This window comes from Erpetoichthys calabaricus, chromosome 14 (genome assembly GCF_900747795.2).
Source record: "Erpetoichthys calabaricus chromosome 14, fErpCal1.3, whole genome shotgun sequence".
Lineage (NCBI taxonomy): Eukaryota > Metazoa > Chordata > Cladistia > Polypteriformes > Polypteridae > Erpetoichthys > Erpetoichthys calabaricus.
This window is the reverse complement of record NC_041407.2, coordinates 46,702,426-46,987,645: the sequence shown is the minus strand read 5'-3', so window position 1 is coordinate 46,987,645 and position 285,220 is coordinate 46,702,426. Positions and strand designations below refer to the sequence as shown.

The following is a 285,220-nucleotide window of genomic DNA, read 5'->3' as shown; positions in this document are numbered from 1 at the left end:
TACAGATCTTAGCTGGCACTACAGTTTATTTTTTGTGTTCTATAGAAAACCTATAATTGTCTTCCCTGAAGTGATTTTTTTTATATAAATATCTGGAGTTTTAATTTAAACTGATAAATTATGTCTATTTGTAATTTGAAAATCCCTTCAAATCTAGCATTACTTTACCTGAAAGATACTTTTGGTGTTTCAGTATGTCAGACTTCATCAGGGGCCACCAACACACAGTATAATTACCTTAAACGTATGTTTTATTTTTGCTAGATATCCTTTTCCCACAGATCTGGTTGACTACACATTTGAGAAAAAAATATCAACCCATTGTTTAGTTGAGCTGGGAACAGTGGTACATTTATTTTCTTTCTACATTTTTGTTTGGCTTTTTTTCTAATTTTTCACTATTTAGCAGTGTTGTACAAATGATTGGTTCCTGCCTAGTACCTGATTCTCCTAGGGTAGACTCTGTCCATCATAAACCTTAACTGCATTTAGAGGAATTTGGTAATGGAAAGCAGGAATAATTGTAAGTCTTTATGATTATTGGCATTTCCTAATACTTGATCCTTAATCAGACAGGAAAAAGTGACATGTCTATGACATACTTTATTTACAGTAAACTATGTTAGAGTTCTGTTCATGGGTAATCCTTCATAAGCACAGTGATTGAAGGTCATTTTCACATCTGGTTTGCTGCTTTCATAATCTTGAACAAATTATGATTTGTTTTCTCACTGGAGAGGAGTATCTGTTGCATTGAATTCCCTATAACCAGTCCTTTTTTTAGAGAAATGTCTCGATACAAACTAGTCTTTTTTTTAGACAAACATATTGGTACATTTCAAAAGTTTAGCATACTGTTTTCATGAGTTTTGATAATTAAGATGAAACTAATGTAAGCATGAATTTGACAGTGCAAAATGCATTTCTAACTTTATCTGTGTCTATCCTGAGCAGAGGCTGATAGTTCTGGATCCACACTGGTTACACATCCCAGCATTGGAACATTAGAACAGTTATGGTAAGAAATGGCCATTCAACTTAAGCTTGTACATTCATTCCCTGTGTCAGGGCTCATTACCTGATGAAAAACCTTGTAATATTTGTGCAGAATCCGCCCTTGACAAGTTTCCAGGTTTTTCCCCATATTCTTGTTGCAGAAATTGTTGCCTCTTGGCCCGGGAATCAGCCTAGTTCTTCTCTAGACTTTTTCTAGTACTGTCTTCTATCCCGGCCCCCCGTAAAATGGATGCCAAAACTGCCTCGCCAGTGTGTTATATAACTTAAGCATAACCTCCCTTGGCTTACACACACATCTTATTTTGCTTACTTGATTGCACTTGTAATCTATTTGGATGTGGACAGTGACAAGTCCACTATGACTCCCAGGTCCTTCTCATAAAGTCTACTTTAATTGGAATACTTTAATCTGTCACATACAGTTAAGTAAATGTAAATTTAATGTATCTGCCCAGCCTGTATTCTGTTCTAGTGCTTCTAATAATATATCAGATTCTACATACTATTAACCATCCCTTAAAAGTTTTTGCAGATTGCTTCTCAACTTGTTAGATTGCATTCTGTGTTCAGTTGCGTAGTTTATTGAATTTATTTCCCAGAAGTAAAAAAAAAAAAAATGTGTGTTTTGTTCTGGGAGGTTGAGGATTGTTGAGGAATAATTAAGCACATTTACCACCTTAGATGGAACAACTGCTACTACATCAGACTTGACTGAATTTAAAGGATTAAATACAAGTGGTAAGATTTCTGTTGAAGCTGGGTTTGAAAGGAAGTCCAAGAGGTGCATGGTGGGATGATAAGAATGCCAGTATCAGAATGTGCAGGTTAACCGTAGGGTAAGCAGCACAGACTGGTAGTTTTAAGCACAAAGTAATTTCTGGGCAATTTTAGCAGAATCTGAGCGTGGAAGGGTGTGAACCCAAGATGAAAGGAGAACAAGTAACATTCCACCTAACAATTATATTGCTTTACTCATGTGTTTTGTTCTGACTAGCAAGAAAAAAAGTAATGGAGAATGAAAAGATTAAAAAAATGTTTGATCACCATCAGCGTGTATTCTATCAATGCTATACAATGGCAAATGATACAAAAAAATGTTCATGGAAGAAAAAAACTAACATTACTGCTGTCCCATAATCCACATGTCGGTTATCCAGGCAGCCTGTTTGGCTAGTGATGCTTATACTATATCGCCATCTTTGTCTTCATACCTGACTAAAATTGAATGTCTGAAATGCTCTGGGTGTTAAATGTATGGATAATGCTCGTCTATCACAAGTTGTGGGTAACCTTTTTCAGGAAGTTTTTCCTCGTGACAGCGAGGTCGTAGAGTGTCATATAGTGTGCTTGGATGCCCTTCCAAAGGTAAACCTCATGCTTTTCACTCACAACAACTTACTACTTAAAATATGACATTAGTTTTTAAGGTAATTATTTGCCTAATAGTTATGGGGCAGCTAGAACCCAAACACAGCGAAGTGTCTTTATATGTGCAATTTAAAGTGTTTCAATCATAAATGGTGCTCAAACAAAACCTGCTTTTTTCCATGACCTATTTGTATCTTTCGCTTCCATACACCAAAACACGGACCCGAGCCACCTCTATGCACACCACATGTATAACGGCGTATTCATTGTCCAGAAAGTGTTGCATCTGTTTTTAAAATGTAGCGGCCCTGCCTTGAATGGCCTAAATAATGCATAATTGTGCTGTTACTCTGGGTAGCATCAGTTTTTGTAAACGGTCAAAATTAAAAATAGGCCATGTGTTTTGAGTTCAGACATGTTTGTATTAAGCTGATGTCATTTTGCTGTGAATATTCACAACCAGAGTGTAAAGTGGTCCTTGAGTCTTGTGCTGGTTGGTACTGGAAAAGTCACTAAAAGTCCTGGAATTTGAATGAAACCTGAATTCACATGGGATTGTGGTTTTGAACTGACAACGGAACTCTTGACCAATGAAAAAGTGGGAGAGGCACATCCTCAATTATGGAAATGTATTTTGTGTTTCCTGAAGTACCTTTTAACAGTATTTTATCAATAGATGCCTGTGTTTTGCAAGTTGTGAGCAAACACCTGGATAATCGACTTGTGCATTATATGATCTGATTAACATAACAACGCCCCACCCCCCAGATGGATGTTTTTTGCATCATTTGCTGATGTACTGCATTAGTCAACAATGGCTTGAGTTGTATCATGCGTTTTTATCTTCATGAAGACATGAGATCAAAATTTTTTATCTGTGGTAAACTACAACACTGAGGGAGAATGGTAAGATTTCATTCTTTTAAAAAAAAAAAAAAAGTGTGGAATAATTGCATTGGGCCCCCTTCTGACTTTGCCCAAATGAAGGCAGATGTCACCATATCTGAAACCATGAGTTGAATCCAGACTACTGCACCGGGTCAGCCTGCCTTTTTAAAGTTAACATGCTAGTATCCACTAAAGTTTGTACTGCTCCTTAGTACTCTTTTCCCACACCAGGATGGCATGATTACACTACCGGAAAGATTGGGCATCAAAAAGAAAAACAATATGAATAAATGATCCACACCGCAAATGACTACCTTGCTATCCACACAAGTACAGAGCACACCAACAGAAGCTGAAATAAAGTTAGTATTGTGAACAAATTGGCCATTCACACCAGCCCCAAGCTGCAGTACTCTCCTCACTTCAATGGATTACAAGACTGGATACTCCAGTGATAGAACATGAATATACAAATAACAATAATACATAAAGGATTAACGAAGAATAAGAAAAATGATCCTTTGAATGTGCATAAGTGGAGTTTTTTTTTTTTTTTTTTTTTTTTTTTAATGAGTTATTGCAAGGCTTACGCCAAGTACTGCCTTAATACTGAAAAACATCTATCCCCCACAACCTCCTCATGCAGGTATCAGGCCCTCTCCCATGCTCCCCATAAAAATTAAAATGCTACTGTTTCATTGCCCAGACCGTCTGCCTTCCAAAAATGAACCTGAGATCACCTGCATTTTCCTGTACGGGGTGTTATTTTCCCCCTGATATCCACGACTTCCTCTCTCCTCCCCTCCCTTGTTCATCTTCACCTTTTTAGGGATGCTCAGCAGCTCCCCTTTTAACTTTTGTTGGTGCTTCCTTTCCAGGTATTTCATAGGTTTCTAATTCCTGTTCAGATTCTTGACGGTAATGATGAAAAGGTGTAGCCAAACAATGACACCAAACACACTTGACAGCTGTTACAAGTTTTATTTTTGTTTATTGTTTTGAATTACTCTGTCAACATTGTTGGTCCTCTTTCTGAGGTATCACAAGTCTATGAATGAGACTGGGGTTGAAGTTACAGAATAACATTACTGTGCACTAAATTGCCTGCCCTGTATGGAAGCCATCTGAGCTAATTCTGCTAAGGATGGAGACCAAAGTGACTGTGCTGGTTGATGCCTAAAAATAGCAGGACATCGGGGCAGCATGTGACTGCCATACCTCTCAGGAACCACAACATCTGCAAACAGTGGGCACCTTAATAACAGGAGTTTCACAAGTGTGTTTGCTAAAATGGTGGTCTGATATTCTAACGGACATAATCCTGTTTTGTTAGTTAACAGTTGACTCATTGATGAAGCACTGCTTGGCTGCCTGCTTCCTCTTGGCGGGCCTGCGTCTGGAAGCAGGGCCTTACTGCCACTGAATCAACAGCATTCAACTTACTCAAATGTCATACAGTAAGTGGTTGGGTGTATACAGTGAGAGAGTTGACTTTGCTTGTTTTTCCCCTTACCAAGGCCCATGTTTTTCCGTCCGTAAAAGCTGTGTGACTAGATCCCAGCTGGCAGGCTTGCAGTAATTTTTTTTAATATATTTATATAAAAGTTTGATGTGTACTGCTGTCCTTGACGCCAGTAAGTTAGTCTGTTGTGTGCAAGAACTCAGTGGTCTAACCTTAACAGATCTGTTCTGTAATATGTAGATTTGTATACTTGGGTTCGAATAACAGACTACATTAACACCATTACTTTCTGCAAAGCTCCTGGAATATTTCCTGCATTGAGAGATGAAATAAAATGGCACTTTCTATTGGCTAACTGACTAGATTACAATGTGTAAGCTTTGAAGGCAGCTCAGGCAAAATGTAATCATGTTAACAGGTAAGCTTTGGTTGTTGCTGTTAAGACTGGGCACACAACTCACTGGTTTTGATCACAAATTCACAACCCCTGTATTTTCATTGAGTTTCATCATTTGTTGCATTATACGTTTTAGTTATGTTTGGCTTTGAAATTAACACGCAAATACTTTTTAAACTTACATTTTTACTGTAAAACCGCAGTAAAAACAATATTTGGAATTAACTTTTCGTCGATATCGCATTGAATTTTGATTCCGTGTTTGGACTTGCATCGTGACAACGCAACGTATAACTGCCCGTGAGTGAATATCATTTCTTTCTCTCTAATAAATAAACTGACTTTTTCGACTGTTTGTCCCTGTGATTTGTTAATTGTCATAGGAAAAGCTATTCTAATGGAAACTGTAAACATTTTAATACGAATGGTATATCAAGATCTCCTTTGGTGTCTAATGTTAACCACGTAAGATGTACTACATTACCTTTCTTGTCGCCTGTTACAATATTACATGTCAGAATTGTTTGACCAATTTTGAAAACAACTAATCTTGTCCTATTGCAAATCTTATCACTCGTATGTTATTTGTGCAATAACATTACGATACATCCTTCTTTCAACAGTAATTCGGCCGGTGGGACGACCGGACGGCGTTGACGGTTGTAAATATTCTACGGGATATTGTAAGTTGATGTTTTCATCTTCCGCACCATCACCACCAACTGTTTCAGCATAGTCTATTGATACGCATGTAACCAATTTGCTGTGTAACCGATCAACAGTTTATTCGTTTGACTTCATCGTTTCTTGGTGCTAGGATTGCCTGTGTACTCATTTCTTCTGTTCATAACCCTTCGTGATAAAATTCTTCAATAAAGTTTAGATATAATAAGTCGTCTTTAATTGGGAACTTTGAGGAAAACGTAAAAATTTAAAAGAGCTGAGAGAGTGCAGGAACTGTCTGACAAAAGCATTCACACGAATGAGAGTTGAGAGGACTGTGAGCATGGGCCGTTAACTGGAATTGGTTGAGAAGCGGGCGGGACTTGAAAAAAATCTCTTGGCAATAGTCTTGTCTCAAAATTTTCTATGTCATATATAAATATATATATATATATAATATATATACCTCTATATATATATATATATATATATATATATATATCTGGAAGAGAAGGTCTGTGATACGGTTTGCATATTTGCAGCTGGAGATCCATAAAGGGAGAAAAAAATGAATCACGTATCATAAAGTAGTTTTTATTCCTGAGCTTTCAACCCCTACCAGGGGTCTTCATCAGAGGATAATGCTTAGACTTACAAGAATCAAAGGCAATATATAGCAACACATTAAGGGTGGGGGGGGGGGGGGGGGGTTCTATAGTTTATTTATTATGTACATGTTCTTCTTAAGTTAGCATATGCTGGATTTATGTCCAAGTGTCTGTTGATGGCGTTTTCATTTGATAGCCAAGACTCAGCCAACTCTCTGGCACTTTTAGTACTGGCCTTAAATTTTACTTTTACATTGTCCCAGTTGAATGTGTGTCCTGTCGATTTAGTATGTGCATAGATCAATGATACTGCGTCCTTTCTTCTGACGGCGTTGCGATGTTCCTGCACACGTGTTGAGATTCTTTTTGAAGTTTGTCCTATGTATACCGCTGAGCAAGAATTGCATGGGATACTATAAACTGGGTTTCGTGTTTCTGCTGTCGATTTCTTGTTTTTGACATTAAAGAGGACTGTGCGCAGATTGTTCGTGGGTTTGTGTGCTATTCTGACGCCCCACTTGGTCAGGATGCGCGCTGTACCTTCTGACACCTTGTGGTGATGAGGGAGTGAGTGCCAGGTGGGGTGGGGGTTCTGATTTAAGTCGATTGTTTGCCGAGTTCTGTGGCGTCTCCTGTGTAAGCTCCGATTAATGAATGTTTTTGAGTATGCGTTTGAGGTGAAAAGGTGGAAGACATAGCGTCTCATTAATTTTTGTTTCCTTAGTATTACAATGAGTGTGGACTCGTCTGAATAGGGTTTTCACACAGCTCCTTATATGAGATACCGGGTGGTTGCTAGTGAAGTGTAAAATCTTGTCTGCGTAGCATTCTTTGCGGTAAACACTTGTGGTCAGGGTGGCGTCATTATTTCTTTTGATGTAGATGTCCAGGAAGCTGATGTGTCGGTTCATTTCTTTTTCCATTGTGAACTGGATTGCGGGGAATATTGTGTTGATATGATTGTAGAACTCATTCATCTGGTCCATTTATAGTATGACAAATGTGTCGTCTTATATATATCTACTAGCAAAATACCTGCGCTTCGCAGCAGAGAAGTAGTGTGTTGAAGAGGTTATGTAAACATATATATACATAAACATATATATACATATCTACATATACACATATCTACATATATATGGAAGAGAAGGTCTGTGATACAGTTTGCATATTTGCAGCTGGAGATCCACGAAGGGAGAAAAAACAAATCACATATCATAAAATAGTTTTTTATTCCTGAGCTTTCAACCCCTATCAGGGGTCTTCATCAGAGGATAATGCTTAGACTTACAAGAATCAAAGGCAATATATAGCAACACATTCAGTGGGGGGTGGGTGGAGGTGACTAAGTCAGTATGATCGGGGTGGGGGGGGGGGGGGGTTGTATAGTTTAATTATTGTGTGCACGTCCTTCTTAAGTTGGCATATGCTGGATTTATGTCCAAGTGTCTGTTGATGGCGTTTTCATCTGATTGCCACGACTCGGCCAACTCTCTGGCACTTTTAGTACTGGCCTTAAATTTTACTTTTACGTTGTCCCAGTTGAATGTGTGTCCTGTCGATTTAGTATGTGCATATATCAAAGATAGTGCGTCCTTTCTTCTGACGGCGTTGCGATGTTCCTGTACACGTGTTGAGATTCTTTTTGACGTTTGTCCTATGTATACCGCTGAGCAAGAATTGCATGGAATACTATAAACCGCGTTTCGTGTTTCGGCTGTCGATTTCTTGTTTTTGACATTAAACAGGACCGTGCACAGATTGTTCGTGGGTTTATGTGCTATTCTGATGCCCCACTTGGTCAGGGTGCGTGCAGTGCCTTCTGACACATTATGGTGATAAGGGAGTGAATGCCAGGTGGGGTGGGGGTTCTGATTTAAGTCGATTGTATGCTGATTCCTTTGGCGTCTGCTGTGTAGACTCCGATTAATGAATGTTTGATTCTTGTAAGTCTAAGCATTATCCTCTGATGAAGACCCCTGATAGGGGTTGAAAGCTCAGGAATAAAAAACTATTTTATGATACGTGATTCGTTTTTTCTCCCTTCGTGGATCTCCAGCTGCAAATATATATATATATATATATATATATATATAAAATATACATATCTACATCTATCTATCTCTATATCCCCGCGAAGTACTGCTTTTAAATTTTTATTAAGAAGAAAAGAAAACCTTTTTAAATTGAGGGAAAATATACCAATAACAATTTGTTAAGGATCTGTTTTTTTGTGAAGCTGCCTTCACACAGCCTCTCCGCTGTTTTATAAACGAACGCCATATAAGGTCTTCCTTTATCGTTGCTTCGCCAACGAAAGCAGCCTTTTTATTTAATCCATGGGTTCTCCGCTGTTTTTTTGTTCGTTTATTACGAGTGTTATAGTTCTGTTTGTATACCACGTTATCAGTTCAGCACTCTGGTTGTAATATGACCAAGCCGTGCAAGCACACTGTTGAGAATGCAACATATAGTTGTACAGGAGAAAAGCAATCTTGCCTCAAATCAATGGCAACCTTTTGTACGTCTATGAACTTAATTTAAACTTTAGGTTTACACGGTGCTTTGTTTCCGACGTGCTGCGTTCAGTCGATATTGCGATGTCCACGGCTTTATTTAATGTTAGCTAAGACCCGGCACTTAAAAGTTTCTCACTACAGCAATTTTTAATCCGTTACAAAGTCATCCAAAGTCTTGTTTATACCTCGTGTCTTCTCATTAAACTTGTATCTCGCGAATATGGTATGCAAACGGCAGCGGGAGCGTTTCTCATTAAACTTGTATCTCGCGAATATGGTATTGCAAACGGCAGCGGTAGCGTTTCTATAAACTTAATTTAAACTTACGTTTGATACCGTGCTTTGTTTCCGCAGTATTGAAGTGATCACTCGTGCTGCATTCAGTCAGTTCACGTGAGCCGCTCTCTTGTGCCTTCTCAATTGTGTAATGAATGTTTTCTTCAGCGCTCTTTGGGGCTCTTCCTTGTTTTCAGTTCACGTGATTACATAGGAGGCGTGATGACGCGATACGCGACTCCGCCTCCTCCATTACAGTATCCTATCTATCTATCTATCTATCTATCTATCTATCTATCTATCTATCTATCTATCTATCTATCTATCTATCTATCTATCTATCTATCTATCTATCTATCTCTTCTGACATTTTATTTATTATTTGATGTTTGCGTTCATTGTCGTTTATCGGTATTTTACTACTGTGGTAGACATGCAAGGAATGTGTAGTGATTGTGTGGATTTTATTTGTTAACTAGCAAAATACCCGCGCTTCGCAGCGGAGAAGTAGTGTGTTAAAGAGGTTATGAAAAAAAAAGGAAACATTTTAAAAATAACGTAACATGATTGTCAATGTAATAGTGTTGTCATTGTTATAACTGTTGCTGTCTTATATATATATATATATATATATATATATATATATATATATATATATATATAATATACACACACACATAAACATTTATATACACATCTACATATATATACACACATACATAAACACACACATAAGACTTACTGACTGAAACGGGCTTTCATTGACAATCATGTTACGTTATTTTTAAAATGTTTCCTTTTTTTTTCATAACCTCTTTAACACAGTACTTCTCCGCTGCGAAGCGCGGGTATTTTGCTAGTATGTATATATATATATATATATATATATATAATATACATATACACACATACATGCAGTTTTAATAACACAGAAATCAATATAAACATTAACATCATTATCATATGAGAATATGAAGTAATATATAAGAAGCACATTTCATATAAATATAAATTATTAAACAGTAAAATCTTCTTCTGTAATTTGCTACCGTGGCAATTTGTGTGTCTGTCCAGGATTTTAAATGAGCTGTAGCTCGCAAACCGTTTCACCTATTGACTTGAAATGTGGTACACATATAGTACGTCACGTCTACTATCCGCTTTATGGGTGATATATACATATACACATCCACATATCAACATATATATATATACATATATATACACACACACACGCTTTATGGGTGATGATTGTTTTACTCTTTTTATGTTTATTTTATTTTATTGTAGAATCAACTCCTATCTGCGCACAGCAGGGCAGCCGTGGGCGGATGCGTATGGTGTATTCACTCCATGTTATCGTGCATTGCGCTGTCACTGGTATTTTGATAAAAGAATTTGAACAACATATAAGAAGCGTATAAATTATTAAACAGTAAAACATTAACATTTAAGAAGTAAACTTACATTAAGTACTACTGCAGTGCCTTCGGGTATACCTCATTTTTTGTTTGCCCATTACATGCTTAAATGTATACATTTTTTGGTGCACCTACCGGAGAACACGCGACATATAACCGAGCGTGGGAGAAGCATGGATTTTAAACACGCGTTGAGTTCATCTGCTGGTCTCCCTCGTGGAATAACTGGTAATGTTTGACTAAAATGTACAGCGAGTAAAACGACATTACCTCCTATTTTTTTTTTTTATGATCTCTGAGATCTTGCTTTTTTCGGTTCAAGGCTTCATAAGCTCTTTTATGTTGTATGGTGTACTTATCCCAAACCATCATCTTTGAATGTTGCAAGACTTTCGCCTTGTATGTAGATCGGGGTAATTACATTCATTGCATTCCTAGTCTGAATCACAATGTGATTGTATGGGTGGTTACCTGGCACTGTAGGGTTGCCACCCGTCCTTTAAAATACGGAATTGTGCCGCGTTTGAGAATGAAATTGCGCGTCCTGTTTTGAATCAATACTGGACGGGATTTATCCCGTATTTTTTTTATCATTTTTTTTTTAAAGCAGCATCTCATGCAAATCATCCCACACGCATTTTATGAAGATGCCTCCTTTCCTACTTTTGATTGGGTAATACTTGATGTCATCGTTAGTTTGATTGGTATTTTTAACTGTCCAGTGAGGAGGGCGTGTCTTTTAAGTACAGTCTGCAAAGTGTTGGCACTGAGATATGGCGTCAGCGCCATAGTTGAAGCCCCTAACGTTGCGGTCAGCAAGTCGGCTAACATCCGCCATGTGCCGTCTTTCAGTTGCGAGAAGCAGATTGGTTGAATGGTTGAAACTGTTGCCCCTAACGTTGCGCCACGGCGTGTGGTTCGTTTATACCTCGTGTCTTCTCATTAAACTTTTATCTCGCAAATATGTTATTGCAATCCACAGCGGGAGCGTTTCTATAAACTTAATTAAAACTTACGTTTTACACCGTGCTTTGTTTCCCTTATGAACATGCTTGTATGCTTAACTCGCTCCGTTCTCAATTGTTTAATTAATTTTTTGCTCTTCGCTGTTTGCGGCTGTTCCTCCATTTCCCCCTACTTCGTTCTTTTATCTCGCGAATATGTTATTACAATCCTTAACGGGAGCGTTTCAATAAACTGATTGAAAATAGTTTTGCATTTACCTTTTTAGTAAAAGGCGAGCTTTTAAGCCTGAGAAATCACCCCGTAAATGCACACGTTTAATTGCACATGTTTGAATATGTATGGTTACACAGTATTAAAAGACAGTGAACAACGTCAGTTACCTTTGTTCCCGCGTTTGATAAAAGGTGAGCTTTTAAGCCTGAGAAATCACCCCGTAAATGCACACGTTTAATTGCACATGTGTTAATATGTATGCTTACACAGTATTAAAAGACAGTCAAAAATTAACGTCATTTACCTTCGTTCCCGCGTGTGACTCGTGCTGTAAATCTCTTCCTTGTTTTTAGTTCACGTGATTACGTAGGAGGCGTGATGACGCGATACGTGACTCCGCCTCCTCCATTACAGTGTATGGACAAAAAATATGTTCCATTTATGACCATTACGCTTTGAATTTCGAAATGAAACCTGCCTAACTTTTGTAAGTAAGCTGTAAGGAATGAGCCTGCCAAATTTCAGCCTTCCACCTACACGGGAAGTTGGAGAATTAGTGATGAGTGAGTCAGTCAGTGAGTGAGTCAGTCAGTGAGGGCTTTGCCTTTTATTATTATAGATTAAGAAATATCTTTTATAATATCCTATCCTATAAATATTCTTTTCCATTTTTGGGTGTGTAATATATGTTATTTTGTAATGTTTAATCTTTTCCTTGTTTCATTTTGTGTCATTCATTTATTTACTTATTTTATTTCTTGACAAGATGACTTTTGTTCACCCTTCCTAATCACATGTCATGGCCACCGTGATCTGTGGCAGACTTCAAGTATACAGTTAGGTTCGTAAATATTTGGACAGAGACAACTTTTTTTCTAATTTTGGTACTGTACATTACCACAATGAATTTTAAATGAAACAACTCAGATGCAACTACTTGTTGAAGACTAAACTTCGGACAGAAAGGCCCACAAACAAACAGCAACTGAAAGCCGCTGCAGTAAAGGCCTGGCAGAGCATTAAAAAGGAGGAAGCCCAGCATCTGGTGATGTCCATGAGTTCAAGACTTCAGGCTGTCATTGCCAGCAAAGGGTTTTCAACTAAGTATTAGAAATGAACATTTTATTTCCAGTTATTTAATTTGTCCAATTACTTTTGAGATCCTGAAATGAAGGGATTGTGTTAAAAAAAAATGCTTTAGTTGCCTCACATTTTTATGCAATCGTTTTGTTCACCCCACTGAATTAAAGCTGAAAGTCTGCACTTCAACTGCATCTGAGTTGTTTCATTTAAAATTCATTGTGGTAATGTACAGAACCAAAATTAGAAAAAAGTTGTGTCTGTCCAAATATTTATGGACCTAACTGTAAATAAAGTATAGCGCTATACGGTGTGAGTCGATATTGCTCAGTGAATATTTTCTGCAATAAAAAACCTTCCTAATATTAGTTTTCTTTTTGAGTAGGCTAGTATTATGTTTGTCTTTATCGTGACTTCGACCCTGTTTTTTTTCTTCACTGACTCTTAATTTTGCTCTCGCTCTTTGGTTTTGACATTGTGATTGTTATGCCTTTCTTATTTTGACCTCAGAGCACCCCCAGCCACGTCTTCAGCCTTTCATTTCATCTCCTGGATATTAACCACATAATATTATCAGGCACTTCTTGCAACAGAATGTCATTGTACAAGTGTGGTACCACTGATTCGCTTACTTGGCTGACACCTTTATCCCAGGTGACGTAAAATTTCATGTATGTTTTTTTTGTTTTTCCAGTTCGAGCAAAGGCAAATGAAGAAACCCTTTGCTTATGGTTACACAGTGTTAATAATAGAATTTGATCCCTCAACCTCAGGGTTTGAAGTCTAAAACCATAATTCCTACTACACATCCTACAGATATGGCGTTGAATTGCACACCCAGTTGTTGTTTGTGTGAATTTTTCCTTACTTTTCTCCCTGTGTTGATGTGGGCTTTCCTCCTGCTGTTCTTGTCTTCCTCCAGCAACCCCCAAAGATTTGCCTGTTAGGTGATTTGGTGATTGTAAATGTTCCCAATGTGTGAGTCAGGCTCTGTGATGCATGTCCATGGCTGTTTTCTGTCTTGTGCCCAGTGCTGCTGTGGATTGCCTACAGAACGCACAACCCTAAATTGGGTTAAGCAGGTACTGTATAACAATGTTATGTACAACTAACAATAAATGTGAACTTGATTGTTTACAGAGTAGCAGTGAAACCAGCATTATTCCAATATCTATGTGCTCATCTAGTCGTTTAAAAGGGAATAAGAAACCTCCATTTTGGAGAACTAATCCACCTTAACTAATCTGTGTGTCTGGCCGGGTGCTGTGTCTCTGTCTTCACACAGATGGCACAGCACAAACCTTTGTAGAAAAAAAAAATTCATTGCCTTTGCCATTCCAACAGATGGTGCATTACAGGCATTAACCGTACAAATCCTATACCAAATGGCATACAACACAGCCATATGCATTCCATTTGTCATTCCAGTAGATGATGTATCAATGCATTTTACTACTACAAGTGTTGATGAATGCAATGCATTTCATTACAACATTCATTGCGACATAAATTCCAGTAGAACTATAACAGTTAATGTTGGGGTCTACATTTATTTCATAGATATGTTAATCCTCAAAGATGCTAATAGATAAAGTACAGCCACAAACACGCAAGTTGTAAATTAAACATGATCTTAAAGAATGTTTTTTGATGCTGGAAATCATGGGGAGGATTAAGAAGCACCGACTTCCAGGTTTGGCTTTCTAAAGTGACCTGAGTGGTAGTAATATGCTCAAATAAGATGAATCACATTTGTGCAAAGTACAATCTCCTATTGGTGATTTAGTCCAAAACTTACTTTTGTATTATTGCACACTTCAAATGATTTTTCAAAAGATTCTCTGGAGGATTCTTCGGGATTGGTGGGAAGACCATCAGTAATGTCGGGTAGGCTGTTGACATTGTTTTATTGTCCATGTTGCCAAAATAACTACAGGAGTTGGTGTGCTGAGTTGAAAGGACTTCAAAAGAGTATGTCATACTGATCAGTGCAACAAAATGAAAGTAATGATGAAGAACTTTCGATCATGGTGAATGGAGGCATGTTGGAGCAGGTGCACTCTTTTGTGCATTCAGGGAGGAGAAGTAACAAAGGATGCTGACTCTGCAGGTGAGCTGAAGTTGAGATGGGCCATGGGAATGACAGTGATAGTTAAGTTGAAATATACAAAGAAAAACAAGTCAGTCAGCAGCACCACAAAGCTGGTGTTTGATGAAAGCCTTGGTCTGGCCAGTAGTGACGTATGAATGCAAGGTCTGCATCTTGAAGAATGAAGAGGGATCCAGGCTTTATAAAATAAATGCATCAGAAAGTTGCTGAGTCTTTTATAGACTACAACAGGGGTCCCCAACTCTTGTCCTGGAGGGCTACATTGGCTGCAGGTTTTTATTCTAACCGTTTTCTTAATTAGTGACTTGTTTTTGCTGCTAATTAACATCTTTTGAATTAGTTTTAATTGACTTGTTTTTTAAGATTAGTTTCAGTGAATTTCTTCATCGTTCCTCTGAATTGCTTCATTGCTTTCCTTAAATAGGACCCAAACAGAAATGAAATGTGAAGTGAGTGAGCCAACAGCAGACCAATTTAAGTCAACTCCAGCCAATTTCACTCTAACCAGTTGCTTAATTAGGTGCCGAGTCTTGTTGTTAAGTAAACCCGTTCTTTAATTCCTTGGCTTGTTGCTGCTCTCATTGTGCAATAACATACATTTCTGAAATTGTTGATTTTCTCTTTTGTAAGAACTCTGTTAAAATATTTTAAGGACCTGAGCAGATCAACATTCCTGAGACCTTCACCTTTCTTTACTTACAGATATTGTATGATGGACGTAGTTTGCTGGTCATGTTTTGGTTCATATTTTATCATTATTGTTTGGCTGTTAATTAGGGAAAAAAGAAACAAGGGGTCTGAGACTTAAAGAACAAGTCAATTAAAATTCATTCAAAAGAAGTTAATTAGCAGCAAAAACAGGTCACTAATTAAGAAAAGGGTTAGAAATGAAAACCTACCGCCACTGTAGCCCTCCAGGACTGGAGCTGGGGACCCCTGGACAAGAAGCTAGCTAGCACAGAAAATGAACTGCTGAGTTACATTAAAACTCATAAGCAAAGCACTTTGGGTATGCGATGAGACAACCACACAATACCATTGAAGGCAGCATGATGACAGGTCTTGTCGAAGGGGTGAGAGCACATGGGAGACCAAGAATATGCTGCTATGACCTGGCCTGTCAGGTGGATAATCTACTAACTGCTGCTTGAGTCAAAAGGCGTTAGATGACATTGACCCATCCATGTAGCCAGCCATTGAGAAGTGACAACAGTGTTGTGACATGATGTGACATTTCACATTAAACACTGCTTGTCACTGTAAGTTAACCACACAGGAGCTGACCTGACCACTTTTTTTCTTTATTATCATGCCCTCCCTGCGTGGAGTTTGCATGTTCTCCCCGTATCTGCATGGGTTTCCTCCGGGTGCTCCGGTTTCCTCCCACAGTCCAAAGACATGCAGGTTAGGTGCGTTGGCGATCCTAAATTGTCCCTAGTGTGTGCTTGGTGTGTGGGTGTGTGTTTGTGTGCCCTGTGGTTGGTTGGCGCCCTGCCCGGGGTTTGTTTCCTGCCTTGCGCCCTGTGTTGGCTGGGATTGGCTCCAGCAGACCCCCGTGACCCTGCAATTAGGATATAGCAGGTTGGATAATGGATGGATGGATTATCATGCCAACATCTGAAGCCACTACCTTGATTGTTGGAATAGCCTGAATAAAACATAGACTGTGAAATTTTAGGAGGCCATACCCTCCATTGGTGGTTTCTTTTGGAACCCAGTCAGGAGCTGGTTATCAGGGTCATTGGCACCAGCAGCTTCTTATGCTTGATGTTTCTTGGTTCGTGGATGTTATTTTTGGTCCTTGAGACTTTAGATGCTCGAGTACACACAATGATGTTCTATTTTTACATACACTACTTCCAATGACTCTCTATGTCTGCAGGTTCTGTTGCAAATCATTGTTTAATTGTTCCTTTTGTTAAAAAATATATAATTCCAGGTTCATTTTCTGGTGTTTGAAATATTCTCATTACTCATTTTCTTTGATATTTTAAATACTTTTTAAACAACTTTTGTTTCCAGAATGATTTCTTTGCAATTACTAAACGACCGAATGCAGCCACTGTTTCAAGTATTGTTGTTCTTTGTATCGTAAGTGCAGTTGCTATTTCGGTGTCATAGCATAACGTTTCCAAACTTGCTTAATTCAATTCAGGATCATCGAAGGCTGGAGCCCATCCCAAAATGTGCAATTTGGGAAAAGTGAAAGAGCCAATTCATGTTCTAGAGCTTATTCTGTCCCTTTCCTCCTGTTGTTTGGACAAAAGGATGGACAGAAATAACTTAGGATTTCATATTTTCATGGAGAATAGAGACAACAAATTTCCTGATCCAATGAGGACCCAAAATGAAAAACAGGAACCCCCAATATCAAAATATCCATTAAAAAAGCTCTGATTATTTATCTTGCATAATCAAAATGACACATATTTAGTCATATGTTCGCAACGCCCCAAATGTGCACTTTTGATTAAATATTGTTAAATAAACATTTTCTGGAAAATCTTCTCATAACCAACAGTGAAGTGCACTCAAACAAAACTGAGCTTTTTCTTGGTTTTCACTACAACTACAACCATTCACGGGGCAGGGCCGCTGCTGCTAAGCACCTAGAGAACAGGAGTGACCCACCACTCTAGTAAGTCCAATAGAACATCGATGAAATGTGGTGGGTGAAGGGTGCAAGGCTCACATGTTCCTCACGAATACAGAGAGATGGCAGCAGGGACACAAACCATATGAAGGTTGACTGCACTTGCCAGGGGTTGTCTCCTCTCACTGAGAAGACCATAACTGGTGAGCAGAGGAAACATTTTAGAAGGAGGCAATGAAGCTCATGGTGGGCTTTTAAAAGAACACATTCTGACTGTTTTTAACCTGGATTTTTAACCATTTCAGTTATTTATTTATAGCTGGTTTTAAACTCCACCATGAACACTGTTTTTATAATGGATTTTTATTGATTTATTTATCAAATAAGAAACTGCACTGCACTTTTGAGGTGAACTGTATATGGAATAAAAGCACTGTAAACCTTTGAACCTACCCTTGTTGTGTTACTGTATGTGTCCTCGTTGCCCAGTTCATCTGTTTCATGACCATCAATGTCCTGGTTTCAAGGAGGTAATGCCAGTTGTTCACAACCTGAGAGAGTTACCCGTGGCAAGCTGGTCTAAAAAGAGGATCATGACAAAGAATAAAGGAGGGTCTTATAAGGATTCTAAACAAACTTAAGTGAACAGCAATGGCAGTAGGGCCGAACTCACTCCTATAGCCAGGACTATGGTGGTGCTTGCTCCAGAGTGCCTAGTGGAAGGATGACTGACAAAGCCCAAATCGATTCAGACAGAAAAATATGTATGGTTATAAACCTCTGAACATAGTGTTCATGTATATGCCTAATAACTATTTGGAATATACAGCCTTTTTACAGACACTGGATTTAGTGCTTGAAAGGATACTACCTGCATTCTCCACACTCCTATTGAAAGACTTCATTGCTCCCCTGTGAAATGAAGAGGATACCTGGAGGTTAAGTGTTAGGAGGAGCAGCCTGCTTAATCTGATTCAGAATGGTAAATTATCATTAGATTTCTGTGTTAGTCATGGATTGTCTATAATAAGCAAACATAATATTTCTCAGAAATGCATCTGGTACCAAAGTGTCTTTAGCCAACGATCACTGATCAACTCCAAAGTTATGTAATTGGATTTCAGACTATAACCTCGGGTAAGGAGAGGTGCTGAGCTGTTAACTGTTTACCACTTGGTGGTGAGCTGACTCAGATGGATGAATTTCCTTGAAAGTAGACTCTGTCTGAAAATTTAACTTCAGGTCCAGGAGAAACAAGCAGATATTGTCCTGGACATAGGGCAGAACTAGAAATTATTATATTAATAATAATTATTATTATTATTATTTGCATTTATATAGCACTTTTCTCACTACTCAAATATTAATACTTGAGGGGTCATGAGAATTTGATGATCTTGTCTTTATGTGGTTTTTGGATATGAGAAAAGCTTATGAATGTAAAAGCTACAGGTATTTGGGGAAGATACTACAAGAGCATGAGGTTATGGCGCCATTGCTGTGTGCCATTCAAACTTTGCATTTGTTCATATGTGTGTTCATAGTTGTGTTCATATACTTGAGATTAATACTGAATGCAAAATCAGCTGCAGAGGACTGTTGGAGTGGTAAACAGAAGATATGTCGTAGGAAAATTATTTTGATTTAGCAGTCAGTCAGTCTTTACAGTATCATCATCCTCACCTACATTCATGAGCTCTTTTCTGAAAGAAACAAATAGCAAGTGTATGGTATTCTTAATGACATTTCTGCACAGTGTTCCTGAATATAATATATTTGCTAGGCTGAGAAGTTCAAAGTGAACTGCTAATCGAAGAAGAGTTAGTTGAGGTCATTTGTGAAATATAGTTAATAGCCTTCCTGAACATCTCCTTTTGGTGTTTACCATTCATTGTTGACTTTGGACCCAGGGACAGATCCAGGAGATGCTAGAAGGATTCTATATCTTGTTTGGCCTGGAAGCATATGGGAATTCTCCAGGAGTAGCTGGAACCTATTACTGTTGCCAAGATGGTCTGGTAGTTAAACTAGCTTGCTGCCACAGGAAACGTGGAAGAAAGTGAACTGTGACAGTCATTTTAGTTATTTGTTTTTATGGACACTGCGATTTTATTCCCACATACCAAAGATTTACTTATTAGATTCATTTGTTGGCATTAAATTGATGTGTTGGATTGTAAATGTATGTAAATAAATGAGACTGTGCTGACCAGATTGTCCTGTGATAGACTTATGTCTATCACAGGACAGGCTCTGGCTGCTTGACAACCCCAAACTACTTGGATTATCAGTAATGTAATCTTACCCTGTATATTATGAGGTGCGTTTGTCTCATCATCTTGATTAGAAAATGTTAACCTGTCCACGCTGCATTCTACATAATCACACAGCCTTGGAGCTACTAGGAGATTCTTCTGCTGCAGTTGTGTCAAAAATCAAAATATCACAGCAAAATGCCAAAAAAAAGTACATATACTACAACAGCTGTAAATCTAAGGATATTTTCAACAGTGTCCTTCAGGAGAATTCATACTTCTTTAATGCCACCGTAATAATTAAAAAAGCGTTTTTCTAAAGTCCTAAATGTTACATGCATTAAGCATATTTTGTAGAACATCATTAATTTTAATTTAACAACTTACTCTTTATAAAAAGCAGGAAGCTCCCTTATTAGCAGGTGGCATGTAATGTCTTTCTCTATGCACTAATTTCAAAGGACACCTTTGAGACAAGCACTTCTGGTCTACAGAAGATGATCTGACATTTTCTTTCTGTAATTAGACCTAACCTATGGCACTAGTTATTATATATGGAGAAGTATAGAGAAGGCCAGAAGGAGTTGCATTGTCTTTGTGGACCTGGAGGAAGCATAAGACAGGGTGCCTTGAGAGGAGCTGTGGTATTGTATGAGGAAGTTGGGAACGGCAGAGAAGTACATAAGAGTTGTACAGGATATGTACGAGGGAAGTGTGACTGTGGTAAGGTCTGTGGTAGGAGTGACGGATGCATGCAAGGTAGAGGTTGGATTACATCAGGGATCAGCTCTGAGCCCTTTCTTATTTGCAATGGTGATGGACAGGTGAACAAACGAGATTAGACAGGAGTCCCCGTGGTATGATGTTTGCTGATGACATTGTGATCTGTAGCGATAGTAGGGAGCAGGTTGAGGAGACCCTAGAGAGGTGGAGATATGCTCTAGAGAGAAGAGGAATGAAGGTCCTTTAGGAACAAGACAGAATACATGTGTGTGAATGAGAGGAAGGTCAGATGAGTGGCAAGGATGCAGGGAGTAGAGTTGGCGAAGGTGGATGAGTTTAAATACTTGGGATCAACAGTACAGAGTAATGGGGATTGTAGAAGAGAGGTGAAAAAGAGAGTGCAGGCAGGGTGGAATGGGTGGGGAAGAGTGTCAGGAGTAATTTGTGACAGACGGGTATCAGCAAGAGTGAAAGGGAAGGTCTACAGGACGGTAGTGAGACCAGCTATGTTATATGGGTTGGAGATAGTGGCACTGACCAGAAAGCAGGAGACAGAGCTGGAGGTAGCAGAGTTAAAGATGCTAAGATTTGCACTGGGTCTGACAAGGAAGGATAGGATTAGAAATGAGTACATTAGAGGATCAGCTCAAGTTGGAAGGTTGGGAGACAAAGTCAAAGAAGCGAGATTGTGTTGGTTTGGTCATGTGCAAAGGAGAGATGCTGGGTATATTGGGAAAAGGATGTTAAAGATAGAGCTGCCAGGCAAGAGGAAAGGAGGAAAGCCTAAGAGAAGGTTTATGGATGTGGTGAGAGGGGACATGCAGATGATGGGTGTGACAGAGCAAGATGCAGAGGACAGAAAGATATGGAAGAAGATGATCTGCTATGGGAACTCCTAACAGGAGCAACCGAAAGAAGAAGAAGAAAAATTATGTATATATATATATATACAGTGTATATATAATATATATACTCTATATTGCATAGTTTACTGTCAAATAATGCAGAGAGTACGCGACACGTGTTTTGCCCTAATTCTGGACTCATCAGGCGTACACGCTCACTGCACCCCCTCTCGGGGATTGAACCTCGGACGTCAGTGGCGAAGCCTCTTTATGTTGCACCACTGCGTGTGGTTAGTTTATTTGACAGCATGTAGATCTGGGTAATTACATTCATGACATTCACAGTCTGAATCACAATCTGATTGTATGGGTGGTTACCTACCAGGTAACGCTTGTGGTTGGTCTGCAAGTCAGCAAACATCCGCCACGGTGCCCTCTTCAGTTGTGAGAAGCAGATCATAGAATGTTGCATAGTTTACTGTCAAATAATGCAAAGAGTATGCAACACGTGTTTCACCCTAATTCTGGGCTCATCAGGCGTACACACTCACTGCACCCCCTCTCGATATATATATATATATATATATATATATATATATATATATATATATATATATATAGTCAAACATGTGTGCTTGGAGAATAATCTAATGACTTAGGTGAGTGTAATTTATCACCAAGACATAAAGAGATACTGTCTAATAATGTTCTCTCTTCAACTTCCCCTTCTCCGGAAAGGGGAAGATTGACACCTCTCCCACTCTGATTTCACTTCCAGGGTCAGACCACCTGGACCCGCCTCTTCCTCCTAGAATCCAATATAAGAGAAAGCAACATGATCTTGGGCAGACTGTCTGAATTTTATGAAGTTTCGATCTTGCACTTTAACACGTGTTTTATTTTATGCCTTTTGCGTATCTTCAGTATATAGGGTTTGCCTTTGGGTGTCCCCGACCCTTTATCTTGTGCCTTTGTCTCTTTACAATATACTGTATATATTAGACATACAGTATATAAACTAAACGTGTGTGTGTGTATGTGGAGCAGTCTGCTCTGCTCATGCTCAACCGCAGCCACTAGATGGTGCATGCATGTACTTTTACATTTTTTTGGCACTTGCTATGAAAGACCTGTGTGCAGCAAATGCCACCGTGGAATAACGACGTTGAGCTAATGACACATATGAAAAGACATAAATTTGAAATGAAGGAATCGGAAGAGCTCAATAACGTGCAAGTGGAAACACCTCAGCAACGAAAGGTAAGGCTTGAAGTTTTTACTAAAAACATTGTCTATCTGGAGGTATTTTCTCGAGATAAAGACTGGTATGACTTGTATGCCATTGATACGGGTAAGATATGGTATCACCAGTGTCTTCTAATGAAAGCCAGTGGGGCAGCAAGCACAAGGTGGGTCTTTCACGGACACACATAAATACAAACACCATTGTAAAATCAAGTTTTTTCTTATGTTATGAATATCGTAGAATCAAATTTTGAATCTCACTTGATTAGACATTTTTGACCCATTCACCAAACCTTTTACACGGAGATAATTAATCTTACTATGACAGTTAACATAGACTAATTGTATAATTCTACATATTTCATTAAAATATAAGGGTCTTCCCTTTAAGAGTCACAAAGAAAGGAAGCAGCAAACATAAAGTTCAAGTGTCTAAAGTAAAAATGGGAAAGCAATGCCAAGATTTTCAGAGATTCCACTATTTCAGTATACTTTTCTAAACTACCCTTTATCTGTGATGTATTTCTTTTTAATTTTTGTCTTTGTTCAGATGTCTGTCTGTCTGTCTGTCTGTCTGTCTGTCTGTCTGTCTGTCTGTCTATCTGTCTATCTATCTGTCTATCTATCTATCTGTCTATCTATCTATCTATCTATCTATCTATCTATCTATCTATCTATCTATCTATCTATCTATCTATCTATCTATCTATCTATCTATCTATCTATCTATCTATCTATCTATATGTGTAAAGAGCTTCTCCAAAAAGCCAAATTTCCCCCCGGGGACAAATAAAGTTCTATCTAATTTGTTTTTAACAATTTTATGACACTTTCTTCTTGCAATGACAAAGAAAATTTTAAGTTGCTTTATACAACAAATCACAACACTGATCCTCGATCCAGGGTTGCAAGTTGCCTTATTCTGCTGGGTGGTATAACATTGTTCTCTTGAGAATAAGGTCTTGGAACTATTCTTGGTCTAATCGCCTAAATTTTATGCAATACAAAACTGTGGTGGCATGGGTTAGTGCTTCCACATCTTCTGTCCCCTTGTGGAGTTCACCATTCTCTCTCTGTGTTTCCATGTTTTTTCCTTTCATGCTCCTAAAACTTGCAACTTCTGCAATGAACTCGTCCCAGTCTATAGTTCCAATAGATATCCTTTATTCAACAGATCTGAGGGAGTATAGACATACGAATAGCCTGAGTTCACTATGACAAATGTTAACAAATATGGAAGTGTTTAAAATGATAAAGGTTGAGATAATTTGCAAACACAGTTGTATAGACCATTACATCGTTTTACATTACATGTTGCCTGAAGAAGGGGCCTGAGTTGCCTTGAAAGATTACATCTTGTAATCTTTTTAGTTAGCCAATAAAAGGTGTCATTTTGCTTGACTTCTCATTGCATCCATAATGGCTAACACGGTACAACACCCTAGTACTACACTAATCAAGATAAAGAGAATAGTATCAATCTCACACCATATTCCTTATTTGGATAAGAATTACACTGTATGGATAATACAATTAATGCAAGAGTGATCAGCTGGCAACAGCTGATCATGTGATTTCCTTGTCTCCATCTTGGATACAACTGGCAAGAATTTATTTGCATAGAAAAGAATATAAAAAAATAATGCATAACGATAAAGTTTCCCTTACCATTCCCATCTAGGGTTTGTTCCTGCCCTGCTATCCAGGTTTCAGAAGTATACAGTCCTTGTGCAGTTTTATGATTTTTTATGCCATTTTTATGGCATAATGTTAATAAATATAGGAAAGAAATAGAGAAAAAGTTGTTTATATAGAATGGTGGAGGTGGATGGTGACTCTTAAAACTCTGAGGTGGTAGGCAGGGATGAGGAACATAATCTGGTCACCTCAAATCTAGCTCCCAGAAACAGGGAATAGTGGGAGACTCTTTCATTGAGGGACTGAAACTCAAGTCTTCTCCAGGGACAGAGGGTCTCATATGGTGTGTTGCCTCCTGGGTACACAGGTGAGAGACCTCCCTGGAAGTGTTTGGCCATAGCAGGGATAGATGTCATTATTACTGTTCATGTTGGAACAAAGGGCATATGTAAGAAAAGGCTGCCAGTTCTGCAATGTGAATTTAAAGATAGATGCTAAGCTGAGAAGACAAGGTGGTCTGCTCTGAAGTTCTGTGTGTGCCACATGTCAGTTTGGGTATGACTGATAGGATTAGAAGAGTTCATGTATGTCTCAAAACTTAATTCAGGATAGAAAGGCAGAGTTTTTTTTGGGCATTGGGACTCCTGAAACCGATGGTGTCAGTCTTACCATGACAAGATACAGTCGGTCCGCAGGGGATCCAATATACTGGAAAAACATATAAGTCGAGTACTATATAAACTAGTGAATGGATGTTGGCAAGGAGTTTAGTATAGATTAGGTTTAGAATTTCACATAAAGGGACAGGCAGTAGTATAAATACAATTATTAAAGGTAAATTTGAAATTTCTCGACCACTTTTTTTTTTTGATTGATTTTATTGAAATCGCACAACATTCCATACAAATAAATCCATTTTTACAAAAATAAAATCAAAAACAAATCAACTCCCACCCCTCAGAAAGTGAGGTAAGCCAACAGAGAAAAACTTAAAACTAGTAAAAATAAGTAAATAGATGAATTAATAAGTTAATAAAAATAAATGGAGAAGAAAAAAAAAAAAGAAAAGTGGAGAGAATCTGCTTCCTCGGTGCTTTAAAAGCTTATTCTAAAATGTTATTGATTAGATCCTGCCAGGTTTTGAAAAAGTTCTGCACAGATCCTCTGAGTGAGAATTTGATTTTTTCCAGTTTCAAATAATATATAACATCAGTTACCCACTGACTTAGAATACGAGAGTTTGGATTCTTCCAGTTGAGAACGATAAGTCTACGTGCCAATAGTGTAGTAAAGGAAATTACAGTTTGTTTGTCCTTCTCCACTTTAAGCCTCTCAGTGAGCCCACCAAACACAGCTGTTAGTGGATTAGGAGGGATTGTGACACCAAGGCTGTCTGAAAGGTATTTAAAAATTTTGGTCCAGAATGATGTTAGTTTGGTGCAGGCCCAAAACATGTGACTCAGTGAGGCTGGAACTTGATTACAGCGTTCGCAGGTTGGATCTTGCCCTGGAAACATTTTGGACAATTTTAAGCGAGACAGATGTGCTCGATATATAATTTTGAGTTGAATAATTGTATGCTTTTCACATATGGAGCTCGAGTGATTTCCCCTCATTGCTACCTTCCACTCCTTTTCTGATATGTTGAGTGAAAGATCCTTTTTCCACTGTCCTCTTAGATCTTTGAAAGGGAGGGACTGTAAAATGGTTTTATATATTGCAGAGATGCTGTCTAAGTCCTCAAGACTGATCAATAATTTTCCGGCATAGAGGTAGGTGGGAGGTGAGGAAAATTGGGCAGGTTCTGTTTAACAAAGTTTCTAATTTGAGGATAGTGAAAGAAACGTGTTTCTCGACCACTTATAAAAAGCCAAAGTAATGTTCGTAATACATTAAAAATTGCATAATGCTAGGAGTATCAGGAATAAAACAAACAAGATGGAGTTATATGTAGAGGAACATAATTCTGATATAGAAACAGAATCTTGTTTAATTTATAGAGATTGATATGGGTGAGATGATTACAAACCTTTTAGGAAAAGATTTTCAAAACTGTAAAGAATGTGTTTCTTCTTCAGCCTTTGATGAGTTATATCTTAGTGAGGAAGTTTGGATTTCACTAGAAAGCATTACTAGTGTGTCATAGATCCCTCAATGCTGGCAATAGATTCAATATGCATTTTTTTAATAATATTAAAAAACCTAGTTTTAAGGTGGGATACTATAGTTATTAAGAACTTTCATTACCCAAAAATTACCTGTGCTAACCTTTCAAATAGTAGAGCATAAGTAGTGATATAATAAGGGACTCCTTTCATCATTAATTATAATAATATGAATAGAATTCATAGGTAGATGTGATAGAACAATTAGGATGTAATAACTGCAGCCCACCTCAACGATATCACACATAGCCTGTATTTTAAGTTGTAAAAACCAGCTTAGTTGTTTTTGCGCGATTGACAAACAAACAAACTGACATCCAAAAACCCAAGACAATGGAAACTATCCTTAAAGTATTTAATCTACTAGTGAGGCCTCATCTGGAGTATTGTTTGCTATGTCTTGTTTTTGTAATGTCTACATTACAGATAAAAACATAACAGAGTGTGTAGCACGGTGGCGCAGTGGTAGCGCTGCTGCCTCACAGTTAGGAGACCCGGGTTCACTTCCTGGGTCCTCCCTGCATGAAATTTGCATGTTCTCCCCGCATCTGCGTGGGTTTCCTCCCAAAGACATGCAGGTTTACGTGCATTGGTGATCCTAAATTGTCCCTGGTGTGTCTGTGCCCTGCGGTGGGTTGGCGCCCTGCCCGGGATTTGTTCCTGCCTTGTGTCCTGTGCTGACTGGGATTGGCTCCAGCAGAACCCCGTGACCCTGTGTTAGGATATAGCGGGTTGGAGAATGACTGACATAACAGAGCTAGAAAGTCTCAAGAAGAACAACTAGGCTGATTCCTTGATTGAGAGGTAAGAGTTATGATGATTGATTGACAGAGCTAAACCTTTTCACTTTAAGTAAACAAAAACTAAGAAGTGACATGATTAAAGTTTTTAAAATTATGAATAGAATTAGTAAGCTGGATGCCAGTTTTAGTTTAAGTTCTTCAGAAGAACACATAAACACTGAAACTCTGTAGGGGTAGATTTCACTCAAACATAGGCATATGAAATAAAGTAATAATGTGGTAAATAGTGGTACTTTGGGGACTTTACAAACTTGACTTAACTTTGTTACATCAGAACAAATAAGCAAATAGGATTGGCTTGCTTTATTGGTTTGAAAGGGCTGTTCTGATGAAAATTTATCTCATTTTCTATTGTAATCAATATTTCAAAGTTCCTTCTGTTTTTCCTCTGTGATTCTATGAAACAGGATAGGACAAAATAGAGGAATTTAGACATCAGAAAAATTAGGCATTGTCAGTATGTGAATGTACTGGGCTGTCATATTGCAAAAATAAGCTTCTGCTGCCCGCAACTGAATAAGAAAATAGGTAGGTTCACAAAGTGAATGGATGAGTTAAAGTTACAGCTCTTAATTGCAGCTCTTGACTAATGTTATAGCTGTTTTATCCAATGAGGTTACTGCACAATTTACAGAGTGGACAATATGGCTTTTCAGACTATCGTAATGAACTTTAAAACTGAAAGCAAAATAAGGGAAGTAAAACTCTTGGGATACTCTACATTATTGTGGTTTGAGGCTAACACTTTGCTTTGAAAAGTTCATCTTCCAATTTAGCCTTTCAAATGAAAAAATGATAAATGATTCGTTTAAAGAGCAGCCCATAGTTTATAGTCTTAGGTTTCTGTTTTCTGTTACTTTATGACAAAATTTTACTCTGTGAGTTACTTAGTAGTTAGTGACTCCTTTGTCAGAAATACTCAATTTTATTTCTGCGTTATTTCTTCTATTTGTTTCTAATGTTTAAAATATTCAAGAATGCTAAAGGTAATCTTGTTGTGCCCCTCACTAATCTACACTCCATGGGTGACAGGGCCTTCAGCTATATAGCGCCCAGACTCTGGAATGACCTACCAAAATTAATCAGGTCAGCTGACTCCATGAATTCTTTTAAAAAACAACTCAAAACTCATCTGTTCAGGAAGGCTTTTAGCTCTACTTGACTTTATTACCTTTCTCTCAGTTTACTTCTCTGTCAAGATGCTAATGTAACCTGTATGTGTGTGCTAGACCATCAATTATGTTGTCTGTTTTTTTCAGAATTTACTGTCTTAATCTTCTTTATTTATTTATCTGGTTTGTACAATGCTATATACTGTATATTCTGCCGTTCTTTATTATATTCTGTAAGTGTCTTGAGCATGGGAAAGGCGCTATATAAATAAAATGTATTATTATTATTATTAATGCTGTTTAAATGTAATGGAAATTCTAAAGCAGTCAAAAGTATATTTTTAATCGGGATGCAAAATTATTCAGTCTGGCTAACATGTTCAGTTTCGTCTTTGTTTTATTCTTATGTTTTTTCCATAAATTAACAATTTCTTGCATCTTTTTTTATGAGAACTGGCATAATTTATTTTATTATCTATTAAATGCTCAAATCTCATTGGGTAAATGAAAGTGTTACTGATGTCATGCAGCTTCGAAGCACAACTTGACTTCTTTAGTAGAAATGAGTCATGACGGAGAGGATCCTGTCTGTCTTCTCAATCATGAAATGCCAATGAGGCAGACATAGTCATCCATTTTCTGTTGAAGAACATTCCTTAAATTCCCTTTTATACTGGATTGCATCTGAATATTAAGAGCCAGAGGTTCAATAGAAGTTGCAAAAAAGTACTGGAGACAATTGGCTTGCTGAAATCTAGTCTAATAGCAATGCTTCTACAGACTAATATAATGTAGAGATAAACATTATGTTTAAATATCTGCTAAGCATATAAAACTAAATGTCTACCCTTTCATAAATCCAATATGGTCTTGATATGTTATAGATAGGAGTTTTTTCTTTATTCTTACAGATAAAATCTTCAAAAGTGTTATATAATTTATTGCTGTTTGTTTTTTTCTGAGTTGTTATATATTTTATTTTTACATATTTTCTGTTATGTTTAGAATTATGTACTGTTACTGTAAATCTACTTAAATCTATGTTCTTTGTATGTGGAGCCCCCAAGAGGTGGGGCCACCATGACCTCACCATGTCTTAGCCCTTATTCTGGCTATTTAGGTCAAAGCCAGAGGAGAGCTCAGACATAATGCTTTAAAGTCTGTTGGAGTTATAGTGAATACCATGTTTTTTTATTTGAATTTCTGTTTTGTTTTTTTCTGTTTTTTTCTTTTTTTTTGGTCTGTTTATTAGATTTTGTTATTGGATTTGTGTATTGGAACTTATTTGCCTTTGGATTGCCATTTGGCAACTCAAAGTGCCCCTTTTCTGTTCTTGCGAGCTTCTTTGCTGTTTTGAAAGTTTTCACAATAAACCCTTTTATTGATAAAGATTCTTTGTTATCCTTATCTGTGCAAGCCAAAGTTTTATTGGTAATCCACTTCTTGTATGGCCTTTGATATATTTTAGGGACATTTTAGGTATATTTTGGAGGCCTAATTTCCCTTTTAACCTTCAAGGCTTGAGGCAGGCCAGTAGAGCTTAGATTAGGCCCCTTAGGGCAAGGCCTTTTCCAGGTATGCATAGGAGGCCTGGCCTTTCAGTTATGCCTTTTGGGGTTTCAAAACCCATTCTCATTATGATTCTGACTCCAGTTCATGACAGACAGGATCTTTGCATCCTTATTCAGAAGAAAAATTAGTGTTCTGTCAAGTAATGGAACAAACGACAGGCCCCACGCAAGAAATGTAGGGACCAGGAGATAAACACTCAAATGTCTGAGCCCAAGTTAAAAACCAGGATGTATTTCCATAATATTGAATTGAAGATCTGCTTCTCCCCCTTTCTGCCCCTTACTCATTTTTTAAAAAGTCCTGTCTTCAATTGAAAATCTCAGTATTATGGAAATGCATTTCCTATTTATGACATATGCTGATATTTCCAGAAGTATCTATTTGACAATATTTCAGCAAAAAATGTGTGTGTTCATGCATGTTGTGAGCAAACGACTGGATAACTGACATTTTGTACTGTTTGCAAAAAGGAAAGTCAGTTCAGAAAATAGGAGAGAGGAACATGAGAAAGAACAGAGTCATGACAAAGTCAGGGTTAAAACCAAAAATCGAAAAGAGAGACTGTCAGAGCCAAATCATAAATTAAAAATCAGAGTCAAAAGGCAGAGCTTTGTTTCAATTACCAGTAAGCAAAATAACAAATAAAGTATGTCATTATCTATCTAATCTTAGACACAAAACGGCCATTGAGATGACCTTTTAAACCCTCACCAATTACCTCGATGTCATGATCCTTGAGGTCACGATCCTAGATACCAGGACCTGCATCTTGACAACTGAAACCACAAAAAGGCAGCCAAATAGACTAAAAAAATGGTGTCCAAAAACATATTAAATATAAGTCCATTTTTAAATGAAGGCCCCAATCAACAACATAACCTCACAAAAAATTCCCTGAGTTCTTGAACTCCAGAAACAACACCTTACTGATTTTATAGCCTCAGAAAAGCCTTAAAAAATTCAAAAGAAACTCTATTCATAACAGCACCCCCTGCCTATGACACACTCTCCAAACATGCCCATCAGGCTTGTTAGGGAACCATTTATGAAACCTAGAAAGTAGATCAGACGAATTAATGTCATTGAAATCGATCCTAGGGTGGTCCTCCAAGCCATACTTTTTCCAGTGCACAACATACTTGACCTCTTTATTCCGGGATTGAGAATCTAAAATGAACTGAATCTGAAATTCATCAACAACAACAACAATTATTAATATAGCACATTTTCATACAAATAATGTAGCTCAAATTGCTTTACATGATGAAGAAAGAGAAAAAAAGACAAAGTAAGAATTAAAATAAGAGAACACTAATTAACATAGAATAAAAGTAAGGTCCGATGGCCAGGGAGGACAGAAAAAACAAAAAAAAAAAAAGAAACTCCAGATAGCTGGAGAAAAAAAGATAAAATCTGCAGGGGTTCCAGGCCATGAGACCTCCCAGCCCCCTCTAGGCATTCTACCTAACATAAATGACCTCAATCAGTCCTCATTGTATTCAGGGTTCTCATGGAAGGACTTGATGATGACGGTCATGTGGACTTCTGGCCTTTAATCCATCAATGTAGGGACATCATGGAGCTTTGATTAGATGGTGGTGGCGCAGATCCCCACCACAGAAAACCGGAAAAAGAATAGAAGAGAGAGTAGGGGTTAGTACGGATTTTGGAGCCACCGTGAATAATAATGATAATTAATTGAATATACAGAGCATCAGGATTAAACTAAAATGAAGCTATGAGAAAGCCATGTTAAAGTAATGTGTTTTCAGCAATGTTTTAAAGTGTTCCACCGTATTAGCCTGGCGAATTTCTATTGGCAGGCAATTCCAGATTTTAGGTGCATAACAGCAGAAGGCTGCCTCACCACTTCAGAGCCATCCAATGACACCTGGGGAGGAGGAGTCTTATTAGAATAATACAGACTATAACCTAGATGTTTTAACCAGGAAGCATGACATTTATAATGTATCTTAAAGTGGATGAGCAAAGCTAGCCCATAAGAAACTAGTCCCACTCACCTTCTGATGACCAAAGAGTCTATATAACCCATTGCCAGTTTACAGGAACGTACCCTTTGGCAGATATCATGAGTTGACATATTTTTTGCCTTGTTTACTAGAGCAGACCTCTTTTCATGGTCTGCAATACTCTGAGGCAATTTAACCCACCATCAACAAATTTACTAAACCAGCAGCGACTTAATCTTCAAAAGAGTTAAGATATTTAGCTACAATAAGTACTGAGGATGAAACTGACGGAAGATCCATGACGACTAAAAACATACAAGCAATTAATCTAAGACATTATAATTGTTGAATGATAAAGAACGTTTCTCACAAATTCTGCCAACAGCAGGAAATCAATCCAATTAGACTGACATGAGCTGCTTAAACATCTAAGGAATTTCTTAGGGTCTTGATTATCCCTTTCTGTTTGCCCATTGGCTTGAGGATAATATCCTGAGGTCAAGTTTACTGTACATCCCGTATTATCAAAAAACACCTTTCAAAACTTAGAAATAAACTGATGGCCATGATCTGATATAATAGAGCTGGCAAAGCCATATATTGGAAATAAAGATTTGTGCTAATTTAGTAGCCAAAGAGAGTTTCTTAAGCAAAATGAAATGTGCATATTTAGAGAAATGATCGACAACTACCCATACAGTTGAGTGGCCATCAGAAGGAGGGAAATTGGTGATAAAGCCCATCGAGTGCGTCTCCCATGAATGTGAAAGGCTAAGAACTGGTTGAAACAAACCTACATGGAAAAGCTGAGAGGATTTTGCCCTACAGAAAAACAATATATTTCCTGGTGTCTTTTTGCATATTTTCCCATTTAAAATATCTCTTGAGGTTTCCTAGAATTTGTGATAATCCCAGGTGGTCAAACATATTAACAACAACAACAACATTTATTTATATAGCACATTTTCATACAAAAAAATAGCTCAAAGTGCTTTACATAATGAAGAAAAGAAAAATAAAAGACAAAATAAGAAATTAAAATAAGACAACATTAGTTAACATAGAAAAAGAGTAAGGTCCGATGGCCAGGGAGGACAGAAAAAACAAAAACAAAACTCCGGACGGCTGGAGAAAAAATAAAATCTGCAGGGGTTCCAGGCCACGAGACCACCCAGTCCCCTCTGGGCATTCTACCTAACATAAATGAAATAGTCCTCTTTGTATTTAGGGTTCTCACGGAAGGACTTGATGATGATGGTCATGCAGACTTCTGGCTTTTAATCCATCACTGTTGGAACATCACGGTGCTTTGAGTAGATGGTGGTGGCGCAAGCCACCACCAAAAGGACACCGGAAAAAGAAACAGAAGAGAGAGTAGGGGTTAGTACAGATTTTAGAGCCACCATGAATAGTTGTTATAATGAATTGGATATGCAGAGTATCAGGATTAAATTACAGTGAAGTTATGAGAAGGCCATGTTAAAATAATGTGTTTTTAGCAGTTTTTTGAAGTGCTCCACTGTATTAGCCTGGCGAATTCCTATTGGTAGGCTATTCCAGATTTTAGGTGCATAACAGCAGAAGGCCGCCTCACCACTTCTTTTAAGTTTTGCTCTTGGAATTCTAAGGAAACACTCATTTGAGGATCTGAGGTTACGATTTGGAATATAAGATGTCAGACATTCCGATATATAAGATGGGGCGAGATTATTTAAGGCTTTATAAACCATAAGCAGAATTTTAAAGTCAATCCTGAATGACACAGGTAACCAGTGTAGTGACATCAAAACTGGAGAAATGTGCTCGGATTTTCTTTTCCTGGTTAAGATGCTAGCAGCTGCATTCTGCACTAGTTGCAAACGATTTATGTCTTTTTTGGGTATTCCCGAGAGGATTGCGTTACAGTAATCTAGTCGACGGAAAACAAACGCGTGAACTAATTTCTCAGCATCTTTCAATGATATAAGAGGTCTAACTTTTGCTATGTTTCTTAAGTGAAAAAATGCTGTCCTAGTGATCTGATTAATATGTGATTTAAAATTCAGATTACAGTCAACAGTTACCCCTAAGCTTTTTACCTCCGTCTTGACTTTTAATCCTAATGTATCCAGTTTATTTTTAATAGCCTCATTGTATCCATTATTGTCAATCACTAAGATTTCAGTTTTCTCTTTATTTAGCTTGAGAAAGTTACTATTCATCAATTCAGAAATACAAGTAAGACATTGTGTTAGTGAATCAAGAGAATCGGGGTCATTAGGTGCTATTGATAAATACAGCTGTGTGTCATCAGCATAGCTGTGGTAGCTCACGTTGTGCCCTGAGATAATCTGACCTAACGGAAGCATGTAGATTGAGAAGAGCAGCAGACCCTGGATAGAGCCTTGTGGAACACCATATAGGATATCATGTGTCTTTGAGTTGTAATTACCACAACTAACAAAGAATTTTCTCCCTGCCAGGTAGGATTCAAACCAATTTAAGACACTGCCAGAGAGGCCCACCCATTGACTAAGGCGATTTCTAAGAATATTATGATCAATGTTGTCAAATGCAGCACTCAGATCTAGGAGGATGAGAACAGATAAATGGCCTCTGTCTGCATTTACCCGCAAATCATTTACTACTTTAACGAGTGCAGTTTCTGTGCTGTGATTTATTCTAAAACCTGACTGAAATTTATCAAGAATAGCATGTTTATTGAGGTGGTCATTTAACTGCATAATGACTGCCTTCTCTAGAATTTTACTTAAGAAAGGCAGGTTAGAGATGGGTCTAAATTTTTCAAGAGCAGAGGGGTCAAGATTATTTTTCTTAAGTAGGGGTTTAACTACAGCAGTCTTAAGACAGTCTGGGAAGACCCCCGTATCTAATGACGAATTTACTATGTCAAGAATATTATCAATTAGCACGCCTGATACTTCTTTGAAAAAATTTGTTGGTATTGGGTCAAGGACGCAGGTGGAGAGTTTCAGTTGAGAAATTATTTTATGTAAATCAGGTAAATCTATCCTAGTGAAAGAGTTTAATTTGTTTATAATGGAGTACTGGGGTTTAGGAGGATCCTTAGTGTTGGGGAGATATACTATGTTATTTCTAATATCATTAATTTTTTAATTGAAAAATGCAACAATAGCCTCACAGGTTTTACTGGAAGTACTTAGGAGGCATTCCTTTGAGTTACCTGGGTTAGACCTCAGAAACCAATCGAATAACTTACTATGTAGGTTTGGAGGAACATAATAAATACACTTTGGTAATGTTACAGCTGGAGGCTTAGTAGACTAGACTCTTAGCATTCCAGTTAACAAAATGTTTTACACAATCCACATTAATCTGTTTTTGAATTTTCTGAGACATTTTTCAGTTTCTCTGATCTCCTGGCTGATATCACCCTCTCCCATGACAAAGTATTTATTGTTGGTGATTTCAACATTCACGTTTGTTTTTAATCGAAACCTTTGGTCAATGACTTTTTGTCACTATTGGACTCATTTGATTTTATACAGCATAATAATACGCCAACTCACTCTCTCAGTCACACTCTTGATCTCGTTCTTACTCGTGATATTTCAGTTAATAATATTGATTTATGTGATGTTTCTTTCACTGATCACTTTTCCATAATGATGGATCTGAATATTACTGTTGATGTCCCAACTAATAGCTGTCCCCCACATTGCTCACGCTTTTTAAATTCTTCTATTATATCCGATTTTAAAACCATTTTCTCTAGTCTTTATGTGCATGACCAAAATAATGGTATCGATGATTCTGTCATAAAATTTAATTTTATAACGGTTTTAGACTCAATTGCTCTGCCCAAGATACGCAGTAATAAGGGAAGACCTGCTCCCTGGCTAAATAAAAATACACGATCACTGCGCCGTGCCTGTCGAACTGCTGAACAGTGTTGAAAAAAAGATGGACTGATTGTCTCTAAACAGATTTTTAGGACTTCTCTTTTCAATTTCCAGGCTGAAGTTAAGAAAATCTAAACAAGACTTCTTTGCCGATTTAGTATCCCGTCATTCAAAGAATCCTAGGTTCTTATTTAATTCAATTAATGCGGCCATTCACCCTCACTCTGCGATGGGATTAAATAGCATTGTTCATTCATGTGACCAGTTTCTAGCATTCTTTGTCAGCAAAATCGATACTATCTGCCGTGGCATTGTTCAAACTGACTATAAACTTCCTACTGTTAATCATGACATTGTCTTAGAATCCTTTGATCTAGTCTCACTTTCACAGCTAAAAAGAATTATTGACACCCTTAAACCAGCTACCAGCCCCTTCGGTATAGTACCACGATGCCTTTTAGTAGAAGCCTTTGATGTGTTGGGCCCATCCTTACTAGCCATTATAAATAATTCTATTAGTTTGGGGATTGTGCCCTCATTTTTTAAACATGCTGCAGTCCATCTCGGTCTAAAAAAGGCAGAATTAGATCCTGGAGTTTTAGCCAATTTTCGTCTAATTTCCCAACTACCATTTCTGGCTAAAATTCTAGAAAGAATTATTTATAATCAATTGGTCGTTCACCTTAACTCCAATAATTTATTTGAGATCTACCAATCTGGCTTTAGGCATTATCATGGTATTGAAACGGCACTCCTGAAAGTGTTCAACAACTTCTCTCTTATTACTGACTCAGGTGATGCGGCAGTCCTTCTCCTCCTTGACCTGTCCTCTGCCTTTGACACCATTGACCATGAAATATTGCTGATGCTCTTGGAACATCTTGTTGGGCTTAAAGGGGCTGCTCTTAACTGGTTCAGGTCATATTTAACTGGTAGACACTTTTCAGTGACTTTAAATTTCTCTTTTTCATCTGCTGCTCCTCTTAAATATGGTGTTCCTCAGGGATCCATTTTGGGCCCTATTTTATTCTCTATATATCTTCACCCTATTGGAGCGATTTTTAGGAAATTTAACATTTCTTTTCACTACTATGCTGATGATACTCAGGTTTATATTCCTGTCTGCAACTATGCAACAAATCAACTCCACAACTGTCTGTCTGAACTAAGATCCTGGATGGCTAATAATTTTCTTGATCTAAATCAAAATAAAACGGAGGTGCTTATAGTGGGTCCATCAGCTAAAGCCCAAATTTGTCTTGGACTTCTCGGCTCTTTCTCTGTCTTTTCCAAACCTCAAGTCTGCAATCTTGGTGTTACCTTTGATAGTAACCTCTCTTTTGAGAAACAAGTAAATTCTGTAGTCAAGAGTTGCTTTTTCCAACTTTGTCTATTAGGTAAGATCAAGCCTTTTTTATCTTCTAGGGATCTTGAGAAAGCTACTCACACTTTTATTTTTTCTCGCCTCGATTACTGCATCTCGCTGTATTCTGGGATTAACAAATCTCTGATACACAGGTTACAGTTGGTCCAAAATGCTGCCGCTCGCTTTCTGGTTGGGGCAAGAAAGTATGACTCTGTTTCTCCTATTTTAGCTTCTTTACACTGGCTGCCTGTCAGTTTTCTAATTGATTTTAAAATCTTGCTGCTAGTTTTTAAATCTTTACATGGGCTTGCTCCTGCCTTTTTATCTGAATTGTGTGTTTTACACCAGCCATCTAGAGTGCTTAGATCTTCTAGTCAGCTGTCTCTGGTTGTCCCTCGTACCAAGTGTAAAACCAAGGGGGACAGGGCTTTTGCAGCTGCTGTCCCTCGCCTGTGGAACTCTTTACCTCATCATATAAAGGAGTTGTCTAAAATTGAACTGTTCAAAACAAGATTAAAGACTCATTTCTATTCACTTGCATTCTCTTTCTCTTTGTGATTATATAACATTACTTCTATTTATTATGTATCTTATTTTATGTTCATATATTTTATTTCTATTTATGTTTTTTATGTTGTTTTGTTTTTCTTTTATTCCATTATTGTAAACCACTTTGTGAAGCAATGTGCTATATAAATAAATTGACATTGACATAATACAAGGACACTATACAGAAAAGTTCTAAAACCCATATCCCCACATATATTTTTGTCCTATAAAATTGTGTTTTAGGAGAAAAAAAAAATCTGAAATTGAACAAATCATAACAGCTTTGGCCCAGCTGACAAGTGCAGAATACAAGACATGTGGCAAAATCAACTGTGCATAAATGAGAGTTGACCAAATGCATTAGATGTAGTCTACTCAGAAACATTAAGTAAATCTGACCTTTTCAATGCATAAATAAACAGATTTTTTTTTATAGATCCAAATGCACAGATGAATCAAAACTATTTCAAATTTTACAAATGTTGCACAAGTGACTTGGTAAGGCTGTTACAGCGAATTAGTAGAGTTGATTAAACCAGCATCTGGCGTCTCAGGAGGGGGAAGCAGTGCAGTGTCAACACTGTATATGGTGGGGATGGTGCGCTGCTGACTTTGACTCGGGACGCTGTGGGTCGGTGGGAGGAGTACTTTGAAGACCTCCTCAATCCCACTAACATGTCTTCCAATGAGGAAGCAGAGCCTGGGGACTCGGAGGCGGGCTCTCCCATCTCTGGGACTGAGGTCACCAAGGTGGTCAAAAAACTCCTTGTTAGCCGGGCCCCAGGGGTGGATGAGATACACCCAGAGTTCCTCAAGGCTCTGGATGTTGTAGGGCTGTCTTGGTTGACACACCTCTGCAACATTGCATGGATATCAGAGACAGTGCCTCTGGATTGGCAGACTTGGGTGGTGGTCCCCCTCTTTAAGAAGGGGGACCAGAGGATGTGCTCCAACTACAGAGGAATCACACTCCTCAGCCTCCCTGGAAAAGTCTATTCGGGGGTCCTGGAGAGAACGGTCCATCAGATAGTCGAATCTCGGAATTCAGGAGGAACAGTGTGGTTTTCGTCCTAGTCACGGAACAGTGGACCAGCTCTACACCCTTGGCAGAGTCCTGGAGGGTGCATGGGAGTTTGCCCAACCAGTCTACATGTTTTTTGTGGACTTGGATAAGGTGTTCGACCGTGTCCCTCGGGGAATCCTGTGGGGGGTGATCCGGGAGTATGGGGTACCGGACCCCCTTTCTGCATTGCCGGAAGTAAGTCGAACCCGTTTCCTGTGGGAGTTGGACTCCGCCAGGGTTGCCCTTTGTCACCGATTCTGTTCATAACTTTTATGGACAGAATTTCTAGGCGCACCCAGGGCAATGATGGGGTCCGGTTTGGTGGGCTCAGGATTGGGTCACTGCTTTTTGTCTTATTTGCTTCGTCAGGCCGTGATCTTCAGCTCTCTCTGGATCAGTTCGCAGCCGAGTGTGAAGCGGCTGGGATGGGAATCAGCACCTCCAAATCCGAGACCATGGTCCTCAGCCTAAAAAGAGTGGAATGCCCTCTCAGGGTTGGGAGCGAGATCCTGCCCCAAGTGGAGGAGTTCAGGTATCTTGGGGTCTTGTTCACGAGTGAGGGAAGAATAGAGCGGGAGATCAACAGGCAGATCGGTGCAGCATCCACAGTGATGTGGACTCTGCCTCCATCTGTCGTGGTGAAAAAGGAGCTGAGCCGAAAGGCAAAGCTCTCAATTTACCAGTCGATCTACGTTCCTACCCTCACCTATGGTCATGAGCTATGGGTAGTGACCGAAAGAACGAGATCACACATACAAGCGGCTGAAATGAGTTTCCTTCGCAGGGTGTCTGGGCTTTCCCTTAAAGATAGGGTGAGAAGCTCGGTCATCTGGGAGGGGCTCAGAGTAGAGCTGCTGCTCCTCCACATCGAGAGGAGTCAGATGAGGTGGCTCGGGCATCTGATCAGGATGCCTCCTGAATGCCTCCCTGGTGAGGTGTTTCAGGCACATCTAACTGGGAGGAGGCCCGGGGAAGATCCAGGACACACTGGAGGAATTATGGCTCTCGGCTGGCCTGGGAACACCACAGAATTCCCCTAGAAGAGCTAGAAGAAGTGGCCGGGGAGAGGGAAGTCTTGGAATCTCTGCTCAAGCTGCTGCCCCCGCGACCCAATCTCGGATAAGCGGAAGAGAATGGATGGATGGATGGATGGATGGATGGATGGATGGATGGATGGATGGATTAAACCAGCAACCTTTGGGACTTAAGACTATTAGCTTAGCCATAGTACTCCCATGTTAACTTATATTGAATTACCTGACCACACAATATCGAAACAGCTACCAGCAGGTGTAAATGTTTACTTACATGATGTAAAAAATCAATTGTCTCATTTCAAAATGCACAACTAATCAACATTCTAAACTCTGCACTCATTGTTCTCCTCATCAACAAGTGGTACTTAGGCCTATACTAATAATGTCAGGGATTGTTGGGTGTCTTGGGAGTGCAGAGTTTGGACTTCTGGGTGAACTTCTCATATTTGAATGTTTTTTTTTTTCAACGTGACCTGCAATTCTTATAATTCAAAGAAAGAGAAATGGGCAAATATATTGGCAATTTTATAATGTTGAATTTATCTGCACTGGATCTTTGCATGCAAACAGCATTCAGTTCAAGCCTTTTTATATATGTTGTCCTATGTGACTGTTATTTGCTATTTCCATTTACTTAAATGTTCTACATTGGGGTGGCTCAGTGGCAGTATTGCTGCCTCGCATCAAGAAGACTAGAATTCATGTCCAGGGTGCTTTCTGCATGGAGTTTACCTGTTCTTACTTTGTCTGCAGGGGGTTTCTCTGGGTGCTCCACTTTTCTCCCACAGTTCAAAGACATACAGGTTAGTTGGACTGATGAATTGAAGTTTGCCCTGTGTGTGTGTGAATGTGTCTGTTTGCCCTGTGATGGGCTAGTGCCTGAGCAGGGAATGTTCCTGCCTTGTGCCCAATGATTGCTGGAATACTTTAAAGCATCCTTGTGATTCTACTCTGGATAAATGAGTTTAAAAAATGAATATTAGAAAGTTCAGTCCCTTCAGTTATTTATTTTTTTTAAAGTATAAGGAACAAACACTGCCATTCCCCATCTAATGTCAGCACTGACTCTGACTGATGTGGCTTCCGGGCATGGAGGACTAGATCAGTCACATTAGTCTTACCAATAATCTCAATATAATTGATAAATCTTGCAGATGAAAGTCAGTTGGTTTAGCTATATAATTAAACCTTAGTGACTATTACTGAATGTTAAAGAAATTTATCATTTGAAATATATTGGTTCTCTGTGCAATCATGTTTGTGGTGCAGTGGTTAGCATTAATACCTTATAACTTCAGAAAACAGCTCAAATCTGAACCTATCATTGTCTGACTGGAGATTGCATCTCCTCTGGTTTTCATTCCAAAAATGTACAGATTAGGTTAGCTGGTAACTCTAGACACACCCATCGTAAGTGCCTGAGAATACTTTACAACAGACTGGCATCCAGTCCAGGATCAGTTTCTGCCTTGTAGTACTGCCAAGATAGGCTCAGTCTCCTCTCACTGAACTGTACAGATTAAAAATGAATTGATTTTATGTAAATATTTTAGCTTAATGACTGGAAATTCGATGGCAATTGCATATTTTGTAGAAGCTAACAGAGATCCCAGCTTTCCTGGTGTTACCCAGATATCAAGTTCTCCTTTCTGACTTCCCCAAGTGATCCATAATCTCCTCAAAATTCAATCCTGATTTTTTCTTCAGCCGACACCACTGGCCCAAGCGTCTGTACAGTACATTTTTTAAGGAAAGCATTGGTACATATTTTAAGGGATTAAATATGGAGCAAACTTATTGAAATATAAAAACCCATAAATTAGATTCTTGAAATTAATTAGTATCACTGAGCTACATTCGTTTGTTAGGCTCTGCGATGGTTTGGTACACCATGAAGAAATGTATTACAAATTGCACCCATGTCTGCAAGATGCTGGTCTGGATTAACGGGCTGGAGATGGTATTTTACAGCAGTTCGTTACAGTGCACTGTAAAAACTTTTTTCTTTTTCATAACATGATGAACCATCATTGATGACACAGGAGTATATCTCCGATTAAAATAAGTGGCGCGTATTAACCTTTCATTTCTGGAGCACTGCATGTCTCCCTTATTGTGGAAGTCCCCCGAAAAACAAATGGTCTCTTTGGGATCAGTCTGCTCGTGGTTTGCCAGTGTGAAGCGCTTCGATGCTGCGACTCCTTCTCGATCCTTGGTTATCAAGTCATAAAGCTAAAAAAAAAAGTACGGTTGTAAGCAAACAGCAGGTGCAAGCCAGTTGGGGGTTGTGATTTGTGAACAAATCCCCGAAGGAAAGAGAGAGCGAGTGAGCGAGCGATGGAGCGAGAGAGAGTGTGTGTGAGAGAGAAACAGAGAGAGAGAGAGAGCGAGCGAGCTGGGGGGAGGCGAGCGAGCCAGTCAGCTCCTCCACCACAGGGACCATCTCTCCACTTTGCTGACATTAACCAGCCGCTTGATGCCATGTAAACTTACTCTGTTAGGAACTGTTATCGCAGATAGCTGCTTGAAGCGAAGCAGATCCCCATTGAACGAGAAGCGGCGAGGACTTCAGGGGCCCCATCTCAGAAGCTTTGCCAGGAACCCAGCGGCATCCCCCGACCGACTTAAAAGCAACGCTCATCCAAGAAAAGTTTCTTCTAAAGGCTCAAAAATAGTGTTTTCAAAACTGCTCCCCTGAGACAGCGTTGACGATGACGATGGAAGCAAATTGAGAAACAAATGGGAATGGAATTAAGCAAGTCGGGCTACCGTATAAAAACGACTGTAAAGTTTTGAGCAACACAGCGGACTTTATGTGTATACAGTGTTTTAGATTTAAATTAATATGAGGATTAACAGATATGTCATCATTTCTTTGTGTCTGATTCAGATTTTCTATCGGTGCAATTCCTGTATATCCAGAATCTGACATTTTATGAACTATTAAAGTAGTCGGAAAAGTCGAAAGAAAAAATGTCCCAGAGAATGAAAAAGTTCAGAAAGCGAATTTCCTAAAAAGTTCGCCTCACAAAGGTTTGTAGTTCGGGTTGCCAAAGTGCTCCTTTTATGTTATAAAACTGGCACTGCGAGAACGAGAAATTTGGGCTGTTTTAAAAAGCAGACAATTCTGTAAAAACAGACGAAAGTTACTTATAGAGCGACAGTCATTGGAATGGCCTCATTGTGTTTGGAGCACAGCAAATAAGGCGTACATCATCGGACAATGAATGACCCTACTTTGAATAGGACCCTGAAGTAAAAAAAGGAAAGGAAAATCGAAACAATAATTTTGTTAAAACGGTATGGTGGGAAGCTCGTCCAACAACGGCGGCACGAGGATGCTCTCCTCTCCTGGAGGCAGCGGCGACAGGCGAGTGGAGTTCGTGGCGTTGACGGCGGTCCATACAGAAAGAAGCGAGCCGTCTTCTCCAGAGCGCGGTCAACACACCCGCACAGGTCTGCTTGGGACCCCTTTACCTACGCCCTCTGGAGGAAGGGCTGTAAACTCTGCATCCAGTAAACGCTACCGTAGGATCCAGAACTGCCTGTACAACGTACTGGAGCGACCCCGGGGCTGGGCGTTCATCTACCATGCATTCATGTAAGTTATCCGAAGGGATCCTCGCCAGGGATGTGGGGGTAAAAACTGTATTGCTAATCTCCCGAAGATGAAACTGTCTCCGTATTCGTGTGTTTGATTGCTAGTTGCGGGGTTTTATTTAAGCTAGTAAGCTCAGAAGAGTTAAATATCTGGTACGAAATCTAAGCAGCCCATCGTGTTTACTAACCGTTAGACGTGGTAGTCTTGAAAAACCGTCTTTGACTCTGCATTATTTGTTTAATCGGTACTCTCCAGGCACGCAGAATGAACATAAATCAGTAAGGTGCGTGTTAGGTACAAAGTGTATCAAAGCAAGGCAGACAATGCAGCCCGAGTCATGTGGCAGTATTAATATCAAGTACACCTCAGCTGCTGACATTGACTGAACGGCTAATAACTTTGAAATCAGCTGACAGTTTTACCGAGTACACGTGAGCACACAGTCACAATCCTATAGTGAATCAAAACTTTACTTTTTACAGCCAAGTTTAGCCTTTCCTCTCCTTAGTAGTCTTTTGTTTAGTTCCACACTGTTCGGTAAAATGCGTTTGAAGCCCTTGTTCCCAAACTGGTATTACCCCGTATACAGAGTAGCATCCAAAGCAACTGGGCTTAAACGGCTGATTATCTCAGTCTTTGTTAAAACAACAACTCCATCCATGCGTCCAATTAAGAATCCCGAAAGGAACATTGTGAATCAGGACATATAAATTGTCCATACAGTAAAAGAAGATAACAAGAAATTCTCTTTTATTTTCCATCTGATTCAGTTCTTTTATGTGATTTAAATGACATCGATGATACCCTTATGGTTATAGTTTCTTTGGATTTAAAACTGGATTTCATATACTTCGTAGTTGATGAAATTGTCTAATGCTGGCTTTGATCATCTGTGACATACCGTGCTGAAAAGCTTCATGTTGTAATTTTTTTGTTTAAAAAAATTGGTAGGTGAATAAGCGAAATTTGAGCCTTCCTGATCGTGAAGAGATTGCTGAGATTCAAAATGTGTCCCTAACAGAGCACGTGGCTGAAAGCGAATACACTGGGCGTGCTGATGTCCTGCGTGCGCTCGTCACACTCCCGCGGGGATTCGCTGTCGTCGCTTCTCCGCTTCGTCAGCTCAGCTGTTCTTTTGGAATTCTATCTATCTATCTATCTATCTATCTATCTATCTATCTATCTATCTATCTATCTATCTATCTATCTATCTATCTATCTATCTGTTTCAGTTCCTGCATATCCGTTCATGCATATTTTCGGAGTTTCTGTTCCGGTAAATAATTCAGATAAATGAAAAAGAGATTCAACAAACAGACTGTCTGTTAACTATTTGTTATCACGAAAACGGAACGAATTTAGTTTATATATACACCGTTAAGACCCACATATTTAAAGTTGGGTTATTCTCAATTTTCTGACCATTCTGAAGTATTCATTGCACAACTGGGAAGAAGTTAGAAACTAAAACACCGCTAAAGTTGGACCAGCTGTCGCTCGTGTCTGTCATACACCAGAGAGTCGCATGCAGGTGGAAAACTGCAAAAACTGCAGACATGCCAGCTTTCGTTTACTTTGATCAAAGTGATTGAGTGCCTGGTAACTTTGTAATTAAATGTTTCAGAGAAATTACTGTTCCGTGACACAGTGTGCTTTTTTTCATTAGTCTAAAGATTATGACTCTTTCATTTAAGCTAAATTGTACTAAAAAGGGAGGAGCTGCGAATAGGTGAAGACTGGTTGATTCCTATAAAAGTCTTATCGATATCTGAATTAATTTAGGATGAATGATTGAAAATTAGCATTTCACACTATTCACCTTGAAGAACATGTTGGTATTTGATGAGAAATTCACAATTTATTTTTTTAATCTGATGTAAACACTATTTTGTGTTGACGTTTGTTGTTAGTACAATTGTTGAGGATGTATGTCTCTTTAATTAAGAGAGGGTTAACGTATTTTTAGCAAACTCTCTCCTTAATTCCTATGATATGGCGTGATAAATAAATTGTATAAATAACAAATTAGTCCCTAAGTTTCATGATATCGAACTTTCTACAGGTATATATGTGTCTTTAAGGGTTAATTCAGCACAATACAAGTTAATTTAATACTGCCAATGATTCTGTTCTAATAAGCTATACACAATGTAAAAATACTGATTATTTGTGGGGGAATCCAAGCCAAGACCATTTTCATTTTATTGTTATAATTGCTTTGTGCTGTTAAGTATACGGAGACGAGCTCGTAAGGCGCTAGTCTGTCGGGTCCTCGACAGCTACTTGATATAGGAGCGCTCAGCCTTTGTGTTTACTTTGTTACGTAGATCACTGCAGACAACACTTGGAAACAGGCTACCCACAGAAGCCCCGGACATGCCTTAAGTCATCCTCTTGGCAGTGGAGTGCTGGATTCTGGCAAAGGCACAGTCGCAAGCGTTGTTAAGATAACAACGCAGATGCGTATTGTCAGTTAAGGCAGTATTGATCAGTTGTCCAGATGGTTTGAACAATCTCAGTTTGATGAGTATGTCTTGGAATGTGGCACAGAAGGAAAATTACAAAGATCATGCACATTTTGGTTTAGAATGACGAGTCACCAACTGACCTTTAAGTTTCCAAACAAGAGTTTCGGACGAGAGACAGAACGGAGCCACGAACGATATATTGTAATATAAAGTAATATGGGGCCGCATTGTAGTGCATCCGAAAAGCAAGCAAGCAAGCAGGTGTGAAGCTTCTCGTTGTACCGGAGGATGAGGCAGTGACAATGCATGGGTGGATGTTGCTAAGCAGCTACACTTCCACGAGAGTTTGGTTTTTGCTAAAAGTTAAAGTGAAAACATGTAGGACTTGCGCTACAATCAACAGATGCGCAGCCTCTCTGGCGCTTGAAGGCAGATGAGGGAGATGCGTGGAGATCGACAGGAGGGGCACCTCCCGCTCCATTACCATTCCTTGCAGTGAGCTTTTGATTTTTCCACATTAATCCACGCTATTCTTTGTTCCCATGTATCCCTTTTAACTGCGGCATAAAGGGCACTTCTTAATTTAGAATAACCGCCTACATGCGGCCAGTGTATTTCATAGCAATGCTCGTAGTGAGTCACTAATGATGCGCCTTATGGAATAGTACATTAAGAACATAAATGTATTACAGCAAGTGGCGATAGAAGTTAAAACGAAATCGTTGGAAAGGTCTCATCAAGTCTGATAATCCGTGATTTTGTTGGGCAGTGCATTGGCCGCATAGTTAGTACTGCTACCTCACAGTTTTTGGAGCCGGCAGTGTGGAGTCTGAGCACCCTCTCCATGTCCGCCTGGATTTTCCAAACTGTACTGGTGTTTTCCTTCTCATTTGACGACTGTAGTTGGCCCAGTGTGTGAGTGTGAAGATTAAAGAGTTTTCAGTCCAGAGCTGACGATTAACGCACGGGCCTTTTTTTGAGAACTGAAGTAGGTATACCTCAGGTTAAATGTGGGAGAATGAGTTGGGTGTTTCCTCTTTCTTCCGGTGTATTCTATGTGAAACATTTTTTCTCACAAATTGATCAGCAACTCTTTTTATGTGTAAAAAAAGATTTTTTTGCGACTTAATCTTGCGTATCAATTGAATAGCTGGCTTAGTTCCACAAGGCTTTCTAATGTTAAAAACAAAATAATGAAATATCGATGCATAGCTTTGCATTCGGTGCCTGTTCATTGTTACCTGGAATACTTAGGGAAAAGCTTGTGTCCCCAGAATAGCACGTATTTTATAGAGTTTATAGAGAGATGTACGGGGCAGTTGCAATTCAATTGTTAAAAGTCTTAAATACAAGTAAATGTTTTTAACTTGTCATCCATTCTCCACCCACACTCCTCCGTAAATATAAGTAGGACAACGGGACACTGAACACGATGAATGTTTGTCTTACAAATGAGCAGAGCTCCGGCCTTCAAAGCTTGTCAACAGACGCCCGAGATAAGGGCTCCACTTTAAGGGCCACTCATTCCGATAATAATAGCTTATACTCCGCTGTAGTGCTTGTCTTTATCTTGAACATGGATTCGCTTTGTTCCTGCTTCATGTATGTAATTCAGTGCAACACTTCTAAATAATCAGTGTAACCTGTGCTTGTCTGGCCTCGGCTGCTTTAAATATTTGCTACAGACATATTAATCTCGAGTCTTGGGACGGGACAACTGGTCTGCCCAGTGAACTCGCACTCAAAGAGCACGGCCGCTGTGTTCGAAAGCGATCAAAAGTGAAAGGGTCCTTCTCAGGCGGGTCCACTGGCGTAAGGCTAGTCTGCAGAATAGCTAACAATCTTCATTAACTTGTACAGTCAAAACCTGGGAATTTAGCGGATCATCCAAAAGTGCTCCTGCGTTTGTCTGTAACTAACGCATGTAACGTACTTACTTCGCGCTTTGTTAGGTTATTTTCAGATTTTTCGTCGTGCATGAACGTCTGCGGACGTATTTTATTTTATGTTTGTGTTTTCCCTTTACGGTACCTTCAACCGAACATTTTGACACGTTAGATTTATACAGTCCCTGCGGGAAGAAACAAGAAACACGACTAACGTAAACTGTCTCCAGCTTGAAGAGTGAACCGCAAACGTATGCAGATTGTCATTCAAATTGATCGGTGCTATTGCGCTGTCCTTTGCCTGTTGCCACTTCATGAGTTTATAATGTAAACGACGTTATGGGTGATTTGAGCTGCTTTGTATAAGGGCAGCGCAATGAACCTTGAAAATTATGTGCACATTTGGTTTGCGGGGGTAACCTGAAAACCCCTCTCAACGTCGGATCAGCCGTAGCCTCACTTGGCCTATAGAGAACTTTATGCACCCATTGTGTTAAACTGTGCCTTGTGCCACTCGGCGGATATGGTTCTTTGAGCTTATCATTAAATATGATTGAGCCTCTCCGTGTACTACGGGGCTTCATTATCAGCTATGTCTTACGCGCTAAAGGCCTATTTAAAAAGTCTTGAAAATCGACAGATGGTAACACAACGTTTTGTTTTCTGACGTTAGACCCTCAATACCACCCACTTCCCTAATGATTGCTCGACACTCAGTTGTACACAGTCTAGTGCCACGCGGGTGCCACCCTTCATTCTGGAAACCCATCAAAAATAGATTTGTATAGTACGGAGCATTTTATTTTGACACGGCTCTTATGAGATTTCTGATTACTTTTTGACCAAATCATTTGGAGCAATCCAGATCTTTCATACGAACAGAAAAACGTTATTTTTTATTTATTTTGCCCGCCTTCTAAAAACCTCTCGTCAGTAACCCTGCACGATATGAAGTAATGTATAGGCTGCCGGTTTGTATCGTAGACCTCCAAATCTTCCAAGGACACTCCAACCCTGCCATACACGACCGCTTAACAGTTTCTCTCATTTTTATTTTTTACATGCCCATTGACGATTTTCTAGGAACCCCCCTGATTCTTACTAGAATCACTGACGTTCGGAAGGCTGCTTTACAGTCACTCTGTTCTACATTTGTCATTTTAATGAGCTCCAATCGCAGAAGCCGACGCATGCTGCTTTGTGCACCATCACGTCGTAGGCATTTGAAGCGAATCGACACGCTGAGCCATTTAATTGCTTTGCTTTTCCAGTTTACGCGCGTTTTGTTAATCGCACACTAGTTGTACTTGCGTTAAATCAGCAATGCGCTGGGGTCCTTATAAAAGATGGAGAGTTGAGATACTTGGTGAGTTGCCGGTGACACCTGTCTTACTCGGGCTGGCCTGAAAGGATGAGGCAGGAGTTGGACTTTTTAACTTGGCTGGATGAACTAAAACTAGACAAGATAACCTACAATCTCTTCTTTTCTGGAGGCACAGAGGTTTAAAGATGTTGCGCTGGGGATTGAGCGTTGGGTGGTTATCGTAATATGTCGGCTAATGTGTTATCTAGTGAAAGTTTTTTTAACCCTCACCATACCAAGCGTAAATAGGAAAGATCCATATTGTTATATTGCTCACTCCCAAGGGTCCTGACATTTATAGTTTTGAATAATACCGCTCTTTCGACCGTAAAGCACCTTGGACATGTCCTAATTTGGAAGGCGCTTTACGAAGGTAAGTTGGATTGTAGTTAGCTGGCTACATCTGCATGTGTTAGACCCTGCCTACTGGGTAAATGTAATGCATTTCCAGTGCTGAACCATCTGGACTCGGAACACTGGTGCAATGTAACCCTCTGATCAGTTGTGAGTCGTAGAGAGAAACGTCTTGGTATTTAAAGTCGCATTTATTTATTTATTTATTCATTTATTTTGCGGTGTAAGTAAAACAAACCAGGCGGCAAGTGTATAAAAAGCAACCCAAAGCAAATAAAAAAGCAGCCTGCAAACATTCCGTCTGTCACGCTGAAAAGTACATTTTCACATTGATCGAAAGTGCAAATTATAAAGCTGAACAGAGTGTTTTGTACGGGCTGCGATTGCGCGACAATCAGCAGGAGCGTGTCATCTCTGATCCATTGCACTCAGCTCTCTGTCTAATTAGCCGAGTACTACGAAAGGAATGAAAAAGAAAAGTGCTCAGTGCCGCTATTCCCTGAACACGCAGCGGCCGCACCGATAACCTGATTTATTCGGTGAAGCGCCTCCTGGTGACGCAAGCTGCTAATGGCGCTATATAAAATAAAGACTGGTTGATTGCTCTCGCCGCTTCATCACTCATCGCAAAGACTCGCAGGCAGGGGTCAGCCACTCCATGGCGGGATTGGGAAGCTTGCTCCGAAGTGCATAGTGGACAGTTTTTGTTGTTAGACCCCTCAACCCCCTCCCCCCCCCCCCCCCCCCCCCCCCCCCCCCCTCTCTCTCTCTCTCTCTCTCTCTCCCTCTCCCCGCAGTTAACCGCACACTCTTGTGCTTTCAGACGCGACCTTGAAGCGTCAGGATGCCCTCCCGGTTGTCCGTCATGCGACCCCATTACCGTTTACTGAAAGCTTTTAAGGCGGACTGAGTTTGGCGACCAGAGCTTTGGGTGGAGGAGCTTGTCAGACACCGAATGTTGCTCCTGAGCTTGCACCTCACAGTCATGGACATTTACTTTGAAACGGGAGCTTCAGGCTCAAACTGGCACTGAGGTTCCATTGTGCACTGCTGTAAAGGCGGTAAGATTTATGGGAGTTTTCAGTGTTACACATTTGGAAAAAGTGGGTAAAAATTACTTACACACTGACAAAAAATTATGGCTGGGTACATACATTTTTTCCGTGTAGTCTTCATCAGATGCGCCCATGTGCAAGGATAAAGTGATGTAACACAACTAATGAATGACCTGGGCCAGTGCTTTACATGTATGGTCAGCATTTGAAGATTTTGAATCTGAAACTTATAAAAAAAAGGTCAGACTTTCCAATAGTGATCCATTGAGTAAAACTGAACTTCCTTTGGGTTCCAGTAACATTTTAAGACCACTTTGAGGTTTAACTGTTCCCAGAATGCTACTTAGCACTACTCTGTTAAGAATCAGATTTTTTGAATTAAACACAAAGCATGACACTCATTGGGCTAGATATTATTGATGTTAGAGATGTGTCTAGTTATTTCTTAGAAGACACCATGAGTTCCTCCTTCATTCACAATATAGGCTGAATAAGCAAGGTGTCCACGTACAGCCTGGCACGTCTCCGGACACCTCCACTCCAGCAGGTTAGCTCTGTATGAGACTTTGACTGATGAGCTCTCTGTATGGCTCTGGCAAGCTTTCACAGGATATTGTGAGGTGAGAAGGAAGTTTATTTTGCACATGAGTTCATCCCGTCCCATCCGGTTGGGTGTTCGCTGTAACTGGAGCTCCCTGGCAGGCAGCTTGGTTGTAACTTTGGTTCTCCCAACAGAGGGAGGGAAACAGTGATAAATGAGGCTGGGGACTCAAGATTTCTGTAGCCGTTGTTTTTGCCTACAAAACATGGATTTTGCAAAAATCACCAATCACAGAAAGTGAAGGATGCTTGCAGTTAACTAAGAACTAACATGCCAATGTCTCATTCAAGGTGCTGTCCCTTTTCCCTGCATACCTCTCTTGCGTTCACATTTTGATACCTCACATTTCTGCTACCTGCAATAATGGGCATTGTGTACAGTTTGCTTTATTTATCAGGCACTAAACTGTGGCAACACAATGATGCTGGTACTTCCATTGTAAAACCAGACCTTCATTCATGTTGCCTTTCAAAAGTGCTTTTCCTGAAAAATGCTTCCCTGGATTATTCATGAAACTCGCCCTTATGATTTACCAGACTGACCTACTGTTCCAACCACTGACATATTAAGGAATGAGCAGAGGAGTGCTCTTTGAGGGACCAAAGCACCCAGAAATGACATCAGCTAGCTTCCTCTTCATTTGCTGACTACCTTACTTATGGGGTTGTCAGAATTATGCTGCACATATGGAGGAGCTCAGGACCCATCATGGTGGTGGGCTGGGAACAACAGTCAACCACAGAATAGCAGCTTGTGTAGGAGGAGGGCAGTCAAGTCTGGGTTTGATAATGAAAGTGGGAGCTGCCTGGCCATCGAGAGTCACAGGCCAAAGAATTGAACTTCAGCAGAGAATTCTCAGTGTGACTTTGCATGAATTGTGCAACAATGTTCTAGGCTAGGGTGCCAATCTTTGGCGGACTTCTGAAGGTGGAGCACATCAACTGCCATTATGCTCTTGGCTTCACTTTCATTTTTAAAATTAATTTTATTGAGCTTAAAGATCTTTTTCTTTCTTGAATGCCTGGAAATGTTGCAATATCTTTTTAGATGTTTTGGGAGCTGAGACGTGTAAGCATATTAATTAATGGTTGATAAGTTTGGGTAGAACGGTCACTTTGTTTTTTTCGTTACCTACATTCATCAGTCTCATGAATGGACCAGCCTATTGCAATGTTTAAGTTATCGATGAGCAATTTAATATTTGAGAACAGCACTTATGCACAGTCTTATTATTTTTATTATTATTCTGTGTATGCTGAAAGAACTATTTTACCAGGACAAAACAAAATGGCAACTTTACAAACATCAAATGCATAAAACACAACTTTTAGATTCAACCAGTGACATGCTCTTTATAAAGCTTTTGTTTTGCAAAGGCTTTGACATTAATGTTGCTTCAGGGTTAATGCTTTACCCATTGAGCTTTAAGCAGACATTTTATTATAAAGGAGTGCAGTAATGTTACTATTGTAAAATTAAGCAAGGTTTATTTTATATAGCTCCTTTTCACGATACCTTTCTTTACATTCATGGAATACTTGTAGGTTTGAGTGACACAAAGTCCAGTGTTTTAGCTTTTGCTTTTGATAAACGCGTAAACGTTAGCATCACATTCTCAAAAATTGTGGACTCCAGTTTAGGCTTGCAGAGGTGCTGGACTCCATCTCAGCAACACTTCATTCAAGGCAGACCCATCCCTGGGTGGGATACCAGTCCTTTGAAAGACCCAGGCATGCACACCTCTGTTCACATGGCCTCAATTTAAATTCATTGTGAAACTAATGTGCACATCTTTGGGGATGTGGGATGAAAATATAAGTACCTGAGAGAAAAAAAAAAAGCCAATAGACACAGAAAATGTGGGCACTACACAGAAACACTGATCAGGTATGGGTTTCAAACCAAGAAGTCAGGACCTGCACAGTACCAGTGCTTAACCTCTGTAACACTGTGATGGTCAGAAAATTGGAGTGGACTCAGACTCCTCAAAGAAATCAATGGAACATGGAATCCAAACCCACACTGCTGGATCCATAATATTTTTCTTAAATGTGATGCATTTTCTCAGTTTTTGGCTGTGTTAAGGCTTCTCCATAAATTTTAAATAATTCAGTGATCTAACTCATACTAGTAACAATACTCAAATGTTTCAGTGCTTTGTTTTTCACTTAATCACTTTTAATGCATGCAAACATTCTTCTGTGTCATGTACGTGCCAATAAACGAACCTCCCAAGCCTTCCAGTAGGCCCAGTAGGTACCCAGTGATTTATAGTTTAACATCCATTCAGTGGTCTAACAATCAACAGATTGTCTGAAAAATATAATGACAACCATGAACTGGTCATTATTTGGGTCACTGAGACATGGCGAACTTGAGAAATGCCAAATGATGTTACGTTAAAATGTTTGTCACGGTAACAAAGAGTTGACATCAGAAGTGAATTGTGTACTGTGCACTGGGATATAGACGTGAACGTTTTTATGTTCTTTGTTGGAGTTATTGAACAAGTAAGACAATGTTTGCCTGCTGTAATTTTCAGATTCATTTGGAGACTTGGTTAACTGGTTTGAAAGCTAGAGTATTTTTAAATGTTTTAATCACTTCAACAAAGAGTTTGTCATCATAATTTTGTCCATTACATGTTTTTGTAATTGTCATATTCAAAAATTATAGTGATAATAGAATGCAATTATAAGTATTAGTAGTGTACATAAACATGTTTTTATACCATTTTAAGATATCATGTGGCTTAAACTGCTTTCACAGAGAGTAGAATTCAACTCAAGTGATGTTCATGTGCTATTGTACGTTGTTCTTGGATGTGGAGGGTCTGCGGCTAATTGTAGTTTAAATTCCTTAAATACAATATTTCTCAAAGAAGTAACTAATCTGTCTTAGCTAAAATTGTTCACTACATCTGAACCTGATGGACAGTGGATCATTGTGACACTTTAATAATTAATTACAGTTTCAGAAAAAATTTTGAATCACTATAATTGTCAGTTAAAACAGCATTGAGGTTGTTTTTGTTGGAATGCAAATACTGAGTTCATGTTTAGTCACACTAGCATAAAGTGCTACTGAGCCATCTTCAATATATTTTTATATACAGTAAGTTAAGTTTCTTTTATCTTTTCATTTATGAACATAAATATCATGTAACACAACTTTGATTTCAAGGAGCAGAAGATGTGAGCTGCCGTGACTGAGGTTTGTGCAGATGCCACACAGCTGCAGAGTCTAATGTGAGAAGGGGTGGAGGCAGTATTGCGGTACAATAAGAGAACGATACAATGACAGATAAATACATAATGTCATTACTACCATATTTAATAAATAAAGTATATGGTTTTTAGCAAACTGAATAAATGAATACACATCTAACGTCATACCTTTCATATCTGGCATTTTGAGGTCATCCAGCCCCTCCCAATTTTGACACCACCCCATCCCATGTCCTGCAGCGAGTTGTGCTTGCTTCAGTGTGCACGACTGTGTGTTTCACTGTTCAGCTGTTAGGAGCAGCTGTTGAATAAATTAAAGTAAAAAATATAAGAAATATACAGGCTGAAGTAACCACTCTCAAAGTAAAATGAAACCAGTAAACTATTTGAAAGTTGAAGCCACACCGAATTTTTTGTTTTAAGACTCTTTTAAGAGTATATAAATTTGCCAATGGTTTTCAGTGGCAGATTCTGATATGTACTTTAGACTGTAGTTGTGATATTTCATTGAGAACTGAGCCACACTCAACAAATTTTCTTGAAGAACAAGTGAGGCAAATTTCAACAAAATCAGTTCACCGGGAGCCATGTCGTTGGTCTTTTAACTTTGTATATGAACACACATAAAATTGGGGCTCCCATTTGACAACATGTCATTTTTTGTATGAATTAGGTGTTGTTTTCTATATGTATATTTGTTTAAAATTCAACAACATTTAAAAGCCAGTTGAAAATATTATCTCTAAAATAAATCGGTAGATGAATGGATTTATGGATGAAAAATTATGTACAGTATTCATGAGATGTCATTAAATGATCACTTAGCTTATCAGGTGACATGGACTTTTAGTTTCAACTTATGTAATAATCTTTTAACATCCTTTGAAGTGATCTGGCATGTACTCAGTATTTACAGAATAGGCTTTGACCCAACATGAACCTGAACTGAATGAATAAAGTGAGTAACACAAAGAATAAGTTTTCCATTGAACACAGTGAGCTGGACTAGTGCTAATGCTGGCGGTACAAATATGTGTCTACCTTTTAAAGGGACATAGTCAGACTCATTCACCATATGCATAGCAGTTTTAAAAGTGACAGTGATTCCAGTGTTTTTATCCAACCATCCATCCATCTTCCAACCCGCTGAATCCGAACACAGGGTCATGGGGGTCTGCTGGAGCCAATCCCAGCCAACACAGGGCACAAGGCAGGAACCAATCCTGGGCAGGGTGCCAACCCACCGCAGGACACACACAAACACACTCACACACCAAGCATACACTAGGGCCAATTTAGAATCGCCAATCCACCTAACCTGCATGTCTTTGGACTGTGGGAGGAAACCGGAGCGCCCGGAGGAAACCCACGCAGACACGGGGAGAACATGCAAACTCCACGCAGGGAGGACCCGGGAAGCGAACCCAGGTCCCCAGATCTCTCAACTGCGAGGCAGCAGCGCTACCCACTGCGCCACCGTGCCGCCCAGTGTTTTTATATTACACAAAAAATTAGTGTACGCATATACATATATATCTTATATATAAACATCTACGCGTGGAAGTGTGTGTGTCTGTCTGTACGGCCCGGAAGTGCGAAGCTACAGCATGAAGCTCAAAGAGCCGACAAGGCAGCCCCAAGTTAACAAGTCAGAAGAAGAACAAAGTACAAGGCTACAGCATGAAGCTGAAAGAAAGCGACTCGCAAACGCTAATGCACAAGTGAGGCAAGCACATCGGCAAAATGAAACAGCCGATTTAAATGATTTAAATGATTTTCTGATGATTTCAATAGTTTCTAGGAGCCCAGGTTTTTTTTTTTTTTTATTTTCGGGAGCACAGCCTTACAAGGTATATATATATATATATATATATATATATATATATATATATATATATATATATATATATATATATATATATATACAGTATATATATACTGTATATATATATATATATATATATATATATATATATATATATACAGTATATATATACAGTATATATATATATATATATATATATATATATATATATATATATATACAGTATATATATACAGTATATATATATATATATATATATATACATATATTAAAAACTAACATTCTCAAATCTCCCTAATTCAATTCCTGGATCATAAGAAAATCTCTGGACATGGCAACAGCCCTTTGTAGGGTCCACTCACACACACACCCAGACTCACATGTGAGCAATTTGAAATCACCAGTCAACTTAACCAGCACATCTTTGGCAATGGACAATGAAAACCCATGTATTTATGAACCATATCCAGGGGCCTCATGTATAAAAGGTGCGTACGCACAGAAATGTTGCGTACGAATGTTTCCACGCTCAAATCGCGATGTATAAAACCTAAACTTGGCGTAAAGCCACGCACATTTCCATGGTAACTCATACCTTGGCGTACGCAATTTCTCTGCTCGGTTTTGCAGACTGGCGGCACCCAGCATCAAAGCAGTGCTACTGTTCCTGTGTGATCACCCTTTCTTTCTTAGCTCCACATCCCTGACGCGGCTTTATAAATACACTGAAATTAACTGCATATTGTTTATTAGTGTAATGCATCTGATTGTAATTAACCTGCAGCAATATAATGGTCCAGGGAATAGCCATAGTATTCCAAATACCATAACTGCTTTAGCGTTGTTATGCTCACTGCATCTTATTCTTCTTTTTGCTGGTCCCGTTAAGGGTTGCCACTGCGGATCATCTTTTTCCATATTACTCTCACTGCACCACTCAGAGTATTTATATTACTGTATCTGAGTGGGGAATCACAGCAGCAGCTAATTGGAAAGAGAATTATCGGTATACAGTTTCAAGTACACACTACCTCAGACATGGCAAAACGCGTCAAAGCCTTTCCTGTACGGATCTTGCGTTTCAGAAACAGTTTCATCCCAAGAACTATAAACGCACTCGATCAGTCCATCAAGTGCTCCTTGCAGAACTGTTTGTACTTATAAGTACAATTACCTCACTGTAAACTTACCCTACAGTTATAATATTGCACAACCTGCGCTACTTTATAAAGCGCGTATGATGACAATATCATTTTTAAGATGAAATGCAGCAAAATATGTTGCTTATAGTATACAGATAAAACTTTAACTTCATTTAAATAATCTGCATTGTTAATAATTAAACATGTGAGGACACGGTGCCGCAGCGTATAGCTGGTTCACGGATAGCTCCTGCCTTGCGCTGTATTATTGCTGGTGCTGACGTGACACTGGAAGGATAGACGGATAGAATAATTAAACATGTACTACAAAGATATTTCAATGTTCCTTAAAAGTTTTGAAGAATCGGCATTCTAAGCTTACAGATGGCTTAACGTCTATTACAGAGCTGATTGTGTGGCAATTGGGTATTTGGAGAAAGAAAAGTACGTTTGAAAGAGACAGTACTTCTGTAATAAATTATTTCATCGAAGGTCGCACATGGCGCAGCAAGCCTCTTGCGTGAGATATGAACAATCACTGCGCCACCGTGTTCCCATGTTTAATAACATGCTTTCATTGCTATCATCATGAAAATTATATCACGTATACATCTCAGTATTTTAATTATTCAGAGAGCTGTAATATCTCGAATGTAATGGATTCTGTGTCCTGTTGGAGAAAGAGAAAGAACGGAAGCACGTAGCGATTCACACACATAGAGCACATAGAAGATCAAATACAGAACAAAGCATTTAACGTGCTACTTGAGAAACTAGTAAAATAAACAACTTTAAGATGAAGTTTATGATGTTCTACTTTAATGGCAAAATAAACTACATGATTAAAGTGGAAATTTTGAGATTAAAGTTGACATTTCGTGCTTTTTTCCCACTGTGTGCCTATTTTTTTGTCTGTACCCTAATAAGCTTTCATATGACACTCAGACGGTCCGCTGCGAGTTGCCTTTTCACGGCGACTTTGATATGTGATTTCTTTTTTATTTCGGGTACTGTGCGACTTTGTGAACTCGATCTTTCGAGTTTCTCCGACACTCTGTCACTCGATCAACTTTCTTTTGTTGATTATACCACTGTTTAAACCAACAAATAGTACGTTTTTCCTTTGCCTCCACTTGGTATTCGCTGAAATTCTTATATTTTCCCCTGTGCTTTTCCCATTGTCTTTTCACAGAAGGCTATTTATATTGATTTGCATATTCAAAGAGGCGTAATTCTGGGAGGAGTTGGGACGGGACAGAAGGCGCGTGCACGTGCGTTACTTTTCACGATGATCGGGATTTATGTAGTGGAAGAACGTGAAATTTTGCGTGCGCACAGATTCCTGCATCTGGATTTTTCTGTGCGTACGCACAATCCTGCTTTTGTGCTTACGCCATGTTATAGTGTGAGTTCTACGCACGGCGTTATACATGAGGCCCCAGGAATGGAATTAAAACTCAGGGTCTGGACACAAATCATTATTTATTTTTCCTAATAGGGCATGTTTCATTTGTTCAATAAATATTGTGAGATCAGTCAATTTAAGAGTTTAAACCATTTTTTACAAACACATTTTTTACAGTGATACACAATGACACAGGTTAGCTTGATATACTCTAAACATCAATAGCTGACTCTTACACCACTCTCAAGCATATCATAAATGTATAATGTAAAAAGGTCATGGCAGGCCAGAGTCTGTCTCTGCAGCACAAGGCACAAGACCGGAAAAAGCCATGGAGGGATTGCAGTCCATTGCAGAGCCCATAATAATTGATATGTTGCATATTGTTGTACAAATGATACCAATGTGATGATCTGGTGCTGTGTCAGTAACCAGTGATGTCTAATATTATCAGCCTCTATTTGTGAAAGTGATGCAAAGGGCCATAACAGGATAGACAGAAAAAAAAAACAGCAAGGGAACTGACAAGGGAAGGGGTCAGTAGCAGCAGGTTATATCTCCCACATTTATATTAAAAAAATCTAAGTAATAGTATCACAATATGAGTGAAGTTCTTCCCAGATTTCTGTCTGAGCAGTGAAATGCAAAGCTTCCATCATACCTTGGGTCTCCTCTCAGTATCCTTGTGAACTCATACTCTCACATTAAATTTTTGTTTCACTCACTCTAAAAATGAGAACAGAGTACTCCCTATACAAATACTAGGCCATAAAAAGCAGCACCAGTGGCTACCAAGCATAATATTTTAAATCATGTCCCATAAAACACCACGGGGTACTCAAGACTTTCAAATACCCATGCCCTGTTAAATTTATGTGCAAAGAAAAGGAGTTTCTGCATCGTTTATTCTGTATGAGACTGGAGTTCAAACACCATGATGAAGGTGTTCCAGGTAGGCTTGTCACTACTGGACACTTTCATGTCACAGTTTTTAAAATTTTAGATTACCACCCAAGTCAGTCAATATGGATCTCATGTCTTACAGTAACTCAGTGGCATAATAAACTGGACACCCCTCCTGTATGACTTGTTTTTAGTTTTTCCATGCAAATGTCATCCTCTGTAGACTTACCAAGATGGAGTTTCAAAACAATCCTGAAATGGACACAATCCATAAGAAACACATTCAGCACTAACTTCTCCAAGTAAGGTGTGTGCAGCAGCTTTTAGAGGTACCCCCTATTGTTGATAGCAGCCTGGATACCATCGTGTTGGCATTCCTAGGAAAATTTTATTCACGGTTTGATACTCCATGTCTGTCCAGTCAATGCTTTGGCCACCTGTGTTGGCTGAAATTAATGTAGTGAATAGATCAGCACATTTCTTGAATGTCTAGAACATATGGCCTTAGATTAGTTGACACAACTACAAAATTGATCATTGATTTTTGGCCCTATGTCCTCTCAGGTAAACTTATAATTATCATCCAAAACAAATGCAATTGCAGTTGAAAGTTGACTTCAGATTAGGCAAGTCATTCCTCTTTGTCAATCCCTTCCAGCTCATCAGGTGATATGGACTCCAGGTATCTCCATCATTCTCTCATATGATTGTTAAACTCTTTCAGTAGGAGTATACACTGTGCTGGTGTACCCAGTCAAACAGTGAACCTATTTTCTCTATTATAAGCCCACAGTAGTCAAAGGTTTGCTCTCTTTAACTTGAAATTTCATTGAAGTGACCCTCTCAATCATGGGTTACAATGTCCAACAGCACAGCTTGCAGATGGTAGCTTGTGATCAGGCCAGGCCTGCCCATGGATTCTACTGTAGAAAGGCAGAGCAGGAGAGAGAGATCAGCCTCAATTAGAAAATCTGCTTATAGAGCAGGTATTGGGCCCAGAGGGGAGTCTGACTGGATTTAGTTCCAAAGCCCTCTTGCCAGTAAATTGACACCTCATTTCTCAAGGGATAACATCCATTGCCAAATTCTAGTCTGGATACATGTGCATCTGACCCCTAGCTTTCACTTTATAGTTGGTGAATCCAAAGGGTAAACGAAGATGTCAGGGATCTAATTTGAATTTTAAGAATGTACTCTGACAAAAATGAGTGGAAGCAAATTTTTATTTAACAATTAAAATGAGAAATGCCTCTGAAAATATTATTGCATGAATAAAAAGAAATGGAGAGTTAGTGTTTTATTACTAAGAAGTTGAGGCAGACATTAGTTGCAATTTCAACTGTGGAATCAGGACTCTGCAGCTGCCCATGTCCCTTACGGAGTCTCCCTGATTTCAGTCTTTGACCTGCAGTTTCAGGTACCTCACCCGCTATTGATGCACTGCATTAATTTGTCATGCATGCGTTTTTTTCCATTCCTGAAAACATGAGGAGGTCGAGACCCTCTTGTACTCAGCAGAAGAATGACTAATTATAGTGGCACTGGTTCCTTTTGAAATCACAGGTCTCCTCTGATGGTGTGTCTTTCTCCCTGAAAATGCAGCTGAGCATTTCCCCTCGAGTCAGGTGCCTGGTTTCTTTGAGTCATTTGCCCAATGGATTTATAGCAATCACTCCTGGACTAGTCTCCTTACATTCTATGAATGCCAGATGTTTACAGTGACCCTGCTTTTAAGATGGGGAAAGATAGTGAGAAATACTGTATCTTCGAATAAAAGAAGCAGTATTGTTCAAAAGCATTCCTTTCTTACAAATATCTCAACGATGTAAATAGTATATTCCAAAGGGAATCTTAAAGCAACATAGGCTTGGCAAACATGCATTCTTGTACTGTTGGGGTCAAATAAATCTCCAACGGGCTTCCCTCTGTGGCTCATTTCCCATCATTATCTGGCTTTGCAGTAATAATGAACCTTTGGGAGAAATGCTTTCAGGGCTGTTGCTGGTGACCTTACAGTGATGGCTGCCACTGACTATCAGGCCATCTCCATCTTGGTGAGGTTGCTGACTCTTTGGTTTACAGGTAATGAAAGATATCTTTGTTGGTAAGAAGGAAAAGAACGTGGATGGTTAATTGATGTGGTGTATTTTATTTTTTCTTCATTAAGCATGTTTGTTAAGATTTTTCTTTGAACATGAACAAGGTAATTATGAATTTCAATATACTGTATATCAGTAATAAAAGTGACCATTCCTTTGTCGAAAAACAGTCAAACTGGTCAACTAACTGCAAAGAATTAATTTACAGGCAAAACAATTCATTAATGTTGGTGAGGAAGGAGGGGGTAAGGTTTGTCTTCTTCTCACCCAGGTTTTTAGTGGCCATCCACATGGGGTTTAGCAACCCAGCTAGCTTCTGCTATGGCCTCCAACATAAAAGCATAAAATTAAATTGTTGTTAAGAGAGATTTAATTTAAAACAGCTGGCTGTATATAACGTGGGAACTCTCGCTATGGCAACAGGGCTCAAACAAATTCATAATAAAGAGCATTATTTATAACGAGGAGGCCGCTGAGCTCGAGAGGTGTAATCGCCCAGTGGAGAGGCAGACAGGCTGGACTCTGGTGGAAGATTAATGTGAGGTTATGTTTAGACTGCACGTGTCTCTTTAAAAACAGGTACCTGTCTAGTGCAGCGGCTGAGTCTCCTCCCTCCCTCTCTCTCCCTCTCTCCCTCTCTCCCTCTCTCTCTCTCTCTCTCGTTCACTTTTTGTGTAAAATCCCTGACACTGCATAAAGCCACTCTCATGTTTTTCAGCAATGAAATAGAGGTCATAATGATTTCTAAAAATATCATTTTTTACTTTGAATGTTGCTGTAGCAAAATAAAGTTGTTTTTCTTTTTTGCTTTTTTTCCTCTCCAGTATTGGAGAATTGGACTAATATCTTTTTTTAATATTTTAACAATTTCAGTAAATGTTAAAAAATTAGCTAAATTTGTCTTTTCTTTACTATTACAAGGGAAACGTTTTGAAGCTTGGCTGCTTTCTTATATGGCTTTGGCTGCACTCTTTTGTCTCATTTGTTCAGATGTTTTTAATGGGCATCCGACAAATTGCTGACACACTCTAAGAGCTGCCAGGAAATCCCTGTTCCCTGTTCTTTAGGGGACTCAAGTTAAAATAAAGCTTTCTCACATGACTTTGTAACCTGCTCAGCAGATCAGATGCATGCGCTGGGATGTGGAATGAGGAAAGCTTCTGCTCCTTCTTGCCTCAGTATTTCAGTGATTTGCTGCCAGTGGCTTCACGGTATGCTGTGTGTGTATACTTACTTATACATTACTATTTTATTCTGTTATTATAGTAAGAAAGTTTAAGTACCTAATTTAAAATGAGTGTGTATTTGCACAAACATATAGCTGCTTTACAAATACAGGTAACTGAGTTTCAGTTGCGGTGCAGAGTTGTCTGTACAGGTTTTCTTTGAATATTATTGTTTCCTTCAAGCATTCAAAAACTTGAACATTGGCTTAATTTATGACTCTGACATGGCCAAGCATGAGGTAGTTTGGTTGTGAGGGTGAGTAGGTGACTGGCTGGTGCCCCATCCAGGGTGAGTTTCCTGCCTTGAACCTAATGCTGCTGAGATAGCCATCATTTCCCTCCATCCTTAAAATCAAAACAAACAAATTTTAAATGGATTTTTGCAGCACCTAAACTCAAGACTTACCAAATGAACTGACTGAATGTATTTACTAGAATGACTTTATTATAGGGCGGCACGGTGGCGCAGTGGTAGCGCTGCTGCCTCGCAGTGGTAGCGCTGCTGCCTCGCAGTTAGGAGACCCAGGTTCGCTTCCTGGGTCCTCCCTGCGTGGAGTTTGCATGTTCTCCCCGTGTCTGCGTGGGTTTCCTCCGGGCGCTCCGGTTTCCTCCCACAGTCCAAAGACATGCAGGTTAGGTGGATTGGCGATTCTAAATTGGCCCTAGTGTGTGCTTGGTGTGTGGGTGTGTTTGTGTGTGTCCTGCGGTGGGTTGGCACCCTGCCCGGGATTGTTTCCTGCCTTGTGCCCTGTGTTGGCTGGGATTGGCTCCAGCAGACCCCCGTGACCCTGTGTTCGGATTCAGCGGGTTAGAAAATGGATGGATGGACTTTATTATAGACCATAACCCAGTACTCTGTTAGATGCCTTTTCATTTTCTTCTCATGATGCCTAGCAATATCAATAGTAACTACTTAACAAACTGCATGGATATTGCATAATGATTTGTGTTTTATTTAATTTTATTCATCCGTTTTTATTCCTACTTTGTAAATTACAAGGTTTGTAGGATACGATATTAACTTAGAGGTAAGATCCATTCCAGATTGTGACACCAGGCCATTGCTGGGTGTTTTTAAAAACAAACTTATACTCATTGATGTTAGACCAAATTAGACATACAAATTAAATATTCATGCACATCTTAGGAAAAAGGAATGCCCAGAGAAATGTATCATGGACACAAGAGACAAATACAAACATGGACCGTAGCTGGGCCGGGAATGAAAATTAAAGCCCAGGAGTGTGAGCTAGCAGCACCAGCCATTCCAACTCTGACGTATTATATTGTATATGCTGACATATTGTACTTTAACTTACCAGATTCCATTTGTTGCTTATCAGTGAGGTGGGGATACATAACATTAAGTTAAATGAAAAAACAGGATTTGTTTGGGCCTTTTATTATTGATAGATGCTTCTTGATCCCAGTTTCAGGGGGGGTTTCACTTCTCTCCATGCTGCAGTTTTTTCTTTCACTCAACATTTAGTAAACTTAACTCCAGTTCAAGACTTTGACTTTGGAGACCTGTATTATGTCTCTTTTATTTGTTACTGTAGGACTAAGTATATTATTTGTAACTGTTAATCTTCAATCTGTTGACCAGACACAGGTACAATATTCAAAGGCGCTGCTTTTCCATGTGGTTCAGAATTGAGCCTGCTCAGTAATTATCTATTAAAAGACATTTTTAAAAGAGTAAAAATCTGAAGAAGCCAGTCAGAGTGTGAATGCAGTCCTGTTGACCAATGAATCATGATGGTAATATATTAATGACTACTTGTCATCCTTCCATATTTTGTTGCTGATTTTTCAGTTACAGGATTGTAGGGAGCTAAACTCTATCCTGATACAAGGCAGGAAACAACAAGGGATGGGACACTCATACACGTATTTGGAACACTTTTAAATTGTTGACAAATCAATGGTGTCTATTTTGAATTTATGTTTATGAAGGGAAAAATAAAAATCATCTTTTCGATAAAATTATTAATTTAGTTTATTCAGTTTTGTTGTGGAGACATTGGTGGCTATTTAAATGAAGAGTAACACTTTAGTTTAGGTATTGCAAAAATGCATCTATTACTCATATGTAACAAGACCTTCACAAAGGCTTCTTTGGTCTTCATAACACTTATAAAACACGAGCAGATAGGTTATTCATCTCTGTGCTCTGTGGCATATTGACATGATTGTAATATTACTTATTAATATAAAGGATTCACAGGTCTTATATTAAATATGGAATATCAAGAGAATTGTGTCTCAGTTAAGCCACCTCAGACCACTTCAAAGTGAAGATATGTTAGTAGGTCACATTGCAGAGATGAATAAATGCTTTTTCTGATGCTATGCAAGTTTAATGAAGACACAAATTTAAGGTCTTGTTACATAGTAGTAAATGGGTAATAGATGCATTTTTGCAGCATCTTAACTGAAGTGTTACCAAATGAACTGACTGAATGTATTTACTAGAATGACTTTATTATATCCCATAACCCTTGTGCGTTTTATACTCTGTTAGGCACCTTTTCATCTTCTTCTCATGATGCCTAGCAATATCAATGGTAACTACTAAACAAATTGCATACACACTGTACTGTATATACAGTGTATGCAAAATTCACCAAGGGATTGTTTCAACGTTTGTAAGGCAGGGCCGTGAAGAAGGCCTTCATATGGGGAAACTACAAGAATGTATCTGAAGTTGCATTTGAAGTGTGATATACCCATGATATAGTGTAATCCTCAAAAGTTTATCAGTGGCCAGTTTACGTGGAATAAACCAGGGCAAGTAACTATGCGTTTCATAAATATCAGAATGGTGAGAGACTCCATGAGACACAATTTTGAATGGAGCCATGCTCACAGTTAGCTTTACTGAGAACAAGCTTTTGGTAAACTGACAAAGTTTATCAAGTTGTAATGCACAGTCTCAACAGGAACACAGGTAACTAAAACTTAAAAAGACATACCAAAGCATGCGATAAAAAAGATTAATGGCGAAGGCTACTGCCCAGTAACATTTTAAGAATAAAAATACGGAAAAAATAATATAGTGATTTACTGATCGTGAACAGCAACAACAAATTTATTCCTAAAATGAGTTGATATCTACCTTTGCAAACATCCATGCTTGCTCACAGCAGACTTGTTTAAAGTGATCCTAACACGCAAAACTTTGGGCAGTTGGAAAAAAGTGGAGAGTCCATTTGGACTTGGGATAAATCTTCACAAGGCTGGGATTTTAATCTCAGTCCCTGACTTCAGAAATCAGTAATGGAATGAGGAAATTAGAAAGTTACTGTAATCTAGGAGTTAATATTCAATCGGGGAGGAAGAGGCTGGCTGTACTGATAGTGCACAGTTGCTGTGGCACTCCCAGGGCTGACATGAGCTGACCTGTTTTGCAGCATGCTTCATTGTTCCAACTGCGTGGCACATTACAAAAAGCTTCACAAGCTAATCCTCTGTAAATGTCAAGCAGTCAGAAGAGTCTTCTATCCAAATATCTAAAAAGAAGGAAATGCTCTGGTCTCTGGTCTTTGATCTAGTACAGACTCAGAAAGCAAGTCTGCAATATTTCAAGAGTTGTCTCTCCAATCCGAGGCTCTTCAGTTTATTTTAACTTTCATTCGCTTCATAAGGCAAGGTGCGTTTAAGCTTTATTTCTGTGACCTGCACATCTCAAAGCTAAAAGACTATTATTCATGGCAGATGGAAATAGACTTTGAAGTGAACTGTGTGTCATGTCCCCTTCCCATTGGGTTCATCTTTGCTAAAGTCTGCACATTCACTTTCAATTGACCCTGTGAGGCCATGAGATAACAGACTAGACTATTGGTATCAATGAGAAATTAAGCTAAATAAATCATTTCTCTTTTAAAGTCACAGAGATGACCCTGTGTAGTGTTAGGGTAGTGAGGCTGGCCTTGTCTAACCTGCTATGATGAGATCTGGTTAGGAGAGTGGGGGTACACCTAGAATGTTAGATGAAAGGAGAATTAAAGGTGTATGCGAATTTAGTAAAAACAAAAGGCTTATTATTAGGATTAGACAATCCTGAAAAAATTACTGAGATTTCATGATGCTTCACTCTATATTATTCAAATATGACTTCCTAAAATGAATAAATACAGAATCTTTGAGTGATGATTCCTAATACAAATCTTGTGTTACTTTAATTTTTATTGTATGGAAGATTATTCGTTCCAAAGTTAAATGCAATCCAATGTCTTAACCGCATTGCAATGCAATGGATATGTATGTGGGGCATTTAATTTTGGCACAGTTTTATTTTCATAATTAATTGATGATTGATTGATTTCTTTTCACTACAGCACACAATGTTTGTGTTCGTATAAAATGCTATACAAAAGCGTATTGAATTTTAATTCATGTCCATAGATTACATGTCAAAAATGAAAGTAAAGCAAATGTATTGCATTTTGCTTAGTGGCTGCTCCGAGTTTGCTTCACTTTGATTCAAGACCACACATTAATCATGCCAGACTGACACAAGGGGTCCCTGTGAACATGGGGAGAACATGCAAGGTTTGTGCAGGAGGCACCTCTGCCAGAAGTCAAACCCAGAAGCCAATTATAGAGAGCCAGCAAATGTAACTGCTACACCGGCTGCTCAGTTCCTCTAATTCTTTTAATTCCATTACTGCTTGTTGCACCATTTGTATTTCTCTCACTCATGTTGTTCCAAAAATCTTAAACTGAGTTGGCACTGCCAGCACTCCAGAACCTATTGTTATTTTTCACAAGGAGTGAAAAGCAGTCTACTGTAGAGTATCCAAAACTATCCTGACCTGCCAGGAAGCAATAACTGCTCTTGAAGAAAGAGTGAAGCAGTGGGGGACATGGTGAAAGGAAATTACAAAAAGTTCAAAAGTGGCTATTCTAATGGTCAGGGGCATAAAGAACTAGGGAAGGGAAGGAAGTAAGTATCATGTGAGAATGGAATGTTTCTGTCTAAAGAAAGCAGCAGAGTGGAAAGTGAAACTGCTGAGTTTCTCTTTTTTGTAAATCAAGCAGTCATAGACTTTGAGAACACACAGCCCCTTCAGGCAAAGTGCAAATAAATCATTTGTGCTGTTTGAACATGCATTTGTAGGTTTGCATGGTAGTTGCAGTAGCCATGTGGTCAGTCCTACGTTAGGTGTGAGTAACTTTTATGAACTTCCCAGCCCTTGAGCTGCCCACCTAAGCAGCAGACTCTGAAGGCAGGTGTAATGTAAATTTATATTTCATATTTTGATAATTGTTTGTAAATTGTCATTTAAGAACTAATTGGTGACTTAAAGAAACAGCTTTTTGAAAATAAGCTATTGTCATTTTCTTCCCGCAAAGTTTTAGGAATGCTACCATTGATAAGAACTTTTTTAAGAGCTGCTTTGGGGAATGGAGTTGGAGTGAGGAGGGTTAGAAGGCCTTGAATCAATCTACTTATAACAGGCTTAACAAGGCTGCAAGCCATTCGATGAGCCATCCGCCCAGGACTCGACAAGTAGACTTATTCTGTTGGCTACTGGATCTGAGTCGTGATTCATTAGGATTGCTATGAATTAGGGAGCCAGCTTGTCCTATTGGTCCTTGGGTACATTAAGACAGTTGGACTAAGATAAAGACAGAGGTGACAGAGAAGCACATTCTTTCTGCCATTTTTTCATCCATGGAGGAGGGAAGGACTACCTCTCTTGGCATCAATACCGTATTCAAAGTTCACACAGGAGCAAAGACCAAGGCCGAGCCACTTGGTAGTTAAACAAGATGAACTGATTATTACCCAGACTGTATTATTATTATTTTGCCAACACTCACATTTGAAGTCTGCTAATATTTTGGGGCACATTATCTGTTAAACATAATTAAATAGTAGCAGAGATGCCTGGCTGTCATTTAAGTTGGAAAAACGTGAAACAGTTTCCATTTATTATTTGGCAATTAATTTATTATTTGAATATTGTTCAAAAGTCAAACTGCCATTATTAATGAATAATGGACTATAGCTGCTACAAATCATTTAGAGTACCTTATGATAGCCTGCGTTTTTTATTTCACCATTGGGAGCACAAACGTATAAATTCTTTCCTGATCCTACTCTGGAACAGGTGACGTATAGCTGGCCATGTGGAAAGCATGGTTCTTTGAGGTAAACTCTAGTAACTTTAAGTGATTCTCCTTTCACTTTATTTATGGACATCGCAAATGCAACACGTACTGAAAATTAAAGTCATTTGAATTCGAAAAAGAAGTTCATTGGTATCATAGGTATAAGTGGAATGAAAAAGTCCTCTCCATATCCGGTTAGAATAGTAACCTTGATCACATGTGAATGATGTGACAGTGTTGCCACATTTCTCACAAATCATTTTTTTTTAATTTAAATTAGAATTTGCTGTGTTAGGGTTTTCCTTAATATTTCGAATCATGTTCACACATGTACATTTTTTATTAATCACCAAAACTGTAGCTTTTGGATATTTACTCTACCTCTCACTTGCATTGTGACAAACATCGGAACAGACACACTTTCTTACTTATTTATTAGATGTAACTTCTTCTCTTGCCTGTTCTGGTGCTCTATATTGTTGCCTGAGGTCATAGATAGAAAAGTTAATGTAACATATAAGGGCTATGGCAAGGATTTGGAGGCGTTTTGTTAGGCTGTGCATAATAAAAGAGGTATAAAGGGGAAAATAGGGTTACCTTAGGACCCTAACATGACAAAACAAAATGGATGCAGATACTTGGCCAACTGACGGCATTTCTTTTCTTCATTTGTTACAAATGACCACTATACAGGTGTAGAAACATTTCTGTTTTGTTTTCAGTTTAATTTTAATGTTATTGAATGCTTGTTATGACAAGGATCATTTCAGTGGCATCTTTAATAAGTTCCAGTGACTATAAGCTCATTAACTGTTAAGATATTTCAGTCTGAAATGTGCGTGTTGTGTTCTCTGCTCAACTGCTTTGGCATCATCTATTAGAGTAGAAGTGCTGTAGGTCTATTCTGTAGTAGGGTGATTAAAAAGAATTGTTACAAGATCTTACATCTGAGAGCACTTGCATAAGCTTATAAAGCCCTTTTTCTGGGTTGGACATTAATGCTTGTAAAAAATTGTCAGCTAGTGCCACTGTGCCCTTCCCCATCATTGGTGATGACAAGAGGTTGGTTTAGGGTCTAATTTGGTTCCAATTACCCACTCAGGAAGGATTAACTTTGTTTATAGCAGCAGCTCCAACTCTTCATTTTCTTGTTTTTTATTTTGCACGAATATCATAGTCAAAATGGCGAGAGAAGTTTATATGGGGGTGGGGGGTGAGGGGTGGCATGATGGATGCTTCTCAGCATGTAGCTCAACATGTTTCCAGGGTTTTAAGTAGTAAGCAACCAGTGATTGATGCTGAGAGATAGATGCTCCCTAGCAACTGAGAGATGAAGCTTGAAAGGAAGCAGAATAGTTCAAGGAGGAAGGGAGAATGACATCTGTTGACATCCCATTGGAGACTGAAAAAGGTGTCTGCTTGTCCATGCGCTTTGACCTTCAGAACAAATTAGAACATAAATAAATCTGAAGAAACTGTTCTCTGCATTTATGGTTGTGGCCTGTAAGGAATGCTTGTGAATCTTCACCAATGCCAAAATAGAATCAAATAGGCCAAGGAAGTACAATAAATGGTGATTTTATTACAAAATAAACACACAAGAGGGATTATGAATGTAGGTAAACATAATACAGAAATGAACAAAGGGGAACAACGGCCATTCAGGCTTGCCTGGTATTACTTGTCCCTCACTCTCATTTTGGAGTGTTTAACACACATGCCCTGTAGTGGCAGTGCTGCGCAGAAAGTTGGGGGTGAGTGAAAGCATGAGCTCAACTGATGTCACTAGGATGTGCGCCGCTGGCAGTGCTTATAAGCAGGCTCTGCATGTCAAAGAATGGAAGGTCCTCTATTGCTCTTGCTGTAGACAATCTGCTTCTGAGCACTATTTTAATCCTGATGTTGAAAGTTTGTGACTAACCACTGGCAGTTACTGCAGTGCAAAATGTGGGATGCATCGTGTTGTGATCCTACAACAAAATAAACTTGCAACTTCGTATAACACATTCTGTCACATAAGCTGTTGTAACTTCTCATTCACCACCTTCTGCCTTTCCTCTTCTAGACAGTTAAACTCTTGCCAAGATTTGCTGTTCCAAGTTCACTCTTTCAGATTCTTTGGATGGAAGGGCCTTTTAATTCCTCTCTTGTTACCATTTAAGTGATTGTACCCATTTATCTCAGAATTACTTCCTGGGTTAAGGGCCGTCACCACTTGGATCTGAGACATCTGATTAGAGCACCACAAAGCAGGTCATGTTTTCCTTGCAATCCCAGACCTAATTATGTGATTAAAGGGCCAGAACAGCACGACAACCCTTTTACAGGTTTTTAAAGGGATTCCTTTCAGGATCATTTTTATCTTGATTTTATGTTAAAACAAGCAGAAAATGTGGGGTATTGGTTAAGGCATTGAACTTTACACCACACTTTTATTTGTGGCTCAATCTATGACACAAAACAAGCCACTTATCCTGCCTCTGTTCCAGCTGTAATAAATACAAATAAATATTTGTAACATGTTCTGATCACGTAAGTTGCCTTGGGTAAAGGTGTCTGCCACAGCTACAATAATAGACTTCAATCACGTAAGCAGTTTGCCGTGGGAGGTGCAGTGCGTCATGCTGGATCTTGTTCTCTATTACAAAGAAATGGCCCAGCCTTACAAAAAACACCTAGCTTAGTTTACGATAACTGGCTTCTTCACTCAAATTATGGTTAGATGAACAAAATCCTGAAATTGCCAAAACAGAAGTCTGCTCCTGTTGCCCACACCCACCAAAGACATGAACTCAGACTCCATGAGATATCCTTACTGTGATGGAAGCAGCACATTAGCAGCTACTTAGAGACTGAGATAGTACATTATGCACCTATTACAGCTCACTGGAAGTTACTTACTGACACCAGACAAAGTGCTATAGGGCAGCTTGCCAAGGGACAAGCATCTATGGCAAAGAGGACAGTCTGCTGTGCTTAATGTGCTGTACAGTTCAGTGTCCAAATGGCAAATTTTAAGATATCCTCAATCATTTTTCAGTAGAAAATTGGAAGCTCCTACCATGTAGTAGCATCGTAAGCCAAACTGATTCCCCATTTGCACTCATCTTATAGACTGCTGTCACCAACCCACTAGTGAAGTTTCTCCATATTTGTCGTTTTTCTTCCTGTATTCTTCTTTGTTTGCAACTTCAGGTTATTACAAACAAGACCCAGTGTTGCTTCTGAACTACTGTTTGGACAATTCAAGCTCCTGTCATCTCAGTTCCTTAATCACTGCTTATCTTATTATCCACCTCTGTCAGCTGGATGATCAGCATAACCTTTCTTTTTGGACACTTGCTTCCATTTGTCAGCCTGTCATTTATAAGGATGTTTAATGTCAGAACCAAGGTGACTTAGTTGTTGTCTCTTTTATGGTTCTACACCTTAGCCGAAAAAGTCGGTGGACAGGGATGAAAGTGAAAGTGAAAACTGATATCCTGTGGTTAGTAAGTGTTACCAGCAAATCAGAGAGCAGTACACAACAGAGGGGTACGCAGCTCAAAGGTGGAAATTCCCACTTTTGGAGACTCGGACACAATGGGTTTAAGCAGAGGTGGCTGTAGGGATAGCTTCCTCTTCAGCTGAGCAAAGTGTTACGAATATCAGCAAGCAGCTGTCCTGATCAGCAGGCACAAGTTTTCCGAATGTGTTTAAAGAGTAGCCACGAGATACCTGGGATTGCATTAACATGACAGATCATCTGAATCAGTAAAATAGATGAGGATAGTAAGCTTCTGAGCAGCTGTGCTAGTGGGACTGCATTTGAGGTTACAGGGGTTGTTTTGTGTCCACCATGCTACAAAACAGAGAAAGCAACGCTCGAACCCATGCAGAGAGCAACTAAATGCATCAGAAGATGAAAGGGCTTGTCCATATTTGTTGTGTTAAGGACATTAACCTGCTTATTTTTTAACAACTAAGGCTGTACTGATAAAGTTGATTCAGCAGAACTGTCTCAGTTATACTTCAAATCCGGTACTGTGGATATTAAGTGCAAAGCCAATAAGAGCAACTCTTATTGTGAAGGACCATGGAAATCCCTAATAAACTAACAAGTCAGGTAGATGAAACTGAAACTTTCAGCACTTAAAAAATGTGTGGATGTGGTATTGGAGACACTTCACTTTAATAAACTGAATCAAGATTAATGGATTCAATGGCCTCCACTATTTTGTACAATTTAGGTGAACTTTAGCACCTTGATGAGAAATCCAAGAGACTATCAGAATGTAGCAGATGTTGAGCATAGTTTTGTACTGTTTAACATTATTATTGTTTTTAAATAGATTATTATTTGGCCATTTTTATATTTTTTTTGCACTTTTGCCTTTGCACAGTTAATGATGTTATCGAGAAAACTCTGAAGGATACAATTGCTGTGCCACTTGCATTGTCATAATGTTCAAATATGCACACTTTTCAACAGAACCATCTTGTATTTAAACTTGTGCCTTACAGTTCTTCCTTGCTTGAAATTCTATGTGTTACTAGCCAGAGAAAATGAAAATAAATTTAGTACAAAATTTATGTGTATAAGCGTAAATATTGTTTTCATATCAGTCTCTGCCAGTGAACAATAAAAAATACAGCAATTCAGTGATCGTATTATTTGTTGAATCATTAGGCATACACTCAGTGAGTATTTTATTAGGTGTGCCTGCACTTTTACACAAAGTGTTCCTTATCAAGTATGGCTGGTGACGTCCTTACCGGGGAGTAAGACAGCTTACACAAGGCTTTATCTTCCGCAGGACACTAGATGGCACGAGCCCAGGCTCAGATTCCCACATCAGTGCCAGCAAGGCATATCGGGTATTGTAGTCCCAAGGACAGCCATGTTGGGTCCCATGGGGGCTGCCACTGGGAGTTGTAGGACTAGGGAGTCCTTACATCATGGGGTTTCTGCCTCACCCAAAAGTGCTGACAGACCACGTGTGCGGAAGATCGGGAGCACTTCTGGGGCAGTTAAAATAAGGAGCTGCCTGCCTTACATCATGGAGCCTGAGTCTGGAGGAGGAGGACGAAGCCTGTGAGAGGACCAGAGGACAGAGAGGGGAAAAGACAAAGAGTGTGTTGTATTGTGTTTGCTTTACTTGTGGCTGAAGAGGTGGGAAACCTTTATAAAAGAAGAGTTTACCCAAACTAAAACACTCTTTGCCTTTTAACCTGTGTCTGTGCTTGCTTGTGTTGGATTTAGGGAGCTGGAGTGTCCCCTGCTGTCCACATCCTATAAACAGCCAATCATATGACTGCAATTTGGGTTTAGTTGTTTTGTGACCAAACATTACAAAGGTAAGATTTGCTATGTAACTGATTTTGACCATGAGATGACTGGTGGTGCTAGCATCCCAGAAGCAGCTGCTCTGTGGCAGTTTTCTTGTGCAACCATTTGTTAACTTTGCAAAGTATGGTGAAATAAACAATGAACATCCAATGACTGGCATTTCTGGGGGTGAAAACATCTTGTAAATGAAAAAGGGTTAGAGGAGAGTTGTTGGGCTTGGCTCATTTAGCTGACAGGCCACAAATACCCCAATAACAGCTCATTACAAAAGTGGGATGCAGTAAGCCATCTCAGAATGAGCACCACATCAAACTTTGAGGTGGACCGGATGCAGAAACAGAAGCCTATGATGTGTCCACTCTTGTTAGCTAAGAGTGAGAAGAAAAGGGTAGAGTATACATGTAATTACCAAAGCTAGATGACTGAATATAGGAACAGTGTCACCTGGACTGACAAATCTTGATTTCTGTTATTGACATATTGATGGTAAGGTTGGAATTTGATCTAAACAGCTTGAATTTATGTATCTGTCCTGCCTGTTGTCAGCAGTATCTAGTTTAGATAGTCTAATAGCTTGAGAAATGCTTTCTGGCACATATTGGACTGATGAGCATCATCTGCATGTCACTGAGTGCTTAACATTGCTGTTGACCATCTGCATCCCCACAGTCTACCATTTCTTAAATTGACACTTCCAGAAATGTATTGCACCATGTCACAAAGCACTTATCATTTCGAGTCAGTTTCTGTGAATATCACAGTGATTTCAGTTTACTCCAGTGGCACAGACCTCAATTTGACAAAGAAACCTCTGAGATGCAGTGGAACGGGAGGTTTGCAGCATGAATATCTGGCAATAAATGTGCAGGAACCGTGTAATACTATAAAAGCAGCATGAACCACAAGCCCTGAGGAATGTTTCCAGTGTCAAATCCTTTTCTAAAAGTGGGCTACTACTCAGCACTTGATACAAATACCTAATAAAGTGACATGAGTAATATGAGTGTACATCCCAGAGATGGGAGTAGATTCATACCTGGTGGCATGGATCGTGGACTGTCTTACGAACAGACCTTAGTATGTGCGTCTCGGGAATTGCAGGTCTGATATTGTGGTCAGCAACACAGGAGCGCCGCAGGGAACTGTACTCTCTCCGGTCCTGTTCAGCCTATATACATCGGACTTCCAATACAACTCAAAGTCCTGCCACGTGCAAAAGTTCACTGACGACACTGCTATTGTGGGCTGCATCAGGAGTGGGCAGGAGGAGGAGTATAGAAACCTCATCAAGGACTTTGTTAAATGGTGCGACTCAAACCACTTACACCTGAACACCAGCAAAACCAAGGAACTGGTGGTGGATTTTAGGAGACCCAGGCCCCTCCTGGACCCCGTGATTATCAGAGGAGACTGTGTGCAGAGGGTACAGACCTATAAATACCTGGGAGTGCAGCTGTATGAAAAATTGGACTGGACTACCAATACTGATGCTCTGTGCAAGAGAGGACAGAGCCGGCTGTACTTCCTTAGAAGACTGGCATCCTTCAACATCTGCAATAAGATGCTGCAGATGTTCTATCAGATGGTTGTGGCGAGTGCCCTCTTCTACGCAGTGGTGTGCTGGGGAGGCAGCATAAAGAAGAGGAATGCCTCACGCCTGGACAAACTGGTGAGGAAGGCAGGCTCTATTGTAGGCATGGAGCTGGACAGTTTGACATCTGTGGCAGAGTGATGGGCACTGAGCAGGCTCCTGTCAATCATGGAGAATCCACTGCATCCTCTAAACAGTATCATCTCCAGACAGAGGAGCAGCTTCAGCGACAGACTGCTGTCACTGTCCTGCTCCACTGACAGACTGAGGAGATCATTCCTCCCCCAAACTATGTGACTCTTCAAATCCACCCGGGGGGGGGTAAACGTTAACATTATTCAAAGTTATTGTCTGTTTTTACCTGCATTTTTATTACTCTTTAATTTAATATTGTTTTTGTATCAGTATGCTGCTGCTGGAGTATGTGAATTTCCCCTTGGGATTAATAAAGTATCTATCTATCTATCTATCTATCTATCTATCTATCTATCTATCTATCTATCTATCTATCTATCTATCTATCTATCTATCTATCTATCTATCTATCTATCTATCTATCAGTGAAGTGAAAAATGGCAAAAAAATGTAAAATTTGTTAGTGTGGGTGCTGCTTCTGTGACAAAATTGAAAGTATGAGAAACAACACCTATTTTCTTATGTGCTTTATTAAATAAGTGGTGCTAGTTCAAAATTGGTCAGATCAGGTCAGTTGAGGTTGGGAAGCATGCACTAGCACAGTGCGTTGCCACAGCCACCACACAACAAAACAGGTTGGGATCCTGGTTGGCAACCTCCTAGGTAGACAAGGGGTCCAGTCCCACCCTCCAGAAATGACCATCTATATGCTTCAGGTGTTACATGTGTCCCCCTGGCTTGGTCCAGCTGCCCGGGTCCTCAGCAATGAGGATTTTTCCAGCTGGATCACCCTTGGGGAATCGTGCCACATGGCCATAGTGGTGTAACTGAGGTTGCCTCACAGTTCAAGCAAGGTGCCTGATTTGGGACTCCATGAGCAACCTCTCATTAAACACAAAGTCAAAGCAGCGGTACCCAAGGATTCTCCAAAGAGACACAGTACCAAAGGAGTCCAGTGTTCGTTTCAGGTCACTGGATAGCATCCATGTCTCGCAACCATATAGCAAAACAGGAAGCACCGGGATTCTAAAGACTTGGACCTTCGTCCTTTTGCAAAGATATCAAGAGCACCACACACCCCTTTGCAGTGACCTCATGACCCCCCTCATGCTCTCCCAATCTGTCTGTTGATTTCATAGGAAGAGTCACCAGAGACATAAATGTCATTGCTGAGGTAAGTAAACCTCCCTATGAGGTCAACACTCTCTCCGCAAACAGACACACTGCTGATGGCTGTGCCCATGAGGTCATTAAAGGCCTGGATCTTGGAAAGTACAAAAATATTAAATTACAGGCTAAAGTATTAAATAAAAATGATGTCACAGCAGGCAGAAACTCAAAGTTGATTAGTGCAGAATTTTTTTTATATTTGCCCAAAAATCACATCAACATTGATAACTTGGTTTGTGGTGACACCCTACTGATCTTCAGTTCTACATGTCTGCATCTTTCACAGTTTCACTTACTGGTTTCAATCACTCACCGCACTGGACTCGCGGGTCTTGTCATATGGCTTTTTCCTTCTTTGCTCTTCAGCCATTTTTCAAACTGTCACTGGTTTACACTGTACTGCATTCAATTCAAGTTTTACTCTGCCATGTGTGTGTAGCTCCTAATATACAACAGCAAAGCATGTTCATGGAAGGACTTCCCATTTGACTGGCAATTGAACAGGTTAGCCTAATGTTATTTCATCAAGAGTGACTCACGTGTTTTGTCGTCCGCGTAAGAAGTGCATCATACTGGTTCTTGACAGGATTATCCTTTGTTAAAATGAAATGAGTAATGTGCAGCAAGCCCATTCCTCCACACTGCAGTGTACATTGGCTAAACTATGTTGGAGGGACTACTTATGAAAAAACTTGCTGCCTTAGTGGAGCCCACACTTATCTTCTAAGTAAAGAAACACAAAGGACCAGAATTGATTCTAACATGCTGACTCTTTATTGGAACTTCATGGTAACCACCAACCCATTTAGAGGTTTTCAGTCTCTGGGAGCAGAGGACACACATGCAGCCTTAGACTGTTTCTGTCCCAGGCTCACAGCTTAGACCCTCATACAGAGGAATAGACTGTCTTAGACAGAACCTATAACCCCTTTAGTTTTTTCACTATCCTCTCAATCCACATGCCTGTGGAGTTTGCTTTTGTTGCTCATCCAATGAACAGTAAGCTTGTGGTTTCTATTTTTTCTGTTTAGTGAGCTGTGTCATTGGGTTAAAACATTTATTACAAGTATTGTATGCCTTGGACTATTTAAAAGGTGTTAATGATCAGCGCTTAAAGACCCTGCTGTTTACATTGGGCTGTGTGCCACGTGTGGGATTTCATCGAGACAGCTAAGTGGGTTTTCTCTCTCACTTCCATTTAGGATGTCTCATTAGGAGCCTTGCATGACCTCTAAACATTACAGTGCTGGAAATATTTATACTATGAGGCCTGCAGCCTCGTACATCGGGCCCTGGATTTGCCATTTTCTTCTTGTGTGCTTTGCTCTGCTCTGCTCTGCTCAATGAGCTGTGGTACCTGCAGCAACTGAGATGGCATCGTCTAAAGAGGGTAGTGATAAAATGCAAAACTTTGAAAAGTTCATATATCTAACTCATTATTCACCTCATGAACACACAATAAGACTTCATTTTACTGCACCTTCCTATGCTGCATAACCTCCCAAGGTACATTGCACTGTACTATAATGACATTTGAAGTGCTGGGTGGTTATGTGGAGTTGCCCAGGACTGGTACCCTACCTCAGGTCTGGCACCAGTGACCCTGAGCAAGATGAAGTGTCTGTGATTTATAAGGATAAATTATGATGATTATTATGGAGGATTATGTTTGACAAAGTAAAATAAATACCCAGATAAAGACATATATTGTGAAATGTGACAATAAATACATAAAAGCACAATAACAGGTGACCATAAATAATTCAATGTGTTATGAAATGTGTTTTTTCGTGCTTATTTCTTTATGTATGTATTTGTTTCTTCATTTATTTAACCGAGAGACACACAAACAACATAAATTATTGCTTGAGATTAAAACTGTAATTTTCACTAATCGAAGTTGAGACGGTGGGTTCTAGAGGGGACTGCTGCAAAAAGTGGTTGTGGAAGTAAAAGGATGAGCATGGTCGGAGTTGGGAGAGGCCACGGAGAAAGACTATCAGATGGCCTTGAGGATGTTCGGGCTAACTGTTTGACACCTCAAATAGAAAAGGTGTGACCATGCCTGGACTAAGTTAAGCAAGGATGGAGAAGTGTTGTCCTTTGATATCCTCAACCTGCTGGATATGCCTTCCTATCAGGACATTTGGTGGGGAGGATCCCATCACTATTGCTGAATTCACTATGATAGTCAGAGGACTCCATGGAGGTAAGGCTGCTGGGGTATATGAAAACATGACTGGAGATGCTGAAAGCACAGAACGTTGCTGGGATAGTTAATGTGTCTATTCAGTGTCACATGGAAGACTGGTAAAATACCCTTGGAATAGCAGACTGGTGTGGTTGTTCCCATATTTAAGAAAGGTGACCAAAGGGTTTGTTCCAGCTAAAGATGGGTCACACTCCTCAGCCTTCCAGGTAAGTCTTGGGCCAGCATGCTGGAGGGGAGACTCTGTTCGATTCAAGCACTGCAGGCATGATGAAGTGAAGCATGGCTGAGATGCCAGCTTCCTGATAAGTAACAATAGGTAGCTGATATAAACTGACAAAAATCCAAATAAGTTCTTCAGTGCAAATATGTAGCATTGGCTCTCTCATTAAGTTCATCGTTTTAGAGGTGTAAAACGTTTGTCATGTCAACATTCATTATGGTAATGGCTCAGAGATATCATAGCAAGTCATCATTTAGATAGATAGATAGATAGATAGATAGATAGATAGATAGATAGATAGATAGATAGATAGATAGATAGATAGATAGATAGATAGATAGATAGATAGATAGATACTTTATTAATCCCAAGGGGAAATTCACATACTCCAGCAGCAGCATACTGATAAGGAAACAGTATCAAATTAAAGAGTGATAAAAATGCAGGTAAAACAGACAATAACTTTGAATAATGTTAATGTTTACCCCCCCGGGTGGAATTGAAGAGTCGCATAGTTTGGGGGAGGAACGATCTCCTCAGTCTGTCAGTGGAGCAGGACAGTGACAGCAGTCTGTTGCTGAAGCTGCTCCTCTGTCTGGAGATGATACTGTTTAGTGGATGCAGTGGATTGTCCATGATTGACAGGAGCCTGCTCAGCGCCCGTCGCTCTGCCACAGATGTCAAACTGTCCAGCTCCATGCCTACAATAGAGCCTGCCTTCCTCACCAGTTTGTCCAGGCGTGAGGCGTCCTTCTTCTTTATGCTGCCTCCCCAGCACACCACTGCGTAGAAGAGGGTGCTTGCCACAACCATCTGATAGAACATCTGCAGCATCTTATTGCAGATGTTGAAGGACGCCAGCCTTCTAAGGAAGTACAGCCGGCTCTGTCCTCTTTTGCACAGAGCATCAGTATTGGCAGTCCAGTCCAATTTATCATCCAGCTGCACTCCCAGGTATTTATAGGTCTGCACCCTCTGCACACAGTCACCTCTGATGATCACGGGATCCAGGAGGGGCCTGGGTCTCCTAAAATCCACCACCAGCCCCTTGGTTTTGCTGGTGTTCAGGTGTAGGTGGTTTGAGTCGCACCATTTAACGAAGTCCTTGATTAGGTCTCTAACAAATTTAACATTCAGTAGGTTTGTCTGCATTTTCTTGCTTGATCAAGGGTGTTGTCTTTTCCAAGTTTCTCCAAAATGTTACATATGCGTGGGTCAGATTTGCTGTAAATGTTCCCCGTCAAGTTTTCGTTTGTAAATCCTGATGTTTGTGTAAGAAGTTCCATATGCACATTTGAAGACTCTTTTTGTATGTATGCAAGCTTTATAAATGAAGCCCCTGGTCTTTGCTTATTTACAGTAATTTTGGCCTTCTGGGGTACATCCATGGCTTGTTATCACAGTCACAATCCATCTTCTGATTCTATCTTACTTTACACTGCTGCAACCCTGTGCAGTCAGTACATATTCAAGGTGACCAACAAATATAAATAAAACCAAATAAAAATTAAATTAAACTAAACTTTCTACCTAATTCAGAGATTGCAGTGCATATACCTTCAAGGAGCTCACATTTTGCAACTGGATCTGTTCCAATTCAGGTAATGTTGATATACAGTATTATACAGTGTCTAAAAAAGTATTTTCTGTCTGATTTTCTATATTGACATATGTTTTCCTTCCATATAATATAATATCTTTCATTATGAATATTGTCAGTTCATTTTCAAAAACAAGTAGTACAGTTAGATAACAGGAACACTAAGTGAGCAAATAATGCCAAATTGTGATACATATTTTTTTGTTAAAGTGTGTCATGATGGCAAAGTGGTTAGTGCTGCTGTGATTGAATCCCTGCCTGGGTTTTTGGCTGTTTGAGGTAAACATGTTGTCTCCAGGTGTGTGTGTCTCTTCCTCTGCATTCTTCTGTTTCCCAAGCATTTGTCATAATTTGGTTGTTAATGCCAAACTGGCCTCATATTATGTTGTACCTCGGCTCAAGTTTCTTTTCCTTTTATTCATTTATTGTGTTTGTTCATTTATTATTTAGTTATTAGTTATTAGATTATTTTTTTGCATTCTCTTTTTATATTTTGACAAATATGGTCTTGTTAAAATTTGATTTTGTGTTATGTTTATTTTGTTTTAATGTATTATCCGCCTTTCATCTTGTTTGTGAAACCACAGGGGGCAGGGCCCCCAATATTATAACTGAGGGACCGCTCTTAGCCTGCATATTCAGAGTTGAAAGTTAGCGTCTCTTTTCGGATCATTGCTATATATTGTGAGCTCTTCTGCTTTGGCTTCATTTTGATTCTGTAAGTGCTTTCTTTTCTGCATTTGTGGTTTTTGGTCTTTTACTTGTAATTGAAGATTTAGTATTATTGGCTCATGGACTGGTTTAGTTACTTTTGTAGGCCACCTTTTTAGACATAAATTTGCTATGTTTTGCTTTTGTTTTTGAGCTTATTTTGTTAATAGAACTTTAATTATTAAGGTACTTTGTTGTGTTATTATGTGTCTGAGGTTTGTCATTTATCCTCCAGCCTCTTTTGACTTTTTCTAAGTTTTAAACATTTTTGGGCCTTTTCCCCAATTTGTAGTATGTGTGGGCCAAAGCCTGCTGTTTAGAGAAAGGCTGATTTTGACTTTTTGGCCTTATTTGAAGCCCAAAGCTGAATTTTGAAGTCTTTCCCTTGTTTAGAGAGGAGCCTGCAAGAATCACAACATATATAATAAGTGTGCCCACTCCATGGTTGCTTCTGGCATTATATTCAATGCTTTAGGGATAAAAATATAAAGGGATGTATTATTAAAGAAGGTTGCACTATAGCAGTATAATTGTGCCTTGTGAAAACATAATTATCCCCTTAGATGCAATGGTTACTCAAGCTTTAGCAGCAGCAATCAAACACTGTCTGTTTTTATTGATCAATCTCTTACAGTGCCATGGAGGAATTCTGACCCAATTCTCATTGAAGAATTGCTTTAAGTCTTTCACATTTCTACCTGTCCTAATAATAATGTACCTTGGAAGAAAGGCACAAGTATAATTTGTAAAGAGTGATATACTTTAGATATACAGTACATAGTAGAAAAGAAACAAACGTGTCCAAGAGGGGATCCTGTTTAAATGTCACAAGGCAAGGAATTTCAAATAAAAGATGTGAGACATAGCAATGCTTTCCTGTGTCAATCTTGGTTTTGATCTTTCCTCATTGAAGGTGATCTGTCAGATGATGACCATCTTCTGGTTGGTGCCATCCTTTTATTCTGATTGACCGGTTTGGGGGGTGGCAGAGTTATCATCACCCAGAGGAGATGTCAGCACTCTTCAACACTAAAAAGGGAAAGAGAGATTTTGTTAAAGCCGGTGTTTTCCCTTTGCTCCCATGAACAGCACTAATAGAATTTCAAAAGATTTCTGGTCTCAGAATTCTCAGAAAGTGTGCTTTTCCCAGTGAATTCTCAAGCATACAATATTAGATTGGACACCTTCCCTTTTATCATTGCAGATCAGTTCAAATATCTAGGGGTAAACATCACAAGTAAGCATAAAGCTCTTTATCAACAAAATTTCACTGTCTCTATGGAAAAAATTAAGCAAGACTTGCATAGATGGTCAACCCTTCATCTCACTTTAGCTGAAAGAATTAACATTGTTAAGATGAATATCCTTCCTAAGTTTCTTGTTTTATTTCAAAACATTCCAATATACATCAATAGATCTTTTTTTAAGGAATTATATTCAGTCATAACCTCATTTATTTTGAATTCAAAACATCCACATATCCAAAGGGCGACCCTACAAAGACCTAAGGCAGACGGTGGCATGGCTCTACCAAACTTTCAGTTTTAATACTGGGTAGCAAATATACAAGCTGTACAAGCTATAAAAACGTGGACATGGACACAAATAGATGAACATACACAGGCTTGGTCTGCAATAGAAATAAAATCCTGCAGTACTTCTTTATATTCCTTGCTTTGCAACCCAATTAATACAAGTTATTGCCAACTAACAACCAAATTGTGCTTCACTCACTCAGAATATGGAACTAATGTAGGAAGTATTTTAAGACAGAGAAGCTTTTATCTCTGGCATCTCTATGCGAGATCCACCTTCTCCCACCCTCTCAAACAAGTGCAGTTTTTAATGTCTGGAAAACATTTGGGATTAAATTACTTAGAGATCTGTACATAGACAACATCTTCACCTCCTATGAACAATTACACTCCAAATGTATCTTTCCAGCAACACATTTCTTTCACTACCTTCGAATTAGAAACTTTGTTAAACAGAATCTTCCCAATTTTCCTCACCTCCCACCTACCTGTATGCCGGAAAAAATATTGATCAGTCTTGAGGACTCAGACAGCATTTCCGTAATGTATAAAATCATTTTAAAGTCCCTCCCTTTTAAACATCCCAGAGTACAGTGGGAAAAGGATCTCTCACTCAACATCTCAGAAAATGATAGGTAGCAATGCACAGAATTCAGTTGAGCTCCATATGCGCAAAGCATACAGTTATTCAACTTAAAATTATAGATGGAGCACATCTGTCTCGTATAAAATGAATCTCTATTCATCCATGGTTACAACTTTTGACAAAGTTTAATTCTTATAAAGTGAATTTTTTGACTGGTTAAATCTGGAGCTGCTGGTTATGCAATGTTACAAAATTCTAAATAAAACGCAACATAACTGAGGAAGGCGCCCTGTTTATCTTATACTTTGTAAAAGAGACGATAACCATGAATCATAAAATGGTAATAATGAGAATTACATTAACGGTCACAGTCATGTTACTGGCCAGAAAGACAGCCTTGCTCCTCAATGTACATGTACACGTCTGCTTCTTTGTCATATCTGATGTTGCACGGTCATTTCCTTTGAGATAACAGATAAAGGGAGCGATGATCATAGAGCTTCATTATCTGAGATTTCTTCAGAAATTGTGTTAGCAGGCTAATATGTTGCATAAGCTTGCAATACCAGATTAAAAAATCATCATTATAGACAGAGATATTAAGAGGTAGCTTATTTAAAGAGGTACAGCATATGCATCATCGTGAAGTTTGTGAAACATCTACTCTCACCATTGAAGATTAACATAAACACAGATGCACACACGTACATACAGAGAACCTTGTCACTATCACCAGCACTAACAAACTTCAGGGTGTCATCGCGACACACCTAAAAACGCAGCTCTTTTGGTTTCATGCCACTTATCAACCAAAAAATGTCTTACTTTTACCACAGTTGTTCTAATTATTAAGAAGCAGCCTCAATAACTTTGATAAACCCTGTAGGTAAGAAAGCAGAATCTTCCCACAATTGATGCTCTTTTATTATTTCAATCACTCTAGATAAAAAGCAAAGTATGAAAAATAGAAAAAGCAGCATATTCTCTATTAACTTATAACAATACCAAAATAGAACATATAATAGAAAATAAAATAGATAGCAAAGTCTGGATACAAACAGATCGGTGTTATTCATAGGTTACGTTTTCTGATGTCCAAATCAGATGACCTCACATCTCCTGATCTCTGCTGTCTCTTCCTATGTTGTTGCATTTGTGTCATTGATTTTTGGGCCTGCAGATAAGCCATATTTATGTTAAAATGCATCCATTGGGTTTTGAGATATGTGACATATACACACATTTGATTGGCAATCGTGTCTTTATGATGAATGACTCTGATCAGAGTGTTTGATCTTTAAGTACCTCTCAAGCTATAAACTAATTCTGTAATTTCTAATCCTGCAGTGTCCATACGTTCACAGAGTATAAAATAATGTGGTTCAGTGGAGTGTACTTGCCTTCTTTCCTTTCCTCCATTAATATGTAAACAAATTAACACAGACTAATACAACACAGAAAGAATGTAAGGAAGGATGCTTATAATTCCAGTAATTAAAGTCCAGTAAATTGAGTTCATCCTGGCTAGTTTGAGAAAAATAATTAAAACTTAATGTAATCATTCTGCGGTTTAAAAAAACTGAAGATTTTCCTCTCCACAACAGTAGAATATCTGTGCATCCATCATATAGCCGTGGAGATGACAGTTGACTCCTTATGTTTAGCACCCACTGACCATCAGCTGAAAAAAATTTTTTTTTTATATATAACTGAAGGTAAAGATGAAAGTAAAAGAGTGTGGTGGCCCTTCACATAGTCCGTGTCCTTGGTTCAATTCCCAATTTAGTCAATGAGCCTGTGCTGGTTTTCACCCGGTACACAAGTGTGATGGGTAACACGAAGCTGGCACAGAGTTTGTGTGTGTTGTGAGTCTTCTGTGTGATGAACTGCAGTCCTGTCTGGATCTGGGTCTGAAATTCTCATTAGTGCTGCCAGGGTGGGCCCCAGCTGCCCCTGACCTTGAAGTAGCAGAGACAGATGGATTAAAAGAAATGTGAATCTGAGACAGCAAATACTGGTTAAGAAATCCTTGCCAAAATTCATCCATTTGTTGCTCTTAGGCTGTCATGTGAGTTGAAATTTTGGCAGTGAGCAGAATGCTTGATTTTTAGAGATCCTCAGGGTTCCATATATTATATCTTTGTGTATCCACTGGTTTCTTTTACTACTCCAAATATTTGCTGTCAGGTTGAATGGCATGACTAAACTGTCCAGAAGAACTGATGTCAGGGATTTTGTAAAAAAATGTGAGGGAACATTTTAGGAAAAATGTCTTTTCCGAGACAACCTACTATATGAGAAACGAACTAAGGACTAGACTGTGGAAAATCTTTATTGGCTCGACTTTTGTGAGCAAACTAAAAGAGCAAAAACTTTGTAAGTCTACTCAATTTAACCCTATAGTGGCTCCAAGGGTTTAGAAATTAGAGAGTTGGCTGGGGAGACCGTTTTAAGATCGCGGAGAATTTTTATTTGGGTGCAGCCAAGAAAGGTGAGAGTTAAAGGATGTCACCACTGTACTTGTGTCAAAGTTCAAATAGCCCAAGGCTCTTAAAAACAATCCCAAACACCATACAGTAGAAGACCCTGATAAGCAACCTCCCATTTTTAATTTCTGTAAAACTTTCACAAGAGGCTTTGCTATAATTCCATGACAACATGGAGCTGCAAAGACACCGAAAATGTCATTTGTGAAGTGCAACCTGAGTAGGTTCTGTCATATCTTAAGTTAAACACTAATATAATACTACTAATGGGATAGTGCAAGGTAAAAGACAAACAAGTAAGAAAATGTCTGCAAGACAACGTGCTGGTGCACTCCTAGACGCTTCTAGCTGGTTTTTAAAATTTTAAAATTTTCTAGTCACTTTATCAAAGATATTTTTGTAACAGTGAGTAACATTCAAAAATAACAGTGAGAACAGAATCTAATTCCATGTTTTAGTAGTGTGCATAAAGCATGTTTTTAAATACAATTTTACAATTTCCTGTGGCTGAAATTGCTTTACAAACAGCAGATTCCTACTCAAGTGATGTAAAAATTCTGTGCTATTGTTAATTATTGGATGTGGAGAATCTTGTGACAAAGTGGAGTTCATATTTCTTAAATATAATTTTTTTCAAAGAAATACCTGACAGGTGTTTAACATATATGCTGAAAGTCTTAAGCTAAAATTGTTGGCTGCGTCCAAACATGATAGATGACAGATCATTGTGATATTTTGCTGATTAATTACAGTGGCAGAGAAATATCGAATCATTATAATCTTTAGAACACCCTGTCCAGGTATTGTTTCTGCCTTGCACCTGATGACTGCTGGGATATCTTCTGGACACCCAGCAATCCCTGCCTTGAATAAGGAAAATGTTATAAAAATGGATGCATGAATGGATGGATAATCTTTAGGTTGTTTTTAGTGTGATGGAAACACTAAGTACACATTTAGTCACTGTAGCATAAAGTGTCACTGGGTCAATTTCCATACATTTCTACTTAAGTTAAATTGCTTTTATTTTTTACTTTTATGGGCATGAACACTGTGTCATTTAATAGCTTTGGTTTCAAGGAACAGCAGGATGTCAGCAGCTGTGACTGAGGGTCACACAAGATGGTTTTCAGCTGCAGAGAAGAATGCAGGATGGGGCCGTGGCAGAAGCCAGACTGTTAGGATATAATGCGACCCACCACTGTATTGTGATACATTAAGGAACAGTGATAAATAAATCAATAAATCATTTCTACCATATTGAATAATGAAAGATTATCATTATTAGCAGACTAAATAAATAAATACATATCTAACATTAAACCTTCCATATGTGGTAATTCTCAGTCATACAACCCTGTACACATCTGACCGCATCCCAGCTTGAGCTTCAGTACTCAACGACTGTCGGTGTTTCACTGTTTTGCTATTAAGAGCAAATGATTTATGAGTGAAAGAAAAAAATATATATACAAGTTGAAGTAACTGCATTGTAAAATTGAAACAGTAATCTAATTTGTAGTTAAAGAGGCTCAGAGCATTTCTCTGTTTTAAGACAGGCAAGTGTGCTAATTCTCCAGTGGTTCTAAATGGGAGATTTTTTAATTTCACAAATGTGTACAGCACGCTGTATGTAAGATATCTCAACAAAACCTCCACAATCCATATAAATTTCCTTTAAGAATAAGTGTGCCAAATTTCAATAAAAGTTTTTTGCATGAGAGTCAAATTCTTTCACGTAGCCTGACAGACAGACAGACAGACATTTCCATCTCAGTAGACGGTTTTCACTTTATATATGAACACAACTGAAAAGGTCAAGGTCAGTGCCTCGGCCAGGACTTAAAGATGTTACCACCAGCAGAAAAGTCTTGCTAAGCTGTTGACCACAAAGTCCCCAAACTATGACAATGACCAAAAAATACAGAGATATAGACAGAGTGCGAGTCCACATTTATCAGTTATTTCTTTATTATAGTGAATGTTTACTTGTTGCTCCGGTGTTTAGCTCAAACAAACAAATATTATTATTACTTAAATTATAAACAAGTCATTATGTTTCTCACCACCAAATCTTGTTAACATTTTAGGGACACAGTCTCTCTGTGTATGTGTGTATATTTAATTATATTAGATATGAAGAGATAAAAAGAGAGGTTTATTGAGTCAAATCAAGAGGGAGAGAAGTTGGAAGCATGCACTGATACAGTGTGTTGCTGCACCCACCACACGACAAACCAATTCAGGATCCAGATTAGGACCTGAGTGCAGTCATGCAATGGGTGACACCTCACCACCACACTAGTCTGAATGGAGTGGAACCGGGTGAGTTGTTTCTACAGTGGCTGGAGTGCCAATCCTGCCATCAAAATCAAGAGGAGAGTTAGTAAATAAAGAAGAAACATAAAACTGGGAAAATAAGTAAAATCCGTAACCAAAATAAGAACTAAAAGCCAAACAATACACAACGTAAAGCCCTAGCAATCACTACTTTGTAATTAAATTCCAACAGTAAATTGAGTTCTGTTAGCTTTTTATATAAATCCAAATGCTTGGACCTCGATTAGGGGGATTTACCATTTTAAAATCATCTATACATGATGACATCACAAGCCTAGTCATTTAACATGTAACCAAACCAATGTCAAATTTTATATTTCTTATGTTCTAACGTATTACCTTTCTCAGCCCTGCCCTGTATAATATTTTATTGTGAACAGTTCACAAATGAAATAACCTCTGGTAAAATGGCTCATATTGCAATCCTGCTAGTCCTCTTTTTAGACATTGTGTTCATTGAACAAAATCTTTAAAAATAGGTTTGACTAAATGGTGCCCTTAAAAATGAAAAAAAAAAAAGATCAAACCAAACATTCTTATCAGTTTGCATATTTGATAAATGTAAATTATATTTTTGGGTTCAGAAAACACCTGAATGGATCCACAATAGTTTTTACTTGTGAAAAATGCCGTTTAAGGATGACCATCCATTCTGAGATACCATTTCAAGGTTAGGGGGAGGGCCAAATTTTCTCAGAGTGGTGCCACACACTGGTATATGCTGCAGAGAAGATAAACAGAACAGGAACAACTTAGTACAAGCCAATCACATTTGCCACAATTAATAAAATGCAGACACAACAGCAAGCCACATGTGGAAGAAACCCACGAGGAAGACAGGAATAGTTCAACCAATCAGTCTTTATTCAGGTACCGGTGAGTACATGCATTCATGTGTTGTAAGGCAGAAGAGCGCAGATCCTCCTTTTTGGTGGGCTTTATAGTTTTTTCCCTCCCTCAACCCTCCCCTTACTTATCAAAAAGAATAATATCGTTTACCTAAGCATTTCATTTTATTACGTTAACGGGCCATCTGTTTCTTTTTTGTGTATGTGTCAGATGGACCCTAAAGAAGGAAAGCTCATCTTATCTGTGTGTCTAACAGACGCGTTCCTAAAGAGGAAGTTGTCCTCACTCAGCTTACTGCACCCTGTCTTATAACAGACACTTGTATGAATAACCTGCCATTATAGCAAAACAGCTTTGTCAGCTTTTAACCCTTAGTAGCCTGCAAGCAGTTAATTTTTCTTTCACACACACCAAAGTACTTTCTTTGAAATGCTTCTTTGAAAACTTGCACATTTGCTAGAAATGTATGTGGTTCAGCTCATAATGCTTGGACACATGAGGAAAATCTCTGTAATATGACATGTAATGCATAAATGGAATATCACAATCATAGAGATGTGCAGTTGGAGGGTCTTCTCAAGCAGCAGAATTTCTTGCTGAAAGTGAATCAGCAAACAATAAAATTGTTTAGTTTGTTGGGTTTATGTAAATGTTAATTACTATAAAAATTAAAATGTGACAAATGCAGTGAAAGCACCTAGAAACGTATTTGAATTATTGGTAGTGAATGGGATGGAGTATGTAGTTAGAAGTAATTACTGCAGTTAAGGACAGTATAATTCAGGGGCTTATTCTGTATTTGCTCACAGGCATTGGCAATCAGAAAGCCCAGTCAACTATATGAGGCCCACAGAAACCAACATAATAAAGGGTATTTTACGTTAGCTCTGAAATTAATCTTCAGCACTGTCTAGGGTTAATCCGCAGGCCAATATTTCAGACTTTTTTTCTGAATTTTGTTTGCTTTCACCCCTGGTTAAGTGTGTTCAGTTCTAACTTACTAGTAGTAAAACCACCAAAAACTAAAATACTTTCTTTTTTAATTGAAAGACAAACTTTTTTGTCTAATTTCATGTTTATTGTAGTAAAGCAATTAATTAATAATGTAAATAAAGAAATATTATCGTATATTTGAGTGCCATCCACATAAGAATTAATATTTTTACTGTGCTTACCAGTCTTACAATGCCAATTGGAAGGAGAGAATTCCATCAGCATTTTATGTATTGAAATTGATTGAATAAATACTAAGTGAACCAAATAGAAAGGCATTCCAATAAACTGTCAGACCTCCGTGTTGTAGCTGCACTTAAATCTAAAACCATAATGAAGATGACATTTCCTACTTATGAGGTAATTAAAATATAAATTTAAACCACAAGTTGAGGCTGTTTCTGTGCAGTGACTGGATTGGCAGTCATAATGAAATTTCTCATTAATGTCATGTTTTTAAGACATAAGATTGCAGTTTTTCCTAAACTTTTTCAGAGAAAAGTTACATTTGAAATGAGTTTATACTTCTTAAAAAACAGACACATGCTGTCTTCTTGGAATGATTCACTAATACTGAAAGGTGTATTAATTATGTCCAGTGTAGGGAGGTTTTTCAGAAATCTAACTTGATTTAGGTCTAATAAAGAGGCAGAAGGTTTCATTTTAGTTGTATGTAAAATCTCCTTTCTCTTACTAAGGTAGTAAGTGCGTAAGATTACACATAGTTTATTATTAAAGAAATTCATAAAGTGATTGATTATTGATTAGTGATTATTATTGGTAAAACTTGTGACACACATTTTTAATTTCTTGCTTGTAAGGTTAGTTATTATTAGATGTGAAGCACAAGTTAGTGTCACAGTGGTATTTCACTTGTACCTCTAGGAATTTTAATATTGCAAACAAAGGAATTGACAAGAATAATTGCTTTATTTTCAGCACAAACAGGCATGCTGCAATGTTTTAAATTAAGAAATCATCTCCTGGATTTTGGCAGGTAAATTTTGATGTCTTGATTGATGCTCTATGATTGTGAACCATACACTTGAATGTGAATTTGGTGCTGCTTCTGGCTTTGCTCACTTTCTTGAGGCCAGATTGATCTAAACTAATTAAGGCTATTAAGTTTTTGTAATATTTAAAGCTGTCAGGGTGCTAATGTGCTCCTGCAATTTACTGTATGCGATATAATTTTTCCACTATCTCTAAATAAAGTGAGATTTTTTTGGCATCTAAATGTGTAATGACAGCCGGTGAAACTGACATAACATATCACAGAAGATGAAAAGGAGACTTTTACTTATTTTAAATCTGAATTAAATATCACTTGCAAAAGCAGTATTGAACACATTGCTTAGGATGACTGATCTGAAATTCATTTCTGATGGTAGTGAATTGATTGAACTCCAGCGAAAGAATCTGCAAATACTGATTCAAACTTTAGTATACTATGTGAAATGTGTTGTCAGTCAGGTGAGCTTTGCTGAATCTGTAAATGCACACCATGACACTGCAGGCAATTTAGACCCTGCTGGTGTGAAATATGCAATATTGTGCTGTCCATTGCAGTCCTTGTACAGTTCAGGTCAAGAATGGTAAAGACTTGTCACTCGGTCTTTTGTGCAGAGTAGAAAGACTAAACATAATATCATGCAGAAATCATTATTTGATAAAGCAGAGAAAAAGCATTAGAACAGTAGGAAAATGTTATTTCCTTGAAAGATGTTAATTAGAAGTACTATGAAATATGTCACTGACATTAAAATACATGACATTGCGTTTCCCACACAGATAGTCCAAGAGACTTGACTGCTGAAACTAAGTGAAGACACAAGTTTAGAACAGAATCACTTGCACGTCTTAAAGCATCACATTTTGGAACAGTGTACTGTGGGTATTTGGCAACATTGTTGCCCCTAAGCAAGCATCTTTCTTCTATTTACTATACAGAGATTGATTAGTAAGTGACAATGCTGCCTCCCTATTTGTAAGACACATTGGAAGTGCAGGGTGCTTTTGTCTGGGCTATTAGTGGTGTAGAAATTATTAAAGACTTATGGGACAGGACTTCATTTGGAATTTTTTATCCATGATCTGATCCTGTAATTCCCATATTCAGGGATATGGTGCACCAGAGCCTCTCTCACACTCTCGTATTCACAGCACACATACATGTAAGGTCAGTTTAGAGGTGGCACATGTTAGGAATGATGGAAGAAAACCAGAGCACCTGAAAAAAAACAGTTACGGGGAGAAGGTACAAACAGCAGCCATTACTCAAACCCTGGACTCTGGCAGCAATTTTGCATTTTATGTCATGGGCATACAAACCCATTAAAAGGTACATTTCAGGAAGAAGTGGAAAATAAGCTCTACTGTGTTTTTAAATACAGGTATATCTAAAGTCAGATTGTTGTGTTTTTTTCTTTACAACATTTATCAAATTCAGACAGTTTCTTCTGTTCCAATGCAGTTAATTGAATGTTTACAGAATACAAAGTGTAGACTGTAAAAATAGTGTATATGTAAAGTAGAAAAGAAGCATATAATTGTGAAGTAAAAAAGAACAGTTTATCTAGCTTTTGCCTTTGGCTTTTTGTGAATTATTTGTATTGTACTTTGTGACTGGCCACTAAAGGCTGCTTTGAAACTATTGACACTACTGACATAAGCACTGAAGTTTGCTGAACACATTTAGTTTAAGTGCACAGCAGCTTGTAGCAGTTCTAAAAAGCAGACGTCTTATTCTGCGCATTAGGGTTTGGCTAAAAAAAAAAAAAACTCTTTTGAAGAGTCTTCATTCAGTTTGTATTGTTCCTTTCAATCCTGGTATCTGTGACAGCAGTCTTGCAGGATTTATAGTGCTAGTTATTTCATATTGGTTGTGTCACGCGGCTGGGGGTGGTACCCAGCCGGGACGCCCAGGAGGACAGGAGGAGGGATCATGCCTCCTCCGGACCACGAGGGGGCAACCGCCCTGGTTATATTGGGGGCCACGGGTACAGGGCTTGGAATCTCAAACCTGTAGGGGCCCGTGGTCACCTTCCTGGTGTGGCGGAAGTACTGGGGGGAAAAAGAAAAGAGACACCCGGAGTGCTTCCGGAGAGACAGCTGGCACTTCCGCCATACAGGGGCGTGTCAGCGGAAGATTGCCGGGAACCACCTGGAGCACATCCGGGTAACTATAAAAGGGGCCGCCTCCCTTCAATCAAGGCTGGAGTCGGGTGGAATAGGATGAGGTCTGAGAGTAAGTGAGAGAGAGAAGAGAGAAGGAGGCGGCCTGAAGGCATAGTGGACAGAGGCCTGGACTGTTGGGGTGATTGGTGCTGCGGCACCGGGTTGTGCAATCAATTGATTTGTAAATACTGTACATAATGAAAGTGTGTTGGGTGACATAACGATGTCCGTCTGTCTGTGTCCAGGCTATTTCCCACATGGTGTAATAGTTGGGACTACTGTTCCTCAGCTATTACTGTCTGTGCGGAGTTTGTCCGATCTGTCCGTAGTCTCTTTTACTTCCCTAACACACACACATCCATCTATTTTATGAAGCTTCTTGTTCTGTTACAGGCCACTCTGACCCCTCATTTCTAAATATTGGATTAAATACCGTTGCTGTCCCTTTACTGCCTATGCTAAATAATTTGCAGCAAATATCCATGTGTTTCCTGTAGGAATCATTTGCTCACACCTATTCATCTGAAAAAATTTCAACTTCTACCAGTTCTTCATGATCTCTTTCCATCTTCAATGCCTATTGACAATCTTGGGGTCCCTTTAAAGAAATTTGTTCCTGTAGACTGTTTATCTATCATTGGAAGAACACTGCAAATGTCTTGCCAGCTAGACACTTCCATAAGCTAAGCTAAGCTAAGCTAAGATAAGGTAAGACAAGACGAGACGAGACGAGACGAGACGAGACGAGACGAGACGAGACGAGACGAGACGAGACGAGACGAGACGAGACGAGACGAGACGAGACGAGACGAGACGAGACGAGACGAGACGAGACGAGACAAGACAAGATAAGATAAGATCAGATGAGGCGAGGCGAGGCGAGGCGAGGCGAGGCGAGGCGAGGCGAGGCGAGATGAGATGAGATGAGATGAGATAAGACACGACACGACACGACACGATACGATACGATAAGATAAGATCTTAAATCACCTTAATCCAGTTCATGGTCTCTTAGGCCAGAGACTCTCTTTATAGCAAAGGGAACAAAGCAGGAAACAGCCCAGGAGAGTCCATTGTAGGGCCCGCTTACACATATATACCTAAACTCACACAGGGGTCAATTTTAAATTACCAGGCAACCTAACCTGTAGTCTTTGAGGATATGGGAGGAAAGCTGGGCTTGGAAGAACAGCCACACTCCTTACGGCATGGGATTTATACTTAGGAAGCAGCACTTTTATACTTAAAATTATATAAGTATAATATACTATATAAAGTATATACATATTGTGGAGCATGGCCTGGATACAGACAGGCAGACATCGTTGTAAGTCACCACACACTCTTTATTTACAAATACTATTGACAGTGAAGCACACAACCCCAAAACTCCTCCAAAGTTCAGGCCTCTCACACAATGCCTCTCTCTCTTCAGGCCGCCTCCTTTCCTCTCCTCCCGAGCTCTGTCCTTCTCCGCTCCCGACTAAAGCCAACGAATGGAGGGAGGCGGCCCCTTTTATAATCACCCGGACGTGCTCCAGGTGCCTCCCGATTAACCTCTGCCACGCACCCAGAAGCACTCCGGGTGTCCCTGGTCGTCTTCCCCCCAGCACATCCGGGTGTGGCGGAAGTGCTGAGGACCAGGGCTCTCCAGGCATTGGGGCGCCCCCTAGCGGTGACCACAGGCCCCTATAGGGTTGAGCTTCCAAGCTCAGTTCCCGTGGTCCCCAAAGCCACCAGGGCAGTTGCCCCCTCGTGGTCTGGAGGAGGCGTAATCCCTTCTCCGGTCCTTCCAGGCATCCCAGCTGGGTTGCCACCCCCAGCTGCTTGCCACAATATATATATATATATATATCTTATACATAAACTACACGTGAAAGTGTGTGTGTCTGTCCGACCTAGATGTGAGAGGTGGAGTCAGGGTAAGGGCTCCACCTCTGAGGATACACAAGCAAGGCCAGCACGTTGGCAAAATGAAACCTCCGAAGAAAGAGTCACTCACTTAGTGACTAATACAGAAGTGAGGCGAGCACATCGGCAAAATGGTATCCCTTTTACTTTTCCTCCCGCCGCTAATACACAAGCGAGGTGTGCACGTTGGCAAAATGAAACCTCCGAAGAAAGACAGTCACTTAGCTGCTGATGCACAAACAATGCGAGCACGTCAGCAAAACAAAACCTCCTAGGAGAGAGACGCCCAGAGTAGTTCGTTTCAATTACCTGACATCTCTACATTTCAATTTTTTTTCTGATGATTTCAATAGTTTCTAGGACCCCGTGCTTTTCACAGCAATATATATTACACAGCTATATATATTTCGTGAACTTGGTTTTTTTCATTACAAGGTCGTAGGGAGATAGAGCTTATAATGGCACCTTCAGTCACAAGTCAAGAATTAACACAAGATTTTCACAGGGCATATTCATGCAGTCACCCATTCTGTCCAATTAATGGGCCAACAGAGTCACAATTTAACCTGAAATTAATGCCTTCAGGATGTGTGAGGAACTTGAAATATCTAAAGAGAGTCGTCATGGACGTGGGAAGGCAGTGACTGGGCTAGGAATCAATGCATGGCATTTAATATAGTACCACTTTACCCTTGTTTCTTTAACATTGTTTTGCTCATTTACAAAGCACTTTGTAATGCTATAACAGTCAAAGATGTTATATAAAATAAATTGACCTATTGATTCAGAATTCCAAGATGCCAAGAAACAATGGCAGAAGAGGAAAAAGTTAATTCACAAAAGAGGACCATGCTGTGCATCGAAAGTTAGAAATGAATGATTAATAATGCACGAGTCCAGGTTATTATCTCCTCTGCTGGCCTTGCTCTCACTTGTTCGCTTTCTATCTAATTGGTCATGTTGTGAGAAGGGGAGGATTATGCATAGTTAATGCCTCAGGCGGGGATCGAACAATAGGCCTACCCAAGTGCCATGACTTCCTGAGATCAACTGCCAACAGAGCAATTAAAAAAAAGCAGTGTCTCAGATTTACGAGCCTTGCTGAACAAGTGGGCGCCGCTGTCATTTTTTGCCAGCAACTTATCAGAAGTTCATCTGATGTGATTTCAGTAAAATGCCTGTCAATTCCGTTTGTGGAATAGGGGCTACAGTTAGTAAAGCACTGACCATCAGCTACTTAGAATTGCCATACTCATTTGCTTAAAAGCTCATCTTCATAAAGCAGTTCTTCAAAATCGGCAAATCTGCTGTGCTGAGGAGAGGCCAGCAGGCTAGTGACTGAGGCATGGTGCTTCTACAGGTTTAGTATGTATTTAGACTTAGGAGGTGTTTATCTTACTAATGGGGTTTCCTAGCATTTTGCACAGACAAAGGATTCTGCTGGAAGATGGGATCATGGGGTCTCCACTAGTTTCAAAACTAAGAGGCTCACTCTGGGATTCTCTCCAAGTTTTGATTACAGAGAACAGGTTTTGGCGTGTGGGTTTTTGGGGTTTGTACCTGCTTTCACAAACTTTCACAAAGCACTGTTGCCTGCAGCCCTGCTCTCTGTCAGAAGCAATTTCTAACATACTTTTTGGACATTTTTGTTTATTTAATTTTGTCCCTGATATTCCCCCAAACGCATCATGAAATACGACTTGAAATACAACTGTAACTTTCATTTGTCAAAGTTGAGAGGGTGGGCTCCAGAGATGGTGGGCTCTAGAACACTGTGTTTTGATGGTTGAATCGCCTTCTGTAGATTGCTCATGCTTAATTCAATATGTCTGTGTGGGAGATAGGGGCAGGTCCGTCTTAACGCATGGGCATGCTGGGCAGTTGCTCGGGGGGGCCCCACAAGCATAGGGACCCATGCTAATCTATGTATGTTGTGACTTGCTGTCAATAAATAAATACTATACAATACTAAACTATAAATATTTGTTATTGTGTTACAAGTGGACATTGGCATTCGCCTCTGATTTAGTATCATGGTCACCTCTGCAACCTCACTTGCATGTATGTGTACGGATCTCACGCATTATATAACGTAAAAGCATATATGTTAACGTCACTTCAACTTAATTCTCTGCAAAGAAATTTCACAAATGTTTGTGTTGAACACTTGATTAAAAATGAATAATTCATAGTAATTTCATACCATGTCATCTCTGTCTGTATGGTTTACCTATTGAGTATCATTTATATGTTGAATTTTTTGTGTTTTTCAAGGTTCATGTTATATTGTTTAAACATTTGTGTTGATTAATCTTTGCTGTACAGTATGTTTTTTAATGTTTAAACACTGTTTGTTGCAATATAATAAATATATTTTTAATTTTATCATTACCATTTACATTTTTATTCCTGTGAGTGGTGGTGTAGGTAGGGGCCAAAGGGGTAATGAGACAGCGCAAGAATTAATTGGAAAAATGTTACATGGGTTCTGCCAAAGTTATCACGTATTTCAGAGAGAAAATTGAAGATTCATCAGAAGAAATTACAATGTTGATGGCCCTTTTAGATTGTCATATCGTTTAAACTGTTTTTGAAGACAGCAAAGAACTGATGCAATGGACTAGGCTACACGTTGGTTCAGGTGAGGAAGTGACCTGCCCTGGACGCCCATCCTTTGACATTCCAACTGAGTCAATGGAACACTTTCTTTTATGCAGTTTAAAAGTATCACAGATTTATACTATACTATTACACTTCAACTTTATTGTCATATGTACTCAAAACAATGAAAACCTCCAGCAATAACCAAGAATACACAGCAAATAGCAAGAAACCAGACACAATGTGCATAATAAACACTTGCATACAATTCAAATTAAAGAGTAAAGATATGCCTTTTGAGTCAACCAGACCGCATCCTTTACTGAAACAAGTACTAAAGCCACGAAAAATTAAGAACAAGCTTTGCCGTGATGAGCCCCAAAATCAACCCAAAATATGCTCAGAAAGTACTTAGTAAAAAAAAAAAATCATATCTAGGAGTGTTTTGGAGAATGTTTCTTCTGGAGTGCTACATAATTGCATTCTGTAGAAACAGTATTTTCTTTAATGAGAACAATTTAAGTGCTGCTGTTTGCAGGTATGGGACTGTTGAATTTGAAACATCTTAGACAATTTTGGAAATCTTACTACAATTATCTTCATGACCTTTTGTTTGATCGTCCCTCTAATTTTAATTGTGATGACTCAAGGCTTTGTTCCAAGTAGAAATAACAGTATTGCTAGAAATGCCTTTTACTGGACAGCTCATTAGTGAACATTACCTGGCAGTGAACAGATGCTGGTTAAAGGTATCTCTGCCAAGTCAACACACCCTCTCTCCCTGGAGAGAAGCCAATTGTGATCTCTCCAGATACGTCTGCTTTGCTTTTCAGGTAATGTGTAATATGAAATGGGAAAGAAATTCTGTTGTGTGCAGTCTGAAATTTTTATTTACTTTTTAATGTCAATGTTTTTTCTTTTGTTTAGAATATTTAGTCAACAAATGTCAGGATCACTGTATTTTTTGTTTATTTCATATTTATTACTAGAATCTTTTAATTACCACTATATGTTAATGAAACTTGTTCTTTCAGTAACCTGTAACCTTTAAATAATCATCAGAGTGTAAGATCTTTTTTGATGAGTCAGGCATTATCATCATAGGGTGGCTTGACTACAACACAGATGGAAAATAAGTAATGGCCCAGTTGTGGCACATGCTTATCACTTTCATGTTGCCCACATACCACCATGGAATGAAAGCAATGAACTCATCCATATTTGACTTCCATAACACAAATCACAAATCAGCTGTTATTAAACCATATCTCATGTATTCTATGGGCCAGAACTGGACCACAGCACAGCCAACACTGAGCCTTCTAAAGGCAACATGTGAAGAACATCTGCGCCAGAGCACATCAGTAGGTAAGTCTTCATAGCACCTCATTTGAAGCATGATTTGAGCCAGAGCACAGCCAAACCAAAACTTACTGAAAAAACACTATAGTAAATATTCAAAAAGAAGAGCAAAAACTAGATGCAACCATTTGTTAACATTTGTATTAATCTTAAAAACAAGAAATAGCATTGCTTGAATTCAGAAAACAAAAGGATATCTCAACAAAGGTAGAATACATTGAAAGTACATTTAAGAATGGCAGGTAAGCAAAACTATACTTGATTATGACTTTTACTTTTTAAAGACTTTTTAAAATTGTAAATAAAATACTTTGTCAAACAAAATTTTACAGATGCTGTTTCTGAAAGTTTGCCCCAAAGTCTCGTCATTAATACAGTTTTTCAGGTTATGTCAAAACATGTACATTTACTGAAAATATGAACAAGTATTGTATTAAAAATCAAAAGGACACATTAAAGAACAGATTTTAAAAGATGTTAAATATCTGCTGTCATCCACTTCAAGAGGCGCTTTCACAGCACTGCCTGGCTTGGAGCCCCCCTCCCTGGCGCCATCGCTTCACCCAGTCCAGGGTTCCATTTTTTGATCAGTTACTCTTGAAGTCAGGTGGTATTGACAGTCTGCACCTTAACATGGAAATTAAAAGCAGACAATTTTACAAATGCATCAGCAACTATAGTGGTAAAATATGCACTACTGGACACAAAATGTTACTTTTAATTGAATTTGACAATTTTTACTTTATATATTGCATAGGTATATACATATATATATATATATATATATATATATATATATATATATATATATATATATATATATATATATATATATATATATAGTGGAATAGGGCGACCCGGACACAGGCAGGCAGACACGTCTAAGTCCATCACCACACGTTTATTATATACACTATTATTTACAAAGTCAATAAGTGCACCAACACTGCTCCCCACAGTCCCACAGTCCTGGCTCTCATTGGCCATCTCTCTTCTTCCCAAACTCTTCTCACACACAGGGCCTCTCTTCGCCCCCTTCTCTCACCGACCTCGTCCAGCTCCTCACCCGACTCCAGCCTTGATTGTCGGGAGGCGGACCTTTAAATAGGCAGCTGATTGCCGACCACACCCAGCCACCTGTGACAATATATATATATATATTCATATACACCAGGAACCTATTTGTCACAGAAAAATGTAGTTTAGATTTCCAAACAGTAAAATATTACAGTGACATTTGTGTATGATGGCACAGAAAAAACATATAATGATGAAATGGAGATAAAAAAAGTAATTAAACAAGTGCAACAGGTGCCAGTGATCAGTGACATACGTATATGTATAAACTGAGCCAAACTATTAACTAAAACAGAAAAGAGCTGCGTGCGCAGAGGGAGTAAAACTGGATGAGGATCAAACCATACTATGCTGCCGAGGGCATAGCAGTTTAACATTCAAATGTTAAAAATATCAATGGGGCTCATCAGGAAGGTACCAAGCACAAATCTAGCAGACAGGTTGTTTCTATACGTGTGCTCTCCAAGCTCTTCTGCAGAAGCACAAAAGGGAAAAGCTGGTGACAAGAAACACAGTAGTCAGCCATATAGTGTAGCAGACAATTAGTGCTACCATTTGAAATCAGGAGATTTCCAGTACAGCTATCAGCTTAGGACTTGCAGAACCAATTTGACCTTGTTAAATCCATGTAACGTTTGGGAAAGTCATGTCAGAAGTGGTCTTAACTGGAAGAACAGTAACTAAAAAGTATTCTTCCAAGTTGGAAACAAAGGCAAGTGATTCACCTCCACACTTAAGTGTTGGGGTGCAAAAACACTGACAGCAGTGCATCTGGAATGGTGTATCAAATTTGAAAATGTAAGAAAGAGCAGGCATCTCCTGAAGGGCTGGAGAGCACAAGATGGATTGGTGCCTGCAGGTCCCCTCCAGGTTTGGGATTGCATTTCAGCAAATCTTCTGAGAAATATGGGCAACTACACCAAGAAAAGTAATTGTACAGAAGATGATAAGACCCTCACAGACCCCTGATCTCCACATCATCAAGCCATGAAGTCAGAGATTGCATGAAGAAGCAAGAGAGAGATAGACACCAAAATTCTCCGGAATAGCAGTGGTAAGTTCTCCAAAGTGCTTACAACAACCTACCAGATGATTGTCTTCAAAAACTGTCCACAAGTGTACCCAAAAGAAGTGAGGCTGTGTGGTCACAGCAAATATTAATTGGGTGCAGTTTTTAGTTTGCTATCTAGAAGTTTTTTTGATTAAAACTATTCATGTTGTTATTTTTGGGAGCATACCACTTAATAGTATTTAATCACAAGTGTCTAAAAATTCTGCACAGTTCTCTTATATACTGTTATTAAAGTGTCCCTGCCAAATAGGCCTTTAAAGTTACATGTAGCCCCTTATAGCTGGGACACTGTTAACCCAAAATGGAAGCAACCCACACTTCCCTTAGTAGTTTGTTGTATTTGTACCACATTAGGCCTAGAATGCATATTCCATGAAAATCCCTGAATGCTTCTGGATACTGTTAGGCCTTATTAGGCCAAAAACTGCAATTCCAGGCATACTGTACTTTTCTTTAATTGTGTTTTGGCAGAGTTTGCTATGGAATCTAAATGGCATGCAACCCTCACATATGGCTGAAAATAGTGGGGCTACTTTTAGCCCATAATGAAGTTGTTAACAATATGTTACATGTTCTTTGCATATGGGCCATGTTTGGGCCAGCGTACAAATGGCATGAACACTCCTAAATGTGGCTGGTTACAGTTTGGCCATAATAGGCCCATACCGTTAATTCCAGACATATTTAACATGTGACTGATTGTGTCTGGGCCTTGTTTGTGCCCTTGTTTGGTCCAGAATCCTTATACCGTACAATTGTTAATTGTGGCTGGTGCAATTTGGGCCATAATATGTTTGCCATTGCCATAACTGAACCTTAAGTGCGTAAGTCAACTACATTTGGGACATAATAGTCTGCTATCATGGAAGCAAATACCTTCAAAATTAGCAATAATAACAGGTAGAACAGAAAAGCCAAAATCAGAAAAACAAGGATAGGTTTTGGCAGTGGTAACAATCTCAATTTTCAAATGGCTGTTCTTGCTCCTGTGCCACTCACTGCCTCATGTGACAAAGAGCCTCATGTTTTGCATCCTGCTTCTCCAGAGGCTGCCAATCTCAAGAGTCTTCTGATTCTTCTCCCATAAGTCACTGAAGCTACTTTATGTGGCTTCTTAATTATTTATCCTGGTGTCTTTGACAAACAAAAAGCATTGGTTGCATCTGAAGATTTCTTTATTCTCTTTTGCTCATTTGTTACATTGTCTGTGTGCCTTATGATTTATTAGTATGTGAGGTTCTGTGAGAATGTGCCTGGAAAAGAAGGTGCATCAAGAATCAGACTTCCTAAAATCAGAAACTGAATACCTACTGTGGCGGACAGAGCTTTTTCAGGACATTTTCTACCCCGGACCAATAGAAGGCCCCTAGACCCCCCCCCCCCCCCCCCATCCCCCCCCTCCCCCATTAGCTTACACCGAAGCCATGAGCTTGGAGCATGGAAGGCCATCCCTGCTCCGGTCCATGGCCACTGCCAGGGGGCATCTGGATGTTTACAGGGCCCTGTTTGGCAGCACTTCTGCCACACCTGGAAGTGCTGCCGGAAGAAGGTCACTCTTATACAAGGGGCCAGTCGTCACTACTCAAATGCCAGAATCAGGAGGAAGAAGGATGAAGCTGCTGAGGAGGACTCCAGGTAAAAGAACTGATCTTTGGTGCTGTGTTTTGCTGTAGATATTGTGTTCTTGTGGAGAGTAAAGAACGCGATTCCCCATGTAAAAGTAATGGTGTGCTGTGCAACATTTGTGTCTCTGTCTGTCTGTGTCGCAGTTGGGGTGACTGGAGCACCCCAGTATTCCACACTACATACAGAATAATGTCCTATATTTTAAAATGTTCCGAAAGACAGCAATGGCCAAATCTATGGTTAAGTTACATGAAAGCTGTTATACAAAACATGTAGCATGCAAGTTATGATCCCAATCACTAAGACGGCTAACAGAATGTTAGGTTATATAGCACTGTGTGGAGAGTACAAGTCCAAGGAGGTTATGCTCAAGCTTTATAACACAATGGTGAGACCTCATCTGGAGTACTGTGTGCAGTTTTGGTTTCCAGGGTACAAAAAGGACATAGTAGCACTAGAAAAGGTCCAAAGAGCAACTAGGCTAATTCCATGGCTAAAAGAGATGAATTAAGAGGATCAATTAAAAGAGCTGAGCTTTTTTAGTTTAAGCAAAAGAAAATTAACAGGAGACATAATTGAAGTGTTTAAAATTATGAAGGGAATTAAAACTGTGGATCGAGACTGTTATTTTAAAATGAGTTCATCAAGAACACATGGACACAGTTGGAGATTTGTTAAGGATAAATTTCACACAATCATTAGGAAGTTCTTCTTTACACAAAGAACCACAGACACATGGAATAAGCTACCAAGTAGTGTGGTAGACAGTAAGACTTTCAAAACTAGAACTGATGTTATTTTACAAGAATTAATTGGATAGGCCTAGCGAGCTTGTTAGGCTGAATGACCTGTTCTTGTCTAGATTGTTCTAATGTTCCAACACCATAGCATAGAAGTGTGTCATTAATTCAGAACAAGGCTATGTGCTTCAATGTTGGAAATCCCAATTATTTGCAGTATGAGCAGTTATGCTTTGTGACTTTGCTGAGTGGTGTCCTGTGGCAGAAATTTATTTTTTTATGTTTGTTTTAGAAAAGGGAAAGTTTTAACTAGAAATGTGGTACTGGTCCTGCGGAGGTTGCGGAGTAGTCAATTTCTGGAATCCCAGAATATCTCACACACACACCTCCAGAGAGATGTCAAGGGAAATGGGCAACAAGGAAAGAGTGCTGAAGTCACACAGGCATTCTTAGAAGATGGCACTCACGTAAAGGCTGCCCTAGTCCTTTTGGAAAGTGGTACCAGACTGGTGTTCCACAAAAAAACTGAATAATGAGTAACATGATCTCATTTCAGGTATTATTAAATGGTCAAAGTGAAACTAACCACCTACTGTTTTAGGTGATGATTCACCATAGTTTGACACGCTTTGCTTTGGATGTGTCCTGTTTGAAAATATTGTCCAGACTTTACCGTGATACACATTGCTTCTGTGTATGTCAATCCCTTGGTCATAAGTCTCAAAGGTGTTATGATGTTAAGGTTTTGAATTTTCACATACCATTTCTGCATGAATTCCACAGTTTTATTGTCATTTTGAGCATGTCATTGTCTTTTATCATTATTTTTACACCATTAGAACTCTTTCATTTTTTTTTTTTAACCACAGATGTTGCCATATATTTAGATGGCTGTGGCCCTTTTGTTGTTAGAAGTGGGACGCTGTTGCCCACCATGTGATGGCCAAAGTTGTGACATGTGGTGTCATTGCACCAACGATATATAAGTTGGCAACATAGTGTCAAGATTTTGGATTTGAAATAAACAAACTTCTCTTCAGTTTTTTTTTTATTATTATTAATCCACTTTGTCCCAAAAGGCACATAAGGCTTTGACGATTTGCCTCCATCTGGTCTTGTCTTGAGCTACATGTTCTGCTTCACCTCGTGTTATGTCCATCTTCTTCAACTCATTTATCACAGTTCGCCACCAGGTTGTTTGAGATCGCCCTTGTTTGCACTTCACAGGTAGTGTCTATCTCAGAGTGGCGTCCATCTCTTTTGATTTAGCTAGCATAAAATCAATTCAGGATGAAAGGGTTTTGCATGCTTTATGAGTAATATTTGTCTTTTTTATATTGGACTTTGATATGGGCAGCACGGTGGCGCAGTTGGTAGCGCAGTTAGGAGACCCGGGTTTGCATGTTCTCCCCATATCTGCGTGGGTTTCCTCCGGGTGCTCCGGTTTCCTCCCACAGTCCAAAGACATGCAGTGTAGGTGCATTGGCGATTCTAAATTGTCCCTAGTGTGTGCTTGGTGTGTGTGTGTGCCCCGTGGTGGGCTGGCGCCCTGCCTGGGGTTTGTTTCATGCCTTGCGCCTGTGTTGGCTGCGATTGGCTCCTGCAGACCCCCGTGACCCTGTACTTAGGATATAGCGGGTTGGATAATAGATGGATGGATGGACTTTGACATTTTGGCACTTTTGAACATCTTGCTTTTGACCATTCCTTTTCTCATTCCACGATTTTTATTCCATCTTGTGGTCCTAGCCTTCTTTGTTCCTTTTGGCCTGACATCTTTTCTACCTTGGCAGAACAATGGGTATACCAGGATTCTTGGCTGAGATTCACCCAACACTACTTCTCTGTCTATATGAACACTGCAGTATTCCAGATGCAGTTGGTTGTGATTGACAATTTATAGCAGACAATGTAATAGAAAGTGGGGAATGAGTCTCATCTGCAGATGCTCTTTAACCATGGACTTATTCAGTGATCCATGAAGGACAGTACATTTCTGTATATAGATGTTATGAGGGACTCTTGTGTAGTTCACTGGCACTCCCACAATGTTGTTCTTCTGAGTGTTCCAGCCTTTCCGAAAAGGCCTAAAGCACTTCCTGCAACCATCATTACCAGCAGTCTCACTGTCACTTCTGTATGTCCAATTGGTACCACAGTAAGTCAAATGATCATATCTACTCCTGAAAACCAATAATCCAGCCATTGTCAAACTCATTTAATTATTTATATAACTTTAAAAAAAACATCATAAAGAATTGCTGATGTACTTCTGAGATGATATGAGCATCTCAAGGGAACTTTGCTCTTGCTCTGTCCTGTTATTGCCTTTTTTTTTGTGAATCTCTAATGGCAGTCATGAGTGTAAAGGATACACTAACCTAATCATTTGCACCTGGGCTTGCTCCCATAGAAAGTAATTATTGTCCGTATTTGAACTTATCATATGTGTTAGGTTCAATTTTGCCACTTACTTAGTATGCAGTTCTCAGTTACTGCTGAGCCATCATAGGCACATACTAAATGTCCCCAAATGAGGCACTTTCACACTTTGTAATAATGACGTTTGTTAGGAAACAACTACCAAAGATATGGTTTTTTGATTAAAAAGACAACCACATCGTGAAAAGAAAAGACTATTAATGGTTTCAGTGACCTTTTAATTTGCTGCTGCTAGTACACTTTAATTAATTGGAGAAAGTGCTGAAATGCCAGCAAAAAAAGTGTACGTAAACGATATCTAAATGTCTGGCACTAATTAATGAGGGTATTTATTGATCTTTTCAAAATCCTGATCGGATGACTGGTTTCATAAGTGGTGTGCTGGCATAATAAATAGCTGATCTTATGAATATGAGTCATTGCCGAAATTCGTGCTTTTCCTATTTTGGTTTAAGAGTAACTTTCTGAGACAGGATAGTCGGAACAGAAAGCATTTAACTAACAGATGCAAGTGAACACTGGGACATTTTCCTCATTTGCGTTTTTTTGTTGAAGTGCTCATTTTTCATCTTTTACAGTATGTATCCCATCGTCAATGAACCCTTGTGGAGGACAATCCAGAAACATTGCACCTGTTAGTCAGATTATGGACATAACCATCACGGCCTTATCCAGAATGAAAGCCCTCAACAGTCTGGAAATACACCTGAGGGTTGTGCCCTTTTAAATATGACCTAGTGTCCAGTGCTACGGTAGTACACTTGGCTCTCCTGCCAACTAGGATAACTTGACTTAATGTGGTAAGAGATCTTTTAGCTAGGAGTTTCATACCTGTGCTTCTAGTCATAAAAATACAAGATGAGGCAGGAAGACTAATCAATGTTCCTACTCTTAATTTTAACGGTATTCTGTCAATCTCTTCTAATTTTAGACTGAACTGCTGGTGCCTTCTGAAAGCTTTCACATGTTCACTGGTTAGAGATTAATGTTTACTGCTGCTTTCCACCTCCTTTGGTGTCTTCTCATACCATAATCCGGTAGTTATAACATATTAACTGTTGAATCTACAATTAAAGAGTAATGAAAGACATCTCAAATGGAATAGTATTGACTATGGCCCTAGCATCTATGGTCCATAGGTCATACTTTATAAATCACATACATGCAGTACCTTTTGCTTAATCCTTACACTTACACTAAACATTTTTTCTCTACTTCAGTGTTTGAGCCAAAACATAACTGCAGCCAGAATTAAATTAATGTAGGTTTTTATGTAAAGACAAATCTCTGCAAAACACAACCCCAAATGAGATAAAGTTGGGATGGTATGGAAAAAGCAAATTTAAAAAAGCAGCAATTCTTAAATTTACTGACTTTTAATTCATTGCAGACAGTCTGAACCCAAGATATTTCATGTTTTGTCTTGTCAACTTCATTGCATTTATTAAACTGGGACAGTAAAGCATTCACCACTTTGGCACTGAGGATACCAAGTGATAAATCATTTCAGGTGTTACTTTGTCCCATTCTTCCTGCAAACATGTCTTAAGGTGTGCAACAATATGGGGTCATCAATGTTGCATTTTTTACTTCAAAATTCTCCACACATTCTCTATTGGGGACAGGTCAGAACTGAAGGCAGGTCAGTCCAGTTCCCATATTTTCTTCTTCTGCAGCCATGGCTTTATAATGTGTGCAGAATGTAGTTTTGAATTGTTTTGTTGTTGAAAAATGCATGGACGTTGCTGGAAAAGATGTTGTCTTGAAGTCAGCTCTAAAATCTCAGTGTACTTTTCTGTATTAATGCTGCCATCACAGAGATGTATAAATTAACTTTGCCAAGGGCACTGACACAACCTCATACCCTGACAAACCCTGGCTTTTGGACTTGTTGCTGATAACAGTCTCATTGGTCTTTTTGGTGTCCAATTCCGACAATAAAGATCTTAGAATACTGACTAGTGGTGTAGTGTAGTGACAAAGGTTTGCCAAAGTAATCCCTTGCCCATGTGGTTATATTGATGAATGACGATTCTTGATGGAGTGCCGTCTGTGGGATCAGAGATCACGGGTGTTCAGCTTAGGCTTGCGCCCTTGCCCTTTTTGCACTGAAATTCCACCAGATTTCTTGAATCATTTAATGATGCTAGCCATGTGCGCCCAACTACGTTGCGCGTGTTAAAGTTGTCTGTGAAGGGCTCCCTGTTTAAACGCGGCTGCCAGTCGTGAACTGGGCCCTTCGTCGCACAGCATTATGATTTTTTATAAGGGAAACAAAATTACAAAACAAAACCCTTGGACATTGATTTGATAGGAACGGCCTACTCGGAATCACTGTTCAAATAGTAATTATGTGGTGGTGGAGGAGCATTTCTGCTTCTCTCCGTTCACAGTCCGTCTCGTTTTCATGACGCTGTCGTTTCCTGTCACGATCTCTTCTCAACCTTTCTCCAATCTCGCAGGTTGCTTTGTGGCAATCCAAAGAGTAAGGAAGAACCAATGCTTCTTTCTTGAACTCCAAACGCCGACTGATGGAAAATCACAGAAGTGTGTCCGACTTATATACTCTGACTGCCGACTCCAAGAAGTGGGTGAACATTCGATTTGGACGAAGTGCTGCCAATGACGGTCGATAGAAACACAAAAAACCACAGTCTCGACAACAAAGCAGGTGTCGACGCCAGATCTAAACACAAAGCACGGTGTCGACGCCAGACCTAAACACAAAGAGTGGTATCGACAGTGTTTGTAAACAAAAGTAACAACCAAGGTTTTGTGTATTCAGCCAGTACAAACAGCACGTAGTCTCCTTTAGTTCAATCCTCTTTAATCACCACACTCCAGCCTCATCCAACGATCCTCCCCCTCACTTCCTCTCCTCCTCCATCACTACTGCCCTCTACTGAACACAGCAGGAACACCACACAAGGCAGTGAATTCGCGGACAAACAAAGATCAAGATCCAAATGAAGATTATATATAAATATTATTCACTGTAGAGGAAGAAATATACAAACATTGTGTTTAAACATTTCAATAATTTTCTGACGCATTTGTTGAGAAACTGAAGATCATCTGCCCATCTTTACTCCTCAAAGACTCAGCCTTTTGTGGATACTGCTTTTGTACCAAATCGAGATTACACCCGTTGACATCACCTACTTGAAATCACATCATTATTTAATTATTTTACCTCATTACTTGTCCTTGTCCTTGCCTCATCTCAACTTTTTTGGAATGTGTTGCAGGCCAGAAATGCATTAATGGATGTATATTAACAAATGAAATGAAGTTGACCAGAGAAAACATAAAATATCATGGGTTCATACTGTCTGCAATAAAATAAAAGTCAAAGTAAATTTAAGAAACACTGTTTTTTTTTTTGTTTTTTTTACATGTTCCATACCATTGTAGTTAGATGGTGGGATGGTACAGAAGGTATCTAGAAAGTGTTGAGTTTAAGGTTTTACTGAATTTTCTTACAGGTTCTTCAGTATCCTTACACATCCTATTAATGCACAAGGCTGGACTGTAAATCGTTATAGTGTGAGAGATCTCTATGAGAGATTGGCATTCTACCCAGGGCTGGTTCCTGCCTTGTGCCAGAAACTGCTGATTTTCTGTGATCCTGTAATGAATAATAGGTTCTGTAAACAAATTCAATCAAATTATTAAAATAGCATTAAAAGTGCCTAGTATACAAATATAAATGCAGAAATCCGAAATGCAATCCTCCAGCTGTAAACATAGACAGAACATGAGAAGAACAAGAATCAAAGTCTTTTTGAGCCCAGATAGTCTAGATACCTCTTAACAAGTTCTCACCTTCAGTCACAAAGAGTACATCTCAAAGGACCTGCCAATTAACTCTAATTACCAAAAGTGTAGCTTATAGAAGTCGACAAAGTCAAGGGCTGGCAGGATTCCATGCTTCAGCTAATTAACTTTCAAAACAGGAAAAATGGGTTTAAAACAAATTGCCAAATTAACTGCACTTTTTTGTAAATGATCAAATTAACAAGGTTGTTATTTAGCAGGCACACTGAAGAGTATGTTAAGTGGTTTTAATCAAGAGGACAATCAAAAAATAGTTTCAGAAGTTCGGAAGCTCTGTGTTGACTCAGACAAGCAGGCCACCAGCTGGGAAAAGAAATGCAGCACAACTCACTTAAATAATAAAAAAAAACAGGGGAAAATGAAAGCTAACTGTTAAGTCAGCATATCTGTGGCTGAGATCAGGGGATTACAGATGAATTGAAAAAATGAAGAGGTAAATATTTTTCCTCCCAGTTTTGCAGCAAGTTAGCATAAACGAATCAAGGTTCTGGACCACACTACCTGAAGATGTGATGGCTTGGATCATGGGTGTGCAGGCTGGTTGTCCTTTCAATGTCTGTTGGAGTTTAATATTGTACAAAAATGTCAAATAATTCAATACTTCTTGTAAATCACAGCAGTTTCATATGTTGGAATTTAGTAATTTTTTTTTTTTGTAGAGCATGTTGGGCAGCAAAAACTGTATAAGGTTTCAACACTTCAACCATTCGGAACTGACTGGTCCTCATTTTTGAGCATCCTGTTTTAGAAACAGCTGCCAATCCTGGAAATTGTGCTGGTTAGGTTGACCAATTGTTGACACTAAAATGGCTGAGTGTAGGTGTGTGTGTGTGTGTGTGTGTGTGTGTGTGTGTGTGTGTGTGTGTAACTAGGCCCTGAAATGGACTACCACTCTGTCAAAGACAATTTTCTCTGTGTAACTCACAATAAGACAAAGTACTTCAAGAAGTACACTTTATCTCTCTTGAATTTTATTTTCCTTTTTTATAATCATCAGTGCATTTTAAACCTATGTGAATGCTTACTACAAATTAATTGTAATGTGCATATCCACGCAGCAAGCAATTACCGTATATACTTGCGTATAAGTTCTCCCATGGATAAGTCGGGGCTTGGTTTTACCATATAATTTCCAGTATTTTATAATGTCAGACGAATGCGGAAAACTCACGCTATTGGTCCAAGAGATTATGATATACTAATGAGTAATCACGGAGCACAATGCCTTTTTTTTTCTTTGTATTGTGCCTACATGACCACACGGTAATACCCGAACTATTCCGAACCAAAGTTTGCACTGTTTTGTGTTTTTTGTATCTCACACCTTCATACATCTTTATCGTAAGAGCATTCCTTATCTACAATGGGGCGTTTGATCAGAAGAAAATATGAAGCTGGTTTTAATTTAAAAGTCATTGAAGTGGAGAAAAAAATTGGTAACTGCGGTGCTGCAACAAAATTCGATGTGTCTGAGTAACTGGTGTGACATTGGAGGAAGCAAGAAGATGTAAAAAAGAAATCTAAATGTCGTATTTTTGATTTTTGGTGTATAAGTCTGGGTCTAATTTTATAATTGTTTTTTTTTGGGTTTCAAGACCCCAACTTATACGCTAGTATATACGGCAGTTATTCTAACTATATGTGAATAATATGCCATCCAAACCAAACATTGTCTACCTTGTCGTCAGCTGCTGTTGTTAGTCTTTAGTGACCCTGAATTGTGTTAACTGGGTTTTGAGAATGATATGTTGTAAAAATATTTTAAAAAGGTAAGAATTATTTTTTATTCTTTAAAGATTATTATATACTGTATTGTATAATAATGTATAATGTAATAATTAAATCAATGCTATGTTCCACAGGTGTCTAAATGTGTGTTGTTTGTATGAAAAGAAGCTTCTGGACTGATGAATAATAATTTGATCAATGCACTTATGTTGGGTCCAAACCCATTTTTAATTTGCACAATGGACAGACATTTCCATTCAGATCTACTAAAGCTTTTTGTCCATCCAAAAATAACTCATACAGCAGAGATATATATATAACAAATAATGCTCATCAGCCATTTGATAATAAATGTGTACTTTTAACAAAACCAGTCTGAGTTTGTGATGTTTCCTTAAACTAGTATCTTGACATCATTGTTCAGTAGGGAGATTGGTCTGTAGGATGTACAGTCTAAGAGGTTTTATATTTTTCTTTTAAAAGTCTGTTATTGTTGCACAGTGTATTTTTTTGGTAATATGCTATCTTTTCTAGCTTTCTCAAACATACCTAAGATTATAAAAGCTCATTTAATAGAAGCTTTTTTTATATAAAACTCCTGCTTTTTTATGGAATTTAAAGGACTGTTTGTATCAGAAAGCCTCAATGGTTTATTTAGCCTCTCTTACCACAATTACATTTTACCTAGGAAATCACTGGCATGAGCCTCAATTTTGTTACACTCCAATGAGTTTGAAGTATCATGGCATTTTTTTAAATCTGATAGTTTTTCCTTTGTCTGGTGAGAGAGGACATGCAGGTGATGAGTGTAACAGAACAAGATGCAGAGGACAGAAAGAAATGGAAGAAGATGATCCGCTGTGGCAACCCCTAACAGGAGCAGCCGAAAGAAGAAGTTCACTAATTTTAGCTTCATTTGTATTGTTAGTCTATACAGTTGCATTCTAAACTTCCTTTTTATGTATTTGTTGAGCTAAAATCTTATTTGCAACATGTTTCTTTGTGTCTTTAATGAGAATGGTGGGGCTTTTTTTCTTTCTCTTGTGGTCAAAAATGAATTCTGCTTGTAATGAAGACCACCTAATAATAATTTATTTATATAGCACATTTCCCAATGCAGAGCTCACTGATTTTTTTCATATACTTTATAAGTTATTAGAACAATTTTGACAAGAACAGGCCATTCAGGTCAGTTTGCCACTACTATTCACCTAGATTCTCCAAATAACATCAAGTCAAGATATGAAGGTCCTAAAGTCCCACTCTCTACCACACTACTGTGATGTTCCGTGCTTGCAGCCAAGGGCACTACCTTTAGTTCCAGAACATCATTGCCAAGATGGACTAGGGTGAGTGAGAAGACAGGCAAGACTTATTATTCAAAAGAATAGCAGTTTAGATCCAATAAATAATGAATAAATACTTTTAAAATCACAATTCTCCTGCATGATATTATTCTTCCTTCATGACATCCTTATGAATCCGCACACACAGGCCACCTTATCCCTTTCTGCCATGCAGACCCGAACAGCCACCTTAGTCGGTAACCTGTAGTTTCCAGAGATGCCACCTCAGTAGGTTTCCACAGCTCCCCAGGATGCTATGTCTTTCGCACAGATTTGATCGTGTTTTTGATTTGCTGATATTCATGTGGTCTCCCCTCATTCTTATCTACCCCACTATTCAGTAGTCATGAACTTCTTCACACACTCGAGCCTTCAGTTAATGATTGGTCCTGCTCCATTTGAATTATTCAGCACAGTTGATACTGTCTGTCCTGCACTCCCAACATGGAATACTTACCATGCCCAACAGTCCAAAGCAAGCGTCTGCTTTTGCTCATTTCATTTTTTTTCTTAGGTTGTACTCGCACTAGCAATTTATTCCGTGCATGAGCATGTTTGTCTACAAGTAACCCCCAAACGTCTAGTTTGTGTGACTAGTGTGATCGCTCCATGCCAGGCCAACTGTACTTGGAAGAGGTGGACCTAAGCACAGTTCAGTAGGATTCAGGAACGGTGTGATTGCTAAACATGTCCGAGCACAGAACACAGACATAACGTCAATAAAGCAAGTAGTCAGAGAGTGCAATTCTCATTTCATTCAGTACCATTTGAGTTAAAAAAACAGGTTTTTATTTTCACCTTACACATGAACTTGAATTGTAGCTGGCAATAAAAGCTGTAAATTACTCCCTTAACATCATTTGTCTCCATGAAACTCTTCTTGTTCGTGCAGCACGATTAACAGCAAAACGCTACGCTGCACGCTTCATTATTCTGTTAAACGTTATCCTGTCCCACATGCAAAATAAGTAAAATCATTTTAATATGCATGTTGTCACTGTTTTCAGTTCTTGTTTTGGCTTTACACAAAGTCACATAGTCATGACAAATGGGTGTCCAGACCCAGAACATTAAATACAATATGAGTGTAGGCCAGTGAGGGGTAGGGACGGGGGACAATTGCGCTTGGGCACAGTACGAAACAACCATGCCTAGTGTGAGTACACCCTTATTTTCTTTTTGTTTTCTCCCTTTCTAGCACTGATCCACCCTTTCCTTTATCCTGTGGCAAACTCTAGCTGATACCAGTCGATTACATGTCACACCTGTGTAATTAACTAAATACTGGTGATCACAAGTGTTCACATGCAAAACGCTCGTCCACTGTTCTGCCAAACTGTTGCTCTTCTTGTTTTGTAATTTATTCTTATGCAAAACATAATAAATGATTTTTTCCCTCAAATATTCTTTTCAGTATTTCTGCAGATATTTTGGATGTTGGTCTTAATGAAAACATCAATTTGTGTGGAAATTAATAAAATCTAGTTAGTATTATTGAACTGAGTGTCGATTTGTCAGTTGTATTAGTGGAACATAATGATTTGAGTTTCAAAATACAAGGAGCATAGTAAGAGATACCAAGAACCACAAAGCAGAAAGATTAAGAGAGGACAAAAGTCACTGTCAATGAAAAAGGAAGTTAATTTGTGAGTAACTCTGATGCACTGGAAAAAAAAAAGAAATATTGTCTCAAATTATTGATGCAGCTTTATATAACGTAGTTCCAGGTGTTGATGAGTTAATCCAGGTCTCATGAGTAATTAAAACCCCCTACCATTATAACAAAAGCATATATTGGTTTCCCCTCTGGGCTAGCAGCTTGGCCTTTGCCACGTATGTAGCACACTGGCAGGGATCTTTCCACAGCTGCAGTGCTAGGCGGATTAGGACCCACATCAGAGCCTCTGTCTGTCTCTCTGTGAAGGCAATGCACTGTATCAGTGTGCGTTCCTAATCTCTCTCTCTCTGACAGCTATAAAAATGAGGTCTTAATAGCAGGGCCTGTTTTGATTGCAGACCTTTCACTCTCGGAAATTCTGAATGTTATGTGAGGGACACATCATTTAGTTTCTGCAGGCATGGCACTGCCACTGGCTTTGTCCAAATCAGCCAGAATTGATTTCTATGTTCTCGTTTGGCCCTTCGCTAAAGCATTTAGGATTTTGTCTTGCTGTTCACTATAGTTAAACCCATTCCTTGAAGACCTCAACAATCCCTGAAGCACAGTTTCAGCAGATTCTGGTTGTCTATATTTTAATCATGGCCCTTATCTAATTAAAGCTGGCGTCTCTTGAAATGTTGATCCAAATGGAATTCTATAGTATATTGTACAAGCGTGAAGTTATTATAAAAGGCACAGACTGGGAAGCAGATGTCTACATCTTGGTGTGTCCAGAACCCCAGGCTTCTGGGATTATCAGGCCAATTCCCTGTCTGCTGTACTAAAGAGGACACATACTCTGTACACCAGTCGTCTTGTTGTCCACTTCAAATAATATGCACTGATTATGGCAGATGATGTAGTCAGCTGATTAAGAATCTGGAGTTGGATTTGTATACTTGAGACTTGAAGCTCATGCCAAGCACAGGGAGAGTAAATCACTGACAACTGATGTTGTTGAAATTTTTTTTTTTCTTTATATATATTTGCAATAAAGAAGAGAATGACTAGATCATAACAATCTCAATGAGCCAAAAGATTAAATATATAGCTGCACCTATGGCATAGAATGACAAACAGTATCATGGTCAAGGCCCATGTGAATTGAATCTGCTGCTTCTATGCAGAAGTCTTTCTCACCCAGGAACTGACTCACGTACACTCAACACCAGCATGATATTAAATGCTTTCTTTAGAATTGCAAAATCTGTAAAAAATATTTTTAAACCACTCAATATCTGTCCTAGATTCCATTTGATGTGTTTTCCTTTGTTTCTTTTCACCCTAATGTTTGCATGATACTTATCATCTGAACTGTGTGCTGAAATCTAATCTTTGGCTTTCATGTACCATTGTATTCTTCTCATCTGAGTTTTCTAGTTGTTGAGAAATGACAGGGATTTATGAGTACTGTGGCCGATAGTAAGCTCACTTCTCCTCTGTTAAATTCGGAAATTAAGGAGAGAGTGCAGAACAATGGGGCCAGGGTTTTATGGACATTTTAACTGTCAGCATATTCAAGGAAATGACTATCTTTCCCCAGTTTTGTTGGGTATTTTCAGTGGTTGGGAAGTTGGACTGGGTTCTTAATTGCTTGGCTAGGACATAATCTAACAGTGTGTTCTACTTACATTGTTTCATGCAGTACAGGTTACATAATTTAACCCATCCATCCATTTTCTTTCCCATTTTTCTTAGATTAAGATTGTAGTAAACCAGCATCCAGCCCATGCTGCAGTGAGTGTAAAGTACCAATAAGTCATAAAAAAAATGCCAGTCCATTGCAAGACATACTTACAAATAAGCATATTCTCGCACACACTCTTTTCTAGCAGAGGATCTTAGACATGACAGTCAGCCTAGTCATTACTAGGACAATCCTTCTGTCTAGCTTGTCATTTTTTAAACATACTTAATCCAGCTTTAGGATCACACGGGTCTATGGCTTATCTCACAAGTATTGGGCACAGAGGCGGGAACTAGTCATGAATGGGTTGCTGGTTTAATACAGGACACTCTTTAAGACATCTATAAACGATATCCCTTAATGGGGGCCAGTTTAGAGTTGCCAGTAATCTTAATATATTTTTAGAAAGTGGAAGGAGGACTGGAGTACCTGGAGAAGTACTTACATGGACACAGGAAGAAGGTGCAGACACTTTACAGACCATAACCAGAACAAGATTGAAACAGAGTATCTTAAGTTCTGAGACAGCAGTGCTAACCTCTGTGCCTCATTGTCACCCTAATATAGACAGCATCATTGCTTTTATAAGGAACTTAGTTACAATACTCATTACTTACCAAAAAATATAGCTAAATATATTATACAGTTACTTACTATAAAGTGTAATGTGTTACAAACAGTGTGTTACTTATTCTTCTTTTTTGTGTAAACTGAATATTTCATTCGCTAGCATTTGGTATTAAATCTGAAACTCATATATGGACCTTCATGAAGCTAACCTGAAACACACCCAAATTTGATTATTTTCTTGTGTTTCATTAATGCATTTAAACCAGGGGTCCTCAATAACGGTCCTGGAGGGCCGCACCGGCTGCAGGTTTTCCTTCCAGCCAGTTTCCTAATTAGAAGACGGTCCTTGCTGAGAATGAAACTTGGTATTTAACTCCTTTGGCTTGTTAGTGCTTTTGTTCATTTAAGAGAAATTTTAATTGCACTGTAGAGATTCCTTCTCTGAGAACATTATCCATGGGTTTTGTAGACCAGAACAGATTTAAACTTAAAGGTCCTTCCAATTCCCCTCTCATTTATTTTGAAACATATTTTTAACACAGATACTTCATGGTGTCTATGCACAGGTTTAAAAGGAAGCACGTTAGCTGGAGAGTTACTGGTTTATTGGTTTTCTGCATTTCATTATTAACTAATATCTGCTTAAGAAAACAGGCAAGAATTGAAACTTAAATGCAGCTACTAAAAACTAAAATAGGTAATTGAAGGTTCTGAAAGGCAACAGGCAAGATACCTAAAATTAAGCTCAAAAATAGTTTTTCTTTAGTAGTAAATAAATGGGGTCTAATTAAAAATTGATTAAAATGAAAACCTGCAGCCACTGCGGACCTCCAGGACTGTAAATGAGGACCACTGATCTGCAATTTGTCTTTGTAATTTGTTTACCTTCATAATCTTCTTATATAATATGCTGCCGTGGCTGTTTGTTTGTCTTTCCAGGATTTTAAATCACCTGTAGCTCGGCAAACCGTTTGACCTATTAACCTGAAATTTGGTACACATATACTACGTGATGTCTACTATCCACTTTCGGGGTGATGATTGACCTCCAGGGTTATTCTTCTTTTTATTTTTATTTTATTTTATTGTAGAATCAACTCTTGGCAGCAGCCAGCAGGGCAGCTGTGTGGCGCATGCATATGGGCGCCGTTCACATTCCCTACCACCTTCGCCGTCACTTCCCCTACCTCTTCATATCTTAAATCATTCTTGAGGCAGATTGAAGACTTAAGTGCCAGCTAAAGTGAAAAATTAAAGAAAACGTACTAAGTAATTGCAACACAAACACTGATTTAATCACTTTTAACGTGAAAAGATGCCGACGAAAGAAGAGAAGAAGCGGGCCACTAAAATGGACAAAAAGAGCTGCTCACAAAGCAGCAATCGCATCAACCTCTGAGCAAATTAATGCTAAATGTACAGAGAAAGAGTATGAACACTAGGAATGCTCAAGTCAAGTGTATTCACTGCATGTTATCGTGCGCCGTTTCTGGTATATTGTATATGTGTTGATTACTGTACGGTGTTCACAGGTAGTTTTCTTTGTATAAATTATTTGTTGCTTTATTTCACAGCCTTTGTCTGTCATTTCTTTTTATACCAATTTAAATTGTAAAATGTTTTTCAAGTCATGTAGGCCTATTCCTAATGCCATAATACTGATGATTTATTGCATACTTTAAAAAAAGACAAATTGTTCCCCATGAGTCTGATCTTTTTTAACATAATACAAATATTTTCTCTATTTTAAACGAGTATTTGCTTACCAGAAATCTTTTTATACTGCAACCATTTCCTTAATGCTTTTTTTTGATGTAGGCAGAGCTGTGTGTACACATTAACAGGACAAATTTTGGTGTGTATAAAGTTAAGAGAAAGGTGTAATATAGCAGAGGGAAAATAAAAAGGAGCAACAGGTCTTCTCTACATCCACACCCTTAGCAACAGAAATGAAGAAGTGAAGCTGGACAAGAGAGAAAATACATACAAGTCTGTGAGCCCCTTAGGGCTGTGCTTGATATAAATGAATAGTGTGGGTTGGAAGCAAAATATTGTTTTCCTTATATTATACAGAATTCACATTCAAAATTTTCTATACTTTATAAAGCAGGTAATTTCTTATTGGAAGTGACAAGACAGTTAAGAAGGTGGGCCACTGGGTGAATAGCTTGCTCTGCAGATAGAATTTCTTAAATTCTATCGTTTTTAAAATACATTTATGTTTAATGTAATTTAAAACATTTAATTAGTGATCAGAGATTGTGCGAATAAGTCACCAGAATATGATTTCTTCCCAGAGTTTTTTACTCATTTTTCTGTATTAGGGTGAGAAGCTCAAAATATTGAAGTACCTTGGATTGTAAGTGCTGCTTCTCTGCATCAAGAAAAGACAGTGGAGTTGGTATGGATCTGTAGGTTGATTAACCTGGACTGGGAGTGTCTAGAAATTCCCCAGGACAAGGCTGTGGATACGGATGATATGGTGACATGGACTGCCTAGGTCAGCATGCTGCTAATGGGACTGTCATTGGGTGAGCATTGAGAATGTGAATTGAAGCATATTCTTAGTGTTAACTGACAAAATGGGAAAAGAACTTTGACTATTAAGGACAAGGACTCAAAGCTTGCTGGAGTTTAGCCAAGCACCCAGCACAACTTCCCAGTATCAAACATTTTCTGCCAAAACACGATAGTTAATATTTAGTAAATAACAAAAATCCCCAACCATGCTGTCAATTTCATGTATATACTGTACATCATATATTATACATTTATATATCATTTTTGTTTGTCTTCATTAGGAGAATACAACAAAGATACTCTCATGTCAATACAACCAATTTAACGACCATACATTAAACAGAATACCTTATTTACATCAACTCTGCTAAGAATAGTAGTAGTTCAGTTGTGTGTTAGCAGTCGACAAATAAAGCCTATGTAATGGCATACGCTTACAAATTGTAAAACTGCATAAACATTCAATTACCAACAAAATCATGACTGGTGATCATGCAGGAGAAGTTGTATTCCTTCCATGTATTAAGTTAGATACTGGTGATGGGATGGATGTATAAATAAAAATAGGTAACCATTTACTGTAGGTGAAATCTTATCAGAAATCTAATATTGGGGGTTGCATCATCACATGATATCCGTAAAGCTGGTCATTGTGACATGACATCATTAGTCATTGTGATGCGGCATACATCCCTTCCTTTCTGAAGAGCATCAACCTTGGCGTTCATTGTAATCAAACTATTTGAATGTATACATAAAGGTTTGTAATGGTGGTGTTTTTTTTGTTCCCTTTTCTGTATATTCCAGTTTGTCTTGCTTTGCCTTTTACAGTTTATTTTTTCTTGAGAATTAAAATCAGCAGGTTTTCCGTAAACGTAAAGCTGAGCTATCAGTTTTTAGGGGTTATATTGCTATGTAAGCAAAGTCGGGCCATTCCAGGTGACAGCTGGAAAGCAAATCAATCTATTTTTTCTTCTTGATTTGTAAGATACTGTATAGTGCCATTCAAGTCATTCCCCACAGGACATTAATTTCACTTCTAAGCATAGTGACGGTGTTGCCTGCATGGGCACTGCCTGTGCGGCTGTTTCCTGTTCACACAATCCATCATCTGATTTGTTTGTAGTGCTCTGTCATTTCTGGAAAACAGTAGACTCACATGTTTCTGCCTACTCAGTTTTCTCCATTTGATTTATACTTCATTTTTTTAAAGTGGGTTCTTTCTTTCTTTCTTTCTTTCTTTCTTTCTTTCTTTCTTTCTTTCTTTCTTTCTTTCTTTCTTTCTTTCTTTCTTTCTTTCTTTCTTTCTTTCTTTCCCTATCACATCTACTACTTGGAGTCTGTTAATTTGCAGGCATTTTGAGCTATGCCATTGAGGCACTAATGTATACAAATATTTGCAAATACTGTGGGAATGTCACCTGTCACAATCCACATTTAGTGTATACGGGTACATAGACATACTCAGAATGTAACAATGTACCCAATGCAGTAACTGTAATGAGGCACAATTTAAAATGATCCATTACTTTAGCCATGCATAAATCAAATTTTACATTGCATAACGTTTAAAAAATGTCATTGAGGTAATTAAAAACAAATATTCATTCAATTTAACTTTGAACATTGTGTTTAGCATGACTACAGTTAAATGATTATTTTCTTTTTATAATATTTAATAATATTGCAACACTCCATCCAAATTAGCTATTGCAATTAATTATCCAATATTGTACTTAATCTGGTTTGGCGTAAGACAGTGAACATTTATACATACACTTGAAAAAATGTTGTACACCTCTCGAAAAGTGATTAAATGAAAAGCAACTGTCCCATGTATTTCTGCATGCCTGTGATATGTCATAGGGTAAAGCAAAGCAAGAGTGAAAAGAGATAAAGTATTGCTTATTCTACAAATATATTTCTAAAATGGCCTGGACACATGTGTTGGTACCACTAGGAAAGATAATAAATAACAGGATTAGTGATTTTTCAAAATAACTGTTGTCTTTAATTAGTATCAAACATGTCTCCAATCGTAACTCCAATAGTTACTCTTATGTTTAGTATCATCATGTGTCCCATACTGAACATGGACCAGAGAAAGAAAGGAGGGAGTTGTCTGAGGAGATCAGAAAGAAAATTATGGACAAGCACGTCAAAAAGAAAGGCTATGAAACCATCTCCAAGCAGGTTGGTGTTCTCTGACAACAGTTGAAAATATTAAGAAGTTTAAGCTCCATGGGACTGTAACCAACCTCCCTGGACAAAGTCACATGAAGAAAATAGATCCCAAAATGGACAAAAGAGTAGTGAGAATGATAGACATAAAGCCAAGGACAACTTCTAAAGAGATACAAGCTGAACTCCATGGTCAAGGTCTATCAGTGTCTGATTGCATCATCCATTGCTTTTTGAGTGACAATGGTCTCAATGGCAGGAGGATTCCACTGTTGAAAGAAAAACATAAAACAGCCAGACTGGAATTTGCTAAAATGTCTATTGACAAGCTGCAATGGTTCAGGGAGAATGTCCTTTGGGCAGATGAGATAAAACTGGTACTTTTTGGCAAATTATATCAGCTCTGTGTCCACAGACAAAAAAAAATGAAGCTTTCAAAGAAACGAACACCATAACTATGGTTATGTTTTGGGGCTGCTTTGCGGCATCTGGTACTGGAGAACCTTGAGTCTGTGCAGTGAAATCTCAAGACTATCAAGACATTCTTGAGTGAAACGTAGTGCCCTTTAAGAAAGCTCTGTTTCAGGCTCAGGTTAGTGTTCCTCAAACAGGATAATAACCCAAAACACACAACTACAAGCACCCAGGAATGGCTAAGAAGAAAACTTTGGGACTATTCTGAAGTGGCCTTGAACATCAATGGAAAGAACTGAAACATGCAGTCTGGAGAAGGCACCCTTCAAACCTGGCCCAGCTTGAGCAGCTTGCCAAGGAAGAGTGGGCCAAACAACCTGCTGACAGGTGCAGAAGTGTCATTGAGAGCTACAGGAATCACTTGTTTCCAGTGATTGCCACTAAAGGTTGAGCAACAAAATGTTAGGTTAATGGTCCCATCATTTTTGTTCATGCCATTTTCATTTGTGTTATTAATTGAAATATTCTGTTAAATGAAAACTCCAAAGCAAAGTCAGATTTTTGTTAAATATAGAATCATCGGTGATTGGTTCCAATTACATGTGTCAATTTCAAGTTATTTCAGAGAAAATTGTGGGTTCTTTTTTTCTGGAGGGGTACCAACAAGTTTCTCCAAGGCTGTACATGAACTCTTTGCATATTGCACTGAAGCCGTATTGTTAGGCAACCACAAAGGAAAGGCCTCACTTCTTTATCTCTGTTTGCTTAACTTTGTATACTGATATCTACAAATTACAGTAAAGCAGAGAACAAACACAGCGGTTGACAATTTGTTATCAGTGCCTTTAGGAAGAAATCAGTTGAAGGCAGAATTGCTACAGTCAGTTACAACCGAACAACCATGTACTTGGAATTCAATGCACGACACGCATTTGGCTCCCAAACCTTTAGTGATTTGTATATTGATAATATCTTTTTGGACAACGACTCTTTCTACTACATATGGCCTTTCACAAAAACATTTCTTCAATTACATGCAAGTCAGAGACTTTACTAAAAATAACATAAATTATTTCCCTTATTTTGTCCAACTTATTGACTATATTAATACAAAGGGCTAATATACAAACTATACCTCCACTTTTATAAAAAAATGCATTCTTGGACATCTAAGACTTCACTGTAAACAGGACCTAACAGGATTTTTATCATCTCTACACTGTGTACGAGTGTGCTGCTCCACTTTTCATGAAATGTGTGTCATTTGTGTATGTTTACCACGTCCATTACTCCATCAGGAATTGTTTAGTTGTGACACTTGGTGGTGTTTTGTTTTTAAACTTGTTAAAGTTTCAGTGTAGTGGTTATTTTTGAAGCACACAGAGAGAAAGGGGTTAGTTCTAATTTCTGCTGTAACTTTCTAAGTTTACTTACTAATTTAGTTCTTAGACAGTATCAGACTTCCTTAACTGAAATACTAATTTTGTTCATTATGGCTTTTACATTTTTTAGTTATCCTTTTATCTGAAAGGACAGTGTACAAAATTACATAGTCTGTGTGTAGCAGAGCTGTTGAACTAGTGAAGCAGAAAGAGGCTTCTTGGATGTGTTTTGGCAGTGCTGGAGACCACTGGTGGCAGATTCACAGCATGTGCTTAATGAAGCAGATGATTAATTGACTTTCATTTATATCCTTATGATGAAAACCATCTCAGTGTAGATGTTTAGCATTACACTTACCAGAGGCTCTGTGTAGTTTCTGCTAGGCTTTCGTCTGTCTTATCCTGTTCTACCGGATGTTGGCATCTCTCCTCTGGGTTCTCTGGTACATCTTAAAAAGTGTTGATTTCACCCATTAGTATGTCTGAATTGGCTCCCTGTGATTTACAAATAATGCTAATTTGCGTGCAATTTGTAAAGCACAATATAAACCTGTAGTTCCTAATCCTGCTTCTGGGAACCCATTATAGGTTCTGGTTTTTGTTATAGCTGAATTGTTTTTTTAGAAGCTAATCTCTGCTGTAAAGTCAATTTATTACTTAATTAAATTAATAGTTCCACTCTCTGTTTCTTTAGTCTCAGAAATTACCCATACTGCAGGTAATACGTATGTGTAGAAAAATGTATAAAGTATAAATAGTTGTAACATACCTTGAGCTTTTTTGCTAGAAGTATCCACCAAATTAATAAATAAGTAATTTCTCTGCAATGAACTGGTATCCTGCTGAGCCATAGCTCAACCATAACTCTATACTGCACTGAGTTTATTTTAAAAATGAATACATTTTTTGTGATCAAATTTGTATTAAAAATAAATAAATAATTATTAGTAATAATTTAGTTCTCACAATTCATCCTTTATCGTCATTCACTTTCTTGTTGGAATTACAAGCCCATAATTGCTTCTTTTTTCTGTAAACCAGCTATCAATTGGTATTCATGTATTCATTCTCTCATTGATTTATTTCCTAAATTTGGTTATTACAGTGCAGTGCCATTAGTGCAGTTCTGGGAGAAAGGCAAGAACTTATTCTCAGTTAAGCACCCATTCATATAGGGCTTTCTCACACATACACAGAGACACATATGCCAGCATTCACTCAGATCAGAACAGTTTAGAGTGACCAATACACCTGACCTGCATGTTTTCAGGACAGAGGAGGAAAACTGAGTAATTAAAGAAAGAATCCATCCATCCATCCATCCATTTTCCAACCCGCTGAATCCAAACACAGGGTCACGGGGGTCTGCTGGAGCCAATCCCAGCCAACACAGGGCACAAGGCAGGAAACAATCCTGGGCAGGGTGCCAACCCACCGCAGGGCACACACAAACACATCCACACACCAAGCACACACTAGGGCCAATTTAGAATCGCCAATCCACCTAACCTGCATGTCTTTGGACTGTGGGAGGAAACCGGAGTGCCCGGAGGAAACCCACACAGACACGGGGAGAACATGCAAACTCCACGCAGGGAGGACCCGGGAAGCGAACCCGGGTCCCCAGATCACCCAACTGCGAGGCAGCAGTGCTACCCACTGCGCCACCGTGCCGCCCCTAAAGAAAGAATCTGATATGCAAATTACATACAGACAGTGACTGGGCCAGTTGGCAGCTGTTGTGTGTCAGCAGGACTTACCACTTCAATAATGTACACCTCTGCCAGTTTAAAAAGGAAAGCAAACAATAAGGTGGACAGCAGAGAAGCAGTTAGCAGGCAGTTATTTGATGCGCTTATAATTAAGAGGTGGCCTCTATAACATGTTTAGAGGGAATTAAGAGTGACTAATTACTGTATATTCGTTTGCATAACATTTGTTGGTTTTACTGAAAATGAAAAATCTGGTCAAATAGGAGTTCTTTATGCAGATAAAAAAGAAATAACTGAATGAGTTTTGGTGTTCATGAATGACAAACATTGGCTTCTAATTAAGAAAGTCTTTGGACTGAAACTTTCTACTTGCAGTGGTTCATCTAGAGCAGGTTTAGAAACTTCAGACATAAACTAAAATCAGACTTTTAAATGTACTTTACAGTCAAGTTGTTAACTGCTTAACATCCCTTCATGACTGTGATTGTAACATTGGATTAAGCAGACTTGGACCATTTATGATTGGACTCCCCCCCCCCAAACCCACTAATCAATACTTCTCACTTTTTTCCTCCATGTTGCTTTCCTCTATTGCCTCACTTACAGTATTTCTTCTGTCATTCCTTTTTTATTGATTTTTTTGTCATAATTGTATACATTTATTCATATTTAGCTTGTGCTCTTTTATATTATTGTATGTTGTGTGTGTGTGTGATTTTTTTTCCTGCAATATTTCAGCGAGTTTCATTTTCCATGCATTATGCTTTGGTTCCTTATAGTATTTTTATTTTCCTATAGAAATTCTTATTTCTGAATATTGCATTCTGTCTTTATTTCCTTTCATCATTTTGTTCAGCATGGGAAAGGTACCATATAAATAAAATGTATTATTATTATTATTATTATTATTATTATTATTATTATTATTATCTCTCTATTATAAAAAAATCCTGGGAGAGAAAGACCAGGGAGACGAGACACTTAAAAGACCCGCGAGACAAAAAAGATTGACCCAAGACCGTCTCGCAGGGACGTAGAACATAAGATTCTTGCAAGACACACCCTACTTACAACCAGTATCAAATAAGACCACTGGCAGCAAAACATTCAGTCGTCTAAAGGATTTGAGCACACACAGATCCAGGGATTCAGCGCATATAAAGCATATAAGGACAATACATTATAAATGAAACGTCGACGACTAAGTGAAGAAGAAAGCAACGTGGAGAAAAAAGACTCAAAAGTGTTGGAGAGAAAAAAAATGCAAAAAATAAAAAGAATAATCTAGGTGCAAATTCAGTAAATAAGGAAAGTAATGATCAGCCCAGAAAAAGTGGAATCAAAAAAAAGCACGTCCAATTGGGCTCAGAATTAAAAGACAGAGAGTAAAAGACAAAGTAGAACTTCATAAAGACGTTCAAAAACGTTGGCGCTATAGACATGCAGAGCAGGTTAGAGATTATGAAAGCAGTGGAGTTCGAAAGGCTCAAAAAAACGTCGAGATACAAATGCAGAGAAAGTTAAACAATATGAAAGTAGGAAAATTAGAAAGTATCAAAAAAAAAGAAAGTAAAGATCACAGTAGTGCAAACAAACAGAATTATTACTCGAAAAAAGGGAAAATAATCACCACGGACCAGGTGTCATTGAAAAAAAAGCAGGACAAAGCGAGGAATGAAGATTGAATATATGGACACAGGTGATATGTCAAAAGTATGTAAATATTGTAAGGCTTTGAAGTTTAAGTAAAGAGTATTTCAAAAGCGAGGTTTACTTCACATGCATTTATTGGTTACTTTGCAAAAAAAATTATTAACTGCTGATGATATAGATCCTTTTGTCTGTGCTGAAATTCCAAACAGAGAAGCCTATCCTGAATTATGGTACAAAGTCATTAAACACATGTCTCAAGGACCTCATTTAAAAGATTCAGCATATTGGTACTCGAAAGATTCCAAATATTGTTTTTAACGAAGTTCTGAAATAAAAGTGAAACTGATTAAATAGATAGACAGACAGACAGACAGACAGACAGACAGACAGACAGACAGACAGACAGACAGACAGACAGACAGACAGATAGATAGATAGATAGATAGATAGATAGATAGATAGATAGATAGATAGATAGATAGATAGATAGATAGATAGATAGATAGATAGATAGATACTTTATTAATCCCAAGGGGAAATTCACACAAATAGCAACAATTCAAAGAAAAAAAAATCTTAAAAGTGTGTATCCAGAAAACCAAACATGGGGGTTGGTGAGCGAAGCCCCCTAGTTATTATTATTATTATGATATCCTCTGCTCAGCACATGGCCTTTTAGGTTTTTTTCCTGCTCTGTATTGTTAATATTTTTTTTCATTACTGACTAAAATGTTTCTTTTCACTTAAATCTGTAGCATTTGCTCTTCATAAATGATTGTGAATATTTGCCTCATTGTGAGCATCACTTATTTTATTAAAAATAAGACTTTTTGAAGGTAAAAAATTAAGGCATCCACACTAGGAATTCCAAAAGGTCAACAGATATTTATAGACTGAGAACAGAATTGCTGCAGCACATTTGTGAAAGTCACAAGTCGGAGACGGACATTGGATTCTTCTGCAAGGAAAAGGGCGCTGCTCCGATATGCATGTGAACTGCATCTGTGGTACTGCTACTCCTGAAGGAGCCTCCTTAATGTCAAGGGTACCGCTCTCACCATGTAGCGCATCACCGGAATGCCACACCACATACAGTAGCGGCACAGGGTACACCAAAGCCTAACAACTTTGAATAAATATAGATTGCCCTACAAACGAGTATGAATCTAAAGTCAATTTCACATTTACTTCAATTGACTCTACTACAACATCATCTCTAGAAGCAGATGGGCTACAAAATACTTAATTTAATAAATTATTAATGTCTTGATATGTAATATTCAAGATCAAATTTTTATTAAAAAGAAAAAGTAAAAATAAATTAAAAAACAGAGTCAAGAGAAATCCAGTCACTGTCCGTTTTATTTTCTTCTACTGTTTTCATTGATTTTTCTCCAGGCAATAAACCTTTCCTCATACATTCTATGTGTTAATAGACACAGGAGTACCCTGCTGTAGTTTGCCATGACTTCCAAGGTTGGATCTGTTACAGTACTCTAAAATTCAAACTAGTTCATTCACTAAAAGGGTGGATGGGAGGAAATATACAGTATATATATATATATATATATATATATATATATATATATATATATATATATATATATATATATTGTAAATGTGTGCAGCACTTGTGGCCTGTTCCTTGAGAACACCACAGTTCATTATCACATTGGGTAGCAAGATATGGGCCACATACTGGGGATGTAGAGTGAGAAACTATGGGAGAACAAATAATTTTGTAATGAAAGGGGTGGGCAGAAAGGAGCTTTTGTATTTTGCAAAATAAACACAAGAAATATTGAACAAGAGTTGGCTTTCCAAGTTGGAAAGTCACATTTAGTAGATGTAAGTAGTTTTAGGAACACAAACTCTGTTTACATTGTTGAATTCAAAAAGAAATAGTTATATTTTTCCCCATTCAATTCTTCCGGGGTCTTTTAAAATAATGGATGACATAGTAAAGGTGGACCAGTGGGCAAAGATGACTGACCATCACGGCTTTGTCAGGACTATGGGAGAAGAAGACAGGGAAGTGGGTCCCTGGATCTCCTTCACAATCTTTCCCATAATCCCTTTTGCATAATCACAGTGAAGTTAAGTGATCAGGCACATAAGCACATCCTTAACACTAATATAGTACATAGTGAGTCTATAAATATATGTCAGGATGTTTGTGTTGCATTGACACTTTTTGACTCCTGTCAGTGTGAATATTATCAACACATGCATAAAATAAATGACATAAAAAATCTACCATGGATTTTAATTCTCCTGTTCAGTTGCAGGAAATCATAATGTGTATTACACACCATATATTTGGTCAGCATTTGCACTCTAAAAATGCTTTATGTTCTATTTCCCAATTTCTTTTCAATTTGTATTATTTAACTCTTTCTTAGGACATAATAAAATCTTTCAATAAAATATATTAGAAGTTTATTACCACTCCTTGTTCTTGAAACAAAGGAGTGCCCTTTACGAAAAGTTAAATGTAAGCTTAGTGTGCATCCAAGGTGACGCCTAGCCTCAGTGACTGGAGTGCCTGAGGCTTCAGAGACTGTAGACTGCATTCTGTGCCTGATCTTGGCATGGCATGGGTCTCTTTTTTTGTTATTTTGTGATGCAGTTAGTTTTCATATATTATCACTTATTTCAGGAGAAGCAGCTGCACTTGATCAAAGATCAGACACTGAGGAGACTAAAAGATTGCTGACCGTTTTCGTGCTTTTTTTTACCGCAGGGATTCCAATACGCCTTGGGTTGTAAGCCACAGATATTGATTTCACAAAAGTCTTTGCACTTCAGCAATTGTCTGGGCCTCTTTTGCCTCCTAACAGAAAGCTTGCTTTTCCTCAACTAGACTCTCGGGTCGACCTGGTCTAATCATCAGTAGCTAGACAAGGGACACGCTAAGATGGCTTTTAGAAATTTTCAGTGGAGATGAGGACATTATTGCTGTGGGTCAGTGGGGCACTGACTAATGTAGAATGGCTTGTTTCAGCTGACCTCAATCTTCTGTGGGTTTCCCTGATGAGGAATCACAGATGGCTTAAGGTTTAATGTCTGCTGCCAAGCAGACAGACCAGCCTCTACCGAGACTAACTTGTAATAGACTCTGTCAACTGTGGAAAATGGATCTGTTGCCAGGAATACACAAACTCACTGAACTGCACAGCCAATAGAAATTGTCAACCAGCACTCTTGCCCAAACCCAAGGGATGCTTGGAAGCAGTGGCATGAAGGCAAGGGAATGAACATGTAGCAAAGACATGGCCACATGGGACAGAAATTCAGCGTCTAGTTTTGTCTGTCCATTTTATCCCAATTCAGGAGTGTGCCACTGCAATGAGAATAATACACATTTGGAAAGTAATGGATGCAAACGAATCTGGACTAGACATCAGATTTAAGCATATGCCAATACTCCCTCCCCCCAAACTAATACACCATTAATTGGAGATGTGTCTTTAGTAAAGATGCAAGGAGTGCAAATCTTTATGTTATTATCTTTAATGGTATGAAACTCCATCTTCTGATCATTTCAGTGTGGGCCATCTAATTGTATTGCTCATGTATGTACAGGAATACAATCTACTCATATCTCTTAATGGCACTGCTTCAAATTGCATCTCATCAGCAAAAGCCCCTCCACCCTGCTGAATCAGCCCAGGTTTACTGGAACACTTGAAAGTTTCTCATGAATCCATGTTTTTTTTTTAAAATAAGAAAAGAAATGAACAACAACTACCACCACAGTGTCCATTTTGCAGTTTTAAATTTCGCTTTGGTCAATTACTTCTTTGAGATTCCCATAAACTTAATTGGCTAAAGTAAATTCTTCAGTCAAAAGAATAAGGACCCAAAGAATGGCATGTGGAGTGCAGCAGTGCTAAAGTTACAGTAACATCACATGACATAAGTCTGTCAAGCCATCTGTCAGTTTTCTGTCCCTGCTTTTTCTTCTATTTGGGGCAGTGAGGAGCTGAAGTCTGTCATAGTGGTGGTTAGCATAAGGTTGGGACCAGTGCCATAGTCAGCCACAAGAGGAAAATTTGAAGACTCCAGAGGATCAAGAAATATGGCAGTAGACTGGAGTCCCTGAAAGATAACCTTGCAAACACCATAGAGAAAGGAATCCAAAATGAAAATGGAATTGGCTTAAAATAACAATGAGAAGTAAAAAAAATTCTGTTTGTTATTTATGTATGGATTTGTGTTTCATCAAGTCATACAGCACATGTGTGTATGTAATGTTTGCGCTTTTCAAAAGCTTTACCAATATTCTGTAACATCCATTCATGCATATTTTGAATCAGCACCTTCTAAGCGACCATTGTGTACAATCTGAGCCTTTTGCAGTAGCATAAGAAGAAAGATGACCCTGAACAGAATGCCAGTTCAGACACACTAATTTATCATCTCTGATAATATTTCAATATATGTCATGCCAGGCTAAAAATGATGGTGGCTGGTTGTGCCCTAAAGATGTTACAGAGTTAGGGAGATAATATCTTTTATATGATTTTTTAAAAACAATGTTCTGCATCTTGATAGGCGATGAATTCAAAAAAGTCATACTAAGCGTCATTGTACGATAGGTTTAATCAGATCCTCAGAAACTGAACAAACTCAAAGAACCTTAGATGAAATGGCAGAAGCTTCTGTCCAACAACTTGAGTACCGTGTGTCACAAGCAAAAAACGACCATTGCATCAGATTTTTAATTATGTTTAGTCTTATGCATGAAGGAATTTTTTAAAGAAATCTCTTAGACATGTTTTTGCACAACTAATGAGATTTAAAACTGTTGTCTTTGTGATCATTAGTCTGTGCAAAATTTGAATACATGTCCCCATGATTCTTGACTTCTGGAAAGTGAGCACAGTGATAGACAGACACAGTAGTTTGACCCTTAGGAGATTCACCACTCCTCAGGCACTACACTACACTCCAACTTTGTGTACCGTATGTACGGGTATGCTATTTGAAAAGGTCTGTCTACATGTGCTTTACTGTAGGGATCTTTAAGAGCAACATGTACTGGAGTGCCATGAAAGTGCATGGGGTGCATGAGGCTAAAATAAAAAGGGAAAAAATGGTTTTAATGTTGATAGCCTTCTGCCGGCTATAATTAATTAGTACATTTGAAATAGATAGTTTAAATCATGTTGAGAGGATTAATGTTTTAGTAAAAAAATAAAACATGAAAAGCATTAGAATTTTTTTTATTTCCCTAAACTAATAATGGCATGACTAATATTATCAGACGTGTATAATCCGTTTCAGGGGCACAATCAGGGACCTATCTCAGCAGCATCAAGCACCAGGCAGGAGCCATCCCTCACATGGATAAACTGGCCTTAGGAGTAAAAGTGAAAGATACACAGAATAAGAATTTAAATTTTCAGAAAGAAATAAAAACAAGGCAGAAAAACCAAGCAACAATGAAACAAATTGTATCTATTGTTGTATACTCATGTTATTTTTTTTTTTGGCTTATTTATCCAACTTCATTTTGGAAGAGCCGAGGAACAATATCTGATATTAAAAAAAAGAAAAACTTGCAGAACCAAAATGAAAATGTTGTAGCTTCTGTCTCTGAGAATATTTCCTTTTTCTATTTTTACTTCCTGTAATATCACTTTGCAGAGTCTGGGTGTGGTAATGTGCCCACCCAAGCATTACCAAAGAAAGTAAAAATTACTTTTCAGGTGCCGGCATTTTTAAGAAAAGGAGAACAGAAAAAGAAAAAATGGTGTTTACCCTTCTTGTTCAGGAGATGAAAAGACAAGACAATGCTTTCACTAGCAATTTAGCACGGCTTCAGCGGTGCAATGCGGTGGGGTGTTGGCAATATGGCCACAAGTCGCCATGGAAACCTACCTATATATTGCTTCACATGCAGTCCAGTTCCTTGATAGTGGCTAACGGCCACCTGCTACTGGATAAAGTAAGAAAAAAAGATGCAAAGTGTTTAGTTGAGTTTACCACAAAGAGTAAAAGGGATACTGGAGGTTAACAACTATAGGCATTAACTTACCCTCTTACCTTCAGTACAGAGTTGGAAAGTGTTCAAGTTCTGTCCCCATGCTTGCAAGCGTGCACACCCACAAAGCTGCTTGTATTTTAATAGAGGCTTTACAGACATGGGAGCAAAGTGATGATGAATGATGTACAGTATGAATGTGCCTGCATCACCTGCAGTTGGGTAGAGGGTGATGGAGAGTGTCAAGATTAGTCAGCAAAATGGCGCCAAGTATAAAAGGCACTTCCTGTCTGCAGTCATAGTGGTGTATCTTAGCCTTAAAGTACATCAAACATTATTTTTGTATTGTAAAAAAGGCGCTATATAGGCGCCTGACCCGGCACAGAACGACACAGAGGCACGTATAAAACACACAAGGACTTTTGTTTTTCTTCACCCATGGGCGCACGTCTTCCCCGTGACCCACAGGCAATACACAGTCCCAAAAGCACAATCCCAACAACAACACACTCTTCTCTCCCACCACTCCTCCGCAAGCTTCGTCTCCTTCCTCCCAACTCTGGCTCTCTGAGTGGTGGTGGCTGGCCCTTTTTAAACCCCACCCGGAGGCGTTCCAGGTGCTTGATCACCTGGTCCTAATTGCATTTCCGGGTGGGGCTACAGATTCGACCAGCCGGGCTGCAGACTCCATGCAGCTCCCCCTAGCGGCCATCCGAGCCCCCAACCAGGCTGTGGAGGACTTCATCTCCCATGGAGCCTTGCGCCAGGTTGGGGAATCATCGTCTGCCAGGGAGGCTGCCACCAAGCGTCCCGGGGGAGGTATTAAAGTGTCCATGGCTGCTCCCCCGGAACAGATGCAGCAGGGGCGTCCCTGCCGGGCATGGGACCCGGCTGTCCTTCACAGTATATATTTTCATTTGTATATATATATATATATATATATAAACAAAAAAAAGAAGGGGATGCATAAATCACAAGTCAGCTCTCACTGAATGAAATATTCAAGTGGAATATCTCTACTGAGTAGTACTGTGTAATTTGTTGCAATAAAATATACATCCTGTATTTCTTTTATATTTTTGTGATTTATGTGGTTCATAATATTTAATGTACTGTAGACTAACAAATCAAGTCAAATTATCTTAGAAAGTGGAATTTTGTGGAATTTATTTGAATTCAGTTCTGTTTCCAGACATTCCAATTCCATTCCAATTCCATTTCCATTTACCTGCATACAATTCCAATTCCAATTCCAGGAAGTGAATTGGGATTTACCATGCATTTTCAATTCAATTCATGAATGGCCCCAACCCTGATGTGCAACCTAAATCGGCTACAGGTACCGCCTCATGCTACCAGTAGTGACAAGGACACTAGCAAAATGGAAACTAGAGAAGAATCAGTCAGGGAGGATAAGAAGAGAGCAATTATCTGTGGCCATCACCTACAAAAGCATTCCCTTTCTTGCTGTTGCCTCTCCAGTGCACTTGTTGTCACTTTCATTTGTACCAAAGCAGGTGAAGTTGATTCACAAACGTTTATGCTTCCTAACTAGACAGATTGATATACCTGAAGGTTAATTGACTTGGTGTTAGATTGTGATGATTAAGTGTTCCCATAATTTTTTTCAGCAGTATATAGTTATGGAGACCAGCCTCGACACAGACAGGCAGACACTGATGGTTTAAACACTACAACACGTTTATTCATATTTACAATATTTACAGTTTCTGCACACAACCCGGTGCCCTTGCACCACACACCCTCAGTCCGGGCCTCTCCAATGTCCAGCCTTCCTTCACCACCTCCACTCCTCTTCTCTGAGCTTCTTCCTTTTCCACCAGACTCCAGCTGACAAATGGAGGAAGGCAGCCCCTTTTAAGTCCACCTGGACGTGCTTCAGGTGCCTCCTGATGAGCTTCCTGCGGCACTTTCTGGTGTGGCAGAAGTGCCGCATGAGTGCCCGGAAGCACTCCGGGTGTCCCTGGTATTCCTTCTGGCAGCACCTTTGCTTCACAGGTGTCCGGGCGCCCCCTGGCGGTGACCACAGGCCCCTGTAGGGTTGAGCTTCCATGCGCCATTCCCGTGGCCTTCATACAAACCAGGGCAGCTGCCCTTTTGTGGTCCAGAGGAGGCATAGTCCTTCTCCCGGTCTTTCTAGGCATCCGCCACAATGTATATACCTGTATACTGTATATGCATAGGTCTGAATCACAATCTGATCATTTAGGTGATGATCTACCAGGTAACCTTTATGGTTAGTCGGCCAGTCGGCAAACATCCACCACTCCCTCTCAGTTGTAAGAAGCACATCATAGGCATGTTATATAGTAACTGTCAAATTATACAAAGAGTACACGACACATGCTTTGCCCTAATTGGGGCTCATCAGGTGTACATATCTTTGCTTCACCTCGGACGTGCCAAGTATCATAGTCTCAGAGGACAGCCCTGTTGGGTCCCATGGGGGCCACCAGGGGGAGCTGGAGGAAAGGGGAGTCTCTGTGTCATGGAGTTTCCACCTCACCTGGAAGTGCTTACAGACCACGTGTGCGGAAGATCAGGAGCACTTCTGGGGTGGCTAAAATAAAAGGAACTGCCTACCTTGATCCATGAAGCCAGAGTCGGATGGAAGGTTGATGAAGCTTGTGAAGAGGAGTGGAAGAGGCAGTGAGAGACCAAGAAAAGGAAAACAAAGAGTGAGTTTTTTGCACTGTACATTGCTTAATGCATATACTTGTGGCTCTGATGGTGGGAAATGCTTGTTGAAAAGAGTTTTCACAGATAAAAGACTCTTTGGGTTTTTACCTTGTGTCCGTGCATGTTTGTGTTGGATGTTTAGAGAGCTGGAACACCCTGTGGTGTCCAATAAATAAATATATATATTGTATATATATGTGTGTGTGTGTGTGTCTGTGTATAAAGATCTAGTAATAGTATAGTTTTGGGGAGGTAGTTATGTGAATTGGGTTTATGGTACACTTTTTCTCTTTTATATACATACACTGATTTTTCTCCTTGTAAATATTTTTGTGGATCATGCTATTCAAAGAAGAGTGTTTTGTGTAGTATCCTCCTGTCTGCATTTTTTATTGTGGAAGACTAACGATTTTTGTGTATATATATATTTATTGTTCTCTCTTTTATTTGGGGAAGAACTCAATGTAGATATTGTACATTTTCACTACTTTTTTTGCTATATTGCTTCTTTGTGTTTTTATGTGTCAGTTGTAGTGAGAAGTGTGCAAAAAGCCCACCTGGCACTATTTGATATGCACCTGTAAGTAAAACACACTTTTGGTTTGCAATTGAACCTTTTTGTGTCTCTGCCTTCCTGCCTAACATCTCTCGTTTCTGATCCTGATTGATCATAGAAGAAGTACAAGACCCCCAGTGTATAGTCTGATGCCCTCTTCCCAATACATGGGGTGTCACACCAGGCAATAGGGGTCTACCACTGCAGCAAATCCTGTATTACATGGCATCTGGGGATTGGTCCTTTATGCTAATTACAAAATGCTTGCTTTGTTTCAGCAGCGTTTAATCCCTACCTTATGTACATGTAGATCGTGACGGGCTGGATCAACTTGTATCTGCTAAGTGAAAAAGTAGTTCAGAGTTATTTCTGCACTTTTTTTAACACACCTGATGAAGATTAATTGTGAAAAGTAACCGTTTTATACATTTTATGTAGGACTGAAATAACTTTACTGACTTCTTTCATATGTCAATTGATTAGCTTTATTCTATTTTGTATGTAACTTTTTTTGAATTTGACTTAAGCCGTTTGTTGGCAAATGCTTCTGGAGTTAATGTATATATTTATAAACTTTTGTCAAACAAAGCACACTGTGTGTAAGAAGTAAATTCTCAGCACTTAGCTGTAATTGCCTACTTATATAAATACAGTATTGTTAGTGTAACACAGTCTTCATTTATGAGCTCAGAATGGTGTACACTTTAACAAATACAGTTACAACAAAAATAATTTTCAATAAAAACATAATGAACTATTTAGTAAAACATTAAAACACCACAGAATATGTACACAGAAATACATAACATGTTATGGAAACCAGGGGCGTTTCAGCTGCCCCAACCCTGACACAAACAGGCAGAGACACGAGTTCAGCATAACACACGTTTAATTTCACACGTGGAGTGCGTCTCCCTCGCTCCCCACAGTGGCACAGTACATAAGCACCAAATACAGTCCTTCTTCTTCCTTCTTCTTCTTCTTTCTTTGTCATCAGCCTCAACTTCTCTTGACAAGCTTCATTCCTCTTCCTCCTGACTCTGGCTCCCCAAATGGAGTGAGGAGGCTCCTTTTAAACAGACCCTGGGAGTGTTCCAGACGGCTTGTTAATCAGACCTGGAATCACCCCCTGGTGTGGTGAAAGCCCCCTGTAGGGCTCTGCAGCTCCCCCTAGCGGCTCAAACGGAACCCAATAAGGCTGGGCAACACTCCAACTACCAGCTTGCCCTGAGGGAATCCATGGTGCCACAGCGGCCCAGGAAGGCTGCCCCCTACCGTCCCGGGGATGGTAGTGCCCTGTCGATACTCTCTCCCCCGGTCCTTCCATCCAGCTGGTGTCCAGGCCGGTATCCTTCAATAAGGGCGCACACAAAAAGGCGACCTTCAAAAGGGCGACCTCAATTGGGCGTGGCGAATACAGGCTCGCGTAAATAAAGGCGAGCTTCAAAAGGGCGACCTCAATAGAGAGCGGCGAATAAAGGCGTTTGTAGATAATTTAGATAATAATAGATAGATAATAATAAAATATCTACGTGGCATTGCACATGGTTACGTTGGCCTTTATTCGCCGCACCCAATTGAGGTCGCCCTTTTGAAGCTCGCCTTTTTGTGCACGCCCTTATTGAATAGAACCGTCCAGGCCAGGTAATGGCCGTGGCCGCCTGTCACAATGTCTATTATGTTTCTGTAGTTATTAGTGCTCCCCACAATCTCAGGACAGTCCTTAGCAGATGTAGAGAATGGACGGTTGGATAAATACAGACCTTTCTTTTTCTAGTTTTTACATATAAATTGGATCATTAAAGCTGCTAATAGTAATCATGTAAATAAATGCTAATATCAAATGTTAAACTGAGGCCAGCAGAGGAGAAAAAAACAAAAAACAAAACTCCATTCTACATGCAGTTGGTTGCAGAGAAAATAATCCTTAGGACCAGCAGTCAAGATAAAAACAGAAGTCAATGTCCATCAAACTAACTGGTGTTCATGATTTTGGTCAATTATGACAGTGGTCTGATGCTGGATTAGCTAGATGCTCGCTTTTTTTAGCAACTGCTTATGTTTGCCTTATTGATTTAACTTTTTGGTTGACTTACTTCTTCAGCCTAATTATTTCTTAACACTTTGATCTACATATGTCTATAAAAAGACAAAAGAGAAAATTTTAAAATTAAACCTTGTTTTTTTTTGTAGAAAGGCAAAGAGTAGGTTTTCCTAAACCAAGGATTTCATAGTGTAGTACTGTACAGTATATGTGAATTATGAAAATCTACAATAGGAGCTCACATGCTTTCAAGCAACAATGCCTTTGAAATGATTTTATTTATGTGTTAAGCTGATTCAATAGTTATATTATTGTTCTCCCTTTACTTCCAGAGCCAGTCACCACTGCTTCACATCATGTTTATGAAATAACGTAAGATGAACTGCAACTTGTCAAAATTTTGCTATGGAGCCAATTTCCACTGTCCATTTAATCTGAGGTTTTTGGTTTGTCAGATCTTTCAGAAAGAGCTGGGTTTTTTCATCCTCTCCCTCTATTTCAGGCATATACATACACAAGAAATGTAAGCAATTGTCATCATAACACACATGTTCAGCCATTCATCAGTCCTTGTACCTATCTGTGTAGGTCTCTATACATCTATCAATGTAGGGCTGACCAGTTTTATGGACTCCAGTGTGTGTCTGACCCCCTTTATAAATAAAGGAACTTTATATTTTATAACAAACACTCAGTGGCAGCTGTCAGTGTGCTTTTCCTTGGTCTTTGCTATATGTGCTGCTAATTCGTTTTATCTGGTTAATTTTAAGTGACAAACTTTATGTGGAATTTAAACATCAGTACCACAGAATCTCCTCCACAGGCCAACCATAATGCTTTTCACTGATATCACAAAAGTGAACTCAGCCCAGGGTGACCCTCTTCCATCTTTTATATGACACATTTCTAGCCCTTGTCGAAGTGTTAGTGTGAAATGAGTTGCTGCTATCTCATCTGTAAATCTGCAGATAACCTTCTATTTGAATCCATTCAGTAGATGTATTGTGTTTTACTGAATCTCCGAGATGCCATTGCAGAGTGCTAGAGTTTAGAAATACTATGTAAGATAGACCTCACTGACTTTACAATGTAAATCAGGCATGTCAAACACGCGGCCCATGGGCCGCATGCGGCCCGCAACAGAAATCTGTGTGGCCCGCATGACAGATCCTAGTTAGCACTGAACTTGTACAAAATGATTGATTCAATCACAAACGATAGTATTCTGCATCTTCAGTGTTACTTATTGACTTTTCTTACTTCTGCCTTCTGACAAAAGCGCGTTTTCCCATGGCATTACGGTACCGGAAACGTCATCTGCTAGTATAGTCACGACACAGCTGACGGCAATGTGGCCGAAAAACATTCTGTTTCTTGTTAATTAGTACGCTGTATTTACAAATGTCGCTAGTCGGAGCAGTAAGCAATATGTAGTATTATAATGTTTTGCCGTAATGAGAATATCATGGGTCGCCACTTGGTTTTCAAGTTACGGACATGAGTATACGGGTGCTGGTCATAAAATTAGAATATCATGACAAAGTTGATTTATTTCAGTAATTCCATTCAAAAAGTGAAACTTGTATATTAGATCCATTCATTACACACAGACTGATGTATTTCAAATGTTTATTTCTTTTAATGTTGATGATTATAACTGACAACTAATGAAAGTCCCAAATTCAGTATCTCGGAAAATTAGAATATCAATTAAGACCAATGCAAAAAAAGGATTTTTAGAAATGTTGGCCAACTGAAAGGTATGAACATGAAAAGTATGAGCATGTACAGCACTCAATATTTAGCTGGGGCTCCTTTGGCCTGGATTACTGCAGCAATGCGGCGTGGCATGGAGTCAATCAGTCTGTGGCACTGCTCAGGTGTTATGAGAGCCCATGTTGCTCTGATAGTGGCCTTCAGCTCTTCTGAATTGTTGGGTCTGGCATATTGCATCTTCCTCTTCACAATACCCCATAGATTTTCTATGGGGTTAAGGTCAGGCGAGTTTGCTGGCCAATCAAGAACAGGGATACCATGGTCCTTAAACCAGGTACTGGTAGCTTTGGCACTGTGTGCAGGTGCCAGGTCCTGTTGGAAAATGAAATCTGCATCTCCATAAGGTTCGTCAGCAGCAGGAAGCATGAAGTGCTCTAAAACTTCCTGGTAGACAGCTGCGTTGACCTTGGACCTCAGAAAACACAACGGACCAACACCAGCAGATGACATGGCACCCCAAATCATCACTGACAGTGGAAACTTTACACTGGACCTCACGCAACGTGGATTCTCTGCCTCTCCTCTCTTCCTCCAGACTCTGGGACCTTGATTTCCAAAGGAAATGCAAAATTTACTTTCATAAGAGAACATAATTTTGGACCACTCAGCAGCAGTCCAAAGGCGAGATGCTTCTGACGCTGTCTCTTGTTCAAGAGTGGCTTGACACAAGGAATGCGACAGCTGAAACCCATGTCTTGCATACGTCTGTGTGTGGTGGTTCTTGAAGCACCGACTCCAGCTGCAGTCCACTCTTTGTGAATCTCCCCCACATTTTTGAATGGGTTTTGCTTCACAATCCTCTCCAGGGTGCGGTTATCCCTATTGCTTGTACACTTTTTTCTACCACATCTCGTCCTTCCCTTCGCCTCTCTATTAATGTACTTGGACACAGAGCTCTGTGAACAGCCAGCCTCTTTAGCAATGACCTTTTGTGTCTTGCCCTCCTTGTGCAAGGTGTCAATGGTCATTTTTTGGACAACTGTCAAGTCAGCAGTCTTCCCCATGATTGTGTAGCCTACAGAACTAGACTGAGAGACCATTTAAAGGCGTTTGCAGGTGCTTTGAGTTAATTAGCTGATTAGAGTGTGGCACCAGGTGTCTTCAATATTGAACGTTTTCAAAATATTCTAATTTTCCGAGATACTGAATTTGGGACTTTTATTAGTTGTCAGTCATAATCATCAACATTAAAAGAAATAAACATCTGAAATACATCAGTCTGTGTGTAATGAATGAATCTAATATACAAGTTTCACTTTTTGAATGGAATTACTGAAATAAATCAACTTTGTCATGATATTCTAATTTTATGACCAGCACCTGTATATAAGCGTGTCATGAGCACGAGGCGGCTATGCAGTGTCCGCAACGGATGTGGCCATCCGCCGTGCATAAGATACCATATTGACATTGCCAGGCGAAGGGGCCACTGATTCTTTCTCTACCCAGGGCCGCCACGAGCCTAGAGCCGCCCCTGCTAAGGCTACACTAGTGATTGGGTTGCTGAGACTGGCCACTGGGCAGAACTGACCGTCACGAGTAGTAATAGCCCGCATATTTTCACGTTTTTTTGTTCTAGTTTCATGTAATTTTGTGCTAGTATTGTAACGACAGTTAGTGCAGACTACAGCTGAAGATTTGAAGTGGACTCGAGAAGTTGGTGAGTTGTTTATTAACATTTTTGTGATTTTGAGTTTGTAAAATTATTGTAGGCCTAGGTCAGGTGGCTTTTTGCATATCGGCTTATTTTACAATACAAACTTTGAAGTAAACTTAGTAAAGTAAAATTTGATATTTGGAGGATTTGTTTTCCAACTTGAATTACTGAGCAATGAATTCAGTGAGCATTTTCGTGATTTCAGTTCACACAAACAGGGCATTGCGCTGTTGTCTTACAACGTTGAGAATGTGCCTGAGAATATCCAAATGGAACTGATTGAAGTGCAGTCAGATTCTATTCCTAAGGCAAAATACAACGAAGTTGGTGTGCCAGGCTTGTATGCTTACCTGCCACCCTCGTATGTGCAGATCCGTAAGTTGGCATCGAGAGTAATTGTCTATTTTCGGAAGCACTTACCTTTGTGAGCAATTGTTTTTGTTAATGAAAGCTACCAAAACCCCACATCGCTCAAGATTTACCGTCGAGCACCTTTCATCCCTCATAAAAGTTGCAGCTGCACAAGATTTCAAGCCTGATATTGACGAACTGGTTACTAACTAGAGATGCCAAGTGTCGGGACAAAAGATATAAATCTCACACTGTATGGCTCCTATATAAGCAATGAATATAATATAATGAATATCAATCATCAAGACACTATATAAAAGCGGTCGGGATTGTCCTTCCGTCCCGTGAGTGCAAAGCGTAGCAGTATTCCGCTTATCACAGACTTATACTTACGGCTTGCGGTACGAAGCGACGCGATGTGAGCAGAGTTCTGGTGCTCCCATTGTTCCCTTGCTTTTGTGCGCGATGCGCTGGAAAAATAGACAAAATTATGTCTCTGGAAATAATTAATGTTGATGGAGTACAAATGTCTCACCACGTAGTAAATATCAGGGGAGATGGTGCTTGCTTATTCTCATCTATAGCTTATTTAGTGCATGAAACTCCGTCTTTAGCGGTACAGATTCGGGCTGACATTGTACGACATGTTTTAAGTAATTGGTCAAGGTTTCAGCCATTTACAATGATGCCGTCAGGAATCTCTTACACAAATGAGCTTCAGTATCTCACTGAAATGTCAAAGTCTCAAACTTATGGTACCATTTCTGAGCTAATGGCAGCGGGAGAGTTGTTCCCCTATGAGTTTCAAGTATATTATTATGGAGTCCTACACTCCAAGTTTGAACAGGCACTCGAGGGGATAAAAAAAACTTAGGTCTTCAGGAGATGTTATGAATGGGCACTTTGATGTTCTCATTCCCTACACTTACATGCCTGATGTACACATGGAGCGCACAGAAATTGAGGATAAAAGTCGGTCGCCTTAAAAGGAGGGTGAGCCTAGTAATATAATAAGGACCTAGCTAAGAAGTTAAGACTCTAATTCTACACTGTTGTATGGAGACTGCATGGAAATAAATTGCTTTTCTTTAAACTTTAAACTTTAAGTGTTACATTTTTTAAAGTTTTCAGTATTGGAAAGAAAGCTACAGTAACTTTGTATAATAGTATAATAGTATTTGTTACAGTACGGCCCGCTGACGCATGTATGGCAGTCGAAGCGGCCCACCAATGGTAGTGAGTTTGACATGCCTGATGTAAATGACTTGAGTATTAACTGCTTTAGACATGAGTCACAAAATTTAGATGTCATTAGCAGTGCAGGATTTACGTATAAGATACACAAGCTATAGCTTAGGGCCCCCGCCTTCTTGGGGGCCCCCAAAACAAATTGTACGAGTGAGCAATTGTCATATATACTTAAATATACTACAGCATTATTTGTCCCAATCAGGCCCGGCCTTAGGCATAGGCGAAGTAGGCGACCGCCTAGGGCCCCGGCGTCTGGGGGGCCCCGGATCGACTCCTTGGTCTAATTTTCACGCATTTCACAGAGCTTCCAGGGGGCCCCTGGACCCCCCTTTCGCCTAGGGCCCCATAATACCTAAGACCGGGCCTGGTCATTAGGTGGCAAAACTAAGACCAGGGTTTGAAGTATAATTAAAAATAGATTTAATTATCATTTTGCAGTAAATATGTTGTTGTCTGTAAAGCTCCATCAGCAGACACATTCAAATCGCTCTTCCTTTTCTCTCATACATTTTCATATTCAGAACTTTGCTCTCTTATCTTATATATGCACTGTTCAGATCCTAATTTTTCAGCATCATCATCTCACACCATCAATCTGCTCCTACATACTCAGTTTACTGTTACTTATGCTGTATGTAGGTTTACCATGATTCGTTTCTTTGTACTTTTTCATGGCTGACCATGTATTTCATCTTGTTACTTGTTCTTGTTCTTACTTGCTTTCTAAAGTGCCTCATATATAACATATAAATGAATTTATTCACATGGTGCACATTTAAGTGGGACTTTTCAGGCTAGGTTTCCTTTTATTACATGGCACCAGACCCCTTCAGTTTTTCCTGTGAGGTGATGCTAACAGTACAATCTTTAATCATGTTACAAAGGCAAAACTGTTTCTGGTGACCAGTACAACGAATACTCTAGGAGAGCCAATAATGCTTTGCCTGATGGGATGCTGCTTTCTGATTGGCTGATGGGAGAGCATTTCTAAACTCCATCCTCACGTGGCTGCCTGAGTGTAGCCTGTGTGCTCGGGCCAGACAGCAGTGTGGAGAACAGCCCTCAGCCCTTTGGAAGAGGACCTAAAGCTGCCAGCCAGTCTTTGGATCACTGGCCAAGACAAGCATCGATATCGAGGCTGTGAGAAAAGCATCTTAAAATACTTTTGTGTAGAAATGTGATGCCACAGTGTCAGCAGAGTGAAAGTCACAAGCGATACTGGGCTCTTGGCAGCTTGTCATGCAGAAGGGATTTGCTGTTCCTGCCCTTATAGAAATCAGGAATCAAGCTGTGGCCTGAAAGCTATTGCATTTTTTGTTTTAGAAATGTTCTCCTTCTAGGCTCTGTAAATGCTCTCAAAATAAAAGGACATGCCAGGCTTTTTCATAGAACGCTGAAGCTAAACTTGAAAGGTTCAATTAATGCATGTGTTTCTGTTGTTCTGCCGAGCTCTGCATTGGCAACAGTGACTTTTTGCAAATGAGAAAGTCACTGAGAAGTGCTGAAAATGAAGGGAATGAAATGCGAGTAAGTGTCCTCTGTCGCTGACCCCCTGACCTTTAGAGAAGGTGGCATGCCAGCTTACCTGCTGACCTAACAGCTCTTCTGTCATATTTCTTGGATGTAGCATTTTTAGATTTAGTTTGATTTCTCCCAGTACCTCATTGGTGAGCTGACCATCGATTTGCGGTTCAGTGGAGATGTTTCAAATGTCAGAACATCAGCAGTTACTTTGAAGAGTGTGTGCGCGTGCGTGCGCAAACCTTCACATGAGGTTGCTGTGCCAATTTCTGTCGTTTAACCTGCTCTTCTTTCCTGTTCTGCTTACAAATTACAGTAAACATAAGGTATAAAAGGTAGGCCTGCTAGTTTGCAGTCTATTATGAAGCAACATCATGGGAAACAACGGCCGTGTCAAGAGGACAGTGATTGTGGGATGCACCTCTACTTGGCAATGTAACTTGGTAGCAGTTTTGGAAGATGAGGTAACAAACTATAACTATTTGACTAAATCTAATTATGTGTAGACCTTGGTGTCACATGAAAGGCACTATATAAAGACTAATATCGCTTTATATTTTACCTCTATCAGTGAATTACATTTAAGTAATATTTTTGATGATGACAATGTCATCAGTGAAGCTACATAAGACAAAAAATAAGTTTCCTTCTCATTTTGTGGCCATACTGTGGGTGGCTTTATCTACAGTTTTTTTAATTATGTTATCGCTAGCTGCATTTGGTCTTCAGAACAAAAAACAACCCAAAGACCCCTTAGCATTTTCACTATATTCATGAACTTGGAGTGGCATCAGCTAACTCTTAAGAATTTCCCATGCAGAGGACGTGGACCCACCTGTGCTTGCTGCCCCACTGGCTTTCATAAAAAGACACTGGCAACACCATATCTTAGACATATTGCTGGCATATGAGTCCTATTAACATTTGTCTCAAGAAAATACCTCCGGAAAGATAATGTTTCAAGCCTTGCCCTCCGTTGCTGAGGTGTTTCACTTGCACGTTGTTGAGTCGCAGCATTTGCTTCGTTTCAATGTTGTGTGTCTTCATCTGTGAACGTTGTTGTTGCACAGCGTAATTTTCTCCACACTGGTCATGTGAGAAGTGAGGTGCATGAAAGCCGAAAAAATATAAAAGTGCTTGTATGTCCCATCTAGTGGCTGTGGTTGAACGTGAGTAGAGTGGACTGCTCCATATACACACAGGTCTTTCATTTATATATGTCTAATTCTAACTATTTCTGATGTTTTAATTATATTATCATTCTTTTATAGTTGACAGATACCTTTGCCCTGTACAAGATGGGACTTTATTACTACTGTATTCTTTACATAGTTTTTAACAGCAGGAGCACGGAAGGGGTACTTGACTGATTCAGGGCCACACTTTTCTCGCAGAGCCAGTCCTATAATATACTACATATGTCTGGAGACAATCATGAGTGCATTGTGCTCAAATGTGAGTGAGAACAATTCAATGGCTCATTGAATGTCACATTTCTGTACCAATGCTAGCCTTATGAAGGTGGCGCTTAAAGTAGAGAGCTTAAAGCTCTTGTTAACCTGGTCCGACAGACAGCAATCTTCTGATTATGATAAAAGATACTGTAAAATTCTCCTGAAAAGACCCCTATTAAACATATAAATGTGTGTTGCCTTACTTTGCATGTGTTAAAAATAAAAACCTGTTGCAAGCAAAAGCCTTTACTGCAGTTATACATTGTCATTTGAAGACATCAATGGACTACTGCTCAGGCAGTGTGGCATAATGTTTTGGACTTCAAACCCTGAAGTTATAGGTTGAAATCCTGCCATTGACATTGTGTGACCATTAGCAATTCACTTCACCTGCCTGTGCTTCAGTTGGAAATTTTGTGTCTGTCTCTTCTTTTGCCTCTCTCATTGCAACATACAAATTAATTATTAAGTTTCAGTTTCCCTCTGGTACTGAGTTCTTGAATGGATAACAGCAGTTGCAGCTTTGTTTTCTCTCAGTTGTCAAGACTTTTCTTTTGTTTCTTTGCACTCTCCCAGTCTTTTCATGGTTAGTTTATGTTTTGTCTGTTTTTTTATATGGAAAACATCAACCCCAACCATTTTAGGTTTACGGACTGGAGGGAATTGGGGGCAGGTTTTTAAGGAAACCTGGTGGGCAAAGCATTATCAGTGGCAGACTGCGCCACTATTTACTACAAACTTTTTAACAAGTTGTCCTCAAATTTGTATTCTTCTTCAAGAATCACTTTAAGCCCTGTGAGACTAAATCAGAGCTGGTGGTTGAACCTGAAACTATATGGAATAATACTTTGTGGGAATGGTATCTATGAAAGGCAATATATGAAACAACATTTGATTGGGGGCATCGTTGCAATTATATTCTCAAGATTTAAGATTCTTTATTTGTCACATGCACAAGTATAACATGTAGTGAAATGTGCCCTGAATCAACTGTGCAATAAAGTTAACAAATAGATCATTAAATTAAGTTAAATTTAAATTTAAAAAATTAAACAAAAAAAAAGAAAAAATTGAAGTTAAAACGAAAATGAAAAATGTATAACCAAGGTGATAAATTATAAAGGGGAAAATTATATATCCAAAGCATTACAATTTTAATCAAGATCTGAGCTGTGTGCAAATATAAGAACATTGAATATTTGTGTAAAATTGACTTAAATGGCATGGTGGCAGCTGAGAAGCAATGAGGTAGAGAATTCAGTTTGTGTTAATGAACAGTTGAAAAAAATTATTGTGGCATGTCCAGGCCAAGTCGTCTTATAGCCCGTGGATAGAAGCCTCTCCTGAGCATCTCTGTTCTGGCCATAATACTTTTAAACTATTTGCCTGATTTCTGTAGGCCAAAAGGATAGCTTCTGGGATGAATTGAGTCTGTGATGATCCTAGCTGCACTGGTCCTGCATCTCCAAGTACAGATATCCTGCAAAGATGGTAGATCAGATCTGGTACAGGGTTCTGCTGTCTGGATCACTCTCTGTAGTTCATTAATGTCCCATATGCAGATGTTCCCAAACCAGGAGGTGATGTTCTGAGTCCAGACATTTTCTACAGCACCAGAGTAAAAAGTTCTTAGGATCACTGGAGAAGCCCAAAACTTCCTCAACTGTCTGTGACAGTAAAGACACTGCCTTGCCTTTTTGGATTTGACTTGAATATGAACAGTTCATGTCAAATCCTCTTTGTTGTGAACCTCCAGATATTTGAAGCTGCCCACCCACTCCACTGCGACCCTGTTGATGTATTTGCGTAGGACCACTGCTGTCTCCTTCTGAAGTCCACCACCAACTCATTGGTTTTGCTGACATTCATTTGGAGGCAGTTCTTCTGATACCATGATGCCAAGTTCTCCACTTCCTCCATGTATACTGTCTTATCATTGTTGGAGATGAATCCCAGCACCACTGTGGTATCTGCAAATTTGATGGTGGAGTTGGATGCATGTGTGGCCACACAGTCAGGAGTGTAGAGGGTGTAAAGCAGAGTGCTGAGTGCATAGCCTTGTGGTGCTCCCATTTTAAGTGTGATGATGTTGGAGGCACAACTACCAACTCTCACCATCCATGGTCTCCCTATGGAGAAGTTGAAAACCTAGGCATACAGATGGATGTTCAGTCCCAGGTCTCTCATCTTGGTGAACAGTCTATGGGGTAGACGATTGTATTGAAAACTGAACTGTAATCAGTGAACAGCAATCTTACATAGTTCCCCTGCTTCATATTCATGTGACTGAGGTTAGCATGCAGGACATGGAAGATGGCATTCTCTGTTGATCTATTGGGGTGGTAAGCGAACAGGAATGGGTCTGTGGAGCTGGAGATGGATGCTGTAATTAAGACTTTAATGAGCTTCTCAAAAACCTTCATGACTACCGAGGTCAGTACAACAGGTCAGTAGTCATTCAGGCACAAGGGCTTGTTGTTCTTTGGTATTGGGACAATAGTGAACCTTTTAAAGCATGTAGGAACCACAGAGTGAATATATAGACAGATAATGTATACCAGGTCCAGCCTGTCTGGAAGACCAAAGTTTAATTGCCAAGAACATTATACTTTAAAAATAATTTTTAGGCAATTGGTTTATGGCAGAATGGCTGTCAACTCTGGCTGACTCATTTACAGTATCTGTGCTGTTTTCTCTTTCTTCTCCATGAAGCCTCAATGGCCTAAAATGAGATGAAATTCACATTACCTTTCCCCTTCTGATTTATTTTGTCTCTTTGCAGATTCCTTCTGGTCTTCAGCTGCCTTGTGCTTTCTGTCTTTTCTACCATCCCAGACCACCAAAAAATGGCCAATGAGGGCCTCTTCATTTTGGTAAGCAATTGTCACCATCTCATTTGCACCTCACCTTTCATGATTAAAAGTGCATCTCACCTCAGTCACTCTGACTTCTTTCTGTGTTCTCTCTCACCTCCTTCAGGAGTTTGCCATGATAGTTGTGTTTGGACTGGAGTATATCATCAGGATCTGGTCAGCAGGATGCTGCTGTCGTTATCGTGGTTGGCAAGGGCGGCTCAGGTTTGCCAGAAAGCCATTCTGTGTCATAGGTTAGTCAGACTACTGTAATAAATTGCTCTGTTCACCATTTCATTACCTAATTCTTTTTTTTCTGTTAATTTTTTGAATCTGCTTTTGAACATTATGCCATAAAGTGTCAGTTCTGATTAGTATTCTTCTGATACCTTAATCATTTTGAGAGTTGTGCACTAAAAGGACCTCCATAAAAATGGGAGTCTGTATTATAAAAATACCCCCCCCCCCTCAAGTGGCCCTACATCTCCCCAGCCAAACTGGGAAGTTGAACACTTAGAACAGAAGCAGGAGGGCAAGCTCTGTCATTGTCACACTAGGAAGAAAGGTGAGGGGGAGCAGCCTCTCCAAATGATTGTCCTGGAAATAACTCAGTACTAGAGTCTGTGCCAGGGTAAACCCAGCTGAGTCCAAGGTGGGCTATACCTTAGGAAGAGCACTACTCAAATGACACCCAGTATATGTTAGCCATACTCACTTCAAAAAAAGCTACAAAAATTGGGCTGCTTCCCAATTAACTCCATGTCCATACCAGCATGTTTTGTTCTGCTGACAGGCTGTCCATCCTGCTTTTCAGATTTCATTGTTTTTGTGGCATCGATGGCCGTGATTGCCGCTGGGACGCAGGGGAACATCTTTGCCACCTCAGCACTGCGCAGCATGCGTTTTCTTCAGATCTTACGCATGGTACGGATGGACAGGAGGGGTGGCACATGGAAGCTCCTCGGATCTGTGGTATATGCACACAGTAAGGTACAGGAACAGTCTTCATGATAGTAATGCACAAATTTTGCTTTTAGAATGTGAATTAATGTTCCATTGCACAGCAAAGTGCCACTAAGATTTTATTTCAAATGAGCTCTGTAGTCACATATCAGAAATTATGTCATTACAATTAAAAACACTTTACATCAATAGATTCATGACTTTGTCGGGAAAGTGCAGGTTTGATGACTCAACTGTTATGAGTAGAGTAATTTCTTGCTAACATTGGCCCCTTAAGAGTACTAAACAAATGTTAAATACTTGAAATATGTTCACATGGTACATCCAGGCTTTGCATGTGTCTGTGATTGAGTGGTATTGTTGCCTCATGGCTGAAGCTTCTAGAATTGAAGAGAATGTATGTCCTCTTAATGTCTTTGGCACTGAGTGAAATACTAGCAAAGCATGTGTATTGGAAGTGTTTCAAAGCTTGTGCTTTGCTTAATGGAAAGTCAACAAGTGGAAAGATTTGGGAACCCTTCAGCCCACTGTCTACTCGACATAAAATTAAAAATGTAATGGCCGTGGACCTAATCTATTCATTTCCCTTTTCCCTACAGCCACTCTTTTGAATGCAGTTTCCACCTGATCAGTTTTTATGCTGACATCATAGACTATGCTTCTAGTAAAACTTTTTGATATTGTCCCCTTTTGGCTTTGTGACTGGTCTTTAGTTGCCAGAATGAGGTTTCTATGCCCTGGATGTTTTTAGACTGATTTGTTCAGTACAGTGGGTGGTGTTGCTGTATCAGAGATCTACTGCCCTGCTTTTGTCTGAGTGGAGTTTCCACATTCTCCCCAGGTCTTTGTAGCCAGGCCTCAACTGCTGCACTATGCATTGTGTAATAAAAGGTAAATCACATGGGAGTCTGTTTGATTCCTTTCAATCCATTGAGGCAGAAAACATGGGTGCTGAATAAAATGACAACAAAAATATAACAATAACGAAAAAAAGAGTAATTAAAGGCAGTCAGTCTCTCATCACACGTACCTGTTCTCCTCAGCCAACTCAAAGATAACAATAACTCATCAAACCACAATATTACAATGCTACAAACATTAATACCACATACTAATCACAATTATTACTCAGCAAGTAAGAAACGATATGTGTTGTGCAGCATTCAAGTGCATTCAGTTAGCTAATTTGAAAGTTGCAACATTTTAACATTTTCTAGTCACTTAATGTAGAGAAAAGTCAAGCAAAATGACACCTTTTATTGGCTAACTAAAAAGATTACAATATGCAAGCTTTCGAGGCAACTCAGGCCCCTTCTTCAGGCAAGATGTATTACATCTTCCTCGAAAGCTTGCATATTGTAATCTTTTTAGTTAGCCAATAAAAGGTGTCATTTTGCTTGACTTTTCTCTACATTCATAATGCCTAACACGGTACAACACCCTAGTACTATAGTCACTTCATCAAAGAGTTTTTTTATCATAATTTTGTTTGTTACTAGGGGGCTTTGACCCCTGCTAGCTTCACTCGCCGACTGCCCTGGGCGGTTCTGCCACTCGCATATGGTGATGCGGATGTACAATTTAAACAGATTGTTATATTCAGGGGAATTGTTACATATGCCTAATAGAACTAATTATTTTACATTACAGTGAGTAACTAACCATATTAAAAATAGTAAAACATAATAATTAGAAAGTAAATTATATTTCATGTTGCATTAGAGTTATTCGTTACGTAATACGATTCCGTTCTGTTTGGCTTTGAAATTAACACATAAATATTTTTTAAACTTACAATTTACTGTAAAACTTCAGTAAAAACAATTTTTTGAATTACATTTTCATCAATACCATATTGAATTTTGATTCTGTGTTTGAACTTCCATCGTGACAATTCAAGGTATAACTGCCCACGATTGAATTTCGTTTCTTTCTCTTTAATAAATAAAAAGACTTTTTCGAATGTTTGTCTCTGAGATTTGTTAATTGTCTTTGCAAAAGCTATTCTAATGGAAAACTGTTAACGTTTTAATACGAATGGCATATCAAGATCTTCTTTGGTTTCTAATGTTATCCGTGGAAGATGTACTACATTACCTTTCTTGGATAAATCCTTCTTTCTACAGTAATTCGTGTGAAAGGAAGACCGGACAGTGTTAACGGTTGTAGATATTCTTCAGGGTATTGTAAGTTGATGTTTTCATCTTCCGCACAATCACCACCAACTGTTTCAGCATAGTGTATTAATACGCATTTAATCAATTTGCCGTGTAACTGATCGTCAATTTTGGCATTAATTTGTTTGACTTCATTGTTTCTCGGTGCTAGGATTGCCCGTGTACTCATTTCTTCTGTTGATAACCCTGCATGATAAAATTCTTCAATATGATTTGGACATAATACGTCTTCTTTAATTAAGAACTTAAAGTGAGGAAAACATAAAAATTTATAAGACCTGAGAAAGCAGGAACTGTGACTGTCAAAAACATTCACACGAATGAGAGGTGAGAGGGCTGTGTGCGTGGTTGAATATGGTTGAGAGGAGGGTGTGACTTGAAAAAATCTCATGGCCAAAGTCTCGTCTCACAGGACTTGAAAAAATATCTTGAAAAAAGTATTGTCTCGTCTCAGGACTATTTTATACTAGACAAAGAGCCCGTTTCGACAACGTAAGATGAAATGGGCACGAGTTTGTGTCAGCAGTGTATACAATACAATACAATACAGTTTATTTTTGTATAGCCCAAAATCACACAGGAAGTGCCGCAATGGGCTTTAACAGGCCCTGCCTCTTGACAGCCCCCCAGCCTTGACTCTCTAAGAAGACAAGGAAAAACTCCCAAAAAAACCTTGTAGGGAAAAAAATGGAAGAAACCTTGGGAAAGGCAGTTCAAAGAGAGACCCCCTTCCAGGTAGGTTGGGCATCCAGTGGGTGTCAAAAGAAGGGGGTCAATACAAAACAATACAATGCACAGAACAGAACAAATCCTCAATAAAAAATTAAAAATTTTTTAGAAGTACGGAGCAGAATTTAACAGATGATATCACATGATGAGATTTAGATCATTTTAGACTCCTGGAGACCTCATCCATCAAGTTGCCTCCCCCATTTGGCCATTCCACGGCTGAAACAGTTGGGCCAGCCAGTCCGATGAAAGGACCCCCTGTATGAAAAACAAATGATAAGTAACGAAGAAGTTGTTTTGTAATGATTGTAGTCCGCTTTATTCATTACTGTACAGGCTTGTACTGTTAGTTGATGAATTTTCCAGGCCTATAGTATAATATTGAATGATGAATGTTCCAGTACAATATGGAATAGTAATAAGTATAAGCACCACAAACCTGATATAGGTGTATTGAATGAATGCATAATTGAATCAGAATGCGTAATTAGGCCTCGAGCTGTAGTTGAAATCGCCTTTCAGGCCTCTAGAGCTTTAATCGAAGTCGCCTTTCTCTTTGAATTTTTGCGGCCGTAAATCTGCCGCCTCTCGCGATGTTGGGGTTGGATGTCAGTCTCGTAAGGTTTTTCGGGCAGCTGCGCAGAAGGCGACTGCGCATACAACTTCGGACGTGCGCAGAAGGCAACTGCGCATTCGGCTTCGGACAGACGTGAGTGAGTGAGGAGGCAGGCGAATTATGTATTAAGATAATAGAGAGACATACTTTTGTAAGTGCAAGTCATATTAAAAAATCATAGTAGCAGTTGAAATGAACTACTTTCACTATTAATAGTTTTTTAATACTATTTTATAATATTATGTGGATAATATTGCTTTCATATTCAATGAAGAAAAGATTAATGTGCTATTGAACTTCACATTTTTTAAACATAACATTTTAAAAGTACTCAATGGAGATTTAACATCTGTACTGAAATCTCAAGCTAAAATTGTTGGCTACACAATAGTAATAGATTTCCGTGGCATTTTGTGCCGATAAATTACAATATCACAGAAAAATGGAATCAATATAATCCTTACAAATGCAGCACTGGGGTTGTTTTTAGTGTTATGGAAACACTGAATACACATTTATTCAATGTAGCATAAAGTGTCACCAAGCCATCTTTCATGCCTTTTTATATAGGTTAAGTTGCTTTTCTTTTTCACTTTTATGGACATGAAAATCATGTCACTTACCTGCTTCTATTGAGATTTGCACAAGATACCCTGAAGCCGCAGAGACAAACATGGAATGTGGTGGAGGCAGAAGGCAGACTGTTAGTATTTAACAAGACCCACCTCTGCATTAAGTACATAATGAACTACAATTACAATGATGAATGAACAAACAATAAAAAACAATATAATTACAACCATATTGATAAATAAAGAATATTATTATTAGTGAATTAAACAAATAAATATATATCTAAAATGCCGTCCCTTACTTACATGGTTATACTTGGTCATCAACCCTGCCCACTTTTGACCCCATCCTATCCCGAGTCCTGCAACAAGGTGTATTTACTTACTGCAACATGACTGCAGGTTTTGTATAGTTATGCCACCAGGAGTGGGTGTTAAATGAGTAAAAAGTTTGTATGTGGGTGCAGGTCTGCAAGAGTGGGCCTTGCAATGGACTGGCTCCCTACCTTGCATTCAGGACCCTGAATTGGATTAAGCAGGTATAATTTGTGATTTATGACATCATGTATAAACTCAGTCTGGGAAATAGTGTAGCTAAAGGAGGGATTTTTCAAGTTCAGACCTTTCTATAGATTCTCCTCTCTGTAGTTTATCTTTTAAAGCACAAACTGGCATAAAATTGCACAGAAATGATTTCACGCGCATAGTATGTTTAGAGTAAAGCTACTTTCATGGAGATTAAAGAACAAGGTCTGCAAATGCACATAACTTATGGTTTGATTGAGTTTGTTAATAAGAATGACTTCATGAATGGGTTTTAACTGTGTGTCCTCTGTGCTCTAAAGGAATTTAAGTGTGTATGCTCCTGGATGGTCTGTGTGCTCAGATATTGTTGACAACTCATTGGCTTGAATGATTTTCTAATGGCATTTAACCTGAATGTGTTGACAGTTCCGGTTTGCCTTTATCTGTGTGCAGGAGCTCATCACAGCTTGGTACATTGGATTTCTGGTCCTCATTTTTGCCTCTTTCCTGGTCTACTTGGCAGAAAAAGACGTCAACACTGAATTTGCCACCTACGCTGACTCACTGTGGTGGGGGATGGTAAGTATCCTGCTTTAATGCTCCACGGAGGTATCACAAGCAAAAAATGCAAGTTATCCAGGAAGCTTAAATATAATAACAGGCTTTATATTGAAAAGGTCTCTTTGAATTGAGTTAAAAATTAATTTTAAGTTGGATGACACATTTGTTTTATTGTGATGACAGCACCACTTACACGGAACTTAACTTAGTGAAGCTTACTCAAATAAAGCATTGATACACATGCTACACAGTATAGGGACACCAAACGTTATCCTGCCCCATGACAGATATTTCTAAAATTAATTTCTTAAATACATTTAAACATGTTCTTCATAAAAGTGCAGTGGACTATATGGTGAAGGTGTTGGGTTAGTGCATTTCACACTTTTCTGGTTTGTGTACTGTTATAAAACCTAGCTTTCCAAATTATGATAAATATAATGGATAACCACTGTTGGTTTTTATTCTAAGTTTGTATGTTCTCCTTGTGGTCCTGTGAGTCCCAGTTCAAAGTCATAGTGCCAGTCTAGTTAGTGATGGTAAGATGTTGCAGATGTGTGCCTATGTGCAATGGGTCGGCTGAAACTCCATCCAGAGTTAGCACCTGATCTTGAGCAGACAAAAAAGCTGGCATTTGATAAAATCCCTTTCATGAGATGTTCTTAGTTCTTTATTTCTTAGCTCACAAAGTGTATGAGTGTTTTGCAGTGACATAATATGTATATAAATATGTCAATGTTGGGAATATAAAGTCTTCATTATTTGTCCATGAAATGTTTTTACTCTGTATGAAGAATCTAAACGAACACGTGAATCTGTGTGCATCGCTCTGAGAAATATTGCAGCGTTTGCTGATTTGTCAGAGAGCAGCAGAAAATAGACCTTCACTGAAACGTCAGAGAAACTATTCTTCTCCTGTCATGGGATTTTGGATACGTATACAAGTATGCATATGTAAGCTTGCTCACGTGCAAGACAAGAAACAGCCTTCCATATGAAGTTTGTCCAAGTTTCTAGGCTGTATAGGCTGTAGGCACAGCATATCATCCAGCTAATAGCAGAGTGTGCTGTTTCTCTGTTGGGGGATTCCCTTAGCTCTGCCACCACACAAGTACAGCTTCAGCAGCCAGCCATGTCTCATTTATTACAGGCTGTTACATCCTCTAGTAGTCTCTTTGAGACAGGAATTTGAACCACTGACAAGGTGGAGAACCGCACTAAGGCTAATTTGATACTGAGTGATGTGTGTTTCTTTTTATCACCTCTGCAGATTACTCTCACTACAATTGGCTATGGGGACAAGACTCCGAGAACCTGGTTAGGTCGTGTTCTGGCTGCAGGCTTTGCTTTCCTGGGTGTTTCATTCTTTGCTCTTCCAGCGGTAAGTGCGAAGGACAGTTGCCTGCATAAAATTGCAATTTAAGCTTATTTTTAAATAGCACACTTTGCATTTATAGTTTCAGAATTCTATATATATTTACAGATATAAAATATCACCTATTTAAAGCACAGGATACATTGAGTAACAGAAGCAACAAGAGGATAAAAGTAAAAAATAGAAACAATTTAATAATCAAAGCTAAAAACAAATTCCTAAGGACAAAAATATGTCTAAAGTTAGAAAATACAGTAGATAGATAGATAGATAGATAGATAGATAGATAGATAGATAGATAGATAGATAGATAGATAGATAGATAGATAGATAGATAGATAGATAGATAGATAGATAGATAGATAGATAGATACTTTATTAATCCCAGGGGGAAATTCACATACTCCAGCAGCAAAAAATATTAAATTAAAGAGTAATAAAAAATGCAGGTAAAAAACAGACAATAACTTGAATAATGTTAAATGTTTACCCCCTCTGGTGGAATTGAAGAGTCGCATAGTTTGGGGGAGGAATGATCTTCTCAGTCTGTCAGTGGAGCAGGACAGTGACAGCAGTCTGTCGCTGAAGCTGCTCTTCTGTCTGGAGATGACACTGTTTAATGGATGTAGTGGATTCTCCATAATTGATAGGAGCCTGCTGAGCGCCCTTCGCTCTGCCACGGATGTCAAACCGTCCAGCTCTATGCCAACAATAGAGCCTGCCTTCCTCACCAGTTTGTCCAGGCGTGAGGCATCCTTCTTCTTAATGCTGCCTCCCCAGCACACCACTGCGTAGAAGAGGGCACTCGCCACAACCATCTGATAGAACATCTGCAGCATCTTACTGCAGATGTTGAAGGATGCCAGTCTTCTAAGGAAGTACAGGCGGCTCTGTCCTTTCTTGCACAGAGAATCAGTATTGGCAGTCCAGTCCAATTTATCGTCCAGCTGCACTCCCAGGTATTTATAGGTCTGCACCCTCTGCACACAGTCACCTCTGATGATCACGGGTTCCATGAGGGGCCTGGGTCTCCTAAAATCCACCACCAGTTCCTTGGTTTTGCTGGTGTTCAATTGTAGGTGGTTTAAGTCGCACCATTTAACAAAGTCCTTGATGAGGTTTCTATACTCCTCCTCCTGCCCACTCCTGATGCAGCCCATGATAGCAGTGTCGTCAGCAAACTTTTGCACGTGGCAGGACTCCGAGTTATATTGGAAGTCCGATGTATATAAAATCAGCAAAAGCAAAATACTGTACTATAAATCTTCACCTTGTGAAAGCCCAAAGCAATAACAACATAATCCAGAAAATTGCCAAAATCAAGGTGCCAGAAAACCTCCGCCAAATAATATAATTTTGAATTTTTAAGGACCTATTGAAAGAGAGAGATGGGGCAAAGTGCTGTGGCCAGGCCAGCTCCTCAGTTCTTTCAGTAACTGCAGCTATACTTGAAGGAGTTTGATTAAATACGGGCCATGTTCCTTTATGCTAAAAGCTACATGTGAAGTAACAAGCAAACATTAGGAAAAGGAATAGAGGATGGGAAAAAAGAGAAGCAGGTCATGTGGCCCAAATAAGAGCATGAAACTAACAATAATATAAATAAAGATTTGCTGCTGGCACCGTGATTAGAGGTATATGGTTACTTTAAAAGTCACACTTTGCGTACATCTTTATTCTGAATGGTCCTCAACTTTTAGGCATGCAGATCATCAGAAAAATATTACAGAAATGGTGTACCTAGAGTTTAGAGATGTCATGGAGAAAAACCCATTTGACATAATCGGTGTCACATTTACTCAGAGATTTTCATTGGAAAATATGTCAATTAGGGAGAGTCATGGAGCTTGCTTTTTAGTCATTCTGGTGCATGTTCACACTATATTGTGTTAATATTAGGGCTGGGCAAGTTAACGTGTTGTTATCACATTTTTGTTATTATTATGATATATTTTTGAAAGCCTCAGTCTCACTAGCGATTGATAGAGATCAGTGTTCTTGTTACAGCGCTTTTCGATACGGTTTTGCTAGAAGGAAAGTTAGCTTTGTTGATTTGACCACGATTCCCTGCACGTGCATGAGTAACGAAGAGCAAACAGCTTCTAAAATGGCATGTGGAGCGATACCAAAGTGAATGCTCAAAGCAAAATAATCCGTGGATGACTTTTTTCGTATTATCACTGAATCATACGATTCACTCCTTCAATATAGTAGCATATACTAGTCCAGGTTTACTGTTAGAAAATGACCCAAACACATTTATCTTTAAAGTAATAAAACACAAACATTGGAGAGATCCACACAGCAAGAACATAAATTCATGCTGCCTTTCTGGCCACTAATATAGTTTTGTTTTTGTTTTCTGAAAAATGGGATGGTTTGCCCTCTTGCCCATTTTCTAAGAACCACCAAAAATTCTCTTTTCTTACTTCTGCTCTAACTCTCACTCAGTCTTGCTCCACTCGTATCTGTTTCTTCACTGTGAATTCTTCTACCAACCCAAGACTCAATACAACTTTAGCCTGATCTACTTTACATGTCATTGAACAGTGTAGAAAAGGCGCTATAAAGGCGCCCGACCCGGCACAGAATGACACAGAGGCACGTATAAAACACACAAGGACTTTTATTTTTCTTCACCCGTGGGCGCACGTCTTCCCCGTGACCCACAGTCCCAAAAGCACAATCCCAATCACAGCAACAACACACTCTTCTCTCCCACCACTCCTCCACAAGCTTCGTCTCCTTCCTCCCAACTCTGGCTTCCTGAGTGGTGGTGGCTGGCCCTTTTTATATCCCACCCGGAAGCGTTCCAGGTGCTTGATCACCTGGCCCTAATTGCATTTACGGGTGGGGCTGAAGATTCAGCCGGGCTGCAGACTTCATGCAGCTCCCCCTAGCGGCCATCCGAGCCCCCAACCAGGCTGTGGAGGACTCCATCTCCCATGGAGCCATACGCCAGGTTGGGGAATCATTGTCCGCCGGGGAGGCTGCCACCAAGCGTCCTGGGGGAGGTATTGAAGTGTCCATGGCTGCTCCCCCGGAACAGATGTAGCAGGGGCGTTCCTGCCGGGCATGAGACCCGGCTGTCCTTCACAACAGTTTTAATTAAATGAAGATTTAAAGATGAAATGACTGAAGCAGAGTACCTAAATTATTACGGTGAATTCTTACAGTGGATCCCAGCTGTTACTTTAAAATGAGTTCTTCAATAAGAACGTGGGGTCACAGATAGAAACTTGTTAAGGAAACATTTCACATAAATGTTAGAATTTTTTTTTTTCCTCAAACATACGCATAGAACCATAGTTATATGGAATAAATAAGCAAATAGTGTGATTGAGATTAAGAGTTTAGGGATCTTCAAATCTTTACTTGATTTTATTTTGGAAAATCTAGGTGAGCAGGATTGTCAAACTAGTTGGGCTGAATGGTCTATTCTCTTAAAAATTTTTTTCAATTTTATGGTATCATGCAGGTGTTATGTCTTTAGGATGCCAGGCTAGAGCACTCTCTGATGACTCTGGTGCTATCACTACATAGACCCTAAGAGGCCAGGTCTTCACAGCAGCTCTCAAGCTTCCTTCTCTCTCTCTCTCTCTCTCTCTCTCTCTCTCACTCTCTCTCTCTCTCTCTCTCTCTCTCTCTGTCTTCCCATCATAGCCAGATGAATCCCACCTGCCTACAGTTATTATACTGTTTTTATTTCCTTGCTCTTTTGGTTAGAAGGTCAGGCACTCTTAGCGTGCTTTGAGTTGTTTTGCAGGCCCTGGAGCACTCACTCTGTCTTCACATGGCTGCCATTATGGTACTATTTCACTATTCCTGTTGCAGAGCTTTTCAGCAATAATTTGGTCATGTTTTCTCCAAACTTGCTGATTTCTCTTTTCAACACTTGTCAGTTGGGCATCTTATCAATGTAACTAGAAACCACCATAATGGGATGTTAGGTATAAATTATATTTTATTTTTAATAGTTAAGAGGGCACTGTAGTGCACAGCAGGGATCTAATCTACATTTTCAAAGTATGATGCTTCATGAATTCATTTTGACTGCCCACTTCACATAATTAATAATTTTGTGAACAATTATCTTTTTTTTTTCAAGATAAGAGTAAATGAAACTGAGCATTGTTATTGGCAATATAACAAATGTAGATGTAAATCCTTCATTTTAGAGAAGTTTTTGGTGCCATGTCTCTGATCACTGTGGTCATTGCTACTTTACCCTCATGGTGGTTTGGATTGCCACTGCTTTGGTGCAGGTTGTGAGTACAACAGGCCCTAAACAAGCACCTGGCAGCACAGTGAAACTTTTGGTTAATGTTGTTAATTATTTTCAATAAGCTAAAGAGCACTCATTCTTTCAGTCAGCTAGTATGGTAACAGCTAGACAGATTCCAAAGATCATTGTCCCCATTTGAAAGACAATTTTCAGTCTGGCTGATATTTTTCCCAATTTTCATTTTTGTTATATATCTTTTGATATTCCAGTTTTAGCATTTTAATAATCATTATTGCAGAAAATCGTAAAATGGATCCTCTATGTATGCTAATGTTAGCAAATTAACAAATATTTCTGTTTTTCTACTTCAGTTCTTTCCAACTTAGTGTTGCTATAATTTCACAGGGAATTCTAGGTTCTGGCTTTGCCTTGAAAGTCCAGGAGCAGCATCGACAGAAGCATTTTGAAAAGAGGCGTGCCCCAGCTGCCAACCTCATTCAGGTAAGCAGTTTCTCTTTTCTTTAGGAACCCGCTGACCATGCCTGGTAAAAATTTGGGCTGCCCACATTATCAAGCTAGCACCCATTACAAATGGTCTTCCATTTGCAACAAAGTGAAAAAATACAAGAGGTTTGTTAGTTACAGCATGTATCCTTTGTGAAATATTACAATGCATATGAACAATTCAGACTGGCTTACCTGTCAGAGCGTGAGCCTGCCTCGCACTATTTCTGTGAGATCTAGCTCTGGCCTATTGCAGCCCCAATCATGATTTTATTTAAAAGAAATTCGGAACAACCTGCTACTTGTTTGAGCTAAATGTACTACACTGCATAGTAAATATTACACTTTGAATTTTAAAATTGTTCTTTACGTTCTTCCTATTTGGAAATGGGCCTCGGTTTTCTAAACCTACTTGGTCCAATACATGAATGCAAGGGGCTGGAATCTATTTAGGCTACAATGAATGTGAGGCAGTGACCAGCCTTAAGTGAGATGCCAGCCTGGAGTAGAGCACATTCATGCACATATCTGATCAAACATGAACAGTTTAGAGTCGCCAGTAAACCAAAAAAGCATGAAGAAGAAGTGGAGACAGATGGAAGTTGACCGGACCAGGATATTAACCCGGGTCTCTAGAGTCATCAGGCTGTGGTCCTAATTATTGTGCCAAATGTCACCCTTGACTTCAACTGAAAGAGCTAAATTTTAAAGATACGTCTGTCACAAAATGCACTGCTTTTGTAATCCCATATTTGCTAACATTATCACTTTTGGAGACATCCTAAAAATGCTCAGTCTTCATTTATTTTGTGCATTTTGGTTAATTTTGTTTTTAACCAAAGAATATGAAAGACACAGGTGAATACGAGCTGTAAAATACTAACTTTGTGATATGAAAATGAAGTGCTCTGGCACACCGTTAATTAGGACTGTCACTCCCCTCCTGGTCTCCTTCTTTCTGTAGAAGAAATGTCAGCTGAAATTGCTTATTAGATTTGATTGTAGTGTTCAAATGCATTGTGTCCCTACTGTTCAATGCTTGTTGTTTGTACTGCAAGTCAAAATCTTGTTAATGTTGGTTAAAGAAAAGTTTTGTTGTTTTTTTTTTTAACCAAAGATGTGAATTCGTACAAAAGCTTTATCAGTATTTGAATAATGAACTGTTTAAGACTTTTCAGAGATCATTTATTGTTAAAATAGCATGTTAATGGTTAATAACATGTATCACATATGGAAATATACATGTTTGAAGTCTGCATAGTTTTAAATGAACATATACATGTGACCACTAGAGAGCGTTTCAGCACCCCAAACCCCAGACACAAACTGCTCAGACACAAGTTCCAGGTTCAAATCAAAGGTGTATTATAATAAATTACTTTAACAAAGGCTTTGCTTTTTTGGTATAATAACCTTAAGACAAGCACAAGCATAACCATTCTTCTCTTCTTCTTTTCTCCTCCACTCCTTCCTGGGGAGCTTTGCCTTCCTTCTACCTGACTCCAAGTCGCCTGGGTCAGGCAGATTGAATCCTTTTATCCAGTACTAGGGCATATCCCATTGGAATTATCTCCCAGTCAAAGGGAACTCACTGAAAGTTCCAAACATGCTGTGCAAGTGTCCATTTGAATACCAATGCTCAGGGTTGCTGCCATCTAGGGTATGGAATCCTACCTGATCGCTCCATTAAGTTTTCCTCCCATCCGTGTAAGGATCCTTTATCCACGCCTGCTGGGATGTTGACATACTCCACAAATTGTTTGCTCCTCCTGCCAACTTTAAGGCAAAGAGAGGAAGTCTCTTACCTTTACTTTCTCCCAGTCTCCTAGCCAAGTAATGGTGTGCCATCTATGACAACATATATTCTAATGATATATTTTAAATAAGAACCTTTCTTTTCTCAATTATTGGCTCAGCCCTGTTGGATAGGTTAGATAACAGAGCAATGAATCTTGAATACAATAACTGAGTGCTTCCAGTCTTACTTTAGAGACCAATTGAAATCCACTAAAACAATAAAAATTTTCAAAATGGGAAGAGTTGAGTCCATTAGACATAATGGATTGGCATTTTTTTTCTCAGTAGGGATACAAATTCAACTTTAACTTGTAACAATTACAAAAGAGAACAATAAATTGCAATGTTCTGCAGAATTGATTCACAATATTTATCATATTGCAGAACATATAAATCATAATATTACCATATTGTGACCAATGTATTATGATAATATTGTATTGCAGAGTTCCTGGCAATTTACACCCTATATATATTTAACACATATTTAGAGATCCTGGTGTGCATAACTGGTGGAGAAATGTTTGCAAAATGCAAACTGGTTTATTATTGAAGCGATGACGATGGGTAGCTACTCAACCCAAAGATATGTTGTGGTTATATGCTAAGTGCTGCTCTATGATAGCGTGTGCCTGTTTAATGCATTAATTATGATATAATATAATCCCTGTGTGCGTCCATGTGTCAGTGTGTATGTGTCTTCTGGTGAAGTGCACATGCGCGGGGCACGGTGCGATGCTTCAAAGGCCGCCTGACGCATCACACAAGACAGAGAGATAGATAGATAGATAGATAGATAGATAGATAGATAGATAGATAGATAGATAGATAGATAGATAGATAGATAGATAGATAGATAGATACTTTATTAATCCCAATGGGAAATTCACATTCTTCAGCAGCAGCATACTGATACAATAAATAATATTAAATTAAAGAATGATAATAATACAGGTGAAAAAAAACAGACAATAACTATGTATAATGTTAAATATTAACGTTTACCCCCCCTGGTGGAATTAAAGAGTCGCATAGTTTGGGGGAGGAACGATCTCCTCAATCTGTCTGTGGAGCAGGACAGTGACAGCAGTCTGTCGCTGAAGCTGCTCTTCTGTCTGGAGATGACATTATTTAGTGGATGTAGTGGATTCTCCATAATTGATAGGAGCCTGCTGAGCGCCCTTCGCTCTGCCACAGATGTTAAACTGTCCAGCTCCATGCCAACAATAGAGCCTGCCTTCCTCACCAGTTTGTCCAGGCGTGAGGCGTCTTTCCTCTTAATGCTGCCTCCCCAGCACACCACTGCGTAGAAGAGGGCGTTCGCCACAACTGTTTGATAGAACATCTGCAGCATCTTATTGCAGATGTTGAAGGAAGCGGAGACCAGCTTCCCCAAAGAGGTGGGATTAGTGTTTGTTGTTGTGCAAGTGTTCACTCTGAGGATGTCAGATTTGCGATTAACAAACTTGGCCCAGTAAAGTGTAAAGTGTTTTCCTAAATATATGAATTTTCATGATATTACAATAGGATGACTTTTAAAAGTAGATTTATTTTCGTGCACATAAAATCCGTTGCTGGGGAGATGCCATACATACAATAATCAGCTGCACGCCAGCACAGATGAAAATACTTACTGGAAAGACGTATTACTGTGAGAGAAAATTAAAGGCACACAATACAGTGACGCATATTACAGCCACATACAAGCCAGTATTACTGTAACAGAAAATAGACAGTCCTTTGCCATTTAACATAGACTGTTCCTACTAATGTTTATGCACTACTATTCTAGCACCCGTTATTGTAACGGGCTTAATGTCTAATATACATATAAGTATGACTGAAATAAAAAGTTATGGTGGTTTGTGTAAAAATGTCTACCAACAGGCTGCTTGGCGACTCTATTCAACTGATGTGAACCACTCTTACCTGACAGCGACCTGGTATTTCTATGATACCATGCTACCATCATTCAGGTAGGTGTGAACATGTGGGGAGGATGACAGACTGTAGTAGTAGACTGGAGAGTCTTACCCTTTAATAAAAATAAAGCATTCTGCTAAGGTAACCACTCCATCTTGTCATGCTTGACATCTGTAAAAAGAAATGTAGCTTTTGATTCTGTCATTATATAACTTGTCTTGAGTTGTGTCTCAAGCTATAAAAGAGTGTATGACTGCTAAATCTGCAAAATACTTGGAAAGAAATGCTTACATTTTGAATTGTACAAAGTGTAGGAAGAACAACTAAAGTTTGAAGCCCCACATTGTAGAACTTGAGCTGGAATAAAGTCCTTCTTTCCAAGAAAGATGTAGGTACAATCTACATATATAAGTGTAGATAATGAGAGTTTTATTTATTATAATGCATTATATGTTAATATAACATTTTGCTGACCTTAGTAGTATTTGTGTAGGTTAAGATTTGGCAACAAGCTCATTTTTTTTTACCTATTATCAATTTGTTTAAGGTATCCAATACATCATATAACCTTGGGGAGATGAGTAAATAATATTGAGGAGAACAATCTGGTGACTATATTAATAGACAAATAGCAATTATATATAAAGACAAAAAATCAAGCTAATGGTGCATGAAGAAACTAAACCTTACACTGTGCATATACAAAAATATATACAACTTCTTACATAAACACTTACTCTCCCCTAGGAGAGCCCATAATTGTGCAGACAGTTTCTTGTATGTGTACAGCAGCACAACAGCTGATATTATTGTCAAGTGATTAATTAATTAAAAAAAAAAACAAGCAAACACATTTGTTTTACATTCAAGTCAGGAACTGAAGAGGAATATCTTTATATTGAACTTTTAAGTTACATTCCTGCCTAATATTCATACATATGTATATTTCCATTGTAATGGCAAATGCCTTCTCAGTGATTCAGAGGCATTGTGATAAACCCACCAGTCTCAGTTTAGCCACAACTTATCAGCTACTTTATTTCTTAAGAATAGGACGTCTTCCTGAAATTTTGAATTTTGGTAATCAACTTAACTCCACTTTTGTTGCAATGGGAATGCAATGTGTTTTTCTCCTCTTCAATCCACAAGTTGTTTTTTTTTTTTTTAGAAGGGTTAAATTAAAACCCATCTAGGTGTTTGATGTCATATGAAAACAAAAATAAAAAATGCGTAATTGTAACTGGTCAGCTCACATAAGCATCATCCTTTATAAGAAGGTGGTGAACTGAGCAGAGGTGTTGACAACCTGCATAATAAGTGAATTATTTGTGTGTGGTGTACAGTATGTAAAATGAGGTACATCAGACTTGTGATTCCTGGTATTGTTCTTGACAGCCAATTAAGAACATTAACTACAAGTTTTATTAAAGCATTTGCAAGGCCATAAAGTCATTATCAAAATATAAAAAAAAACCTTTAGTCTATAACTCCCCAAGTTCTGGACTAAATGCACATACTATACTGAAATACACGAACACTGTTGAATAACACAGTGTAGACCAAACTGGGCTCCATGATGGTGTGAAGTTTTTAACACAGTGGTTTATTAGAAAGACCAAAATATTTGTTGGTGGAAGTGTTCTAGCTTATTATGGACAATTGAACATAGTGTTTAATTTATAACATTTCAATAGGTAAGGAACAATGTGTAATTCTGAATGTAACTTAATTATTATACATAAAACTGTTACAAAAAAGAAATGGGATTCCAAGTTGTGTAACTCCCAGAACATTCTGATGAAAAGTAAAATAAAAAATGTATTCCCTGCTGACATTCTGCAAGAACTAATCCTGGCCTCTTGATTTTCAGCCTCACTGTCATTCATTTAATAGATGGAATGCTTGCGAAGCTTTCAATGTGAAAAATGAATATTTATTGACAATTTGTTTTAGATAATTTATCTGTTTATTAAGGTTAATGTTTAGGTACAGTAAATCAAATTTGAAAAGAGGTCTAAATATTAATAATTCTGCATTCCATAAATCATTCATGTTATTCTTGCATATTTTGAGACTCAGCTGAAAAAGAAAATAATGACCCTGCACTAGCCTACTTTTTACAACCATAAAAGTGCATTTATGGGTAATAATTAGATTTTGGCTGCCATGTTTTTATGTTCAGTGCAGTTGTAGATATTAAGAAAAAACTGCACAAGATCCACAAACGTATTAAAAATGCATATGCTGCTTGGTTTCCCTCTCAATTCCTAAATCATATTTTACAAAGCCATCTTTAGTTCTCCCCAATTACTGTGATGTCAAACCCAGGTCACCTCCGACTTTTTCCACAATGTAGGATCTTCCAAGTGTGTACCCCTTTCTAGGTTTACTAGTTTTGTTTTTAGGGATCACTTCAAAATACAGCACTACCTTACTAGAAAAGACCAATCACCAAATTTCGCTTAGTCTTTACATGCAGAGGTCATGGTGCACAAGCATTAATTTCAATATAATTAACATATCTGTATTTTGAAGTGTATCCTATTTTTAATTTGTTTACTTTTTAGACTTTTGTTTAATGTCATTCAATTTGTCATTATTTTTAATTATTTCATTTAATGATTAGGTGATTTTAAAAAGACAGGCAATTCAAGACTGGTTCAACTTTTGAATTATCAGTGCAGATAATCCTGTGATGCTTATTTAACAGCACTGTCTTTTTAAAAAAATCATTTCACAGTTTATATTATTTCATCCTTCTTTTTTATTTCCAAATTGTTTTTGTTTCTTCTTTTTGTGTATGATACCTTACCACCAACCCAATCCCCACCCTTCCCCAGAGAGCTATCTCTCTTGTTTAGCCACCTTCACCGCTCACGGGCCAGAGGTGTACGCAATTTGGCCCTGAAGAAATTTAATGAAAACCCTGCTGTACAGAATGGCGGCCTTCTGATGGAACACAAGTCACAAGTTTCCCCTGACCTGCTAGGGGAGAGGTAGGGCTCATCTTGTTCTGGTGTACTGGCTCTTCACGGGTCAGAATGGTGGGTAACCCCATCTCAAGATGAGGTGTGCACGTCTGGAAACACACACAAATGAATCTTCACCTTGTATATGATATGCATTTCTCTTCTTTCTGTTTGTCTGATTTATGAAACAGCAGGTGGTTAACAATGGATATCACCTTGATTACTTTTGTTTATTGTTCAGAATCCTTTTTCCATAATGCATGAGTTCACTTAGTGCCATGATCCCTGTCAGTGGTATCACTTTCTTGAAACTCACCCATGACTGCAGTCATTTTTTGATCAACCACTCTGCCTTTCTCTAGTCATTTTATTAATTGTACAGATCACCCCCGAATAGAAGCAGGTGACACCAGGAGGATGTGGGGACAGGTGACTAAGTTTTGGCTCTGCTAGGTATATGACATGCCTCCCAGTCTATCTTCACCTTATAGCAAGCCATAATATTAATAATAGTAATAATAAGTGTAAAGTTGCCTCACCACCACACTTGAATGTCCTGCTTCTCTGTGAGACTTGGGGTTGGGCTGTGACTCCAGTTTCATCTCTTCAAAGACTTGTACTTCATTTCTTACTGTTACTGTTTCTGTCTTTCCCCCTATCTTTCTCATGTCACATCTATTCACCGACAGTAAGCACAGAGAGAAGGAGGAGGCCTTGTTCAGGTTTGTTGAGCCCTGGAGGCATCACGGAAGGGAAATATTTAATATTTCTTAGAGCAAATCTACTTTGTTTTTTGCTTAACTGTTTTTTTTTTTTTAATGTTTCCAAACATACTAGCGGAGTGCTGTAGTCCCACTCTTTCTCTTCTTTTATAGTTTAAATTTCTGTGTTTTTTTGTTTGGGGTGGTGTAAACATATTTTGGGATACCTTTGGTATTAGAAGAAGCTTGCTATCCTTTTTTATTCTGCACACCTCATCAGCTTGTTACCACTCTCCACTGACAGAGCTACCCTCTGCCTCATTTACCCCGTCCAGAGGTAATGGAGTATTTCATAATTGATTTGCTGACACAGTAAATCATGTGCTCCTAAATTAGACTTAATTTGAATTGAACGTCAAAACCCAGTTTAATGCTGACATTCATGATGTCAGAATTACAGTTGACCAAAGAAGCAACAGATATTTGAGATATAAATATGTGTCTGAATTCTCCTTTGTGGAGGAGGTCACTTTGCTGATAGGGACCCTGCTTTAGCTGTTAAACTTCTTTAGCTAATACGCATTTCAGGAGATCTACTGCATTTCCCAAAATGCACAAAGAGCATTCTGTATTCTCTTTGTGTGGATAGCTTTCAGATCTTTGGCTTCTGATTCTGTTCTCCAGACTCTTCTTCCTTCTTCTTTGTCAATGACTAGATTAAATAAATGTACTGGATGTTATGCATGACCCTTTCTGCTTGTGGGTAAATTTTGGTTGTGCTTACTGTAGCATACATCTGAGAAAAAATATTGTATTCCAGATGTTCTTCCTTCTTTTGGACTCCACAGCAAAAGATATGTGTCCACGTCTATTGGTCTGATTGGCATCTCAATTCCCCGAAATGATTATGGCCTTGATGGGTTGGAATGACCTTTCTGGAGGAGAGGGTGAAACCATATACTGGGGAAACTTACAGCAAAACAGGGTCTAGCATACAGTAAGCATTTGAATACTAATGCGGTGGCCATTATTATCAAGGCAGACCTCACTGAAGACTTAAAAGAGCAACATCACGAATATTTCATAAGGCTTGCTTAAATGTTTCTTTTTAATAAATATAAGCAAATATTTCAAATAAATTCCCTTTCTGTTACTGATCACCATCTCCCCATTGCAAATGCTTCTAATGTTATGCAGTCAAAAAGACCTGTTTAGAACTACCTCCGTATTTAAATATCTTAAGAACTGCTCACAACACTTAAGGACATTGAAAGCTAAGGTGGGAAATTCTACAGTCACTCAGGCCTTGTGAAGGAGCTACTTGAGCATAGCATTTTTTTGAGAACCAGCCACTACTGAAAAAACAAAACTGTGAAGAAAATAAACGGATTAAGTCATGCCGTACCAAGCTGATGGGAATTATATTAAGAAAAAAAAAGAGATTTTTGGTTTGTTTCCCAGAAAAGCACCACTAATCCCAGTTCTTGGTTAACTCCTTCCTGGCATAGGCGATAGTTTGGGCATCAAACACAAGTCAGGGCAGGAATCCCCACAATACAGCCTGTACAGGGCTAGGGTTGCCAGGCTCCTAGGTGTACGCTCCTCCATCTCTCTAAGTGTGAGTTTGCGTCATTGCTTGCAGATATCTCGCACTTCCTTCTACTACATATTTTCTCTGTTGCTTATCTGTCCCAGTTTCCTTGGCTGTATGTTCTTCTGCCCTAAAATTATTCATTTATTTTAAAAGTAGCTATATTTTTGCCTCAGTCCTTGCATTAACATTTCATTGCCATTCTTTTCTTAATCCCATCTCAGTCATTCATTAACATTCCCATCATTAACAGCTATTGTCTTCCTAATACAGCACACTTATGTTTCAGATGTTCTGTTTTATACTTAAATTAGCAATTCTGTAATTAATATTTTTCTTTCATATTATTTTTTTACCCTGTAAAACTCTCTGCATTTATTTTTCTGTTAAACGTCTTTTTCTTAAATATGTCCATTTGTTAAAATTCCTTTTCTTGTTCTCATATTTACACTTAATTTTGTACTTTTAAAATACATTTTCCCTCCTCTGTTTCGAACTTCCTTTTCTCTTGTTTAAATCCCACTTTCTGTCTTATGCCATCTTATTTATCTCCTTATTCCACACTGTTTAAACTCCTTTTTATTTACTTTGTTAACTATTCTTGCTCTCGTTTATACATATGTTTTTTACTTTATGTGTTTATTATCATTTTACTTCAATTTGTATTTTCCTTGTAAAAAACTCATTTTCCTGCCCCCATTTCTTCACTTAAATTTCTTTTTCTTTTTTGTTCTTATCTAAATGTCCTTTTATCTACGTTGTTCTCTTGTATATGCATTAACCTTTTTTGCTAAAATGTGTTCAATTTCATTCTCCTGTTTGCTGTCCGAATTATTATTTTATTTCTTAACCATGTTATAATTCCCGAGAAGAATTTGTTTTTTTCCCCCATGCATTCCCTTATATTAAGTCCCTCCTGCTTCTCTCATTCCCTGATTTAACCTTCTTTTCTTTTCCTCTTGACTTCTGTGTCTCTCCTCAGTCAGCTCTTTAATGGTAAGCGGAGTTTCTTCTGGATTCACGGCGGCCGCAAGCAGAGGTATCATGCGCCCTGCATCGGTGCCTTGCCCTCACGCCAGTGCTCTTGATTCCGGAATGTCAGATGAGCGAATCCTCGTGCATGCTGAGCTGCTAAACTTGTGTAAACCCCTTGGGCCGGAGGTCTGTTGGGCCTGCTGGCTTTTTTTCGCATTGACACCTGAGTGGATGCACGTTTGATTTTAGGTTGTGATAAGATGATTTTGTTTAGTGGTTGTGTGTTTTTTAAGAACTTTTCCTTGAGGACTTCTTGTGTTTTGTCTTAGGTTGTGGAGAGGGATTGTGCATGTTGTAGTGAAAAGAGATGAAGCAGAATTGACAGGGTGCCAAAGTGAAAAATAAAATTGATTTTCGACTAAATTGTTGTACATTGCAATTTGCCATTTTTAAAACTTACAGTACATTTAAAGCAACTTCATGTTGAAAATCTATTTTCTTTCTCCAAGGCATGCTTCCTTCCATTATGGTCATGTAGTATGGCTAAAGTGCACCACAACTGCATTTTGTCTGCAAAGTTGAATAAAGGGTTCTTTTTTACTGTTTTTTTTTTTTTTTGCCACACTTTGTGGACTGCTGTTGAGAACGATGGTTTCAAGAGTCATCTCCTCCATGACTTCACAAAAATGCAAATAAGCAATATCTTGGTTTAGGTCTGATAGCATTTGAACAATAAGGAAGATCACATCTATATTATATTTTTACCAAAGTGATCTCAATGGCTAACAGTTATCTTAGTAGGATTTCCAGTGAGATATGGTGGAGATCTTTTTGGAACATTGCAAGATCACATCATCATAGGGCTTCACTGACTTTTTGGTAAAATGGGACTGTGTCTATGCATGTTGAGCTTGTGTTTGCATGATTAGGACAAACCACAGCAGTTAAGAAAGATGTATTGGTATTTAATTGTGCCTGGATAATCTACTGAGAGGAAAACGGAAATGACTTCAGACTTACCTAAATATGTAGAGTGAATATACTATATTAGCACTAACCTGTTCAATGCTGAACTGATTTTTAAAGCTCTATTGGCCTTCTAAAACTGGGACCTCCAGCATGACTGGTGGGCTTTATACCTTCTTCTCCTAGAGTAATCTTTCCTCCACAACAAATGCCACTGCTGCAGATTAGGTGACATCTACAAATCCAATTTAAAAGCACTTGTCCCCTAATCCTGGTCTATTGTCACAGATGATTACCCTAAACAAAACTTATAAACTTTATTATAAATCAAGCGACTAGAAACCTTAATACAATTAAAGATGTGGTTCTTCTATCCAAGCTCTTCTTTAGCTTGGACTTTGTAATAACAATCAATTCAAATCTCAACTTCTTTATGTCACTTTATGAGATGCCAAATGTCTTTTCACGTGGATGGGTGTAGAGCTATTTACTGTACATCTGCTTTCTTTTGCATACCCTTTGCTCTTTGCATGGGCATCTTAATGGGAGCTTCTAGTTTGCCACTGCTCTTCTAGCACCTTTATAGTTGTGATCTTTAGAGTATGAGTAACCTCAACTGAAATACACTGCTGTTTATTTAGCTATACCAGGTTTTGGTGCACCTGCTGCTTCTTGTGAGACATTGTTTAGTTTGACCACTGCAACCAAATGCTAAAAGACACAATGCATTTTTATAAAGCATGCTTGATTCCAGATGTTACTGTATATAATGTTGTTGGAAATGCAGCAACTGTATTAATTGACTGTGAAAAATAATGTGATTGTGTCTATTATGTAATCAGATCTATATGAATTTGCACCAAGCTGATTGTATAATTCAGCCAAATATAAGAGAGAGTGTTTTTTACGTATTCCTTAGCCATGCCAGACAGCTCAGATAGAGGAAGGAGAATGGGGGAAAACTCCCTGTTAAGCAACTCAGCTATATGAAAATGAAATATTATAGAAATTGAATTATATTGATGTTTGGAATCTTCTCAAAGGCAAAATGCAAGCCAGCGTAGCTCCTTGTTGATCTGGAGCATATCAACATCCTAGTTACATTGTTATCATAATTTATAAGAAAACTATATCACAGATTTGTATGGTAGCTAGCATTCTGTCAGATGGAGCAGGTGAGATATGACAATGACACTGGAGAGGGGTAGCCTCCAAGGTGCTCATTTCTGATCCTCTGGGAAGAAGTTTGATGTCGCACCTTCAGACAACACCATTCATTAGGGAAGAGTCAGAAGAGGTAGCAAATTGCTGACCTAAGAATCCCTTGCAGATCCCCTATGTTTTTGAAAGCACCTGCTTAATTGCTTATGTCTGTTTGCCCATACATATGAGCAATTTAGCAAAAATAAAAGTAATGTCAATATAGTACAGTTTTATTGTAAACACGCTCCAAATCTAATTAAAACTTCTTGGGCACACATGTCATTAGATAGATATACTTATAGAGAAGTCTCTATCTTTATTGAATTAAACTGACTTTCTGTCTTGCAGATATTTTGAAAATTATATCATTTTATCTGTATGTACATCTAAATAACACAAGGGAGATTTGTTTTTAACATTTAATGCTGTTTTTCTCTTCCTGCTGGCACTTCAGTGGGAAAATTGGATTTCGGGAACGGATCAGAATGAACAACTCACGGAGCCAAGGATTCCAAAAAAAACCTCATGTTGTTCCAACTGTCCGAAACTCACCCAGCACAGAGAATGTTCCAGAAACAACCAGCCCAACCAAAGTACAAAAGAGCTGGAGTTTCAATGACCGCACTCGATTCCGTGCCTCACTGAGGCATAAGCCTCGGCCAACTGTTGAGAGTGAGTGTATTTTTTATTATTAAGTCAACTATATCATATATTCTATTGAAAAAAGAGAGAAAACCCATGCAAAATGATAAAAAAACAGGGTTATTTCCACAATGAAAAAAATAAAAAGAAGGTTAGAGACACAGTGTTTTGGTTAATGAGCCTTCTATCATCATGTATGGAGACAACTTTTAGCTATTTTATCCTTTTGATAGGTTATCTAATGTATTTAACATATTGCTTTTCACAGGCGATACTGTTCCCGACATTCCAATTAACTTCCATGTCTTTTGAAACATTGGTGTTGGACACTTCATTCTTTTAGTCAATTCGTGTACTACATATGGTGGTTTTCTCTGCCTATTTTGCTCTCGTACCACATCACAAAGATGTGCTGGTCAGGTTGAATAATGCTTCTGAATTTATCCTGAATGAGTGAGTGTGGCTGTTCACATCAGTGTGCCCTTATGATGTTCTCTATCTATGGTTGGCTGTAGCTCACCACATCCAAGTAATGGGATACCTGAGTTTAGAAAATTGATGGATGGGCTTGTCCAACAAGTGACCTCTTCCAAACACTACATTCTAAACAAAATATAGTAGATATTTTTGTTTTTTTTTGCTTTGGATCTTATGATAAGGAAGCAGCATTTTCACTTCCTTGGGATGTTTTGTTTGCAAAGAAAACACACTTTCTTCCAAACTTAAGTCAGGATAAAAACAGGTTTAACTCCTTTAGCACTCAAGTGTCATATCTTGTGGTAATAAAAGTCTTTTTTTCTCAACTACAAAAAGTCTTTTCCAGACCTGGGGGCTTTCTCCACGTGGAATGCAGTGTACCCACCCACGAAAGCATGTCTTTTAATTTAATCAAATCTGTTGAGACAGAAATTTGTTGCTGAAGACTTCTTAATTTTTCTTTTGTGTTTTAAGTTATGTTGGAAGTCTCCACGATTGTTCACATGAACATCCAAAAACATGGGAGATGTGAATGTTATTTGGCATTCTCATGCAGGTGACAAACACTTGGCACGTCATCTTTTTCTCATTTTTCATTTAAATGACAGTGGAAGGAGCATCAGAAGATGCAAACGATGAGAAAACTACTCACTGTGACCTCACCATGGAGGAAATCATGCCAGCGGTGAAGACATTGATAAGAGCAGTCAGGTAAGTCAGTAATAGCCATCATTGCAGCCCCCTTAACCAGTATAAAAAGAGCACAGAGTTCAGTTCTGTCTTATCATACTATTTTAATATGTAGGAAAGCACTGAGGCTCCAAATATTAGTAAATTGCCTACTTGCTGGTTTGGTTCAATAGTGAAAATCCTTGGACAGTTAGCTTCAGATTTTAATCTAGACTCAGGCAGAAGACATGGTATTCACTTGCTTTGTTCAACTTTTTTCATTGCAATTGTTTTATATTTGTTTTTTTTAAATTATTGACTTTTGGTTTAGTTTTTCTTGTAATTTTCAGATAGTCCTAGAACTATTTAGATATATCTTTGTCTTAATGGCTGTCCCGCATATTCGCAGGGTCCGCTGTCTGGCATGCACATTTCCACTTGGCATGGCTGAGAGCATCCTCGGGTGCAACATCAGTGTGCTTCATATCATCCTTAATTCGGTCCATGCACTGGCGCTTCAGTAGGCCAGATGGTCGGCTGAAACAGAGTTTAGTTCGCGTTACCAAGTCACTGGCGCATAGGAAGACATGTCCATACCACCGGAGCCTGACATCGTTCATCTTCCCAGTGATGGGCACAACACCCATCATCCATTGGATGTCCTCGTTCATGACGCGGTAAAATTGGGTGAGCCTTAGTGACCATCAAAGCATCTTCATTTCCATGGTGTGGAGGAGCTGCTTGTGTTTCATGTTTACTGGCCAGCATTCACATCCATAAAGGATGACTGGGTGAACAACCACTTTATAGGTTTTCACCTTTAAGTAGATGGTCATCGTCCAGTCACAATGTACATCAGAGACTTGCTTTCATTTCAACCAGGCCACATTGAAGTGGGTTCGAGAATCAGGTAGAGTGTTGATGTCCGAGGAGAGGATCGAGCTGAGGTATCGAAATTGCATAATCTTCTTAATGTCATGGTCATCGACTCATATGCTGCTATCTGTCTGTTTGACATATTCAAGATATTTAATTTCCTGAATGTTTAAGCGCTTTATTTGTTGTGACTATTTAGTATGTAAATAAATAAAAACAATTTAGATACTATATAGTCTGAAAATCAACTGCAATTGACTGCATGTCTGTTGATGATTATACACTTACGAGACATTTGGGAAGGTGACATTCTCAAGGTTTTGACCTACAGTATGTCTGAGATCTCATGCAGAAGGTGAAACATTTTAAAGCACTATTGCCACATTTTTATAAATATGTTTGGAGTGCATATTTTAGGTAAAACTGGATGACTTTTCATTTTTTCCTACTTCTTCCCCATTTTTGCACCCCAATATAATTTTTCAGACGTTCCCAAACTTTCTTGTTGACAGAGTGTAGAGTGAATTGAGCATTTCTAATATTGATGAAGAACTTCAAATGAAAATTTGGAGCAGAGATCTAGTAAGATGGATAGCTAATACGCTACTTTATGATGACTTACATTGGACTTCTAAATTAAATGCAGTCATAACAAAATAAATGATACACTAACATTCAGGTTTAACTTCTCTTACACAATTATTGAAGCTAGACATCATCCCAGTTATAGCTGCCACCTATTTCATATAAAGCGTAACACAGAATTTCCAGGTCACTTCATCAGTAGACTATTCATTAAAAACTTTAGCAGTAGCCTAATGAATTTTGACCATAGTTTTGTTGTATAGGAACAATAGGGTACACAGCCCACAAATCAAACACACACTATCAAAATAGTCTTCCTATCCATTTATCTTGAATTTTCTACCTAAACTGTGTAGCACATTAATTTCATAATTCCCTCTAGAAACTGTGTATCAAGTTGAGAAGCTGTGTTATTAATTTATCTTACCATAGTGTTCTTAGAAAAATTAACCTCACTTACATTTTTAGCAAATCTCCTAAGTGGTTCGAGCAAATTTTCCTCTGTAGCTGGATAGGTAAAATCCTCTCACATACAATTCTTCAAAGACTTTTAGCTCAAGACAACCTTCTATTTGAAAATGTATTTTCTTTCTACAGTCACCATCTGAATGACAGGAACATCAGTACTCTAGAAGGAAGATCCACCCAAACGAAGTCCTCCTAGTTTACACATGCATTGCTGAGATGGTACCAGATGTTCCTCTTGTGACCTAGCAAGAAACATTAATCAATCTCTCATCACCTTATATACTGTGATTAATGGCAAGCAACAATATAATATGCCTTACAAAACCAACAATATTATCATACAACAAACACACTAAAATATCGAAACAGATTCATGCATAACTGTCAGTAAAAATGCACCACTGGTTGACATCAAGAGGACCTGAGACATTTAGCATAGGTGTCAAGAGAAACTATACAAACCCAAGAAAGCTATCACATTCAAATTGCAAACTGCAAATCTGGGTTTAATTCAAAAGTGCTAGGCATGAAGGTATGGAAATCAAGTACAACTATAGAAAAATTTACAAAAAGAGGATCCTGGTCCTGAACTATATGAGTCCTCTTGTGAAAAATCACCTGGACCCACTGCAGTTTGCCTATTGGACAAAGACTGGAGTGGAGGATGCAGTTATCTAGCATTGTGAAGATTATGTTTTTTTTTTATTTCTCCAGAGCCCTCAGTACCATTCTGCCATCCATGTTAAGGGATAAATTCAGAGAGGTGGATGAGCCTGTGGTGTCCTGGATAAAGGACAATCTATCCAGAAAACAGCAGCTTGTGAGATTCAAGGGCTGTGTTTCTGATATGGATGTGAGCAACACTGAATCACCACAATGAACAGTCCTGTCTCCTATTCTCTTTGCTCTGTACTTCTCAGAATTTAAATATAACACCAGGTCATGTCACCTGCAGAAATTCTCAGATGATTCTGCACATATGGGTAGTATTGATAAGAAAGGGAAGAGCAGGCTCTTTTTTCTTAGGAGACTGCATTCATTTAATGTGAGAAGTGACATCCTTTGCATTTTTTACAACTCTGTGATGGCCTGTGTGATTTTGTATGCTGTGACGGGCTGGGCTGGTAACATCACTTCAAGAGAAGCCCACTGAATCAACAAGCTAATTAAAAGGACAGCCTCATTTATAGGATACACACTGGACCCCCTGGATGAAGTAGCACAGGCAAGAGTTAAAAAAAAAACTGAGTGTCATTATGAACAATTCTGCGCGTCCTCTCTCAAACACACTAACACTGAGCACTTTCAGCTAAAGAATTATTCTGCAAAAGTGTGTCAAGAAACTACAGTAATATGTCTGCATAATGCCTCACTGTGTCTGTGACTGCCAAGTCAGAAGTTTTCTTTTTTTTTTAATGATTCTGGTGTGTCTTCAGATGAAAGTGTTTGTGCATACTGTTTATATTTATCTATCCATCTATTTATTTAGAAAGACACATTTTTTTCCCTGGGGACTAGCAAAGTTCTGTCTATTGAAAGTAAGAAAAAATGCAAATTGGAAGTTTCTGAGTAGAGCTTTTAAGGCTAGCAGACCAAGTTAGTATTTTGCACTGAGGTAACAGGAGTATATCATGTTTAAAAGCAGCGGTTTTATATCTCTTTGAAGGGAAAGTAATTAAAAAGGCAAAAAAAAATCTTGTTTTAATCGTTGAAATAGAAAGAGCCTAATGAAAAGACTTGGGAAGAGCATTTTAGAAGGAGCCTCTAATAAGACTTTGCCAAGAGATATATAATTGGGTTTTCAGACAGTAATGAAGATGGGATTCTCTGCCTTATGGTATCCTTGAGTAAAAGGATTCTAAAGACAATATTTGACAGCAAAGTAGTGCAGATGAGCCAAGTAAGGGGTAATAACATTTTGAATGGTCCGCACTCTGAAAACATGTTTTGGCCCATTACTGCTTCTGTAAGCTACTCCAACCCACCTTCATAGAAATGTTATAATAATAAGCTGTTGCAAAGGATAAACCATAAATAAATCACACTTTATTAGCCAGTAATATCCTCTCTCACAGAAAGATTAAAGTGTTCCATTAGCTGGCTAAAACCAAAGGATAATCAGCAGCTACTTTACAAAAGATTTATTTATCCCTTATAGTCATTATTAAGATCTGAAGTTTACAGTTATAAAGTTTGTACAATAATACTTTACAGTGTTATTTTCTCATGTACTCAACTTTCTTGTACCAGCCAATCAATCTGACATTGTCAAGTGCTGCAAATGCTGTACCAGAATGTAAAGGAAAATATTAAGTGCTGAATCAGTGGAAACTCACCAACAACCTCTGGTCTCAAGGGTCTGTTGCACAAGTGATTCTTCCAAACATATCTTCATTTTCCCAATCTACTGGCCTTCTGATGCCAAAGTACAGTCCGGCAGTTGCGTAACGGATCATATGAGGGGCAGGTTTGATTATCAAGTCCCCTGGGATCTGAACACCTGGTCCAAGTGCTTAAAAACCACACAGTGGAGATATGTGTCTACGGTCCCTTGATACAGACAAACCAGGTTTTATAAAAATAAGAAAAGACTCCAGTAAATCAAGATATGCTGTTCACTGTTTATGGCACACTTTTCACCCATGTTTGACAGATACATGTTTGATTATTTCCCAACAACCTGGTGCATACTGCTAATGTGGTCATGGAGTCCAGAATCTTGTAGCTCAATTTGTCTTTCCAGATTTCCCTATTTTTCAGTTTATTTTGCACTTGAGCCACCTGTAAATGTTGCGTATAATTAGTCATCTTGTTTAGAATCGTTGACTTCTGGTTTGTATTCACAGATAGAGCCTGTGTAGCAACAGTGACAAAAAGAATCAAACTCATAGGTCAAATCTTGGCTCTACCACCAACTCTCTGGGTGGTTTGAAAAATAAAAGTAGACTCCATTGTGCCCTGTGTAGATAATGAATATCAACACTTGTCCTGCAATGTCACCTGGAGTGATTCACTAGTTAGCAGCTTGTGAAAAGCTCTTGAGCGAGCGAGGACTTTACCATACTCTCAGAATATGTTCACACTAGTCTCATAATATAAGGCCTACATTTAGCCGTGTGTTTTCATATTTACAAAATTCTGTTACAAAAATGATACACTGAAAAATAATTTAGTGAATGGGACACTTTTTGTTTCTACATTTTGTTATGTTTTATTTATATGAAAAAAGCTTTCTGCAGGGATACATAATAAAGTACAGTGCGTCACCTAGGAAGCCTTTGCCTAAAAGCACAACTTCAATTAAAATAAAAGTCGGAAAAGAAAAGGTAAAATTAGTAACTGCTAAACTGCTGAGCCTTTGCTTCTAACAGCCTGTCTAGTTTATCAAAGTCGCATTAAGGAATGCAGCGTGTGCTGTTTGGGGGATACGCCACCATGCAAGATGCTGTGGCTCACAATGGCAGAAAAAGCCATAGCTTCATAGCAAGGTGTCACTGCCATCCCACTTGGAGCTCCCAGGAGCCTTTCCCGAGGCTCCCTCTCTTGGATTCTTTTCTCTTGGATTGTAATCAGCACTCCTGAGAGGTGACAGTTGTAGCAGCCTTTTGTTGTCTTTAAGAAAGTCTCTGAGGAGTTTTTAATTTTTCAGTTGGCACTCCTCATCTGCAAGTTTTGGATATACTATAGTAACCGTTCACAGCTAGAGGAGCCATAGCCACTCCCATGTCTACATTTTTGTAATCACTGTTTATACAGTGTGGCTTTTATTCCATTATTAAATATTAATTTCACAGAAATTATACCTAATGCGTCCCTTATGAATGTTCACATTGCAGAGTGCAGCATACTGTAAATGATTTCAGACGTGTATTTTGCTCTCCCTAGGGCATCAGTTGAGCATGTTGAATATTTGAAATGTCTGAGACATCCACTGTGTAAGGATCAGAGTTCTAAAAGTGTTTGGGCCAGTTTAACATGGCTTTAAAAAGAATAAATACTACAAATTGAACAACACAAGTACACATTTTACAAAGCACCAGTATGCCAAACAATACCAATTAAAGTGATTTGGCTCTTCATTATTGGTTTGTTATTGAGGTGGGATGATTCTGAGATGTGTGATAGTGGTGTAATTGGTGAGATTATGACAACGTGGAAGATTTGCATTAGTAGTAAGCAGAGATAAGGAGGTGGGTGGTAAGCTGAGATGGAGGTGTTTTAGGGTTTGGCGTGGGGTATGGTGTGTAACTACTTGGCTGTTGATTTCTTATACTTGCTGCTCCAAGCTGCACAAGGCATTTAAACGGCTGGCTGGCTGGCTCAGGATTCCCATATTTGATGCAAGAATTCTACACCACGTGAAATTCACAAGTCATTTGCTAAGCTCCCTTACTACAAAGCCTTTGCCAAGGCTTTGCCCATTTTTCAATTGGTTTATACTGACTACTGTGCACATAGTGGTCTGAATTTACCATTTCTAACAAATTGGATAATGTAAAGGCTATCTATTTACAAAGAAATATTCATTTATTGAGAACATGACTTTACCTGTATAGAAGGCCTAATTCTGAGGCTTGGCCTGCTACACCTATTGAATTGCATGGTAAGCCTCCTGTGTGGTGTGACAATACAGACTACAGCTAAATTCAATCAGAATTGAACACCCATTGATTTCTAGGGTACAAACTGTAGTGTGGAGCACTACGAAAGGAAGGAGACCCTCTACAACTCACATAAAAATGCAGTTTAGACAAGAGACTTATACTTAGTCTTTGTTATCCATTACAGAGTTTTGGGGAGAAATGTAAAAGAGATAGATTAATGAGCTACTAAAAGGAGCTGGAGCAGCCTGGTGGTCTTAGTATTTTATAACACAGCCCTGACCACAGAAGTGAAGGTGAAAGGTATTATTTAATTTTGGAATAGGTGAGAACTGGATAACAGTCTACAGATCAAAACAATAATGGAATGAGAGAAAAGGATGAGGAGCAGAAGAGCAGTATGCACTTAGCAGCCAGAGTACTCTGGTTTGTGCCCTCACGTGTTTATAGGTGCCATTTGAATTTGTGTAGTAAAAGTCATTCATTTGTACATTTCATTGTTTTGTGCCAGTATGTTTTTCGGTTAGGGAGCATTTAGAAGTGTCCGTTTTAAAATAAACAGATTATACAGAGTGCTATTTGGTAAGTAGGCTGTCCATCCATTCAACATTCTGGGAGTCTTTCTTCTATTAATCACCTGAAGAAGAGTAAAACCCCATCCGGTATCATCAGACACAAGACAGCAATTAATCAAGGTGGTTTAACATAATAGATAAAGAACTGTACAATAAACCATAACAGCTTTTATTTCAGTTCATGTGTGTCCTTGATTAAGTTATTGTACAGTGTATCTGTAATTGTAATATGCCTTAGAAGACTTGAGTGTTTGCAGTAGAAAGATGCTAAGGTTAGGGTAAAGGGTAAATTTGTGAAGGGTAAATTTCACACAAACATTATCAAGTTTTTCTTTACACAGAGAACTATAGACACATGGAATAAGCTACTTAGAAGTCTGGTAGACATTAAGATTTTAGGGACTTTCAAAACTAGACTTGATGTTCTTTTTAGAAGAATAAATTGGATAGGACTGGTGAGCTTTATTGGGCTGAATGGCCTGTTCTCGTCTAGAATGTTCAAATGTCCTAATGCTATATACAGTATAATAAAGGCTCTTTGTTTGTATACTCCTTGAGAAATCATCAGTCCATTGCAAGGAACACTAAACACACATGCTAGGCCATTTAAACTGAAATTCATTTTTTGGGATGGAGAGTAAAAATGACTAGACAAAGAACCCATTTGGACAAGAGTGAAATGTGCAACTTTTCTTACAGACAGAAGAAAGCAGCACTGTAGTTATGCCACCAAGAAGGCCTAAATAAAACATTTGCATTTCACGTTGTTTACTATTTTAAAAAAACAGGCATTATCCTTTATATAGCAAAGTGTATGTGACTTTTTAAATCATGCAAGTGTATCACAACTGGAACTTTAAAAGATAATAAGCCTTTACCTTTTACCGTAACAGTTGTGAGTCACCTGTTTCTTGTCATTGCTTAATTCTTTCTCACTTGACAGGGTGTCTCTGCTGTAGAGAATACATAAACACAATGTTTCATGGGTCTTGCTTAGCAGTGGTCGCTACATATACGCTCACTGCCTAGGGGATACACAAAGTTAAGCGACGACTGAAGGTGTCTTCCTGAGTGTGCAGCTCCGATCAGTTGGTGTTAGAAAGACATGAAAATAGCTGATTATTGAATAATGTGGAAATATGAGTATTTATTAATAGAATATGAAAAATTGTTATTTTTTGGAACTGAAAAAAAGCACTTAAAATACATTAATGTTATTCTGCTTCATTCTAAAGAAATGAGTACCCAAAAAGCCATTGGTATGCTTATTTTCATTTATTGCCTGGGCTTCTGTATAAAAAGTTGAATCTTTTGTAATCTGGGGTCATTTGCTGTGTTTGTGGTTGATTGTTGTTACAGTGTTACAAATATGTATGATGTATATTGTCCTTTGACTGTTTTGTGAGAATAGTCAATTATCAGATTCCCAGTTTCATGAACTCTAATTTCTTAATGTTCCTATACCTTTTTCTGTTATCCAGTATTACAGTTACTGTTTGGTAAAACTTCTTCTTTTTATTAGCCATAATAGGGCCCAGGGTGTCTGGGCTTTCCCTTAAAGATAGAGTGAGAAGCTCGGTCATCCGGGAGGAGCTCAGAGTAGAGCCACTGCTCCTCCACATCGAGAGGAGTCAGATGAGGTGGCTCGGGCATCTGATCAGGATGCCTCCTGGACGCCTCCCTGGTGAGGTGTTCCGGGCACATCTAACCAGGAGGAGGCCCCGGGGAAGACCCAGGACTATGTCTTTTGGCTGGCTTGGGAATGTCTCGGGATTCTCCCGGAAGAGCTACTAGAAGTGGCCAAGGAGAGGGAAGTCTGGGCATCTCTGCTCAAGCTGCTGCCCCTGCAACCCGATCTCGGATAAGCAGAAGAGGATGGATGGATAGATAGATGGATGGATGGATGGAGGGTATTTTTGCAAATAATTTACTTGAGTTGGGTTTTTGTCTTTGTTGCAGTATTCTTATCAGCAAAGTAAAACTTTTTCTCTTGACAGATATATTTTATGCAAGACAATCGCTTTGCTTTCACTTCACCCACAGTTCCCAGTTAGTGTTTAGTTTTGCCTCAATTTTGCACCAATGGTCTCTTACAGCTGCTATAAAAGGACCTTCCCAATTATTCTGTAACATATCTAAAGTAGAGTTTAATGAAATTAGGAAGGACAATAATATTACTAATTTGAAAAAAGAAAGAAGTGGTCACTTTGCCCATTCATCACTGAGTAGAAATGAAATCATTATTGGAAATCAATTTGTGTGTTTTTAGCTCTATGTGTATTGTTAATTCTTCTAAGATCTAATCAAGAACTCAGGTGTGTGATAAGAAACACTGAACTAACCTTTGGCTTATGATAAGACAGTAGCATTCTATAGATTTAGCCTGCTAAGGGATTGCTGGCCACTTTTGCATCGGGAGAGGAATAGACTAGACAAGGGACTCAGTGAGGATTTCATCTCCAATTCACATCTCTGACATTCTCTGATTTCAGGTATTGTCTCAAAAACGTCCACTATGAAACCAGTTCAGGATTTTTATTATACTCAAGAGCATGAAAAAACCCTTCTAGTCATGCCATGTTAAGCTCAGCTGTCACTCTTTACACATGGTAATTCTCCACCAGCTGTGTGTGTGTGTGTGTGTGTGCGCATTGTTTCTTTGAAAACGTGCGTGTGTGTTTGTATGTGCATTTTTTTTAATTTCCTTGTCAGCACTTTGTGAAAAGCATAGGGTGGCAGAAACTAATGAGATAGGCACTTCTCTTACCTGAGACAGGACAGGATAAATGTGTGTTCATACATACAGGATGAGAGAGGAAAAAAATGCAAGAAAGCAAAAACAAACAAAAGAATGAGTGCGTCATAAAGAAAATGTCAGTTCCGGGAAAAGCTAGGTGGGCTGCTGTCTTCCACAGGCATCAGATGGAAGTTATAGCTTTTTCCCACCAAATGCAAAACGTCTGCAGTTTCCTTCCCTGATGGGCTGTGTTCTGAATCTCCATTGTAACGCATAGCTAATGCCAGATGAATATCGTGATAGAGCACAGAGATCATTTAAAAACAAGAAGGTGATTTTGAGGATTTGTGGACACGAGCTGTAATGTTTCTGAGCAGCAAACAGCTACAGTGTGCTTATCTTTAAAAATTATTTCAGCCTTTTCACCTGGACCCACTGTAGTTTCTCTGTCGGACAAAGATCGGAGTGGGGGATACAATTATCTGTCTGCTCAGTAAGGCTTATTCTTACCTGGACAAAGCTGGTGAGGGATATGTTTTTTGATTTTCCAGCATTTTCAGTACCATCTACCCATTCTTGTTAAGGGGTAAACTCAGAGATATGCAGGTGGATGAGCCTGTAGTGTCCTGTATAACACTATCTGTCAGGCAAACTGCAGTTTGTGAGACTCAAAAATTGTGTTTCTGACACTGCAACATTGGAGAACCACAAGGAAGAGTCCTGTCTCCCTTTCTCTTCACCCTGTACACCTCCAACTAGAAATATAACACCAGGGGCTTCATGTATAACGGCGTGCGTAGAACTCACACTATAACTTGGCATAAGCACAAAAGCGGAAATGTTCGTACACACAAAAAAGTCCATATGCATAAATCTGTGCGAACTCCAACTTCCACTTTCTTCTGGTACATAAATCCCGGTCAGCGTGAATAGTAACGCACGTGCACGCGCCTGCTGTCCCGCCTCAACTCCTCCCAGAATTACACCTCTTTGAATATGCAAATCAATATAAATAGCCCTTAAGCTCAGCCTTCTGTGAAAAGACAATGGCAAAAGCACGAGGGAAAATAGAAGAATTTCAGCGAATATCAAGTGGAGGCAAGGAAAAACGTACTATTTGTTGGTTTAAACAGTGGTATAAACAACAAAAGGAAGTTGATCGAGTGACATATCGTGTAGGAGAAGCTCAAGTTCACAAAGTCGCACAGTGCCGGAAATAAAAAAAAGTCACATATCAAAGTCGCTGTGAAAAGGTGAGTCGTAGCCCACCGTCTGAGTGTCATATGAAAGCTTATTAAGGTACAGAGAAAAAAAAAGGCACACAGTGGGGAAAAAGCATGAAATGTCAACTTTAATCTAGAAATTTCGACTTTAATCACGTACTTTATTTTGTCATTAAAGTAGAACATCATAAACTTCATCTTAAAATCGTTTAATTTACTAGTTTCTCAAATCCCATTGTAACTAAAGTAGCACGTTAAATGCTTTGTTTTGTATTTGATGTTCTATGTGCTCTATGTGTGTGAATCATTACATGCTTCTGGGCTTTCTCTTCCTCTGACAGGACACAGAATCCATTACATTCATGATATTACAGCTCTCTGAATAATTTAAATACTGAGATGTATACTTGATATCATTTTCATGATGATAGGAGTTAAAGCATGTTATTAAACATGGGAACACGGTAGCGCAGTGATTGTTCATGTCTAACGCAAGATGCTTGCTGCGCCATGCGCGACCTTCGATGAAATACTTTATTGTAGCAGTACTGTCTCTTTCAAACGTACTAACCCCCAATTCCTGTCCTTACTTTTCTTTCTCCAAATACCCAGTCGCCACACAATCTGTAAGCTTAGAACACCGATTCTTCAAAACGTTTAAGGAACATTAAAATATCTTCGTAGTATGTGTTTAATTATTCTATCCATCTGTCCTTCCAGCATTGCTCCAGCACCAGCAAGAATACAGCGTGAGGCAGGAACAATCCGTGAACGGAGCTCCAGCTCCTCACATGTTTAATTATTAACAATATAGATTATTTAAATGAAGTTAAAGTTTTATCTGTTTAATATAATAAACATATTTTGCTGCATTTCATCTTAAAAATGATATTGTCATCATATGTAAATACGTGCTTTATAAAGTGGCTCAGGTTGTGAAATATTATAACTGTAGTGCAAGTTTACAGTGAGGTAATTGTACTTATAAGAACAAACAGTTCTACAAGGAGCACTTGATGGATTGATTGAGTGCGTTTATAGTTCTTGGGATGAAACTGTTCCTGAATCGCGAGGTCCATGCAGGAAAGGCTTTGAAGCATTTGCCGTGTGAGAGCAGTTCAATAGACAGCATGGCCGAGGCAGCGTGTGCTTGATGCTGTATACCGATAATTCTCTTTCCAATCAGCTGCTGTAGATCTGTGATTCCCCACTCAGATATAGTGATATAAATACTCCGAGTGGTGCAGTGAGAGTAATATGGAAAAAGATGATCAACTGAAAGAAGAAAAAGAAGGTACAGTGAGAGTAACAAAACTAAAGCAGCTATGGTATTTGGAATACTTTGGCTATTCCCTGGACCATTATATTGTTACAGGTTAATTACAGTCAGATGCCTTAAACTAATAACAATATGCAGTTAGTTTCAGTGTATATGATAAAGCCGCATCAGGGATGTGGATCTGAAAAAGAAAGGGTAACCACACAGGAACAGTAGCACTGCTTTGATGCTGGGTGCCGCCAGTTTGCAAAACCGAGCGGAGAACTTGCAAAACTGAGCAGTTGGAGGTACTGTGAAAATGTGCATGGCTTTATGCCAAGTTTAGGATTTATATATCGTGATTTGAGTGTAGAAATGTTCGTACACATTTTTGTGCGTACGCACCGTTTATACATGAGGCCCCAGATCATGTTGTTAATATAATAATAATAATAATTATAATAATTCATTACATTTATATAGCGCTTTTCTATAAAATCAAAGATGATTCTGTACTTATGGGTGGTTTGATAATGTGGTGGCAGATACAGGAGTCAGCTGGAGAAGTTTGTTTGTCTGCATCTTAACATCAGCAAAACCAAGGAAATGGTTATTAACTTTCATCGCACCAAAGAGCCTCTATGTCTGGTCACTTTTCAGGGAGTGAATGTAAAGGTGGTTCACTCCTACAAGTACAAGGGTGTTCACATTAATGACAGGTTGGACTGGTCTCACAAAACAGAGGAACTATATAAGAAAGGGCAGAATAGGCTCTTTTTCTTTAGGCAGCGGCGTTCCTTTAATGTGGAAAGTGACATCCTCCATATCTTCTATAACTATGTGATGGTCAGTGCGATTTTCCATGCTGTGGTGTGCTGGGCTGGCAACATCACTTCAAGAGAGACCCACTAATTTAACAAGCTAGTTAAAAGGGCAGGCTCAGTTATAGTCCACATTGTGGACCCCCTGTAATTAGTAGCAAAGGAGAGAATTAAACCAAAACACAGTGCCATTATGAAAGATGCTGCATATCCTCTCTGAAACACTAACTCTGAGCACTTTCAATGAATTATTTAGCAGAAGTGTGTCAAGAAACGGTACAGGGGCTTGTTTATACCAATGCCAGTACAATATGTCTGCATAATGCAACTGTGACAGTTACGTGAGAAGTTTTCTTTCTTTTAAATTTTCTTGCCTTATAGTCATTCTGTTGTGCATTTAGACCAAAGTGTGTGCTTGTGTGTATTTATTTATGTATGTATTTATTTATTTAAAGAGCAAATAAAGTTGTCTATCTATCTATCTATCTATCTATCTATCTATCTATCTATCTATCTATCTATCTATCTATCTATCTATCTATCTATCTATCTATCTATCTATCTATCTATCTATCTCCTTGAGGGCTATCAAAACAATACTAAATCTTCATCAGTTGTTTTTAGCCTTCCTCATTTCTCATAATCAGCTTTTTTTGCTCAATTTTAATAATGTGCTTTTCAAAGCTTGAAAGTTCCATCCACAAGTCGAGTTGGAGGCGTATGAGAGTACACATAAAATATTAAAATTATAGAGAGATTCAAAGATTTACAGTGTCTCCATTCTTCATCTTGCTCTGACATTTATTGTACATTTACATTTATATTTACATTGATTTGCTTGTATCCTATATACACTTATATCCAAAGTGACTTACAAAAGAAGCCAAAAAGCTTAAGTTGTAAAGCTAGAAGGCTGAGGATAAACCCACAATGACAATTAAACTTGTATTGGCTTAATTCATTCATTTTCTAAATTCACTTGTTTGAATGCACTGTAGGTTTCTGCAATCAACCTAATCTGTATTTCTTTGACATCTGGTAGTACCCAGAGGAAAAAAAGAAAAAAAATAACAGTGTAAATTCCCCACAAATAGTGACCAGACAGAGATATGGAGCTGTGAGTATATGCTCTGTTTGCTCTCCATTTTAACTCAAAATAGACCTTTCATTTTACAAAGTGGGATAAAACCCATATTCCAGTAAATAACAAATGTAACACCATCATAAGAAAAAATGTGTGAACTATGAATTGGAGTTGCTGATAGTAAAATTGATCATAATTTAATCTATATTCACATGTGTGGCATATTGATGTATATATGGCATACTTTTTATACATATACTGTATAGTTCCCCCATGTGTGTATATATATATATATATATATATATATATATACTGTATATATAGTCTCTTGCACAGTTATTACACCCCCTGATAAAGATCACTAAAAAGTTTACAAAAATAATATCACCTTTTGATGAATAATCATAATCTCACACTGAAAAAATGAGAGAAATCCAACCTTTAAGTGAAGTGAATTTATTCTTAACAAAACCACATGTGTCACAATTATTGACACCCCTTCAGTTGATAATTTCTACAGCTTCCCTTTGCCAATAAAACAGCACTGAGTCTTCTACTATAACATCCTTTAAGATTTGGGAATATAAAGCAAGGAATCTAAGACCATTCCTCTTTACAGAATTACTCAAGATCATCTAGGGTTCAAGGGTCCTCCCATGTGCCCTGTCTTCTTCAACTCAGCCCTCAGGTTTTCAATGACGTTGAGGTCTGGGAACTGAGGAGGCCATGACAGGATCCTGATTTTGTATTGTTTTACGCATTTTTGTGTTGAATTGAACATATCGTCTGTTTTAGACCATTATCCAATTTAAATATCCAACCACCACCCAGTTTTAGTTTCTAGGCAGTCAACCAGATTTAAATTTAAAATCTCCTGGTATTTCATGGAGACAATGGTACCATGTACCCTCAAAAAGCTCCCAAGGCCTTTAAAGGGAAAACAGACCCACTACAACATAGAATATCCACCATACGTGACAGTGGCAATCAGGTTCAGCTATACTTTTTATTGTAAAATCACCTTGAGTGTTTGTGGCCAAAAGATTTGATTTTCATTTTGTCTGATCACAGAACATGGTTATAATCAGTTCCAATAGAATGTAACACATTCTTACTGTTTACATTTCTGTTTAGGCAAGTGTAGAGGCTTTTTTTCTAGCGGGCCTTCTAAATAATCTTTTGGCATGGAGGTGATGTCTGATGGTGCTTTTGGAGACTTAGTGACCCTAAGATTTTACTTTTTTCTATATTTCTCCAACAGTGATCCTTGATTTTTTTTTACGTCTCTTACCACCCCTCACATTGTGCGTAGGGGTGAAATAAACTTAAGTCCTCTTCCAGGGACGCTGGTGGCAGTTCCAGTTGATTTGAAGCTTTTAATTATTACCCCAAATGTAGATATGGGCATTTTCAGGTGATTAGCAAATTTTTAAAGCCATTTCCCGACTTAAGAAGGTCAACTCACTTTCCAGCAGAGAAAAAACAATTCTGGGATGTTGGCTTTAGAGGCAGAGTTTCAAAGAAATAGCCATTTGTAAAACTGTCAAATAAAAAGAAAAGTGGCAAAAGAACAGAGGCATTGGGCAGAAAATTACCTGAAAAGCATATTATGGTCATTTTTTCCCTGTTTCAGATGACAACTGGTATTTAGTGTGTGTTTAAGGAAGAAGCCAGCTAAGGATGTGCACGGCATTTGTTTTTCAAACTACAGACTCTGATGTTCTTATCCTTTTATGTATCTGGGTCTTCCCCTTGTTTTTCTGTCATGGTTAGATCCAGTCTGCCCTCTTCTCTCAAGACAGCAACAGACACCTTTGTATGAAATCAATCAGTCATAAAGAATAACCTTCATTCTGCAAAAGAGCAAAAGACTGACATTCCCATATTTCAAAAGGCTAATTCAGTTATTCTGTTCTGCATCTCTGCTTCAGTGGTAGGCACAATGTAAGTTTGTTACAATATACTATCAAGTGAGCTATGAAAGGCAAATGTGTTTATGAATATACTGTTTACTTGCAGGACACTCCATAGTTTCTCACTATTAGGTTTCATGGCTTTGCTGCTTGACATGCTGTTACAGAAGTGAGATGCTTCCTTTTATACTGCTTGGTGTATAGACATTCTTAGAGCTGCCACTTCACAGGGTCTATGAGATACACACATGGCTACTGGCCCAAACATAAATTATGATTTAGTGATTTGAGATACAACCTTCATCTTTTTAGTTCAGCAATGAAAGGTATCCTTCAACCCATTGCGGCAGTGTTAAGACACTTGGATTCATATACACAGCAGAGGATCCTCTTTATACCAATTAATAACACGTGAATGGGCTACATAAATGGAAGTGTTATCATAAAAAAGATTGTCAAAGTTTAAATTAATTGGCAAATTACAATTTCTACATTTTTATAGTTGCAATAACTCATAAATATGTGAAGTGATATGCTCAGGGTCTCAAAGAGATGTTGTAACAGTGTTTAGATAGATAGATAGATAGATAGATAGATAGATAGATAGATAGATAGATAGATAGATAGATAGATAGATAGATAGATAGATAGATAGATAGATAGATAGATAGATAGATAGATAGATAGATAGATAGATAGATAGATAGATAGATAGATAGATAGATAGATAGATAGATAGATAGATAGATAGATAGATAGATAGAATACAATTTATTTTTGTATAGCCCAAAATCACACAAGAAGTGCCACAATGGGCATTAACAGGTCCTGCCTCTTCACAGCCCCCCAGCCTTGACTCTCTATGAAGACTAGGAAAAACTCCCAAAAACCCTTGTAAGGAAAAAATGGAAGAAACCTTGGGAAAGGCAGTTCAAAGAGAAACCCCTTTCCAGGTAGGTTGGGTGTGCAGTGGGTGTCAAAAAGAAGGGGTCAATAAAATACAATACACAGAACTGAACAAATCCTCAATACAGTATAAAAAATAAAAATAAAAAATTTGCAACTATGGAGTAGAATTTAACAGTAGATGATATCACATAATATGATTTGGATTTGTTTAGAGTCCTGGAGACCTCAGCCATCAAGCTGCCTCCCCCATTTGGGCCAGCCAATCCGATGAAAGGACCCCTCTACCCAACGATTCCTGCAATCCTCCATCAGGGATGACTTTACCTTAGGCAGGCAAAACAACTTGGCAGGTGGGCCGTGGCACCAAGTGCCACATTTGAGTACAGAGAAGAGAAACAGAATAGGTGAGAGTTAGTAACAAATTATAACCATCATGTTACTTATGTTTAAATGCTAATGACTAACAACAGAGATGCAGTCTGTACAGTTAATCAGCAGCTCTAGACAGGATATGCTAAACTGAAGTAGTGAGTCTTCAGCCGGGATTTAAAAGCATCTCTTATAGTAGCAGGTAGACCATTCACAGTTTAGGGGCCCTGTAACTAAAAGCTCAACCTCCCATTGTTATTTTATTAATTCTTGGAATCATAAGCAGACCAGCATCTTGAGATCTTAATGTGAGCTCTGGTTTGTAAGTCATGATAAGTTCAAACAAGTAAGCCAGACCTTGGCCATTTAATGCTTTATACAGTATGTTAAAAGGTGGATTTTGAAATATGCCCTAAACTTAACCGGGAGCCAGTGTAAGGATTTAAGAACTGGAGTGATGTGTTCGTATTTTCTTGTTCTTGTATTAATTCTTGCAGCAGCATTTTGGATTAACTGGAAGCTGTATAAAGATCAGTTTGAACATCCAATGAACACCACATTGCAGTAGTCAATCCTACTAGAAATAAATGCATGAGTTAATTTCTCAGAATCCTGTTTATTTAGAAAGCGCCTTACTTTCCCAACATTTTTAAGATGGAAGAAACATGATTTGGACAACTTTGTAATGTGTACTTTAAATGACATGCTAGAGTCAAAGATAACTCCTAGATTGTGGGCTGATTCAGTAAAATTAATGATGATTCCAACTGAGTTAAATGATGAAAAAATATTGTTATGATCAGCATCATTCCCTCCAACAATTAACATCTCTGTTTTATCGGTGTTTAAAGACAAGTAGTTCTCATCCATCCACTCTTTTAATTCACTAACACAACTAATTAAAGACAACATCGGAGAAGCTTCATTTGATCTAAATGAAAGGTATAACTGGGTGTCATCTGCATATGAGTGAAAATTAACATTATGTTTCCTAATGATAGATCCAAGTGGAAGCATGTAATTTGAAAACAGTAAAGGTCGCAGTACTGAGCCCTGCAGGACACCATATTGAACTTATGTGTATAATAATGGAGTACTGTCAGCACATTTCTGTACATATTAGAATCGATTTGATAAATAAGAACTAAACCAAGTGAGCACAGTGCATTTAAGGCCAACATCATTTTCTAGCCTGTGCAGTAAAATAGAATGGTCAATGGTGTCAAATGCTGCGCTTAAGTCTAACAACATTATGAAAGTGGAGTGTCCTTCATCAGAGGATATCAGAATGTTGTTTACAACCCGCGTTACTGCCGTTTCTGTACTATGACCAGTGCAGAAGCCAGACTAGGATATCTCAAATAAATTGTAATGCGTAAGGTGTGACTGAAGCTGATTGGCGACTACTTTTTCTAGTATTTTAGAAAGAAAGGGTAAATTTTAAATTGGTCTATATTTATTAAGTATGTGTGGGTCTAGGTCTGACTTTTTAAGTAATGGTTTAATGACTGACACTTTTAGTGCATCAGGTACTGTGCCATGCAATAATGAACTATTGATAATGTTTAGAATAGGCGCTGCAAGAACATCCATTGCACTTTTTACTAGTTTTGTTGGCACTGGATCTAGGGAACAAGTAGTGGGTTTCATTTTAGAAATTAAAGTTAAGACTTCCTGCTCAGTTACAGGATTAAAATTACTAACGTGCTGAATGCAATATGAGGCAGGGTCTGCTAAGCTAGTATTTGATTTGTACTGTGATGCTGAAATCTGGGATCTTATATTTTTAATTTTCTCATTAAAGAAGTTCATAAAGTTTGTACTGCTAATATCTGTTGGTATTTTGCACTGTAGATTTGAATTCCCATTTGTTAATTTACCCACTGTTCTAAACAGTACCGAGGATTTTTATTATTGCTATCTATTATTGTAGAATAGTATTCTGAGCGGGCTTTAAAGAGAGTTTTTTTATATTTTTTAACATTCTCTGTCCATGCAATTTGAAAGACATGTAGCTTTGTTGTTCTCCATCTGCGCTCCAATTTTCGACTCTCTAATTTAAGAGCTGAACTGTTTTCATTAAACCAGGGAGAGTTTCTATGTGCTTTGATCACTTTTGTTTTAAGGGGAGCCACTGCGTCCAGAGCATCTCTCAAGGTCACATTATGATGTGATGTTAGCTGATCTAAATTCTTTTCCACATTTACAATTGATGTTAACTGATCTAAATGGTTTTCCACAATTACCCTCGACTTGCTCAAAGTATCTATAAATTTTGAAGCAGAATAACAATCTAGATGTCGCAGTCTTTGTTTTAATCTGCGTTGGCAAGGGCAGGACTAAATCAAATGTAATTTAAGTAGCGATCAGAAATAACTTCATTTAATGGAGTAATATTTAAATTTTGAATTTCAACTTTGTAAGTTAGGATTAAATCTAATGTGTAGTTATGATTATGAGTTGGACCTTTGACAATCTGACAAAGTCCTACAAAATTTAACAAATAAGTAAAACATTTGCTAAAAGTGTCAGTTTCCACATCAATGTGTACATTAAAATCCCCCATCAATACTACGTGATCATAATTTATAGCCAAATCAGATAAAAGATTGCTAAATTCAGTCATGAACAATGAATATGGCCCTGGTGGTCTGTAGACTAGCACTATAATTGTGTTGGAATCTGTTTTAATATTTAAAATGAATGCCTCAAAGAATGTAAAGTCGCCTAAATTTTTAGAAGTGATTTGCATTTTGTTACAATGAATTATTCCAAGGCCTCCTCCTCGACCAGAATCTCTCGACTTATGAAGGAACGAATATCCATCTGGTGACGCCTCAGATTTGTTACATTTACTAAGCTAGGTTTCAGTGAGAAGACACAGATCAGATTTTGTACTTAATATAATATCATTTACCAAAACAGCTTTACTGCCAAGAGAGCAAATGTTCAATAAGCAGCATTTAAAACTGCATGCTTCTTTCTGAACAGGTGATATATGTTTAGTTTTAATTTGAAGTAAATTTATATTACAGATGCCCCTGGTGGAGGGTCTGGTTTTATCTCTTGGTCTAATTATACACCTTATTTTTGGTTATCAAGTAATTTAAGGTTTGTATCAAGACTAAATGTACTGGATGCCCCACAACAGGGATTATGGGTAACAGCTTCAGGATAGTAACAGGTGGGATAAACAACAGCCTGTGATTTAAGATCACATGACTGCGACCTGGATGGTTCTTTAATCAGTCAGCCAGGCAGTTTTGCTGCCATATTTTCGGATGATACATAAGATCCCCTCCAGCAGCAATAAGATAGATAGTTCCTCGTCAGTAACTCGGTCCAATGTGGCCTCTATGTCAGAGATCTTGGCCCCTGTGAGGCATTTAACATTAACTGCTAGTTTAACATAGTTTGGAATTCTAACATTCCACACTATGGAATCGCCAATTATGAACACTTTCTTATTCTCAGTTTCCACAGGCACGCTGCAGAGTGCTGAGAATCTGTTCTGGGTCCGAATTGGTGACCTGGGTGCCGAGGGACTAAATTTTGGCTTCTTAGACCCCCGTCTTACTCTTACCCACTCGCCCTGTGGCTGAATTGCTGCTGCTGACTTCAGCCGCACACTGACTACAGTGGGACCTGGAGAGACTGAAGCCGAATCAGAAGTAGCCGAATTGTCTAAACAAACTGAGTCGATCTAATTTTCGGCTTGCCTAATTGGTATCAGGTAGATAGATAGATAGATAGATAGATAGATAGATAGATAGATAGATAGATAGATAGATAGATAGATAGATAGATAGATAGATAGATAGATAGATAGATAGATAGATAGATAGATAGATAGATAGATAGATAGTGTAAAAAGAAGACACAACAAGCAAAAAGGGTTGGTGTCTTCCGGCCCCGTATACTGTAAATAATAATCTTCAGGTCAGAAAAATTGCTCATAACAATATGCATCAGACAACAAGATGGCGTAGTGGGGGAATCTTTATGGAGAGGGACCGGAAATGAAAGTGAAGGCTACTGGGAAGGTACCAAGATGGATGCTGGGATGTTGATGTCATCAGGGGTCGACAGAGGGAATACGGAAGTGATATTGTGTGGTTAGTTACTGGAGGCGACTTCATGGCGGTGGCATTTCTTTCTTTCTGCTGAAAACAAAGAGAGAGAGGTTAGTACTCCACCATTCCCTTCTGGCCTGCGGTTTCATGTAACAGTTTGGGTCCTTCCGCGGCTCCCTAAGCGCGTGTGTGTGACAATAGATAGATAGATAGATAGATAGATAGATAGATAGATAGATAGATAGATAGATAGATAGATAGATAGATAGATAGATAGATAGATAGATAGATAGATAGATAGATAGATAGATAGATAGATAGATAGATAGATAGATAGATAGATAGATAGATGTACTTTATTAGTCCCCAAGGTGGAACTGGAACTTTGAAGAAGCTTGAGAAAGAATGAAAGAGAGAAAGAAAGAGAAATATATAAAAAAATTTATAAATAATAAAACAAACAACAACCTTCTAAACACACATAAAAACTTCTGCCTTGGATACTGAAAAACTGCTGCAATCAATAATAGGGCTATAGGTGGAAATAAGATGGTCAGACCTGTCCAGATGTTCATTTGAAGGCATTAACATTTGAATATAGAAGGTTCAGCTTATTGTGTCCAAAAAAAGAACATATTTTATATTTTTAATACAAATATATTATTATATAATATTAATACATTATGTATTATATATTGTGGCCTTAACAGGGTGCTCCAGCTCCTCAGTCCTAACATAGACAGATGCAGACACAAGTCCAGGACAACACAGGCTTTTGTTTTGTTGTGGGAAATGCTTCTTAAATAGTGTTCCACCAGCCAGGACAGTACAAAGCAAGTATAACACAAATAGCAATGCCTTTTTCTTTTTCTTTCTTTGTCTTTGTGTCCCGACTCTGGTCCCTTGAATGAAGCGAGGTGGTCCGTTTTATCTGGCAGCCAGGAGTATTTGAAGTGGCCCATTAGCCTGATCTGGAAGCACTCTTGGGTATGGCGGAAACCCGACAAAATAGGGCTCACTGATTCCTGCAGCACCCCTTTCGGAACCTCCAGAGCCCAAAAGGGCTAAGCCCACAAACTCCAAGTCCCAGCGTGCCCTGTGGGAATCCGGGGTGCTGTAGCAACCCAGGGGGGCTGCCACCTAGTACTCCAGGGGAAGTAATGTCCTGTGCCTATTTCCTCCCCCAGACCTTCCAATAACAAGGCATCCTGGCCAGGTAACGGCCCAGGGCTTCTGCCATAGTATACAATATAATATATTAATATTATATTAATATATTAATTGTATTATTATGTTTAAATTTAGTACATTTTATGTAATATGCATCACATTTTAGCCTCTAAGCCACACTCAAGCTGCAGTGTATACAATGCAGGGACCAACCTTGCGTGGGATGCTTGCAACAACCAGCTCAAAATATCTGCTACACCTCCAGACCTGAGGCCTAGAAAGAGCTTGGACTAGGCCAGGTCAACACCGTACTCCTTTGCAGCAAGTTTCCCAATCTCATTATCAACAGTTAAAAGATAATAAATAACAAAATATAAAAGTAAAAGGTGAATTTATTGTAAAGAAAGGTGAATATAGACATAAATAATTGAAGGTTTACCAATGAATACAGTGAATTAATATAATGTATACTAGTCATGAAGACAGGTAACAGAATACAGTTAATATACTTTAAAAAAGTATTTTGCTCTCTCTTGCTTTACATGTACCTTCAGCAACTTCCCTTGCTCTCCTTGGTGTCTGAATCTCTCTTGAATGGCAATCCATCTTTCGAATGCGTTCCCCTAAAGTCTCCTTCTCAGACCCTGTCATTTTAAGGCACCTTGCAGTCTACTTTTATGCTTTCTGTCTATGATGGCAACCCTCAGCGTGTCTCCTATGCCTTTACTCCTCCCTCTGTGTCTCACACTCACACTTCCTCTTTCAGTCGCATCATTAAAGCCAAATTGACTAATTATGTTGCTCATAAAGACCCGATACACACACAGACCTTAGCATTTTATTATATAGTAGACATACTGTGTAAATTTACATACACTAGAAAATTAACTGCCCTTGTTTCCTCATCAAGTCAAAATTATGCACAATACATATAGAACATAACCTCCATACCTGTATGAACATTACATTAACTTTTATTTGCTTAGCATACACTAAAGCAACTTACAAAACAGGTCAACAAAATCAAGTAACATCAGTCTGGGGGACTGTTTGGGAACAAGTGTTACAAGACAAGTTTACAAAGTTGACTACCACAAATGAAGAGCTCCGAACAAAAATACAAACTAGTAGCAATTCCTGGATTATAAAACATAACAGCTAACATCAGATAGACAGAAATTCACTGAACAAGGGAGTCTTCAAATGCTTCATTAAGGGAGTCAGAATTTCAAATGGAGGTGGGCAGCTTGCTCCACCATCTAAAAGCTACGTATGAAAAGAGTATGAACTCAAAATTAATACCACACTGAGTTGGCATCACAAGATGCCCTTTATCAAACAGACATAAGTGGTCGAGAAGGAGCATAGGACATCACAAGCGTCTCCACGTATACAGGTGATGATCTATTGACTGCTCTGTGGGTAAGCATCAAGAATTTGAACTTAATATGTGCCCCTGCAGGTAGTCAATGTAGTGATCTGAAGAGAGGAATGACATGTGCCTGCCTCGGCTGACTGAATGCCAAAAGTGCATTAAAAAACATTTTAAATCATCTGCAGTGGCTTGGAAACACATGCCAGTGCTCATGTCAGCAGAGTTTTGTAGTAGTCCTAATGTGACAAGACCAATGCCTGGGCCAGGAGTTGTACTGCATACTCTGTTATATACAGCCTGATCTTGCATAGCAACATGGTCTGTGAAGGGCAGCTTGTCATCGATCCTCACACCAAGGGTGCTTACCAACTTGGCGGTGGTTAGTTAGAATCAAATCAAGCTGAAAGGAGATGGGGCACAAACTGGGATGACAACAAGGTCCGTCTTTGCCAGGTTGAGCTGGAGATGATGTTCTTCATCCAGCATGCAATGGTGCTGTAAGAATTATGTTTCTGGACTTCTCTAGCGCCTTCAACACCATCCAACCTCTGCTCCTTAGGGACAAGCTGACAGAAATGGGAGTAGATTCATACCTGGTAGCATGGATCGTGGACTATCTTAAAGACAGACCTCAGTATGTGCATCTCGGGAACTGCAGGTCTGTCATTTGGTCAGCAACACAGGAGCGCCCCAGGGGACTGTACTTTCTCCAGTCCTGTTCAGCCTATATACATCGGACTTCCAATACAACTCGGAGTCCTGCCACGTGCAAAAGTTTGCTGACGACACTGCTATCGTGGGCTGCATCAGGAGTGGGCAGGAGGAGGAGTATAGGAACCTAATCAAGGACTTTGTTAAATGGTGCGACTCAAACCACCTGCACCTGAACACCAGCAAAACCAAGGAGCTGGTGATGAATTTTAGGAGGGCCAGACCCCTCATGGACCCCGTGATCATCAGAGGTGACTGTGTGCAGAGGGTGCAGACTTATAAATACCTGGGAGTGCAGCTGGATGATAAATTGGACTGGACTGCAAATATTGATGCTCTGTGTAAGAAAGGACAGAGCCGACTATACTTCCTTAGAAGGCTGGTGTCCTTCAACATCTGCAATAAGATGCTACAGATGTTCTATCAGACGGTTGTGGCTAGCACCTTCTTCTACACGGTGGTGTGCTGGGGAGGCAGCATAAAAAAGAAGGACGCCTCACGCCTGGACAAACTGGTGAGGAAGGCAGGCTCTATTGTAGGCATGGAGCTGGACAGTTTGACATCTGTGGCAGAGCGACGGGCACTGAGCAGGCTCCTGTCAATCATGGAGAATCCACTCCAGCCACTAAACAGTATCATCTCCAGACAGAGGAGTAGCTTCAGCGACAGACTGCTGTCACTGTCCTGCTCCACTGACAGACTGAGGAGATCGTTCCTCCCCCACACTATGCGACTCTTCAATACCACCCGGGGGGGGGTAAACGTTAACATTATTCAAAGTTATTGTCTGTCTGTATACCTGAATTGTTATCACTCTTTAATTTAATATTTTCTTTATCAGTATGCTGCTGCCGGAGTATGTGAATTTCCCCTTGGGATTAATAAAGTATCTATCTATCTATCTATCTATCTATCTATCTATCTATCTATCTATCTATCTATCTATCTATCTATCTATCTATCTATCTATCTATCTATCTATCTATCTATCTATCTATCTAGGTTGAGCATCTCTAATCTGAAATTACAAAAACTGAAATTTTTGGGCACTAAAATGACGCCACCTATGTTGCTTCTAATTTTTTTTTTTACTGCTGAGAGGATGTGAACAACATATGTACAAATTCCAAATGGATTTGTTCATTCTGAGGGGTTCTGGTGTCACTTGGAAGCACTGAGCGTCTTGAACTGCCATGACATAGGAACCTATAACACCTGAGCGACAGTTCAAAATGTTCTGTGCAGTACCCATAAAAAAAAAAAAAAAAAAAAGGACGCCAAAAGTGAAAAATTCCATGCCAGGATTCTCACGCTCGTGGATTAAAGCTTGAAAACATGCATATGCCAAAAAACAGGAAAATGCACTACGCCAAGGAAAAGAATCTGACTTATAAAACCTGGCATATTTATATTTCTACACAATTTATCTTTTTAAATCACAATCATAATGTAAATGTACCTACATGAACGTGTCTCAAAACTCATTTTGGCATGGCAGATGACTTGGACGTTAATAGAATGTTATTGCTTACGATTAACAAATATAGCTTTATTCTTGCTCGGCACCCTTGCTGCAATATGTGTACTCTGATTACATTACAAAAACTGGACAGTGCTGCACATTGCCTTTTTATGTTGCCAGTTTTTTATGTTTGGCAAAAACATGTTATGTTTTATGTATGTACAAACACCCATACTATACAAAAACTGAATGTAGTGCCTCCTAAAGTCATCGTTTCCCTGTTTCCTATGACACTGGTTTTTGATGTGTATTTGCAGAAGAAATCAACTGAGGATGTGCAAGGCTTTTGTTTCTCAAACCACAGACTCTGTCTGATGTTCTAGTGTTCTGATGCATCTGGGCCTTACCCTTGTTTTTCTGTCCTGGTTAGAGGGCGTAATGGACGGGGCCAGCTGTACACTTTAGACAAACTAGGCTTAGGATGGAAAAATTGGGAGGGGGAGGGGGCATTTTTTTAAACAATTCAGACCCACAAACACTTCCACTCAATTACAACTTTCCAATCATACTGTTTTCTATTATTTGCATATACTAATGATGTTTGGTCTTTATGTCTGACGAACTACACAATCCAACAATAACGCAAACAGCAACAATGAAAATAATAATAATCCTCAAACTGTAGCATAGAAAACACACTGGTAACTGTAACATCCAAAAAACTACCAACAGTCATGTGCCTGTAGTCAAAAATTAACATGCATGTAGTAAAATAATGAGGTGAAGTGAAGCTTTTCCAGAATGCACAAGAATAAGTTATTTTTATTAAAATTACATTTGGATACATATGTAATACTAATACATAAAAGACATGGATTAAATTAAATTGTTTTATTTATGTTTTTTGTATTTCAATAATTATTTATTCTTTGTATTTTTTTCCTCTTTACCTCTTGTAAAGTACTTTGAGCAACATACAAAGTCAAGTCAAGTCAAAATAAAGAATAATATAAATAAATAAATAATAGAAATAAAGACAACTACATTTTCCGGTTCTAAATAAACATATTTGATAGGTTTTAAGTGCTGCACACTTTTTCTGATGCCCAATTGGCTGCAATTCTAAGCTGCTAAGTGATGTCATGTACGGTAAATGTACACCTTCAAATGGAATTAAAGGCAGCCGACTGAATTAGTTATTCCACACTTTCAATCATGGCACCGTCTGACTGAGTCTTCAGAATGAAGTTCCCAGAGAATTATCAGCTTTTTCCTTTTTTTAGGTAAACAATATGCAGAGCTTTCACCAATAAGGATTTTTAATGCTGATCATTTTTTAAAAGGCTTTACTTAGTAAATATAGGGTTATAACAGTAAACCTTAAAATGTTTAGTTAGTATCCCTTTTAAAATAGTAAACATTATTAATTATTAAAGAAACCTAATTGCTTCATACAGCTTTCAAATGGTATATATGATGAATTGTTGAATTATTTAATATAGCTTTTAGAATAATATATAACGTATAATGGGAGTGTGGTGTGTTTAAGGTAGATTTAAGTAAGACCTGCTTAATTAGGGAAGAAAGCATTTAAAGAGCAATCAAAAATGATAGTTAATTATTTGACAAAGATTATAAAATAGTATAAAGTAAAATGTGGCTGTTTAAAATATAAAATACAAAGGACCGCAAGATGAATATACTGAGTAATCATTTTTTAAATTTCATGATTAATGTGACATTTTGGCTCTTTAAATATTAAAAGCTGGAAATAGAGGCTTCATGCTTAAGGTGTTTCTGCACCTTGGGATAATATTAGTTAAGTTATTGTCTATGATGGGCTTGTTGTAATTAATGTTAATTAATGGACATATCTTTTATAATTATGCTGGAGAAATCAGAAGTATTTGATTACTTAATGCTGCTTGTAAAATTATATGAACTGGAAATGATTAGATAATACAACTTTTAAAACTGTATTAACTGTTAAATATGCAATTTATTTTAATGTGTTAATGTGTATTGCACTGAGCAATTAACGTGAGACTTGAGTTTGAAGCTGCACACCTCAATAAGCTCTAAATAAAGACACTTAAGTGTTCTCCTTTTCTGTACTACACGTAACACAGCATGTTTGAAGGTATCACAATGTTTTCCTTTTTCAGCCTTTTTTTTCTCCCGAATTGAGTTAACTTAGCAAAGCTAAATATATAATACCAGTGTGGCTGTGCACCTGAAGCCTGCGTGTGAGAGATAATGTTTCAACATAAAAAGCTGCAGCTCTGTACCCTGCTGACAATGAGCTTTGTGGCCATCCATCACTTCACCTCCTAGCACTTTAAGTGCTTGTGTTGGCTACATTCTGCTATGCTGGCAGCTCCAAAGCTAATAATAGGATAATAATTAGGAGAATTAACTCACATTTAGAAGGAGATAACTGGACATGCTCTCTTACTATCAAAGTGTGGGTTTCTATTATTGCTTTGTAGTAAAATGCACCATAAAGGCCACTTATGTACAGGCACACAGGGTACCCCAGAACAGTGCCACAATGCATCTCTGTCTCAGCGGGAATGAAAGTCTTAGCTTACCACAAATTTGCATTTTGAAATGAAATAAATGTTATTCTAGAACTAGAAGTGCTCTACAGTATTACATTTTACTGCCCCCTAATGGTGTATTAGGCAATACTGGCAATTTGGTTTCATGTAAAGATTTATATCTGCCTATTTTTTATTCTGCTTAGGTTATCAATTTTTCTTCACCATTTTAGAGGAAGAAAAATATAAACCTATGCTCTCAGTGTTTGTGTCACTCATTCTACTTTAGGCTACATCACCAGTGTCTAAATATTTCCCAACATTTTTTGCCTTTGTTGTGGTTTTGTTCACCTATTTAGGTCAGGTCAGGTCAGCTCTTCAGCCTTAATTGTATTTTTTATTCTATTTCAGCTTCATAATAGGAATACATTGTTCAAATCACTGTCTGTGATTGTGACTGGATACAGCTTCTGTTGCATTGTCTTCCAAATTGTTATTCTCATCAGCATTTTGTGACACTTCTGCTTCTCCCTTACATCACGGTGACCTATTTGTCATGCACTCTTGTTGAATTTATTAACCATTTGGACTGGTATTTATATCTGATGCATTGTTTGATACATTACTTTGTTTTGTGCTGGCAAAGAGATTATGATAGCTCTTTCTAGGACTGTTGTTCTTTAAAATTAAGTTTGAATGATCCTGCATTTTGATAATGAAATGTGCTCTCATTTTTGAAGACTTCCAAGTCATACAATTTTCTTTTGTAGGATACTGAAGTTCTTGGTTGCAAAAAGGAAATTCAAGGAGACCTTAAGACCATATGATGTAAAGGATGTAATAGAACAGTATTCGGCTGGACATCTTGATATGTTGGGACGAGTAAAGAGTCTTCAGACCAGGTAAACACATACAATGAAAATGGTAATGTGAAATCATCACGGGTTGGATTTTTTTTTTATTCAGTCCTGGACAACTTTTTGGAGACTTTAAGGACAAGGTTCCTCCAAGCATTTACTGTTCTTTCAGATCTTTCAAACTCATTCTGGTATAAATTCAGTGTGTTCTTTGCTGTCCTCTTTTCCTTGTTCCACTGACCATTCCTAGCATTACTGTGTTTTCCAATGAACTAGATTACATGTGAAAAGTAGGTCAGTCTCATTCTGGTCATGTGAGCTTCCAGCAATGATTCAGGCATAACATGGTCCACACGCTCCCTGTACATGACTGACTGTTCAACCTACGGAAAGCACCCTTCTCCATTTTTCTTCTGTTTGCTTTCTTCATTGCCCACCTTTCACACCTGTAAATTGCTATGGAGCAACATGATAGCATAGATCACTTGGTTGTGAAGCTAATGTCTGATTTATCAAATCTTATCCGTACTGATTATTTTAACCTAGTGTTATTACTCTTTTAATTTTGGGGCCAGATTATGTCCCATTTTTGGTCCGTGAAAAATGAAATCTTGAACCATTTCAAATCCTTTGGTGTTGATTTTTATCACAACTTCTCAGTTTCCAGTTGTTACCATGAGTTTCGTTTTCTGGGTGTTGAGGTTCAATTCTACCTTTTAACTTTCATCTTTAACTTTCAGGATCAGATGTTTTGTATGCTTCTTATTTTCTGTGAGCAGAGTTATTTCATCTGTCTACCTTGATTGTTAAAGTTTCTACCACTGGTTGTCACTTCGATTACTGACTCATCCAGGTTCATTTTTCTCATAATTACCTCTGCATACATATTATGGGCACATAAATGGACATAGAAGGCACCCTGTCATACACCTTTTAGATGTTTTAAGACCCGTCAGTGATTCCATACATTGTTCTGACAGTTGCTTCTGGCTTTGTTTACCGTGATGTCATTAGTTGAAGGAGGTGTGCCAGAATGCCCAGCTCTTTAAGTAACTTCCACAATTTGTTATGTTCAATAATTTTTTCTAGGCATGCTCGATTCCTGTTTCAAATGTGGAACCAGTGCTGACCCGGAACTGCCTCACTTAGTGACATCACTAGCACTGACAAGGTTCAGCTAGTGTCATCTTGCAGATGACAAGAATATACATGTCATCTGAATTGTCAACATCTCATCTACATGAATTATACGTGTTCTTTTAGAGCAGAACACGTTACTGCTCTTAAATACTTACTTGAATTTTTGAATTTGTATTCTTTTGAACACTACACATGTTTTTGTTATGTTTTAGAAAAGTAATAAAGTATATAATTTAAAAATCAATTAATTAAATATAGCTCTTCATATTTTCTGAATACATTTTGAAATAATATATAACTCTCATTTAAATCCTCTTTTCCAACCCTAAGGTAACTCAGAAAGAAATAGAGCCAAGAAATTTGTTAATAATACAAAAATCACAGATTAGTACGCTAGCTAGAGAGCTTAGGGTTAATAAGTTTGATCGGCACTTAGCCTTGATATGATGTTTGGTGAAGGGGTTACTTAAAGGCTGCAAAATACTATGTGAATTTTCCTAGTAGTTCATCAGTGAGTAAAGTTGATTTTTTCTAATGCAAATTATGCAATACAACTTATTTTAAGTTTACATTAGCATGGGATTTAAAAATCTTCCAGTAGAGAGCAAGCTAATAATGTAGTAAATACATATCAATAATGTCCTCAAGATACACTGGTGTTTCATGTGGTATTAAATCAAACAGACCTATTAGAGGGTCAGGTCTACAATCATCTCTGATAAATACATACTGTAGAGAGAGTATAGTAGCAGAATAGGGTGTTAGCCCAGGATATGCGTAAATCATGTGGCAAAGGGATGAGTTGTGCTTTCAAGTATTCAACATGGATACAATCTGATAATGAGTAGATTTTTGACATTCCAAGTCATGTGTTATGTGTTCAGAGTTTTGTAAGAAAATTTGCCCTACACAGAATTGCACTGCATATCAATCAATTCTGCTTGCATCTAACATGCAGACACTTGAGTGATGTAATAAAAGTTGCCATCTTGGAAAGGATCAATCCTGATGTTGTTGAGCTGCTTAAAACCAAACAAATCCAGATGTCAGAAGAAGATTTTGTTTTTATTTTCCTTGAAAAGTGAATGAGCAGTAGATTATTAATGACAAGCACTGACAATCAAGGGGTCTTAGGAATGTGTTTATTTATTATTATTTTAAGATTTTCTGAAATAATTAACCTCATTTGTTTATTATGTTCATCATGATAGCCCAACAAAGATTATTTGTATAAACATAATTAAATATTTATCCATATATTAAGCAATTACAATGGATTGAACTTTTGCAAGATGTTGATCCAGCCTCCTTTATGGGACATTTTGACCAATGTGACTGCCATCCTCATATGGGTCTACCACATAGAGACCTAATGGTTTGACGACACATGCACACTTAAATTGCATACATGCAACAATGCAGATTTTTTTTTCCTAAACAGGACCTCATAGCAGGATAACACCTGTGCCACTATATTAGAAACTAGCAGAAATGCATCATGTATTAAGGCCAGGCAAAACATAACCTTTCAGAATGGTTGTTCTTGATGAACTGTTGATGTCCTTTAACTCAGTACATGTCAAGTAAAGCCAAAAAGTTTGGCATTAAGTTTCGGATAGCCCCTGAAATAAATAGCAAATATATGCTAAGGCCTGTTCCCTACTTTAAGTGTTGTTTGCTTTTAACATTTAATTACTGAAGAGGTTTTATGCTGATTACTAGTATGACTCTGCAAACATTTTTTTTTTAATTGAAAAAATCAAGTGAACACAAATGCAAACAAGATGATGTGTGCCAAGAAGTGACTTATTTTGTTTATATACAATCAGGCTATTGATATCTCATGGCCATCTATTGTTTTTCTAATCAGAGTAAGTCACTCATTTCAGGTTGATCAGTGCAAAATAATAAGGAAAGGAAAGTTCAACTTGCAGTAGATGTACTTTTGTAAGTTAATAGTCTTTTAAAAAAAGACATACTAAATATCTGCATTCTGCTACTGCAGGGTGTTGATGGATTATCTGTCCTTGTAGCAGTTTTGTTGGAAAATTACCTTTAATGTCCAGACGTACAAGATACAATGCTAATAGAAGAGTACAGATTTATTCTACAAAATAACATTTCTTTTTTGTAACTTTGTGGCCAGCAGCACAAGAGTGCTTTTCAACTATGGTCTATGGTCTTAATTGCATTGTATTGCACAGCGTACATCAACTTTTATTGCTCTCTCTTCTTCAGCTGCATGTACTCCATTCACAGCATCAGTTATCTTGGGCACCATTTAATAAAATAAAAACAGAGGTTGTGAGTTTTAGTGGCATATAGAATAGGAGTCGAATAAAAATATAAAGCAGAGATAAGCTGTCACAGTGAAAATGAAAGGAACCATATGAATATACGGCATCACAAAATTGTTCACAAAGCTTCTGAACCTATGGACGGTTTTCTTAACCGTGTTAATTGTATTACCCAGTGCTGCTTTGGACACTTTTCTTTTCTGACTGGTTAGGAGTGTGTGAAAGAGCCCTTAAGTACTGTTGCAAATCACTGCTTGTAAATATTTTGTGCAGTTCTATTTCAAATTTCATAATGATTTTTTAAGCAGAAACTTTTTAAGTATCTCTGTGCCTCTCTGTAAGTCTCAGTACAATGCAGGAGTAAATGATTAGCAGGGTCAAATTTTTAACTTTAGTTTTAGGTGAAAATACTTCTAATCATTTTTGCTGGTGAGGACTATTTAAAGCTTTTGTGCAATTTCTTGGTTTAGCTAAAACCTAGCAAAACTGGATCATTGGTTTCCATTATCACACTAGGAAAGATAATTGTATTCTTGGTTGTCAGTCACGTTTACTTATTTGAAGATGCTAAAAGTGTAACAGTTTAAATATGACCACCGGGGCAGGCTTTAACTTGGATACATGTGAAATAGAGGGCTTTATAATATTCTGACAGATAAAGAAAAATGCATACATATCGGATGGCTAAATATAAGCAGAGCCACTTAAAGAGAAAAACGAGTCTACCACAAGACAAATAACATCTTAAAATAATAAGCTTAATATAAAGTTTCTATAAAATTTTACTTCTACAAGAGGAGGCGTGACTTTCAAAAGTCTACTTCAGTCTGATCTGAATTTTACATATGTCTTAGACTATTCTCAGCTTATTAGCCTCTGAATGTGAATATGTAAGTAACTATGCCTGTCTTTGTTATTGTAAAAATAAGTGCTAATGCATCTGTATGAATATTTAAAAAGGCTTTCCATTTGCCATTATAATTTAGCTTAATTGGAAAAATGGAAGAGAATAATCCATTCAAATGTTTTTTTTTTCACTGTTACAATTACCCTGAGTTTTTGTAGTAACAGCTGAGAAAAATTATTAATCTCATGTTTTAATGGAGAGCAGCAATCACAAAGTTCCTGAAACACTGGACTTCAATGCTCAGCAGGACCTTAAATTATAAAGCTTGTACACCACTATTGTCTATGAGGATATTTAGGAAATGGTTTATTTAACAATCTTTTAGCCAAAATACATGCATTTGGGGCATTGTTAACATGACATATACATTATGCAAGACAAGTAATTTTAGATTTTTTTAATGGGGGTTTTGATATTGTTTGTTGTTATTCAACCTGACATTAGACAATAGGGATGCTGTCACTACTTTCTTTAGCTGCCTTGTGGCTATTAGATAGATAGATAGATAGATAGATAGATAGATAGATAGATAGATAGATAGATAGATAGATAGATAGATAGATAGATAGATAGATAGATAGATAGATAGACCACCCTGGTGGCTTTGGGGACCACTAGAACTGAGCTTGGAAGCTCAACCCTATAGGGGCCCATGGTCACTGCCAGGGGGTGCCCCGATGCCTGGAAAGGCCTGGTCCTCAGAAGTGCTGGGGGGAAGATAACCAGGGACACCCGGAGTGCTTCCGGGTGCGCAGCTGGTACTTCCGCTATACTGGGGAGTGCTGGCGGAAGATTATTGGGAGGCACCTGGAGCACATCCAGGTGATTATAAAAGGGGCCGCCTCCCTCCGTTCAGTGGCTGGAGTCGGGAGAGGAGACAGACAGAGCTTGGTGGAGAGGAGTGGAGGCGGTGAAGAAGGCATTTGGAAAGGCCTGTACTTTGGAGGAGTTTTGGGGTTGTGTGCACATTTGTAAATATTAATAGTTGTAAATAAGCGTGTGTTAGGTCTATTAACGATGTCTGACTGTCTGTGTCCGGGCTGCTTTCCACAACATTAACAAAGATGATAAGTGTTTCTCCCTATTCAGAAACTTAGACTGATTCAGTCAGTTTTTTGATGTCAGGATTACATATTATAGTTGTCATTGTAATGTACTTGCTTTTTCATCATTGCTCCTTCACATACACTGTAGATGTCCAGTCCTCCTCCAGCCTTTTCAAGTCTGTCTGATCATATCAGATGAAACCCATTTAATATATAAATAGCATCTGAAATCATTAATTTAAGCCAGTTCTTCACAGTTCCCATAATTCCATAGTACCTGAACTCATTGTGACTTGTAATGAGATGTAACAGTTCATCCAGCTTATTCAAAAATGATCTAATATTCCTCATTATACGGAGGCAGTGCAGATGTGAAACCTTTCCACCTTATTTTATCCTCATCCCAGATCTTCACCCATTCCATCCTTAGAAGAGCTGCTCCTCCAATCAGGTGTAATAGAGCTCCTTAGATGGTAATGACCGAAGTGCTATCACCTGAATTCAAGAATATTTAATATACCCCAATTAGTGTTCCTTGTAATCTCTTAAATTCTCAAATGTTGTAGATGTAAGCTAGCCTTCAGATCCTTTACACTCACCCAGTGACATCTCTCAAGTTTGCAGGTTGTTCGAAAGACAGTTTAGACGAGCTGATGCTCAGGTTGGCAAGTACAGCAGCATATCTTAATTTAAAAATCTGTTTAAAAATGTATATTGAGAAGCCAGATGCCAGATTACATCTAATCTTAAAATTAACAATTAACAATTGTTAAAAAGAAGTTTATGACAAACTACAAAAGAGAGAGAGAGAGACAGTCTGTGTTAAAGACTGCTACCTGGAGGTAGTAGTGTTTAACGGCATCACATTTTTTTAACTAAATGAAAAAAAAAACTGAGAAAACATTTTGGCCACCCAGCCTCCATTAATAGTATCAGTAGCAGCTCAGGTCCACTAACTCCACATATTAGAAACCTTTGTAACATTTTTGACACACATTTCAGATTTGATAAACAGATCAATACTGTGGTTAACAGCACCCTTTTCCAGCTTTGGACCATCACTAAAGTAAAATCATTTCTGTCTTTTAACAATTTCGAAAAGGCTTATTCATGCTTTTATTTCATTCTGTTTAGACTACTGTTATCCCTTGTATACTGGTGTTTGTGACTCCTCTCACCTGCAATTAATGTAAAATGCTGCTGATAGAATTTTCATTGACAAAAAATGAGATCACAATGTAGTTGTGTTAATTTCTCTTCATTGGCTCGACATGAGATGCAGGGTGATTTTACGACTGTACAATTTGTTTTCAAAGCTTTACATGGGTCAGCCCAGCCTGTCTTGGTGATTTTTTCTATCCTCACACACCTTCCACGTTTCTCAAGATCTCTGACTAATTATTATTGTTATACGACTGAAGCTTAGGGGTAACTGTGCCTCTGCTGTAGTGGGTGCTCAGATCTTCAATAGTTTGCTTTTCTCATCTCAGTTAAAATTGTATTTTTATTAACTTGGTTTTTTAGATCACATTTTTGGACCTTCTTGTTGTTTTTGACTTTGTTGTCTTTTCTTTAATTGTATATTAATTTTATGATGTGATGTACACTTGCAGAATTTGTTTTGGTTATGTATCCATTCTTGTTTCCTTTTTATATTTGTATTCTAACTTATCATATATTCTGTTGTTGATTTTGTTGTTGCAAAGCACTATGGTCAACTTTTAGTTGACTTAAATGTGCTCTATAAATAAATGGCTTGATTTATTGTTATCCAGTGAGGTAAGTTTCTGATAAAGATATTTGCTTACCCAATGGGAGTAATCTGGGAGATCCTGATGAATAAGAAACATGTATGGACTGACAGGGTGAGGCAGAAAGGACGGACGTTTTTTACAAAATCACAAAATTGTTAATTTTTTCTTACAAAGAAATTTATTGAAAGATTTGAGTTCATATTGAAATAGCATTTGACAAAATCAAGTGTGGAAAACAACATCTCCCATGTGGTGTCCGTTATCACTGATGCATTTCTGAAGGCGTTCATGGAAGTTGGCCTCCACTCTTTTCAACATCGCTCTGTCTATTTGGGCGACTTCCACGCGAATGGCTTCCTTCAGTTCCCCCAATGTATGGGACTTATGCTCGTATACACGTGCCTTGAGGTGACCCTACAAGAAATAATCGCACATGGATAAGTCAGGGGACCGAGGAGGCCAATGAATGTCACCAAACCTGGAAATGAGGTGACCAGGGAAGAGAGGGTGTGTGGGCTGTCACCCCATCCTGTTGAAACCACATACGCCGGATGGGAATACGTTTTCGTCGTAATTCAGGTAAAAAGAAGTTGTTTATCATCTTGATATAGCGCTCCGAACGATTACTGAGGCCAAGTTCAGAAGACTGCTTCTGAGCAGATCGACTTGGACTGCGCAGCAGGGCTAGTCATACGCTTTCCACATTTTCAGGGGAATGTGACGTTCATGTAGCCCCCGGCGGTCTTTTGTTCATTAGTGTATCTCGTGTAAAAAGTGCTTTAACCCAATGTAGGATAGTGTTACGAGCGGGAAAAGCTTTATTTCTGTAGATATTGAAATGGCAATGAAACTCATGCTGAACTGCGGTAATAGATTGGTTGCTCTTGTCAAAACAGTCGTACGCAAAAACGTGGTGTTCTATCATCCACGGCTCCATGGCTTCAACTAAAAAGAAAATAAAAAAATGCTAAGACTTCGCGGACCTAACGCCACCTACTGCACATCTGTCACTCCACCTAGTGGTGAAATCTAGCCATTTCAAAGACGTACGTCCTTTCTGCCTTACCCTGTAGTAGGCCATTACAACGCCTATGTCAATTCTTTGCACCATCCACAGAGACACTGCATTTTACAGCTGATGCTAGGTAATGACATTGACTGTGACTTACAGAGATGAGTCTTGTTTCATTGCATGTATTGTGTTCACTGTTTACAAATAGCAAGCATATATAGGTCATCTTCGGGTATATGCATTTTAAATAGTAATGTGCTGACATCAGGCCATCTTTGCAATGGATTAACACAGGGAATCAAGATGAAAGACAATGTCGTTTTGACAATATTCTTGAATTAAATGCCACTAGAACAGTTGTGCTTAAGTGAGTCCATGATAGCCAGTTCCCTCTAATGCTTGTTAGGTACAGTTTTACCATGAAACAATTGTTAATATGATCCAGTCAGTCATTATTTTTTTTCGACATTATAACACTTGAACACTCATGACTGCTGTCTCTTGGGAAAGAATACATGATATTTATATCCTTCCAAAGACAGTCATACCCTTGGACCTCTTTCTGATAGAACAAGTGTGGGACATTCTCGGACACCAACTATAATTTATTCTAGACTTTCTGTGTTAACCTAACCCCTTATTTGAAAATAACATCCTGACAGATGTTCAGTGTCACAAAGTTTTTGTTTTTTTTGCGCTCATGTGTTATGATTTATGATGATGGACATTAAATCTTTGCTTGTTCAGTGCTCACATTTCCAAAATGCAAGGAACATGTTTAGGCAGGCATTTCAGATCCATATTTGAATGCAGAAAACTTCCTGAAATATCAAATGCAAATAAGGACATGCAAAGAAATCCAGGCTACTTTCATCTGATTCTGTGTTTTCTTTGGACCATCAACTTCTTGTCTTTTATTTTGTCTTCTTTCTAAGGGTGGATCAGATTGTAGGTCGTGGCTCCATCCAGCCAGAAAAAAAGATAAGAAGTGAGAAAGGAGAAAAATCCCTCCCTGATCTGGATCCAGTGGATGAATTAAGTATGATGGGAAGAGTGGTAAAGGTAGAGAAGCAGGTGAGCCTGAGCTGATGTCTTTGTAACAAGGATTTCCACTCTTCTAGCTACCCTTTCTTAAAATGTCCTACTATCTAGAAAGCATTGAAGATTTGCAGTAAGTGAGTGTACCTGGTTTTATAATTGCATTCATAAACCAATAATTTTTTTGTCAAGCAGCAGAGCTGTAATCATATAATAATAACAACCATAATAATAATTTTATTTATGTAGCAGCTTATTGTACATTAACACGCAACTCAAGGTGCTTTCCACAGATTAATCAACAAAAACAAAGATATACCACATTTGCTTGGATTATTATCATTAATTAATACTATGATAATTTCTAATAAATATAAGTATACTAAATACAAAATCAACCAGGTAATATTAAGCAAAATTTTAACACTAACGTGTAAAACAAACCACCAATCTTATCAGACAAGGGTTTTCTAATCAAAATGTTTATACATTAAGGCAGACAAGAGAACAACCAGATCTAATTAATATATATCTCTCTGTTATATAAAAAAATCTTGGGACAAGACGAAACCTGTTCAAAGAGACGAGACGTGACTTTCTCAGAAAGACACTTTCACGTCCCATGAGATGACACTTTGAACCAAGACATTAGACTATGCCCGGGGCCGAGAAAAGAGAAAGAGTAGATGACAAAGTAGAGCATTGTAAAGAATTCAAAAACATTGGCACGATACACATGCAGAGCAGGTTAGAAATAATGGAAGTAGGAAAATTCAAAAGTCTCAAAAAAATGATAGTAAAGATCACATTAGCACAAACAAACGGAAATTATCCATCCATCCATCCATTTTCCAACCCGCTGAATCCGAACACAGGGTCACGGGGGTCTGCTGGAGCCAATCCCAGCCAACACAGGGCACAAGGCAGGAAACAATCCTGGGCAGGGTGCCAACCCACCGCAGGACACACACAAACACACCCACACACCAAGCACACACTAGGGCCAATTTAGAATTGCCAACCCACCTAACCTGCATGTCTTTGGAATGTGGGAGGAAACCAGAGCGCCCGGAGGAAACCCACGCAGACACGGGGAGAACATGCAAACTCCACGCAGGGAGGACCCGGGAATCGAACCCAGGTCCCCAGATCTCCCAACTGCGAGGCAGCAGCGCTACCCACTGCGCCACCGTGCCGCACGGAAATTATTACTCGGAGAAATAACAGAACAGCGAAAAGAGATCAAATATATTCTTCGGATTTAAACTTTAAGTCGGAGACTGTAGATCGTCTGATTCGTGTTGCCATTAGCGAAAAGTAGTGTTTCTTCCCAATGAAGAAGCATATTAAATTAAAAGATTTGTTGTTTGGTGAAAGTGAAATCCACATACGCTGTCACGCTTGGGTCACAGAGTTGCACAGATGCACAGGAGATTTTAGAGACAGAAATGTTATTCAGACACTTCAAACAAACATAAGTCTCTGCCAGGAGTGAATCAAGCTCTGTGTGTGGTTGGAGGGGACAGTTCTGTCTCTCAATTAAAAGAATAGAAAATCTTACTCTTCATAGGTGCGCGCCTTGGAAGTGGGACCCCCAACGGGAGCAGAGGATGTGTCGGGGAGAAGAATGACAAGGCAGTGAGACAAAAGGACAGCTGCTGTATAGGCTTTTAAATGTTCGAATTGCGGCACGAGATGCAGATCACGTGGCACGGCAGCAGCAGCAAGCCAGCAGCTGATCGAGCAAAGAGAAAGTAAAAAACAAAAATGTATTTGTTTCCCATTGTATCACTATTTAAGAGGGGGTTTTGGAGGAGCGACTGCGTCTCCTTGGGGTGCGTTCAGCCCCCGCTTCACAATGCGAGTGGCAGAGATGTGAAGTGGCTGGCGCGTAGCGCAGACGGGGGCTGGGTCTGGGGGTTGGTGAGTGAAGTGAGCAAGGGGGCAAAGCCCCCTAGTAAAAATAAATATATACAGTATATATCTACATATAACCTAGGCATATTGTATGTACATGGTAACCCATTGAGTAGAAACTTTAATGTTATTACAGTTAAAGAAAAGATACAAAGCAAATAAAATAGCCCATAGTGGTTTTCATTGATTTAGGATGGAGATGAAGTTCTTGATTCCTGAATGTGATTGTTTGACAAGCTAACACTGAGGAGAGGAAAACAAAAAACTCCTACAATGACCCATAGGAGAAAAATAAACCTCTGAAGGGCCACGTTTGGAAGACAGAAACGAGCAAATCAAATAGTTAGGTCTGATGGTAATCAGTTTCTGATTGTGTATGATCTGCCCTGTTCTCTGTATTTTGCTACTATAAAGCTTTTAACACAGATTGTAACATTTGTCCTCATTTTGTGCAGGTGCAGTCTATTGAGAACAAGTTGGATTTGCTCCTCAACTTTTACACACACTGCCTTCGGAAGGGTTCTTCATTCACTCTGGCAGCCATGCAACTTCCCTTGATAGATCCAGATTTGACTTCAGACTATCATAGTCCAGTGGACCAACGAGAACTCTTTCCTTCTGTCCAGACTCTCAACATCTCACATTCAGAGAGTGGCACCATGGACTAATTCCACTAAACTCAATACAAAGAACTATTACCAAGGCCTTTTATTCTGCCTTTAAAGCAAAATATGGCAAAGAAGAACACATGATATTCAAAGCATCTGCCATTAGCCATGCTGACTTTGGCATGGCCAAACATCTATAATACTTGAACTCTCCCAAAAACAGCAAAACCTGCTTGAGGAGCTTATTGCTTAAACAAGCATTTCATGAATGTAAGAACCATTACTTTTGTGATACTGCCCCTTTAGCTTTTATCCCTTTTTTAAAGGGATTTATGCAGCAGAAACTCCAAAACAGTGGCAGCATGCAGAAATGTCTTCCTTGCTCATTGGAGCAACACAGTGATTCTACAGATGCAACACCAGAACAAAACTGTTTTGAGAACCATTATGCTGTGACCACTGGGTGAGCGAAGAGATGGACATGGAATGGGGGGCTGCAAGTTCTAAAAGCAGCTTGCATGCTGCAACTTTTTTATTTTTTTGATCAAAGTAGGCAATAATTATACTGTTTAGTGGGAATTGCACTTTTAGAATAATTTCTGGGTCAGTGTCCAGAGATCTCAGAACTGGCTGAGAAAAAAACAAAAAGACAACAAATTTATATTTTCTGTTGTTTACTCTGTTCCAATGAAACTCAACTGCTGCCAGGGTGATTACTGATCTCTGATGCCTTTCTTGTCTGCAATTCAGGGTCTATCTCCGTTTTTTGTACCTAACCTATGCACAAACCTATGTCTCTTATCTTTAGGAGTAGAATTATTCAGGGTTTCATTAATAGTGTGAAAACATAATTTTGTTATTTTTTTTTTCATTGATTTTGTGTCATAATTTCTTCTGCCTAAAACAATGAGGCTCTGGTACATATTTTTGGGATGGTCTTTCTTACAGGTCTCTCCATGCAGTTCTTGTGTTTTTCACTTCATGTCTGAAGTTCCTTCTTCTCCATTCTATTATAAGGACTATGACTATCATTATGCTAAGTTGGCTTTTCCAAACACATTCTCTCTTCATCTTTTATAAATTCTTCCACAAAAGTGGCTATTTCAATGTGAATTTGAGTAAAGTGAATAGCTGAATAGCAAGAACCAAAAAAAGAAAATGCAGTTGAAAAAAGCTAGTATGGAATGACACACAGTTGGTTAAACTTGTGGTCTTTCAGCCCTACTGCATATTAGGCTCAATCTACTGCTAAATTTATGAACTTTTCTGAAATCCTTCAAATATTTATGCAAAACCATTCCATCAATAGCATGTCTGCTTGGGGCTTCCTTTTTGATTCTGTGTTTTAAACTAAGCAAGATTTTCCTCAGTAAATAATATTCTTCATTTACAGAATCATTGGCTTTTGAAAGCTTTTCCGTAATTTCTTACATTTTTCATGTTTATCGCAGCACTTGTCTTTGTTAAGGGGGTACAGCAAGTGGATTCCTTCTGTCTAGTGCAGACAGCTTTCATGCACAAAATATTCTTCTCAGAAGCACAAAGGACTCTAGTCAGATTGTATGTTTAATGCTCATATAAATCAAAAACCTACTGTCCCTCATTCCAGATGCTATATCTTCCACTTGCTTCCATTATTCTTTGCCACATTCACTTTTGTTCTCAGTGAACTCTATCAGAAGGATAATCAAATTGTCAAATGTGATTACTCCAACTATTTCAGAAAACCCGTATACAATGCACTAAAGGTACTAATCAAGCCAACTATTTTAATTGAAGGTGTTGTACAGCCACTTAAGGTTTTAGTCCTTGGGGAGCACCATGGTCCTGTCCAAACAAGGATTATTGTTTCTTTTGTTTTAGAAACAACAACCCTCTGACACACATTTCTCTCTCCTACCACCCCAGGTCTTACACCGGGTCTCAAAGAGCAGTAAACAAAATGTTCTAGTGAGTATTTTCCTATCAAGTGTTCCATCTGTAGATGGAAGTTGTAAAAAACAACAACTCAAGTTTTGATTGCTATCAAGTTGCACATGCAGGCCACTTTTAACTTGGCTTTTCCCAAAATCCTTACACACATCCTAATTTCTGGTCTCTGTTTGGACATCTGATAAGGTACCATCACCTATTACACAACATTCAATATACTTCATTTTAGGCAACCATTTTTAGAGTTCCTACAGCAACCCAGAGTTGTGCAGATCTAATAATGTGTCAGTCATTTCATATTGCCTGTCCATGTGTATGTTACACTGAGAGAAGAGAATAACAGCATTTTCTTCTGCACATGATATCTTTCTTTATGCACTCTGAAGAGCACATAATCACTTTCTCTTCTCATTCATCATGCTTCTTCTTTTTCTATGTTCTAAAACGCACCGTTCGCCATGCCTGCATGCCCCACACGCAACATTTGAATGCTGTGCGTGCTTAATCTGCATGCTTTTTACATGTTAAATCAGCATTAACCCCCCTTCCTCATGCACTCAGTCCCACCCTGCATTTGTCCCTGCATCTTCCTGATATGTTACTAAATTTAAAGTAAAAAAAAAAATAATAATTTTATGCAATAACAGGTAATGAGTTTATAGAAGTCTTCCAATATGACTTAGGACTGTATATTGTCAGATGGAAAGTGATTGATATTTACAAATGCAGTTTCAAGATGAATGAAAAAGGAACAAAAAGATTATTGATTGACTAGATTACCTCACTTGAATAAATTATTTCTTCTTTCAATAAAGTTTTAAGAAATATTAACCTGCTTTTTGTATTGGTCTTTTTGTGTTGTTTTCCACCAGCCATATAATAATGTCACCACTAGGTGTCAGTCTAACGCTGTATTCATTAACTTCTCTCACCTGAGCTTATAAATTGCCTTAATAAAAAATTGACAGTGAAAGTTTTCAGAGACTGGCCACTAATACCCTTAACTGTTTTTATTTTTCAAAACGATTTAAAAAGTGTGTTATGCATGGAAATTAGGCCATTCTCTGCTACCAAAAAGGAAGAATATGCCATTATCAGGTTTTGGGTAAACTCCTATGTCTGATAGATGTATTCCTGTAATGACAGGCACAGTCTGATGGCCCAGCAACACTGAAGAAAGTTACTTGAGTATGGCTAAGAATTTAACCTTTCTACATCTGTCGATTGGAAGCCAGTTTATTCAGGAAAACTGGACACCTGCATGCTTTTGTTATTTTTAGCCTCATTTGTTTTCTTTCTACTCAGTCATTGTAAATTCATGTTTGAACATTAGAGCATTACAAAAATTTTGACAAGAATAGGCCATTCAGCCCAACAAGCTTGTCTATCCTGTTCACTTAGATTATCCAAAAACACATCAAGTCAATATTTGACGGTCGCTAAAGTTTTTGGTACCACTTGTAATTTGTTCCATGTCTTATGGTTCTTTGTGTGAAGAAAAAGTTTCTAACAATTATGTGAAAGCTAACCTTAACAAATTTCCAAATGTGTCCCCGTGTTCTTGATGCAGAATTTATTTTAATGTAACAGCTGGGATCCAGTGTACTAATTCTTTTCTTAATTTAAAAAACTTTAATCATGGCACCTATTATTCTGTGTTTGGTTAAAATGAAAAAGTTCAACTCCTCCTTCAGTCTCTCCTGATAACTCGTGCTTCTTAGTCCTGGCATCTGCCTAGTCATTCTTCTCTGGACTTTCTGTAGCACTGCTATGTCTTTTTTGTAACATGGAGACCAAAACTGTCCGCAGTACTCCAGGTGAGGCCTCACTACACTGTTATATAACAATTAAGCATAACCCCCTTTGACTTGTATTCCACCCATCATGATACATACATACATACATACATACATACATAGCCTAACATCCTATTAGCCTTCTGCATTACTTCTGTGCACTGCCTAGATCAGGGGTCTCCAACTCCAGTCCTGGAGCTACTGTGGCTGCAGGTTTTCACTCTAACTCTTCTTAATTAGTGACCAGATTTTGCTGCTAATTAACTCTTTGCCTTAATTTTAATTGATGCACAACTTAAGACTCAGGCCCCTTAATTATTTATTTTTTCCTTAATTAGCAACCAAACAATAATAAGACACAAAATGAACCAATACATAAACAATAACCTGAATCCATCACAGAATAACTGAAAATAAAGAAAGATGAAGGCCTCAGTAATACTGATGTGCTCCTGTCCACAAAAAATTTTGACAGAGCTCTTAAAAAAGAAAATCAACAGTTTTGGAAATGTCTGCCATGGCAGAATGAGCGCCATGGAATTAAATAACGGGTTTAATTAGCAACGAGAATTAACTTCAAGTTAAGAAACTGAATGAAGTGAAGATGGTTGGAGTTTGAGGCCCCAACTTAGTTGCTCATCTGTTGGATCACTTCATATCAAATTTATGTTTAGGTGCCGTTTAAGGAAAAAAGAATCAATTCAGCAGTCAGAGTCTCAAGAAAAGTCAATTAAAATAAAGGGAAATAGTTAATTCACAGCAAAAACTAGTCACTAATTAAGAAAAGAGTTAGAATGAAAACTTGCAGCCATAGTAGCTCTCCAGGACTGGAGTTGGAGACCTCTGGTCTAGATGTAGATAGTTCTGACTCTGAGCCCACTATGACTTCTAGGTCCTTCTCATAGGCATCCTTTCAAGTTTCAGACCTTCCATTGTGTATTCAAATCTAACATTTTTTACTTCCAATGTGTAATTCTTTACATTTACTTACATTCATTTTTACCTGGCATAAATCTTAGCATTTTATCTGCTCTTCCACCTAGTTTCGTATCATCTACAGACTTAACCAGCTAACTGATGATATTTTTGCCCAGACCATTCAAGTACATTATATTGAAATTAGCAGCATCCCTAGCACTGATCCCTGAGGTACACACTTTTAACATCATCTAATTCTGAAAAAGTTTCCGTCACCATAGCCCTTTGCTTTCTGTGTCTGAGATAATCTAGTACCCACCTACACACCGTGCCCTGAATTCCCATTTATTTTAGTCTGATCACTAACCTTTCATGTGGTTCCTTATCAAACACCTTCTAAAAATGAATATAAATAATAACATATACTGCTCTCATTGAACGTTTTGTTGCTTACTCATAGAATTCCAGCATATTAGTGTAGCACGACCTTCCTTGTTTGAACCCATGTTGTGTATTGGTAATTCTACTGTTCAAGATGTGTGCTACTGAAGCATTCCCTTAATAATTGCTTCCACTGATTTTCCTCACACATGTTAGGCTTACTGACCCAACTTGTGTGAATGTAAATGTAAATCCAATGCACTGAATGAGAATGATGGTGATACATTTGTAGCATTGTGTTGCAGTGGTTAATGTCTGTGTGCAGTTCTCTCTGTAACTCTGTGGATTTTTCCTTTAACTGTCGCATTCAGTGATGTGCTGGTTAGGCTTACTGCACTGTGTGAGAGGGTACTGATGTGTGCGAGGACTGGTGGACCATCCAGGGTTTGTTCTTGCCATTTGGAAAATGTCAAAACCACATCTTCCTGTAAAGTCTTACTCATCCAAAAGCATAATTACAAATAGCTGAGTAAAAAAAAATGAAAATAAGGTTGACCTGTTCCTTAACACAATATATAAGTGGCGTATTGCAGACAATTTTCAAGCACTGTAGCTAACAGACTGCTTTCATAGCATGAACATTTTCATGAGTGCACCATTCACCATGCAGGTGGTAGATCTGTGTTATGGTCAACACTGCTCCATCTGAACTCAATAATATTACAGGTGTACATCCAGACATTTTCATCAAATCATATTTTCTGAAAGGCTGCTATTATTTCCTTTTATAAATAGCACATCTTTTGAAGTTCTGCCTAACAGTGTCAGGGTTTCTGAAGTTGTGTTTTATTTTTCCATTAACTGACATTAAACACATTTAAAACAATAAAACTTGATATATTCTTCTGGGTAAGCATGCATGACAAAAATGAGCTTGATGTGGAGCTTGTGGAGTTTTGTCATGTCAGTTATTGCTTTTTTGCTGGAGAAAAAGAATACTAATCAGAGAATTTTAACTTTTCACAGATAAATACCTTTGGTATCTTTCACTATAAAATATGTGTCGTTTAACTTTTTATATGCTGTTCATGATTTATTGAGTTGCCTGCACCTCTTGGCTGCTATCTCTCCAACTTTGAGTCGGTGAACATTTCACTACAATTGTGACAGTCACATTTCCTTCTTAGAAGTGAGCGCAATCAACAGAGGGCAGCAGAGGCAAGGAGCTGAACGGTGCAATTGGCTGTAGGACAACAACATTTACGGCCAAGGCCCAGGACGGGCTCCTCTAGCTTTTGTGGGTGTCAGTGAAAGGTTTCCTAGAAAAAGTGGACAAAGTCTTTTTAAAGAGTAGAATAAAAAGTCTAAATAATATTTTTATTTTTAAAAATACAGCTTGTAAAGCTACTACATGCATTGGATTTATCATGTACTTTTGTTACCATTAAGCCACAGAGGATAAGGTACTGCATTTTAAAGAAGTGGGCACTAACTGGCTATTTTGTTTCTTAATTTAATTGCAGTGTTTACCATTTAAACGTTTTAGCTGTTTCCTGCTATTGCTATCCTGAATCATGCTAACTTGAAATAAAATATATCCTAACTGGCAATTTATACAGAAAAATATCACACCTGCATTCATTTTAGAAGTGTTCTAACAAAACGGAAGTAGAATATCAGCTTATGTTTAGGGAACCAAGGGCTTGTGAAAAAACAGGAAAGGCCAATAATAAAATAAGTCAAATGTTTTAGCAAAATGTCAAATGTTATCCTATAATTAGCAATTTTTCAACTTTTGGTTTTTGAGTCTCAATTAGAACAAAACTCGTCACCAGGAGGTGTCACTTTATCTTGAGCTTTTCTTCATGACTCTCTTTTCTTATTAGTTTTCCAAAATCCCAGAACTTTTCTATTTTTGAGTAGCAGTATCATTACTAGCAGTAGTAGTAATAGTAGTTGTATTGTCATGAGTAGAGAATACAGTGAAATTCTTATTTGAATGTCCATTAGTCATGAGTGAACCCTGCGGAATTTGCTTTGCAAGGAGTTTGCTAAATTCATGAAACTTCACACATCCCTGTGAAATGCATTGAAGTCAAGTGTCCATCCAACATGCAACATATCGTCAGTCTCCAGTACCATGACAAACATGAATGCACAAAATATACACAACCTTACAGAACAGAAAAAGCAAATCAGCCCATCTGGTGCACTCCTCACTCCTGCTTCTGGAAAAAACATTAAAATAAAGTCTCTTGTTAAGGAGTTCCCAATTCTATTGGCCCTTAGCACTGATCTGTAAAATACTTAAATTCTGAAAAATAAAATCAGTTATTCTGCATAAATTTAAAGAAAAGTGCTTTAAATTTGTTTTTAGCTTTGAACTGAATATGCCAGCTCGGTACACCCCTTGAGATGTCTTCAACAGGGGGCAGAGAAACACGAAGTGGATCATCCACACTCCAAAGTGTCAGGCAGGTCTTATAGAGCTTTATCTCGACTCAACTGATACCAAACTTCTTCCTTTCTCATCTACACTAATAAGCTTAAACATTACAACCACCTGCACAATATGCTACTTCTCCTCTGTGTGCCACCAAAACAGCTTCAATCTGCTGAGGTATGGACTCCACAAGACTTCTGAAGGTGTCTGATGGTATTTGCAACCAGGACATTAGCAGCAACCTCTTTAATTCCAGTAAGGTGTTATTTTCTGTTCCAACAGATGTTCAATTGGAGTGAGATATGGAGAATTTGGAGACCAGAGCAACACCCTGAATTTTTTATCATGTTCCTTAAACCATCCCTGAACAATTTTTGGAGTCTGTCAGGGTGCATTTGTTTAAGGATGCCACTTCCACTGGATAATGTCATTGCAGTAAATGGGAGTATCTGATCTGCAGTGATCTGCTACTCATCAAATAAAGATCTGCATGAATACCTAAATCCAGGGTTCCCAAGCAGAACATTGCCCAAAACATCACACTCCCTTCACTAGATTGTCTTCTTCCCCCAGTGCATGTTGGTGTGCTTTTCACGAGGTAAATGATGCACAAGTACCCAGCCATCCACATGATGCAACATAAAACAGGATTAACTGGGTGAAGTGACCCTCCCCGTTGACCCAAAGTCCAGTTCTAATGCTCGTGTGCCCATTGTAGGTGCGTTTGATGGTAAACAGGGATTAGCATGAGCACCTTGACATGCACAGTTGCTAGAAGGTAGTCCATTTAATTTGCTTTATGCTGGAGTGGTTATAATGTTTTACCCCATCAGTATATTTCTCTCCTGTTAAATCCACCTTGTTCTCCAGGTGTAGGAAGGTATCTCAGCTCTCTGGGCTCAGATTGAAGTGCAAGTTAGCCCAACTGGTGAAGTATATTCTCATTGGTGAGTGCAGATGAACAAGAATATGTGTTGAAGGTTTAACAGATACCTCTATTACATAGTGTGATCAAGCTTTATTAAATAATTCTTGCAGATTGGGACCATAGATAGATAGATAGATAGATAGATAGATAGATAGATAGATAGATAGATAGATAGTCAAAACTTTACAGTTTGGGTCCACGTTTCTACTTGAATTTTGTATATAAAATATATACAGTATATGGACTTTTTAACAAATTTTCATTTAAACAATGACAGTTTAGGTTCTTTACAAACAGCAAATCTCATTAAAATTTCAATGAATTGTGCAATTTTTCAGATATTCAGAAACTTTTTTTGTTTTATTTTAATGTACAAACATTTCTTTCCAATCGAAATCTAACATATCTTTTCAACACTTATCAATCAAGCATTCCTTAAAAAATAAATAAAATTGCAGTATGTACATTGTATATTGAATTAAGAAAACATGCTGTGTCGTTTACTTTGGAAACAAATTGTACATGTATATATTTCAATATGTAATGCACTGTGTTCAACATTTTTCTTTCCTCACAGAACAATTTGCAGCTGAAAGGATTTTGAAGGTGGAAAGAGTTAAGTGCACTCTAATATTCGAGTGCATGGCATCATCTTTGATGGTGTTTTTGTCAGACGACCGGAGTTGTTTCACGATAGTGGCAGTGCTATTGTACACCAGACAGTGACAGTTTGGGAAATACAGCCAGGCAGTGTCTCCCAATTTTTCCTGTGCTTGAGTTGCCTAAGATATTCAACTACTGTTTAACCTGAAAAGAAAGACAGAGTGAGAGAGAGGCAATGAGTGAGTGCAAGAAATAATAATAAAATAAAATAACTGTGGAAACATAATTAAAAAATAGCACAGATTTGAAGGCACTGCACTCAACAGAAAATGATGAAAATCAAGTTCAAAACAATAAAAATAAAATCTGCACCAATAAATTCATCAACAAAATCTTTATCAGTGTGATGGCGGAATAAAGACAATAAAGAAAGTGGTTTTGATAGGTAAATGAAATGCTATAAAATATCCTTAATGAAGACAGAGACCACACAAGGGGAGGCAGACATGCCCACAACCACAAGGTTCAGAATAAGCAGAGGTGCTCAAAAAAGACCAAAGATTATGTTATGGAGGTGTTTGTGGTCTATAAGAACTGATAAAATTATCAATGAAATGTAACTTTTTAGTATTGTAATAAGTCAGGTATCGTTTTGTGCTCTTTTGGGCACCACTACCACTTCTGGTTTGCCATTGAGCACACTTTTTATCTCTGACTTTATCTGTCTACTTAAGTTACTTCATAATTTCTGCTTTGCAGGAGACCCATGAAAGGAGATATCTCTGTTTCTAAGCGACCTAACTTTCTGCGTTTTTCTTTTGTAAAGCTGTTATTGTTGTGATTGATGGTTTATCTGTTTCTGAGAAGTTTTACCTTTTTTTGAACTTGTCATTTTTGACTTACACACTGCTGACTTTGTTCTTGCCTTGCCAATAATAAAGATTACTTTTCCCAATATTCTTAATTCAACACAAAATCATATATAGTAAAGAAATATATTTCTTAATTTTCCATTTTTTACTTTTTCTGTCTATTAAATAATAGTCTAGTGTTGTCTAGATCACTCAACTGAAGCTGCCATTAACATGCATCCAGCAGGGTCAGCACTGCTCTATTAACAGCATTGCTCACTTCTACCATCAATCAGTCTCTGCCAGGCAAAGAGCACTTCTGGAGGGCTGTGATGGGTGGTTGATGTGTTTTATGGCCAAGTGTAGACTGTTTGTGAGAAGAGGAGCTATGTCAGAGTTCAAATTTTGGAATACTGCAGTCATGTCAACAAAGATTTAATGGCATTAACTTAAGAAATAAGGATCTTCTGAAAAACAACCCATGTTATACTTATTGGGTTTACAAAGGACAGGCAGAGTGTAAAGAAAAGAAAACTGGATAATGCTTGATTTGATTACTTAGAATTTACCAGAAGATGGTTGGAGATGGGGCAGCACGGTGGCACAGTGGGCAGCACTGCTGCCTCACAGTTAGGAGACCCGAGTTTGCTTCCCAGGTCCACCCTGCGTGGAGTTTGCATGTTCTCCCCGTGTCTGCGTGGGTTTCCTCTGGGTGCTCCGGTTTCCTTCCACACTCCAAAGACATGCAGGTTAGGTGCATTGGCAATTCTAAATTGTGTTTGGTGTGTGTGCCTTGCGGTGGGCTGGTGCCCTGCCTGGGGTTTGTTCCTGCCTTGCACCCTGTGTTGGCTGGGATTGGCTGCAGCAGACCGCCCGTGACCCTGTAGTTAGGATATAGCGGGTTGGATAATGGATGGATGGATGGATGGTTGGAGATTTAGAGCAAGCTCTGATTTTATGATATCATTCATGTATCATTTTACCCATTAAACAGGAAAACAAAAAGCTGCAATATTGCAAGGTGCAATAACACAATGATAAGCCACTAAACTGAGTGGAGCGGTTTGTGTGAAGCCTTCATCAGTTTTGATGCAGATTCATCTAACAAGCCCATGTGCCTTTAAATTACAACCACGTTTTCACTCTTTAAAGAAATTTTAATGATATGTGTGTTTCATTTCTACACAGAAAAGCAAGAAGACCTAATTTTTAGTAGTAGTTTTTTTTGCTCGTTATATTATAATTTTTTTGCTTTTTATAATATAAGAAATTGAATTTATGATTTTGAGAAAAATGTCAGTAGTTAATACTTACTTGTCTAGAATGCATTTCTTTAAGTGTTTTACAATATTATTCAGCAATATTTATCAACACTATTACTAACTTTACTGCTGCACAGGTTCTGAGTCCCATGAAAAAAAACCCTAATCACTAGGTATTTCTGTGTAGTTCCTGTCCATTTCTTTTCTATTCCAAAGGCACATGAGTTAGGTTTAGTGGCCAGAATATCCGAGAAAAAGAAGTTTAACTTTCAGCATACAGATAGCTCTACAGCTGAACATTGTTATGTACCTTTATGTTCAGCTTCAAGTTAGTACAGCAAGGCTTTGTTTTCTTACATTTCACTCTGATGCAAGAACCCAATCTAAATGGATCGTTGCTATCCAGAGAAGGAGCTTTACGGTTACGAGTTTATACCCGACACTCTAAAAAAGAGGATTTTTGTGAGCCAGGTCAGTGACTGTTGAAGAAGGGAGTGGTTCCTGTGTTGTTTGAGTGGAACAATTTCTCCTGGAGGTTTGCTAGAGGAGAAAGCAAGCAATGGAGGATAACACACTGGGTGTGGAAGAGGAGGATGAAATCCTCAAGGACCACGACTACACTTCAGCTCTGGATTCAGCGGTGTTTGACCTAGCACTTGATGAAAACATGAATCTCAGAGAGAAGATCCTCCAGCTGAGGAAACAAATTGACACCCCAAATGAAGCAGGGGTTTGGCATTCACTGTTTTGCTGGCTCAGACAGAGACATTCACTTGTGTACAAGGGACGTTGTCCAGTAGACTCATGTTATTATATATTAAGCTTACATATACATACATTCACCTGTTCCTAAATAAAGTTTAACTATCAATTATAGAAATTCTGTCTTTATTAGAAACCTAATGTAATCACATAATTGTCCCATAAAAGTTCATAGTAGACAAGTTTTTAATGCGTCCAGATCTTACCTTTGTAACTGTGGGCGTAGCTTGAAATATATAGTTTGAAGTCCTTCTCCTTTTTAGTTCCTGATGTTTAGCACAATGTTTTTAATAATGCGATTTACATCGTCTACCATAAGTCTGGGCACATCTTGAAGCAATCAGGTGAAAAATGCCATAGCTAGTGTGTTTTGATATCCACATCGGAAGTGAAAACACTGGCTGATGTGGAATGCAGAGGAGAGGGTGCATAGCCTACTATCTCTTCAGCAAATGCTAAAGTGAGAGCATACATCACTGTAGTCTGTTATAGATTGGTCAATAAATAAGGGCAGAAGTTCATTTTTATACACAATTGAGTTTACATAACAATGCTAAATTAATCCTGACATTTACCCTGATTGGTTTATTGGCCTAAACCCAAATAACTTACTGAAATAAAAGTCTATTGTACTACACTCTTGTTCTTTTCATATCTCTTACAGTATGTTCAGCTATCTCCTTTAATCTCTATGTACGTGACAACTGTCCAGTCTTGTTTACAGGACATCTGCTGATCTCTTAATAATCTCCTAATACATTTTGTGTATTAGGACAACCATTTTCCTAGTACATCCTTGTCTCTTATTTACCACATTTCTAAAAGAAATGCTTATATATTTCAATGTGCATTGCAAACCAAAACACAACTATTGTTACCTCCAAATTATTCTCTCACAACATACATCTCAATGAACACAACCAACCTAACTTCAGTTCTGCAGGGTGTGTGAAAAAGGTCTAAGTACAAAACACTGGGTCCACCAGCTATAATCCATGTGCCATTAACTAGTAAAGCACTCATAACTTTAGCTGCTTTCTCTAGGGAAAGCATAGTTTTCAAATATGCTTTATTAACACTCACTATTAACACTTTCAAATGAATCAGAATACAGAATCAAGTAAGCCAACATGGAGGATTAATCAGTTCACAAGATTTCCATCTTGAAACTAACAACAATTTAGATGATACGAAGCCTTGTATAGAAACTTTTTCCTGAAGAGGACACTCTAAATGAAGCTACATCTAATAAAATAAAGATATGCAGTGATGGGGACAAATCATACTTTATAAATATTGAAAGTAAATAACGTAAGCTGAACAAAAGTCCAAAACACATACAAAAAGACTAGAAATACTATATGCACAAACAAAGTAGAAAGGATCATTTCCTATGGATTATCAATGAAATGGAGTATAACCTATAAATGAATTGAGTGAACTGATAGCTGGGGTTTCTGAAAAAAAAAAAGCCTGACATTATGGAAGGCAGCATTCCAACCACCAACTGAGGAAGAGTCTTTAGACCAGATTTTATAAATAGAGAAGGAGAGTGATGGAAGAAATTGCAAAATAGAAAAATACAAGGAATGAACAGGCTTATTAATTGAGTTAAAGATATATTATTGCAACAAACCATTTTCCACAAGATGCAAAGCTGAAAGCACATACTGTATGATAATATTGGTCCAAAGTAAAGCTGAACTTATTTCAATCTGATTTTAATAAACAGATGTTGAAACAGATTGTGTCTGGCTATCAGGGATGTCTATCTCAAGTCATGCACAGAATATTTGTAGTTAGACAACTAAGAAGGTTTCAAAATAGCCCAGTAAAACGAGGTAACATGAATATGCCTAGTAAAGATATAGTCGGGCGGCACGGTGGCGCAGTGGGTAGCGCTGCTGCCTCGCAGTTGGGAGACCTGGGGCCCCGGGTTCACTTCCCGGGTCCTCCCTGCGTGGAGTTTGCATGTTCTCCCCGTGTCTGTGTGGGTTTCCTCTGGGCGCTCCGGTTTCCTCCCACAGTCCAAAGACATGCAGGTTAGGTGGATTGGCGATTCTAAATTGGCCCTAGTGTGTGCTTGGTGTGTGGGTGTGTTTGTGTGTGTCCTACGGTGGGTTGGCACCCTGCCTGGGATTGGTTCCTGCCTTGTGCCCTGTGTTGGCTGGGATTGGCTCCAGCAGACCCCCGTGACCCTGTGTTCGGATTCAGCGGGTTGGAAAATGGATGGATGGATGGAAGATATAGTCAATCCTAGATTGCATCTCATAGTAAAAAGAAAACTATCCCAATAATGGATTTACAACATGAAAACTATCCTTCTGATTTAAATAAGAACAAAAATATCTGGAAAAATTGAAAGGAAACATTCAGTTAAGGAAGTGGGGATCAGATTACATTTGCATCAGTGCCAATGCACAAACAGTAATAAAAGAATTTAAGAAACAGTTTTAAAAAGGGTAGCTGAATATACTAAGCAAAAGGCCATTTTTTGATAGTAAAAACAGTATTGATTTAAAACACCTCACCAGAATCAAGACTTAATTTGCAATACACATATAATCGGGTTAAACGTTGTGCGCTTTTTAGATGGAGCCAAGGATGCTAACATGACCCAAAAGTGCGTACTATTACAACATGCTGAATCCTTTGCCATTTTTGCAAGTTTCACCACATCTACTTAATCGCTGTGGTTGTGTTACTGACTTTAGTTTTGTCTGGTTTTTTTTTATTACTCTCTATAAACTATTTTGTTTTTGTTATTTTTTTAAAAATAATTTATATATTAATTACATTCTTCGCTTGTACATTTTCCATTTAGTAAACTTGTTTAAATAATAATTTTTTACTTTCCTTTTTCTTTTTTATCTCTCGTCCCTTCATGTGGGCCTCCCGGTGACACAGATGTCCAACTAATGGGGCTGCCATTTTAAGTGGCCCTATTTGAGGGATTAGCAGACCTCAAGCTGAATGCTGGGGCATAGAGTTTGTCATCTATGACTGCGACTCCACTTTCCTCATTTCTTAAAATTTGTATTATTTAGCTGAAAGTTAGAAAGGTTGTGTTGCTTTTTGAATGTTTGTGTTTTGCATTACTTGGCCTTTACTTCTTTATTTTTGCTAGCATTTTGGCCGTTATAATCCCCTAATTGTATTTTGGAATTCTGGCTTATATTTTGATTGAATTTTTCTTCTTTAGTGTACTTCTGAAATTTTGATCATCTATAATGCTTGGTCTTTTCTTTATTGTTTTATTTTGTACTTATGCTTATTTTGCTATTGCTTTATGTTAATTGTGCCTTTTTGATTCTTTTTGAATTGCCTTTAATTAATTTGTTTGAGGAAATAATAAATTAGGCTTACCTCATCGTTTTGGAACTCATGGAGGAAATTTCTGATTAGAAGTTCAAATGACATTAGTATTTGAAATCACTGCAATAGGACTGTATGAAAAAATTTCAGGAGATGCCAAGCTCACCACATCTGTCACCAATCATAAAACATTCCTTGTTTTACATATCTTGCCCATTCTAATATTTAGTCATGGAACATGGTGACCTCTTGACCATATCTGTAAGTTATATGCATACTGCACTGCAGTATTTTAATTGACTGTTGGAAGGTGTATCTGATAAAGTGACAACTGAATGCATATTTGTTGCAATGCTATATAATATAAAAAAGAAAAAAAAGAAAAATTGAGCTTCGCTGTGGTATAGTGCTTCTGCCTCACTGCTCCAGGAGTTGTAAGTCTGTCTGTGCAGAGTTCTGTCTGAACGCATGTCATGTGTGACAGGTTTATTTATGATTGTAAGTTAGCTCTTTGTGTCTGGATGAGTGTGGGAGCGTTCCTTGCAATAGACTGGTAAGCTATTCAAGGTTTGCCCCTATCTTACTGTACATCGAGCATACAATCTGAACAGGTACTGGCTCACCGTGACCCTAAAACTGGTTGTAGTGGGTTTGCAGGGGTATTTTTTTAAATCTTTTATGGGCCAATACAGTTCTCTGTTTCTTGAAACTTCTTCTGTTTCGTCTGTTATGTTGACTTTACCACTGTACTCCTAGACTTCAGCATTACCATCATCATACTCCCAGTACACAGCAATTCTAACACTTGTTCCCACATTTTTCCGTTCACTCACAGTCTCTCCTCCAGTTTTGTCACTTTGCTGGCTTCTCCATAGTGCATTAAGTCTAAAAACACCATAAGCTGCATTTATCATTTGATGCCCCCAATTTTCTTTTGGGTATAACTAGTACCCACTCCTTTGATGCAGTATAACAATGATTTTAGGATAATGGAATGCAATTTTGTAAAAAAAAAAAACAAAACATCCTAATGCTTCCATTTTTAGTTGCATTTTATGTCAGTCATCAGCAAGGTCACTATTTTATAATCCTAGATAATAAGTGTAGTCGCTTACAATATATGTTGACAAAGTTGTGATACATATTTTTTTCCACTGGGTTTTAATGCTGTACTTGGACATTGCACATCAGTTCTGGTTAATATTATTAGTATGAAAGCTCACAATGTTTACACTGCTGACAAAAAAGTTTTCTCTAACATATTTAGTTGGGAGTTGATTAATGAGAATATTTTAAGGGGAATAAAGAAACCGAACTGTAATCTGTTAATAAAGTCATCACAGCTTGTACCATCCTAGGAACATGACTGGAAGCCCAAAACAAGAGACAAAAACCATGGTCAAAATTTTCAAGAACAAAAGCCAAAAACCATTGGTATGTTTAGAACAGATGTTTCTTGCAAAGAGTGATTTGAAAAGGATTTTAAATCTGCAACTTAGATAAGAAAGTGATGACTTTTTATCCCATTGCGTCATTACTAGAAGGTCGCAACCTCTGAGAACATATGCCTAAAAAGGTGTGAAATGGCCCTAATTACTGAAATCCAAAATGTTGTTGATTATGAAAATACAAAATCAACGACAAAATGGCCCATTAAATTTCTAACTTAAAGCAAATACAAATTCCAAAAATTAGCATTAGATTCATATTCAGAAAAGCCAAACTCCCCTAAATTGAATGTCAGACCTCAGAAATTAATGGAAAAAGTATAAAAAAGAAGTAGAAACCAAAATCCTAAAACCTTCTTGACTCGATGTTTTATGGAAAATCTAGACTAACAGGATGGACTGGTTGGGCTGACTGGACTGTTCTTATCAAAACTTGCTTTAATGTTCTACTGACACAGAATTGGATTAAGCAGGATTCAAAAATATGTTATGATGTATTTTTGCCTGTGTTTTTATTCCTAAAGACATCTAATTGAAAAGTATATTGGTTGCAGTTGTATGCACGTGAAGCTATAAGTTTAGAGACACATTAAGTTAATGGAGAGAGAGGACTGCAGTCCAGCATCTCACACTTTTTGCCACATTTCTTACTTTTTAATCTGTAAAAAGACCAAATGTCATATCTATATCATAACACAAAGAGGAATATTTAGTTAATTAGATCAGAAAATTATTATTATAGGGAGTAAATTCTGCAAACAGTAGTAACCTCCTGTTAGTTTAGATTGAGAGGGCCTGAATTTGATCTTTTTGCTGAATTTGCTTGCTGTCTTAGCATTATCTTCAATCCTGATCTACCCTTTAGTGCTCACATTGCTTCACTATCTAAGATCTGCTTCTTGCAGCAAAGAAATGTAAGAAAATAACAGTGGTTTCTTATTACACATCAGGCAGAAAATTTAGTTTGTGCATTTTTTTCAAGTTAAATTAAGTATTTTAACACTTTGAGCTTCTGAAATCTTTACATTTCCAGCCTACAATATAATCAACATGCCAAAATGCATAAACACTTAAGCCATATAATGTCAGTTGTTATGATTCTGTGCTGCCTTCCAGTTAAATTTATAGTTAATTTCAAAATCTACTTTTTTTAAAATTCCACAAAGTCTTTATCTTCATTACCAACCCTGACAAACTAGAGTTTAAACAGAGCAGAATGAGAAATATTTCAGTTCAGTTTAATATATTTAAAATTAAACTGAAATATCATGCAATAAAATATAAAAACACCATGCTGGCACAAAAATGTACTCAAAAAATAAATGACCAAAACACCAAACAAATGCATATCAAAACCAAAACAAGAAGCATAAATCAGAGTCAAACATTTAGAGCCAAACATTTGAAAAACAGAATTTGTAACTAGCACTTGCAAAAAAAAAAAAAAAAAATTAGAAAATTTATCTGTAATCTTGAACAATGAATGGGAGCGCAATGCTCAATGGCTTAAATACTGCCGTAATGATAACATCATTTAGTGCAACTTCTAAGAAGATGCCTCCAGACAAATGGGCTAGAAAAATAAAATGGTGACATGGTAATTCTAAAACATGACATTGCAATAAATCCTACGTAATTGAAAGTGAAAGCAAAAATGAATTTTGGCACAGATCAAAACCTTAAAAGAAAAATACAAATGATCAGAGGAAACTTTATGAACTCTAAAATAAACTGAAGATAACAAGTCTTTAAAGTCAAAAATGTCCACAACCATAAAACGTAATTGCTCAAGAAGAAAAAAAAATCTCCTAATATTTAAAGATTAATTAAGAATTCAAGAATCATACAAAGGCGAACACAGTCAGTAGACAAAAAAAGGACACAAAGTAAACAAATCCAAGACAACCATTAATAACCATACCATTTAACAAAGGCAACAAATCCAATCAGAAATGACAAAATCTAAAACCAAAAAACAGCAGAAAAACAAAGTGCTGAAGCAACTGTGAACATGGGCTGCTGGCTCTTAAGAAGCACTGGGGGAAGTTCACCAGCCGAGTGTCAGGTGCCCCCAACCTCAGCTCTACATAAAAAGAACACAGGGAACATATTATAAAGTACTGCTAAAACACTACAATCATAACTAAATATTATATAAATAATCAAAACAATAACTTGAGCAATAACAAAAAATATATCAAGAAGAAGAAGTACAAAGAGAAGATATCCATGTAAAGAATGGAGCCCTGGCTAAACCATAACAACTATATCCAACAGAAAAATCTAATTATCACAGCCCAGACTTCTAATTCTTGCTTGAAGAAAATCCCCAAAATAAATTCTCTTGTGAAGGAGTTCCCTATTCTATTGTCCCTAACTGTAAAATGCTTAAATGATAATAAAAAATCAATTCTTTTGAGCTCAAATATATCAGAACACATTTGTAAAGCATCATAGGATTAATTCGAAACATCAGTCATTTTCAAGCCCACTTAGTCCTGAACAGGGTCGGAGAGTTCTGCTGGAGCCTATCCCAGCTAGCATAGGAGACAAACCAGGAACAAACCCTGGACAGGGTACTAGTCCATTTCAGGGCAAATAAAAGTGCCTTTGGACCCTCTGACAGCTCTGATAGGTTGCTTTAATTTTTTGGATTGCTCTTTTCTTTCAAGTATAATATTAACATTACTTAATTAAAGTTTCTGAATTAAATTTAAATTCAAACAAATCCCATCCAGGATTTTTTACTAATGAAAAGAAAACATATTCACTGGTTGTTCTGCAGCAGTATTGCTTCCAAGGTTATTTTCTGCCTAATGTCTTGTGATGCTCGGATAGGTTTCAGCACCTCATGTTACTGTGAGATAACGCTAGTCCAGAAGATGGCTGGGTAGAAAAGTGCAATGCATTATCAGGACTTGAGAATATGACAGGTTAAAGGCCAATCAGAGTCTGTGCTTAGATGTAAATCTTATGTTGACAAAATCTGACCCAGATCTTTATGAGAAAACAAATTTAAGAACTGATAGCAGGACTATGTATCATGTCCTGTCCTAGTAAAACAAATGCTGATTTAATTGGAGAGAGAAAAATTCTGGAACTGAGCCACATAAAAACCTTATTCTTAGCATAACTGTAATCATTGAAAGCTTCGTTGCTCAGGAGGATGTCTTCTAGCCAAAACTGATCGATTGTTTCCATTCTGTGTAATAAAGAAGAAAACACACACTCTTATATATTAATAGTGGACTGTAGGGGGTGCTCACAAGCCATTGCTGATTGCAGATCCCAAATAACTACCCAGGAAGTTAAAGCAATAACAAATTGGTGTTTAAAAGATAAGGAATAATTGCAACAGGGACACAAGAGAACATTAAAACATTATTGATAAAGATCTAAGCCTTCAGGACCTATGTACAGCACAAGTGACCCTAACTCCTATACAGTTTGACTAGTGTGCTTTCCCATTGGGTACACTCTCTCTCCTTGCTTATCTTCTAACAAAACAACACTCTTTCTGAGCACTCTAGCCTTCACAACCTCCTACCAGTTGTGCTGTTTAACTCCACCTTGAAATTCTAAAATCGAATCACTGTCTGTGTGACCAGAAGGAATTTTTAAAGTCTGGCCCATTATCACTTCCAGATAAGCTTTAGCAGCCATTTCCAGGCCATAATGTAAATCTCCCCCCAGGTGCGCTAACATTCCTACTGGACCATGGATATTTCTCTGCAGAAGACCATGGAGGCGGTCTGCCAAGTGCCTTTGAGGAATGGTAACACCTTGCATTGAGGCTAAACCCTACTCTCTTGCACAAGTTCAGTCTTTGGGGACCCCCGTGGTTGCAGGTTTCTGTTCCAACCAGTTTCACAAACATTCGAAAATAACAGCTTAGATAAGGAGAATAATTGGAATGGTGGCATGAAAACCATAAAAAACATAATGATGAAATTATTAAAAAAAACAAAATACAAGAGAACATTAACTAATCCCCAATGCTCTCTATTCCAATGACAAATGAGCAAACCCAGTTTAGTAATTCTGGAGCCGACACTAAAACATTGAAACTCAGCAAGAGCAGCTTACTTAATTAAAGTGGGAGTCCAACTAAACCTGTAGCCACAATAATCCCAAAACTATATACTCTATATATGTATCTGTACATATACACATCTGTGTATATATATATATATATATATATATATATATATATATATATATATATATATATATATAGTATTATTTATTTATTTATTTAAAGAATCAGTCTCAACACACAAAAAAGGTTGATATGCATACGTTTGAGTTCCAGACTAAACTGACTTGAGTGGTGAAAGATGGCAGCTTTAAAAGCCAAAACCAGAAGTGTTGACATCTTATGGCTGGAACTGGTAGTGACATTGTTCTAGGTGTCGGAACCAGAAGTGACATCAGTCTTGACATCGGAACCAGAAGTGGTGTCAGATAGGTTTTCCTGTATTTGGCCTGCAGAGAAAACAGAAGTAGGTTTACTGCACACTGCCACCCCTTGTGACGATGCGGGTTTGCTGCATGCTCCCATCATCTGTCCAGGAGCCCTTGAACCCTACACTGTTGGTAATATTACCGATGAGCTTAGCAGTGAGGCACAATGTAGCAAGGGGATGGTGCAAAAGTGCAAGGTGATTTTATTTAAAACAATCAACAAAAACAAGGAGTTCAAAATAAAGTGCAGTGCCTTCCAACAGTCTTTAAATAAATAATCCAATAAAACCAGAAGTGAAAACTGGAGGTTAAAAACACAAGAAAAATCTTCTAAAAACAACGAGGTTAAAATAGCACAGGAAGCAATCCTTTAAAAACACAAAGCCCGGTGTCTTCTTTTTACCATGATGGCTCCCCTTCTACTCCCATCTGGGCTACTCAACAGGAGTCGCCTACCTGCAGGAACAGCTGCCTTTCACTCAGGTCCAGTATCCCTTCAATCCCTGGCTACGTCGGGCTCCAAACCGGACAGAGACTTGGGTTATTTCCCCAGCGGCCAAGGCGCTCACGCTGGGGCTAAACCAGCCCAAAGCCTCCTCGACTCCTGCTACTTTCGACGGTCAGTCGTCTCCTCTACTGGTCACTCCAGCTCCTAAATCGCTCAACTGGAGCAACCGCTTCCTTCAGCCCCACCAAGTGTCGGCCAAACACTCCCCTCGTGGGCTCGAGCCTGCTCTTGCTCGCTCGCTCCACACCAGCTCTCTCCACCTGCTTCCTGCCTTCTCTTGCTACCTCCTGTTCTCTTCTTTCTTTCTTTCTTTCCTTTTCTTTTTTCTCTTTTCTCTCCTTAGCCAACTCGCGCTTCTGTATATCAAGAGGGTATAGCAGCTGCAGCAAATTAGCAACCCCAGGAACAATCACGGATGCGGGCGGTCTCTCACCTGTGCACTTAGGTGAGAAACGCCCACACCGCGAATCGCCCTGAGGATTGCTTCAGCCACACAACCACCACGCCCCCTCACCAAGCTGCGAGCGCGGTGATTATGTATTTTAAAACGGCCTTTGATGGGAGCTGTGGACCCGCTATACCACACCCCCTGGCCTGGCGGTTATTTGCCTTCACTTGGTCCACTCAGCTTCCTCCTAATTGCACATGTGTGACTATATATATATACAGTACTGTGCAAAAGTTTTAGGCAGGTGTGAAAAAATGCTGTAAACAAAGAATGCTTTCAAAAATGGAAGTGTTAATCATTTATTTTCATCAATCAACAAAATGCAGTGAATGAACAAAAGAGAAATTTAAATCAAATCAATATTTGGTGTGACCACCCTTTGCCTTCAAAACAGCATCAATTCTTCTAGGTGCACTTGCACACAGTTTTTGAAGGAACTCGGCTGGTAGGTTGTTCCAAACATCTTGGAGAACTAACCACAGATTTTCTGTGGATGTAGGCTTCCTCACATCCTTCTGTCTCTTCAAGTAATCCCAGACACTCTCGATGATGTTGAGATCAGGGCTCTGTGGGGGCCATACCATCACTTCCAGGACTTCTTGTTCTTCTTTACGCTGAAGATAGTTCTTAATGACTTTGGCTGTATGTTTGGGGTCGTTGTCCTGCTGCAGAATAAATTTGGGGCCAATCATACGCCTCCCTGATGGTACTGCATGATGGACAAATATCTGCCTATATTTCTCAGCATTGAGAACACCATTAATCCCGTCCAAATCTCCAACTCCATTTGCAGAAATGCAGCTCCAAACGTTCAAGAAACCTCCACCATGCTTCACTGTTGCCTGCAGACACTCATTATTATACCGCTCTCCAGCCCTTCGATGAACAAACTGCCTTCTGCTACAGCCAAATATTTCAAATTTTGACTCATCAGTCCAGAGCATCTGCTGCCATTTTTCTGCACCCCAGTTCCTATGTTTTTGTGCATACTTGAGTCGCTTGGCCTTGTTTCCACGTCGGAGGTATGGCTTTTTGGCTGCAACTCTTCCATGAAGACCACTTCTGGCCAGACTTCTCCGGACAGTAGATGGGTGTACCTGGGTCCCATTGGTTTCTACCAGTTCTGAGCTGATGGCACTGCTGGACATCTTCCGATTTCGAAGGGTAATAAGCTTGATGTGTCTTTCATCTGCTGCACTAAGTTTCCTTGGCCGACCACTGCGTCTACGATCTTCAACATTGCCCGTTTCTTTGTGCTTCTTCAAAAGAGCTTGAACAGCACATCTTGAAACCCAAGTCTGCTTTGAAATCTTTGTCTGGGAGAGACCTTACTAATGCAGTATAACTACCTTGTGTCTTGTTGCTGTGCTCAATCTTGCCATGACATGAAACTGTCTTCCACAACCTCACCTTAGTAGCAGAGTTTGGCTGTTCCTCACTCAGTTTTAAGCCTCCTACACAGCTGTTTCTGTTTCAGTTAATGATTGTGTTTCAACCTACGTGTGACCTTGATGATCATTAGCACCTGTTTGGTATAATTGGTTGATCATACACCTGACTAGAATCCTACAAAATCCCTGACTTTGTGCAAGTGTACCTATAAGAATTGATGCTGGTTTGAAGACAAAAGGTAGTAACACCAAATATTGATTTGATTTAGATTTTTCTTTTGTTCGCTCACTTTGCATTTTGTAAATTGATAACAATAAACAATCATTGTTTATATTTCTGAAAGCATTCTTTGTTTACAGCATTTTTTCACACCTGCCTAAAACTTTTGCACAGTACTGTATATACGCTGCTCAAAAAATTAAGAGAACTCTTAATCATCACAGTCTAACACCAAGTGAGTTAAGCTTCAGGGATTTCAATCTTGACTTATTCTTCTCTAGTTTTGTGTTTTGCTGGTATCCTTATCACTTCTAGTTGCATGAGATGGTACCTGCAGCCAATTCAGAATGCACAGGTAGTCCAGCTTCTCCAGGATGGCACATTCATACATACCAGCGCAAGAAAGTTTGCTGTGTCTCCCAGCGCAGTCTCAACAGCATAGAGGAGATACCAGGAGACAGGCCATTGCATGAGTATAGCTGGACAGGGCTGTAGAAGGGCATCAACCCAGCAACAGAAGAAGCACTGCTAGAGCCCTATAAAATGACCTCTAGCTGGCTACTGGTGTGCATGTTTTTGACCAGACTCTCAGAAACAGTCTCCATGAGGGTGGCATGATCAACTGACATCCTCTAGTGGGACCTGTGCTTACAGTCCATCACCATGCAGCTCATCTGACATTTGCTAGAATACACCAATTGGCAGCTCCACCATTGGACCCCTGTTCTCTTCACAGATGAGAGCAGGTTTACACTGAGCACATGTAACAGATGTGAAAGAATCTTGAAATGCCATGGTGAATGTTATGCAGTCTGAAACATCATCCAGCATGACCGGTTTGGCAGTGGGTCAGTGATGTTCTGAGGATTTATATCCTTAGAGGGTTGCACAGTCCTCCATGTGCTAGGCAACAGTACCCTGACTGCGTTAGGTACCGGGATGAAATCCTCAGAGCCATTGTCAGACCTTATGCTGGTGCAGCATACCAGCAAACTAGTGGGTCCTTCCTGGTGAAGGACAGTGCTTGGCCTCAAGTGGCCAGAGTGTGTAGGCAGTTCCTGGATGACAAAAGCATTAATGTCACTGACTGGCCCACACATTTCCCAGACCTGAATCCAATAGAGAACCTCTGGGACATTATGTAGCAGTGCATCCAATGCCACCAAAAACTATCATTCTTCTTCTTCCTATAATGTAATTCACCTTCTGCAGCAGAATGTTTTTGACAGACAGGAATTTCAAGACATGCTCTCCAGAACTCTTCTGACAAAGCTCAAGGAAAAGGAAACATGGTTGTTGACCATGGAAACAGATGACAGATATAGTACTGTGTAAAAGTCTTAAGTACTTATTGAAAGTTCACCAAAATATTTGTCTTATAAATTTATTTTAAATCTTCAGTAATGGTGTAACAACTGAAAAGAAAGCATTTTATAGTTCCAAAAAGTCCTTTTACAAAAAGTGAAGTAAAACAAGATATTTGAGTGCCTTTGAAGAATGAAACTAATATAGTAACAGACTACTTTCCCGTTAAAAATAGATCTTTGTATGCATACAGCTAAATGCCTGGTTAAGCAAATATAACAAACTGGCGCTAATGACCAATGACATAATGTATAGGTTGAACCCAAGGGAATAACTGAATCAGAAGCAGCTGTGAAGGTGTTATAAAACTGGGCAAGGGACAACCACATACTAAAAAGATGAGGTTGCTGTAGATGGAGTGGTTTAACCTGCAAATCATACACCATGACAAAAGACAGCATAGTGACTTGACACCAGGTGGTCATCTTGCAAAGTCTCACCAAACAGACCATTTGCAACAGAAAAGTGTTCCTAGATTATCTGTCCCAGTTCTGCTGCTGAAGCAGAAACAAATGAACAAGGCTGAGGACCAGAAATGAGTGGTTGAACACAGAAACCGGGTGTAGCAAGTGAGTAATACATGAAGCTTACTTACATTTGAAACTGAAAGATGTACAGCACAGATGACAGCAAAGAACTGGCAGAAACATCTGAAATCCTGGTACATCTTTCTACAGTTTGGAAATGTCTTACTAGAGGTGATCTTTATAGAAGAGTTGAGGCCAAAAAGCCATTCCTCCGAGGTGGAAATAAACCCCAAAAGACTCACCTATACTGTACATGAAAACTTTACAAAACTTTGTGTGGATTCAAGTGTGAAAATATGAAAATATAGGAAAATGCATATTCTGAAAAGAATCAGATTTATAAATCCTGGAGAACACACATTTCTACTCAGTATGCCTTTTATAAATCACAATCACCTTGTAAATGTGCATACGTCAATGTTGCCTCAAAATGCATCCTGAAATATTCATATATGGATCATGCTAATTAACGTCATTCATATGCAATCACAATGCCGCAGAACTCCATTGGCTGGCAGAGCAGCTTCCTACATGACACACCCCACAACTGAGAGCGCAAGATCATGTATGGCATTATAGCGCCTCTGTTCTGCTTTCTGGGTTTCTGGGAAAGACATAAGAAGCCAGCGCCTGTGCAGGTAGCCATTTTCACTGGGCATATGTAATGACACAATTACTGTTACAATGAATAGTACAGGCCCAATGAAACACTGAGGGTTCAACCAGTTACCTGGTGATGTAATAGTGGTAGGTGATTCTATTGTTAGGAACCTCAATATCACTTGCCCTAATAGAAAATCTTTTGTTTTTTGTTTTCCCGGTGCTCGTGTCCGAGATGTGACGAGACGTGCGCCGGCGATCTACAAGAACAGGGCAGTTGGAGCAATTGTTTTACATGCTGGCGTAAACGACATAAGGCACCGACAGTCCAAGATCCTCAAGGCAGACTTCACTGCATTAATTAAAGACACAAAGGAGAGGACCCCATCGGCAAAGATCTTCATCTCGGGTCCACTCCCTCTCGTCAGACGATCAAACGAGTACTACAGTCGTCTGCTTGGTTTAAACAACTGGCTGCAGGGCTTCTGCATGAATCAAGACATCGGGTTCATCAACAACTGGGACCTCTTTTGGGAAAGACCGCGTTTTTTCAAGCGAGATGGCCTGCATCCGAATAGCTTCGGCGCCCGGGTCCTCTCCGAAAACATATCCAAGGTAATTCGTTTATCTTGACTATCTATCTCTGCTTTTAACCCCTTCCGAAATGCCACTCCTGTGCTTGGTCATAATTGTTTAATAAAATCTTCCATAAAAGTGCACAACATAAATACTGTAATAACCAATCTTAATGCACATAGAAAATCTAGGCAATACGGCATAAATACCAATAATTTAATTAAAGTTACTACTTTAGATGAACAATGTATTAAAACTATAAAAACAGATCATAGATTAAACAAAAAATACACGCAGAGCGGCGCTAATAAAAATAACTTAATTCCTGTTCCATATATCAATAACGCACATAGTATTCATCTCTGCTCCTCCGAAACATTGAATATGGCACTATTAAATATTAGAGCTTTAACTAACAAGACGTTTTTTATCAACGATCTTATTAGTGATAAAAAAATAGATTTTATTGCTCTAAGTGAAACGTGGCTTAGCTCAGATGGCGCAGCTGTTTTAATCGAATCTGCGCCTCCGGATTACAGTTTTACTCGTGCAGGTCGCCAAGGAAAGAGAGGTGGAGGGCTAGCAAACATTTACTCAAACAGGTTTAAATGTAAAAATATCAGTTTTTGTAAATTCAAGTCTTTTGAGTATCTCGCCATTATTATTCAGGGAGATTCTCACGTTCTAGTATTATCCGTGTATAGACCTCCAAAATTCAACGCGTCTTTCTTTGAGGAATTCTCTGACTTGATGTCAATCTTAATTACGAACTATGACACACTCTTAATAGTCGGCGACTTTAATTTTCATATAGATAATCAATGTGACCAAAAAGTAAAAGAATTTATGAACCTCCTGGACTCTTTGATTTGAGACAGCTCGTTAATCAGCCTACACATAAAGCAGGTCATACGTTAGACTTAGTAATTACTAAAGGACTAAAAGTTGATATAAAGCAGGTCATTGATACAGGTCTATCAGACCATTTTCTTCTACTCTTTAATATAGAAATAATGATAGAAAACACTCATGAGAAGCATATTGTTAAAAAACGCTTCTTTGACTCCTCAGCAGCTTTAAAACTTTCAAACATTCTAACCAATCAGTCCGTTTATAGTGCCAACTATAATAGCGAGGAGAATGTAAATAGTAAGATGGAAAGATTTAATACTAAAGTGAGGGCTGCTGTTGATTTAGTTGCACCTGAAAAGACAGTTAAAAAATCTTCTAGCATTGTTATACCATGGAAGACCCAAAGAGTGTCTGATTTAAAGAGAACATGCCGAAGAGCTGAGCGTAAATGGAGGAAAACTAAACTAACTATTGACTATGAAATATTAAAAGTTAAAATAACAGAATACAATAACACAGTCCGTCTTGAGAGGCGCTGCTATTTCTCTAAGATTATAAATAACAATGCTAGTAATCCCAGAGTCTTATTTTCGACGATTGATCATCTGTTAAACCCAGGTAACTCAAAGGAATGCCTCCTAAGTACTTCCAGTATAACCTGTGAGGCTATCGCTGTATTTTTCAATCAAAAAATTAATGATATTAGAAATAACATAGTATATCTCCCCAACACTAAGGATCCTCCTAAACCCCAGTACCCCATAATAAACAAATTAAAGTCTTTCACTAGGATAGATTTACCAGATTTACATAAAATAATTTCTCAAATGAAACCCTCCACCTGTGCCCTTGACCCAATACCAACAAATTTTTTCAAAGAATTTTTTCTTAAGTAAAATTCTAGAGAAGGCAGTCATTATACAGTTAAATGAGCACCTCAATAAACATGCTATTCTTGATAAATTTCAGTCAGGTTTTAGAACAAATCACAGCACAGAAACTGCACTCGTTAAAGTAGTAAATGACTTGCGGGTAAATGCAGACAGAGGCCATTTATCTGTTCTCATCCTCTTAGATCTGAGTGCCGCATTTGACACCATTGATCTTAATATTCTTAAGAATCGCCTTAGTCAATGGGTGGGCCTCTCTGGCAGTGTCTTAAATTGGTTTGAATCCTACCTGGCAGGGAGAAAATTCTTTGTTAGTTGTGGTAATTATAACTCAAAGACACATGATATTCTATATGGTGTTCCACAATGCTCTATCCTGGGTCCACTGCTCTTCTCAATCTACATGCTTCCATTAGGTCAGATTATCTCAGGGCACAATGTGAGCTACCACAGCTATGCTGATGACACACAGCTGTATTTATCAATAGCATCGGATGACCCCAAATCTCTTGATTCGCTAACACAATGTCTAACTTGTATCTCAGAATGGATGAATAGTAACTTTCTCAAATTAAATAAAGAAAAAACCGAAATCTTAGTGATTGGCAATAATGGATACAATGAGGCTATTAGAAATAAACTGGATGCATTAGGATTAAAAGTCAAATCGGAGGTAAAAAGCTTAGGGGTAACCGTTGATTGTAATCTGAATTTTAAATCGCATATTAATCAGATCACCAGGACAGCATTTTTTCACCTAAGAAACATAGCAAAAGTTAGACCTCTTATATCATTGAAAGATGCAGAGAAATTAGTTCATGCGTTTGTTTTCAGTCGGCTAGATTACTGTAACGCACTCCTCTCAGGTCTACCCAAAAAAGACATCAATCGTTTGCAACTAGTGCAGAATGCAGCTGCTAGAATCCTTACCAGGAAAAGAAAATCCGAGCACATTTCTCCAGTTTTGATGTCACTACACTGGTTACCTGTGTCATTCAGAATTGACTTTAAAATTCTGCTTATGGTTTATAAAGCTTTAAATAATCTCGCCCCAGCTAATATATCGGAATGTCTGACATCTTATATTCCAAATCGTAACCTCAGATCCTCAACTGAGTGTCTCCTTAGAATTCCAAGAGCAAAACTTAAAAGAAGTGGTGAGGCGGCCTTCTGCTGTTATGCACCTAAAATCTGGAATAGCCTGCCAGTAGGAATTCGCCAGGCTAATACAGTGGAGCACTTTAAAAAACTACTGAAAACACATTATTTTAACATGGCCTTCTCATAACTTCACTGTAATTTAATCCTGATACTCTGTATATCCAATTCATTATAATAACTATTCATTCAAAATCTGTACTAACCCCTACTCTCTCTTCTGTTTCCTTTTCCGGTGTCCTGTTGGTGGTGGCGTGCGCCGCCACCATCTACCCAAAGCACCATGATGTTCCAACAATGATGGATGGATTAAAAGCCAGAAGTCTGTATGACCATCGGCATCAAGTGACTCCATGAAAAACCCGAACTACAAAGAGAACTATTTCATTTATGTTAGGTAGAATGCCCAGAGGGGACTGGGCGGTCTCGTGGCCTGGAACCCCTACAGATTTTATTTTTTTCTCCAGCCTTCTGGAGTTTTTTTTTTTTTTTTTCTGTCCACCCTGGCCATCGGACCTTACTCCTTTCTATGTTAACTAATGTTGTCTTATTTTAATCTCTTATTTTGTCTTTTATTTTTCTTCTCTTCATTATGTAAAGCACTTTGAGCTACTTTTTGTATGAAAATGTGCTATATAAATAAATGTTGTTGTTGTTGTTGTTGTTACCTTACCAAAAATTCAGCCGCCATGTAAAGTTCTGTTACGTCTGCCAAAACTACTTTGCATCAAAATAAGCGAAACACTGATTGACCCAAGCCACCAAGCCACAACATTTGTCAGTCTCACAGATGACTTGTGGATTAATGGAATGTCACTATTTACAGTTAACAAAACTAAGTCTTGCTTGTTGCCCTTATTGTAATTATGAGTGCAGTAAAGTGCTCAGATTACATTAGGAGAACTGGACACTGCTGCAAATTTCCTTTTTATGCTGGCAAAAAACATACTATGTTTTATGTATGTGCACCTACACCATACAAAAACTGGGTGTAGTACTTCCTCAGCCAGCTAATGGCTTCCACCACAGTGGGCAGGATGGAATGAAGCTAGGCTAAGAAAGTTCATGACTTGTCAGCCATTTCCCTGTGAAGTGACAACAGGTACTCAACATAAACTGACAAAAAAGCAAAAAAGTTGGTCAGTACACTTGCACAGCATTAGCCCTCTTAAAAGGGAACTAAAATATAGTCTGTACATGTTGAGCACATTGTAATAAAGGCTTGATGATATGAATTATTGTGTGTGCAAGTCGTCATTTAGCTGGTTTTTTTGCATTTCCCTGCTTTATCAGGGGTGTCTTCATTTCCAGATTCTCCAAAATGGGAAAAAAAATGGGTTAGAGTGCCGTTAATATATTGTTCCCCTGTCAGGTTTTCTTTTGTAATCTCAACTTTTGAATGGAAGTGGCATACACACATTTTGAGCCTTGTTTTGTGCATCTGCAAGGTTTATAAACGAGACCCCTGGAGTGCAGAAATATGGCAGCTGGCACTCTGGGCTGAGAAGTCAAAATGTGAAACTTTCGGATATAACAGGCAGTAATTTCTTTGCAGATTTTATACTGTATTTCTGCAAATGGAGTTAATGTTTTGATCAAAATTGATATCCTCCCCACTGCTGAGATATATAGGCAGATTCTAATTCATAATGCAGTGCCATCATGGGGTTGTCTGACTGATGCAGCATGACAAGGACTCCAAACACATGGCCAAAATCCTAAAAAAAAACTATCTGCAGCAAAAATGGTATGGCTCCCACAGAGCCCTGATCTCAACATAATCAAGCCAGCCTGAGATTACTTGCATAGACAGCAGCAATTAAGACAAAGTCTGTAGTGGAGCTGGGGCAAGTTCTCCAAGGAGCTTGGAGCAACCTACCACATGAGAATCTTCATGGAAGTGGACCTAAGAGAATTGCTGCAGTTTTTAAAGCAAACAGTGATCATACCAAATATTGATTTAATTTAATTTTGTTTTCTATTTACTGTACTTTCTTGGAAGTTCATTGATTAACAAAAACTATTTTAAAGCATTTCTGCTTTATAGCATTTTTTCACGAGTGCCTAACACTTTCACATGGCAACTCTACATCAAACTGACTTCCTTTCAAAATCGAAAGGAGTCCGTCACTGTTATCAGCTCTGGACTCACATGATTCACTGGAATCAAAGTACAACCCTCTATAGCCCAGAGAAGTCTTTTCAGATGTAGTCTTCATGGAAGAGTTGAAACCAAGAAGCCATTTTATTCCAAACAAATCTAAGTGACCCACTCACAGGCAAACACACACAGGACCAAGGTTCTGAGCAATGGCAGCAATTGCTCATGCAGTATCATGAGGGAGGTGTCTGATCAGTCCCATCTTCATACTTCAGCAGGATAATGATCCCAAACACATGCAAAAGGTTTTAAAGAAATTATCTTTATCAAAAAAAGAGCAAGAAGTTCTGGAACAGGCGGTATGGCCTCCAGAGAGCCCTGACATCAACCCGAAGAGACCAAAGAAAGCAATCCAGTGAAAGAGGTCATTTCTCCAAGATGCTTGGAACAAACTACTAGTTGATTTTTTAATAGACTTTCACGACTAAGAAAAATGATGCAGTTTTAAAGGCAAAGGGTGAATATACCAAATATTTAATGTTTTCTACTGTTTGGTGATCTTTATTGTATTTATTTTTTATATTTAGGAAATTTTTGTTTCATTATTTTTCAAAGTATTTTAACTTGTGTGTAAAACTTTTACACAGTACTGTTTCTCATACAAATATAATACTAAATATATTACTTTAATAGCGCTTTAATAACAATTTTGTGTTCATCGTACAGACTTCCTCATTGTTGTTGGTGGTAGTTAACATGGAAAAACATCCCATTACTTCTTTGTGCTTAACACTTGTCTGACTATTTCTGAACTTCTCAAGCCATTTGTAAACACAATACCGTGGTACAACACTGTCTCCATATTGTGCAGAAAGCTTACTATGGATTTTGACCACAGGTACACTTACGGCCCATAAAAAGTGGATACTTTTTCTATGCTGCTAATGGTGAGAAGAACAGCCATGTTTACTCCTAGAAAAGAGCAAGAGATACTGTCTCATCAAAGCTGAAACTTTACCCACTGTGATCACAGACTTACCATGTGTTATCATTTGTGTGGAGAAAGCTGTATAGCCAACTCAAACAAAATTATCACAAAAGTGTGGATATTAATTATGGACTTACCCACATAGATGGATGAAAAAAATATCTACACAAATATATAGATTTATCGCCAGATTAGGTTTTGGCTCCTGTGAAAGACCAGCCCGGCAACAGACAGACACAGAGACAAAACGTCCCAAAACACACATTTTTATTATTTTTCTTCTTCAGCACACAGCACCAACCAATACAAAAATAACTCACAGTCCTCTTTCCTTTCCTTTCCTTTGCATTCCTTTCCTTTCTTCTGCCGCCTCCACTCCCCTCTCGCAAGCTCTGTCCTCTGCCACCCGACTATGCCTCCCCGATTAGAATGAGGCGGCCCCTTTAATGTTGCACCCAGATGTGCTCCAGGTGTGCCCTGATAAACTTCCTGCAGCACTTCCTGGTGTGGTGGAAGTGCTGCATGGGCACCCAGAAGCACTCCAGGTGCATTTGGTTCCTCTTCAGGCAGCACGTCCTGGTGTAGCAGAAGTGCTGCCATCCAGGGCTCCAGGATTGTCCAGGCACCCCCTGGAGGTGGCCATGGACTCCGTCAGGGTTGAGCTTCCAAACTCCCAATCCGTGGCCCTGATGTAATCCAAGGGGGTTGCCCTCTTGTGCCCCGGGGAAGATATTGCCCCTCTCCTGGGGCCTCATGCATAACGCCGTGCGTAGAATTCGCACTATAACATGACGTAAGCACAAAAGCCGAAATGTGCTTACGCACAGAAAAATCCAGATGCAGGAATCTGTGCGTTCGCCAACTTCCGCGTTCTTCCGCTACATAAATCCCGCTCAGCTTGGAAATAAACGCACATGCACGCGCTTGCTGTCCTGCCCTAACTCCTCCCAGAATTATGCCTCTTTGAATATGCAAATCAATTTAAATAGCCCTTAAGCCCAGCATTCTATGAAAAGGCAATGGCAAAAGTACAAGGAAAAAATAGAAGAATTTCAGCGAATACCAAATGGAGGCAAAGAAAAGCATACTATTTGTTGGTTTAAACAGTTATATAAGCAACAAAAGGAAGTTGATCGAGTGACATAGCGTGTCGGAGAAACTCGAAAGCTCAAGTTCACAAAGTCGCACAGTGCCTGAAATAAAAAAGCTGTCACATATCAAGTCGGTGTGAAAAGGTGACTCGTAGCCCAATGTCTGAGTGTCATATGAAAGCTTATTAGGGTATAGTGAAAAAAAAGGCACACAGTGTGGAAAAAGCACGAAATGTCAACTTTAATCTCGAAATTTCCATTTTAATCACATAGTTTATTTTTTCATTAAAGTAGAACATCATAAATTTCATCTTAAAATAATTTAATTTACTAGTTTCTCAAATCCCATCATAACCAAAGTAGCACGTTAATTGCTTTGTTGTGTATTTGATCTTATATGTGCTCTATATGCCTGAATCACTACGTGCTCTTCCTCCGACAGGACACAGAATCCATTACGTTCATAATATTACAGCTCTGTGAATAATTAAAATACTGAGAAGTATACGTGATATCATTTTCATGATGATATGCATTAAAGTATGTTATTAAACATGGGAGCACGGTGGCGCAGTGATTGTTCATGTCTTACAGCAAGATGCTTGCTGCGCCATACGTGACCTTTAATGAAATGCTTTATTACAGAAGTACTGTCTTGTTCAAACGTACTAATCCCCAATTCCTGTCCTTACTTTTCTTTCTCCAAATACCCAATCGCCACACAATCAGCTCTGTAATAGACGTGAAGCCATCTGTAAGCTTAGAACGCAGATTCTTCAAAACTTTTAAGGAACATCGAAATATCTTCGTAATGTTTAATTATTCTATCCATCTATCCTTCTAGTGTCGCGCCAGCCACAGCATGAAAACAGCACAATCCGTGAACTAGAGAGCCAGCTCCTTGCTAGCACTGCGGCACCATGTAGTTAAAGTTAAAGTTTTATCTGTATAATATAATCAATATATTTTGCTGCATTTCATCTTAAAAATTATATTGTCATCATATGTAAATACGCGCTTTATAAAGTGGCTCAGGTTGTGCAATATTATAACTGTATCAAAAGTACAATTACCTCACGGTAACTTGCAAGTACAAACAGTTCTACAAGGAGCACTTGATGGACTGATTGAGTGCGTGTATAGTTCTTGGGATGAAACTGTTTGTGAATTGCGAGGTCCGAACAGGAAAGGCTGTGAAGCGTTGGTCAGATGAGAGCAGTTCAAATATCTAATTGCTGAGGCAAAGAGTGCTTGATGCTGTATGCCGATAATTCTCTTTCCAATCGCTGTAGATCTGTGATTCACACTCAGATACAGTGATATAAATACTCCAAGTGGTGCAGTGCGAGTAATATGGAAAAAGATGATCTGCTGTGGCAACCCCTAATGGGAGCAGCTGACAGAAGAAGAAGAAGGTGCAAAGAGAGTAACAACGCTAAAGCAGTTATGGTATTTAGAATAGTTTGACCATTCTGTGGACCATTATATTGTTACAGGTTAATTACAATCAGATGCATTAAATTTATGAACGATATGCGGTTAATTTCAGTGTATTTGATAAAGCTGCTGTCGTGGATGTGGATCTAAGAAAGGGTAACCACACAGGAACAGTAGCACTGCTTTGACGCTGGGTGCCGCCAGTCTGGAAAACCGAGCGAAGAACTTGCGTATGACAGGGTATGAGGTACCGTGGAAAAGTGCGTGGCTTTACGCCAAGTGTAGGTTTTATACATCACGATTTGAACGTGGAAACGTTCTTACGCAACATTTCTGTGCGTACGCACCATTTATACATGAGGCCCCTGGTCCTTCCCTTCTCCAGGTGTAATGGTGGGGCAAGGGCCCCGGTCATCTGCCACTCTCCATTGTACCTTACAGATTTACAGTATTTATACCAGTGTATGCTTTCATGCATAATTGTTTAATCTTCTTTTTAAAGAAACCTTTTACTGATAAAAGTGAACATTATTTTGCCATTTTAAAGTCGATGAATATTTACTATGATGAGAGGTCTGTGACGCAGTGCAGTTTTTAAATAAATAATTGTGTCCTGTGAAGTGTAGGCTCCGATTGGATGTGAATGTGAGCGAGTATGCTTCACTCTGGGGTTGATTAGGGTGCTTGGCTGATTGCGCACACACATACAAATGCGAGCAGATCAGACAGGTGAGTTGTTCACACCTCAGAGTGGGCAAAGCACCACACCTGCACTGGATCGAGCAGGATAAAAAAGAACATACATGGTAGAGGGGGGAACAGAAAGAGAAAAAAAAAGAAACAGTAAAGAGAGACATAGAGGTTAAAGGAAGGGAGAGAAGTGCAGGAATGGGATGGTGCCAGTGTGATATAGAGGGGAAGCTGGCAGACAGGAAAGTGAACTCAGAGAAGGAGCATGTGGCCGATGCTCCAGGGGGGGCTGAGGGTTACTCCTGCTGAGCAGCCTGTGAGCAGGAGCGATTAAACTGCTCCAGGAGGAATCGCCAAGAAATGGCACCTGGAGTTGGAGGAAGTAAAGCTCAGTGCAACGCCCTGTACATGCTGATGGAATGGCAACAGGAGCCCGAGCTGGATCAAAGGCTTGGCTGGTTGATGTCTGTTCGTGCTGCGAAATCAGAAGACTTTAGAAAGAAGCACAGTCTTGTGGCTTTTAAAGAAAATGTTCACCCTTGTGTTTTAACCTTGTTTGAATGGCTTATTTATTTTGGATATGATTGATTTAATGCACTATTTGCACTGTTTGGTTTTCTTTTGAATTTTAATAAAATAACTGACACTCTTTGCACCAAACCCTTGCTGAATGTGTGTGTCCTCATTTGCCCAGCTCATCTCAGTACATGACTATCAACGGTTAGGAGTTGAAGAGCTTCCTGGATGTGACAAGGTATTGTGGAGCTAACCCAGACGGTCACATTTATTTTATAAAAATTTTGTGGTGATTGTGTGCTTTGTATAAGGTGCCATATAAAAGGTAGCTTAATGGCTCCTCTGCATCATGAGGCATTGACTATTTCTTACCTTTATTCCACAATCTCTTCTAATAAGGTGACTTTGTGCAGATTTTTGTTTTTGCTTCTCAGAATTCTGTTTGTGACTGACATCCCTGTGGTCAGTTCTGCTGGGATTTTCTTTAATTCCTGTGTCTCTCAGGTTTGAAAATGGATGGGTGGAATTCTGTCTTTCTATCAATATACACTTACAGCACATGCCTGTTGGGTGAACTGAAACTCTTCTAGTATGATGACTGCTGGCATGATGAGCCCCCACACATCTTTAACAGATTAGCTGTATTGTGACTTGAATGGCGATGGAATGTGCTTTTGTCCAGTGGCAGCCGCACCCTTCATAAACCCAGACAAGCCCTTGAGTCATTTGGGATCTTCAAAGGAAGGTTTCCTTGGCTACTTCTCTGCCACTTTATTCAGGTAATCATTTGAAATCAGGGAAAATAGGCATTGTCAATGCCAAGTGCAAAAACCCCAAAAAATTAGATTGGGTGTACGTGCTTCTCCTCCCGTGCTATGAGAGCACCATGTAAATAGCTCTCCTCTAATTAAACGAATCCAGCAAAATTAACTGCTGTACTCTGGATAGCAACAGGAATCTGTCAAATACATCAAGATTTGTTGTTGCTGTGGTTGCTAGCAGATACTTTTTTCTTTTGCCAACAACTGGAAACAGATGCAAGGCAGTGACTCATCTTACTCTTTCATAACCATCCCTGCTGAAAGTATAGAAAGCCTTGCTTTGGATTCAGGCAGTGTCAGAAATAATCAGCAGCCAGGTTCTTATGGTTGGGTGTTGCTTCCTTTCGGGAAGCCTTTTTTTTAATGGCAGGCGCTGACTGGGACTGCATTTTTTCCTTGATTACTCATATGTTGCCCATCTTGTTGGGGGGAGGGAAGGGCAGCATGCCGAGAGCAGCTTGTTCAGGGGAATATTCAAGAGGCCTGAGAATGTCAGGCGGCATAGCCTGGTGGTTAAGGAGTTGAATTTTATACACAAGTCTGATGGTTCATTTGCTGCCTTTAGCTTGATGTGTGACATTCAGTAAGTCACTTCACTCTCCTGTGCTCCATTTCTCAAAAACATTATGCTGTCTTTAGTGGTTAGGTGTTGCCAGGCAGGAATGCTTGCCATCACATTGGATCAGAGCACAAACAAGGCCTTAGAAATAAAAGAGATTGTGCTAGTGTTCGTGACATTGTGTGAGAATTAGCAATGACAGTGAGCTGTGTAGTATGTTAAAGTAATTAGTAGATGTGCAGCAATCATCATGTTGTGAGGTGAAAGCTTGGAATTTACCAAGACAATTACCTTCCTTGCATTTCTAGAGATGAGGAACTAGCTACTACTTGAAATTAGAGGTTTCTTAAGCCTGAGAAGGTGAATGTTTAAAAGCTTTTCTTTAACCACAAAGTTACCGCTTAAGTAATCTCTGGACAGGCCTTAGAGGCAGATCACTCCTTACCAATGACATATGGATATTAGGACAAAGAAAAGGAGCATTGTGGTGGGGCTTTCAAGGTGGGCAAATGAACAAGCTGCCATAACAATACACAAGGCTTTAACAGCTTTGTAGACAGGCTAAAGTTGTTGTTTGTTATATATTATATACTTTTTGTTATTCCCTGTGTGTATCATGCCCTTTTGTATGTTATTGCTTAATAAAAGTACCTTTTCCTTCTACATAAGCTTCAACAAGATAAATGATGGGACCATTTTGTTTTCAATTTTATGTTCAGACTTTCATTTTGAGACACTTTTGACAATCAAGACTAGACAGTGAAAGCCAATGATTAGCTAAAAAACGTCCAGCACAGCCCATTGCTTTAGACTTTGCCATAAAAAGTGGAAAACAAAGAAGGTAGATCTTGTGCCAGGAAATACAGTACTTCAAGAACAACATTTTATGCTGGTCACATGTGGCTGCATTGAATTTTTTGATCTTCACTCACCACCGAAACATGAGGATGACTGCTGTCTCTACTGTAATTGAAGGCATCATATTTGAAAAAAGCCACCAAGTTGGCCGTGTTTATGTTTCTTTAACTGTGGAAAAAAAACAACAAAGGACTGTTGGTGCTCAGAAAAATGCTCAGCTATCATGCACCCATTTTAAAATGTAAACTCCTACTGTGAAAGAGATAAGCTGCACTGTTTGAATGGTTTGCCAGCCATGTGCTGCTCAGCAAAACCCTGGCAGCACAGTGGTTAGTGGCAGTTGCACACACCTCAGTGTAATGTGTTCAGATCATGTAGTGTGCAGATTGTTTGCTCTTTTTCTGTTATTGTGGTGTTTCTCACCTCAAATTCATGGGATTCTCAACTGGCCAGTATGACTCCATGTGCCATGCAATAGGCCAGCACCCTGCCCAATGGTGATCTGCACCAGACGCTTTAACTGCTAGCATATTTACTGGCTTGCTGCAATGCACAAGAGAATAAACAGGTGAGAAAAGGGATGGATGGAATAAACATTACGGACAGTACGTATATAGTACGTTAAAGTAGCAACATGGGGTGAAGTCTGCCTAGATTTAGTATTTTGTAATAATCAGGATAGAATTGAGTGCATAGAGGTGACTGAACCACTAGGGATAAGTGATCGTAATATAGTACAGTTCTCAGTGGTTTGGAACAGTGTGGATGCAAAGAGTAAAACTGTTAAGTTTAACTTTGGTAAGGCAAATTTTGAGGAGATGCAGCAAAGTCTAAGGACAATAGACTGGGATAAGCTTTTAAGTGTGGAGACAATCGAGGAGCAGTGGAACAGGTTTAAAAATGTTTTACATATAATGCAGGACAAGTAATACCTAGATTTGGAATTATTAGGAAATTAAAAAAAACTGCAGTGAGTTAATAAAGAGTTGAAACATAAGCTGCATAAAGCATATAAGACTAATAACTCCAATGTGAATTGTAGGGCATATGAGAACATGAGGGCAACCATTAATAAGGATATTAGGGAGCCTAAAAGGCAGTTAGAGAGGAATATAGCAGATAAGGTGAATGACGACCCAAACAGATTCTTTCAGTATTTTAGTAATAAAAGAACAGTCAAGATAGTGGGGATACTCAATAGTAAAGGGGAATTAAAAGATACAGACATTGAAATAGCGGATTCTCTAAACTCATATTATTCTGAGGTCTATATATGTGAGGAAGTGGACAACCTCCCAGCAGTTAAAAGGACTGCAAAGAACATACTTAGTGATTTGGAAATTGTAGAAGGAGAAGTGCTGCTCAGATTAAATTGGCTGAAATCAAACAAATCACCAGGACCAGATTATATTTACCCTCGAGTTCTTAAAGAGGTTAGCAAGTACATATATAAACACTTGATGAATATTTTTAGGAAGTCACTGTGCACTGGGGAGATTCCAAAGGACTAGAAAATGGCAAACATCATCCCGTTATATAAAAAGGATGACAGGCAGATCCAAGCAGCTATAGGCCAGTAAGCTTAACCTGCATCATAAGGACAAATTAAGGGAAGTAATTATTAAGGATACGACTGAGCAACACATGGCAAGAACAGGAGTTTTATTGAACAGTCAGCTTGGGTTCAGAAGAGGGAGGTCATGTTTTACCAACATGCTGGAATTCTATGAGGAGGCAACAAAAGGATATGATGAAAGTGGAGTAAATTAAATTATTTATGTTGACATTCACAAAGCATTAGATAAGGTGCCATGTTAGAGGTGAGAACTAACTAACAAACTAAAAGAAGTGGGAGTTCAGGGTGTTGTTTATATAGAGGTGCAAAATTGGCTTAGACATGGGAAGCACAGGGTGATGGTATGAGGTACCTTGTCAGAATTGGCTTATGTTAAGAGTGGTGTTCCAAGGGTTTGGTGCTAGGGCCGCTGCTATTTTTATTATATGTAAGTGATTTAGAAAGGAATATAAGTTAACAAGGTTGTTATGTTTGCAGATGATCCCAAGTTAGGTGAATTGGCAGATGATCATTACAGATGGCAGATCAGCATGGGCAGATTTGTGGCAGATGAAATTTAATGTAACTAAATATAAAGCATTACATATAGGAAGTAAACATGTTAGGCTTGAATACACAATGGAAGGTATTTCTTAAGAGAAGGATTTAGGAGTTGTAGTGGATTCCTCGCAATCGACTTCCCGACAGCACTCAGGAGCTATTAAGAAGGCTAACAGAATGTTAGGTTATATAGCACGATGTGTGGAATACAAGTCCAAGGGGGTTCTGCTCAACCTTTATAACAGACTGGTGAGGCCTCATCTGGAGTACTGTGTGCAGTTTTGAGCTCCACATTACAAAATGTACTTAGCAGCGCTAGAAAAGGTCCAGAGAAGAGCGACTAGGCTGATTCCAGGGCTACAGTGGATAAATTATGAAGAAACATTTAAAGAGCTGAGTCTTTTCAGTTTAAGCAAAAGAAGTTTAAGTGAAGACATGACTGAAGTGTTTAAAATTATGAAGAGAATTAGTACATCAATAACATAAGGAATACGTTCATCAAGGACACAGGGACACAGTTGGAGACTTGTTAAGGATAAATTTTGCACAAACATTAGGAATTTTATCTTTACATAGATAACCATAGACACTTGGAATAAGCTACCAAGTAGTGTAGACAGAAGGACTTTAGGAACTTTCAAAACTGGACTTGAAGTTATTTTAATAGAATTAATTGGATAGAACTGGCAAACTTCGATGGGCTGAATGACCTGTTCTCGTCTAGATTATTCTAATGTTCTAACATGATCTGATGTTTCAGACATAGGGAGCCAGACACAAGCATCCACCAACAACATTTACCATTTCATCAGCTGATTTTATTTTGTTCATGCCACGTGTTAAAATTAATTAAATGTGTCTGGTAAGGGTTCTGTGGGGCTTTACACACTTGATTTGTATAATTGTGAAGTAATCAGCAACCTCTACCTAACATTTTTGGCCAGTTTTAGCTCCCTAATATTTATTTAAAAAAGGCAATGGAAGGGCGATTAAATGACTAGCAAAGACATGTTATTTATGTGATCGTCTCAATCTTGTTTTGGTATTTTTTTTATTGAAATTAAAATTGTGGCTGTAAAATTTTAGTATACTGGTAACTATATGGACTTGTACATACCTTACACAAACAAGCATTGTTAAAATAAAAATTCTAAAAAAATATCTCCATAAATCACAAAGTTTGTTAACTGATTTGCCTTTGGCATCATTACTGAATCCAGTCTTGACAAATATATGGAATTGTGCTCCTGTACTGTTTCCATATTTATCATTCTGTTGTCCTAAATATTAAATTATAACAAAAATTCATGGAGACATTTCTGGGAACAGTAAAAGGTCACACACAGAGTGTAAATGTTTTTTCCCTTCAGTGTTAATCTTGGTTTAAGGAAAGCTATAAGAATACCTACACATGCTCTTAGGGTTAAAAATCTAATTTTTTAATAGCTTTGCAAAATTATCTAGAGATTGTATTTACTACAGAGAGGACCTACATTAAAAAGTTTGCTTTTGTTGAACAGATAGTGTTTTGAAGAAAGGAGTTTTTTGCAAATCTATAAAAAATTTGATTTTTATATGGCAAGCCAAATTATCATTCAGAGATATCTTGAAAACATTTAAAGATATCTTGAAAACATTTAAAGATATCTCTAAACCTTTAAAGATATCTCTAAATATTTCAAGATATCTTTAAATATTTCCAGATATCTTTAAATCATTTGCAGATATCTTTAAATAAATACTTGTGCATTTAAAGGTATGTTTAAATTATTTACAGATATCTTCAAATGAGTACTTGCGTATTTAAAGATATCTTTAAATGATTTGCAGATATCTTTAAATGAATTACAGATATCTTTAAATAACTTCCTCTTTCTTTAAAGATATCTTTAAAATGAATTACAGATATCTTTAAATAACTTCCTCTTTATTTAAAGATATCTTTAAAATGAATTACAGATATCTTTAAATAACTTCCTCTATTTAAAAGTTGTACTCATTATTCAAAAATCACATCACTTCCTGTGAATGGCTTCCATTTTTCTTTTGTTTATTACTGAATTACAAATTTACTTGTATTTCTGTTTTCCAACGTGCGAATAGTGCAGTCTCACAATCACACCCCAGAGGTAATGCTCAACATTAATTTTATAGTAATTTTTCAGTTTTAAATATAAATAGCACCATTTCATGCAAAATATCAATGGCAGCTGCCACACGTTTGGTTTTCTTAGTTCGAATAAAGGCGGCCGATTCCAGTCCTACTCCTCGATATTTTACCTTTTTATTCTGGTGTTAGGATTTTTTCCATATTTTTTGTCCATGTGTGTAGAATATGAAATATGAGAGTGATTGTTTGCACCATTTATGTTTGCTGTGCATGAGTTGTTCGCAGCACTGGTTATTTACTTATTTATATGAAAGGCAATTTCGACATGTTTATAATGCGGCTTTCCCACGTAGATGACATTTAGATAAATTTGTGCTTGTGTGTACTGTTTTGCTTTCCTTTTGCAGATCACATGTCAAGAAAGAGGGGTGATATCATTTACCAATATATCATTTACCAAGTTGCATATTTGTAAGTAATTATAAGTAATTCAATCATACTGCACATTACATGCATTTAACCAAATGGTGACTGTTCCTAGCATAGAATATAAAGGAATTAGCTTATTCTTAGCCTGTTTAGTTCAATTTAAACTGTACAGCATTATGGCCATTCATTATATCATAAGTAGCTCATGAAATAATGAAGCATTATAAACTCATTTTCAAAAATCACTCAAGTAGTTCCTTTAGTGTGGTCAGAGTGAGGGACGTTTATCCTTTACAACTTCATGTTGTACATTAACAATTGTGATTGGTGAAGGTGTATAAGATAAAAGGGCTGCTATGTTCAATGAACGCAACCCTCTCTCTGCTAAACTCGCTATTGTAGCAATGCATAAACCTCACAACCATAGGTATTATAATATTCACCTCTTTTTAAAATGAACATAGAAGATAAAATACATCCATTTTGTGATCCAGTTTTGACTGTTTAAACTCACAAATTGCAACTGACATATTTAAAGTTTAATGTGAAATGGATGTACACTACATATTGCTAAAAGCTTACATATAATTTTGAGATTAAATAAAAAACATATAAGGAAGAGTGAGGTAGACTGACTGTCACATCCCAAATAGTGATTTTAAATGTTTTTAAAGATGAAGTAGGCTATTACCTTAGGTAATTGGTCATTCAAACATAAGCTATTTACATCACATATAAAATCTTTTGGTGCCTTGCATTTTCCTTTGAATCAAAATTATTTCCACGTCCTTCACCACCTCTTGAGCGACATTCTCCTTGACTATTAAGAATAGCTAAATATCCTGAATTTGCATTGTTTTTTTTCCTTTTCTCAAGAGGGATACTTAGAACAAAATATTAAATTAGCTTTTGTTCTTCTATATATACTGTAGGACTTATGTAGTATACACATTCCATTCATTTATTTTAAAATAACATACCTTCTTGTCTGAGTTGAGTTGTAAATGTACTACTGCTTGACTGAATTCTTTCAGAATCTTCCATATTTTCAAAGAAACTCAAAAAATCCTCTAAAGAATGTGATATTTCTATACGAATGTACTCTGGTATATGTACTGAAATTCTGTCAAACTGTGTTTTTGTCATTTGAAGCAACCTCAAATTAGAATTGTTAATTTCCAAAGAGCCTTCTTCGGCATTTCGCTGAAAGGTTCTAAGGATATTTTTAATTTCCCTGAGAACAGAACATGCTCCTGATGTTTCTGCCATGATTACCGGTTGCTAGAAAATAAATATAATCCAGAGATGTTGTTAGTTGAGCAGAAAGTGATGTAAGCATATATTTAAATAAGGAGGAAGTGATTTAAAGATATCTGTAATTCATTTGAAGATATCTCTAAATAATGAGGAAGTGATTTAAAGATATTTGTAATTGATTTAAAGATATCTCTAAATCATTTAAAGATATCTGTAAGTATGCAAGTGCTCATTTAAAGATATCTGTAATTGATTTGAAGATATCTGTAAATCATCCATCCATCCATCCATCTTCCAACCCGCTGAATCCGAACACAGGGTCACGGGGGTCTGCTGGAGCCAATCCCAGCCAACACAGGGCACAAGGCAAGAACCAATCCTGGGCAGGGTGCCAACCCACCGCAGTCTGTAAATCATTTAAAGATATATTCAATAGCATTTCATAAGGATATCTTTAAAGGATTTACAGATATCTTAATTGCATATAAAGATATATTTAAAAGATTTAGAGATATCTTTAAATATTTTCAAGATATCTTTAAATGTTTTAAAGATATCTCTGAATGATAATTTGGCTTGCCATATGTGTCCTATACAATATCATTTACATCATGACCTTTTTCAGCCTGTTTTTCCTGATCAGAATCATGGTTTTAAGAGGCATTAGACATAATTAGACAGACTATACTTCTTTTATCCTATTAGCAACCTTCACTTCCTTTAGGGCATTTCCATATGCTCCCAGAATAAATTAGAAATATAATCATTAAACTGTGCCCTGTATCTTACTTTTGGCCTCTTCCTAGATGGTCTTGCCTAATTCATTCACAGCAGTACAATGGCTGACCCTGTGCTCTGGCCTGCACAGGTCATGCAAAAAGACAGTTTTACCTCGGGGATTAATACAGTGTACCAAATACCATATACTTAGTGTGGCTTGCTTTGATCCAGAAGTTCCAGTGGTTTTCTTAAATAATCACTCTCAACACCATGTCTTGGAGAGTGAGTCTAGCAGCTGAGTGCACAGTGAGCTGAATTAGACAACACCATACCAAGGGCATGGACAAAGGATCACTCAAGTAAAGTTCTTCATTCACACCGGGAGCCATGAAACATGAGTGCACAAAGCAGTGGACAGTCCCATTCAAATAAAAATGGGAAACAAAAGATCCTTGAATTGCAGCTGAAAAGTTTATCACTTTCTCATCCACAGCTATGCATTGGAGCAAGAGTGAGCTGACTGTGATGTCATGCTAAAATTCCAAAGGATAAACACTAAACAAAAAAGCTTGTAAAATCAAGAATCTCCAGAGAACCTGTAAATGAAATAAGAGCAGCCTTGCATCTCTTGCGTTCCACCATTTATCCTTATATACATAAGCAGTTATCCTTTTCCTATAATCCTTGTGTTTATCAATGAATTATATTGTAACTCTAACATGGTAATCAAATCATAAACAGGAAGATGTACCAAAAAGAACAGAAAACCCAAATTCAAAATGCTGGGAACAGCAATAGGATTTAATTCACAACAGACTTTAAGAATAATCCGCAGTCTTTAAGACATGCAGCACCGGCGTTTAAAGCATCATGCATGTGATGTTACGGTGCACTGCTTCTTTGAACAACATCCCTAGAAATGTGCTGTTGCTTCTCAGCAATTAAAAAAACACAACGGCTACGTGGTTTGACTGAAAACATAACATTAATAAATTCATAATTGCTCCAAAGAAAAGATAGATACAAAATAATGTTTCTTCTAAGTATTCTCGAGTAAATAAGCTCCAAAACACATATTTGAGGCAAAGAAAAAAATTATTACATGAATGAATAATTCTTAATGTTTCCTAGTCCATAACTTAAATCATTAAGATTGACTGGTCTTTCTGGTATATCCATGTGGCTCAATGAGTTACAATAGTCAAATGAAGCCTGAAGGCTCACATTTAACCTCTAAAAATTCACATTTACCTATCCTATAGTTATTACAGTTTAACTGTTAATTAAGTCTAAATTCAACACATTATTTTACACTTTATTTTGACTGGATCTAAGGCTGGGACCAGAATTGTTGTCGTCCTCAGGGCCGGGACCGGAAGTGGTATGTCCTGAGTCGAAGCAGTGGTTCCTGGTGGTATTTTCTGGGAAAAGTCTGCAGGAAACTTAGAAAGAGCGTTAGTGCGCCCCACCACCCCCTGGGTGGATGTGTTACCATTATTCTCCAAGCCCTTCAGCTGCCTCCTATTCACACATGTGTGACACTATCTTTAAACACCGATAAAACAGAGATGTTAATTATAGGAGGGAATGATGCTGATTGCAACAATATTTTGTCATCATTTAGCTCAGTTGGAATCACCATTAATTTTATTGAATCAGCTCTCAATCAAGGAGTTATCTTTGACTCTAGCATTTCATTTAAAACGTATATTACAAAGTTGTCTAAATCATGTTTCTTCCATCTTAAAAATGTTGGAAAATTAAGGCGTTTTCTAAATAAACAGGATTCTGAGAAATTAATTCATGCATTTATTTCTAGTAGGATTGACTACTGCAATGTTGTGTTCACTGGATGTTCAAATTGTTCTTTATACAGCTCTTAGTTAATCCAAAATGCTGCTGCAAAAATTATCATAAGAACAAGAAAATACAAACATACAGTGGTGTGAAAAACTATTTGCCCCCTTCCTGATTTCTTATTCTTTTGCATGTTTGTCACACAAAATGTTTCTGATCATCAAACACATTTAACCATTAGTCAAATATAACACAAGTAAACACAAAATGCAGTTTGTAAATGGTGGTTTTTATTATTTAAGGAGAAAAAAAAATCCAAACCTACATGGCCCTGTGTGAAAAAGTAATTGCCCCCTGAACCTAATAACTGGTTGGGCCACCCTTAGCAGCAATAACTGCAATCAAGCGTTTGCGATAACTTGCAATGAGTCTTTTACAGCGCTCTGGAGGAATTTTGGCCCACTCATCTTTGCAAAATTGTTGTAATTCAGCTTTATTTGAGGGTTTTCTAGCATGAACCGCCTTTTTAAGGTCATGCCATAGCATCTCAATTGGATTCAGGTCAGGACTTTGACTAGGCCACTCCAAAGTCTTCATTTTGTTTTTCTTCAGCCATTCAGAGGTGGATTTGCTGGTGTGTTTTGGGTCATTGTCCTGTTGCAGCACCCAAGATCGCTTCAGCTTGAGTTGACGAACAGATGGCTGGACATTCTCCTTCAGGATTTTTTGGTAGACAGTAGAATTCATGGTTCCATCTATCACAGCAAGCCTTCCAGGTCCTGAAGCAGCAAAACAACCCCAGACTATCACACTACCACCACCATATTTTACTGTTGGTATGATGTTCTTTTTCTGAAATGCTGTGTTCCTTTTACGCCAGATGTAACGGGACATTTGCCTTCCAAAAAGTTCAGCTTTTGACTCATCAGTCCACAAGGTATTTTCCCAAAAGTCTTGGCAATCATTGAGATGTTTCTTAGCAAAATTGAGATGAGCCCTAATGTTCTTTTTGCTTAACAGTGGTTTGCGTCTTGGAAATCTGCCATGCAGGCCGTTTTTGCCCAGTCTCTTTCTTATGGTGGAGTCGTGAACACTGACCTTAATTGAGGCAAGTGAGGCCTGCAGTTCTTTAGACGTTGTCCTGGGGTCTTTTGTGACCTCTCGGATGAGTCGTCTCTGCGCTCTTGGGGTAATTTTGGTCGGCCGGCCACTCCTGGGAAGGTTCACCACTGTTCCATGTTTTTGCCATTTGTGGATAATGGCTCTCACTGTGGTTCGCTGGAGTCCCAAAGCTTTAGAAATGGCTTTATAACCTTTACCAGAATGATAGATCTCAATTACTTCTGTTCTCATTTGTTCCTGAATTTCTTTGGATCTTGGCATGATGTCTAGCTTTTGAGGTGCTTTTGGTCTACTTCTCTGTGTCAGGCAGCTCCTATTTAAGTGATTTCTTGATTGAAACAGGTGTGGCAGTAATCAGGCCTGGGGGGTGGCTACGGAAATTGAACTCAGGTGTGATACACCACAGTTAGGTTATTTTTTAACAAGGGGGCAATTACTTTTTCACACAGGGCCATGTAGGTTTGGATTTTTTTTCTCCCTAAATAATAAACACCATCATTTAAAAACTGCATTTTTGTGTTTACTTGTGTTATATTTGACTAATGGTTAAATGTGTTTGATGATCAGAAACATTTTGTGTGACAAACATGCAAAAGAATAAGAAATCAGGAAGGGGGCAAATAGTTTTTCACACCACTGTATAACTAAGTTTAAGTTTAGAGAAGATTTCAAAATCCTCCTTTTAACATAAAAAGCCTTAAATGGCCAAGGTCCGGCTTATTTATCTGAACTTATCATGACTTACTAAACCAGAGCATACTGTAAGATCTCAAGATGCCGGTCTTGGAAGATAAAGAAAAACAAACATTTGTTCTAGTTATTTTTACATGATACTAGCAAAATACCCGCGATTATTTGTTAAGGATCCCTTTGTATACCACGTTGTCAGTTCGCCCCTCCGGTTGTAATATGACCAAGCTGTGCGCTGAGCTTACTCTTGAGCATGCAACGTATAGTTGGCCATGTGAAAAGCAATCTTGCCTCTAATCAATGCCAACCTTTTGTAGGGTCTGTCCCTGAGACTTATTAATTGTCATTGCGAAGCAGAGCTTTACTGGAAATTGGAGGTGTTTGAATTGAAATAGGAGATCAGAGGGTATAACAGGGATGCGAGGAATAAAAACTCTCTCCCCTCAGCCACAGCCAGTAAAAATAGTTGCCTCAATTAGGTTCTTTTGCAGGCATGTGACCTGAAGTCTCATGCCATTACAAAGTTTCGGTGGCTGTAAGTTTCTCAGTAACATTATTGGTGCTATGCTCTGGAGTGCCTGGAGGATTCAGAGTGTGGACCGAGCTACAGGCTATGGACGTATATATGTATGTAAGTAGGATTCAGCTAGCGTTGGGAACCCGGGTACCAAATTTCTTGAAGATGGGCCCATTAAGTAACAAAGACCGTTGGAAAGTTCAATATGGCGGCCGACAGTGGTGTCATACCACCGAAATAAGTACGTACATCGGTTTTGGTTAGTGCAGGGAAGCCGCCTACCAAATTTCGTGAAGATGGGGCCATAAATAAGAGAGTTTAACATGGCGGATGTTGTCGACCGTTATGACCATTACGTGTAGAATTTCGAAATGAAACCTGCTTAACTTTTGTAAGTAAGCTGTAAGGAATGAGCCTGCCAAATTTCAGCCTTCTACCTACACGGGTAGTTGGAGAGTTAGTGATGAGTGTGTCAGTGAGGGTTTTGCCTTTTATTAGTATAGATGTATATGTGTGTGTATATATGTGTATGTGTGTGTGTGTATATATGTGTATGTGTGTGTGTGTGTGTGTATATATATATATATATATATATATATGTATATATGTATGTATGTATATATATATATATATATATATATATATATATATATATGTATATATGTATGTATGTATATATATATATATATATATATATATATATATATGTATATATGTATGTATGTATATATATATATATATATATATATATATATATATATATATATATATATATATATATATATATATGTATATATGTATGTATATATATATATATATATATATATATATATATATATATATATGTATATATGTATGTATATATATATATATATATATATATATATATATATATATATATATATATATATATATATATGTATGTATATATATATATATATATATATATATATATATATATATATATGTATATATGTATGTATGTATATATATATATATATATGTATATATATATATATATGTGTATATGTATATATGTATGTATATATATATATATGTATGTATATATGTATATATATGTGTATACTGTATATATGTATGTATATATATATGTGTATGTATATATATATATATATATATATATATATACGTATATATATGGTTTTGGCAGCCAAGCGCTTTTTTTCCAACCTAGAAGACCTCTCTTGAAATCCGTTTAATCGCTTCGTTGATTGCGTATCTTCCAGGGTAGTTTCAATACCCATTTCCTGCACCGAGTTATCTCCCCTTTTATGAGTAACTGTGTTAGTGGTCGTACTTCGTACAGGTCTTTGAACGCACTGAATACTTGTAACTGATGTCGCCCGTCGGCTACTTTCGACAGGGAATGGAAGCAATTGTCGAGTAACAAAAATTATTTGTAAGTGATTTCGCATTGAAGAAATAGCAAAAACTTGATCACTTGAGTCAATACCTAAAGAAATACACACAGCAAATGCAATTGAGAATACACCAGAATCTGTATGATTTAATTGTTGCTGTGCGTCTTCATAAACTATGGGAGGTTTGTAAGGAAACAAAGCATGAAGGAAACGAAGCTGCTCTTCGGTGAGGTTGAATTTTTTATCAGCATTTAAACTGTCATAGACATGAATTACAGCACCATCATAATAGGTACACACCCAGTGTGTCACTCGTTCAGTAGCTGCAGAAGGTAATATTTGAATATGTTTTTCATTTTGTGGAATGGGCATTATAGGTATGTCAGGAGTCCACATTAGCAAAACCTTTTGAGGTTGGAAAATTGTATGCACAGCTAAAATTTCGTTGAATTTGCTCATGTGATCTGTTGATAAATAATCATTATTTACCAACTCATTCATTGCAAAATCTGACAGTGGTAAGATCACTCCTTCCATAACACTAAACACAAACACTAAGTAGACATTAACACTTAAAAACGGCAACACCGCCGGGAAGAACACTAAATGAGATAAAGTAAAAGTCTACTAAACTTCTTTATTATAACTGCTTTATTATAGCAGGTGAGTGGACGCTGGCGCATGCTTGTTGTTGCCACTCTTCCCTGTTAACAACACTTTTCGCAAAATTTGCCTTAATTCTGCACTTTCTTACGCTTGTTTTATTTCGTTTATTGTACGTATAGTTTGTGGATACAGCTGACTCGAATTGCATGGATTTGGCTTAATATTTACAGATTTTATGGACTCTACTTTATTTTGAACAGCTGAGTCTGTGGATCACAGGATGAGACCTACGAACATTTCTTTGTACCTGGTGATCTAGCACCTCGAGATGATCTGTCTCCATGTTTATACAGTAATCCCTTGCTATATCGCGCTTCGCCTTTCGTGGCTTCACTCCATCGCGGATTTTATATGTAAGCATATTTAAATATATATCGCGGATTTTTCGCTGCTTCGCGGGTTTCTGCGGACAATGGGTCTTTTAATTTCTGGTACATGCTTCCTCAGTTGGTTTGCCCAGTTGATTTCATACAAGGGACGCTATTGACAGATGGCTGAGAAGCTAACCAGCTTACTTTTCTCTTTCTCTTGCGCTGACTTTCTCTGATCCTGACGTAGGGGGATTGAGCAGGGGGGGCCGTTCGCACACCTAGACGATACGGACGCTCATCTAAAAATGCTGAAAGATTATCTTCACGTTGCTATCTTTTGTGCAGCTGCTTCCTGAAACGACATGCTGCACGGTGCTTCGCATACTTTAAAGCCCGAAGGGCACGTATTGATTTTTGATTGAAAAACAAACTCTGTCTCTCTCTCTCTCTTTGTCTGCTCCTGACGGAGGGGGTGTGAGCTGCCGCCTTCAACAGCTTTGTGCCGCGGTGCTTCGCATACTTAAAAGCCAAACAGCCCTATTGATTTGTTTGCTTTTGTCTCTATCTCTCTGACAGCCTGTGCTCCTGACACGCACTCCTTTGAAGAGGAAGATATGTTTGCATTCTTTTAATTGTGAGACGGAACTGTCATCTCTGTCTTGTCATGGAGCACAGTTTAAACTTTTGAAAAAGAGACAAATGTTTGTTTGCAGTGTTTGAATAACGTTCCTGTCTCTCTACAACCTCCTGTGTTTCTGCGCAAATCTGTGACCCAAGCATGACAATATAAAAATAACCATATAAACATATGGTTTCTACTTCGCGGATTTTCTTATTTCGCGGGTGGCTCTGGAACGCAACCCCCGCGATGGAGGAGGGATTACTGTATTCGCTATGCTGATCTGCTCCCGTTTCATCTTACAGTACCCTACGACCGGGAACTGATCTGATGTTCATAATAACCTGGTTTATGGCTTATGGCTCCGGGGCGATCACGCCTGAAATTACCAAGCATTACTGTTTATGGCTGTGTATTGGAACATCCAAATCCTGCTTCCTCCTCCTGCTGTGCTTTCTGCTGCTTGCTATCACCGCTCACCTACGCTACCACAGCCGCCTGTCCTACCGCCTCCGTTGTGCTGTGCTGCTTCTACACTGCTATCAGCTAAGTATCATTCACTATTTTAGCACTTTGAGTACTGAGAAAAGCGCTATATAAATGTAATGAATTATTATTATTTATTATTAAACACTAAAGTACAAAAACGAAGTAGAAAGTAACACTAAACTGCAACACCGCCGGGAACACCGGCACACCACGTCTACTAAACACTAAGAAACACTAAGTAGAAACACTAAAGGAAAAAATACAAATCAGTACGTACCGCGTCTACTAAACAGGAAATCAGAAAAGGAGAAAGGACGGCAACACCGCATCAGCTGCGGAGCTCAGCTCGGAGCGAAATGAAGTGAATGAAATGAGGTGAATGGGAGGGGAGATGATCACGTGACTCCAACACCCGCCTTAACTCTCCGTCCCTCCGCAAACACACAAACACAGTCACATGGATCCCAACTCTCCTTTATATATATAGATATACATTTAAGCGGTTAAGGTAAAATTAATTTAAAAAAACACAAAATAAAAAGAAATACAAATTAAAATAAATCAGTAGGCTTAACTTTTCACCAGTTTGCAGACTCTCTAGACTTTTGTTCAGCTACCAATAAACGTTCCTGGTAGTTCAGGAGACACAACCAACTGAGTAATTGTATGATGTTTATATCATTTCATTTTCAAAAGACCTTTCCAAAATATAAATGATTTGTAAACCCAACATTCTGTTTAAGTATGTGGACTTCTTGCAGCTTTCTCTCAGTGCCTTAAAATACAATTTCAAAATGGATTTCTCACTACTGTGTGAAGTGACAGGTAACAAAATGCAAACACTTGAGATATGAGCTCAAACATTTTTCACTTGTGGTCTGTTGTCATACAGAGTTTCAAATAAAAGATTTGTTGATTAGCTGCACATTTCAGCTTCAGGCTTTTAAACTACACCTTGATATACAAGAAGTGCAAAGAAAGCAAGCAGCTCATCATAACTGACTTCATACTAAGTTGTACACTCTGGAATTGGGTTTCAGTATGTGTGATGCTGTGCAAGTCTTTGGGTTCACTCACAGTTACATCTTACATGCCCTCATTAATGAACAGATTGAAATTCTGTGAGGAAACATCTGTACCTTATAAATGTGTCTTGTGCCCTGGAGATCAGTGAATGGCACTTTTAAAAGTTGCTCAGCACTCTGGTCATATGATGCACATTCAAAAGTGGTATTATAGTTTACATTTGTGCAAAATCATTGACTTTAGTATGTTTTACTGTCATTAAAACTAGAATCTATTATGTTCTCTATGTCAGGGAGGTGAACAAAGGTGAGGACATCCCTGACTTTGACCCTGCCCCTATGCCCTAACTGGCCTAAGTGCCTTTTCTCCTGTTATGACCTAACTGATCAAGTGCACTCCTCCTTTTGTATTGTACAATAGGTAGACCATGGAGGTTGGAAATTCACAAAGGGAGAAAACGAATCATGTATCTTGATATTGTTTTTTATTCCTAAGCTTTCAACTGTAAAGAGTCATCATCAGAGGAAAATTATTAAACATACAGGAATCAAAGGCAATAGATAACAAATGGGGAAGGGGGGGGGGTAGGTGATTGAAAGAGGGGGTAGATGAATAAGATGGGGTTCAGAGGGTGTTGGTCATAATGTCTTATTTATTATATTCATGTTCTTTTTTTTAAGCCTGCATATGGAGGCATATATACTGTATATACTGCGGTGGGCTGGTGCCCTGCCCAGGGTTTGTTTCCTGCCTTGCACCCTGTGTTGGCTGGGATTGGCTCCAGCAGACCCCTGTGACCCTGTAGTTAGGATATAGCGGGTTGGATAATGGATGGATGGATATATGACACCAAAAGAGGTTTGGGGCAACCACCAGTATACTTGATAGGCTGAAAATTTGAGGTTTTTGTTGCACAGACATGTACAGGTAAAGTCCACAAACAAAACTGATCGTAAAGAGATGGTTGGGATTCTTTTATGGCTGTGATATCATCTGGGGCAGGAACCGGAAGTGACGTTCTTGGGCCTGGAACTGTAAGTGCCGCTATATGGGCGGGACCGGAAAGTAACATCATCAGAATCTGGCAGAGTTTCCCTTGTCTGGTCTTTAGAGATAAAAGAGTAATGTTTACTGCACCAAGCCACCCCCGGGTGTGGCGGAAGTGCTGAGGGCCAGGGCTCCTCAGGCATCTGGGCACCAACCGGCAGTGACCACGGGCCCCTATAGGGTTGAGCTTCTAAGCTCTTTTCCCGTGGTACCAAAAGCCACCAAGGCGGTCGCCCCCTCATGGTCTGGAGGATCTGTAAGCCCTCCTCCAGTCTTTCTGGGCGTCCCGGCTGGGTACCACCCTCAGCCGCTTGCCACAGTGCCCCATGGCCAGCTGAGACCCATAGGGGCCAGCGGCCCGTCTCACAAGGGCAGGTCTTCCATGAAGCGGGTCCTACTGCAGGTCCAGGGTCCGGTCCTGCAACACAAAAGGCAGAAACGGGGTGGAGGCGCTGCCTGGACACCACCACCTGGCGTTCTTCCGTGCCACGCACAAGCAGCGCACCCCCTTCTAACCGCCACCCCAGGATTTGCCCCTTCGGCACCCCCTCCGCGGGTTCTGTGCCCCCTAGTTGGGACATCAAACAGGACCGCTCGCACCCCCGTCACCTCAGTCGACTTTGGGGTTTCGGTGGCCCTTCTCTGGACATGAGCAGCCTGCCTCATGTCCTCCCTTATCAGAGGAACCAGCTCTCTTCCCTCGATTCCTCCTCCTTCTCTGGGACACTGTGACGGTTTGGGTCTCCCTATGGGAGATGTATAGACCCTGTCCCGTTTGCGTCCTTGTGGAGCAGCACAAGATCAATGCTGGCTCGGGGCGTAGGGCGCAAGGACCCACGGCACTCATCAGCCGTCGTCCTGCCTGCCCTCTCGCTCTTTCCCCTTTCACCATGCGATCGGCTCCCACTGTCGCGTCCACTACCGGAGCCCCCCCTACTTGAATCCGATTACTTCCATCACGGTTCTTTTTGGTGGGGCCTCCCTTTTCCTTTATGGTGCCGGTATTAATAATAATAATAATAATACATTTTATTTATATTGCACTTTATATTTTTACTTACCCGCACTGCCGTGTCGCTCCGGCCAAAGATTCCAGGGTCGTGCCGATCCACCCACTGTCGCAGCATCGTCACGGATGCGACCGCCTTCCCCTCCATTCCGGGTGTCCCTGGTCTTCTTCACCCCAGCACTTCCGGGTGTGGCGGAAGTGCTGAGGGCCAGGGCTCCTCAGGCATCTGGGCGCCCCTGGCGGTGACCACAGGCCCCTATAGGGTTCTAAGCTCTGTTCCCGTGGTTCCCAAAGCCACCAGGGCAGTCGCCCCCTCGTGGTCTGGAGGAGGGGAGGTGTATGCCCTCCTCCAGTCTTTCTGGGTGTCCCGGCTGGGTACCACCCCCAGCCGCTTGCCACAATATATATATATTTAAATATCCTGGAAATTTAAAAACACAAAAATAAAAGTTTGCACTAATTTGTGTCCAGGATTAAAATTATACAAATTCTGTCCCAGAAAGTGCCCCTTCTCCCCTTTTGAATCACTACTCACCAGTGCACGTCACTGTCACTGTCATTACTATAACACAACAAATCATTTTCTTCTTCACACGTCATTCTGTTCCTAAAGCCCATAGTTTGCTCTCCAGATGCAACAAATGCTGTGTCAGCAGCCACACTCTGCAAAACCCTGCAGTTCACGGGATACAGGAATGTCAGGGATGATGGGATGCATGCAATTAACAATGAACTAGTTATTTCAAGCCTAACGTTAGAGAGGACTTGATTGGCCGGTCTACTTTCAAGAATTTTTCTTTGAAAAACTTAAGAACAAATATTTTCTATCTATCTATCTACCTATCTATCTCCTTGCGGGCTTTCATAACAATCCTAAATCTTCATCAGTTGTTTTTAGCCTTCCTCATTTCTCATAATCAGCTTTTTTTTGCTCAATTTTAATAATGTGCTTTTCAAAGCACATCTTGATTGATTTTTAGCTTTTGTAGCTGCAACCCACATTAGCCTGTATAAAAGTCTGGGCCATGATTGTCAGTTTTATTACTTTATGATTTGTAGCTTTGCATAACATTTTATACTTGGTGAAAGAAAGCACTGAATGAGAGGCACTGACTAGAAATATAACCTATCCTGAAAGTATTATGTGTAGCCATCTAATGAGATTACAAAATAAACATGGCTGTATTTATTATTTAGTCATTTAAGGCAACATTTGTTTTTCTAGTGGATAATATTTCAATACAGTAAGCAGTTATTATCAGTCCTTCCCTTAGAATGCTTTGAAACATTATCCAGATTTAAAGGTGGGTGGCACTATTCAACACCTTAAACACAAACAATGGGTAACATTTACATGTGTACAGTACAATTGCTGTCAGAGACTTCAGCAAAGCTAATTTCAGGATGTCTGCCCTGCATATCAACAGCATGCAATCTGCCCTGCGGTGCTTACCTGCTGATTCTGTGTTACTGTGACCCCACCTCAGACAGTCCGATCACCTATCAGTACTTCTGCTGCTACCTTACAAGCAGAGACTGAAACATGAGGAGACAGCAAGAAAAGTAATTCAATGCAGGACTAAAGAAACAGAGCAAAAACTGTGGGACTGCTTTGATTGTGTAAACTGGGGCATGTTCAGAGACTCCTCACCAAATCTTTAAGAGTATGCAAACATTGTAACAGGATTTATTGAAAAATGCCCAGAAAACCTTGTGTTCCTTTGAAAACGATCCACGTATTTTTCAAAAGAGTGGATCACTGGTGGCATCAGGAACTTACTGAAGGCATAAAGCAATGCATTTAAGAAACAACGATATACTGTAGAAACATGCAAAAAATTCAGATACAAAGTCAAAAAAGCAAAGTGACTAAATGTTTACTAGAGAAAAATAAAAAACAAGTATGACAGTAAAATTTGTGCACACTTTGGTAAGGAAAGATGTCTAATCCAGTCTCATCTGACGAACTTCATTGCATACAGCCCACCATTCAATTTCCTGCAGCACTATATGATTCGTCTTTCTTTGTCTTTGTACATCATGTAACAAGGACTTTTAAAAAGTTAATGTTCATAAGGCATTCAATCAACATGGAATTTTAGGGAGTATTTTAAAAACCTATAGTAACCAATTAACCAAACCCTTCAATGTTGTCTTTAATATTTCACTGAATGAATCTGTGGCTCCCGCCTTCTTCAAGAGGACAATTATTCCTCTGATTAGAGAATAGAAGAGTGGGCTGCCTGAATGACTACATTCTGGTGTCACTCACCCCAATCATGTAAAGGTACATTGGGTGACTAGAATGTTGAGATACATCCAACAGAACATTCCATATAGCCGTGATCACCTCCAGTTAGCATATTATCACAACTGGCCCACAAAGCTGTGACTAAGTTATTTAGGTGCATAGTGGTGTCCATTCTCACTGGCTACCAAACATCTTGATATGACATCTTGATGTGAAAGTGGAACAGTAAATTACCAGCACCCAGTCACCTTCTGTTCAGGTCATTTACAACATTTGCTGCCTCAGAAATCCATCAAAGATAATTATACACCTCAGTTATCTATCATCTATGTGCCAAGGAGAGCACTTAAGGGGACAACCCCCAAAACAAGCAGGACCTGAAGATGGCTGCATTAAAGGCTTGGCAGAGCATCACCAGAGAAGATACCCATCACCTGGTGATATCTATGAATTGCAGACTTAAAGCCGTCATTGTATGCAAGGGACAACCAGGACTTAAGTGCTGAGGTTGAGGACTTGCTGACCTGAACTTTACAAACTCTAGAGGCTGCTGAGAGTTTTTGGTGTTTTCTGTGGTGTGCGAGTTAAATAAGAAAAAAATACATTTTGTTCTTTGTGGCAGATGGCCGGGACCCATGCCCGGTCGGGACGCCTCTTTGACACTGGATCTGGGGGAGCAGTCATGGGATGCACGCTATGTCCCCCTGAACACTTGTTGGCAGCCCCCCTGGGTTGCATTGGGGCCAATAGTTTGGAACACCGTAGTTCATTCCTGTTGGGCTCCGTGGCCACCGCCTAATGACCCCGTCTGGGCGGGAACACAGCCACACCTGGAGGTGCAGCCGGAAGTAGGCCAACGAGCACCTGCAGCACTTCCGGGTGGGCTGTAAATGGGGTCAGCAGCCACCACACCGGGGGCCAGAGTCGAGTAGAGGAGGACAAAGCTGCCTTGGAGGAGAAAGAAGTGTTTTGTGGTGTAGCTTTTCTTCTCTCTCTCTCTCTCTCTCTGTGTGTGTGTGTGTGTGTGTCTTGGGCCTGTGGGACACAGGAAGACGAGTCCCACAGCTGAAGAAAAATTAAAAGTTCTTTTTGGTTATTTTACACGTGCCTCCATTGTCTGTCTGTGTCGGGTCGACTCCTATATAGCACTTTTGCCACATCTTAAAAACTTAGTTTTTAGTTGCCGCTAAGGAACCGTGCGGAAATTTTTAAAGCTTTTTTCCCTTTAGAATGATTTTTTGCTTATTTGTCGCCCGCACAAGAGCAAAAGTAGCTGGGTGTTTGGAGGTGCGCTCGGAAAAGTTACTTGTTTTTGTTATCTGTATCTGAGGCCTCGAGGAAGGGTAGAAAGCAACCGTAACTGATATTGGCTTTTGTAAGCAAATAACCGTGTCTTCATAACAGCGACTCCTTAGTTTAAAAGAAAAAAAAAGGCCACAACTGTCTTCAAAGCAATAAAGGGGAAGGCTCAATGGTGCGCAGGTAAGCGGTCAGCGTTAAAGGGGCAGTAGGAGCAGATAAGGTAGTAAAGCTATACTGATTTGTTTATTTTAGATTGAACAGTTCTTAGCGGTCCAGAAGTACTACGGTTAAGCGGGAGACGGTGTAAGAGTTCATTAATACTGGGGAATACAAACAGTGCGAGTGGAGAGCTTTTAAGTAAGAGGAGCGCAAAGTTAGGAGAAGAGTCAGAGAAAAGTAAAGTTAACCTCCTAGAAGGACAAACAGCAGGCAGCTGAGAGGGAGAACAGTGCAGGAGCTGAAGTTGACAAGGTGTAAAATAGCTGTAGCAGTTCTTTGTGTTACCATTTAGGTTAAATCGTTTAATTATAAGAAAAAAAAAAGTTAAGGCAGTTTTACTAATCCTAAATCAAATTTTAATAATGAGGCCAGTGCAATGCAAGTCCGGTTGGATGTTGGACTTTTTAGATGATGATTTGGAGGAGCCAGTTGTCTACGAGGGCAACATCTGTAGGAGATACCAGCCAGTGTTGTGCGTGAACTAATTCAAAAGAGCGCGTTCATTGAAAAAGATCATTTTTCTAAGAACGGTGAACTTAACGTAACGTATTTGCAAGTGAAGAACTTGAACGTGAGTTAGTTCAGTTTTATGTGACATTCAGGATCTGGTTTAGGTGCAGATTAAACGTTTTGCCTTAACCTGTAATGTAGGGGTGGAGCCTAATTCGAGTAAGCACAAATAGTAGATTTTTTCAAATATTTATTTCGTACGAATTTTTTGCCATTTATTTTTATTCGGATAAAATAACGCAAAATCAAATAGATACTGTCAGTGTCTGCCTGCTTGTGCTAAAGCACCCCTGTTGACACGAGCACGCGGTGAAGCTCCGCTTTTACTTTTAGTAAAACGTTGTACTTCGCGTGGCCACTTTACATTTTTCCCAGTTGGATACGACGTTGTGACGCGAATGTTGACCGGCAACGTAATAGGTTAGTTCACCTACACACTGATTGCACTGTCACCATTTGAAACGGAGCGGTAATTTATATGTATGCTTGGGTAGGAGCTTGCTGTGCTACAGCGCATTGCAGCACCCACCACATGACAAACCAAGTCGGGATCCCAGATTAGGACCTGAGTGATGTTGCCCTCGTAGACAACTGGCTCCTCCAAATCATCATCTAAAAAGTCCAACATCCAACCGGACTTGCATTGCACTGGCCTCATTATTAAAATTTGATCTAGGATTAGTAAAACTGCCTTAACTTTTTTTTCTTATAATTAAACGATTTAACCTAAATGGTAACACGAAGAACTGCTACGGCTATTTTACACCTTGTCAACTTCAGCTCCTGCACTGTTCTCCCTCTCAGCTGCCTGCTGTTTGTCCTTCTAGGAGGTTAACTTTACTTTTCTCTGTCTCTTCTCCTAACTTTGTGCTCCTCTTACTTAAAAGCTCTCCACTCGCACTGTTTGTATTCCCCCGTATTAATGAACTCTTACACCGTCTCCCGCTTAACCGTAGTACTTCTGGACCGCTAAGAACTGTTCAATCTAAAATAAACAAATCAATAAAGCTTTACTACCTTATCTGCTCCTACAGCCCCTTTAACGCTGACCGCTTACCTGCGCACCATTGAGCCTTCCCCTTTATTGCTTTGAAGACAGTCGTGGCCTTTTTTTTTTCTTTTCTCTTAAACTAAGGAGTCGCTGTTATGAAGACACGGTTATTTGCTTACAAAAGCCGATATCAGTTACGGTTGCTTTCTACCCTTCCTCGAGGCTTCAGATACAGATAACAAAAACAAGTAACTTTTCCGAGCGCACCTCCAAACACCCAGCTACTTTTGCTCTTGTGCGGGCGAAAAATAAGCAAAAAATCATTCTAAAGGGAAAAAAGCTTTAAAAATTTCCGCACGGTTCCTTAGCGGCAACTAAAAACCAAGTTTTTAAGATGTAGCAAAAGTGCTATATAGGCGTCGACCTACAGACAAACAATGGAGGTACGTGTAAAATAACCAAAAAGAACTTTTAATTTTTCTTCAGCTGTGGGACTCGTCTTCCTGTGTCCCACAGGCCCAAGACACACACGCACGCACGCACAGACAGACAAAGAGAGAGAGAAAGAAAGAAGAAAAGCTACACCACAAAACACTTCTTTCTCCTCCAAGGCAGCTTTGTCCTCCTCTACTCGACTCTGGCCCCCGGCGTGGTGGCTGCTGACCCCATTTACAGCCCACCCGGAAGTGCTGCAGGTGCTCGTTGGCCTACTTCCGGCTGCACCTCCAGGTGTGGCTGCGTTCCCGCCCAGACGGGCTTTTTAGGCGGTTGCCACGGAGCCCAACAGGAATGAGCTACGGTGTTCCAAACTATTGGCCCCAATGCAACCCAGGGGGGCTGCCAACAAGTGTTCAGGGGGACATAGTGTGCATCCCATGACTGCTGTACTCGGGTCCTAATCTGGGATCCCGAGTTGGTTTGTCATGTGGTGGGTGCTGCAATGCGCTGTAGCACAGCAAGCACCTAACCAAGCATACATATAAATTACCGCTCCGTTTCAAATGGTGACAGTGCAATCAGTGTGTAAGTGAACTAACCTATATTTTTATGGTGGCTGGAGTGCCAACCCTGCCACCACCAACCCCCAGGTTTTCCCTGCAGGTTGGAGGGCCTACATGCAGGGCTGGATGCAGATTTGTCATACACAGGACAGAGAAATTTGCTCAAGGACCCAACGAAGGAGATATATATTAATATATATGCTATAAACAGTTTCTTGGGGATGCGCGTGTGTGTATTTTTATTTCTGTTCTTAGGAGGCACACAAGTAGTAATCACTGATGAAGTAGCTCAGTCAAAATCAGTTTTGTCCTCGTCCTGACGTACCTTTCCAGAACCGTCAGAGATGTCAGTATAGCAATAACATGGGTGATTCCTCCTCCAATCTGCCTCCAGTTCTGATTCAGTGATTGTTAACTTGTGTATTCAGATTGCTTAAGTGTAAAATTGCAATCGAGAGAGAAATAATCTCAGACAATATCAGGTTCTTGTTTTCAACCAATATTCAGAGCACTGCAATGCACATTATAATTAGGAATACAATTCTATCATCAGGCAGAAACATTTCTTTATTATCTTTATTAGCCTGTAAATAGAAAATATGTAACATCAATATCCAGAAACAGTTACTATAATTTCCATAGGAAATGATTTTTAAAAGTAATATATGACAGAAACATCTGCATATTAAACAAAGTATCAACTAAAGCTATGTCTGGGTGCTCCTTACTTCTCCCTGTTGCATGTTCAACATGGCAGTTGTTCTACTGGGGCTGGAGAATTTCTGGTGGCTCACTCAGAGCCTTTCACAATTTTTAACAGTGCAGAATTTACTTTGCTATAATAATCTAGAGATAATGGATTTTATTGTCTCTAGGCAGTTAGGGCCGAGAATGTAAAAAATTTCTAAATAAATGCTACACAGAGGCATTGCTCTGATGCAACAGCTTTTTAGTAAAAGTAAAATCAGTGAGATTCTGAAGGACAACCCGAGCACCACAAGGCTGACACACATAATGCAAAATTTAAAGTAAAAAGTGCTTGCTAGTCTGACAATTTCCATTTGTTACTTTCTCATTTTCATTAGTAAATCTACACAGTATGTAAAATGGCCTGTAAAGGACTGACACCTGTTTTATGCCCAGAGCTGCCATGGTAGGTTCCAACCCTCTCATCTCTCTACTGCAAAGAATGGATGGATAAATATACAAAAGAATTTAGTCTAAAAATTAATAAAACACAGGAAATTGCATTTTAAAATCAATATGACAAACAGAGCAAGGTAAACTGTACAAAAATACTTCTTTATAAAATCAAAGTCGTATAAACTAGACAAAATGTCATATATCCTTTAGTAAGGAATTCAAATATAAATCATCAGTATAAATAGACATTATTAATGCAATACAAATCTGAATAAGATGTACGAGAGTAAAGCCGTGACCTGGAATTGAACCCAAAACTAATTATTGACCAGAACCTTTAACTCAAAAAAAGCAAAAATAAACAAATTAGCAAAACAATCCAAAAAATGATGTCCAGTATATGCAGCTATATCTGCTGAGTGCATCTCATCTTCTGAGGCTTTCAGTGCATCCATAAAACTTGAATGTGTCTGCCACTGATGCTAATACACTTCACACAGTACCCCTTCTGTCTTACATTTTTAAAAATCTGTTCAGCTAATGTTTTTTCTTGATATCAGTTCCACTGCAATAATGCATTACTTTCCAGCTTTCTGTTCTCAATTCAATGAATAAAACCCAAAAAATCACATGTTCATATATCTCTGTTTTTCATCAAAATGGTTATTAAATCTTTTGTTCTGATCAGACTTGGCTTGAACATCTACTTTCATAGAAGCATTCCATTACACCTTTTTTAACTTGGAGAAATGTCCTAAGATAATATACAGAGACGCCTAAGCCACACGTATATTTCAGAAGAGTATGATGTTAAAATGTGATGGTTCCTAGATAAAAACATACAGTCTCCATTGCATTAAAAGTAGTCTAATGAGTGACGTGCAGTATGTGCTCTCACTGTCTCCAGTATGTAAAGCAGCATGAAGATCAGTTTCTGCTCAGAGCAGGTAGAACTTTTTTGTTCACTACCTGTAAAGTAACAAATGCACATATCATTTCAAGTTGTCTGTAAAAGGTAAACCGAAACTTGTTAGTTAATGTGTTTTATAATAAGAAATTGTTTAAATCATCAGAAACCACTGACAATTTCCAACTCTAACTCAGGTAAACATCAGTGCATATGTGGTACAGGAATTTTTGTTGAATTTTTCCAAGCTGTTAGAACTTGCAAAATATGCTTTTTGTGCAGAGGTTAATGTTAATTAGACTTAACAATCAAAGCTATTACTGTACATAAATGCGACTTTAGATCCTGAAATGTCTTTTTTGATCAGTCTATACTTTTCATTGTATTTTACTTATTTTTTCATTGTAAGATGATTTAGTAAGCACATTTAAAAAATAAAGTCTACAGACATTTCATCAGACTTGTATTTACCCATACTTTACATATTAAGAGGCATTTTATGTATTTATTTAAAGTTATTTTGTGTTTTTCTTTAAAAATAGATTAGCAAAACATGTACAGTATGTTGAACTCATCAAAAGGAAATGTGCTCTATAAAATAAATTGAAGCTAGTCCAAATTTATGTTGGAAATACAACATTCTTACAACCAGTTATAACCAACTGGAAATGAGTTTTATGTAAGCATGCCAAATAAATAAGAAATAAACATTTGTTTAGCACGTAGTGTAAAACAGTTTGCTTAATATACACACTGTTCAACAAGGGTGTCAAGAACTGCTGCTTTAGATCATTAATGCTTTCTCCAAAATTTACAGCTCATGGAAGCAACTTTAATGTTAAGGCATTAAACACTTCTGTTCACCAGCATTCAAACCACTTGTTGTTGACGTGTTTTGGTTTAAAGGTGCACAATAATTGCATCTTCCTGTACTATAGTTGGAAAACCTGTACCACACCCCATTTAGTAATGTGAACCTTCTCACAGTTGCAGGCCTGCGCCTCACCTTATATAAGTATCGTTTGCTTAATCACTTTTCTAAGTAAACAATCTTTGAATGTAGATTCAGCCAGAAAGCATCCACTTTCATTCTGTTTTTTTTTTTTATTCAACCTTACTGCCATCATATTTTCTGCAAATAACCATATATTAAAGGGAATAACACCTTTATGATGAAATGCATAGGCTGACAAGCTGAATAGTTTAAAGGTTCCATCAGTACAATAAGCTTGCAGTTGTGTCACCTTTTCAGGATTTTGGTTCTCAAACAGCCATTTCTCTCTTACTCTTGTTCTTCCACTACCTGAATGAATTTGGATTCTAGTGATCTGAGTGTACTATAATTCTACTTAGGGATATTCCATTATCCTAAAAGGACTCAATGAGTAGTGAGTGCATATTGAAGATGCCCCAAATGACTGTATGAATGAAGTTGTTTTGCTTATGTGATAAAGAACCTAGTCACAAAAACAGTTACTGGACTTCTCACTCTGGCCAAAACATACCAAGCACTTACCTTTACAAATTTATCTCTGGTGGCAGTGACACAGCCCAAAACAACAATACAATCTGGCATCTACATTACTATGAATGCATATGTATGCTTCAATACACAACAATGTCTGTTATTTTTGCAAAAATATTCCTTAGCCAAGCAAAATATTCAAACATTTAAAAACTGACAATACTTAAGCATTCTTTCATGTTCAGATAAAGCATAGAAAAGTCTTCAATGATATCACAGAGCAAACAATATCACATTCAGTATAATCACTGGATATAAATGGTTTGCATTTCCATTCCAGGATCAAGCAGAATTCTTTTGTCTCAATGTGGTTCAAGCTGCAAAAAAATAAAATTCAGAAGGAAAACATGGACCTGGCAGTCTCTGTCTTTCTCTCTCTTTCTTTCCATAAAAAGCTAAAGAGTAGAGAGATTGGGTGCTGAAGCCCGTAAATTATCGTTTTTGTTGAAAGGCTTCAGTTCCATTTGGTTCATGCCAGTGTTGCACTGGCAAGTAGAAGCTTTGCTGTAGGTCACAGAGTGCGCTTTTGATCGTTTTTTCATCTTTTGGGCACAACGAACGAATCTCTTTGTAATCAGATAGATGATTTCACAAATGCTTAGCACAATGCATAATGCAGAGGCACCCACCATAAAGTAAGTGAAAACTCTTTTCTCTGTAGGACGACCAATAAAGCAATCAACTTGGTTGGGGCAAGGGTTAACCTCACATTTGACCAATCGTGGCAGATCAAAGCTGTTGTAGATATAGTGTAAGATGAAGAGGAAAGCAATTTCAATGCCCAGCTTAACAAACAAGCTGATCAAGTAGGTCCACCATAGGCCACCATGCTTCTTTCCAGTGTCCTTGTAGAGTTTGCCACAGTTTTCACCATGAAGTTTCTTGTGCTTTTTCTCACGGTCTTCCCTGTAAGCCACATGCATGACTACCATCAATGAAGGACATGTGACAAAGATAAGCTGAAGGGCCCATAACCGGATGTGGGAGATAGGAAAGAAAAAATCATAGCAAACATTACTGCACCCAGGTTGTCGGGTGTTGCAATCAAAGTCTTTCTGTTCATCTCCCCACACTCGTTCAGCGGCAACAACGTACACCATAACCCTGAACACAAATACGACTGACAACCAGATGCGTCCAAAAGCTGTTGAATACTTGTTCACTCCACTAAGGAGGGCCTGGAAAGTCTTCCAGTCCATATTTGGATCAAATGGTTAGGTGTTAGATGAGAATGAAGAAGTGATGAATCAATGAAATCTGTAAATGAAGAATACAGAAAGCGGTTATTTTTAGAATACTGTATCTTTAGAATAAATAATGGTACTGTACATCAAACAGGAATACCTCATATCCTGAAACACTGCTTCTCATATGAAGTACACCACAGCATTCATTCAGCCGTAACATCTGAAATATTCATCCACATGTAAAGCACTCATGCAGAAACAGAGAACAGAATTCAAATAGACTGAGTAGTGATTCTTTTTTCTTAGTTTATTTGATCCTGAATTTACAAATGCACTTCCTATCCTACCCTCCAACACATTCTGCAAAATGAGGCAGATAATTCTTTTAATGTAGTACTTCATTTAAGACCTGAATGATCACTTTGAAGAGATACAACGGTATTATAACTTACAATAAAATCCGAGGGCGGCACGGTGGCGCAGTGGGTAGCGCTGCTGCCTCGCAGTTGGGAGATCTGGGGACCTGGGTTCGCTTCCCGGGTCCTCCCTGCGTGGAGTTTGCATGTTCTCCCCGTGTCTGCGTGGGTTTCCTCCCACAGTCCAAAGACATGCAGGTTAGGTGGATTGGCGATTCTAAATTGGCCCTAGTGTGTGCTTGGTGTGTGGGTGTGTTTGTGTGTGTCCTGCGGTGGGTTGGCACCCTGCCCAGGATTGGTTCCTGCCTTGTGCCCTGTGTTGGCTGGGATTGGCTCCAGCAGACCCCCATGACTCTGTGTTCAGATTCAGCGGGTTGGAAAATGGATGGATAAAATCCGAAATAACTAAAGGGGAAAATACTGATACTTTTGTATATAAAAACAACAACAAGAGAGATTTGGTTATTCTCACCCTTGCTCACTAGCATGAAAGAGTGACATTGTGGTACAAAGACCTGTGTGGACTTTTCAGTTTCTCCTCGCCCATATAAATGTTTTTGACGTTTCTTTGGTGTCCTCGTACACTACAAACTTAATCAGTGGGAGTG

General features: G+C 38.6%; 2 protein-coding genes across 12 annotated transcripts in view; one reads left to right on the top strand and one right to left on the bottom strand.

Moving 5' to 3' along the window:
• The first annotated feature begins 42,060 nt into the window (after positions 1-42,060).
• LOC114664975 (potassium voltage-gated channel subfamily KQT member 4-like) lies at positions 42,061-218,179 on the top strand. Of its 6 annotated transcripts, none has more exons than XM_051936323.1 (15): positions 42,061-43,388; positions 149,599-149,689; positions 149,796-149,922; positions 150,483-150,658; positions 155,704-155,829; positions 157,082-157,192; positions 161,817-161,912; positions 165,600-165,688; positions 168,476-168,631; positions 171,879-171,935; positions 174,495-174,718; positions 175,768-175,870; positions 205,349-205,480; positions 214,527-214,665; positions 217,002-218,179. In XM_051936323.1, exons 1-15 carry the CDS (start codon positions 43,090-43,092, stop codon positions 217,212-217,214), a joined length of 2,139 nt encoding a protein of 712 aa, XP_051792283.1. In that variant the 5' UTR covers positions 42,061-43,089; the 3' UTR covers positions 217,215-218,179. The 6 variants fall into 6 exon arrangements, with proteins under 6 accessions (XP_051792283.1, XP_051792286.1, XP_028675150.2 ...); XM_051936325.1 differs by having other exon boundaries at positions 42,063-43,388; positions 174,495-174,712; XM_051936326.1 differs by lacking the exons at positions 168,476-168,631; positions 171,879-171,935 and adding an exon at positions 169,294-169,326 and having other exon boundaries at positions 42,062-43,388.
• Positions 218,180-279,996: 61,817 nt separating this feature from the next.
• Positions 279,997-285,220, bottom strand: part of LOC114665394 (gap junction beta-3 protein-like) — an 11,573-nt gene continuing 6,349 nt past the window's right edge. For 5 of the 6 annotated variants that reach the window (XM_028819934.2, XM_028819929.2, XM_028819932.2 and 2 more), the window contains exon 2: positions 279,997-284,266. In XM_028819934.2, coding sequence (XP_028675767.1) covers positions 283,405-284,208 — 804 coding nt within the window. In that variant the 5' untranslated portion in view covers positions 284,209-284,266 and the 3' untranslated portion in view covers positions 279,997-283,404. Of the gene's footprint in view, positions 284,267-284,353; positions 284,423-285,220 lie in introns of those variants that run through there. The other variant, XM_028819933.2, reaches the window with a different exon arrangement.

Bases quoted from the DNA above. Each gene is read 5' to 3' on its own strand.
- LOC114664975 (XM_051936323.1), top strand. From the start codon at position 43,090: ATGGTGGGAAGCTCGTCCAACAACGGCGGCACGAGGATGCTCTCCTCT. The intron at 149,690-149,795 runs GTAAGCAATTGT...CACCTCCTTCAG, and splicing joins ATGAGGGCCTCTTCATTTTG to GAGTTTGCCATGATAGTTGT. The intron at 165,689-168,475 runs GTAGGTGTGAAC...ACCCTTCCCCAG, and splicing joins ACCATGCTACCATCATTCAG to AGAGCTATCTCTCTTGTTTA.